Genomic DNA, 288,358 nt, shown 5'->3' with positions numbered 1-288,358 from the left:
TGATTTTTTGCCGTCGGATTCCGTTCCCCCTGTTTTTCTCAAACAAAGAGGATCTTCTAATATCTATCTCAATGGCTTTGGTTTGTTGACCCCTATAGTCTAGTGGTCAGTGCAATGACTTTTAAGAGTTGATGATTCTTAGGAGACACAAGTTCAAGTCCCGGCTAGGGCTCTTTTTTTGTTTTTTTTGATCCCATATTTTCCTATCATAATAAAAGGCAACAACTCCAAAATATATTTCTTTGAACTGGTGCCAGGTAACTACATCCAAACACAAAATAGAATCAGCATTTTTTAAGCCACTACATCAATATCTCCCATAATGGGAGAGGGGGAACGGATTCCGACAGCTGATTTTTTGCCGTCGGATTCCGTTCCCCCTGTTTTTCTCAAACAAAGAGGATCTTCTAATATCTATCTCAATGGCTTTTTGTTTGTTGACCCCTATATCCTAGTGGTCAGTGCAATGACTTTTAAGAGCTGATGATTTTTAGGAGACACAAGTTCAAGTCCCGGCTAGGGCTCTTTTTTTGTTTTTTGATCCCATATTTTCCTATCATAATAAAAGGCAACAACTCCAAAATATGTTTCTTTGAACTGGTGCCAGGTAACTACATCCAAACACAAAATAGAATCAGCATTTTTTAAGCCACTACATCAATATCTCTCATAATGGGAGAGGGGGAACGGATTCCGACAGCTGATTTTTTGCCGTCGGATTCCGTTCCCCCTGTTTTTCTCAAACAAAGAGGATCTTCTAATATCTATCTCAATGGCTTTGGTCTGTTGACCCCTATAGCCTAGTGGTCAATGCAATGACTTTTAAGAGCTGATGATTTTTAGGAGACACAAGTTCAAGTCCCAGCTAGGGCTCATTTTTTGTTTTTTGATCCCATATTATCCTATCATAATAAAAGGCAACAACTCCAAAATATATTTCTTTGAACTGGTGCCAGGTAACTACATCCAAACACAAAATAGAATCAGCATTTTTTAAGCCACTACATCAATATCTCCCATAATGGGAGAGGGGGAACGGATTCCGACAGCTGATTTTTTGCCGTCGGATTCCGTTCCCCCTGTTTTTCTCAAACAAAGAGGATCTTCTAATATCTATCTCAATAGTTTTGGTTTGTTGACCCCTATAGCCTAGTGGTCAGTGCAATGACTTTTAAGAGCTGATGATTTTTAGGAGACACAAGTTCAAGTCCCGGCTAGGGCTCTTTTTTTGTTTTTTGATCCCATATTTTCCTATCATAATAAAAGGCAACAACTCCAAAATATATTTCTTTGAACTGGTGCCAGGTAACTACATCCAAACACAAAATAGAATCAGCATTTTTTTAAGCCACTACATCAATATCTCTCATAATGGGAGAGGGGGAACGGATTCCGACAGCTGATTTTTTGCCGTCGGATTCCGTTCCCCCTGTTTTTCTCAAACAAAGAGGATCTTCTAATATCTATCTCAATGAATTTGGTTTGTTGACCCCTTTAGCCTAGTGGTCAGTGCAATGACTTTTAAGAGCTGATGATTTTTAGGAGACACAAGTTCAAGTCCCGGCTAGGGCTCTTTTTTTGTTTTTTGATCCCATATTTTCCTATCATAATAAAAGGCAACAACTCCAAAATATGTTTCTTTGAACTGGTGCCAGGTAACTACATCCAAACACAAAATAGAATCAGCATTTTTTAAGCCACTACATCAATATCTCTCATAATGGGAGAGGGGGAACGGATTCCGACAGCTGATTTTTTGCCGTCGGATTCCGTTCCCCCTGTTTTTCTCAAACAAAGAGGATCTTCTAATATCTATCTCAATGGCTTTGGTTTGTTGACCCCTATAGCCTAGTGGTCAGTGCAATGACTTTTAAGAGCTGATGATTTTTAGGAGACACAAGTTCAAGTCCCGGCTAGGGCTCTTTTTTTGTTTTTTGATCCCATATTTTCCTATCATAATAAAAGGCAACAACTCCAAAATATATTTCTTTGAACTGGTGCCAGGTAACTACATCCAAACACAAAATAGAATCAGCATTTTTTAAGCCACTACATCAATATCTCTCATAATGGGAGAGGGGGAACGGATTCCGATAGCTGATTTTTTTGCCGTCAGATTCCGTTCCCCCTGTTTTTCTCAAACAAAGAGGATCTTCTAATATCTATCTCAATGGTTTTGGTTTGTTGACCCCTATAGCCTAGTGGTCAGTGCAATGACTTTTAAGAGCTGATGATTTTTAGGAGACACAAGTTCAAGTCCCGGCTCTTGGACTTTTTTTTTATACCAGATTTTCCTAATATAAAAAAGTCAAAAACCAGGAAATCACCATACATTTAATCTCAGTTTATCAAGCCTTCATGTAGCTCAAACAGTAGAGCATTGGCACTTGCAACGCCAAGGTCAATGGTTCGATTCCCAGAGAAAGCAAGAAGGTGTATTCAAACTAATTTCAAATGCAAACGTCAGCCAAATGGTTCAATGTAATATTTCTCAAATAAAAACTATCTTCTAATATCTAGCAAACATATGCCGATTTCTTGACACCTTATAGCCTAGTGGTCAGTGCAATGAGATTTAAGAGCTGATGATTTTTAGGAGAAACAAGTTCAAGTCCCGGCTAGGGCTCTTTTTTTGTTTTTTGATCCCATATTTTCCTTTCATAATAAAAGGCAACAACTCCAAAATATATTTCTTTGAACTGGTGCCAGGTAACTACATCCAAACACAAAATAGAATCAGCATTTTTTAAGCCACTACATCAATATCTCTCATAATGGGAGAGGGGGAACGGATTCCGACAGCTGATTTTTTGCCGTCGGATTCCGTTCCCCCTGTTTTTCTCAAACAAAGAGGATCTTCTAATATCTATCTCAATGGCTTTGATTTGTTGACCCCTATAGCCTAGTGGTCAGTGCAATGACTTTTAAGAGCTGATGATTTTTAGGAGACACAAGTTCAAGTCCCGGCTAGGGCTCTTTTTTTGTTTTTTGATCCCATATTTTCCTATCATAATAAAAGGCAACAACTCCAAAATATATTTCTTTGAACTGGTGCCAGGTAACTACATCCAAACACAAAATAGAATCAGCATTTTTTAAGCCACTACATCAATATCTCCCATAATGGGAGAGGGGGAACGGATTCCGACAGCTGATTTTTTGCCGTCGGATTCCGTTCCCCCTGTTTTTCTCAAACAACGAGGATCTTCTAATATCTATCTCAATAGTTTTGGTTTGTTGACCCCTATAGCCTAGTGGTCAGTGCAATGACTTTTAAGAGCTGATGATTTTTAGGAGACACAAGTTCAAGTCCCGGCTCGGGCTCTTTTTTTGTCTTTTGATCCCATATTTTCCTATCATAATAAAAGGCAACAACTCCAAAATATATTTCTTTGAACTGGTGCCAGGTAACTACATCCAAACACAAAATAGAATCAGCATTTTTTAAGCCACTACATCAATATCTCTCATAATGGGAGAGGGGGAACGGATTCCGACAGCTGATTTTTTGCCGTCGGATTCCATTCCCCCTGTTTTTCTCAAACAAAGTGGATCTTCTAATATCTATCTCAATGGTTTTGGTTTGTTGACCCCTATAGCCTAGTGGTCAGTGCAATGACTTTTAAGAGCTGATGATTTTTAGGAGACACAAGTTCAAGTCCCGGCTAGGGCTCTTTTTTTGTTTTTTGATCCCATATTTTCCTATCATAATAAAAGGCAACAACTCCAAAATATATTTCTTTGAACTGGTGCCAGGTAACTACATCCAAACACAAAATAGAATCAGCATTTTTTAAGCCACCACATCAATATCTCTCATAATGGGAGAGGGGGAACGGATTCCGACAGCTGATTTTTTGCCGTCGGATTCCGTTCCCCCTGTTTTTCTCAAACAAAGAGGATCTTCTAATATCTATCTCAATGGTTTTGCTTTGTTGACCCCTATAGCCTAGTGGTCAATGCAATGACTTTTAAGAGCTGATGATTTTTAGGAGACACAAGTTCAAGTCCCGGCTAGGGCTCTTTTTTTGTTTTTTGATCCCATATTTTCCTATCATAATAAAAGGCAACAACTCCAAAATATGTTTCTTTGAACTGGTGCCAGGTAACTACATCCAAACACAAAATAGAATCAGCATTTTTTAAGCCACTACATCAATATCTCTCATAATGGGAGAGGGGGAACGGATTCCGACAGCTGATTTTTTGCCGTCGGATTCCGTTCCCCCTGTTTTTCTCAAACAAAGAGGATCTTCTAATATCTATCTCAATGGCTTTGATTTGTTGACCCCTATAGCCTAGTGGTCAGTGCAATGACTTTTAAGAGCTGATGATTTTTAGGAGACACAAGTTCAAGTCCCGGCTAGGGCTCTTTTTTTGTTTTTTGATCCCATATTTTCCTATCATAATAAAAGGCAACAACTCCAAAATATATTTATTTGAACTGGTGCCAGGTAACTACATCCAAACACAAAATAGAATCAGCATTTTTTAAGCCACCACATCAATATCTCTCATAATGGGAGAGGGGGAACGGATTCCGACAGCTGATTTTTTGCCGTCGGATTCCGTTCCCCCTGTTTTTCTCAAACAAAGAGGATCTTCTAATATCTATCTCAATGGTTTTGCTTTGTTGACCCCTATAGCCTAGTGGTCAGTGCAATGACTTTTAAGAGCTGATGATTTTTAGGAGACACAAGTTCAAGTCCCGGCTAGGGCTCTTTTTTTGTTTTTTGATCCCATATTTTCCTATCATAATAAAAGGCAACAACTCCAAAATATATTTCTTTGAACTGGTGCCAGGTAACTACATCCAAACACAAAATAGAATCAGCATTTTTTAAGCCACTACATCAATATCTCTCATAATGGGAGAGGGGGAACGGATTCCGACAGCTGATTTTTTGCCGTCGGATTCCGTTCCCCCTGTTTTTCTCAAACAAAGAGGATCTTCTAATATCTATCTCAATGGCTTTGGTTTGTTGACCCCTATATCCTAGTGGTCAGTGCAATGACTTTTAAGAGCTGATGATTTTTAGGAGACACAAGTTCAAGTCCCGGCTAGGGCTCTTTTTTTGTTTTTTGATCCCATATTTTCCTATCATAATAAAAGGCAACAACTCCAAAATATGTTTCTTTGAACTGGTGCCAGGTAACTACATCCAAACACAAAATAGAATCAGCATTTTTTAAGCCACTACATCAATATCTCTCATAATGGGAGAGGGGGAACGGATTCCGACAGCTGATTTTTTGCCGTCGGATTCCGTTCCCCCTGTTTTTCTCAAACAAAGAGGATCTTCTAATATCTATCTCAATGGTTTTGGTTTGTTGACCCCTATAGCCTAGTGGTCAGTGCAATGACTTTTAAGAGCTGATGATTTTTAGGAGACACAAGTTCAAGTCCCAGCTAGGGCTCTTTTTTTGTTTTTTGATCCCATATTTTCCTATCATAATAAAAGGCAACAACTCCAAAATATATTTCTTTGAACTGGTGCCAGGTAACTACATCCAAACACAAAATAGAATCAGCATTTTTTAAGCCACTACATCAATATCTCTCATAATGGGAGAGGGGGAACAGATTCCGACAGCTGATTTTTTGCCGTCGGATTCCGTTCCCCCTGTTTTTCTCAAACAAAGTGGATCTTCTAATATCTATCTCAATGGTTTTGGTTTGTTGACCCCTATAGCCTAGTGGTCAGTGCAATGACTTTTAAGAGCTGATGATTTTTAGGAGACACAAGTTCAAGTCCCGGCTCTTGGACTTTTTTTTATACCAGATTTTCCTAATATAAAAAAGTCAAAAACCAGGAAATCACCATACATTTAATGTCGCTTTATCAGGCCTTCATGTAGCTCAAACAGTAGAGCATTGGCTCTTGCAACGCCAAGGTCAATGGTTCGATTCCCAGAGAAAGCAAGAAGGTGTATTCAAACTAATTTCAAATGCAAACGTCAGCCAAATGTTTCAATGTAATATTTCTTAAATAAAAACTATCTTCTAATATCTATCAAACTTATGCCGATTTCTTGCCCCCTTATAGCCTAGTTGTCAGTGCAATGAGATTTAAGAGCTGATGATTTTTAGGAGAAACAAGTTCAAGTCCCGGCTAGGGCTCTTTTTTTGTTTTTTGATCCCATATTTTCCTATCATAATAAAAAGCAACAACTCCAAAAATATATTTCTTTGAACTGCTGCCAGGTAACTACATCCAAACACAAAATAGAATCAGCATTTTTTAAGCCACTACATCAATATCTCTCATAATGGGAGAGGGGGAACGGATTCCGACAGCTGATTTTTTGCAGTGGGATTCCGTTCCCCCTGTTTTTCTCAAACAAAGAGGATCTTCTAATATCTATCTCAATGGTTTTGCTTTGTTGACCCCTATAGCCTAGTGGTCAGTGCAATGACTTTTAAGAGCTGATGATTTTTAGGAGACACAAGTTCAAGTCCCGGCTAGGGCTCTTTTTTTGTTTTTTGATCCCATATTTTCCTATCATAATAAGAGGCAACAACTCCAAAATATATTTCTTTGAACTGGTGCCAGGTAACTACATCCAAACACAAAATAGAATCAGCATTTTTTAAGCCACTACATCAATATCTCTCATAATGGGAGAGGGGGAACGGATTCCGACAGCTGATTTTTTGCCGTCGGATTCCGTTCCCCCTGTTTTTCTCAAACAAAGAGGATCTTCTAATATCTATCTCAATGGGTTTGGTTTGTTGACCCCTATAGCCTAGTGGTCAGTGCAATGACTTTTAAGAGCTGATGATTTTTAGGAGACACAAGTTCAAGTCCCGGCTAGGGCTCTTTTTTTGTTTTTTGATCCCATATTTTCCTATCATAATAAAAGGCAACAACTCCAAAATATATTTCTTTGAACTGGTGCCAGGTAACTACATCCAAACACAAAATAGAATCAGCATTTTTTAAGCCACCACATCAATATCTCTCATAATGGGAGAGGGGGAACGGATTCCGACAGCTGATTTTTTGCCGTCGGATTCCGTTCCCCCTGTTTTTCTCAAACAAAGAGGATCTTCTAATATCTATCTCAATGGTTTTGCTTTGTTGACCCCTATAGCCTAGTGGTCAGTGCAATGACTTTTAAGAGCTGATGATTTTTAGGAGACACAAGTTCAAGTCCCGGCTAGGGCTCTTTTTTTGTTTTTTGATCCCATATTTTCCTATCATAATAAAAGGCAACAACTCCAAAATATATTTCTTTGAACTGGTGCCAGGTAACTACATCCAAACACAAAATAGAATCAGCATTTTTTAAGCCACTACATCAATATCTCTCATAATGGGAGAGGGGGAACGGATTCCGACAGCTGATTTTTTGCCGTCGGATTCCGTTCCCCCTGTTTTTCTCAAACAAAGAGGATCTTCTAATATCTATCTCAATGGGTTTGGTTTGTTGACCCCTATAGCCTAGTGGTCAGTGCAATGACTTTTAAGAGCTGATGATTTTTAGGAGACACAAGTTCAAGTCCCGGCTAGGGCTCTTTTTTTGTTTTTTGATCCCATATTTTCCTATCATAATAAAAGGCAACAACTCCAAAATATATTTCTTTGAACTGGTGCCAGGTAACTACATCCAAACACAAAATAGAATCAGCATTTTTTAAGCCACTACATCAATATCTCTCATAATGGGAGAGGGGGAACGGATTCCGACAGCTGATTTTTTGCCGTCGGATTCCGTTCCCCCTGTTTTTCTCAAACAAAGAGGATCTTCTAATATCTATCTCAATGGTTTTGGTTTGTTGACCCCTATAGCCTAGTGGTCAGTGCAATGACTTTTAAGAGCTGATGATTTTTAGGAGACACAAGTTCAAGTCCCGGCTCTTGGACTTTTTTTTATACCAGATTTTCCTAATATAAAAAAGTCAAAAACCAGGAAATCACCATACATTTAATCTTACTTTATCAAGCCTTCATGTAGCTCAAACAGTAGAGCATTGGCACTTGCAACGCCAAGGTCAATGGTTCGATTCCCAGAGAAAGCAAGAAGGTGTATTCAAACTAATTTCAAATGCAAACGTCAGCCAAATGGTTCAATGTAATATTTCTCAAATAAAAACTATCTTCTAATATCTATCAAACTTATGCCGATTTCTTGACCCCTTATAGCCTAGTGGTCAGTGCAATGAGATTTAAGAGCTGATGATTTTTAGGAGAAACAAGTTCAAGTCCCGGCTAGGGCTCTTTTTTTGTTTTTTGATCCCATATTTTCCTATCATAATAAAAGGCAACAACTCCAAAATATATTTCTTTGAACTGGTGCCAGGTAACTACATCCAAACACAAAATAGAATCAGCATTTTTTAAGCCACTACATCAATATCTCCCATAATGGGAGAGGGGGAACGGATTCCGACAGCTGATTTTTTGCCGTCGGATTCCGTTCCCCCTGTTTTTCTCAAACAACGAGGATCTTCTAATATCTATCTCAATAGTTTTGGTTTGTTGACCCCTATAGCCTAGTGGTCAGTGCAATGACTTTTAAGAGCTGATGATTTTTAGGAGACACAAGTTCAAGTCCCGGCTCGGGCTCTTTTTTTGTCTTTTGATCCCATATTTTCCTATCATAATAAAAGGCAACAACTCCAAAATATATTTCTTTGAACTGGTGCCAGGTAACTACATCCAAACACAAAATAGAATCAGCATTTTTTAAGCCACTACATCAATATCTCTCATAATGGGAGAGGGGGAACGGATTCCGACAGCTGATTTTTTGCCGTCGGATTCCGTTCCCCCTGTTTTTCTCAAACAAAGTGGATCTTCTAATATCTATCTCAATGGTTTTGGTTTGTTGACCCCTATAGCCTAGTGGTCAGTGCAATGACTTTTAAGAGCTGATGATTTTTAGGAGACACAAGTTCAAGTCCCGGCTAGGGCTCTTTTTTTGTTTTTTGATCCCATATTTTCCTATCATAATAAAAGGCAACAACTCCAAAATATATTTCTTTGAACTGGTGCCAGGTAACTACATCCAAACACAAAATAGAATCAGCATTTTTTAAGCCACCACATCAGTATCTCTCATAATGGGAGAGGGGGAACGGATTCCGACAGCTGATTTTTTGCCGTCGGATTCCGTTCCCCCTGTTTTTCTCAAACAAAGAGGATCTTCTAATATCTATCTCAATGGTTTTGCTTTGTTGACCCCTATAGCCTAGTGGTCAATGCAATGACTTTTAAGAGCTGATGATTTTTAGGAGACACAAGTTCAAGTCCCGGCTAGGGCTCTTTTTTTGTTTTTTGATCCCATATTTTCCTATCATAATAAAAGGCAACAACTCCAAAATATGTTTCTTTGAACTGGTGCCAGGTAACTACATCCAAACACAAAATAGAATCAGCATTTTTTAAGCCACTACATCAATATCTCTCATAATGGGAGAGGGGGAACGGATTCCGACAGCTGATTTTTTGCCGTCGGATTCCGTTCCCCCTGTTTTTCTCAAACAAAGAGGATCTTCTAATATCTATCTCAATGGCTTTGGTTTGTTGACCCCTATATCCTAGTGGTCAGTGCAATGACTTTTAAGAGCTGATGATTTTTAGGAGACACAAGTTCAAGTCCCAGCTAGGGCTCTTTTTTTGTTTTTTGATCCCATATTTTCCTATCATAATAAAAGGCAACAACTCCAAAATATATTTCTTTGAACTGGTGCCAGGTAACTACATCCAAACACAAAATAGAATCAGCATTTTTTAAGCCACTACATCAATATCTCTCATAATGGGAGAGGGGGAACAGATTCCGACAGCTGATTTTTTGCCGTCGGATTCCGTTCCCCCTGTTTTTCTCAAACAAAGTGGATCTTCTAATATCTATCTCAATGGTTTTGGTTTGTTGACCCCTATAGCCTAGTGGTCAGTGCAATGACTTTTAAGAGCTGATGATTTTTAGGAGACACAAGTTCAAGTCCCGGCTCTTGGACTTTTTTTTATACCAGATTTTCCTAATATAAAAAAGTCAAAAACCAGGAAATCACCATACATTTAATGTCGCTTTATCAGGCCTTCATGTAGCTCAAACAGTAGAGCATTGGCTCTTGCAACGCCAAGGTCAATGGTTCGATTCCCAGAGAAAGCAAGAAGGTGTATTCAAACTAATTTCAAATGCAAACGTCAGCCAAATGTTTCAATGTAATATTTCTTAAATAAAAACTATCTTCTAATATCTATCAAACTTATGCCGATTTCTTGCCCCCTTATAGCCTAGTTGTCAGTGCAATGAGATTTAAGAGCTGATGATTTTTAGGAGAAACAAGTTCAAGTCCCGGCTAGGGCTCTTTTTTTGTTTTTTGATCCCATATTTTCCTATCATAATAAAAAGCAACAACTCCAAAAATATATTTCTTTGAACTGCTGCCAGGTAACTACATCCAAACACAAAATAGAATCAGCATTTTTTAAGCCACTACATCAATATCTCTCATAATGGGAGAGGGGGAACGGATTCCGACAGCTGATTTTTTGCCGTGGGATTCCGTTCCCCCTGTTTTTCTCAAACAAAGAGGATCTTCTAATATCTATCTCAATGGTTTTGCTTTGTTGACCCCTATAGCCTAGTGGTCAGTGCAATGACTTTTAAGAGCTGATGATTTTTAGGAGACACAAGTTCAAGTCCCGGCTAGGGCTCTTTTTTTGTTTTTTGATCCCATATTTTCCTATCATAATAAGAGGCAACAACTCCAAAATATATTTCTTTGAACTGGTGCCAGGTAACTACATCCAAACACAAAATAGAATCAGCATTTTTTAAGCCACTACATCAATATCTCTCATAATGGGAGAGGGGGAACGGATTCCGACAGCTGATTTTTTGCCGTCGGATTCCGTTCCCCCTGTTTTTCTCAAACAAAGAGGATCTTCTAATATCTATCTCAATGGGTTTGGTTTGTTGACCCCTATAGCCTAGTGGTCAGTGCAATGACTTTTAAGAGCTGATGATTTTTAGGAGACACAAGTTCAAGTCCCGGCTAGGGCTCTTTTTTTGTTTTTTGATCCCATATTTTCCTATCATAATAAAAGGCAACAACTCCAAAATATATTTTTTTGAACTGGTGCCAGGTAACTACATCCAAACACAAAATAGAATCAGCATTTTTTAAGCCACTACATCAATATCTCTCATAATGGGAGAGGGGGAACGGATTCCGACAGCTGATTTTTTGCCGTCGGATTCCGTTCCCCCTGTTTTTCTCAAACAAAGAGGATCTTCTAATATCTATCTCAATGGCTTTGGTTTGTTGACCCCTATAGCCTAGTGGTCAGTGCAATGACTTTTAAGAGCTGATGATTTTTAGGAGACACAAGTTCAAGTCCCGGCTAGGGCTCTTTTTTTGTTTTTTGATCCCATATTTTCCTATCATAATAAAAGGCAACAACTCCAAAATATATTTCTTTGAACTGGTGCCAGGTAACTACATCCAAACACAAAATAGAATCAGCATTTTTTAAGCCACCACATCAATATCTCTCATAATGGGAGAGGGGGAACGGATTCCGACAGCTGATTTTTTGCCGTCGGATTCCGTTCCCCCTGTTTTTCTCAAACAAAGAGGATCTTCTAATATCTATCTCAATGGTTTTGCTTTGTTGACCCCTATAGCCTAGTGGTCAGTGCAATGACTTTTAAGAGCTGATGATTTTTAGGAGACACAAGTTCAAGTCCCGGCTAGGGCTCTTTTTTTGTTTTTTGATCCCATATTTTCCTATCATAATAAAAGGCAACAACTCCAAAATATATTTCTTTGAACTGGTGCCAGGTAACTACATCCAAACACAAAATAGAATCAGCATTTTTTAAGCCACTACATCAATATCTCTCATAATGGGAGAGGGGGAACGGATTCCGACAGCTGATTTTTTGCCGTCGGATTCCGTTCCCCCTGTTTTTCTCAAACAAAGAGGATCTTCTAATATCTATCTCAATGGCTTTGGTTTGTTGACCCCTATAGCCTAGTGGTCAGTGCAATGACTTTTAAGAGCTGATGATTTTTAGGAGACACAAGTTCAAGTCCCGGCTAGGGCTCTTTTTTTGTTTTTTGATCCCATATTTTCCTATCATAATAAAAGGCAACAACTCCAAAATATATTTCTTTGAACTGGTGCCAGGTAACTACATCCAAACACAAAATAGAATCAGCATTTTTTAAGCCACTACATCAATATCTCTCGTAATGGGAGAGGGGGAACGGATTCCGACAGCTGATTTTTTGCCGTCGGATTCCGTTCCCCCTGTTTTTCTCAAACAAAGAGGATCTTCTAATATCTATCTCAATGGGTTTGGTTTGTTGACCCCTATAGCCTAGTGGTCAGTGCAATGACTTTTAAGAGCTGATAATTTTTAGGAGACACAAGTTCAAGTCCCGGCTAGGGCTCTTTTTTTGTTTTTTGATCCCATATTTTCCTATCATAATAAAAGGCAACAACTCCAAAATATATTTTTTTGAACTGGTGCCAGGTAACTACATCCAAACACAAAATAGAATCAGCATTTTTTAAGCCACTACATCAATATCTCTCATAATGGGAGAGGGGGAACGGATTCCGACAGCTGATTTTTTGCCGTCGGATTCCGTTCCCCCTGTTTTTCTCAAACAAAGAGGATCTTCTAATATCTATCTCAATGTCTTTGGTTTGTTGACCCCTATAGCCTAGTGGTCAGTGCAATGACTTTTAAGAGCTGATGATTTTTAGGAGACACAAGTTCAAGTCCCGGCTAGGGCTCTTTTTTTGTTTTTTGATCCCATATTTTCCTATCATAATAAAAGGCAACAACTCCAAAATATATTTCTTTGAACTGGTGCCAGGTAACTACATCCAAACACAAAATAGAATCAGCATTTTTTAAGCCACCACATCAATATCTCTCATAATGGGAGAGGGGGAACGGATTCCGACAGCTGATTTTTTGCCGTCGGATTCCGTTCCCCCTGTTTTTCTCAAACAAAGAGGATCTTCTAATATCTATCTCAATGGTTTTGCTTTGATGACCCCTATAGCCTAGTGGTCAGTGCAATGACTTTTAAGAGCTGATGATTTTTAGGAGACACAAGTTCAAGTCCCGGCTAGGGCTCTTTTTTTGTTTTTTTGATCCCATATTTTCCTATCATAATAAAAGGCAACAACTCCAAAATATATTTCTTTGAACTGGTGCCAGGTAACTACATCCAAACACAAAATAGAATCAGCATTTTTTTAAGCCACTACATCAATATCTCTCATAATGGGAGAGGGGGAACGGATTCCGAAAAGCTAATTTTTTGCCGTCGGATTCCGTTCCCCCTGTTTTTCTCAAACAAAGAGGATCTTCTAATATCTATCTCAATGAATTTGGTTTGTTGACCCCTATAGCCTAGTGGTCAGTGCAATGACTTTTAAGAGCTGATGATTTTTAGGAGACACAAGTTCAAGTCCCGGCTAGGGCTCTTTTTTTGTTTTTTGATCCCATATTTTCCTATCATAATAAAAGGCAACAACTCCAAAATATATTTCTTTGAACTGGTGCCAGGTAACTACATCCAAACACAAAATAGAATCAGCATTTTTTAAGCCACTACATCAATATCTCTCATAATGGGAGAGGGGGAACGGATTCCGACAGCTGATTTTTTTGCCGTCGGATTCCGTTCCCCCTGTTTTTCTCAAACAAAGAGGATCTTCTAATATCTATCTCAATGGTTTTGGTTTGTTGACCCCTATAGCCTAGTGGTCAGTGCAATGACTTTTAAGAGCTGATGATTTTTAGGAGACACAAGTTCAAGTCCCGGCTCTTGGACTTTTTTTTTATACCAGATTTTCCTAATATAAAAAAGTCAAAAACCAGGAAATCACCATACATTTAATCTCAGTTTATCAAGCCTTCATGTAGCTCAAACAGTAGAGCATTGGCACTTGCAACGCCAAGGTCAATGGTTTGATTCCCAGAGAAAGCAAGAAGGTGTATTCAAACTAATTTCAAATGCAAACGTCAGCCAAATGGTTCAATGTAATATTTCTCAAATAAAAACTATCTTCTAATATCTAGCAAACTTATGCCGATTTCTTGACCCCTTATAGCCTAGTGGTCAGTGCAATGAGATTTAAGAGCTGATGATTTTTAGGAGACACAAGTTCAAGTCCCGGCTAGGGCTCTTTTTTTGTTTTTTGATCCCATATTTTCCTTTCATAATAAAAGGCAACAACTCCAAAATATATTTCTTTGAACTGGTGCCAGGTAACTACATCCAAACACAAAATAGAATCAGCATTTTTTAAGCCACTACATCAATATCTCTCATAATGGGAGAGGGGGAACGGATTCCGACAGCTGATTTTTTGCCGTCGGATTCCGTTCCCCCTGTTTTTCTCAAACAAAGAGGATCTTCTAATATCTATCTCAATGGTTTTGGTTTGTTGACCCCTATAGCCTAGTGGTCAGTGCAATGACTTTTAAGAGCTGATGATTTTTAGGAGACACAAGTTCAAGTCCCGGCTCTTGGACTTTTTTTTATACCAGATTTTCCTAATATAAAAAAGTCAAAAACCAGGAAATCACCATACATTTAATCTCACTTTATCAAGCCTTCATGTAGCTCAAACAGTAGAGCATTGGCATTTGCAACGCCAAGGTCAATGGTTCGATTCCCAGAGAAAGCAAGAAGGTGTATTCAAACTAATTTCAAATGCAAACGTCAGCCAAATGGTTCAATGTAATATTTCTCAAATAAAAACTATCTTCTAATATCTATCAAACTTATGCCGATTTCTTGACCCCTTATAGCCTAGTGGTCAGTGCAATGAGATTTAAGAGCTGATGATTTTTAGGAGAAACAAGTTCAAGTCCCGGCTAGGGCTCTTTTTTTGTTTTTTGATCCCATATTTTCCTATCATAATAAAAGGCAACAACTCCAAAATATATTTCTTTGAACTGGTGCCAGGTAACTACATCCAAACACAAAATAGAATCAGCATTTTTTAAGCCACCACATCAATATCTCTCATAATGGGAGAGGGGGAACGGATTCCGACAGCTGATTTTTTGCCGTCGGATTCCGTTCCCCCTGTTTTTCTCAAACAAAGAGGATCTTCTAATATCTATCTCAATGGCTTTGGTTTGTTGACCCCTATAGCCTAGTGGTCAGTGCAATGACTTTTAAGAGCTGATGATTTTTAGGAGACACAAGTTCAAGTCCCGGCTAGGGCTCTTTTTTTGTTTTTTGATCCCATATTTTCCTATCATAATAAAAGGCAACAACTCCAAAATATGTTTCTTTGAACTGGTGCCAGGTAACTACATCCAAACACAAAATAGAATCAGCATTTTTTAAGCCACTACATCAATATCTCTCATAATGGGAGAGGGGGAACGGATTCCGACAGCTGATTTTTTTGCCGTCGGATTCCGTTCCCCCTGTTTTTCTCAAACAAAGAGGATCTTCTAATATCTATCTCAATGGTTTTGGTTTGTTGACCCCTATAGCCTAGTGGTCAGTGCAATGACTTTTAAGAGCTGATGATTTTTAGGAGACACAAGTTCAAGTCCCAGCTAGGGCTCTTTTTTTGTTTTTTGATCCCATATTTTCCTATCATAATAAAAGGCAACAACTCCAAAATATATTTCTTTGAACTGGTGCCAGGTAACTACATCCAAACACAAAATAGAATCAGCATTTTTTAAGCCACTACATCAATATCTCTCATAATGGGAGAGGGGGAACGGATTCCGACAGCTGATTTTTTGCCGTCGGATTCCGTTCCCCCTGTTTTTCTCAAACAAAGAGGATCTTCTAATATCTATCTCAATGGTTTTGGTTTGTTGACCCCTATAGCCTAGTGGTCAGTGCAATGACTTTTAAGAGCTGATGATTTTTAGGAGACACAAGTTCAAGTCCCGGCTCTTGGACTTTTTTTTTATACCAGATTTTCCTAATATAAAAAAGTCAAAAACCAGGAAATCACCATACATTTAATCTCAGTTTATTAAGTCTTCATGTAGCTCAAACAGTAGAGCATTGGCACTTGCAACGCCAAGGTCAATGGGTCGATTCCCAGAGAAAGCAAGAAGGTGTATTCAAACTAATTTCAAATGCAAACGTCAGCCAAATGGTTCAATGTAATATTTCTCAAATAAAAACTATCTTCTAATATCTATCAAACTTATGCCGATTTCTTGACCCATTATAGCCTAGTGGTCAGTGCAATGACTTTTAAGACCTGATGATTTTTAGGAGACACAAGTTCAAGTCCCGGCTAGGGCTCTTTTTTTGTTTTTTGATCCCATATTTTCCTATCATAATAAAAGGCAACAACTCCAAAATATATTTCTTTGAACTGGTGCCAGGTAACTACATCCAAACACAAAATAGAATCAGCATTTTTTAAGCCACCACATCAATATCTCTCATAATGGGAGAGGGGGAACGGATTCCGACAGCTGATTTTTTGCCGTCGGATTCCGTTCCCCCTGTTTTTCTCAAACAAAGAGGATCTTCTAATATCTATCTCAATGGTTTTGCTTTGATGACCCCTATAGCCTAGTGGTCAGTGCAATGACTTTTAAGAGCTGATGATTTTTAGGAGACACAAGTTCAAGTCCCGGCTAGGGCTCTTTTTTTGTTTTTTTGATCCCATATTTTCCTATCATAATAAAAGGCAACAACTCCAAAATATATTTCTTTGAACTGGTGCCAGGTAACTACATCCAAACACAAAATAGAATCAGCATTTTTTTAAGCCACTACATCAATATCTCTCATAATGGGAGAGGGGGAACGGATTCCGAAAAGCTAATTTTTTGCCGTCGGATTCCGTTCCCCCTGTTTTTCTCAAACAAAGAGGATCTTCTAATATCTATCTCAATGAATTTGGTTTGTTGACCCCTATAGCCTAGTGGTCAGTGCAATGACTTTTAAGAGCTGATGATTTTTAGGAGACACAAGTTCAAGTCCCGGCTAGGGCTCTTTTTTTGTTTTTTGATCCCATATTTTCCTATCATAATAAAAGGCAACAACTCCAAAATATATTTCTTTGAACTGGTGCCAGGTAACTACATCCAAACACAAAATAGAATCAGCATTTTTTAAGCCACTACATCAATATCTCTCATAATGGGAGAGGGGGAACGGATTCCGACAGCTGATTTTTTTGCCGTCGGATTCCGTTCCCCCTGTTTTTCTCAAACAAAGAGGATCTTCTAATATCTATCTCAATGGTTTTGGTTTGTTGACCCCTATAGCCTAGTGGTCAGTGCAATGACTTTTAAGAGCTGATGATTTTTAGGAGACACAAGTTCAAGTCCCGGCTCTTGGACTTTTTTTTTATACCAGATTTTCCTAATATAAAAAAGTCAAAAACCAGGAAATCACCATACATTTAATCTCAGTTTATCAAGCCTTCATGTAGCTCAAACAGTAGAGCATTGGCACTTGCAACGCCAAGGTCAATGGTTTGATTCCCAGAGAAAGCAAGAAGGTGTATTCAAACTAATTTCAAATGCAAACGTCAGCCAAATGGTTCAATGTAATATTTCTCAAATAAAAACTATCTTCTAATATCTAGCAAACTTATGCCGATTTCTTGACCCCTTATAGCCTAGTGGTCAGTGCAATGAGATTTAAGAGCTGATGATTTTTAGGAGACACAAGTTCAAGTCCCGGCTAGGGCTCTTTTTTTGTTTTTTGATCCCATATTTTCCTTTCATAATAAAAGGCAACAACTCCAAAATATATTTCTTTGAACTGGTGCCAGGTAACTACATCCAAACACAAAATAGAATCAGCATTTTTTAAGCCACTACATCAATATCTCTCATAATGGGAGAGGGGGAACGGATTCCGACAGCTGATTTTTTGCCGTCGGATTCCGTTCCCCCTGTTTTTCTCAAACAAAGAGGATCTTCTAATATCTATCTCAATGGTTTTGGTTTGTTGACCCCTATAGCCTAGTGGTCAGTGCAATGACTTTTAAGAGCTGATGATTTTTAGGAGACACAAGTTCAAGTCCCGGCTCTTGGACTTTTTTTTATACCAGATTTTCCTAATATAAAAAAGTCAAAAACCAGGAAATCACCATACATTTAATCTCACTTTATCAAGCCTTCATGTAGCTCAAACAGTAGAGCATTGGCATTTGCAACGCCAAGGTCAATGGTTCGATTCCCAGAGAAAGCAAGAAGGTGTATTCAAACTAATTTCAAATGCAAACGTCAGCCAAATGGTTCAATGTAATATTTCTCAAATAAAAACTATCTTCTAATATCTATCAAACTTATGCCGATTTCTTGACCCCTTATAGCCTAGTGGTCAGTGCAATGAGATTTAAGAGCTGATGATTTTTAGGAGAAACAAGTTCAAGTCCCGGCTAGGGCTCTTTTTTTGTTTTTTGATCCCATATTTTCCTATCATAATAAAAGGCAACAACTCCAAAATATATTTCTTTGAACTGGTGCCAGGTAACTACATCCAAACACAAAATAGAATCAGCATTTTTTAAGCCACCACATCAATATCTCTCATAATGGGAGAGGGGGAACGGATTCCGACAGCTGATTTTTTGCCGTCGGATTCCGTTCCCCCTGTTTTTCTCAAACAAAGAGGATCTTCTAATATCTATCTCAATGGCTTTGGTTTGTTGACCCCTATAGCCTAGTGGTCAGTGCAATGACTTTTAAGAGCTGATGATTTTTAGGAGACACAAGTTCAAGTCCCGGCTAGGGCTCTTTTTTTGTTTTTTGATCCCATATTTTCCTATCATAATAAAAGGCAACAACTCCAAAATATGTTTCTTTGAACTGGTGCCAGGTAACTACATCCAAACACAAAATAGAATCAGCATTTTTTAAGCCACTACATCAATATCTCTCATAATGGGAGAGGGGGAACGGATTCCGACAGCTGATTTTTTTGCCGTCGGATTCCGTTCCCCCTGTTTTTCTCAAACAAAGAGGATCTTCTAATATCTATCTCAATGGTTTTGGTTTGTTGACCCCTATAGCCTAGTGGTCAGTGCAATGACTTTTAAGAGCTGATGATTTTTAGGAGACACAAGTTCAAGTCCCAGCTAGGGCTCTTTTTTTGTTTTTTGATCCCATATTTTCCTATCATAATAAAAGGCAACAACTCCAAAATATATTTCTTTGAACTGGTGCCAGGTAACTACATCCAAACACAAAATAGAATCAGCATTTTTTAAGCCACTACATCAATATCTCTCATAATGGGAGAGGGGGAACGGATTCCGACAGCTGATTTTTTGCCGTCGGATTCCGTTCCCCCTGTTTTTCTCAAACAAAGAGGATCTTCTAATATCTATCTCAATGGTTTTGGTTTGTTGACCCCTATAGCCTAGTGGTCAGTGCAATGACTTTTAAGAGCTGATGATTTTTAGGAGACACAAGTTCAAGTCCCGGCTCTTGGACTTTTTTTTTATACCAGATTTTCCTAATATAAAAAAGTCAAAAACCAGGAAATCACCATACATTTAATCTCAGTTTATTAAGTCTTCATGTAGCTCAAACAGTAGAGCATTGGCACTTGCAACGCCAAGGTCAATGGGTCGATTCCCAGAGAAAGCAAGAAGGTGTATTAAACCAATTTCAAATGCAAACGTCAGCCAAATGGTTCAATGTAATATTTCTCAAATAAAAACTATCTTCTAATATCTATCAAACTTATGCCGATTTCTTGACCCATTATAGCCTAGTGGTCAGTGCAATGACTTTTAAGACCTGATGATTTTTAGGAGACACAAGTTCAAGTCCCGGCTAGGGCTCTTTTTTTGTTTTTTGATCCCATATTTTCCTATCATAATAAAAGGCAACAACTCCAAAATATATTTCTTTGAACTGGTGCCAGGTAACTACATCCAAACACAAAATAGAATCAGCATTTTTTAAGTCACTACATCAATATCTCTCATAATGGGAGAGGGGGAACGGATTCCGACAGCTGATTTTTTGCCGTCGGATTCCGTTCCCCCTGTTTTTCTCAAACAAAGAGGATCTTCTAATATCTATCTCAATGGCTTTGATTTGTTGACCCCTATAGCCTAGTGGTCATTGCAATGTCTTTTAAGAGCTGATGATTTTTAGGAGACACAAGTTCAAGTCCCGGCTAGGGCTCTTTTTTTGTTTTTTGATCCCATATTTTCCTATCATAATAAAAGGCAACAACTCCAAAATATATTTCTTTGAACTGGTGCCAGGTAACTACATCCAAACACAAAATAGAATCAGCATTTTTTTAAGCCACTACATCAATATCTCTCATAATGGGAGAGGGGGAACGGATTCCGACAGCTGATTTTTTGCCGTCGGATTCCGTTCCCCCTGTTTTTCTCAAACAAAGAGGATCTTCTAATATCTATCTCAATGGTTTTGGTTTGTTGACCCCTATAGCCTAGTGGTCAGTGCAATGACTTTTAAGAGCTGATGATTTTTAGGAGACACAAGTTCAAGTCCCGGCTCTTGGACTTTTTTTTATACCAGATTTTCCTAATATAAAAAAGTCAAAAACCAGGAAATCACCATACATTTAATCTCACTTTATCAAGCCTTCATGTAGCTCAAACAGTAGAGCATTGGCACTTGCAACGCCAAGGTCAATAGTTCGATTCCCAGAGAAAGCAAGAAGGTGTATTCAAACTAATTTCAAATGCAAACGTCAGCCAAATGGTTCAATGTAATATTTCTCAAATAAAAACTATCTTCTAATATCTATCAAACTTATGCCGATTTCTTGACCCCTTATAGCCTAGTGGTCAGTGCAATGAGATTTAAGAGCTGATGATTTTTAGGAGACACAAGTTCAAGTCCCGGCTAGGGCTCTTTTTTTGTTTTTTGATCCCATATTTTCCTATCATAATAAAAGGCAACAACTCCAAAATATATTTCTTTGAACTGGTGCCAGGTAACTACATCCAAACACAAAATAGAATCAGCATTTTTTAAGCCACTACATCAATATCTCTCATAATGGGAGAGGGGGAACGGATTCCGACAGCTGATTTTTTGCCGTCGGATTCCGTTCCCCCTGTTTTTCTCAAACAAAGAGGATCTTCTAATATCTATCTCAATGGTTTTGCTTTGTTGACCCCTATAGCCTAGTGGTCAGTGCAATGACTTTTAAGAGCTGATGATTTTTAGGAGACACAAGTTCAAGTCCCGGCTAGGGCTCTTTTTTTGTTTTTTGATCCCATATTTTCCTATCATAATAAAAGGCAACAACTCCAAAATATGTTTCTTTGAACTGGTGCCAGGTAACTACATCCAAACACAAAATAGAATCAGCATTTTTTAAGCCACTACATCAATATCTCTCATAATGGGAGAGGGGGAACGGATTCCGACAGCTGATTTTTTGCCGTCGGATTCCGTTCCCCCTGTTTTTCTCAAACAAAGAGGATCTTCTAATATCTATCTCAATGGTTTTGGTTTGTTGACCCCTATAGCCTAGTGGTCAGTGCAATGACTTTTAAGAGCTGATGATTTTTAGGAGACACAAGTTCAAGTCCCAGCTAGGGCTCTTTTTTTGTTTTTTGATCCCATATTTTCCTATCATAATAAAAGGCAACAACTCCAAAATATATTTCTTTGAACTGGTGCCAGGTAACTACATCCAAACACAAAATAGAATCAGCATTTTTTAAGCCACTACATCAATATCTCTCATAATGGGAGAGGGGGAACGGATTCCGACAGCTGATTTTTTGCCGTCGGATTCCGTTCCCCCTGTTTTTCTCAAACAAAGAGGATCTTCTAATATCTATCTCAATGGTTTTGGTTTGTTGACCCCTATAGCCTAGTGGTCAGTGCAATGACTTTTAAGAGCTGATGATTTTTAGGAGACACAAGTTCAAGTCCCGGCTCTTGGACTTTTTTTTTATACCAGATTTTCCTAATATAAAAAAGTCAAAAACCAGGAAATCACCATACATTTAATCTCAGTTTATTAAGTCTTCATGTAGCTCAAACAGTAGAGCATTGGCACTTGCAACGCCAAGGTCAATGGGTCGATTCCCAGAGAAAGCAAGAAGGTGTATTCAAACTAATTTCAAATGCAAACGTCAGCCAAATGGTTCAATGTACTATTTCTCAAATAAAAACTATCTTCTAATATCTATCAAACTTATGCCGATTTCTTGACCCATTATAGCCTAGTGGTCAGTGCAATGACTTTTAAGACCTGATGATTTTTAGGAGACACAAGTTCAAGTCCCGGCTAGGGCTCTTTTTTTGTTTTTTGATCCCATATTTTCCTATCATAATAAAAGGCAACAACTCCAAAATATATTTCTTTGAACTGGTGCCAGGTAACTACATCCAAACACAAAATAGAATCAGCATTTTTTAAGTCACTACATCAATATCTCTCATAATGGGAGAGGGGGAACGGATTCCGACAGCTGATTTTTTGCCGTCGGATTCCGTTCCCCCTGTTTTTCTCAAACAAAGAGGATCTTCTAATATCTATCTCAATGGCTTTGATTTGTTGACCCCTATAGCCTAGTGGTCATTGCAATGTCTTTTAAGAGCTGATGATTTTTAGGAGACACAAGTTCAAGTCCCGGCTAGGGCTCTTTTTTTGTTTTTTGATCCCATATTTTCCTATCATAATAAAAAGCAACAACTCCAAAAATATATTTCTTTGAACTGGTGCCAGGTTACTACATCCAAACACAAAATAGAATCAGCATTTTTTAAGCCACTACATCAATATCTCTCATAATGGGAGAGGGGGAACGGATTCCGACAGCTGATTTTTTGCCGTCGGATTCCGTTCCCCCTGTTTTTCTCAAACAAAGAGGATCTTCTAATATCTATCTCAATGGTTTTGCTTTGTTGACCCCTATAGCCTAGTGGTCAGTGCAATGACTTTTAAGAGCTGATGATTTTTAGGAGACACAAGTTCAAGTCCCGGCTAGGGCTCTTTTTTTGTTTTTTGATCCCATATTTTCCTATCATAATAAAAGGCAACAACTCCAAAATATATTTCTTTGAACTGGTGCCAGGTAACTACATCCAAACACAAAATAGAATCAGCATTTTTTTAAGCCACTACATCAATATCTCTCATAATGGGAGAGGGGGAACGGATTCCGACAGCTGATTTTTTGCCGTCGGATTCCGTTCCCCCTGTTTTTCTCAAACAAAGAGGATCTTCTAATATCTATCTCAATGACTTTAGTTTGTTGACACCTATAGCCTAGTGGTCAGTGCAATGACTTTTAAGAGCTGATGATTTTTAGGAGACACAAGTTCAAGTCCCAGCTAGGGCTCTTTTTTTGTTTTTTGATCCCATATTTTCCTATCATAATAAAAGGCAACAACTCCAAAATATATTTCTTTGAACTGGTGCCAGGTAACTACATCCAAACACAAAATAGAATCAGCATTTTTTAAGCCACTACATCAATATCTCTCATAATGGGAGAGGGGGAACGGATTCCGACAGCTGATTTTTTGCCGTCAGATTCCGTTCCCCCTGTTTTTCTCAAACAAAGAGGATCTTCTAATATCTATCTCAATGGTTTTGGTTTGTTGACCCCTATAGCCTAGTGGTCAGTGCAATGACTTTTAAGAGCTGATGATTTTTAGGAGACACAAGTTCAAGTCCCGGCTCTTGGACTTTTTTTTATACCAGATTTTCCTAATATAAAAAAGTCAAAAACCAGGAAATCACCATACATTTAATCTCACTTTATCAAGCCTTCATGTAGCTCAAACAGTAGAGCATTGGCACTTGCAACGCCAAGGTCAATAGTTCGATTCCCAGAGAAAGCAAGAAGGTGTATTCAAACTAATTTCAAATGCAAACGTCAGCCAAATGGTTCAATGTAATATTTCTCAAATAAAAACTATCTTCTAATATCTATCAAACTTATGCCGATTTCTTGACCCCTTATAGCCTAGTGGTCAGTGCAATGAGATTTAAGAGCTGATGATTTTTAGGAGAAACAAGTTCAAGTCCCGGCTAGGGCTCTTTTTTTGTTTTTTGATCCCATATTTTCCTATCATAATAAAAGGCAACAACTCCAAAATATATTTCTTTGAACTGGTGCCAGGTAACTACATCCAAACACAAAATAGAATCAGCATTTTTTAAGCCACTACATCAATATCTCTCATAATGGGAGAGGGGGAACGGATTCCGACAGCTGATTTTTTGCCATCGGATTCCGTTCCCCCTGTTTTTCTCAAACAAAGAGGATCTTCTAATATCTATCTCAATGGCTTTGGTTTGTTGACCCCTATATCCTAGTGGTCAGTGCAATGACTTTTAAGAGCTGATGATTTTTAGGAGACACAAGTTCAAGTCCCGGCTAGGGCTCTTTTTTTGTTTTTTGATCCCATATTTTCCTATCATAATAAAAGGCAACAACTCCAAAATATGTTTCTTTGAACTGGTGCCAGGTAACTACATCCAAACACAAAATAGAATCAGCATTTTTTAAGCCACTACATCAATATCTCTCATAATGGGAGAGGGGGAACGGATTCCGACAGCTGATTTTTTGCCGTCGGATTCCGTTCCCCCTGTTTTTCTCAAACAAAGAGGATCTTCTAATATCTATCTCAATGGTTTTGGTTTGTTGACCCCTATAGCCTAGTGGTCAGTGCAATGACTTTTAAGAGCTGATGATTTTTAGGAGACACAAGTTCAAGTCCCAGCTAGGGCTCTTTTTTTGTTTTTTGATCCCATATTTTCCTATCATAATAAAAGGCAACAACTCCAAAATATATTTCTTTGAACTGGTGCCAGGTAACTACATCCAACCACAAAATAGAATCAGCATTTTTTAAGCCACTACATCAATATCTCTCATAATGGGAGAGGGGGAACGGATTCCGACAGCTGATTTTTTGCCGTCGGATTCCGTTCCCCCTGTTTTTCTCAAACAAAGAGGATCTTCTAATATCTATCTCAATGGTTTTGGTTTGTTGACCCCTATAGCCTAGTGGTCAGTGCAATGACTTTTAAGAGCTGATGATTTTTAGGAGACACAAGTTCAAGTCCCGGCTCTTGGACTTTTTTTTTATACCAGATTGTCCTAATATAAAAAAGTCAAAAACCAGGAAATCACCATACATTTAATCTCAGTTTATTAAGTCTTCATGTAGCTCAAACAGTAGAGCATTGGCACTTGCAACGCCAAGGTCAATGGGTCGATTCCCAGAGAAAGCAAGAAGGTGTATTCAAACTAATTTCAAATGCAAACGTCAGCCAAATGGTTCAATGTAATATTTCTCAAATAAAAACTATCTTCTAATATCTATCAAACTTATGCCGATTTCTTGACCCATTATAGCCTAGTGGTCAGTGCAATGACTTTTAAGAGCTGATGATTTTTAGGAGACACAAGTTCAAGTCCCGGCTAGGGCTCTTTTTTTGTTTTTTGATCCCATATTTTCCTATCATAATAAAAGGCAACAACTCCAAAATATATTTCTTTGAACTGGTGCCAGGTAACTACATCCAAACACAAAATAGAATCAGCATTTTTTAAGCCACCACATCAATATCTCTCATAATGGGAGAGGGGGAACGGATTCCGACAGCTGATTTTTTGCCGTCGGATATCGTTCCCCCTGTTTTTCTCAAACAAAGTGGATCTTCTAATATCTATCTCAATGGTTTTGGTTTGTTGACCCCTATAGCCTAGTGGTCAGTGCAATGACTTTTAAGAGCTGATGATTTTTAGGAGACACAAGTTCAAGTCCCGGCTAGGGCTCTTTTTTTGTTTTTTGATCCCATATTTTCCTATCATAATAAAAGGCAACAACTCCAAAATATATTTCTTTGAACTGGTGCCAGGTAACTACGTCCAAACACAAAATAGAATCAGCATTTTTTTAAAGCCGCTACATCAATATCTCTCATAATGGGAGAGGGGGAACGGATTCCGACAGCTGATTTTTTGCCGTCGGATTCCGTTCCCCCTGTTTTTCTCAAACAAAGAGGATCTTCTAATATCTATCTCAATGACTTTGGTTTGTTGACCACTATAGCCTAGTGGTCAGTGCAATGACTTTTAAGAGCTGATGATTTTTAGGAGACACAAGTACAAGTCCCGGCTAGGGCTCTTTTTTTGTTTTTTGATCCCATATTTTCCTATCATAATAAAAGGCAACAACTCCAAAATATATTTCTTTGAACTGGTGCCAGGTAACTACATCCAAACACAAAATAGAATCAGCATTTTTTAAGCCACTACATCAATATCTCTCATAATGGGAGAGGGGGAACGGATTCCGACAGCTGATTTTTTGCCGTCGGATATCGTTCCCCCTGTTTTTCTCAAACAAAGTGGATCTTCTAATATCTATCTCAATGGTTTTAGTTTGTTGACCACTATAGCCTAGTGGTCAGTGCAATGACTTTTAAGAGCTGATGATTTTTAGGAGACACAAGTTCAAGTCCCGGCTAGGGCTCTCTTTTTGTTTTTTGATCCCATAATTTCCTATCATAATAAAAGGCAACAACTCCAAAATATATTTTTTTGAACTGGTGCCAGGTAACTACATCCAAACACAAAATAGAATCAGCATTTTTTAAGCCACTACATCAATATCTCTCATAATGGGAGAGGGGGAACGGATTCCGACAGCTGATTTTTTGCCGTCGGATTCCGTTCCCCCTGTTTTTCTCAAACAAAGAGGATCTTCTAATATCTATCTCAATGGGTTTGGTTTATTGACCCCTATAGCCTAGTGGTCAGTGCAATGACTTTTAAGAGCTGATGATTTTTAGGAGACACAAGTTCAAGTCCCGGCTAGGGCTCTCTTTTTGTTTTTTGATCCTATATTTTCCTATCATAATAAAAGGCAACAACTCCAAAATATATTTTTTTGAACTGGTGCCAGGTAACTACATCCAAACACAAAATAGAATCAGCATTTTTTAAGCCACTATATCAATATCTCTCATAATGGGAGAGGGGGAACGGATTCCGACAGCTGATTTTTTGCCGACGGATTCCGTTCCCCCTGTTTTTCTCAAACAAAGAGGATCTTCTAATATCTATCTCAATGGCTTTGGTTTGTTGATCCCTATAGCCTAGTGGTCAGTGCAATGACTTTTAAGAGCTGATGATTTTTAGGAGACACAAGTTCAATTCCCGGCTAGGGCTCTTTTTTTGTTTTTTGATCCCATATTTTCCTATCATAATAAAAGGCAACAACTCCAAAATATATTTCTTTGAACTGGTGCCAGGTAACTACATCCAAACACAAAATAGAATCAGCATTTTTTTAAGCCACTACATCAATATCTCTCATAATCCGAGAGGGGGAACGGATTCCGACAGCTGATTTTTTGCCGTCGGATTCCGTTCCCCCTGTTTTTCTCAAACAAAGAGGATCTTCTAATATCTATCTCAATGGCTTTGGTTTCTTGACCTCTATAGCCTAGTGGTCAGTGCAATGACTTTTAAGAGCTGATGATTTTTAGGAGACACAAGTTCAAGTCCCGTCTAGGGCTCTTTTTTTGTTTTTTGATCCCATATTTTCCAATCATAATAAGAGGCAACAACTCCAAAATATATTTCTTTGAACTGGTGCCAGGTAACTACATCCAAACACAAAATAGAATCAGCATTTTTTAAGCCACTACATCAATATCTCTCACAATGGGAGAGGGGGAACGGATTCCGACAGCTGATTTTTTTGCCGTCGGATTCCGTTCCCCCTGTTTTTCTCAAACAAAGAGGATCTTCTAATATCTATCTCAATGGTTTTGGTTTGTTGACCCTATAGCCTAGTGGTCCGTGCAATGACTTTTAAGAGCTGATAATTTTTAGGAGACACAAGTTCAAGTCCCGGCTCTTGGACTTTTTTTTATACCAGATTTTCCTAATATAAAAAAGTCAAAAACCAGGAAATCACCATACATTTAATCTCAATTTATCAAGCCTTCATGTAGCTCAAACAGTAGAGCATTGGCACTTGCAACACCAAGGTCAATGGTTCGATTCCCAGGGAAAGCAAGAAGGTGTATTCAAACTAATTTCAAATGCAAACTTCAGCCAAATGGTTCAATGTAATATTTCTCAAATAAAAACTATCTTCTAATATCTATCAAACTTATGCCGATTTCTTGACCCCTTATAGCCTAGTGGTCAGTGCAATGACTTTTAAGAGCTGATGATTTTTAGGAGACACAAGTTCAAGTCCCGGCTAGGGCTCTTTTTTTGTTTTTTGATCCCATATTTTCCTATCATAATTAAAGGCAACAACTCCAAAATATATTTCTTTGAACTGGTGCCAGGTAACTACATCCAAACACAAAATAGAATCAGCATTTTTTAAGCCACTACATCAATATCTCTCATAATGGGAGAGGGGGAACGGATTCCGACAGCTGATTTTTTGCCGTCGGATTCCGTTCCCCCTGTTTTTCTCAAACAAAGAGGATCTTCTAATATCTATCTCAATGGTTTTGGTTTGTTGACCCCTGCAGCCTAGTGGTCCGTGCAATGACTTTTAAGAGCTGATGATTTTTAGGAGACACAAGTTCAAGTCCCGGCTCTTGGACTTTTTTTATACCAGATTTTCCTAATATAAAAAAGTCAAAAACCAGGAAATCACCATACATTTAATCTCACTTTATCAAGCCTTCATGTAGCTTAAACAGTAGAGCATTGGCACTTGCAACGCAAAGGTCAATGGTTCGATTCCCAGGGAAAGCAAGAAGGTGTATTCAAACTAATTTCAAATGCAAACGTCAGCCAAATGGTTTAATGTAATATTTCTCAAATAAAAACTATCTTCTAATATCTATCAAACTTATGCCGATTTCTTGACCCCTTATAGCCTAGTGGTCAGTGCAATGACTTTTTAAGAGCTGATGATTTTTAGGAGACACAAGTTCAAGTCCCGGCTAGGGCTCTTTTTTTGTTTTTTGATCCCATATTTTCCTATCATAATAAAAGGCAACAACTCCAAAATATATTTATTTGAACTGGTGCCAGGTAACTACATCCAAACACAAAATAGAATCACCATTTTTTAAGCCACTACATCAATATCTCTCATAATGGGAGAAGATGAACGGATTCCGACAGCTGTTTTTTTGCCGTCGGATTCTGTTCCCCCCTTCTCATTTTTCTTAGAAGTGAGGTTCAAATACTCAACAAACTTTTGTTTTGCACTTGTACCCTATAGCCTAGTGGTCTAAGCACTGACATTTAACACTTTTGGGATTTTGACGATCAGAGTTCAAGTCCCGGGTCATCGTTTTTTTTATTATTTTTTTTATATACTTTTGGGATTTTGACGACAGGTCCCGGGTCATCGTTCTTTTTTTTTTTTTCTTTTTTTTTTCATACTTTCCTATCATGGTTAAAAGGCAAAATATATTCTTTAAACTGATGGCAGTTAAGCTCCATCCACAAAAAAATTTAATCAGCCTTTTTTTAAGCCACTTCATCAAAACCTCTCAAAATGAGGGTGGGGGAACGGATTCCGACAGCTGTTTTTTTTTGCCGTCGGATTCTGTTCCCCCACTCTCTCATTTTTTTTAGCAGTGAGGTTCGAATACTCAACAAACTTTTATTTTCCAGTTGTCCCCTATAGCCTAGTGGTCTAAGCACTGACATTTAACACTTTTAGGATTTTGACGACCAGAGTTCAAGTCCCGGGTCATCGTTTTTTTTTTTTTTTTTCATACTTTTGGGATTTTGACGACAGGTCCCGGGTCATGTTTTTTTTTTTTTTTTTTTTTTTTTTCATACTTTCCTATCATGGTTAAAAGGCAAAATATATTCTTTAAACTGATGGCAGTTAAGCTCCATCCACAAAAAAATTGAATCAGCCTTTTTTTAAGCCACTTCATCAAAACCTCTCAAAATGAGGGTGGGGGAACGGATTCCGACAGCAGTTTTTTTGCCGTCGGATTCTGTTCCCCCCCTCTCATTTTTCTTAGAAGTGAGGTTCAAATACTCAACAAACTTTTGTTTTCCAGTTGTCCCCTATAGCCTAGTGGTCTAAGCACTGACATTTAACACTTTTGGGATTTTGACGACCAGAGTTCAAGTCCCGGGTCATCGTTTTTTATTTATTTATTTTTTTATACTTTTGGGATTTTGACGACAGGTCCCGGGTCATCGTTTTTTTTTTTTTTTTTTTTTTTTTTTTTCATACTTTCCTATCATGGTTAAAAGGCAAAATATATTCTTTAAACTGATGGCAGTTAAGCTCCATCCACAAAAAAATTAAATCAGCCTTTCTTTAAGCCACTTCATCAAAACCTCTCAAAATGACAGTGGGGGAACGGATTCCGACAGCTGTTTTTTTGCCGTCGGATTCTGTTCCCCCACCCTCTCATTTTTCTTAGCAGTGAGGTTCAAATACTCAACAAACTTTTGTTTTGCACTTGTCCCCTATAGCCTATTTGTCTAAGCAATGACATTTAACACTTTTGGGATTTTGACGACCAGAGTTCAAGTCCCGGGTCATCGTTTTTTTTTTTTTTTTTTTTTCATACTTTTGGGATTTTGACGACAGGTCCCGGGTCATCGTCTTTTTTTTTTTTTTTTTTTTTTTTTCATACTTTCCTATCATGGTTAAAAGGCAAAATATATTCTTTAAACTGATGGCAGTTAAGCTCCATCCACCAAAAAATTGAATCAGCCTTTTTTTAAGCCACTTCATCAAAATCTCTCAAAATGAGGGTGGGGGAACGGATTCCGACAGCTGTTTTTTTGCCGTCGGATTCTGTTCCCCCCCTCTCATTTTTCTTAGCAGTGAGGTTCAAATACTCAACAAACTTTTGCTGCACTTGTCTCCGATAGCTTAGTGGTCTAAGCACTGACATTTAACATTTTTGGGATTTTGACGACCAGAGTTCAAGTCTCGGGTCATCTTTTTTTTTTTTTTTTTTTTTTTTTCATACTTTTGGGATTTTGACGACCAGAGTTCAAGTCTCGGGTCATGTTTTTTTTTTTTTTTTTTTTTTTTTTTCATACTTTCCTATCATGGTTAAAAGGCAAAATATATTCTTTAAACTGATGGCAGTTAAGCTCCATCCACAAAAAAATTGAATAAGCCTTTTTTTAAGCCACTTCATCAAAACCTCTCAAAATGAGGGTGGGGGAAAGGATTCCGACAGCTGTTATTTTGCCGTCGGATTCTGTTCCCCCCCCCCCCCCCCCCCCCCCCCCCCCCCCCCCCCCCCCCCCCCCTCTCATTTTTCTTAGCAGTGAGGTTCAAATACTCAACAAACTTTTGTTTTGCACTTGTCTCCGATAGCTTAGTGGTCTAAGCACTGATATTTATCACTTTTGGGATTTTGACGACCAGAGTTCAAGTCCCGGGTCATCGTTTTTTTTTTGTTTTTGTTTTATATACTTTTGGGATTTTGACGACAGGTCCCGGGTCATCGTTTTTATTTAATTTTTTATTTTTTTCATACTTTCCTATCATGGATAAAAGGCAAAATATATTCTTTAAACTGATGGCAGTTAATCTCCATCCACAAAAAAATTGAATCAGCCTTTTTTTAAGCCACTTCATCAAAATCTCTCATAATGAGGGTGGGGGAACGGATTCTGACAGCTGTTATTTTGCCGTCGGATTCTGTTCCCCCCCCCCCCCCCTAACCCCCCCCCCCCCCCCCCCCCCTCTCATTTTTCTTAGCAGTGAGGTTCAAATACTCAACAAATTTTTGTTTTGCACTTGTACCCTAATAAAGTAAAAAACTCCTAAATATATTTCTTTAGACTGGTGCCAGGTAAGCTACATCCCCACACAAAATAAAATATGCCTTTTTTAAGCCACTACATAAACACCTCTCATAAATGGAGCGGGGGAATGGATTCTAACAGCTGTTTTTTTTTTTTTTTACAGGGGGAACAGAATCCGACGGCAAAAAGACAGCCGTCGGAATCCGTTCCCCCTGGATTTTTTACACAAGGAGGATCTTCTAATATCAATCAAAAAGCTGCTAATTCTTAGGCCCATAGCCTAGTGGTCAGTTAACTGACATATAGATCCGGTTATTTTTAGATGGCACAAATTCAAGCCCCGGCTCGTGGACTTTTTTTAATCCCATATTTTCCTATCATAATAAAAGGCAAAACCTCTTAAATATATTTCTAAATATATTAAACTGCTGCTGATATATTGACCCCTATAGCATAGTGGTCAGTGCACTGGTGTTAAGCACTCTAGGGATTTGGGTGACATGAGTTCAAGTCCCAGTTTGTGATTTTTCTTGATCCTGTACTCTGCTATCATAATAAACAGCAAAAACTCCATAAAATGATTCCCTAAACTGATGCACTTATTCAATGAGCTTTCCTGTAGCTCAAACAGTAGAGCATTGGTGCTTACAATGCCAAGGTCATAGGTTTGATTCCCAGGGAAAGCAAAATCTGACAAGAATACAAAATGTGTACCATGAAACTAAATCTACATTGCTCTGGATCAAAAATCTGCTAAATGTAAATGATGACAGTTAACCTCCATCCACACGCAATCAGCCTTTTTTTAAGCCACTACATCAACACCTCTCATAATACACAAGTAGGATCTTCTAATATGTATCAAAGTACTATTAAATCTTAGGCCCCCACAGCCTAGTGGTCAATTCGCTGACATTTAGAGCTGTTGATTTTTAGGTGAAACAAGTTCATGTCAGGGCTCGTGGACTTTTTTTAATCCCATATTTCCTATCATAATAAAAGTCAAAAACTCCTAAATATATTTCTATGGACTGGTGCAAGGTAATCTCCATCCCCACACAAAATAAAATAAGCATTTTTTAAGCCACTACATCAACACCTCTCATAATGGGAGTGGGGGAATGGATTCCGACAGCTGTTTTTTTTACAGGGGGAACAGAATCCGACGGCAAAAAAAAAACAGCCGTCGGAATCCGTTCCCCCTGTATTTTTTACACAAGGAGGATCTTCTAATATCTATCAAAATACTATTAAATCTTATGCCCCCATAGCCTAGTGGTCAATTCACTGGCATATAGAGCTGGTGATTTTTAGGTGAAACGAGTTCAAGTCCCGGCTCGTGGAGTTTTTTTAATCCCATATTTTCCTATCATAATAAAAGTAAAATACTCCTAAATATATTTCTATAGACTAGTGCCAGGTAAGCTCCATCCCCACACAAAATAAAATATGTATTTTTTAAGCCACTATTATACTACGAAATACTACGGATTCCGACAGCTGTTTTTTTTTACAAGGGGAACAGAATCCGACGGCAAAAAAACAGACGCCGGAATCCGTTCCCCCTGTATTTTTTACACAAGGATGATCTTCTAATATCTATCAAAAAGCTGGTAATTCTTAGGCCCCCATAGCCTAGAGGTCAATTCACTGATATATAGAGCTGATGATTTTTTGGTGTAACAAGTTCAAGTCCCGGCTCATGGGCTTTTTTTTATCCCATAATTTCCTATCATAATAAAAGTAAAAAACTCCTAAATATATTTCTTTAGACTGGTGCCAGGTAAGGTCCATCCCCTCACAAAATAAAATATGCATTTTTTTTAAGCCACTTCATCAACACCTCTCATAATGGGAGTGGGGGAATGGATTCCAACAGCTGTTGCTGTTTTTTACAGGGGGAACAGAATCCGACGGCAAAAAGAATGCCGTCAGAATCCGTTCCCCCTGGATTTTTTACACAAGGAGGATCTTCTAATATCTATCAAAAAGCTGCTAATTATTAGGCCCCCATAGCCTAGTGGTCAATTCACTGACATGCAGATCTGGTGATTTTTAGATGGCACAAGTTTAAGTCCCGGCTCGTGGTCTTTTTTGATCCCATATTTTCCTATCACAATAAAAGGCAAAAATTCGAAAAAATATTTATTTTACACTGGTGCCAGGTAAGCTCCATCCCCACACAAAATAAAATATGCATTTTTTAAACCACTACATCAACACCTCTCATAATGGGAGCTAGGAGATTAAACCCTCCCAGAACCCTCCCACTGAACCCTGTGTCGAAACAGAGCCTGTCCAAATGGGTAGTGGATGCCATAGCACTAGCCTACGCATCAAAAGGACTGCAATGCCCGTTGGGCATCAGAGCACATTCTACGAGGGGCATGGCCTCCTCGTGGGCTTGGTCTAGTGGAATCTCGTTCAAGATATCTGTATGGCGGCAGGCTGGGCCTCCCCGTCTACATTTATAAGGTTTTATAACCAGGCCAGACTGCTCTCGGTCTTAAAGACACAATATGGTGTTTCTGCCCCGTTCTATTACGGCCCAGATTGCCAAAATGTTTTAAGCATCACTCACTGACAGTTATGTCCTATGAGCTGTGTAATGACCCACCATATATATTTATATACATATATATGCTGTAAATGCCCTTCGGGGCACAAATTATAAAGGAATGATGCTAACCTCTCTTTCCTGAAACTCTGTGTGAGTTTTTCTGATGATTATGCACTTGTGTGCCCCGGGCGCGCGCGCCCTTGGATATCTAGTGTCGGATCTCAGCATGCACAGCGTTTTACACGGGGTTCCCGCAGCGTCTTCGACGCAGTACGAGAGACCTCTCGTAAAAGAACGTACTCGGTTACTAACATAACCTCGGTTCTCTCTAGAAGAGGAACGAGTACTGAGTCTCTGTGCCGTGCCTGCATCCAGCTCTGATTCGCTTCGGCTATGAAAATCGGAGTACGGCAGCTGTGCTCGGTTATTTATAAGCCTAGGCCACGCCCATTCTGGCGGGATGTGACGTAGAGGGCGCGTGAAGCGTCCTCATTGGGTCAAGCGTCATGGAGGCCTCGCATAGGCTGCTGCTTTTGCCGCAGAGCAGCCAATAGGCGCGCAAGCTGTTCCGCCTAAGGCTGTATGCTGCTGCAAAGCGTTTTACATTATTACAAAATTAAGGATTCATTTTTTTGCTTCAATATCTCGAGAAATAATCTTTCCCGCAGCGTCTTCGACGCAGTACTTGTTCCACTTCTAGAGAGAACCGAGGTTACGTTAGTAACCCAGTACGTTTTATCAGAAAACGAAAAATAAATAAATCACTGGAAACCAGCGAGATCCAAAAACGAACATGATAAAAGCGACCTTGCTGGCATTTTTGTTGTTTACTTAAAGATTTAAAACCCAAACATCTATGTTTTACCACAGGTTTAGGCTACAATAAAAACTGATACATTGATCATTAAGTTGTGTCAAGATTACACATTATTAGTCACATAAATAAATCGGTGGTTTACCGTTATTTCACAAAAGAAAGAGGGCACACACCCAGATAGCACCCACACGTCGAGCAGACATCTGTGTAACGTCGTCATTTTCATAAGTAGCGCTATGTCACAAAAAAAAAACTAAAAAAACAAGGGTCCTAACTGCGGTCCTGAAATTACGGTCTCCGGGATTGCAGACAGATAATATTAGCACCTTCAGACCTGAATTATGTTTAAAGTTTCTGAAAAATTACCTTTTAAAAATGAAAAGTACCTTTTCCCAGCTCATGGGGCTTCTATGAGACCAAATAAAAAAATGTTTGGCTTTAATTGTACATTTGTTTTGTCCATTTCAATGGACGTCAGGTCAAAACAGGTGTAGCCTACTTCACAAAAATTTACCAACATAAAATTAAATAATAAACATAAAAATTGTTGGTATATACTTAAAGCGTTTTCTCAAGGTCAAAAACTTTTCAACAGTATACCATTTCAACTTTAATTTTGAGTTTTTTGTTTTACAGATTGCACATTGTTTGTAACAAACTAAATATCTTAGAATCAATCAATAGGCTATGGTCATATTAGAGTCATTTTCTTTGTGTATTTTTTTTTTTTTTTTAGATCAAAAACTTGAACATTACAACATTTCTACTTTAATTGTAAGGTTTTTGCTTTATAGATCGCACATTTGTTTATTCATAACAAAATAAACCTAGGAATCAATCAATGCATTCACGTTAGAGTAATTTCCTGTGTGCATCTTTGAAACAATTTCTCTGTTAACGATTTTCTTGTATTTTACAGTACATTACTGGCAGCACGGTTGCTAGCAAGTTACTGTATTTCGATTTCCAGTAACTGTACTGTAATTCGCTTTACAGTACACAAGATCAGTAGCCTACTGTAAACTACCAAATAGTACTTTACTGTATTTTTACTGTATTACGTAATTTGGTCTGTTTCTGCTGTAATTAATTATACGGTATTGTACTGTAATATCTATATTGATACATTACTGCTAAATATTATTATAATTTTCTAATAATTACTAATAATGATAATATTATATTATAATAATATAATATGTAGTTATTAGGAAAATATAGGCTTTAGTAGGTAAAAATATTATGGAAGTCAATGGCTACTGTCAACTGTCTACTTATCGACATTCTTTAAAATATCTTATTTTGTGTTCAGCAGAATAAAGAAACTCATACAGGTTTGGAACAACAAGATGGTGAGTAAGTGATGACAACTATAATTTTTGGATGTACTATACCTATAAAGGGATAGTTCACCCAAAAATGAAAATTAGCCCATGAGTTACTCACCCTCAAGCCATATAGGTGTACATGACATTCTTTTTTCAGACGAATTCAATCGGAGTTATATAAACAAATGTCCTTCCAACCTTTATAATGGCAGTGAATGGTTGTTTCTGTTTTGAAAGTCCATAAAAGTGCATCCATCCATGATAAAAGTGCTCCGGCTCTGGGGGGTTAATAAAGGCGTTCTGAAGCGAAGTGATGCGTTTGTGAAAAATATTCATATTCAAGTTACGCTTTAGATTTAAGTCAAATCCGTATGTTCGTTTGGCCGGAAAATGTAAATAAAGTTTTAAATACGGATATTTTCTTACATCTCCATCTTCCTCATCACTCCACATAAAGTCAACATCTGACATATTTCCATCAGCTATATGTTCAAGCACTTCAAGAACTGTATATTCTGCCTATGAAAAAGTTTAAAAAATGTATAGGTAATGTGATATAGATTTTTTATATAAGAAATTTTAATCAGCATTACTGGACTTCACTTACTGGAATGTGATTTCAGTAACAGGCTTTTGAACCCACTGTACATTCTAATGGACAGACACATTTGAAAAAAAATCCTAATTTAAAACTTGCAATTCTACAATCGATTTTTAACTTGAATTAATCAGTTCAATCTTTCTATTTTACATACAAACTATGAAACACTGGCAAACATATAAACATTTCTTTAAATAAAAGCATAGACATTTTTTGCTTTCTTCTGTGTTTGGAGTGAAGTGCTGCCATGCTTCTCTTCATTTTATAATTACTACATGCAGAGCTTTACTGCCATTTGATTGGATGACAAACGTCCAATCTCGAAATGCTCCAGAAGTAAAAAAAAAAAAAAAAAAAAAAAAGGGGGTTGACATGTGATGTCCATTGTAATGGACGCAGGGTCCAAATGGGTTAGAATAAACTCCTGAATCCCAAAAAAGCATATGGAAAATATATTATTGTCTAAATGGTGAGTTAGACTCAGCCTGAAAGTGTCTTGTTTGGTCTCAAGCATCATCCATCCTAACCAGTTAAAAGACCACAAACTACACCAAAGTAAGTGTGATGTATCTATTCAAACGAATACGTGAGACAGAATGTCTGTCTTTGGACCACAACTTTACTCTGTGTTTTTAATCTACGCAACACGTGCACTGCGAACATTTCCCAACATCCCCAGCACTATTAGAATCTCTATTGTCTCAAATGCAAAACTTACAAGCATACAATACATCACAGTCAGTGAGACCAGAAAAGTTTTTTTTTCCTCAGCAGAAAATTGTAGTCAAAATTAGCCTATAACCTGGCTATATACAAAAATATCTAAGCAAAACAGCTCGTTATCTAAACCAAGTCACCAAATTTATAGGGCCTAGGCTTATAAAATATCTTTATATTTTATCTTTATCATATAGGTATTTTATTTTCATAGTAGACGTCTATAGCTCCAGTTGCAGGTGCATGTTGACATCTAGTGGTAAAAAGGTAAACTTAGCATAGCAGCCATAATGCGATTATAGTCTTTTTTCTTTTTTTTTACGATAGATGCCACTTTTAAGAAGAAATACATCCAGTTAACAATCACTTTTGTGCTGTAGATTTTGTGCTGTAGATTTTGTTTTTGCCGGCCTCTAGCCTGCAACACTAATTGATTAGTTAATTACTTTCAGCTGTGCTCAGGTGATTGTGGTTTTAAAAGAAACTCACGAAGCTGTTGTTTTAGTAGATGCTCTAGTAGAGACCTCTGAGTGAGAAACATGGGTATGGTCTTTTGTTGCTGCAGTTTATTTATCAATTAATTTGTTTAATTATTTTGTTTTTATTTTTTCAGCTGCAAAGACTGTGTTGATCGTGTACGCGCACCAGAGTGCTGGATCTTTCAATGCAGCTGTTAAAGATGCTGCTGTAGATGTGCTGACGAAACAGGGCTGCAATGTTCTTGTGTCTGACCTGTATGAAATAAAATTCAAGGCCACAGCAACTGAGGAGGATATTACTGGTAATATCATAGGCGTTATGTTAGACTAGAACATATTGAACTTAAAAACATTTGCCCTTATTGGGGCAATGGCACAATTTTCTGTTTCAGGAGCAGTGAAGAACCCAGAACATTTCTGCTATGGAGAGGAGACCATGCTGGCCTGGCAGGAGGGACGACTAGCTTCTGATATTGTAGAGGAGCACAAGAAACTAAAAGAAGCAGATCTTGTTATTTTTCAGGTAATTATTTTATCTGAAATAAGATTTATTTTTTTGCTTTTGGGTACTTGTAGTTTTTCTGTCTTTTGTAGTTTCCCATGTACTGGTTCTCGGTTCCTGCCATCATGAAAGGTTGGATGGATCGGGTTCTTACCCTTGGTTTTGCATACACCTCGGAGAAGCGCTATAGTGCGGGCATCTTCAGGGTAAGACCTACAAATCATAAACTAATCTTTTGTTAATCAGAAAAAATTCAATGTTAAATATGGGTGGTTATTGGGTGAATGGGTTTTTAATTTCTGTCAGGAAAAGAAAGCCATGTTGTCATTCACCACTGGTTCCCATGAAACCATGTTCAGCTCCAATGGGATCAATGGAGATATGAATGTTACTCTGTGGCCAGTTCAGGTAAGAAGCTTCTTTTACTTACACCAGAATTAACTTTGACAATCTGATTTTGCATGTCATACTAACCTGGGACTGCTGTGCTAATGTTTTCTCTTTTGTAGAATGGTGTCCTCAATTACTGTGGCTTCCAGGTCCTCGCACCACAGGTCTTCTGGGCACCCACACATCTCTCTGCTGAGGCTCGTGACAGCCTGTTGATAGACTGGCGTACTCGTCTTCAAGGTCTTTTAAGCGAAGCGCCTCTCTCCTTCCCACCTGTAGACAGTTTTGATAAGGTGAAAGGCTTTCAGCTGAAGCCTGAAGTTCATGAAAAGCAGGCTGATTCCCCCTTCGGTCTCACTGTGGGTCACCACCTGGAGAAACCTCTGCCACCACACAGTCAGATGAAAGCTGGAGTATGAGATATGAGCAACACTGTCCCCATGTGGCCATGTTCCTGTTTAACTGTCATGAAGCCTAATTTTTCAATATGAATAAATTGTTTCATGTTTTGGATTTTGAGTATTGTAATTCATTGTTAGCCATGTAAAAACCCACAACTGCTTACCTGTTTTTTTTTTTTAAGTTAATGTCGGATTGGGACATTTAGAAACCAAAAAGTAGAGGTTTGTGCTCCCTAGTCAAGTGTTTTTCTGACTTTCTCTATTTTGTTGCTGATTTAGTGGTCTTGTAACGGTTTACCCAAATAACATGGAGTCGGAGAGTTTGATAGTGAAAGTCTGCGTTTATTGGCAGGTACACTGGCAGCTCAATCATCTCATACATGGAGTGGCTCTTATGAGTTACAAATAAAAGGGCAAATGTTTAACAAGGTAGAGCAGACATGACCACTTTTCCCTGCAGTCATGCGGTCTCAAGTGTATTGCATACAAATGTGATGCATGTAATATCTCGTTTTTGCCATTAGTCACCCTTAGCAGGTGCTATCCAAATAATTATATGGTCCAAACCAAAGGTGTTTGATTCAGAACAAGCAACATTGTAATATGGCACTTATTTGGTGCACATAAATTGGATTCATACTCTGAAAGATATCTATCCTATGTGCACAACTTAACCATTTCCTATGGAAATTTATTGGAGGCATGTCCTTTTCTGCATCAAAGTGCTTTGCAGATGTCTGCAGAAAAAGCTTTGAAATGCATTTGGATTCTCATGTAATCTAAAACAGATCCTAAATGGTAATCTAGAAACTGGTACAGTCTCTGAAACTTGGAATATATTAGGCTACTCTTTAAGGGTGTGAGCCTCTCTTCTACTTTCTGTGTAAATGAACAGATAAGTGAAAATTTTCATCTCATTTAAAGTTGGATGTGAAATAGGTAATCAGATAGTGTGACAATGTAGCATTTTGCCATTTTAATTCATTACATTGTGTTCTGTTTCACGTATTATTGATGTATACCATTTCCAAAAGTTGAACCACTCAGACCTGCATAGTGATTGGAGTATACTCAAATATCCAAGGGTGCCAGGTTTAACATGATATGAGCCTAGTTTCCACTGGCGAGGCAGGCTTTAAACGGGCTGTGCTTGGCTAATAGCCCAAAACCATGCTTGTTGCATGTAGCCTACGTTTGCGTGTCTAAATTAGTTGCTTATTGGTACAAAATGAGTCTTAAAGCATAATAATCGGTAACGCTTTAGATTACAGCCCGGAAAGTACTGCGTAATTACAATGAAATTACAGTGTACCTATAAAGTACTTATGTGTAAGTATAGGGGAACAATATGTAAAGTCTTGGGAATAAAGGGGTAACAACCAGGAAAATACTGCGTAATTAAAACTAAATTACAGTGTAACTTTCGGTAATTACAGTGTACCTATAAAGTACGTACGTGTAATTATATAGGGGAACAATGTAAAGTTTTGGAATAAAGGGGTAACAACCAGGAAAAAACATTTTTATTTAGGCAAATTATTTATACTGTAAGTATTTTAGAACTACGGGGTACTTATACTATAATACAATCTTACTTTTGGGAGCAATTTAGCGAGTAGGCTACATACACCTTTTTGTAATAATAGTGTATACAAATACATAAAGGCTTTTTTCAAATTACGGGGTAGCCTATATATCAGTGCATTTACAAAGTAGGCTAATTTGTTTTTATTGCAAAGGTGCACTGATTAAGTTGTTTCAAGGCAAGTAAAACTACAACTTTTTTTTTTTTTTAAATGCTGGGGAAATATACTCTTGTTTCTTGTAGTTACAGGGTAAGTATGACATTGCGGGCCGTAAATTAAAGTGGTGCTTCTTACCCTCTTGTTTCTTGTAGTTACAGGGTAAGTATGACATTGCGGGCCGTAAATTAAAGTGGTGCTTCTTACCCTCTTGTTTCATGTAGTTACAGGGTAAGTACAATAAAAACACATGTAAACACACAATCTGATATCACTTGGAAAACTTTATTTGAAAAACAACTTATTTCAAAAAAGATTTGCAACATATTACACTTATTATTCTTTATTCCTTTTTTAAAATCAACTTTTCATTTCAAATACTAAAGTCCTGACAGAAAGTATACATTTTTGCATGGCTTCCTACTTCCTCCTCCTCCTCTTGTTCCTCTTCTTCTTTTTCTATCATTCCACTGATTAGCCTAATCTTAAGAATGAGTCTTTTGCTATTCTGTATTATGTATTAAAAGAAAATACAGTACACCCAGAAATGTTCTCGTAATTTACTCATCTTTTCGCTACCGACCAACTGTCACCAGCGTCCAAGCGAGTGCATGAGAGTCGGCTTGGCTTCGTGTTTGGTGAAGCTTCACGCGTTCATTACGTTCTCGCGGGAGTTAGATGTGAAACTCGCTCGAGAACTGCCATCTCTGTTCTTCTGTATTGTTTGTTTTTCATTATTATTATGTGTTATTGTTTGTATTTTGTTATGAGCATTAATAAAAAATAAAAAAATCGACATTCGGTTTCTCGGCGCGCTTACGTCACGCGTGTCAAGCGTGAACTCAACCCTCTCATGCACGCGCAAGTGACAGTTGGTCGGAACGGAAGCGATAGTCTTTAAAATGTTTAAATATTTGGTATTTTTCTTACAAACACTTATCGTCTCACTTCAGAAGACATTGATTCATCCATTGGGGTCGTATGGATTACTTTAGTTATTGCTGTATGTGCTGTTTGATGTCAACTTTTAGGAACACATGGGCTTGCATTATGCATTCACAGAGATTATATATTTTTCTAAAAAAAAAATTGTGTTAATCTGAAGAAGGAAATTCATATACATCTCGGATGACATGAGGGTAAAAGATGAGTAAATGGTGAGGACATTTCTGTACTGTATTTTCTTTTAACACATAATACAGAATAGCAAGAGACATGGGATTCCTTCTTAAGATTTATCAGTGGAAAGAAAGAAGAAGAGGAACAAGAGGAGGAGGAAACCAAGCAAGAGAAAGTGTTGTAAATCCGTTTTCAAATAAGTTGTTTTTCAAATAAAGTTTTCCAAGTGATATCAGATTGTGTGTTTACATGTGTTTTTATTGTACTTACCCTGTAACTACATGAAACAAGAGGGTAAGAAGCACCACTTTAATTTACGGCCCGCAATGTCATACTTACCCTGCAACTACATGAAACAAGAGTATATTTCCCCAGCATTAAAAAAAAAAAAAGTTGCAAGTTTTACTTGCCTTGAAACAACTTAATCAGTGCACCTTTGCAATAAAAACAAATTAGCCTACTTTATAAATGCACTGATATATAGGCTACCCCGTAATTTGAAAAAAGCCTTGTATTTGTATACACTAGCCTATTATTACAAAAAGGTGCAGAGTATGTAGCCTACTCGCTAAATTGCTCCCAAAAGTAAGATTGTATTATAGTATAAGTACCCCGTAGTTCTAAAATACTTAATAATTTGCCTAAATATTTTTTTTTTTCCTGGTTGTTACCCCTTTATTCCAAAACTTTAAATTGTTTCCCTATATACTTACTTTATAGGTACACTGTAATTACCGAAAGTTACACTGTAATTTAGTTTTAATTACGCAGTATTTTCCTGGTTGTTACCCCTTTATTCCCAAGACTTTACATATTGTTCCCCTATACTTACACATAAGTACTTTATAGGTACACTGTAATTACCGAAAGTTACACTGTAATTTCATTGTAATTACGCAGTACTTTCCGGGCTGTAATCTAAAGCGTTACCTAATAATCATTTTAATGAGCATGGTCCATGTTTAATAGTTTTCACAAAACTAAATGAAAATGTTAGAGATCTTTAATTTAGTGGAAAACATGTTCTCATGTCCATTTTGTTGCGTCACACGTATCTCAAGGTTTCGGTTTTACACGATTCTGGTAGCGTATTGGTGGTGTACTAAAATAAACATTGTCACCGTGTCACGTGTGTATTACTTCTTCTCACCGCTGATTCCTGATAGTCCGAGTCGCCGCCCTGTCGTGTCAAAGAATAGTACAGCGGCGAGCGTGTCAAGTAGCTACAATGTCTCGTCCACTTGGGGAGGTGCGCGCGAAGGCAGCGGAGACTCGCGCAGCCAGGCGAAAGTATAAACGGCTTAACACGCCTTTCTGGAACAACGTCACACAAACCCATCATTTCACCATCAAATTTAAGTTTTATCATAAAACTATTCAGATAGAAATCACTGGAATAGCGAGATCGCCAAACGAACATGATAAGCGTCCTTGCTGGCATTTTTTTTGCTTACTTAAAGATTTAAAACCCAAGCATCGATGTTTTACCACAGGTTTACAATAAAAAGTGATACATTGATCATAATGACTTAACTTGTGTCAAGATTGCACATTAGTCACACAGAAATAAAGTGGTTTACCATTATCACAAAAGAAAGAGGACACATACCCAGATAGGACACGCACGTCGAGCAGATATCTGTATGACGTCGTCATTTTCATGAGTAGCGCTGTCTGTCACACACACAAAAAACTAGGGTCCTAGAACTTCGGTCCTGAAATCGCGGTCTCCGGGATTGCAGACAGATAATAGTGGAATGAACTGCTGGATCTCATTCTGAAGGGGAAAAAAACACTGCTGGGGAAAATATTGTAGCATCTTACAGGAGGCCAGAGTTCAGTTAACTGGTTTATTGAACAGAAGCACAACTTGCAGGCATTCAAACACAGGACTGTGTCTCGCCCAGAACAGCAAAGAGACAGAACTTTCTCAACTCAATCACTATATCCCCAGGGGGTCCGCCCCCCTTTCCCCAGACCACCAACCAACAGCGCGCCCGGGGTTACACATAGCTGATAACAGCCACACAGCCTTTGACAGTCGCTACAATATATTAAGATTGTCTAACTATGAGTTAAACTCAGCCTGAGCAATTTTCCAGTTTAGGTGGTCTCAAGCACATCCATCCTAACCAGTTAAAAGACCACAAACTAGTGTGGTGGCAATTGTATGATATGCATTGAACATTAGTAAAATATAGATGATTCAAAGAATGTCACATGTGTGTCTCTCACTTGTAGTGAGAGAAGATTCTGTTTATGTACCTGGGGAGGCAGAAGGGGAAGACACTCCAGAAAACAGACGAGCAAGGACCTCTGACCTAGATGTCAGAAGGCCATTTGGAGCAAGGGGGCTTAGTGGGCCAACTAGTGACGAATCTAAACTAGTGTTATGGCTTCTTTGTGTGGCAGTGAGCAGGTTTATTCTTTGAGAGAGATTTAAGGAAAAGAGTCGACTACGCCACCCTGGTCGCTAAGCCAGGGAAGTCTCCTAATGAGGACACAGGTTCGATTTTCCCTCTTTACACAGAGACAGAGACGTGGGTATACGAAAATACAAAAATATTCTTTATTGATCAAAGGTAAAATATTAAAAATGTACGGCCATTGGGATCAATCATCACTCCACACACACAAACAAACACAAACACACACACACTAACAATACGGGCTTATCAGGGCTTGTGATTCCCAGAAGCAGGATGAGCTAGTGCCAAACGTCGCCAGCAATGGTCGAGAAGCACCACCACACGTGCACTACACTGCACACTCACACTCACATCAACCAAGACCAAACGCGGTAGTTTGTAGATCACACACTGTGCATCAGGACCCACCACCCAATGGAGCAACTAGCTCTCCTGCTCCGGATTCACAATGCCTACAAGACAAGAAAAATAAACAAAAAAATGAAAATGGTTTACATGAATACTGGTTTACAAGACACCACATACAAAATACCCAATATCACAAAACAAAAATATGATCCACTCAACTCTGCAGTTATTGGTTTCAGTAGGGTTTTCAATAAATTTGGTTTAGTCACCAACCTGTCCCAACTTCACAGGCCGGTTAACACTCACAACCCCCTCTTTCCTCTGACAGGCTGAGGATCACTCACAAAAATAATTAAAAAGTAAATCTTATTCATAACACACAAAAAAGAATATAAGGGCAAACCCAAAAGAATAACAAAAGAAATTGAAACCAAACAAATTAAATAAATTTACATCACAATAATAAAGCAAACTCAATCGAAAATATATTGACAAAAGCTACATCAACAATGCTGGGCGTGCTCACATGAGTGCCACGGCCAGCAGAGCATTAAACCAAACCAATAAACAAAAAGTAAAGATATTAGGAACAAAACAGCAGCAATGGAAGTCCCAATCCGAGCAGCAGTCTTCACGTACTCTTATACCTGGCAGATTCATTCACCTGCAAAATCCCGAATGTAAACTAAAATATGCGCAGTACTGACTCATCTTTAAGCTATTATACAGTGACCACACATACCAACAGGCGGAGATCGCGTCATTCGTCCGGCAGCAACAGATTGAGAACACAATTATGACCAGGGCGAGCTGAAATACACAGATAACCCCATGATTATACATTACTTAAAATAAATACGGCCACAGGAGCCAGAAAGAGACCTACCAGAAAGCCAAACAGCAATACAGCAGGAACTATTATTGTAGTAGTATGACGTGCGTTTGTATCCGGCAAACGGCGCGCGTTCACCAATCAATACAAACGCTCGGCCCAACTTGCGCTTATCCACGAGCCGCACAGCACCTAAGAGTTACATCGTTAACCGCTTAAAGTCCGGTAGATTTGAACAATAATCCCAAACGGCCGTTACACTCACCTCCAGCCAGCGCACCAGACCAACAGCAGAAAATGACGCGCTAGACAACACGCAGCACCTTGACACCATGTGCGGTAACAAAAACAGCCATCTTAATATACCCAGGTGAAATGAGACGCTGATTACCCACGGGCCTCTAGGGCGGAGTCAACACCTGCAAACAGGATGCCACCCAACAGCAGCACTTCACTACAATCTACCCCTCCCCTTTGCATCGTCGCCCCGACGATGGACTAACAACCAGTAACCATAGTATTCAGGTCCAAGGTCTGAACACCACAGTTACAGAATGGGACACCGAAGGCACCCCATTCAACAGGGGCCTAGGAAGATGATGGAGATTGGAGTGTCGACCAGCAGTCGCTCTTCCAGTCCTTCGCAGACCAACCTCGCTCTCCCCAGGCCCGTCTTCCGACCCAGCGGATTCAGCCACCAAACTAATTTCGACCCCACTGTTCCCCTCTGGGGTAATCACTCGTCCTATGGGGACCGGGTCTGAAGACCCTGCTGCCATTGGGGGGGCAACGTGCTCGGATGAAACTGGACTTACACAACCGGGACCCCCCGAGAAACTCTCAGGACACACCCTCACCAAGTCCGCTTCCTCTTCCTCCTCTTCCTGCAATACCACAGGAACAAAGGGATCACTCGAGTCACTGGGGAGCACAGGGCCAGAGGGACCCCTCTGGATCAGGCTCTTCAGCTGCGAGCGGTGGACAGTTTTTACTGTATTCCGATTTCCCACTGGCGCTATGGTGTAAACGGCACCTCCCTCTCGAGGGGCTCTCACTACCTGGTAGACAACTGAACTCCATAAATCATGAATCTTATGACGACCCCTTACTCCGTAGTCACGGAGGTACACCAACTGGCCCTCAGCAAGAGGTGCATCCTTTACCTGCTGATCGTGCTTTTCCTTACGCTTTGCGGCTACCATATGTAAACGTTCCCGTGCTCCCTCGAACGCCACTCGCAGCCTGGTCTGGTGTTCAATGATCCATTCACACACCGTCCCTGCCACTGGTTCCTGCACCCTACCCAACAGGAAGTCAACGGGCAATCGGGGTTCTTGACCGAACATTAAAAAATGTGGAGATTCTCCCGTGGCTTGGTGAGGGGTGGTATTATAAGAAAAGAGGAGCTGAGGAAGACAAGACACCCAGTCCCTCTTTCTGGAAACAGGCAGTGTGCGCAACAGATTATGCAAAGTTCGATTAAAGCGCTCACACTGGCCGTTACCTGCTGGATGATAGGGTGTAGTGCGAGACTTATCTACTTCATACAGGCTGCAAAGCTGGCGGAGCAAGAGGGACTCAAAGTTTCGCCCCTGGTCGGAGTGGAGACGACTGGGAACCCCAAACTTATAGAACCACTCAGTTACTAAGGTCTGGGCTACCGTTTCTGCTCTCTGGTCCCTAGTCGGCACCGCAAGTGTGTATTTGCTAAACACATCGGTCATCACTAACACATTTTCCATTCCTGACCTAGAAGGTTCCAGCAACGTAAAATCTATGGCCAAGATTTCATTAGGCCTAGAGGCCAACAAATGACCCATGAAACTTTGGGCCAAAGGACGTGACTCTTTAGCTACCTGACATCGCTCACACTCCTGACACCACCGCTCTACATCTGACGACAAGCCAGGCCAGTAACATCGTTGTCTGACTAATTCAGTGGTGCGCTCGATGCCCTGATGCCCGTGTTGTTGATGTAACTGCATGAGGACATCAGACCGCAACACAGCAGGCAACAGTAACTGGCAGAGCTCCTCTCCACCGCTTGGAGTTCTAACCCTACGATAGAGTACCCCCTCCTTCTCTACCAGGCGATCCCACTGACGAAGTAATGCAGCAGCTAGAGTGGATATGCGTCGTCGTTCCTCAGGCCCCGGACGGGCTTTACGCCTCCAAAAAGTCAAAACCTCCGAAATCACAGAGTCTTCCTCCTGCAACTGACACAAATCCACCAATGAATAACCAGGCATTGTGGTAACCGCACACTGTACTGCCTCAACAACTGGCTCTACCTCCACAGCTTGCCGTAATGACACTGGGACTACAGTCCCCGGGAAGAATTCACCTACTAACCCCGGCTCTGGTGGATTCTGCCGGGAAAGAGCGTCAGCGTTTTTATTACTCCTTCCAGATCTATACCGAATCTCAAAGTCAAAAGCCCCCAACTGGGAAGCCCAGCGCTGCTCCGCCGCCCCAAGCTTCGCCGAGGTCAGATGACTGAGAGGGTTATTATCCGTAAAGACCACACACTTGTTACCTAATAGATATTCTCTGAATTTCTCAGTCATGGCCCACTTTAGTGCAAGAAACTCCAACTTCATGGAGCTATAGTTATCCATATTGCGCTCAGTGGGCCTAAGACTGCGACTCGCATACGCAATAGGACGTACTCTACCCTCATGCTCCTGTGAGAGGACTGCTCCCAACCCCCCATGACTAGCGTCCACCTCCAGGATGAATGGCAAGGAGAAATCTGCATAGGCGAGCACCGGGGCCGTGGTTAACTTTCCTTTTAATTTCTCAAAGCCTGACTGGCACTGTTCGTCCCAAGCACCCTCAAAACTTAACCCATTTCGTTTCTTAGCCTTCGGTGTCTCACGAGAAAACTCAGCCACCAGCCTATGCAGCGGGGCTGCCAATTTAGCAAACCCCTCCACAAAACGCCGGTAGTAACTGGCAAATCCGAGAAATGAGCGCAATTCTGTGACGTTAGCTGGACGACGCCACTGAGCCACAGCTTCAATTTTACCAGGGTCGGTTGAAACACCCTGGGCTGATATAATATGGCCCAAATACCTCACCTCTGTCTGAAAAAACGAACATTTCTCCATCTTAACCTTCAGGCTCTCGTGCTCCAATCGACTCAAAACCACCTCCAGCCTCTCCAAATGCTGCTCTACCGAGGAAGAGAACACGACAATGTCATCCAAATACAAAAGTAATGATTGACACTGCTGGTCGCCAAATAACCGCTGCATGAGTCGCTGGAACGTGCTGGGGGCATTGCAGAGCCCAAACGGCATCCGATTCCACTCGAATAACCCGAATGGGGTGCAAAAAGCGGTCTTTGGCTTATCCCCCTCTGACATGGGAACCTGATTATACCCGCTGGTTAAATCCAATGTGGAAAACCAGCGGGCTCCAGTCAGGGCGTCCAGCGACTCCTCAATTCGAGGCAAGGGAAATGCGTCCTTCCTCGTTTTAGCATTTAATTGACGGTAGTCCACACACATGCGTAGACTACCGTCCTTTTTTTTCACTAGCACAATTGGAGAGGCATAGGGGCTGCAGCTCTCTCGCACCACCTGAGCATCCAACAGCTGATTAATGTGTGCTCTCACTACTTCATACTCAGATGGAGGAATTCTACGATATCGCTGCCGAACCGGTGTGTCGTCTGTGAGTGGAATGTCATGTGCAATGATATTCGTGCACCCCAAATCCCCTTCAAAAGCAGAAAATACCGACTGGTACTTCAACAGGAGAGCCCTAACCTTACATTGCTCCTCTCCGGATAGGAGGGACAAGTCCAACCCATCAATCTGGCCTGGAACAGTTGGAATACTGGCAGGAGCAATAGACCACACACGACAGGAAGCAGACTTTACTTCAGTGATACCTGAGGGCAAACTGACCACATTCACATTGGTTAAAGTGCCTATTACTCGGCGAGGGAACAGCAAAACATCAGTGACCCCTACATTAACCACTGGAACATACACCGTACCCTTAACCACTCGAACCAAGGCAGGAGAAATCAATAGCCCCATAGGTAGTCCTAGTTTTGGAGGTTCAAGGAGCGCAGTTCCATTGGAGTACTGTTCCGAACAAGTTGCGGCTACCAATTTAATGGTACCACCGGGTATGCGGTGTGCCCGAGGACCGCGAGTCTTAACCTGACCTGTTTCCACAGCTAGAGGAAGAGTACTAGTTTGGTGACAATGTTGCAATGCCTGAACGACAGAGTCAGGAGCAGTTGCTACTGGTGGAAACTCAAAAAGAGAGGGGCCATGTTGTCCCAAAAGCCCCTGGTAACACCTACCCAGTACATTCATCCCCAAAACACCAGGGACCTTAGCGCACATGCCACCCGGGGGATCTTTAACTACTAGCACACCGCACTTTGGTACTAATTTCCCACAAAGTTCGACATCTAATTCCATATACCCTATATAAGGAATAGAAAGTCCGTTCGCCGCCTTAAGTTGCAACCATTGACAGGTTCTAAGGCGTTCCTGTCCCCATGGCTCAAAATGTTTTAAAAAACAACTCTCCGTAAGAGTGGATACCATAGACCCAGTATCTATCAAACACGGTACTGAAATGCCACCCAAAAAAACATTAATATGAGGGCATGGGGACATCAAATTCAATATGGGGTCAGGAATATGCAACACATCTGAGCCGATGTTCCCCCCAACCGAGCTGTGACTCTGCAACTCGGCGGGCGCTAGTTTCCCGATAACGGGCCCGAATGATGCAACTCACCCTCACTGACTCTAGTGTCTTCTCTACTAGGAGCGGGTACCCGAAGCGGAACACGTTCCCCATCACACTCCCGTGCAAAATGGCCCGGCCTTTGACACCTTCTACAAATAACCGGAGCATTGCGAAAAGGGCGAGGTTGACTACGAGAACGCTGAAACGGGTCCTGTAACTGAGCTACATTTTGTGCAAGTTGGGTTAACTGCTGTTGCTGCTGTTTTAACATCTCTCTCAACTCGCCCATCTCGGACCGTTGAGGAGAGTCACAAACGCCTGGACGAACACCCTGTACGCCGCATTGAAAACCATGTGCTGAGGGAAGAGAGTGACTGCGACCTCTTGCCCCACCCAGCATGCCCTCCTGCTCCCACCTAATGGCTTCCCTGCGAACATCCAATAAAGTAGTACTAGGTTGACGACGCACAAACTGTTTAAGCTCGCGGCGAAGAGCACTATCGACCACGTGCTCCACGAATTGATCACGAAGCAAGGTTTCGGCATTTGGCATAGCTGTAGGCGATTGCTGTTTGGCTTGCTCAAAAAGGCTCATTAAAGCGAGTGAAAACTCCAACAGGGTCTCCCCATCATGTTGCCTCCTGGAGAAAAAGGCCTCCTGCAAGGCAACATATGATTTAGAACATCCATATAATTCTTTTAATGCCGCAATAATCTTCTCGGGATCTTCACGCTCCCCAGCAGGCCTATACTTGATCTCATCACGTGCCTCTCCCTCTAAATGATCAAAAAGAAAGAAAGCCTTGTCTGCTACGGACAAATGACGGGACCGCATGCAGGCCTGTGCCTCCTCGACCCATTCGTTAATTCCTACGCCAGACCTACCATTAAATTTAGGGCACCTTCTGTCTCTCGGTATAAAAACATACCTTTCTGAAGAAATGGCACCTGCGTCAATAGCCGGAGGAGCGAGCGACGGACCAGATACAGTGGGAACACGGCCGAGATCAGAAGGCCCTGCCAGAGCTTGATCTTGACGCAACTTTATATTATCGGCTCGCAATTGGGCTACAAGCTCTTTCAGCTCCTGCAATTCCTCCTCCATTTCTATAAAACACAATGGAAGAACTACCCAAAAACCTCCAAATAGAGTTACCTGCAGTCACAGTCCACGCTGCTGTCCTGTTCCCAATACCTAATAAAACACAAAAACACAAAGAAAATGCATATATCCACGTCTCTCAATTTTAGTGCAAAAAAAGGAAACCCTGCCGACTATACGCCAAATGTGGCAGTGAGCAGGTTTATTCTTTGAGAGAGATTTAAGGAAAAGAGTCGACTACGCCACCCTGGTCGCTAAGCCAGGGAAGTCTCCTAATGAGGACACAGGTTCGATTTTCCCTCTTTACACAGAGACAGAGACGTGGGTATACGAAAATACAAAAATATTCTTTATTGATCAAAGGTAAAATATTAAAAATGTACGGCCATTGGGATCAATCATCACTCCACACACACAAACAAACACAAACACACACACACTAACAATACGGGCTTATCAGGGCTTGTGATTCCCAGAAGCAGGATGAGCTAGTGCCAAACGTCGCCAGCAATGGTCGAGAAGCACCACCACACGTGCACTACACTGCACACTCACACTCACATCAACCAAGACCAAACGCGGTAGTTTGTAGATCACACACTGTGCATCAGGACCCACCACCCAATGGAGCAACTAGCTCTCCTGCTCCGGATTCACAATGCCTACAAGACAAGAAAAATAAACAAAAAAATGAAAATGGTTTACATGAATACTGGTTTACAAGACACCACATACAAAATACCCAATATCACAAAACAAAAATATGATCCACTCAACTCTGCAGTTATTGGTTTCAGTAGGGTTTTCAATAAATTTGGTTTAGTCACCAACCTGTCCCAACTTCACAGGCCGGTTAACACTCACAACCCCCTCTTTCCTCTGACAGGCTGAGGATCACTCACAAAAATAATTAAAAAGTAAATCTTATTCATAACACACAAAAAAGAATATAAGGGCAAACCCAAAAGAATAACAAAAGAAATTGAAACCAAACAAATTAAATTTACATCACAATAATAAAGCAAACTCAATCGAAAATATATTGACAAAAGCTACATCAACAATGCTGGGCGTGCTCACATGAGTGCCACGGCCAGCAGAGCATTAAACCAAACCAATAAACAAAAAGTAAAGATATTAGGAACAAAACAGCAGCAATGGAAGTCCCAATCCGAGCAGCAGTCTTCACGTACTCTTATACCTGGCAGATTCATTCACCTGCAAAATCCCGAATGTAAACTAAAATATGCGCAGTACTGACTCATCTTTAAGCTATTATACAGTGACCACACATACCAACAGGCGGAGATCGCGTCATTCGTCCGGCAGCAACAGATTGAGAACACAATTATGACCAGGGCGAGCTGAAATACACAGATAACCCCATGATTATACATTACTTAAAATAAATACGGCCACAGGAGCCAGAAAGAGACCTACCAGAAAGCCAAACAGCAATACAGCAGGAACTATTATTGTAGTAGTATGACGTGCGTTTGTATCCGGCAAACGGCGCGCGTTCACCAATCAATACAAACGCTCGGCCCAACTTGCGCTTATCCACGAGCCGCACAGCACCTAAGAGTTACATCGTTAACCGCTTAAAGTCCGGTAGATTTGAACAATAATCCCAAACGGCCGTTACACTCACCTCCAGCCAGCGCACCAGACCAACAGCAGAAAATGACGCGCTAGACAACACGCAGCACCTTGACACCATGTGCGGTAACAAAAACAGCCATCTTAATATACCCAGGTGAAATGAGACGCTGATTACCCACGGGCCTCTAGGGCGGAGTCAACACCTGCAAACAGGATGCCACCCAACAGCAGCACTTCACTACATTTGTCTATGGAAAACTACTGGATGGAAAACTACTGGGAGGAAGGCTCTGGGGGGGGAAGATTTATAAAACCGTGCGCGCGCACGCACGTCCTACGCAGATTTCCCTTAATAAATCACAATCAATCCTAAATGTAGCGCAGCTTTTGCGGCTTCATGTCACGCCCATAGTTGCCCATAAATAGTTCGTGAAACGCCCACATGTTAATATTCATCGATTGCGAAATCATGGCAAACACAGAGAGGAAATAAAAAAAACGTAACTTCACTCAATGTGAAGTAGAAGTTATCGTTGCGAGGTGGAAAAGAGGAGAAAAATGTTGTTTGGAGGGCACAGTGTGGGCAATACTAATGCCAAAAAGGCAATTGAGTGGCAAAAGGTTGCAGACGCCGTAAATGCTGTAGCCTCACAACCTCGGACCGTGGCCGAAATAAAAAAGAAATGATCGGACAAGATCAGCCATTGTGCGTCATTACGCATTGCGATGGGGTATTTTATTTCCATCCATTTAATTACATCTGATCTGACAAGCTACAGATGTCGGTTATAATCTACGTGAAATTGGGAAATAGTTCAGTGCAAATGTAATTTCTTGCAGCTTTCTGAATGGTTGAGACATAGCATACGTCATACGTTATTTTATCAAAAAATAAAACAAACTAAAGGCATAATGCATGAATACCATGATTCCGTAGCTGATGAAGAAATTTTTACTATGAAAACAACTTGCAGTGGACAATACATCTATCTATCTATCTATCTATCTATCTATCTATCTATCTATCTATCTATCTATCTATCTATCTATCTATCTATCTATCTATCTATCTATCTAATTGCATCTATATCTGCTCCGCCAGACGGACACATTGACGAGAATATCAGTTTTGTACATTTCTTTTACACAACGGTCTACTGTTTCACACACTTTCACGTGTTTCTTCCATCTGCCGACGGTGTCGCCATTTCTCATCACACCCGTTTTTGTGCGTACGCCTGGGTCAGAGCTTGCGTGAAGGACCGCACATTTTCCCGTGAAGTTTGCTTTTTATAAATACCAATTATTGCGTAGAGAGCGGCGTACGCCTTCTTTTGTGCGTACGCAACGTTTATAAATGAGGCCCCAGAACATGTTTTTTTCCCCAGCAGAAAATTGTAATAATAATTATAACCTGGCCATGCAATTACAAATTATCTAAGCCAAACAGCTCGTTTTCTAAACTCAATTACCAAATTTATAGGGCCTATATATTTTTATCTTTATCATATTTTATTTGTATGGCTCTAATAGCAATATAGACGTCTATAGCTCCAGTTGCTTGTGCATGTTGACATCTAGTGGTAAAAAGGTAAACTAACCAGGCATAATGCGATTCTAGTTTATTGTGTGTGTGTGTGTGTGTGTGTGTGTGTGTGTGTGTGTGTGTGTGTGTGTGTGTGTGTGTGTGTGTGTGTGTGTGTGTGTGTGTGTGTGTGTGTGTGTGTTTACCATTCATAGAGACCGCTTTTAAGAAGAAATAGGCTACATCCAATTAAAAATCACTGTTGTTTACCTTTTTTTGCTGTAGATTTTTGTTTTTGCCTGCCTCTAGCCTGCCAACACTAATTGATTAGTTAATTACTTTCAGCTGTGCTCAGGTGATTGTGGTTTTAAAAGAACCTCACAAAGCTGTTGTTTTAGTAGATGCTCTAGAGACCTGTGAGAGAGAAACATGGGTATGGTCTTTTGTTGCTGCAGTCTATATGTTTGTTGCTGCAGTTTATTTATTTTTTATTTACTTTCAGCTGCGAAGACCGTGTTGATCGTGTTTGCGCACCAGAGTGCTGGATCTTTCAATGCAGCTGTTAAAGATGCTGCTGTAGATGTGCTGACGAAACAGGGCTGCAATGTTCTTGTGTCTGACCTGTATGAAATAAAATTCAAGGCCACAGCAACTGAGGAGGATATTACTGGTAATATCATAGGCGTTATGTTAGTCTAGAACATTGAACTTAAAAACATTAGCCCTAATTTGGGGCAATGGCACAATTTTCTGTTTCAGGAGCAGTGAAGAACCCAGAACATTTCTGTTATGGAGAGGAGACCATGCTGGCCTGGCAGGAGGGACGACTAGCTTCTGATATTGTAGAGGAGCACAAGAAACTAAAAGAAGCAGATCTTGTTATTTTTCAGGTATGGCTCTTACATATCAGAAGTCTGATTTAATTTTTTTGCTTTTGGGTGCTTGAATTTTTTTTTTTTTTACATTGTCTTTTTCAGTTTCCCATGTACTGGTTCTCGGTTCCTGCGATCATGAAAGGTTGGATGGATCGGGTTCTTACCCTTGGTTTTGCATACACCTCAGAGAAGCGCTACAGTGCGGGCATCTTCAGGGTATGGCCTATAAATCACAAACTAATCTTTAATTACATGTGTTAATCAGAAAAGGTTGTGTTGGTTATTTAATTAAATGTGAGTGGGTGGTTAATGGGTGAGTGGGGTTTTTATTTCTGTCAGGAAAAGAAAGCCATGTTGTCATTCACCACTGGTTCCCATGAAACCATGTTCAGCTCCAATGGGATCAATGGAGATATGAATGTTACTCTGTGGCCAGTTCAGGTAAGAAGCTTCTTTTACTTCAACCAGAATTAACTTTGACAATCTGATTTTGCATGTCATACTAACCTGGGACTGCTGTGCTAATGTTTTCTCTTTTGTAGAATGGTGTCCTCAATTACTGTGGCTTCCAGGTCCTCGCACCACAGGTCTTCTGGGCACCCACACATCTCTCTGCTGTGGCTCGTGACAGCCTGTTGAAAGGCTGGCATTATCGTCTTCAAGGTCTTTTAAGCGAAGCGCCTCTCTCCTTCCCACCTGTAGACAGTTTTGATAAGGTGAAAGGCTTTCAGCTGAAGCCTGAAGTTCATGAAAAGCAGGCTGATTCCCCCTTTGGTCTCACTGTGGGTCACCACCTGGAGAAACCTCTGCCACCACACAGTCAGATGAAAGCTGGAGTATGAGATATGAGCAACACTGTCCCCATGTGGCCATGTTCCTGTTTAACTGTCATGAAGCTTAATTTTTCAATGTGAATAAATTATTTCATGTTTTGGATTTGAGTATTGTAATTCATTGTTTGCCATTTGGAACCCACAACTGCTTACCTGTTTCTGCTTACCATAATCCAAAGAATTATGTTATAAACCAAGGGTGTTGATTCAGAACACGCAACATTGTAATATGGCACTTATTTGGTGCACATAAATTGGATTCATACTCTGAAAGATATCTGTCCTATGTGCACAACTTTTCCATTTCCTATGGAAATTTCTTGGAGGCATGTCCTTTTCTGCATCAAAGTGCTTTGCAGATGTCTGCTGAAAAAGCTTTGAAACGCATTTGGATTCTCATGTAATCTAAAAAAGATCCTAAATGGTAATCTAGAAACTGGTACAGACTCTGAAACTTGGAATATATTAGGCTACTCTTTAAGGGTGTGAGCCCATCTTCTACTTTCTGTGTGAATGAACCAATAAGTGAAAATTGTCATTTAAACCAAGTTGGATGTGAAATAGGTAATCCGATCATGTGACAATGTGCCATTTTAATTCATTACATCGTGTTCTGTTTCACATATTGATGTATACCATTTCCAAACGTTCTCTCTAGTACCCACTCAAACCTGCATAGTGATTTGAGTATACTCAAATATCCAAGGGTGCCAGGTTTGACTCGTTAACATGAGCCTTGTTTCCAGAGGCTGGGCGACGGTGTGTATTTTTTAACCTTTCCCAAGCCACATCTCAACCGAGATAAGTGTCTGCTCTGGATTAAGTTATGTGGTAGACCAAAACACCAACTAAACGTGGATAAATTAAACAAGGATGTCTACATCTGTTCTAAGGAAAGTCAACAACGTATTTGAACGTTATCTTTAACATCTCTAACGCTCTTTAGGCCACCACCTAAGGGAAGGGGTCCGCGGACTACCTGGCAGGTGCTCCGTGGTAGGAGGTTAGTGGACCGCTGCGCGACGCCCCCTAGACGATTTTTCGGGGCCCGGCCGACGACGCGGGGCCGGAGGGGGCCCCACAGGAGCTCGACGAAATTCGGCCCCCTCGCCCGCAATCTGGGCAGCGGCCACAAGGGGGCGACCATCGACCACCTGTAGTCGTTTCGACGCGCTCAGAACAGGCTGCAGGCGGGCGTCCACGGAGCGCACGTGCCTCCCCCTGACTGCACTTCGGCCAGATTCCCTGACCACACCCGCCGACCACGGAGCGCCCCTCCGTCCCACTGACCGCCCGTGACCGCCCCCTGGCCACGCCCACTGACACAAACGGCCTATTCGTCCCCCTAACCGCCGGTGTGACCGCGAACGGCCGGTCCGTCCCCCTGACCGCCCGGGACCACCCCCTGACCCCGCCCACTGACACGAACAGCCTATCCGTCCCCCTAACCACCTGTGTGACCACAAAGTGCCCGTTCGTCCCCCTGACCGCCCGCGTGACCACGAACGGCCTGTTCATCCACCACCAACCTAAGTGACGGCCCGTGGCCCCGCCCACTGACCACGAACAGCCTATTCGTCCCACTGACCGCCTATGTGACCATGAACAGCCTATTCGTCCCACTGACCGTCTATGTGACCACGAACAGCCTATTCGTCCCTCTGACCTCCTATGTGACCACGAACGGCCTGTTCATCCACGGCCAATCTAAGTGTTCATCCACAGCCTATTCGTCCCACTGACCGCCTATGTGACCACGAACAGCCTGTTCGTCCCACTGACTGCCTATGTGACCACGAACGGCCTGTTTGTCCACGGGCAATCTAAGTGACAGCCTGTGAACCCGCCCACTGACCACGAACAGCCTATTCATCCACGGCCAATCTAAGTGTTCATCCACAGCCTATTCGTCCCACTGACCGCCTATGTGACCACGAACAGCCTGTTCGTCCCACTGACTGCCTATGTGACCACGAACGGCCTGTTTGTCCACGGGCAATCTAAGTGACAGCCTGTGAACCCGCCCACTGACCACGAACAGCCTATTCGTCCCACTGACCGCCTATGTGACCACGAACAGCCTATTCGTCCCACTGACCGCCTATGTGACCACGAACAGCCTGTTCGTCCATGGCCAATCTAAGTGACAGCCCGTGGACCCGCCCACTAACCACGAACAGCTTATTCGTCCCACTGACCGCCTATGTGACCACGAACGGCCTGTTCGTCCACAGGCAATCTAAGTGCCAGCCTGTGGACCAGCCCACTGACCACGAACAGCCTATTCATCCCACTGACCGCCTATATGACCACGAACGGCCTATTCGTCCCACTGACCAACCTTGTGACCACGAATGGCCTGTTCGTCCACGGCCAATCTAAGTGACAGCCCGTGGACCCGCTCACTGACCACGAACAGCCTAATCATCCCCCTGACCTCCTGTGTGACCACGAATGGCCTATGTGTCCCATCAGCAGAACTATGGATCATTAGACTTAAAATGGCATGTCCATGAACATCCTACAGGGACCCTGTCAAATAAGTTACAGGTGGGCACAGGAATAATATTGAAAATACAATAACAAAAAAAAAAAAACAGTAGGCTTTTTGTAATTTAAAAACGTAAGCCTAGGAGTAGCCTATAAATTGGCCCTATTTGAAATGCAATAACAAAAATATTCACACTGGTGTATAGGTAAAAAAAAGAAAGAATATAGGCTATTACTAAATGATAATTACAAAATTATTTGTGAGGCTTTATCAATGTGAGGCTTTATTTTTGAGGCATTTGACGCTATAGTGAGCGATAATAAACTTGTGTTTATTTACAGAATAATGCGTCTTTCGGAAGAACATTGTAGCCGGAACTACTTCTCTCTGACGAGTCACGCAGGTCCTGGGTGAACCAGTGTAAAATAGTCCCAATGTAAACACTTATTATAGGAGTACCATAGCGGTTCAGGATAAGACAAAAACACGGATTGGAAAATGGATTCATGATGAACTCGCTCATTATATAAATTTTGTGAATTTTGAATAGAAAAAAGTTAAGGACTTTTATTTAATGCTCATTGCTCAAAACTTTTCAAAATATGCCGCGACCCCTGACAGAGCTCGCTGAGGCCCCCTTGTGGGCCGCGACCCCCCTGTTGGGAACCGATGTCATAGAGTACAGTGCATAGGGAAGACAATCCAACATGTTGGTATACTTTAGAGAAAAGGCCCACCTGTAACTTATTTGACGGGACCTCTTTAGGCTGTCGGTGGTCAATGCATTAATAGGTCATAATACATCATTATAAATGTAAATCATAGAGTACAGTGCACAGGGAAGACAATCCAACATGTTGGTACACTTTACAGTTCATAATTATGCATTATTAGCATTAAAATGGCATGACCACGGACAGCTTACAGCGACCCTGTCAAATAAGTTACAGGTGGGCACAGGAAGGGCCCACCTGTAACTTATTTGACGGGAACTCTTTAGGCTGTCCGTGGTCAATGCATTAACAGGTCACAATTCATGTTGTAATTGTTTTATTGCTTAAAACATGCATTACAGTGCACAGGAAAGACAATCAAACATGTTTGGGGTACTTTACAGTTCATAATTATGCATCATTAGCCTTAAATGGACACGTCCACAGACAGCTTACATGATCCCAGTCGAATAAGCTACAGGTGGGATCTTTTTTACATTTTGATGTCATGATTGATAAAAATGCATAAAAATTATTAAATATCAATTTTACGTTAATATTTGGGTCCCCCTGAGCGATTTGCAGCCTTCAGAACCTCCAAATTCCACTGTCCACGAACAGCCTACATTTTTGAATGGGATAGGTTGTAGGTGGGACGTCCAGATCTCGGCCTCTGGACAGAATTTGGAGATGAAACCTGCGCTCCTGTTCTCACCTGGACGTGCCCTGCCCATGGTGTGAATTTCAAAGAGATTGGAGAAACGTGAAAATTACGTACGTACCCCTTTGAGAATTTTTGGGTTAGATTTTCAAGTTTCTCCAAACTCCCTGAAATTCACAGCGCTGTCGAGGCACGTCCAGACGAGCACAGGAGCGCAGGTTTCACCTCCAAATTCTGTCCAGAGGCTGAGAACTGGATGTACCACGTACAATCTATCCAATGCAAAAAATGAGGCTGTTCGTGGACAGTGGAATTTCTGGGTTCTGAAGGGGCCAAAGATTAACGTAAAAGTGATATTTAATCAATTTTATTATTTTTTATCAATCATGACATCAAAATGTAAAACAGCATCCCACCTGTAACTTATTTGACAGGGCCTCTGTAAGTTGTGCGTGGTCAGTACATCAATAGGTCATATTTCATAATTACACATGATTTATTGCTTAAATCACAGAGTGCAATGCACAGGGAAGACAATCCAACATGTTGGTGTACTTTACAGTTCATAATTATGCATAGTTAGCCTTAAAGGAACACTCCGACTTTTTGGGACTTTAGCCTATTCACCGTATCCCCCAGAGTTAGATAAGTCCATACATACCTTTTTCATCTCTGTGCGTGCTATAAGTCTGTTTGACGCACCCACCGCTAGCCTAGCTTAGCACAAAGACTGGATGTAAATGGTTGCAGCTAGCATACTAATCCAAATAAGTGACAAAATAACGCAAACATTTTCCTATTTACATCTTGTGATTTGTATAGTCACAGAGTGTACAAAAAACAAAGTCACATGAGACACAGACATATTTTAACCATATAAATACTGGGAACTATATTCTCTGAAGGCGAAGCACTGCTACTTGGGCGGAGTGATAACCGCAGCACATGAGACGCCCCATGGTGAGGAGCAGAGAGTTCGTTCAGAGCGCGTCTCAGGTGCTGCGGTTATCGCAGTGTTACAGCAGACATATAGCAGTGCTTCGCTTCAGAGAATATAGTTCCCAGTATTTATACGGTTAAAATATGTCTGTCTCATGTGACTTTGTTTTTTGTACACTCTGTGACTATACAAATAACAACATGTAAATAGGAAAATGTTTGCGTTATTTTGTCACTTATTTGGATTAGTATGCTAGCTGCAACCATTTACATCCAGTCTTTGTGCTAAGCTAGGCTAGCGGTGGGTGCGTCAAACAGACGTATAGCACGCACGGAGATGAAAAAGGTATGTATGGACTTATCTAACTCTGGGGGATACGGTGAATAGGCTAAAGTCCCAATAAGTCGGAGTGTTCCTTTAAAATGACATGTCCACGGACAGCCTACAGGGACCCTGTCGAATAAGTTACAGGTGGGCACTTCCTGTTAAATCACTCAACTGCTGAAAATTTCCAAGTTGAAAACAGCATCCCACCTGTAACTTATTTGACAGGGTCTCTGTACGTTGTGCGTGGTCAGTGCATCAATAGGTCATATTTCATAATTACACATGATTTATTGCTTAAATCACAGAGTACAATGCACAGGGAAGACAATCCAACATGTTGGTGTACTTTACAGTTCATAATTATGCATAGTTAGCCTTAAAATGACATGTCCACGGAGAGCTTACAGGAACACTGTCAAATAAGTTACGGGTGGGCACTTCCTGTAGTGCCCACCTGTAACTTATTAGATGGGATCTCTGTAGGCTTTCTATGGTCAATGCTTTAATAGGTCATAATTCATAATTAAAGTGGTTTGATTAGGCAAAACCTACTGTAAACCACACAGGAAACACCACTTAACTGTTTCTTCTACATGTCAGCTCATAAAAATTATGAATATGCATAAAAATGCTTTGTCCACGGAAAGCCTATATGGGTCATGTCAAATAAGTTGCTCCTGGGCGCTTCCTGTTTGAGTTGGTCAAATCGCATCTAGAGCCACGAAACTCTGGGCCCGATCCGGGGGCCCGTGGCGGTCGTCCGTGACGAATATCGAGGTCCTGCGACCTTTCGACCCCTTTGGGCCCCTGTTTGTTTGACGTCCCACGTGCAACTTATTCAATGGGGCTGTTGGTGGCCAATTAGCACGAAAAAAAGGTCAGAGAGCCACGGAACTCTAGAACCCGTCCCAGGGGCCCGTGGCGGGACGCATACGTCAGTTTCGGCCCGATCGGACCTTTCTGTCACACGTCCACGAAACACCTATGAAAATGAATGGGATAAGTTGCATGTGTCAGTGGCTCCCGCGCGGCCCCCGGGGGTCCCACGGGCCCCAAACTCGACACAAAGTTGCGTCACGTGGCCCTCTGCGACATACCGAGAGAGCTAGGTCGAGACGTGCCGAGTTTATTTTTAGCCATTTTTTACGCACCTCTCTGCCTCACATCGATCCCTATGGGAGCATGTGTCTGCTAGGGTTAATTCAGCAGTTAGGATTAGAGGGCCTACTAGGCTCAGGAAGCATCTAGAGCCACGAAACTCTGGGGCCCGATTCGGGGGCCACGTGGCGGTCGTCCGTGACGAATCTCGAGGTCCTGTGCAACTTATTCCATGGGGCTGTTGGTGGCCAATTAGCACGAAAAAAGGTCAGAGGGACACGGAACTCTAGAACCCGTCCCCGGGGCCCGTGACGGGACGCGTGTGTCAGTTTCGGGCAGATCGGGCCTTTCCGTCAAGCGGTTTTACTGAAACACGTGCTTAGAACCGATCTAGAACCACGAAATCCAGGATCTAGAACCGGGGGCCCCTGGACTACCGCCGTGTCGAATTTAGGGTCGCTGCGACCTTTCGACCCCTCTTGGCCCCTGTTCATTTGACGTCCCACGTGCAACTTATTCCAAACACACACTTGGAACCAATCTAGAACCCTGCGATCCGGGATCTAGAACCGGGGGCCCCTCGACTACCAGGGTGGTGAATTTGGAAGCGCTGCGACCTTTCGACCCCCGTATGCTGAAACACACACTTGGGATCAAGAAACTAAGGATCCTGCCCTGGGGCCCACTGGGCTACCCTCGTACCGAATTTCGAGGCCCTGTGACTTTTCGGCACAGAGTTAGAGATACAGTGACTTGAGACAAAAAACAGGTGGTCAGGGGGCAGAAAGGGCACTCTGTGGTACAGATGAAGACTGTGGTGAAGTTTAGGCACATTGTGGCAATGAAGGAGAGGATAGGTGGTTAGGGGTCAAAACAGGCACTCCGTGGTACTGAGGAAGACTGTGGTGAAGTTTAGGCACTTTGTGGCAATGAAGAACATGATAGGTGGTTAGTGGTCAAAATAGGCACTTCGTGGTACTGAGGAAGACTATGGTGAAGTTTAGGTGATTAGGGGGCCCCATAGGCACTCCGTGGTAATGGAGAAGAGGATAGGTGGTTAGGGGTCAAAATAGGCACTTCGTGGTACTGAGGAAGACTATGGTGAAGTTTAGGTGGTTAGGGGACCCCATAGGCACTTCGTGGCAATGAAGAAGAGGATAGGTGGTTAGGGGTCAAAATAGGCACTTCGTGGACAATGAGGAAGACTATGGTGAAGTTTAGGTGGTCAGGGGACCCCATAGGCACTTTGTGGCAATGAAGAAGAGGATAGGTGGTTAGGGGTCAAAATAGGCACTTCGTGGACGATGAGGAAGACTATGGTGAAGTTTAGGTGGTCAGGGGACCCCATAGGCACTTTGTGGCGATGAAAGAGAAAATAGGTGGTTAGGGGTCATAATAGGCTCTTCCTGGTACTGAGGAGGACTATGGTGAAGAGTAGGTGGTTGGCGGACCCCAAAAGCACTTGGTGGACCTCCACGTAGTGCGCTGGTGCCCCCAGATGCGTCCACAGAGAGCCTATGTTAATATATGGTAATTCTGGCCACTTTATATGCGATTTTAGAAATCGTCCACGGCACCACTGAAATAGCAGCTCGTGTCGTCCATTTCGAGCACGCGGACCTCGGAGTGTCGGAGCTGACAATGGCAACTTAAATGAATGGGAAAATTCCCACGAACAGCCTAGGTTCCCTTACGTAATGTTAGGCTAATGTTAGCCTAACATTATAAAACTTTAACGTTAGCTTCTAGCTGTGTTGTAGATCATGTCACTTAGCTTGATTGATTGATTGATTTAAATCTTTATTTCGAACATGAGAGAAGAAAAAATATATAAAATAAGATACAATAATGTCCAAAATTAAGAAAAGAAAGAAAAGAAAAGCTTCATTAACGTATCTGTAAATAACCGAGATAACAAATGTTAGCAATGTTGTGCTGAATGATTCATGTAAATACAGTAGCACCAAACTAACGGAGAGGTAGGCTACTCTTGGTAAAGATGGCAAAAAGGCTTGTCCTGGAAACACATGCAACTTAGACCTGTACATATTTAATTTGATCATGAACCATTAAAGGAGAACTCCGGTCAATTTTAACATTGAGCTCAATTTTTAGTAAATTTGGAGTGCTGTCAATACAGAGAACAACAAAAATAGTTGTTGCCTACACCGTGTTATCCTCTTTGTAAAATTTGCACCCTATTGACTTGAATGGGGCAAGTGCCCAGCCATGTTGAGTGATTCCTTCAGAGTGAACACTGTGAATCTGACTGCATTAGATGTGAAAGATATTAATAAAAATGACGTTAATTCAACAAGCGCACATACCTGTATTTACTTCCGATTTTCGGTCGAAGTCCAGAGTAGTCGATTGTCAAGTTCACGCGCGTGATCATAGGTAACTAAGCAACAGTGGAGACTCAGACTGTCAGCTGTCAGCTGAAGACGGTGCTGTGTGGTGTTTTGAGAATATCAGCTCTGATGGATATTTGTAAAAAAAAATCATCTTAGTGTAACCCCTATTTCTTGATGCCGTATCTGCGTTTACTCCAGTCTCTTCATCGTGGGTAACATAAATAAAACACGGGTTACAATGGTGATAATTCACGTTTCTTCTTTAATCAGAAGCATCGGCATAACAGCATGAACAGCCGCCTAACTCGCATAACTCACTTCAGTTCTCTTCTCCCCCAAATTCCCTATGGAACCCCTGTAAGGCTTTAGGCGATTGTGATGTACCACCCTCCTTCTTGACTGGGAATTTCTTGGATCGCATAAGTTACACCAGGGCAATCATCCTTGTCCATTCTCCTCAGAATTTTATATGGCTTTCCATTTAGGAGCTAGCTTATTCTGCTTTTGAGCTGGGTCATCCAAAAACACTAAGTCACCTGGCTGATGTGGGTGGAAAAATGTCTTTTTGTCATACTGCTGTTTCTGATTAAGCTTAGCTGCAGTGGACTGCGCAGTAGCATCTCGGAAAGCATAAGACAAACGTGTGGTCACATCTCGGGCATAGTCCGCAGGGGTACCTGGTGTACAGGAAGTGACAGTCGGACTACAGTTCAAAAGGATATCGGCAGGTAGTCGTGGTTCTCTTCCATGTGCAAGAAAGAAAGGAGAGAACCCGGTGCTGGAATGAACACTGGAGTTATAAGCCAGTTCCACTTGTGGCAGATACCTATCCCACTCACCCCCACTTTCACAAATGTACTTTGCGAGTTGGTCTTTCAATGTTCGATTCAGTCTTTCGACAATGCCATCGCATTGGGCGTGGTAGGGAGAGGTACGGGTTTTCTCAATGCCAAGTTGACTGCACAAATGTGATGCGATCTGGGAAAACCCGTCGGTTGTCGCGCTGGCACGTTTTCAGTAAGGTCTAAAAATAGATCGAATGTCAGTTTTTTGTCAAAATTGGGTTTTCATTAAATTATTATTCTATAACATCTTGTCTATCATCTCTGAATATATCTTAGGAAAATTCGCTAGTTTAGTGCAGAAAAATGGCGATTTATAGTGGCAAGCTGAAAAGACTGTGTCTTTCTCTTTAAGAACTGCACGCACGGCGAAGCAGAGGTGCAAAAAAACTTAATCGCGCACAGCTCTCCTTCTCTTAACACTACAAAGACCGTTCAAAATAAACCTCATACCAGAAAGGTCCCGCCAGTCCTGTGTAAACTACAAGGGCACGCAAGTTTTTATTTATTTATTTTTATCCAACGTTATTGTGTGATGCGGAGCAGAGCACAAGAGAACAACGGAGTCTGAAGTAGCTGCTTGTTTAAAAGATCTTGCTCGCCTCTCAATCGTCCAATTTCAAAACGGTTTTCACAGGATGAATTTTGAGTTTATACGTTTTCGAATGATACCTAATCTATGTTCATTACTAAAATATGTAATATGAAAAAAGGCAATAAAAAAAAGAGCGCCAGTCGACCCGGTAGAAGGACGTGACCGTTAATTAAATCTGTTTTTCTCAAAATTCCGTTTCTGAAAATCATAGCGATCAGCCGATTTCAGATGACCATAACTTTTGTTACAGACAAACGATAAAAGAAATAAAAACAGATTTGGAAAGGGCTTGAAAACAGCTTTAATATGGGATCAAACCTGTAATATGTCAAAATTTACCATGTGGTGGGTTTTCCCAGATCGCATCACTAATGTTTAATCAAATCAGACTCAAACTGTCTACCTTGGTCTGTATGGAATATCTCAGGGACCCCGTGCTGTTTAATGTAATCCTCAAAGATGCACTATGCTACAGTTGTAGCACGCTGGTCTCTTAGGGGGTACAGATTGACAAAGCGGGTAAAATAGTCCATTACAACCAAAACATACCTATTCCCAAGCGAACAGGTAGCTCAGTGATGTCAGCAGCAATTCTTTGGAATGGTCTTTCCGCACTGTAACGGGGCCCTTTCATGAGGAGTGGTAGAACCACAGAACTGACAAGATAAACATTCAGCAGGGGAATGTTTGGGTCTGCCTAATGGGGGCCTTTGATTACCATTCTCTTTCCAGTCAATGACAGTACTAAGACAAATGTCAGCTTTTTGCTGAGCTTGTAATTCAGCCAAATCAACTGACAGTGTCGGACTCATGACAGGAAGAACTCCATAAACATTTGGCATTTCAGCAGAAGAGGAGACTCTTTCACCAGTGGTATGGCCGAGAATGACACACTGCACTGCTTTTGTTTCTGTCACAGGCGAGCTAGGACGTTGTGACAAGGAATCAGCATTACTATGCTGCTTTCCTTCTCTGTGAAGAATGGTAATACACGTCCATTTCAAGTATCCAACGTGCTCTTCTTCCTGTCGGATCATTATCAACTGCTGCCTTTTTCAGATACAACAAGGGTTTGTGGTCGGTAATAATTTTGAATGGGGGTCTCGACAAGAAATGTCTGAAATGTCGGACAGACCACACCACAGCCCAAAACTCACGGTCAGAGGTTGACCATTTATTTTCAGAAGGAGTCAGAGTGTGACTGGCATACGCAATTACTCGTTCCTTCCCATCCTGCATCTGAGCAAGCACTGAACCTACACAATCATGAGAAGCATCAGTGTATAGTAGAAAAGGCTGTGTAAATATAGGGTGAGCTACAATAGGAGGATTAGTGAGGGCATGTTTCAGTGATCTAAAAGCATCCTCACATTCACTCGACCACTGAAAGACAGCACCTTTTTGGGTTAGAGCATGAAGGGGTGTGGCTATGGCAAAATTCCTAACAAACCTCCTATAATAGGAGCACAAACCAACAAATACACATTGATACTATCATTAGGAAAGTATATGGATGTCTTAACACTCTGTATAGATCAATTAACTGTTTTTCATCTCCAGTCAGGAAAAAAAAAATTCTCAACTGGTAATACCAATTATTGATTATGCAGACATAGTCTACTCTAATACCTCTGAGTCCAATCTCAAACCCCTTAATGTTGTATTCAATTCTCTTTGCAGATTTATCTTGAACTGTCCATTTAAAACTCATCATTGCTTTATGTATAATTCACTACACTGGCTGCAACCTAAACCACGAAGAAATTACCACTGGATTTTGTTTATTTTTAAATGTGTTCATTACAATTGTCCTGCATACCTTAAACAGCACTTAATACCCTATTCCTCAACATACTCACTTAGACACCTCCAATATCCAACATTTTTTACGGTGCCAAGGTTATTTTCTGTAGCATTCCAATATAAAGCCCCTCATGATTGGAATAACCTTCCTCTTTTTTTGAGGTCTATTTCTACATTTGGTTTATTCAAATCGTCACTTTTTTCTTTTCTTACATGTTCTTGTAATTAGGGACACCAATGGTATTACATATAAATGGCTCATATAAAAAACATTTAGTAAAACTTTAATGTGTGCTATGTTAATTGTGGGTGCAGGGCAGGTGAGGTATTGTTTTGTATATGTTTGTATCTGTGTCTTTTTTTGTATACGGTGTGATTAACCTTTGTGTCTGTATATGTGCACAGGACCCCCTTGAAAATGAGATGATACATCTCAAGGGGCTATCCTGAAATAAATTCAATTCAATTCAATTAGTTAATTACTTTCAGCTGTGCTCAGGTGATTGTGGTTTTAAAAGAAGCTCACAAAGCTGTTGTTTTAGTAGATGCTCTAGTAGAGACCTGTGAGAGAGAAACATGGGTATGGTCTTTTGTTGCTGCAGTTTTGTATGTTTGTCGTTTCAATTTATATGTTTGTTTCTGCAGTTTATTAATATTATTATTTTTCAGCTGCAAAGACAGTGTTGATCGTGTACGCGCACCAGAGTGTCGCATCTTTCAATGCAGCTGTTAAAGATGCTGCTGTAGATGTGCTGAAGAAACAGGACTGCAATGTTCTTGTGTCTGACCTGTATGAAATAAAATTCAAGGCCACAGCAACTGAGGAAGATATTACTGGTAATATCATAGGCGTTCTGTTAGTCTAGAACATTGAACTTAAAAACATTTGCCCTTATTGGGGCAATGGCACAATTTCTGTTTCAGGAGCAGTGAAGAACCCAGAACATTTCTGCTATGGAGAGGAGACCATGCTGGCCTGGCAGGAGGGACGACTAGCTTCTGATATTGTAGAGGAGCACAAGAAACTAAAAGAAGCAGATCTTGTTATTTTTCAGGTAAGGCTTTTATATATCAGAAATCTGATTATTATTATTTTTTCCTTTTGTGTACTTGGAAGTTCATTACCTTTTTTTTCTTTTGGGCTACATCTACTTTTTTTGTCTTTTTCAGTTTCCCATGTACTGGTTCTCGGTTCCTGCGATCATGAAAGGTTGGATGGATCGGGTTCTTACCCTTGGTTTTGCATACACCTCGGAGAAGCGCTACAGTGCGGGCGTCTTCAGGGTAAGGCCTACAAATCATAAATCCAATCTTTCGTTAAGCAGAAAAGGTTCAATGTTGGTTATTTAATTAAATGTGAGTGGGTGGTTAATGGGTGAGTGGGGTTTTTAATTTGTGTCAGGAAAAGAAAGCCATGTTGTCGTTCACCACTGGTTCCCATGAGACCATGTTCAGCTCCAATGGGATCAATGGAGATATGAATGTTACTCTGTGGCCAGTTCAGGTAAGAAGCTTCATTTTCTATTCTTTTACTTCAACCAGGCTTAACTTTGACAATCTGATTTTGCATGTCATACTAACCTGGGACTGCTGTGCTAATGTTATCTCTTTTGTAGAATGGTGTCCTCAATTACTGTGGCTTCCAGGTCCTCGCACCACAGGTCTTCTGGGCACCCACACATCTCTCTGCTGAGGCTCGTGACAGCCTGTTGATAGACTGGCGTACTCGTCTTCAAGGTCTTTTAAGCGAAGCGCCTCTCTCCTTCCCACCTGTAGACAGTTTTGATAAGGTGAAAGGCTTTCAGCTGAAGCCTGAAGTTCATGAAAAGCAGGCTGATTCCCCCTTCGGTCTCACTGTGGGTCACCACCTGGAGAAACCTCTGCCACCACACAGTCAGATGAAAGCTGGAGTATGAGATATGAGCGACACTGTCCCCATGTGGCCATGTTCCTGTTTAACTGTCATGAAGCTTTTTCAATGTGAATAAATTATTTCATGTTTTGGATTTGAGTATTGTAATTCATTGTTGGCCATTTGGAACCCACAACTGCTTACCTGTTCTTAAAGTTAATGTCAGATTGGGACATTTAGAAAACCAAAACACAGTGGTTTATTTGTGCTCCCTATAGTCAAGTATTTCCTGACTTTCTCCACTTTGTTGCTGCTTTAGTGGTCTTGCAACCGGTTACCTAAATAGCATTGAATTGGAGAACTTGACCTCAAATACTGTTTTTATTGGCAGGTACACTGTTACCTCAATCCTCTCATATATGGAGTGACTATTATGAGCATGACAAATAAAATGGCAAATGTTTAACAAAAAGGTAGAGCAGACATTACCACATTTCTTTGCAGTGTCATGCAGTTCCTTATGTATCGCATACTAATGCAATGCATGTAAATACCTTGTTTTTGCCATTAGTCACTCTATAGCAGGAAGACTAGTGATATTCATGCTTATCAGATATTGGTTGTCTGAAATTGTCCCTATAACCTCATATCAGTGTCAAATTTATTTCTAGAATAGTTCCTGTAGTGGGATTGAATAAGTGCACTGCAGATTTGGAAATCATACTTGCCCCATTATTGTTGAATCATGGAAACTATATCAGATATTTTGCCAAGAGATTTATATTTATATTTATACGTTTCAGACAGAGAGAGAAACAGGCATTTAATAATAAAGCTATACTGTAGGTGAGGTCTTCATTCCAGATTTATTTATTCCCCATTTCTGCCAGCTGTAAATGGGTTCTCTGGGTTTCTCACTCACGCCTAAGTTTTCCTTCCTCTTACCCCGTCATCATGCATGCCTTTGTTTCTCTGAGGTGGTACAGTAAGGATTGAGCTTATATACATCACAGAGATACTTTCAACTTCCTTGTAAGGTAGCAAAAACATTGCTTATGTTTTAAAAAAAATGGAATGTATACCTCATGCTTACACATGCTACTTTCCACTTTTTCTCAGTGTATACATTAGTGGTATCAAAATGGTTCAGTTGAAACATTCTTTTTCTTGCAAAGAGCCTACTGTATGAATCTGAAGTACAGTATAATCATCATTGAAACATCTCTGCTCAGTGAAAGTGGCATTGCACATACCTCTAAGCAAAATATAACTCTACCAGCTCTCTGCTTAGCACACATGTACAAACATAGTCTGACTTCACAAAAATCATTATGAAATTATAAAGAAAATTAATAAAGAAAAAAAAACTTATTTTTTTTAGTCTTCAGCACTCAAAGTCCACAATGGTTTTCGTCACTCAAATTGTTGTTCCCTCAAATAGTGCCCTATTTAAGTCTATATGCAATGTTTTGGATTTTAGTATGAATATGTTAGCCTTTTATTTATAAGCTAGTGTGCTCCAAAACAATGACAAAATTCACATTTAGAAGACCAAACCCAACGTTGAAAATGAAAATCAGGTTGATGTCAGATTGTCATCAATCTCCAACGTTGGACATTGTATTGTAGTTGAAAAGGAAAATTGGGTTGACGTCAGAAACCAACATCAGTCGGGTTCTAACGTCAACCTGACTTTCTCTTCGAACCAAAATGCAACACCTGCAACCAAAATCATCCCCTGACATTACTACTTTCTACTCAAATTTTTCGAACAGATAAGTGAACTTAAAAATGCAATTTTCAGCTGAGTGTATTATCTTATCACCCAACCCCCCCCCCCTGAATGCAACTTTCGAATTACTTACAAAAAATTAGTAAGTAATTTTACTATTAGTAAGTAACCCCATAGACTCCTATTCATTCTGCACTCGAGCGCCCCCGCATTGACAGAGACGTGTTACTGCAGCCAGTCCAGAAACCGGAAGTAACCAGAGAGTATTCTCTTCCTATTATAGACATTCTCTGACATTAGTTTTGTTCATATGGTAATCTCAAGGGATTAATCCATCAGCCGGAAAACGAAGCTTCCCCGGGGGCCGCCATTGGCTAACAAGCCATCACCTGCTGTTCGCATTCCATTGACTCCCATTCATTTTGGCGTCACTTTGACAGCGAATAACTTTACATCGGAGGCGTTTAAAGACTCCATTTGTCTATGGCCCCGTAGAAGCAGTTTTTGTAAAAAATAGACTAACGATTGCGTCATAACCACTTGACTCTCTATCGCACAGTCGAGAAATTACTGTGTAGACATGCAGAGAAGCTCGCAGGCAATCGGGGGGGGCGTGGAGGCATAAGGTCCAATGTCAAGGGAGAAGCCCATAGAGAGTGATAAAGTTGATCCTGCTGCTAGCTCATGGACAGCTAATACTCACGCTCTCCATCTCTGCGAGATTCGGAAGGGAATGTTTCAGATTTCTCGGCCAGCTTTTTGACGCGCAGCATTTTTTCAAATGAAGCGCCGCCTTCCCGGAATGCTTTGCGGGTGCGTCAAAGTCGCTTGACGTCACCCATAGGAATATAGTGGAGTGCAGCGCGACAGAAGTGTCGCACGGACAAGTGGATCACCGCCGTCAGTGCGTGCACTTAATCGCTCTGGCGCGCCGCGACACTTGATAGCACTTAGCTTAGCCCAGTTCATTCATAGGGACCAAACAGAATTAGAAGCGACCAAACACCTCCACGTTTTCCCTATTTAAATACAGTTACACAAGTAGCTACACGACCAAGTATGGTAACACAAAATAAAACGTAGCGCTTTTCTAAGCAGGTTAAAAAGGATAACTATAATGTATGGCGGAATATAGCACTGAAGTGCTCCCAGTGCTATTCCGCCATACATTCTAGTCATTTTTACATTATAGTCAGAATTTTTTTTTTTTCAGCAGAAAATTTTAATAATAATTATAACCTTGCCATGCTACAAAAAAAATATCTAAGCAAAACAGCTCTAAACTGAATAACCAAATTTATAGGGCCTATATTTTTTTAGCGTTATCATATGTATTTTATTTGTATGGCTCTAATAGCAACATAGACGTCCAGTTGCTGGTGCATGTTGACACCTAGTGGAAAAAAGGTAAACTAACCAGGCATAATGCGATTCTAGTTTATTGTTTATGTGTGTGTGTGTGTGTTTTACCATTCATAGAGACCGCTTTTGAAGAAAAAGGCTACATCCAATTCAAAATCATTTTTGTTTAACCTGTTTTGCTGTAGATTTTAGTTTTTGCCTGCCTCTAGCCTGCCAACACTAATTAATTAGTTGGCACAAGGTTGTTCTCATTGTAAATTAGAGCTTTATGCTGATGACACTGTCATCTATACCTCTGATCGGGATTTGCTGCAAGTTCAAAGAACTCTTCAATCTGACTTTGATAAAGTGCAACAGTGGCTGTTCATTAATAAACTTCTGTTGAACATGAAGAAGTCCTGCTGCATGGTGTTCTCCACGATACAAAATTGCTGCTGTGCTTCCTGTTTTGAATTAAAGTTTTTAGATGGGTCCCTTATGCAGATTGTGGAGGAATTTAAATATTTGGGCCTCTGGCTCGATTCCAACCTTACCTTTAAGATACACATTGATACTATCATTAGGAAAGTATATGGATGTCTTAACACTCTGTATAGATCAATAAGCTGTTTTTCATCTCCAGTCAGGAAAAAAAATATTTCTCAACTGGTAATACCAATTATTGATTATGCAGACATAGTCTACTCTAATACCTCTGAGTCCAATCTCAAACCCCTTAATGTTGTATTCAATTCTCTTTGCAGATTTATCTTGAACTGTCCATTTAAAACTCATCATTGCTTTATGTAAGATTCATTACACTGGCTGCAACCTAAACAACGAAGGGATTACCACTGGATTTTGTTTATGTGTTCATTACAATTGTCCTGCATACCTTAAACAGCACTTAACACCCTATTCCTCAACATACTCACTTAGACACCTCTAATATCCAAAAAATTTTACGGTGCCAAGGTTATTTTCTGTAGCTGGCAGGAGAGCATTCCAATATAAAGCCCCTCATGATTGGAATAACCTTCCTCTTTTTTTGAGGTCTATTTCTACATTTGGTTTATTCAAATCGTCCCTTTTTTTTCTTTTCTTAAAACTACATGGTCTTGTAATTAGGGACACCAATGGTATTACATATAAATGGCTCATGTAAAAAACATTTAGTAATACTTTAATGTGTGCTATGTTAATTGTGGGTGCAGGGCAGGTGAGGTATTGTTTTGAATATATTTGTATCTGTGTCTTTTTAGTATACGGTGTGATTAACCTTTGTGTCTGTATATGTGCACAGGACCCCCTTGAAAATGAGATGATACATCTCAAGGGGCTATCCTGAAATAAATTCAATTCAATTCAATTAGTTAATTACTTTCAGCTGTGCTCAGGTGATTGTGGTTTTAAAAGAAGCTCACAAAGCTGTTGTTTTAGTAGATGCTCTAGTAGAGACCTGTGAGAGAGAAACATGGGTATGGTCTTTTGTTGCTGCAGTTTTGTTGTTTCAATTTATATGTTTGTTGCTGCAGTTAATTAATATTATTATTTTTCAGCTGCAAAGACTGTGTTGATCGTGTACGCGCACCAGAGTGCTGGATCTTTCAATGCAGCTGTTAAAGATGCTGCTGTAGATGTGCTGAAGAAACAGGACTGCAATGTTCTTGTGTCTGACCTGTATGAAATAAAATTCAAGGCCACAGCAACTGAGGAAGATATTACTGGTAATATCATAGGCGTTATGTTAGTCTAGAACATTGAACTTAAAAACATTTGCCCTTATTGGGGCAATGGCACAATTTCTGTTTCAGGAGCAGTGAAGAACCCAGAACATTTCTGCTATGGAGAGGAGACCATGCTGGCCTGGCAGGAGGGACGACTAGCTTCTGATATTGTAGAGGAGCACAAGAAACTAAAAGAAGCAGATCTTGTTATTTTTCAGGTAAGGGTTATATCAGAACTCTGATCATTATTTTTTGCTCTTGTGTACTTGGAAGTTCATTACTTTTTTTTTTCTTTTACATTTACTTTTTTGTCTTTTGCAGTTTCCCATGTATTGGTTCTCGGTTCCTGCGATCATGAAAGGTTGGATGGATCGGGTTCTTACCCTTGGTTTTGCATACACCTCGGAGAAGCGCTACAGTGCGGGCGTCTTCAGGGTAAGGCCTACAAATCATAAACCAATCTTTCGTTAAGCAGAAAAGGTTCAATGTTGGTTATTTAATTAAATGTGAGTGGGTGGTTAATGGGTGAGGTTTTTTTTTTTTTTCTTGTCAGGAAAAGAAAGCCATGTTGTCGTTCACCACTGGTTCCCATGAGACCATGTTCAGCTCCAATGGGATCAATGGAGATATGAATGTTACTCTGTGGCCAGTTCAGGTAAGAAGCTTCATTTTCTATTCTTTTACTTCAACCAGGCTTAACTTTGACAATCTGATTTTGCATGTCATACTAACCTGGGACTGCTGTGCTAATGTTTTCTCTTTTGTAGAATGGTGTCCTCAATTACTGTGGCTTCCAGGTCCTCGCACCACAGGTCTTCTGGGCACCCAAACATCTCTCTGCTGAGGCTCGTGACAGCCTGTTGATAGACTGGCGTACTCGTCTTCAAGGTCTTTTAAGCGAAGCGCCTCTCTCCTTCCCACCTGTAGACAGTTTTGATAAGGTGAAAGGCTTTCAGCTGAAGCCTGAAGTTCATGAAAAGCAGGCTGATTCCCCGTTCGGTCTCACTGTGGGTCACCACCTGGAGAAACCTCTGCCACCACACAGTCAGATGAAAGCTGGAGTATGAGATATGAGCGACACTGTCCCCATGTGGCCATGTTCCTGTTTAACTGTCATGAAGCTTTTTCAATGTGAATAAATTATTTCATGTTTTGGATTTGAGTATTGTAATTCATTGTTGGCCATTTGGAACCCACAACTGCTTACCTGTTCTTAAAGTTAATGTCAGATTAGGACATTTAGAAAACCAAAACACAGTGGTTGATTTGTGCTCCCTATAGTCAAGTATTTCCTGACTTTCTCCACTTTGTTGCTGCTTTAGTGGTCTTGCAATCGGTTGCCTAAATAGCATTGAATTGGAGAACTTGACCTCAAATACTGTTTTTATTGGCAGGTACACGGTTACCTCAATCCTCTCATATATGGAGTGACTCTTATGAGCATGACAAATAAAATGGCAAATGTTTAACAAAGGTAGAGCAGACATGACCACATTTCTTTGCAGTGTCATGCAATCCCTTATGTATCGCATACTAATGTAATGCATGTAAATACCTTGTTTTTGCCATTAGTCACTCTATAGCAGTAAGACTAGTGATATTCATGCTTCTCAGATATTGGTTGTCTGAATTTGTCCCTATAACCTCATATCAGTGTTCAAATGTATTTCTAGAATAGTTCTGTAGATGCACTGTAGATTTGAAAATAATACTTGCCCCATTATTGTTGAATCATGGAAACTATATCAGATATTTTGCCAAGAGATTTCTATTTATTATGTACGTGTCAGACAGAGAAAAAGGTATTTAATAATAAAGCTATACTGTAGGTGAGGTCTTCATTCCAGATTTATTTATTCCCCATTTCTGCCAGCTGTAAATGGGTTCTCTGGGTTTCTCCCTCACGCCTAAGTTTTCCTTCCTCTTACCCCGTCATCATGCATGCCTTTGTTTCTCTGAGGTGGTACAGTAAGGATTGAGCTTATATACATCACAGAGATACTTTCAACGTCCTTGTATAGCAAAAACATTGCTTATGTTTAAAAATGGAATGTATACCTCATGCTTACACATGGTACTTTCCACTTTTTCTCATTAGTGGTATACAAATGGTTCAGTTGAAACATTCTTTTTCTTGCAAAGAGCCTACTGTATGAATCTGAAGTACAGTATAATCATCATTGAAACATCTCTGCTCAGTGAAAGTGGCATTGCACACATACCTCTAAGCAAAATATAACTCTACCAGCTCTCTGCTCAGCACACATGTACAAACATAGTCTGACTTCACAAAAGTCATTATGAAATTATAAAGAAAATTAGTAAAGAAAAAAAAACTTATTTTTTTTTAGTCTTCAGCACTCAAAGTCCACAATGGTTTTGGTCACTCAAATTGCTGTTCCCTCAAATAGTGCCCTATTTAAAGTCTATATGAAATGTTTTGGATTTTAGTATGAATATGTTAGCCTTTTATTTATAAGCTAGTGTGCTCCAAAACAATGACAAAATTCACATTTAGAAGACCAAACCCAACGTTGAAAATGAAAATCAGGTTGATGTCAGATTGTCATCAATCTCCAACGTTGGACATTGTATTGTAGTTGAAAAGGAAAATTGGGTTGACGTCAGAAACCAACATCAGTCGCGTTCTAACGTCAACCTGACTTTCTCTTCGAACCAAAATGCAACACCTGCAACCAAAATCATCCCCTGACGTTACTACTTTCTACTCAAATTTTTCGAACAGATAAGTGAACTTAAAAATGCAATTTTCAGCTGAGTGTATTATCTTAGCACCCAACCCCCCCTTTTGAATGCAACTTTCGAATTACTTACAAAAAATTAGTAAGTAATTTTACTATTAGTAAGTAACCCCATAGACTCCCATTCATTCTGCACTCGAGCGCCCCCGCACTGACAGAGACGTGTTACTGCAGCCAGTCCAGAAACCGGAAGTAACCAGAGAGTATTCTCTTCCTATTATAGACATTCTCTGACATTAGTTTTGTTCATATGGTAATCTCAAGGGATTAATCCATCAGCCGGAAAACGAAGCTTCCCCGGGGGCCGCCATTGGCAAACAAGCCATCACCTGCTGTTCGCATTCCATTGACTCCCATTCATTTTGGCGTCACTTTGACAGCGAATAACTTTACATTGGAGGCGTTTAAAGACTCCATTTGTCTATGGCCCCGTAGATGCAGTTTTTGTAAAAAATAGACTAACGATTGCGTCATAACCACTTGACTCTCTATCGCACAGTCGAGAAATTACTGTGTAGACATGCAGAGAAGCTCGCAGGCAATCGGGGGGGCGTGGAGGCATAAGGTCCAATGTCAAGGGAGAAGCCCATAGAGAGTGATAAAGTTGATCCTGCTGCTAGCTCATGGACAGCTAATACTCACGCTCTCCATCTCTGCGAGATTCGGAAGGGAATGTTTCAGATTTCTTGGCCAGCTTTTTGACGCGCAGCCTTTTTTCAAATGAAGCGCTGCCTTCCCGGAATGCTTTGCGGGTGCGTCAAAGTCGCTTGACGTCACCCATAGGAATATAGTGGAGTGCAGTGCGACAGAAGTGTCGCACGGACAAGTGGATCACCGCCGTCAGTGCGTGCACTTAATCGCTCTGGCGCGCCGCGACACTTGATAGCACTTAGCTTAGCCCAGTTCATTCATAGGGACCAAACAGAATTAGAAGCGACCAAACACCTCCACGTTTTCCCTATTTAAATACAGTTACACAAGTAGCTACACGACCAAGTATGGTAACACAAAATAAAACGTAGCGCTTTTCTAAGCAGGTTAAAAAGGATAACTATAATGTATGGCGGAATATAGCACTGAAGTGCTCCCAGTGCTATTCCGCCATACATTATAGTCATTTTTACATTATAGTCAGAAATTATTTTTTTTCAGCAGAAAATTTTAATAATAATTATAACCTGGCCATGCTACAAAAAAAATATCTAATCAAAACAGCTCTAAACTGAATAACCAAATTTATAGGGCCTATATTTTTTTATCGTTATCATATGTATTTTATTTGTATGGCTCTAATAGCAACATAGACGTCCAGTTGCTGGTGCATGTTGACACCTAGTGGAAAAAAGGTAAACTAACTAGGCATAATGCGATTCTAGTTTATTGTTTTTGTGTGTGTGTGTGTGTGTGTGTGTGTGTGTTTTACCATTCATAAAGACCACTTTTGAAGAAAAAGGCTACATCCAATTCAAAATCATTTTTGTTTAACCTGTTTTGCTGTAGATTTTTGTTTTTGCCTGCCTCTAGCCTGCCAACACTAATTAATTAGGTGGCACAAGGTTGTTCTCATTGTAAATTAGAGCTTTATGCTGATGACACTGTCATCTATACCTCTGATCGGGATTTGCTGCAAGTTCAAAGAACTCTTCAATCTGACTTTGATAAAGTGCAACAGTGGCTGTTCATTAATAAACTTCTGTTGAACATGAAGAAGTCCTGCTGCATGGTGTTCTCCACGATACAAAATCGCTGCTGTGCTTCCTGTTTTGAATTAAAGTTTTTAGATGGGTCCCTTATGCAGATTGTGGAGGAATTTAAATATTTGGGCCTCTGGCTCGATTCCAACCTTACCTTTAAGATACACATTGATACTATCATTAGGAAAGTATATGGATGTCTTAACACTCTGTATAGATCAATAAGCTGTTTTTCATCTCCAGTCAGGAAAAAAATTATTTCTCAACTGGTAATACCAATTATTGATTATGCAGACATAGTCTACTCTAATACCTCTGAGTCCAATCTCAAACCCCTTAATGTTGTATTCAATTCTCTTTGCAGATTTATCTTGAACTGTCCATTTAAAACTCATCATTGCTTTATGTAAGATTCATTACACTGGCTGCAACCTAAACCACGAAGGGATTACCACTGGATTTTGTTTATTTTTAAATGTGTTCATTACAATTGTCCTGCATACCTTAAACAGCACTTAATACCCTATTCCTCAACATACTCACTTAGACACCTCTAATATCCAAAAAAAATTACGGTGCCAAGGTTATTTTCTGTAGCTGGCAGCAGAGCATTCCAATATAAAGCCCCTCATGATTGGAATAACCTTCCTCTTTTTTTGAGGTCTATTTCTACATTTGGTTTATTCAAATCGTCACTTTTTTTTCTTTTCTTGAAACTACATGGTCTTGTAATTAGGGACACCAATGGTATTACATATAAATGGCTCATGTAAAAAACATTTAGTAATACTTTAATGTGTGCTATGTTAATTGTGGGTGCAGGGCAGGTGAGGTATTGTTTTGAATATATTTGTATCTGTGTCTTTTTTGGATACGGTGTGATTAACCTTTGTGTCTGTATATGTGCACAGGACCCCCTTGAAAATGAGATGATACATCTCAAGGGGCTATCCTGAAATAAATTCAATTCAATTCAATTAGTTAATTACTTTCAGCTGTGCTCAGGTGATTGTGGTTTTAAAAGAAGCTCACAAAGCTGTTGTTTTAGTAGATGATCTAGTAGAGACCTGTGAGAGAGAAACATGGGTATGGTCTTTTGTTGCTGCAGTTTTGTTGTTTCAATTTATATGTTTGTTTCTGCAGTTTATTAATATTATTATTTTTCAGCTGCAAAGACAGTGTTGATCGTGTACGCGCACCAGAGTGTCGCATCTTTCAATGCAGCTGTTAAAGATGCTGCTGTAGATGTGCTGAAGAAACAGGACTGCAATGTTCTTGTGTCTGACCTGTATGAAATAAAATTCAAGGCCACAGCAACTGAGGAGGATATTACTGGTAATATCATAGGCGTTCTGTTAGTCTAGAACATTGAACTTAAAAACATTTGCCCTTATTGGGGCAATGGCACAATTTTCTGTTTCAGGAGCAGTGAAGAACCCAGAACATTTCTGCTATGGAGAGGAGACCATGCTGGCCTGGCAGGAGGGACGACTAGCTTCTGATATTGTAGAGGAGCACAAGAAACTAAAAGAAGCAGATCTTGTTATTTTTCAGGTAAGGGTTATATCAGAACTCTGATCATTATTTTTTGCTCTTGTGTACTTGGAAGTTCATTACTTTTTTTTCATTTACATTTACTTTTTTGTCTTTTGCAGTTTCCCATGTATTGGTTCTCGGTTCCTGCGATCATGAAAGGTTGGATGGATCGGGTTCTTACCCTTGGTTTTGCATACACCTCGGAGAAGCGCTACAGTGCGGGCGTCTTCAGGGTAAGGCCTACAAATCATAAACCAATCTTTCGTTAAGCAGAAAAGGTTCAATGTTGGTTATTTAATTAAATGTGAGTGGGTGGTTAATGGGTGAGTTTTTTTCTTTGTCAGGAAAAGAAAGCCATGTTGTCATTCACCACTGGTTCCCATGAGACCATGTTCAGCTCCAATGGGATCAATGGAGATATGAATGTTACTCTGTGGCCAGTTCAGGTAAGAAGCTTAATTTTCTATTCCTTTACTTCAACCAGGCTTAACTTTGACAATCTGATTTTGCATGTCATACTAACCTGGGACTGCTGTGCTAATGTTTTCTCTTTTGTAGAATGGTGTCCTCAATTACTGTGGCTTCCAGGTCCTCGCACCACAGGTCTTCTGGGCACCCACACATCTCTCTGCTGAGGCTCGTGACAGCCTGTTGATAGACTGGCGTACTCGTCTTCAAGGTCTTTTAAGCGAAGCGCCTCTCTCCTTCCCACCTGTAGACAGTTTTGATAAGGTGAAAGGCTTTCAGCTGAAGCCTGAAGTTCATGAAAAGCAGGCTGATTCCCCCTTCGGTCTCACTGTGGGTCACCACCTGGAGAAACCTCTGCCACCACACAGTCAGATGAAAGCTGGAGTATGAGATATGAGCAACACTGTCCCCATGTGGCCATGTTCCTGTTTAACTGTCATGAAGCTTAATTTTTCAATGTGAATAAATTATTTCATGTTTTGGATTTGAGTATTGTAATTCATTGTTGGCCATTTGGAACCCACAACTGCTTACCTGTTTCTTAAAGTTAGTTAATGTCAGTTTGGGACATTTAGAAAACCAAAATACAGTGGTTTATTTGTGCTCCCTATAGTCAAGTATTTCCTGACTTTCTCCACTTTGTTGCTGCTTTAGTGGTCTTGCAACCGGTTGCCTAAATAGCATTGAATTGGAGAACTTGACCTCAAATACTGTTTTTATTGGCAGGTACACGGTTACCTCAATCCTCTCATATATGGAGTGACTCTTATGAGCATGACAAATAAAATGGCAAATGTTTAACAAAGGTAGAGCAGACATGACCACATTTCTTTGCAGTGTCATGCAGTCCCTTATGTATCGCATACTAATGTAATGCATGTAAATACCTTGTTTTTGCCATTAGTCACTCTATAGCAGGAAGACTAGTGATATTCATGCTTCTCAGATATTGGTTGTCTGAATTTGTCCCTATAACCTCATATCAGTGTTCAAATGTATTTCTAGAATAGTTCTGTAGATGCACTGTAGATTTGAAAATAATACTTGCCCCATTATTGTTGAATCATGGAAGCCATATCAGATATTTTGCCAAGAGATTTCTATTTATTATGTACGTGTCAGACAGAGAAACAGGCATTTAATAATAAAGCTATACTGTAGGTGAGGTCTTCATTCCAGATTTATTTATTCCCCATTTCTGCCAGCTGTAAATGGGTTCTCTGGGTTTCTCCCTCACGCCTAAGTTTTCCTTCCTCTTACCCCGTCATCATGCATGCCTTTGTTTCTCTGAGGTGGTACAGTAAGGATTGAGCTTATATACATCACAGAGATACTTTCAACTTCCTTGTAAGGTAGCAAAAACATTGCTTATGTTTAAAAATGGAATGTATACCTCATGCTTACACATGGTACTTTCCACTTTTTCTCATTAGTGGTATACAAATGGTTCAGTTGAAACATTCTTTTTCTTGCAAAGAGCCTACTGTATGAATCTGAAGTACAGTATAATCATCATTGAAACATCTCTGCTCAGTGAAAGTGGCATTGCACACATACCTCTAAGCAAAATATAACTCTACCAGCTCTCTGCTCAGCACACATGTACAAACATAGTCTGACTTCACAAAAGTCATTATGAAATTATAAAGAAAATTAGTAAAGAAAAAAGAAGACCAAACCCAACGTTGAAAATGAAAATCAGGTTTATGTCAGATTGTCATCAATCTCCAACGTTGGACATTGTATTGTAGTTGAAAAGGAAAATTGGGTTGACGTCAGAAACCAACATCAGTCGGGTTCTAACGTCAACCTGACTTTCTCTTCGAACCAAAATGCCTGCAACCAAAATCATCCCCTGACGTTACTACTTTCTACTCACTGCAGCCAGTCCAGGAACCGGAAGTAACCAGAGAGTATTCTCTTCCTATTATAGACATTCTCTTACATTAGTTTTGTTTATATGGTAATGTCAAGGGATTAATCCATCAGCCGGAAAACGAAGCTTCCCCGGGGGCCGCCATTGGCTAACAAGCCATCACCTGCTGTTCACATTCCATTGACTCCCATTCATTTTGGCATCACTTTGACAGCGAATAACTTTACATCGGAGGCGTTTAAAGACTCCATTTGTCTATGGCCCCGTAGAAGCAGTTTTTGTAAAAAATAGACTAACGATTGCGTCATAACGACTTGACTCTCTATCGCACAGTCGAGAAATTACCGTGTAGACATGCAGAGAAGCTTGCAGGCAATCAGGGGGGGGGGGGGGGGTGATAAAGTTGATCCTGCTGCTAGCTCATGGACAGCTAATACTCACGCTCTCCGTCTCTGCGAGATTCGGAAGGGAATGTTTCAGATTTCTCTTGGCACAGCTACTAGAAGACTTACAACTGTCAGACAGGTTGCTCACGTCACATCCACGTCGTCAAGCTCAGTTTGAGCCTTCGTAGTACGCTCAGCCATCAGGAAGTGAGTGCTTCTAATTGACTTCACTTTTCTCCGTTGAAGTCTATGGGGTCGCTGTGTCCATTTTATATACTGTCTATGGGTAATGTTGGCATTTTAATCTCATACTGTTTATGTTGACTGCTTTGGTAAACAGAATTAATAATTAAAGACATGTTTGCATGTATGTTGTATTTGGGAGATTTCAGGAGGTTATGTACAGTAATTAACTATTTTTTGTTGTTTAAATGTATGCTTCAATTAGCATTAGCTTATAGCTTATTCCCTATTTTACATGTAAACGTGCCTTATGTGTGTCTTTACAGGTATGTTTGTGCTTTCTTTTAAGTCCATATATGTTTAATTGTATAAACAAAAATAAAAGAAAAAAAAAGTCTGGACCATGGGTGTAAAGGAATAAGGATTGCACTCTTATTTTATATATTTATTCATATTTTAGTTATGATTTGAAAGTGCAGCATTGTGTCATGACTTTACTTGAGGAGGCACATCATAATTAATTCATTATTAACTAACCATACACAAACATCAACTAATGGCTTGCTAATGCATCATTATTATTGACTTTAATTGAGGGGGCACATCATAATTAATTCACTGTTAACTACTTACCAATTTTAAGGCCCAAGGTCTGTGGTGAGTTTGGTGCTTTTAGCACTAAAGCTGTAGGAGGAGTAGCAGTCAGAAAATGTAGTTTTAGAAGAATAAGTTTAAATAACATTTAAATTACCTGTATGATGCTGTGTGTGAACCAAGATTCATGGCTGCATCCGGAAGCTTAAAAATTCTGCCTTCACGGACGCATTCCAAGGTAGAAAGGCATCAAGGCACGTATGAAATCCAACGTTAGTTTCTCTTCCTGTCTGCTGAGATACAGTACCTTCATCTGATCGATTTTTGTAGTCAGCATACTGTAGATGTAGCCAATCCTTCGCTGCCTTTGATATCCCACAATCTTGTGCTTTCCTTTCAGTGCCAGTAGAAAAGAATGAAAATAAAGTTGGCATCTGAAAGTAGCGGATGGTGGTCAGTTTGTGTAAATGTACATTTTCCACTTTTAATGTAATTTCTATTGTAGTCAGTGTTTCCCCTAGGATCCCCCCCCCCCCCCCCCCCCCCCCCCCCAATTACTAGTGTTGCGGAGCGGGCGTGTTACAGATACGTGATGTAAAAAAAAATGTAATCAAAAGGCATGTCTTAATTATTAATTGAAATCAGAAAACTTATACAATTAAAGAAAACTTTAATTCTATGAAATGTTTTTTTTAACACAAATTCGGTGTTGTATTTTTCTGGTTGTCAACTGAAGAAATAAAACATTAATTTAATTTCTTTTAATTCTATGAAATTAAACAAACTTTTTTGTCAAACAAACGTGCTGCACAATGAGCTTTACTGTTAAAATTAAAACACATTTCCGCTTATAACTTCATGAAGCATGCGCATATCGTACAACATGGCACAACATTATTTACAGCAGACTCTCACGATTACAAAGAGCCCAGAATCACCATAATCCATTCTCCCATTACAAAGAGCCCACACACAATGTAGCGTATGTCCTACAGTCTAAGCGTTTACTATTTTCTAATGTCTCGTATTTTCTAATGGCTATGTTCACTTTCTGATATGCCACCTCGTCTGATTGCTGCGCTCAAAATGACTTGTAGGCGGTGCGGGTAGCGGTGATGGTTTCTCACTCTGATTTTGTAGAGTGCTCATGAGTTTGGTCAAAAAATCATCTCCGTCCTCAACAGAACCATATACGGACTTTAACAGCTCAAGATACACAGCAGGTAGTGCTGGAGGGCGGACATGTTTTACAATATCAGCAGCTGAAGGTAAAAGACTGTCAAGGATTTTTCGCGTTCTGTGCAAGTCGGAGATGGAAGGGTCATTTAACAAGTCGTCGACACTTGCACGCCAGGTGTCAAAATCTGGTTCGTTGGGGGGACGAGGAGACCTACCTGAGAAAACCCTCAAATGGACTGAGGTTTGCTGTGACAGGGTAGCTTCACTTGTCTTAACTGTGTGTTCAACCACCATTCTCTGGACGCTGGATGGGTCCACAATATTTGTGAAAGCAAGGCAGGTTGTCACAGTAATGTCGTCAGTGGTAGTTTCTGGAGAAGGGGGAGACACAAATGTAGTTTTATTCTTGGTTGGGTTTTTAGGTTCTGAGCTTTGAGTTGGTGATACTTTTAAATTAGTCAGGGGGCTACTTATTGACAATGGGGCAGTGGCATCTGAACTCTGGGAGTCACTGCTAGCTTTTGCTGGAGCTTGATTTCTTAGAATGGGTTTCTCTGAGTTTATCCAATTCCTCTTGAAGCACACTTTGGAAAGACCTTCCACTTACTTTATCAATGGCCTTCAATTCCTCAAGATACCCTTCAGTGGCAGTGCAGATAGAAGGTTGAGTGTAGACAGTAGCAAAGGCCCTGTTTACAAGAGAACGCTCGCGGGTGAAAACGTAAAAATATTTTATCAGATGTGCCTTTCGTTTACACGGCGACGGCTTTTTTGGGGCTTAAAAACTCAAAAAAGTGAAACCACCCTCCAGAGTGGAAATCTTAAAAATGCTCCACCATCGCGTTCCCGTCTAAAGGGTAAAAACGCAAAAGTCTACTAGGGAGAGAAGTAGAAGGAAGGTTGTACGCAGGCGCACGATCTTGGTGTTCTTGTGTGGCAGTGCTTCACATTGCCACCTAGCAACCTGGAGTGCATACTACATCGAATTTCACACACTTTTGCGTCACCATATGCACGAAGATTTCCCCCCCATAATGCTCATCTAAACGCAGAATAAAAAGTGATAACCCAACACCACTTTTGCGTTTTCTCTTCAGATCGTTTCCATGTAAACATAGCCTAAGGCACGCACTCAGAAGGTAACACCTTTCCTGTAGCTCAGTGGTAAGAGCATTGTGTTAACAATGCAAGGTTGTGGGTTTGATCCCAGGGGATTGCACATACCTATGTATAAATTTATAGGATAATGCAATGTAAGTCGCCAAATGCATAAATGTAAATGTAACACCTGGGTCAGAGAGACTCCCCAAAGTTAAGGGTAAGAAGGGCCACACATTTTTAATTGCGGAGTTATGGTTATATTCTATGATGGCATTTCTGTGAAACTCTGAAGCTGGGTCGTCAATGATAATATTGCTGCTAATTGAACCATATCTCTCCAGGTACATTTACAGCTCATTATCTACTTCGGTTAATGTAAGGCCTTCGACTATGAGAGCATTTGCTACGTTAACGTTTTCCCGCTTCACGATATCCATCATAACGGTTGAAAATTTCAATAACTTGTTTCTCTTGTTTTACTAATTTCCCTTCTCTGTTTCTTTAACAGTTACCCTTGCTGCAAGAACTAACTCCTGACTGGCTCGCCAACTTTTATCTAGCGCGTATCCTACAGTCAAAGCGTTTACTATTTTCTAATGTCTCGGACCAGATCAGAAGGCTACATTCGCTTGAGTCAGCATTGAAACAAGACCAGGGACATAAATCACAGAAGACAGGTTTATAGTTGAAAAGGTAAGTATTTTTTTATTTTATACTTTGTATCAGTTTGTTTACGTTGGGGAAAAACAACAGACACAAAGAAAAAAAATTACAGCTTCAATAACCAATTCACAAAAGAAACTTTTATTAGAATGAAGCAGTTTTCACTGAAATAATGACTCCTTTGTGTGTTATTTATTTCTGTAATTAGTTATTTAGTTATTATGTTAATCCTGGTTTACTCAATTTAGCCACATTCATTTCTTAGCTTGGTTTGGTTTTGTAACTTTCACCAGTGAGAGTGCCCGGGATAACCCTCAGAGCGCACTCCAACCCAGACAATCACCCCACATCCACAAAAAACATTTCCCATAATCCTTTCCCCAGACTAATCAGCCATGATCACATTCATCTGTATGTCTTTACCTTGTTTAGCTCACTCCATATAAGCCTGGTTTTCACATTCATTCCTGTAAAGTCTTGTTTTGTCTCTACTTCAATTCCGAGCATTCTCTCTGTTCTTCCTGTGTTCTTGGTTTTTGATCTTTGCCCGTTTCCTTTGCTTGTGTTCCCTGCCGTTTTGTTTGTTTGTTTGTTTGGACTGCTTATTTTGTGTTTATGACCTCTTGCCTGTTATCTGGATTATGTCTTTGGATTACCCTTTCAAATAAATACTGCATTTGGATCCTCAACATTTGTGTCTCAGAGCAGTACGTGACAGAAGACTTTGCCATACATGGATCCATCAAGCAGAGGAAATTATTTTTTTACGTCAAGGTACATGTACTATAGAGGTCTACACTGAACAGTTCTGTGCTCTTGCCAACCGGCTAAACTGGAAAGAGACTGTTTTTAAGGACATGTATTTTCATGCCTTAGCTGAGCCCATAAGATCGCTTATGCCTAGAGGACAGAACAAACTTATTCTAGAACAATACATAGACTATGCCTTGCTGTTAAGTGGTTCCTCGTTCACTGTTGGGAAAGTTGAGGAGGACATGTCCCCTAAAAGTTTTTTGGGGAAGGGCACCACACACAAATATCTAGTGGTCACGGAGCTTGGCCCATCACAGTCACAAGCATTGCCAGGTCTGATGATTGATAGTCCTGTGTTGTATGTACCTCCCTGTCCTTTGGTTCCCACACCAGACCCTGAGCTTCTTCACTCCGACTTCAACCAACCGGAACTGGACAAATACTCTGATTCATTCTGACCTGTAATGCTCCTGAATCATAATCATCCACTGTTCGCTCTTTGGCCAGAGGAGAACTGGCCCCCGACTGAGCCTGGGTTCTCCCAAGGTTTTTTCTCCATTCTGTCACCTGATGGAGTTTTGGTTCCTTGCCGCTGTTGCCTTGCCTTCTGGCTTGCTTAGTTGGGGACATTTAATATTCAACAATATTATAGATCTGCCTTAAGGTGGACGATGATGAAATTGTTTTTTGTATTATTTTCATGTTATCACTGTGAAGCTGCTTTGATACAATCTGTATTGTAAAAAGCGCTATATAAATAAAGGTGACTTGACTTGACTTGACTTGACTTCACTTCATGCCTGCCGAGCCTGAGCTTCTTGACGTCATGCCAGCCGAGCATGAGCTTCTCCACGTCATGCCTGCCGAGCCTGAGCTTATTCACGTCATGCCTGCTGAGCCTGAGCTTCTTCACGTCATGCCTGCCGAGCCTGAGCTTCTTCATGTCATGCCTGCCGCGTCTGAGTCAGCTCCGGAAGACACAGCACACATCATAGTCGCCACGGTTATTTTGAGTGTGTGGGCAGCACACACATCGGCTCCAGCCTGTAAGCCCTCGGTCAAACTGGCCACTGCCACGCCAGAGTCTTGTCCCAAAATGGCCGCCGCCGTTCATGAGCCCTCTGCCAAGATGACCGCCGCCGTTTCAGGGTCTCGTCCCAGGATGGCCACCGCCGTTCCAGGGTCTCGTCCCAAGATGGCCACTGCCTTTCCTGAGTCTCGTCCCAAGGTGGTCGCCGCTGTTCCAGAGCCCTCGGAGAAGATGGCAGCCTCTATGCCTGCGTCTTTGGACAAGATGGCCGACTTTACGCCTGTGTCTTCGGACAAGATGACCGACTCTACGGCTGTGTCTTCAGACAAGATGGCCGACTCTATGCCTGTGTCTTCGGACAAGATGGCCGACTCTACGCCTGTGTCTTCGGACAAGATGGCCGACTCTGTGCCTGTGTCTACACCCGTGTCTTCGGACAAGATGTCCGCCTCTGCGCCTGACCAGGCGGCACCTCCCTGGACCCCTGAAGCTTCGCATCCGCCCTGGACCCCTGAAGCCTCGCATCCGCCCTGGACGCCAGTTCTGCCCCGGCTGCCTGTTCAGCCTGCTCCGCCTTAGTCTCCAGGCCCTCTTACGCTCCACGGGCCTGGCCCTCCATCCCGCCTCAGCTCCACCTCCCTCCTGGACAATTTTGAGAGGGGGCTATGTAACGATCACCAGTTAGAGTGCACGGGATAACCATCAGAGGGCACTCCAACCCGGACAATCACCACACATCCACAAACTTAATTTCCCATAATCCTTTGCCCAGATTAATCAGCCATTATCACATTCACCTGTATGTCTTTACCTTGTTTAGCTCACTCCATATAAGCCTGGTTTTCACAGTAATTTCCTGCAAAGTCTTGTTTTGTGTCTCTACAGCAATTCCGAGCATTCTCTCTGTTCTTCCCGTGTTCTTGGATTTTGATCTTTGCCTGTTTCTTGGATTCCCCTTTTTGCTTGTGTCCCCTTGCCTTTTTGTTTGTTTGTTTGTTTGGACTGCTTACTTTGTGTTTATGACCTCTTGCCTGTTATCTGGATTACGTCTTTAGTTAGTTAGTTAAGCTTTATTATCCCCCATGGGGCAATTTAGTTTACAGCCAACAGTCACATACAACATACCATCGACACAAAACAAAGAACACATTGTATAATAATACATTAAATATACTCATTCACTTAAAAGACTAATCGCTCTGGGGATCATGGACTTTTTTAACCTGTTGGTGTTACATTATAACGCCGCCCGGAAGGAAGCAGTAAAAACTCTTGGCACAACGGATGAGAAGGGTCAACAATAATAGCCTTAGCCTTCCTCACATATCTGACCCCGGATAACCCTTTCAAATAAATACTGCATTTGGATCCTCAACCTTTGTGTCTCAGAGCAGTACGTGACAGGTTTATAGCTATCTACTTTTTAAACAACCTTGCTTCTTATTTTCACATAAATACACCATACGCCATCGGTGTATGAATGTATGAGTGAATGGGTGAATGAGAGGCAAATTGTAAAGCGCTTTGGTGGCCATGGGTCTATGAAAGCGCTATATAAATGCAGTCCATTTACCATTTAAATGGTAAACAAAGTTTACATTCAATACCAAATTTTTTAATTATTTAACTCAATAACCTTTGTATTTACCCTTTTGAGTTTAGCCCAGTTCAGTGTCCTTTGCACTATTGCAGTAACACTTCAAATGATAGCCTATTTATCACAACAAATCCTTTAAAATAAATATATACACATTTACCAGTGCTTATTATCCTTTTTTAACTCTAATAGAAACATGGCTATGGGCTAAAAATTAAGAAAATTACGTCTTAAAAATGACATGCACTCAATTAGCTTATAGCTTGTTGCACGATCCCGCATGGTAAGCAAAAACTCCACGTGAGCTACGTTACACTCAAAATTAGCAACCATACATAAAGAAACTCTTTAAACTGAAAATCAACAGTTACTTTATCACTTCAGTCACATTTTCTAAATATATTTCTCAAGAATTATACAGCACAGTATCATTTAAGACCACAAAAGACTGAACAATATACACAAACTATAACTTTATGAACTCACTTACCAAGAATAAAGTGCTAATGATTAGAAATAATCTCAGATGAATCAAGAAAATCTGTTCGAATTAAGTAATAAAATATTTATGTATGCTACATCTGAATTTTCTTTTTAATCTTCTTCATAGGTTTGATATGAGATTGGTAAAACAACATAATCCATTGGGTTAATCACAATATATTCCTCACGAATACTTGGCTAAAAAACATGTCTCTCATCTTTCCGGGATGCAATGTGTTTTCCTATGTTCCCGGAACCGTCCGTGCTTGTTTTCAAATATGCACAAAAATATGTATAATTTTAAATCTTAGAATCTCAGATTTCTGGTTGAGTAAGGGGTGGTTGAGTATGATTTAACTTTTCTAACTATAGTTAGTGTGAAATGTTGCTGTTTGAGCATAAACAACATCTGCAAAGTTACATTGCTCAAAGTTCAAAGCAAAGGAAGATATTTGCTTTTAAAGAATAGGACTACAACAAACGGCTGGTAAGGACTACATGACATTCCTCCCGGGTTAGGACATCACCAACCTTAAAATGTACATAACCCCACCCCCGGGAACACGCAGTCCATGTTGAGAAGAGGAAAAGTTGTTGTATAAGATTACATTTGTGAGTCATCTTTTCACATGCAATAGAAAGCCACTCTGTGTGCATCTCACAACAGTTCCTATACAAGCGATTTATAGATTACCATGACAGAATATCCTAATTAAAGATTAACTCCACATCAGCAACATAAATCCATCAACTAACCATTCAGAGACGTCCTGTTGCATTCTACATGTTGTCACTTCTTCTTGAGTCTCTCCATCTGTGTCTGACTCCGTTTTAACATTAAAGGCAGAACAGTATCTGTCATTTGAGTGTGTCTGCGTGAGGTAATCACAGCTGCTAACACACACAAGCTCTTGAAACCCCGCCCTCTGCAGTACCTCATTTGCATTTAAAGGGCTAGAACAAAACGGTGCGGTTTTGCAAACCCTCAAAAAGTGACAACTGAAACATGCTAAATAAAAATATCTGTGGGGTATTTTGTGCTAAAACTTCACACACTCTGGGGACATCAGATTTATTTTACATCTTGTGAAAAGGGCATTTTACCACCCCTTTAATCCATACCACTTCAATCATCTCCAAAAAAAAATCCCTCTAAAACAGAGTGTAGACTGCACTGTAACGTGCGCACTGTTGACGTTGACAGCAGCGCGGATTGATAGAAATGGAAAGAAAATAGTGCCGATTAAAACTGAGGTATGAATTTTGTCTGGAGTGTTTTTTGTGATGTAAATTAATCAAGCTTTGAAACGCAAATAATTTTTTCACGTAAAAACGCACAGTTTTGAGGCCCCGGAAACTAACCAGGACTACTTTCTTGAAAAACTTCCAGCGGCCAGATCTCTGACCAGGGAGGTGACCACAGAGTGGGTCAGTGTGTATGCACTGCTGGTAAGGATTGCACACAACTTCATGTCTTAAATGGGCGAACTAACCCTTTAAGAGGTTTTCCTATGACCAGATTTAACTGGAAGGAGGCGCTGTTTCAACCGTCCCGACAGCGCCTCCCGCCAGTTAAACCTGTTTTTCCCTTAAACTAAAAATCTCTGATATTGCACACTTAAGGGTGTGTTGCAGTACTAATACACCTGCCGTATTATCATTACAATGGCACATGAAACAATAAATACAACTTGTTAGTCATAAAAAGCACCGCACAAAAGAATTAACTTACTGCACTCAAAAACAGTTTTCCGGCTTTAACTCCAGAACGGCATGATGTAAAGAATAAATGTTTTCGCGGGTCTGGTAGGCATTGCGTGTTGTACGTGCTGACGGAATTTGATGTACATGACGTGAGTGATTTTCAAGGAAATCTCAATGTTTCATCCGTCCCGCGTTTCAATCGTCCCGGCTCTCCCCTACCGCCCGCGGGCACCACCTAGCTGCGAACAAAATCATAATCATACATTGATCAAAACAAATAGTTTTCATTTGAAAGCTTAGTCTGAACTTTACAATGAATGCAATGAATGCCAATTTGATTAACTCCTTAATGAGCTGAATTATTTGCTGATAAATAGAATTTCTATTTTTCATAACTTATAAAATACTTTTTTGTACTATACTGCAATGTGTCAAAAACATCATACAGCTCATGAAACATTCACATATCGTTTAAAATGGCACATATTTTTTTATACAGCATATTACACCAAATCAAATGAGCCCAAAATTAACATAATCTATTGAGTTGATCACAAGATATTCCTCATGGATGAACAACTTAAAAATGCCCATTAGGGGGCGTCAAGGACTGAACAAAAATGCTATCTTGGTTCCAAATATTGTAACTTTCAAATACTTTATGCAATCCGCACAAAATTTGCTACAGCTGCAGCTCACCAACAAAATAAATTTCCTCTTAACGTATTTCCTTCCTGAGTTATTCCATGTCAAATAAGAAAGATATTCAAAATCAAACATATATGTTCATATATATTTTGTCTTTTTACCAGCAGTTTCTTGGCATGAGAATATCCAAATGTAATGTTTAATTTCTAAAAATATAAAAAGTGTTCTATCAAACAATACCTACCTTTTGACTCTCCTAGCTAGTTTTGGAGTTATGAGTCTTTAGTTTTGTGTGTGTCACTCAGAAAAATTCAAGTTAACCTCAGGTTAATAAACCTGGCATTGAATATTACAAATATTATTGGCTCTGTGACGAATTGCTTTGTTCCTCTATTGTAATTGCTTTGGGTAAAAGCATTTGCTAACACACTCTGACACACATGCTGGAATGCATAGCTAAACTTTGAAGGCTCTGTTGACATATGGATAAAACAAATCATCTTCTTATCCTGTCCACAAGTTGGTTTGTTTTAATATGTCAAATTATGTGGAAAACCACATCCACCAACAATGTTAACCAAGAAATGATGCAACTTATTCTGGAAGATATATTCCTCTAAACAATGGTCATATAGACTTAAAGATAAACGAACTTGGTGCACACTTCACAATCTTAATCTTCAGTGTTGTTTTATGGCAAACTGCAACACTTATATTGTCAAAGGACAGAGAAGCAGGTGACGGTCTTATTCCATCAGTCAAGACGGTTATGTGGCTCTGCAAGGGAAGCATTTGTGGTTTAGGTGGGGTTTTTGATGCGCAATTCTGGGCGTAGTGCAGTTTTTGCATTCACCACCTTTTCTGACGTGCCAGTCCATAACAGACACTCTCAGAACAAACCACAAGCAAGTCTAGCATTTAAATGCACAGTACGTTTTCAGAGACAAGTGTGTGTACTAATAATAAATACTGAAAGTGGCAGTTGAAGGCTTCTAGTTAACTATAATACTTATAGGACAGATAAGACAATTGTTAACCCTAAATTTTGCCTTCAATTTAAATTCTCAAGATGCACCTGAATGTGAAGCTTTTAGAGAGCTCTGCAATAACCAATCTTTTTTAAACCATGACAATCAATTTTTCATGAGACCACTAACTGAATTAAACTGATTGTCAAAATTGATCAATTATTTGGTGCTTGACAATGGATGAATTACATCTTGAATGTAGATGTAAAGCACATGATGGGATTGTTCTGTTTTGTTTTTTTAGTCCAACAACCCATAAGGAATCACTTATATCATGTTTCCTTTATTCAAAACAAGGAGCCAATTAGAGACTTCAAAACGCCACACAGTATTCCGCCATGTGCTTGTGGTAGGCTATATCAAAGGACCTTCCTCTGTAAAGAGACTGTCCTTCTGGGAAAAACGTGAAAGCTTGACGTGATTTTGGGTTCTGTCCTCGGAGTTATTAGATGAAGTCATTTAAACTCATGGCCTTTCATTAGATCCTGATACTGATTTTTGAAAATTGAGAAAGTCAAGTGACAACAGGCATACCCAAATTTGTAATTTGGATTATTCAAAGGACAAAAGATGAGAAAATTTTTGACAAATAATGGAAATATTCTCTGTAAATATTAACTTTGTTTCCACTTATTAGTTATTCATTATTTTCAGTGAAGGGATAATTCATCCAATAAAATTAATTCTATCTTCATTTACTCACCCTCATTTGGTTCTTTTTTCTTTTCTTTTTTTTTCTTTTTTTTTGTAGTACTATTTTGTTTTGTTTTTTCTACATACAATGAAAGTCAACAACATTAGGCCCGATTGACTTTCATTATATTGGCCAAAAGAGGGACCAACAGTTTTCAAAAGAAGAGGATGAGTGAATGATAAAAGAATTTTCATTTTTGTGTGAACTATTCTTTCAATATCTTGTATACAGTCTTAAAAAGGTTTCACCTTTATTACTCAAAGTTTCATTGCTCTGTGGTCACAGCTGTTTTGCTAACACAACGGGGGGAGCTTTCATCTTAAAATTTCAGAGTGCACAGAATATTTAATTACAGAGCAAGGCTTCTTGAGTCAGGACAGAACTAAATGAGCCAGTTTGATATTAACACCAATAAAGATGGAGTTTACCCATTAATAGAACAGACTGGGAGTCACATAGTGTAGATTCACATCTCCAATAAACTGTATCACTGAGTTAAATCAACTAACTCATGAGCTCCTGATGTCAGACGGAGTGCTGGTCCATCCCCCACACTGCTTTCAGCCCTGCATGGGCACTGAGAATGCACACTAGGGAGGCTTGAAACTAGAACCACCTGGAACACAATGGTGTGGCCTGGAGTCTTTTTTCCTCACACGATGGCACTCACCAGCACATGTGCATATTTCACAGCAGTGCTTCTTTCAGCAGGCTAAAGATGTTTTTTGATGCATGTCCCTTATGTGTGATGTTTGTTAAACAGCAACTCAGCTGCTGTAGTGTGCTGAAATACAGAATATTATTTATTTACTAAGAAACGATTGGTAACACTTTACAATAAGGGTGCACTAATAAGCATTAATTCATGCTTAACTAATGCACAGATAATACTGAATTATTGTATTACTAATGATTATCTAAGCTATTCATTAATGATTGCCTCCTTAGCAACTAATGAAGAGTCTGTCTGGTTAATATATTAGTTCATATATTAATTGTTATTAATTAAATGTGTAAGTGTGTATTAATTCCATAATACCTTATTTTATTAACTAATAGTGTTCATTAATTTGTTAATTACCACAATGAGCCAAAGCCTTATATTTCAACTTCCAGATAATACAGTTAAACTAATATGCATTAATACATTATTAATTACAGCATTAGTACTGTGTCAATTACTACAATGTTTTTGGAAACCAGTGTTTAATAAACAGCTTTTATAAACTCTAGTGATGGTAATTAATGATTAATTAATCATTAGCTAACAATCATTATGTTGTGACTTTACTTATTGAGGCACATCATTATTAACTCATCATCTAGTAATTGTAGTAATTGACACACTACTAATGCTGTAATTAATAATGTATTAATGCATATTAGGCTCATTGTGGTAATTAACAAATTAATGAACACTATTAGTTAATAAAATAAGTGATTATGGAATTAATCCACAATTACATATTTAATTAATAACAATTCATATATGAACTAATATATTAACCAGACAGACTCTTCATTGGTTGCTAATGAGGCAATCATTAATGAATAGCTTAGATAATCATTAGTAATACATTAATTCAGTATTATCTGTGCATTAGTTATTGTGCATTAGCATGAATTAATGCTTATTAGTGCACCCTTATTGTAAAGTGTTACCAAACGATTAAGCTAGCAAGACAAAATATTTAAATGTAGCTTGTACAATATTGTTCAAAAATACTGTAAAAACAGTAATATTGTGAAATATAATTTACTATTTAAAATAGCTGTTTTCTATTGTAATATATTTTAAAATGTAATTTATTCCTCTGATTGTAAAGCTGAATTTTCAGCAGCCATTACTTGATCCTTCAGAAATCATTTTAATATGCTGATTTGGGTTGAAGTCTTATGATCAATGTTTAAACTAGTTGTGTTGCTAAATATCTTTGTGGAAACTGTAACCACAGAATTCTTTAATGAATATAAAGAAATATAAATCTTTTGTAACATTATAAATGTCTTCACTGTACATTTTGATCAATTTAATGCATCCTTGTTGATACAATTTTTTTCAAAGAAAGAAAGAAAGAAAGAAAGAAAGAAAGAAAGAAAGAAAGAAAGAAAGAAAGAAAGAAAGAAAGAAAGAAAGAAAGAAAGAAAGAGAAAGAGAAAGAGAAAGAGAAAGAAAGAAAATAGAAATCAACTGAACCCAAATTTTGAATGGTAGTATGATAAAGTTATTTATTTATGCCACATGACCCCACATGGCATTGGTAACTCTATTTGTAGTTTTAGTTGATTATTTAGAAATTAAAGGGGACATATCTTTTTACATGTTTAATTGCTATAATCAGGTCCCCAGTGCATCTACCAACCTAGAAAACGTGAAAAGTGAGAACTCAATAACTTTGTTATGGCAAGCCTTTCGCTGCAAGCATGTCAAAAAATAAGTCTATCATTTGTCGCTCCCCTTCTGATGTAGGAAGGGGATCTTACAATATTACCGGCCCTTAGTCTGCATATGTTTTGTTATTGTGTATCCGAGTCTTCTGAACGGGGTGAGCAGCAGCAGCTTATTTGCATTTAAAGGGACACACACAAAACCTGGGTTTGCTCACACCCAAAAAGTGTCAAATTTGACAACCTATAATACATTATCTGAGGGGTAGGCCTATTTTAAGCTGAAATTTTACAGACACATTCTGGGGAAACCATATCCTACATCTTGTGAAAAGGGCATTATATGTCACCTTTATAGTTTGCGCCCCCCAATATTTTACATGAAACACAATGCAAGCCACCAGTATGTTTCCTCCTCTACCTAGTTGAGAGAATAGTTTTTTTCTGGTGCTGTTCATCACTATAATGAAGTGCGAGTTGTGTATTCTGTGCTTGTGAGAGAAGCAGTATGCCCGTATAAACAAATACCAAGACCTTGCTTAGCAAATTGCTGCCATGGGAGCTGCTGTTACACTATTTAACTGCCCAAATGTACCAGCTGAGCTGTTTTTCAACCAATTAGAGAGAGTGAACTGTTAAGGGTCTGGGAGCTGTAGAATAAATGGACTGAAATTGGCCAGACAGAAACTGATCAATCAAACCACATCTCCTGCTTTCCTAAAAGTATCAATACATAATGGAATGATGCAATTAATTTCTGGTTTAATGTATGACAACTGGAAAGGTCACTATAGTTCATGTAACTGTGACCAATAACCGTGGAATTTACATTTGGATTTTTCAAATATCCCTTAAAAGTTATAATTATTATTATCGAATTTGTTGTAGCAACGCTCATGTAAAATTATGTCTTTGTATAGAATATAAATTTATGTTTCATGTTGTCAGACGATGGATTCCATGCATTCTGTTTTTGATTATCCTCTTTTCGGTCTATAAAAAGTCTCAGACATGTTAAAGCCAAATTTATACCAAGACCACAATTCTGTTATGTACCAGAAAAATAATTTTAGACCTCGTAAAATCATAATCTACTTTACCACATTCCCTACCAGCTTACAGGACTAATTATTATGTAGGCCTACTTAAAAATATTAAATAGATTCTTTCTATGAAATACACAATAGATGTAAAATACAAAATACACATTTAGAGATTTTTTTAGGTGTCTAATTTTTGGGGAAAAAACAAATACAAAGACATAAACAAAGAAATAAGAGACAATTTCTGTTATGTTTTACTTACATATTTACTCAAAGTTTTGCAGCAGCGAGTTGTTCAGAGAGTCGATGTGATCTCCAGTTCCTGGCCTTGACCCTAGCAGAAGAAGCCATGACCCAAGTGACACCTTTGGACAAGTTTATCCAGAGCAGTTCAACCTTCAGCTGTCACCACCTGTCTTCCATGTTTATTGAGACATCTGTTGGATGCTTTAGTCAAGCTACAATGTTGCACCATACCAATTGACAAAATAATACAGTTTTCTTACATAAACAAATTAAGCCTCCACTGCAGGAAGTTATTTAAAGGTCCTTTGTTCTCAAGCACAGAGTCACTCATTTAACATTTTACAGTTGTTGCTTAGCAATGGAGGGAAAATGTGTGTTTGAAAAGTAGAGAGAGATTTTGTGCTCTGTTCCAGCAGCTTTGGACCCCTGCTCTCTTCCCTGCTTAATTCACATAATTCAATCTCTGTTTCAAAGCCTCCACCAAAAGGAGCCAAAAGGTCTCTCCCCTCCTCTGTATGTAGAAGAAACATCAGATAAAGAAGCTGGCACAAGTGTTAAGGAGAACCAAGATGCTTATCAGTGACTTTTTGAAATGTGCTCTGATACTTTTGATAGCTGGGAACAATGGATATCCGTGCATGCTGAGGCTGCCCTTTCATGAAAGTTATTATTATGATGGAAACAATCACACCCTCATCGATTCATGTCCTTTATGAGGTCAGACCCTTTCTCTGTCAGATGATGAAGAAAACCATTACATATCCATCCACATGTCCTTACCTTACAAATAACAATAGTAGACATATGATGTTTTATTTCATACATTTTTATATTTTCATTTTATTTACATGCATTGCATTTGTTAAAGGCACACGCCTTTGCTTTGAGGTTTTGCAGTGCAGACTCTTCCTGCTACTATAGTGGTTCTGATTGATTTTTTTTTTTTTTTGCAAGATCACAGATTGTCGTTTTGGGTGGTTATGTTTCATAATGTATAATCGGGCATGCATGAAATGAATGCTCTGTGGTGTCAGGCACTCAACACAGTTGAATTCGTGATTAACTGTCTTCATGTTACAAAAAAAGCATTATTTTTTTATTTATTGTGTTAGTTTTTTAGAATTTATTATTTTTATATTGAATATTTATATATAATTTTATATTAAATATAAAATGTATTTTTCACTTTTCCTGTAGCTCGAACTGTGCATGACCCTAGCAACGCCATCGATTCTCTGGGAAAGCAAGGACTGATAATGCGGTACAAAACCGTCCTTTGTAAAAGCGCCTAGCTGCCAAACGTGTAGGCTACATATTTATTTATTATGTATTATAAACAAAATATGGTTTCAATCATAAAAAAACGAACTATTTTTTAAAAATTATAAGTTTTTTTTTTTTTAAATGGGGCCACCACATTATGATTGGATTCGGGGCATTCATTGGCGAGCCGCGTTCCTGGTCACTCACCAGTGTAATCCATGAGCGTGTTCAGACTTCAGACTGAGGTAGGCTACATGAGCGCAGCTCTGCTATTGTCAGACGTAAATGGGCGTCACCACTTTCATTCACTCTATTTAAACAACCTGCAGCAGAAGCGACGACAGGATCGCTTCATCATCGGCTGACAAGAACGAATCCGTGGATTAATTTTGCGCACTGCCCAAGCACTAAAGGCAAAATGACAGAGGTGAGCAATATCGTTTGTCCTAAAGAACGAGCAAAAGACTTGAGACAAGAGTTTTACTATAGGCTATTAGTTTCACTATTGCCTGCTTTAGACACCTGCACTGCACAGACGATCGTTAAGGTTGGGGGTTTCGATCTTTCTGCTGGATGTCTCTTTTGTTAGTGTAATAGGGTTTCGTAATAAAATTGTAAGCAAATAATTAATGTTTCAGCTAAACTAAGTTGTGCTGAGTATAAGTTAGGCTACTTAGCCTACAGCGTGTATTTTTTTGTCCTGCAAAATAACGGCATCAGAAGTCGCGTAATTGAGGACGTATAGCCGGCTAATTACAACACTATGCTCGTTCTCTTCCCGTTTGGATAAATATTGATAACATACAAATGTTGAAAATGTTAAAAACTTTATGATAGATTTCTACAGTATATCTCAAAAACTGTTAGTATTGTTGACTAATTTTGTCTAACTGTGGTACATAGTGCACAGCCTATTTGGGTTTTACGCAAAAAAAAAATCAGACACGGTCACAATTCAATTATACAAAGCTCTACCGTAAGATTCCCACCCAATATTAAACTGTTAAGAATTTGGATCATATTTCATTATGTCCATGGTTTGGCTTTAAACATTATTCTGCTTTCTGCGTTTCAGTCTGACATCAGTTCACGCGTATAGCTTTAATCAATGTATCATTATTCATTACACTGCTTACATTTGTCGAAATCCATAACTTCAAAACTCATTCAAAATCCGCAAGATTAGCTTGGGAAGCAGGAACAGAAATGCACTTCATTTTAATTGAAAAGAAAGAAACATTGCTGTGTTCATGTAGAACTTGCACTGCATAGGTGCTCACTTATGAACAGAAATTAAAGAGGCACTACAGAGGTAATCATATATTGTATCTTTAGCATGTCATCATAGCCTATAGTCTTTCGAAGATAACTCATGGTTTTGCGCAAATCATTATTTATTCGACATATCCAACTTCCTGCCAGCAAGAGCATTGTTACAGGTTTAAGGCCCTTAAGGGGTTTGTTGTAATAAAGTATTTGACCTTTGACACTCCAGTGTCCTTGCTGCTCACCACTGTGTACTGCTGGGAGCCCAAGGAGATTCAGAGTTTACATGGTCAGCTGCAGAGCTGGAACAGTGGATAATCTATTATAGATGCTTGAATAGGCTATATTTATGCATTAAAAAAACTAAATTTTAAAGACTGAAAGAGAGACAATGAGACAACTGAAGGCAAATAGTGTTTGCATGTGTATCTCCACATGTTACAGTCCTTAAATGATTCATCAATTACATTTTGTGCTACAAGCTTCCTAAACTATTTCCTCTTAGGGCGAAAGCATAAACCATTTTTAAACAAACAAACAAACATAAAAGCTTTTATCAAACAGTTCTATTGTGTGCTTACTAAAGGGAAAACAATAAGATTTAACTTTGTAATGAACTTCAAACAGAGGTGGAGTAATTTCCTTTTGTAATGGAACGTTATGTGTTATTATAACATTTAAGCATAATCACACACTCTTTATGTTATGGTTAGTCTTGGAACACAACATGAGGCAGGCTTATTTAATATTTTTAGAGATTTACGCTAATTTAGAACAGCATTATACTAACATTCACATCCACTGTTGCAGCTCTGCTGATGGGAAGGTTCCACTAAAAAAAGGATTTAGTGACCTAGAGAAATCAAGGGTCAAGGGTCTGTGACCTCACCAACCACATAGCAACATGTCTTTTAGAAAGGACCACTTAGATGTTTAAGATGGCATGACAAAATCCCTAAACTGAAATTACTTTGCTCATAGAAATCACTGTGAAGTGTCTTTGATTTTTGAAAAGCAGAACCAGCTTAAAGGGTACTTCAGCATGACTGGCTTGAAGCCAAACAGCTTTGTGCTTTTGATGTAGTGTCAACTTTCGAACCGAACTGAACCATGAAATAATAATAGGATGCTTTGACAATTTCACAAATATGAAAGGCTCTAGTGCCATAGACAAGTTTTTCTTGCATGACTGGATGATCTTGTGTCAAATAAATAGTTTAATAAATAGTGTTAGTGTTTCTTTGAACATGACCTTTTGAGAAAAAAAGAGTATTTTTTAGTTCATATCAAAAATAAATATTATAAGTAATTATCTACTCAATCCCATTTTCTACCCACCAGTTCATCTTCATCAATTAATATTTGGTATTTCATTTTCATTTCATTTATTTGTTTATTTTACAGGGACAGTGCTCATTGATTAACAGTAAAATAACTGTAAATGAGCCAGAGTTAGCTCAACAGGCTAATTGTATTTATGATTGATATTTAATAATATAATTACGTAGATCTTTTGGTAATCTTAACAGAGAAAACTTTACTCCATCTTGATGGGTGTTTGCACTTCTTTTTCCTTCCCCTTCCACAGTTGCAGTCTTCACCACCAAATGAAAAGATCAGTCTAAGTGGCAGCGAGCTGACTGAATTCTTCGCCATGTGGGAAGAATTAAACTTCACAGACGCCAATGACAACAGCACACGGGTGGAAGCGCAAATGTGCCCCACCTCCTTCAACCGTTCTGCTCTCCTCAATGCTATGTGCACCCTCTATGCCTTCATTTTTGTTGTGGGCCTGGCCGCCAATGCGCTAGTAGTGTGGGTCAACTTGCGCTCGGACCGTCATTACCACGAGACACACTTGTATATATTAAACCTAGCGGTGGCTGACCTGTGTGTGGTTGCTACTCTCCCGGTGTGGGTGAGCTCGCTGGCACAGGGTGGACACTGGTCGTTTGGCCAGGCGGCTTGTAAGCTCACACATCTTCTCTTCAGCGTCAACCTTTTCGCCAGCATCTTCTTCCTGGCCTGCATGAGCGTGGACCGTTATCTTTCGGTGGTGCGCTCGGAGGAGATTTCACCCAGACGAGGACGACAAATACGCCGTTTAGTGTGTGCGGTAACATGGCTGCTTGCTTTATTCGCCTCAATACCTGACACATACTTCCTGCAGTCCGTAAAGTCACTACACAGTCATGTGACCTTGTGTCATCCTGTATATCCAGAGGACAACCCTTTGCAGTGGATGGTGGGCATTCAACTGAGTTTTGTGGTTCTTGGTTTTGTCATTCCCTTCCCCGTTATAGCAGTGTCCTATGCACTGTTGGCAAAAGCTCTGGCTTTCTCTTCCTCTCATTCCCCTTTACATGGTGACCAGGATCGCAGCGTGAGCAGGAAGGTCATCCTCACGTACATAGTGGTTTTTATAGCTTGCTGGGCACCATATCATGCTGTGCTGTTAGCCGACGCTCTAGCCATGCTAGGTGTGCTCCCATTGGGCTGCGGTTCAGAGAACGGCCTTTTTGTGGTGCTGCACCTCACGCAATGCTTGTCGCTGCTGCACTGCTGCGTGAACCCTGTTGTCTACAGCTTTGCTCACCGTCACTACCGCTATGACCTCATGAAAGCCTTCATCTTCAAATACTCCACCCGTACGGGGCTGGCGCGACTCATGGAGGGCTCTCAGGGCACCGAGACAGAATACGCAATGGTGGAGAACAACGCTATGGCTGTGAGTTAGGACCCTCGAGACGTCACCCTCAACCAAAGTTCTGCACTGCTTCAAAACAAGAACTCCTCTGACATGTTACCCTGAAATTTAGACTGATTCTATCCTGAAACAAAACTGAATTTGAACATGTTTTACGTCAAAATTGCAGCAAATGCTCAACAGTGACCCCAAATAGTGATTAATTCATTTGAAATGTGCCAAAGACTGGTGAGAACAGAAAAAACTCTGACATGTTTTCCTATATTCAGATAAACCAAACTGAATTTGAACATGTTTTACATCCAAATTGCAGCAAATGCTCAACAGCGACCCCAAAGATAGTGAATAATTCATTTGAAATGTGCCAAAAACGGATGGGATTTCATTGTAAAATCAGAACCATGGAATGTTCAGGCAATCAATTGGTTCCAATCTGACTAGCAGACAAAATTGTATAATTTTAAACCACTTTAGAGAAACCTGTATGCTACAGCTTGGTGCTGTATCACTCAAGAAACCAAATAATTGTGTCCAATAATCACTTCTCAGAAATGTGTGATGACTTTCAATCATCATAAGATGATTTATGATGCAATACATACAAATGTACCGTAAGTAACGTACTGTAACAGCAAATTGATGTAGTTCTAGTTCTCTTCTTAATTGTGTTAATATTTAGATGTGGCTCAATTGCTACTGACTGATTTTTTTAGAGCACTTTCTTTGACGAAAGTGGGGCTTTTGTATCTGTGGCAAGATAATTGGCATTACTTTTGTATTTTAAACAGTGTTCACATGTTGTCCACAACAGCACATTCCAAAATGTTTGAAGAATAGAACAAAAATTACTTATTTTCAACTGGATTTTAATGTGCAACTGTGTTTGTACTTCATAGGCTTTGTTTATGTGTGTAAATGATGTTTTATGACTGGCTGTCACCTTGTAACGTGTGTACATGGAAGGTCATTTACTTTATTTTGTTTTTGATATATGTGTATATTTACTTATCTAAAATGTAAGTTAAGTATGTTGTTATATTTATCTTTGGCATATATTTTTTGATAGTTTTGAGTGGAATGCTGAATACTTAAATGTGCTGGGAAATAACTAATTTCATTCACAGTGCCAACATTAACCTCATCTCAGTTTCATTTAAAAAATAATTAAACATCAGTGGTCCTTTTTGAAATATTTATAAGTATCTGATGGCTGATTAACCCATGCTTGAGCTGGACATAATATGGATTCATTCAATAGCATGACTTTTATGTTTGATTATTAAAATCAACACTGTAGTATTACTGGTTCACCATCTGTTCAACAATGGTAGTACTTTTGATTTTCACCATAAAGGCATCATAAAAACTTAAAGGTAATGACTACAATACAACAACGTAAGTTATCATGGTGAGGGAATTTTAAATACTGTCTCAAGATGGTCATAACTACAGGATATTAACACATTCAAGCAGATTTATCCACATTCTGCTTATTCAATTTAGTTAAAATGTTTAAAATGTTGAAACTTAAGGGGATGTTACTGGAAATACAAATGCCATCTCAAGTATCTCACGCTGACCTATAAACTTATATAATTTTCATTATGAAAACAGAAGTACAATTCTCAAGATGAACTAATAATAAAACATTTCTGACTGAGGCCTGTTTTGTCTTGATTCTTCAGGGTAATTGTCAAATAAATAATTAGCAAAGCAATCTCACAGAAGCATATCTTCACGATTGTAATTTATGCAGCAGTTCAATAAAAAATAATTAATATAACTTACAATCAGACCCAATCGACAGTCGTTTTGTTTATGACAGTTGAGTTAATGATTTAGTGACTCAATAAATATTGAGTTAGTTATAAAAGTATAATATAATAGTACAATATAATAGTTTGTGTCAGTATAATAAGACTATGATTCCTGTTTGTTTTTGCAGGTTTCCATGGAGTACATTTCATGTAATTCATTAGTTTAAACTCTTTAAATTTTTACCAGCTTTAAGAGGAGGCAAAACCAAGTTTTAACGGTACAGCATTACCGTATTCACTTCTTAGAACCCTTTTACCTTGATTTTTTTTCATCTCAGTCAGCTAATGCTGAGCAGCATTTCCACATCAAACAGATGCAGGGGCAGAACAAGGACACTTTAGAGTCTGATTCATGCTGATCTGAACTTCACGTGCAACCAATGTCAAGTCTCAAACACATTTTTCTGTATTTAGACACCTGCAAGGCCTGAGCAAAAGTGCTTAAGTTTGCATTAGCGGCTGGATCTAAATGACACAGTCTTCTGCAGCCACAGTCCACGGCTGTTCATAAACTGTTATTCAACATCTGACGGATTTTCCCCCCCAAAACGTGCTTTACAAACCCAAGGTCTCTTGTATATATATATTTTTTTATTTTTTTATTTTTTATTTTAAACCCCACTATAATATGAATAAATGTGACTGGTTGCAAAATAAAAATAAACAAAAATGAACTGGTGCAATATAATTGTCTCACAGTCAAGTTTGTAAACTTATGCATCAAACACAATGTCAAACTCATTCCGTATGTTCCACAATTTTGAATATCAAAGAAAACTATTGTTGTATAACTGAAGAGTTTTCCCATAATTAGCAGTTTGGTTGATTAACCCAGTTTGACCCCTCTTGAACTCATCTGGTTTCAGTTGGTCTTTAATCTGTTAATTCCTTTTCACACTAATCATGGTGTGACATACTTTCATCACTAAACATCCCCTGCGTCTTTCTCGGCAGCTATTCATTTATTTTGTCATGCTCAAAGTTTGCATGTCTGAAAAATAACACCACAACAAAACGGTAAGACACTTAGACAACACAGTCAAAACTTCAAAAACATTAAACAGCTTCATACAAATGTATTCTTTCAAACACAACATTGTCCTGCGTGTACTGTAGCCGTGTTAAACTCACACAGGGAAAGAAAAGAGACCACCGGATTGAAACAGGTCATGACTCACAGCCGTTTTGTTTCTGTTATACAGGGCCTCAATTTACAGGCTGCCCAACAGCAAAGACAGTGAACAGTCCAATATTAACAGTGCTGAGACTGAGAGTCTGAGGATAAAGGTTTAAATGCACCACAGCATGAAGTATCTTATATAGAATATTGAGAAACAACTTTTTCCAGAGACAGACGATAAAGACAAAATATTGCTGTATTTATGCTGTATTTAGACACTAGGGTTGTGTCAAATTACATATATAATATAATATAAGTATCATATCTAAAATGTCATTAACCTCTTGTTTATATAAATTAACTGTTGCATGACAACAATATTGTGACACTTGATTAGTTTATGATATATTTTTTTATGTAGGGCTCTGTTATTTCAATTTAGCTATTCATTGCATTTTTGCTTGTGCAGAATCAGTCTTCAGAAGACAAATGATGTCTTTAATTTTCCTCTTGTGGTTTGGCTGGTGCTCCAAAAGGGATCCGAGAACAAGGCATAGAACCACTGGTTCAGGAAAGGCTGAATGAACAACCCAGGATTGCGTGTAATGTGAACAGCTGGTATTCCTGTGTGTTAGTTTTACAGCAAAGCTATATGGATTTGTCTGTGATTCAGCTAATATACTGTTTGTGGAATTTGTGTCCATAATTACTGCAGTTGCTAAAGATCTGTAATGAGAGTGATCTGTAAAACATTAACATGCATGTGTCACAGGTCGAGGTGGGCCAAGCCAGACTGCACCCACCCCTAGACCAGGATCACCCTGAGGAGCGTGTCAAAGGAGGAGGCAGGAGACAGGAATAAAAAGAATGACAGGCTTTATTAAATATAAAAACAATTTGAAAATCCTAATCTAAAATTCCTCTTCCTTCCTCTTCCCAGGAATCCAAGGCAAGTGGGGGGTCAGGCTCACTTCCTTCTGGCGCTGGTGCCAACTCGCAGTGGTAGGTACTGAACAGGTGGGTATCGCAGGTGAGTAAATGAGTCAGGCTTACTTCCTTCTGGCGCTGGTGCCAACTCACAGTGGTAGGTACTGAACAGGTGGGTATCACAGGTGAGTGGGGGGGTCAGGCTTACTTCCTTCTGGCGCTGGTGCCAACTCACTGAACAGGTGAGTATCACAGGTGAGTATCGCAGGCGAGTAGGTGGATCAGGGCTCACAGGAGTTGTAAAGGGCGGGCACTTCGCACCATACAGGTGGGTTTCAGGGCTACGGCAGACTCAAGTCGCAAGCGGAGCGGGGCTTTGGCTGGCCCAGACAGAATCAACGCTTCAAATAGAGGTGAATAGCTCTCACATGGGTGGCAGGAGACAGAGTCAATAGCTGAACAGGGCTTTCACTGGGACAGACAGCATTCAAACTTCAAGCAGAGGTAAACAGTTCTCACGTGTGTTGCAGGGGACAAAGTCACAAGCTGAGCGGGCGTTCACTGGAACAGACGGAGTCAACACTTCAAATAGAGGTGAACAGCTCTCACGTTGGTGGCAGGAGACAGAGTCATAAGCTGAGCAGGGCTTCCACTGGGGCAGACAGCACACAGACTTCAAGCAGAGGTAAACAGTTCTCACGTGTGTTGCAGGGGACAAAGTCACAAGCTGAGCGGGCGTTCACTGGAACAGACGGAGTCAACACTTCAAATAGAGGTGAACAGCTCTCACGTTGGTGGCAGGAGACAGAGTCATAAGCTGAGCAGGGCTTTCACTGGGGCAGACAGCACACAGACTTCAAGCAGAGGTAAACAGTTCTCACGTGTGTTGCAGGGGACAAAGTCACAAGCTGAGCGGGCGTTCACTGGAACAGACGGAGTCAACACTTCAAATAGAGGTGAACAGCTCTCACGTTGGTGGCAGGAGACAGAGTCATAAGCTGAGCAGGGCTTTCACTGGGGCAGACAGCACACAGACTTCAAGCAGAGGTAAACAGTTCTCACGTGTGTTGCAGGGGACAAAGTCACAAGCTGAGCAGGGTTCTCACTGGGACAGACAGCATAAACTTCAAGCAGAGGAAAACAGTTCTCACGTGTAGTGTGCGCACGGGGGCTTTTCCTTCTGACATCCAACAGGTGACTGCAATCGATCTTGCTAGACTCTTATGATGGACGGTAGACCAGCATAACACATGGGGAGTGCACGGCGATAAAAGGTAAATCTTCCACACACACACGACAGTCCAATTCCAAACATGCAACGTGATGGGAAACGTCAATTTCAGCACTACAAATCCACTCTTCAAGTGCAAAGTAAGGCCAACACTCACCCAGAGGTCTCGATCTGAAGAGCCGATGATAGTCAGAGTTGGGACAGATGCGGTGAATAATTTCCTCACCACTACAAGCGGCTTCACTTCGCTGGTTTCAATGGCCGAGGGGGAGGCTAGAGATCGACAAGGAATCAGTATATTTCACTCAGTGCGATGTATACAACGTGATCCAAGCACTTCAAACCAGTATCCAATTTAGTGTAGAAAACATGCGTTTATGAGATTCAATTTGTCAATCACTCATCTCACTCTTTCCCAGTCCAGACGACGAATTCCACTCTTCACAACTGCCCTCGGATCCCACAAGCAACACTCCTCTTCTTTCACGATGGTCCTTCAGCTGCAACACTCCACAAACATTTCCCAACGGGAGAGAACCAAACCAGATCGCCGGGGGAAGACAAAGAAAACAACAAGCCCACACGGAGAGAGAACACTCCAGATCAACGGAGAAGAAACAACAACACCAACCTTCTCTTCCCCTTGTGTTTTATCCTCTCAAAATGCTGGCGTGGCCTCAATCAGACACTCAAAGTGAAGTCCCCACACCTGTTGCCAATCTGCCGTTTAGTTGTCATGACAACAGACACACACACCGGCCCGGGGACAGTGTTACACTGAAAGTGCCCCGGCGGGAACACTTCTCTGGTGGAATCAGTTCCGGGGATTATTTGTCACCCCGTGACATACCCCCCTGCCAAACCGTTCTAGTCCCGAGAACGGTCTCCAGACACCCAGTCTCCGTACCTGGCTGGAGGCTGACCCCGATTCTCTCGCTGAGAACGTCGTGGTGGGGAGATGGGTGCTTCAGGTCGTGGTGGGGAGATGGGTGCTTCAGGTCGTGGTCCTAGGCCTAGGCCCCTCGGGATCACTGCCCATCCTACCAGCGGGGGCGTCCAAGTCGTCTCGGCCGGTGGGTTCTCTACCACTGGCTTTGGGTAATTCGGGCAAGGGCGGATCAGGTTACGGTGTAACACCCGTTCGGGGCCCGTCTTCCCTTCGGGCCGTAGGGCATATACAGGTTGGTCCGGATGGGGTTGTCGCTGAACGACATATGGCTGGGCCTCCCATCGGTTGCTCAATTTTCCCTTCCCTTGTCGACGATTATCCCGTAGCAGCACCCTCTCCCCGGGCAGTAGCGGGGCTTCTCGGGCCGTCCTATCATACAATCTCTTGTTCTTTAACGCCGCCTGATTAATCCGGCCAGCGACCTGTTCGTATGCGGACTGGAGGCGTCGGTGATGGTTCGCTACCCAGTCGGACAGACTACTTCCCTCTTCTCCCCCAGTGGTTCCCATGAGCATATCCATTGGGAGCCTCACATGTCGGCCGAACATCAGGTAGGTAGGGGCATAACCGGTGGTACTATGTATGCTATTGTTGTACGCCTGCATCACGGCTGGGAGCCGATCAGCCCAGTGGCCCTGCTGCTCTTCCTCCAAGGTTCCCAACAAGCCCAGCAAGGTTTGATTGAATCGTTCACACCCCCCGTTCCCTTGAGGATGATAAGGGGTCGTATGGGTCTTCTTACATCCGTACAGTTGGCATAATTCATGAATCACCTTTGACTCGAAGTTGGCCCCTTGGTCCGAATGGAGGATTTCAGGGCATCCGAATGGCTGGATCACGTACTTCCAGAGGGCGTTAGCAGTGGTCAGGGCGGTTTGGTCCATAGTGGGGATGGCCCAAGCATGTTTGGTGAACAGATCGGTGACAACGAGAATATTCTGGATCTGGTCCACCGGCCGTCCCAGGGTGAGGAAGTCCATTGCCACCATATGCAGAGGTGCCCTGGCCTGAATCGGGACCAGCGGTGCCCGTTTCTCCCTCCTGGACTTGAACAAGGTGCAACGTGGGCATCTCTGAAGGTAAGTCCTGGTGGTACCCTCCATCCCAGGCCAGTAGAAATGTCGTCTCAACAACGCCAATGTCCTCTCCTGCCCTTGATGTCCCATCCTAGCATGGTACGCCTCCAGTAACGCCTGCCAACGACCTGCAGGGACCACGATCTGACAAACCTCCTCTCCTTGGCCGGGGTCCTGGAGCGTCCTACAGAGCACCCCATCCCTCAAGTAAAGCCTTTCCCTCTGTCCCAGCAGGCCTCGCACACTTCGGGTCTGAGTTCGACGTTCCGCCCCCTCGGGCCAGGTCTTCTGTTCCAACCATGTCCGTACCCGCAACACATCTCCATCTTCGCCCTGCCACAGTCTCCATCGTTGTGGGTCCCACCCCCAACACGGAGGGGGGTCCTCAGGCGTCTGCCCTGGGGCCTCTACAACTCCCACCATTAATCCCTCGTCGGACCCCAGTCCTGAGGCCGGTGTATGGCCTGCCGATCCTTCACCCGGTAACCTGGATAGCACGTCAGCGTTGGTGTGCTCTCTACCTGGCCGGTACTGGATCTGGTAATCGAAGTTGGCCAGTTGCGCCACCCAGCGTTGCTCCACTGCCCCTAGTTTGGCCGTTTGTAGATGCACCAGCGGGTTATTGTCCGTGACAACCCGTACCTTGGCTCCCCACAAGTAATCTTTACATTTTTCACCCAGCGCCCACTTCATGGCCAGTAGCTCGAGTTTAAAGGAGCTGTAGTTCGAGTCATTCTTCTCTGCGGGGTGTAAGCTTCGGCTTGCATAGGCGATGACTTTCTCCTCTCCTTGTTGTTTCTGCGCCAACACGGCTCCCAACCCCAGTTGACTAGCATCGGTGTACAGGATGAATGGTTGAGTAAAGTCGGCATAGGCCAGTATCGGGGCCTGCAAGAGTTCCTGCTTGAGCTGCTGGAAAGCGGCTTCGCAGGCGGGGTCCCATTGAATGGAAGGGGACCCTCGACCCCGTGCTCGACCCGTGCCTCCCAACAGCTGGTTAATGGGTTTGGCAATTTTGGAGAAGCCCTTAATGAATCGCCTATAGTAGCCCACGAAGCCCAGGAATGACCGAACTTGGCGCACTGTCTGGGGAGCTGTCCACTCTTGCACCGCCCTCACTTTTTCTGGGTCGACGGAGATCCCCGCCGCACTGACCACGTGCCCCAGAAACTTAACCTCCTTTCGAAAGAGCTGACACTTGTCCGGCTGTAACTTCAGCCCATAGCGCTCTAGGGAGCTGAAGACTTGCCCAAGATGTTCCAGATGGGACTTGAAATCGGGAGAGTAAGTGATGATGTCATCCAGATAGACGAGGGTGGTATCCATCACTTGGCTGCCCAAACAACGCTGCATCAGCCGCTGGAATGTGGCTGGAGCGTTGCAGAGGCCGAACGGCATACGGTCCCACTCATAGAGACCGAAAGGGGTGGTAAAGGCCGTCTTCTCCCGGTCACGCTCGTCCATTTGTACCTGCCAATAACCGCTGGCCAAATCGAGGGTGGAGTACCAGGCAGCTTGAGTGAGGCTCGTAAGCGAGTCTTCAACCCGCGGCAACGGGAAAGCATCCTTCTTGGTTACCTGGTTCAACCGGCGGTAATCTACACAAAACCTCCAGGAACCCGTCTTCTTACGGACCAACACTATTGGTGCGGCCCAAGGGCTGCTGCTCTCACGGATAATCCCTCTGTCAAGCATTCCTCGCAACAGGGTACGGACCTCCGTGTACAAGGTCGGGGGTACAGGTCGGTAGCGCTCTCGGCTCGGTGCAGCGTCCCCAGTGGGAATCTGGTGTTTTACCACATCCGTGCGGCCATAGTCCTCTTCGTGAGTGGAGAACAGGTGTTGCCATCCCCTCAAGAATTCTTGCAGTTGTCCCACTTGTTCTTCCTCCAGCCCGTCACCCCGTAAAGACTCTCCCTTCAAGTGAGCAGGCAATCCTCCTATCTCCTCCACTCCTGGACCGGCCCGCGCTAAAGCCACTTCGACCACTGTAGGACTCACCCGCTTAAAGTTGACTTCGCCCTGCTCACGAACCTGCTGCGGTCTTACTGAGGTCACCCGGGCCAAACATTGGTGATGATACAGGTGGACAAGGAAGGGGTTCGTGTTCCTCACCCTTACTGAGACTCGGCCTCCCTGAACAGTTGCCAGTCCTCGAGCTATCTCCACCTTGGGACCCTCTTCGTGGGGCTCCACCATCACCCACTCTTGCGGATGGTAACGTCGAGGGGGCAGCCTGGCCCAGACTACAGCCTCACTTCGAGCTGGGATAGACAGGGCGTAGCGGCAGGCCACTCTTCCCGTGCTCTCCCGGTCATGCTGTTTTTCAGCCAGACATATCCGGCGGCAATCGGCCCTGATACGGTCCCACTCCTGTCCGGCCGGGGTTACAGCTGTTCGCGCCGGTCTACCTCGGAATAGCTCCTCCCAGCAATCCGAGATGACATTCATCCCAATCAGGGCACGATGGGACCCTAGACACGGGTCTCGGACAACTACCACCCCCTTCTGAGGCACTACAACTCCATGGATCTCCAAATCGGTCACAAGGTATCCTACGTATGGTATGTCCAGTCCATTTGCCCCACGCAGCGTCAACCAGGGAGCATCCACAGGCGATCTACCGTTGGTGCCAAACAGCTCATGGGCCAAACTCTCAGAGAATAAGGTCACTTGGGAGCCTGTATCCAAGAGACAATGTATCTCCTGACCATTAACTTGGGCCACCACCACTGGGCAGCGGCCTATCAAGCGACCCTGAGGGGATGTGGAAGAAGAGGGGTCTAATACGGGGGTCCCGACCACTTGACCCACAGTGGCCGGAGACTCTAAAAACCCCCTTGTGATGCCCGTCGGGCAGAGCATTGGCGAAAGTAATGCCCCGACTCTCCACAGCCATTACAAATGGGCCGCCCATGTTCGTCCCACTGGAATCGGGAGCCCGCTGGCCGGGGAGGACGGCGTTCGGAAGGGCGATTCCCGTCGGAGTAAGCCCGTTCCCGAGAGTGAAAAGGTGGCTGCAGGCGCTCCCGACGAAGCTCTTCCATGACAGACTTGGACAACTCGGACATTTGTTCCTGAACATCTCGCCTCAGTTCTTCCCGGAGGGCCTGCTTCCAGTCGGGTGCCGCAATGGCCAAGGGGGATTCGACGATATTGGTAGCCAAACAGCTGGGGGTTTCCACATGCTCCGCCTGGTCGCGCTCAAGAGCCAGGGCTTCTTGCCTCAGCTCTTCGAAAGTCATGTCTGGCCCTCTCCGAAGCTGCACCCGCAGGCTCTGTCGTACGGGACCCTCTCGCAGCCCCAACAGGAATTGATCTCGCAACAACACCTCTCCTTCCCCCAAGCCATGGTCCGGCCTTCCCGTGAGCCTGGAAAACTGCTCCCGCAGTTGCAAGGCGAATGCCCGAACGGATTGTCGGGGACCCTGGCGAGAATTGAAAAACTTCGTCCTCAGAGCAGCTACCGGAGTGGTATCTCCATACTGCCCCGTAAGAAACTCAAAGATAGCCTGGACCGTCGCACGGTTGGCTTCTGGTGCTGCCTGAACTTCTCTTCTCGCCTCCCCCTCCAGAGAGTTCAAAACGAACTGGACCTTCTGCAGAGCACTCAGACCTTGAAGCCCCGCCAGGTATTCCACCTGGGTCTTCCACAGGGACAGACTTACTCCGGACCCCGGGCCTCCGTACCTCGAGGCCCATGGGGCACCCATGAAAATCGGCATGACAGGTTGCCGAGCTCCAGGCTCTTCCTCCTCCGCCATCTCAACCTCTGATCGCTCAACTCAAGGTGAACCCTGCCGACTACGCCAAAATATGTCACAGGTCGAGGTGGGCCAAGCCAGACTGCACCCACCCCTAGACCAGGATCACCCTGAGGAGCGTGTCAAAGGAGGAGGCAGGAGACAGGAATAAAAAGAATGACAGGCTTTATTAAATATAAAAACAATTTGAAAATCCTAATCTAAAATTCCTCTTCCTTCCTCTTCCCAGGAATCCAAGGCAAGTGGGGGGTCAGGCTCACTTCCTTCTGGCGCTGGTGCCAACTCGCAGTGGTAGGTACTGAACAGGTGGGTATCGCAGGTGAGTAAATGAGTCAGGCTTACTTCCTTCTGGCGCTGGTGCCAACTCACAGTGGTAGGTACTGAACAGGTGGGTATCACAGGTGAGTGGGGGGGTCAGGCTTACTTCCTTCTGGCGCTGGTGCCAACTCACTGAACAGGTGAGTATCACAGGTGAGTATCGCAGGTGAGTAGGTGGATCAGGGCTCACAGGAGTTGTAAAGGGCGGGCACTTCGCACCATACAGGTGGGTTTCAGGGCTACGGCAGACTCAAGTCGCAAGCGGAGCGGGGCTTTGGCTGGCCCAGACAGAATCAACGCTTCAAATAGAGGTGAATAGCTCTCACATGGGTGGCAGGAGACAGAGTCAATAGCTGAACAGGGCTTTCACTGGGACAGACAGCATTCAAACTTCAAGCAGAGGTAAACAGTTCTCACGTGTGTTGCAGGGGACAAAGTCACAAGCTGAGCGGGCGTTCACTGGAACAGACGGAGTCAACACTTCAAATAGAGGTGAACAGCTCTCACGTTGGTGGCAGGAGACAGAGTCATAAGCTGAGCAGGGCTTCCACTGGGGCAGACAGCACACAGACTTCAAGCAGAGGTAAACAGTTCTCACGTGTGTTGCAGGGGACAAAGTCACAAGCTGAGCGGGCGTTCACTGGAACAGACGGAGTCAACACTTCAAATAGAGGTGAACAGCTCTCACGTTGGTGGCAGGAGACAGAGTCATAAGCTGAGCAGGGCTTTCACTGGGGCAGACAGCACACAGACTTCAAGCAGAGGTAAACAGTTCTCACGTGTGTTGCAGGGGACAAAGTCACAAGCTGAGCGGGCGTTCACTGGAACAGACGGAGTCAACACTTCAAATAGAGGTGAACAGCTCTCACGTTGGTGGCAGGAGACAGAGTCATAAGCTGAGCAGGGCTTTCACTGGGGCAGACAGCACACAGACTTCAAGCAGAGGTAAACAGTTCTCACGTGTGTTGCAGGGGACAAAGTCACAAGCTGAGCAGGGTTCTCACTGGGACAGACAGCATAAACTTCAAGCAGAGGAAAACAGTTCTCACGTGTAGTGTGCGCACGGGGGCTTTTCCTTCTGACATCCAACAGGTGACTGCAATCGATCTTGCTAGACTCTTATGATGGACGGTAGACCAGCATAACACATGGGGAGTGCACGGCGATAAAAGGTAAATCTTCCACACACACACGACAGTCCAATTCCAAACATGCAACGTGATGGGAAACGTCAATTTCAGCACTACAAATCCACTCTTCAAGTGCAAAGTAAGGCCAACACTCACCCAGAGGTCTCGATCTGAAGAGCCGATGATAGTCAGAGTTGGGACAGATGCGGTGAATAATTTCCTCACCACTACAAGCGGCTTCACTTCGCTGGTTTCAATGGCCGAGGGGGAGGCTAGAGATCGACAAGGAATCAGTATATTTCACTCAGTGCGATGTATACAACGTGATCCAAGCACTTCAAACCAGTATCCAATTTAGTGTAGAAAACATGCGTTTATGAGATTCAATTTGTCAATCACTCATCTCACTCTTTCCCAGTCCAGACGACGAATTCCACTCTTCACAACTGCCCTCGGATCCCACAAGCAACACTCCTCTTCTTTCACGATGGTCCTTCAGCTGCAACACTCCACAAACATTTCCCAACGGGAGAGAACCAAACCAGATCGCCGGGGGAAGACAAAGAAAACAACAAGCCCACACGGAGAGAGAACACTCCAGATCAACGGAGAAGAAACAACAACACCAACCTTCTCTTCCCCTTGTGTTTTATCCTCTCAAAATGCTGGCGTGGCCTCAATCAGACACTCAAAGTGAAGTCCCCACACCTGTTGCCAATCTGCCGTTTAGTTGTCATGACAACAGACACACACACCGGCCCGGGGACAGTGTTACACTGAAAGTGCCCCGGCGGGAACACTTCTCTGGTGGAATCAGTTCCGGGGATTATTTGTCACCCCGTGACACATGATCAAGATAAATGTTTTTTTTTTCTGCAAACAAACTTTATCAAAACATCACAAAACTCTAGCATAGGGGTGACGTACACTCCCAAAATATCCAGCAAAACAGAATCAATCACTTTTTTTTAATCTCTGGTGTAAGTGTTTGTATTTCTCTGACAGGACCAGAAAGAGTTTATTTCTACTTATCTACATTTTGTGTAACAGCCCTGGAGGCCTCAGTTACAGTATCTCTTCATAAAAACATGGTATGACTTTAATATTATGATAAAGAGTCTTCAGCACGTTGTCTAATAATGAACTCTCAAATGTTGTGGGATTTCAGTTCTTATACTTTTTAGTGGTATAAAATAAATGTATTTTAATAAACTACTGATCACATGCACTCATAGTTTCTAAATTCAACCAACAAATGGCAATTGTTTTGAACACATTTTGTGTGTATGCTAGAATTAGGTGCGTTTTCATTTAAAGGTGAACTATGCAGGTTTTTTACCTTAACTGCACAGCTTTGGAGTCATTGGAATGCTTATATTACTTTTTTCGGGTTGAATGGTGGTCGACTATCGCCTGTGAGCGGAAAAAACACCCTTGCAACTTTGGACCGACGGGCCGCCTCTTCAGAAAGTATCGCGTGATATCGGGTTTGGCGATGTAACGAATTGCTTTACGGCAAAAAAAAATCTGCTAAAATGATGTAATTATTGCGCTCTCTCGCGCTATTTGAACCCGAATGAAGAAGACGTTTTAAAGAATGTCCGATCTGCTTTGATGTCGTTGATCTAGCCTCTGGTATCTGAGAGTCACCAACGAGTATTTCGACAGTGTTGTCAAATATCAATTCTGAAGCTGTAGGGCGAGCTCTATAGAGAAACCTGCGAGCAAAAAGCGAGAATACAGCGAAGAAATTCCCGAAACTGCATAGCCCTGCTTTAATTTAATATTGTTGATGACAACTTGTAAGCCAACAAGGCGTTGTCCCCTCAGGAACTTCGAATGAGTTTTTATTATGTTTGTCACGCATGCAAACTCACATTCTTGTGGTAGTTGTTGTTATGTATTGTTAGCAACTTGTTCGAAACCTACGTTTTAAAGCACACAATCGTATCAAAATTCACATTTGAGGGATGATTGTAACTTACTGTATGTTGTAATGCAATGTGAACAACAGTGCTTATTTTACTCTGAAATCAAAAAACGTTATTCTGAAAACCCATAGGAAATTCCTGAGGGAACCATGATTCATTCATAGATTCAAACTATGATATTGACAAAGATTTAATCAAAGATAAAGACTTTATTAATGAACATTATTAATGCTGATAGCTTAGATAGTTTTTGAGTAAAACTTTCTCACAGTAACTGCTAGTGTCAAAGTCAGAATCCTATTCTCTCTTTTTTTACTTTGCTTTACAAATATTGATGTCTCACATTACTGCCATGTCATGAGTGAGGTATTGTTGAAATTTACTCCCTGGATTCAGTCCCCCCAAGTCCCCCAACCCCAATTTCCAACCCTGGAAAAAAAGGTATGCATTTGACATAATGACTAAAATTATAATTACACAATGGCATATTGACTACATTTAGATTTTTTTTGTCTAAAAAACTGACAAAAGTTAACAAAGAAAAGGCAATTAAAAAAGTCACACAATCTATTCCACCTCCTCAAAAGTTTTCACAGTCTCAATGTTTTTGTAGGTACAGTACCTGAACAGATATTTGGTAAGGATGACTGGAAGGTCAAATAACATTTCATTATGTTCCAGGTCTTGCCTTGAGTCATTTGTTGAATCGTTTTCCACCATCACCATCTCTCCATCACCTTCACACTTACAGACATCATTTGTCGAGTCTACACATGTACAATTACATCATTCTTAATGTGGATGTGGCAGTGAACTACGGCTGAACTTAGTTCAGTCTATTTTCAGTAAATCTGACTGGCCAAGTTCACCGTGGTCCACTTGTGATCTCACTGTCCTGGAAATTTACAAAAGCTCCCGAGTTTATATAGGTGGTGATACTACAAGCATTACTCTCTTGACCTATTTTTTGCTCTGTAGTTAAGAGTTGGTCACTTACTATATTTTACAGAACAGATAATCTCTCGCTTTATTATCCTAAGAATTTAACACCATGTTATCATTTGGGTTCCAGTCAACTGTTGAATGTCTGGGCTGGTCCAAAGATTAAACCCTGGAAGGGGAGAGATGTATGAAATGGAGAGTTTTTAGTTCTTCCATTATTATTTTGACCTTGAGCAAGACACTTCTTTGGACAAAAAGCATTCATGTGATTTATAACCAAACCCACAGTCAATGAGAAGTCTGTGAGAGTCAGGTTTCTAGAGGTACATAAGTGTGTGTAGATGGGCAGAGTCTTGTTTTCACATCCCTTTAAAAAGTCAGTGTTTCTCCTAGACCCAGTATGAATTCCCACGGGAACCTCTGGTCTGCTTTGGTAAAGGGAGCAGAACAATCCTCTGCCCCTTTTCACATTCACCACAAACATCAGCTCATACAATATGCTGAATCAAATATGTATAGGATTGAGTTTCGCATGGAAACTGTAGCTTGATTAGTAAACCAGGGGAGCAGGGTTTCCCCACCCACTATTCTTTCTATTCATCCACATGTCCAAGTGTCCCAAACTGGATCCCTGAGTCAGACAAAGACTCCATTGCATTTCTGTGACTCAGCTAAATGAAAAGGAGATTCCACGATAGGAAACTACAGTATTTATCATTCTTCCTTTTATTTACATATTTTATATCACATAATTGTCACTTTACTTCCTCCAACAGACACTTTGGGCAAATTCCAATCGGAAGTGAGCATCCCTATCAGTCTGGATGCCTTAGCCCCGCCCACAAAATATTTAGGTCGGGAAGTTCGTTCTGGACTTGATCCGTTGAGGAGCTATTATGCCTGAACAAAAAATAGTAGTTCGGACCAATCAAATTGTCAGGGCGGGCTTTATACGATGATGGACAGATGGGCAACGGTAACGTAATCATTCACGTCATCAAAGGGATTGAATTCATGGCTGCCACTGGAGAATTGAGTTGTGTAGATTCCGCTATCGCATCTGTTATAGAAGATATAGACAGCGCAGCGCATTAATTTTAAAAGAGGAACAGAGAACCGCGATCAAGGCATTTGTCGATGGAAAAGATGTGTTTGCCGTCATTCCTACGGGATTCGGAATTTTTTTTTTGATTTCTCAGCTGGCCCCGATGGTCGCTAAGAAGATGCGCAATGAAAACCCTCCGTGTATTCTTAAATTCTTTTTACAACGCCGGCAAAGATCATTTAGACTCATCTTCTTCTACTTCTTCCAGCGTGTGTGCAGTTGAGTTCTTTTTTCTTTTTTTTTCATCAACATGTAATACAAAAATCGGAACAAACACCAGAGGAGACAGTTGAGTTCTGTTTATAAATATATACACTAGATCTCGCCTTGGGGTTCTAAGCATGCGTCAAAACCGTTCCGAATGAAGTGACCATTGCATGTTCCCTTCGCTAACGGATATGTGGAAGGGCCCTTTGTGAAGGGATTCAGTTGTTCACTTTCATTTAGAACGCTCCTATAAATGGCGTCTTTTTCCCAAAATGCCCTTCAATGGTGCAAAAAAACGGCAATTGGATTTCGCCATTTCTCTACCAAAAGGTGACTCATCATAGGCAAACATGTGAATAACTGTGACCCTGCAAACTCTCGTAGAACAATAATATACTCTATAATAACTATAATAGGAATGTCGTTGTATCCACATAATTTGGTTACATACTTGGTATATTTCACTATGAATATTTTTTCTTCATAAATAAATCAGTTTGTTGTTTGCTTACACATTTGTTCCAATGACTCCACATTTTTTAATGGCTTTTTCGCATTGGTTGGTCATTTCCTTTACCAAAACATTGACTGTTTCGTTTGGCCTGTTCTGTGCCCAGCTCCATTTACACTGATAAACAAACAGGTGACTACAGACTCCCTGAAGGCATCATTCATCACTGCGGCATAGCATGACAGGTAAACTCACCATGAGGAACATGATCCAAACCACAGCACCACAATACAAACCAAAGAGAAAGTCTGCCAGACTGATTTAACAACAAGAGAAGATTGTTCAGAATATCTTAAGAAGCTTTATCAGCTAATAAATAATTGTAAAAGTTATTTAAATACTGTGTATTAGTTCTCCAATGTCATTAACTATGATACAGATTATGATGATATTCATAGCATATAAATTTAATATTAATAATATTATAAATATCACTATTTACATCAGAAAATAAGCACAGCAACATGTTATGTTACACTGTATCTGCCAAGAAGCAAAAATATATGTGTGCTTGACCCCTGTTTCATCTAATAAAAGTTCTGGTTTGTTGTGTTAATACCACAGGGATGTGAGAAACTGAATTATTCTATACAGGCTTTAGCAGCAAAATTAACAAGATTTCTGTTATTAGGGAATGTTCTCCTTCTTTTTGTAAAGATAATGTTTGAAGCAAAAACTAGGAATAATGTAACTTTCTAAATCCATCCTCCATTCTCATTTTTACCATCTGTTTGTGCTGCTGGCTCAGAGATCGGATCCCTGCAGAACTAGTGTTGTCCTCTAATATGAGGAATCAGAGGAACGCAGCTGAGACACTGCTTCTCACGTCAGAACCATTAGGAATGAGGTAAGAGAGGCCAAGACTATTCCCAGAAGCAATACACCATCATTCCCATGCAGACACACAACGGAAATCCTTGTTAAAAGATTTCAGATGGCTCTCGCCAAAAAAATAACATTATGTGCTGCACAGTATTATTGTATTTCCATGTGAAGGAATACAATCTTCTTCTTCTTCTTCTTCTTTGGGGTTTTGCAGCCGGCATCCAATAAGTTGCATTGTTGCCATCTATGGAACTAGCACATTAGTGCACTATCCTGCTATACAGTCCAGTGTCTATTAGAAATTTGTACACCATTCTACTCCTCACAATGAGTTGCAGCTGGTTGTAATTAACCTGAGATAGAGTGAAGGAGAGAAACAGAGCACAACACAGAGCACACAAGCATTCTCACATATTAGAGCACCCTGGGACGTAACCCTACGAAAGGGCCAAAAATCGAACTTTATGAAGGGCCATGGGCTGAAAGTAAATGTTGCCTTGTATTCAACATTATTATTTTTAAATGTATTTTAAAAGAAAACAATAATATTCTCTACATTTAAATGCAAAAAAAAAAAAAAAAAAAAGATATGAATATACTTCAATGGAATGTGTTTCCCATTCTCCTATATTTGGCATGGCAGTGCAAATTAAATGGCATTACAGCTTTGATAAGGCAGATGCATATTCCTTTTATTGTCATATTTTCACACATTTACTGCATAGTCGGTTTTCCACCACATGGAACTTGTATATATAAAATTGTAGTTACATTAGTAGGGGACCTTAAACACATTTTTGCGCAAATTAATCTAAAAGCATCAAATTTGGCACAGATGTAGCTCAGGTCATACTGAAATTATTTAGCTAGGGCGCCGGAACCAGCGACCCTTGGGGCCAAGATGGCGCCCAAATCCAATATGGCCGCTGCCCGAAAAGGGTTCCGGCTTAACTTTTAATAATAATAATAATAATAATTAATTTCATTTATATAGCGCTTTTCTCGACACTCAAAGCGCTTTACAGAGAAGAATCTCCTCAACCACCACCAATGTGCAGCATCCACCTGGATGATGTGACGGCAGCCATATTGCGCCAGAACGCCTACCACACACCAGCTTACTGGTGGAGAGGAGACAGAGGGAAGAAGCTAATTAGTATATATAGGAGGATGATTAGGAGGCCATGATGGACAGAGGCCACTGGGCAAATTTGGCCAGGATGCCGGGGTTACACCCCTACTCTTTCGAAAGACCTGGGATTTTTAATGACCACAGAGAGTCAGGACCTCGGTTTAACATCTCATCCGAAGGTCGAAATACACTTTTGAACCACATGAGTTACAAATACAAACTTGATTTATTTTTCAGCTTAATTGATCATGGGAAACACATAGGAATGTTAATATTTATGACCCGGTGCATCTGGACCCCTTATTCCTCCAATTCCAATATGGCCACCGTCCAAAAAAGCAGTTTTGGCTGTAGTATGGGGCCTTACACCCCATTGTTCGCGCAAACTCATCTACAAGCACCACATTTGGCACAGAGCTGAGGGCATACTGAAATGATTTAGCCAGGGCGCCCGAGCCAATAATCCCTGAGACCAAGATGGCGGCAAAATCCAATATGGTCGCCGCCTGAAGGGGATTCGGCTATCTTTTGAGCCAGATGAGATACAAATACAAACTTGATGTCTATTTGGCCTTTTTTGACCATGGGAAACCAATAGTAATACTTACATTTATGATTGGGTATATCAGGACACCCCCCCTGCGTGGAAGAGTGGTAAGGCCAGTGACTTCTGGGGACCAAGATCCTTGCTGGTTTCATGAGCAGTAATTTCCAGTTTTGGTTGTGTATCTCTTAATATTTCCTGAAAGCCCACTTTTGTACTTTGTGGTCCTGATTATTTTGTACAGATGCTTTTGTGTCTCAAATGTAGATTAAAATGTTCTCATTTTATAAGAGCTTATTTATATTTTAAATATAGGCTATTGTCTGTTTCAGCTCATAAATTTAAAGGTGAAATGCTTTGCGAGCAACATTGCTTTAATTACCAATGTCATCATCTCTCTTTTAAACAGCATCCATGACCTAAGGACATACAACAGTTCAGGAAGACAAACAATTCTGTAGACAATTGTAGCGGTTTAGTCCTGTGGAGATGGAAAGACGGTGGAGGAGGAGATGGGAAAAGGACATATCCGTCACCGGTCGAGTTATCAGCCGGACTCAAAGGATCGGAAAGGAGAGGCTTTCAGGATGTTCTCTTGTAAACAATCAAGCTCATCAGAGCTACTGTACACTACATACACATCAGTGAAAGCTGTGATTAATATACATAAATCAGACCTTAAGATGAAAGGAGGAGCCTATACTGCATATGGTTCATCTTATGAGGTAAATATTTGTCTTATAGCTCAAAGGTGATACAAAAACATTAACATGAAAGCATCCTGCTTTGCAGATAGGAAAATGGTCCTGTAAAAAGCAGACCGGGAGTCATGCAGAAAATAATGTGAAACCTGTGTTTATGTTGACTACAGTTTTTATCAATCCATTTGACACATTTCTCCAAATGAATTGTTCTCAAAACAATTAGCACAGCAAAGTAAACCCACTCTTATGTTGGTGAACAGTTCAATATTCACTGCATAGTTTTTTTATCAAAAATAAATACTAACATCAAAACGACTTAGTGTTAAAATATTTCAAGGATTTGTTGAAATCTCAAGCTATAGGCTACTTGCAGAACATTTGAGGACAGCAGAAAATCTTTGTTTCACTTATAATGACCTAATATATGGTGTTATTATGCATATGTTTTGTGATGTTTTAACGAACTAACTTTAGGCTACGGGGCATGTGAATGTCCTTCGGCTATTTCCACAAGTTTTGACGCATAGGCTATTGGTCTTGTATTCACAACTCGAAGTCCTATAGTTCCTTTATCACTGTTTATTCTTCAAAGTCAATAAAGAATCACATTTCTTACAATTATCCTCTTGCACAGCGATGTCTTCTCAACAACTTATTTGTAGAGATACTAAACTTGTGAGCCAATTTACGCTATGATATTAAACAGTCAAGCTGTGTGTTCTCCCACTGTGCTTCTGCACTTATATTGCATGTGGGTCACACTTTTTTACATATATTTTTACACACACAAAAAAATATATATATATATATTTTTTTTATATATATACGTTTTTTGAAAATATACATTTTGAAATATGAAATATGGCTCTTACACAAACAAACTACTGACATTTTGTTTTTACATTATTAGAATTCTTTTCGAGAATACAGAAATAAAAACAGTTTAGAAAGAATTTAGAAAGACTTTTATTTTGGTGTGCTTCAACAGACGAAGTTGTGAATTCAGAAACAGCTTGCCTTCCAGCACAGAAAAGGTCAAAGCAACTGCACTTTAGACCACTAAATATACATTTTCAGGTATATTACAAGGAGTCCGAGAAGTGTAGCATATATTGCTATGTAGGTAGGCCTACTAGGGTATATTAAGAATGACAATCCTTACACAACCCATCAATTTTTCTATTATTTATTATTATTAATATTAATATTATTATTATTATTTAAATTCAAAATATAAAGCAATGGATTCCCACCACATTCGATCAATGTCAATGATTCTCTGGGCGTCGGTGGTTCTTTTTTTTAAATCGCGCCACCTCCTGGCAGTAATGGAATCACGCATGACTTTTGTTTTGAAATGCATCTGTGAATAGCGGAAGTGTGCAGCAGTGGCAGCAGAGCAGAAGCAGCATGGCGTACACGGCGAAAATCGGACCTTCTATTTTGAGCAGTGATCTGTCGCAGCTCGGGAGGGAATGTGAACGAATGATGGAGTGCGGTGCTGATTATCTGCACCTTGACGTTATGGATGGGTGAGGAGGAGTAAAGTTTGCAATTCTTTATGTAACTTTCTCATCTCACCTAATGTTGACATGCTGGCATTTACAGCGATCAAATGGCCCAGAGAACTAAGACCATAAAAAGTCATTTTAATTACCAAAAAAAAAAAAAAAAAATTGATAATATTTAGTTGTCCCACATTTTAGCTCAGGAGTGTATGAACTCATCCACATTACAAAAATGTAACATTCCTCAAAACTGACATACAAGTCTTGCACAGTTTGGTGAAGTACAGCATAGCATTGCAGAGTGACAAGTAAATTATCTTATTCCACTCCCTGAATTTTAACATAAGTGAAGTGTTGACTAGATCCGCCAAGATTAAAAATTCAAAGTTTCAAACATTATATTCATTCATTCATTTATTTGGTTCCAAATTAGTTTGTCCCCCCTAGTGTAATAGGTTTGGCTCTATTTGAAACTGTTATCCGCTCTGCCATGGTGTCCATTTATTTTGAGTTTCAGGCTCTATTTTGTACCCTATTCATGGAGAGTGCCACATATACATAGGAGGTTATAAAATTAAAAGTTGATGAATCATGTGTCAGAAGTTAAGAAGACATCTAATTCTGCCTCCCTGGACTCTTTCCTTCATCTTTGCATCTAAAGGCATTTTGTTCCAAACCTCACATTTGGGCATCCTATGGTGGAATGTTTACGACGCTGTATCGGACCTGATCCATTTTTTGGTGGGTTCCAGTCTTTGCAAAATTTTATCTACTTTTGTTTCTAATGCATTTGAGCTGCATACATTCTGGACCTCCTCTTTGGGACAGTTTTGTTAATAATCTGCTAAAGTGGGTTCTTTCACGTTTTCACTCTCTCTCTCTGAATTGCTAAATAAACATTGCTTGTAGGATAAACCTTTGCAGTGTTTGTAGGTTTTGCTTACTCTTTGCTTTATTACAGACATGCATATGATGGTGTCCAGGCCAGAGCAATGGGTGAAACCCATGGCAGCAGCTGGAGCCAATCAGTACACTTTCCATCTAGAAGCCACTGCCAATCCTGGTAACCTCATCAAGGAAATCAGAGAGAGTGGCATGAAGGTCTGTGCTAAACTATTGCAACACCAGTATTGTTTTATAGATGTATTAAATATGTCTTAAAAAGATCATGGCTGATGATTGACAACTCTCAAATGTTCTATTGTATTGAAAATGTAAAAGAAGCTAATTAAGTAAATTAATTAATTAATTAATACATTTATATTATAGGCAGTATGCTGCTTTGAATGCTATGGCCCTGATTATTTAGATTTTAGGCGCCCTCTTTTGACTAACAGAGGAATTTATTTTTATTTATTTAACCCCTTAAACCCAAGTGGTCCAAAAAATGCTCGAGGCATGAAAAAAGTGCATGTTTGGCTCGAGGTCATGGTGCAAAGGACCCTAGGTTGATTTTACTCCGGACCATCCCTTTAAGTTTGAACACAAGATTTAAACAATTTAATAAATGCCCATTAGGGGGGTGTCAGGGACTGAACAAAAAGGCTATCTTGGTTCCAAATGCTGTAACTTTTGATTACTTTATCACCACAACATTTGATCCAGATGCAGCTCACATTTAGGGGAACTTCATCAAAAAAAGAATTACCCCCCTACAGTAACAAAAAAAGATATGCAAAATCATAATAATGTTTTTATTTTATTTTTATCGAGAATGTCCAAATGTAATGTAACTATCCTTACTATAGTTTTGGTGTTATGAATCTTTAGTTTTGTGTGTTTCACTCAGAAAAACAACAACTCTAAAATGCCCTCAGGGCTTAAGGGGTTAAGGCATGTAGGGGTTAACAATGTAACTTGTTTGTGTTCAAAATTTACAATATGTTTATAATGAGCGAGTGTATCATGAAATCATTTTCCAAACCGTGTTTTTGTCTTATCCTGAATCACTACGGTACACCTATAATAAGTGTTTCTATTCTGACTATTAGACTAAGGGTCGTACCGCTGCGGAGTAGCCCAGTACCTCCGTGACTTGTCATAGACATAAAGGACATAAACAGAGAGAAGTAGCTCCGCCTACAATGTTCTTCCGCAAGACGCATGCAGTTTTGTTTATTAACCGCTTGAGCGCCTAAAGTTACATACCGGTACTGCAGCTTTAAGTTGCTCAAAAAACAAACAAAAAACAACAAACTTGAAGCTTGAATTAGACTTGTAAGATTTTGACTTGGACATGAAATTAGAGACTCTAGAAGTAGAGAAAACGTTTTTTTAGTTTTTTTTTTTAGTTTTTACTCATAGTAAAAGATGTAACAACCGTCTTATAATATTTTTAATTTTTTTTATGCAGGTTGGTCTTGCCATCAAACCGGGAACAACTGTTGAGGAATTGGCACCGTGGGCTAGACAGATCGATATGGCTCTTGTCATGACAGTAGAGCCTGGCTTTGGTGGTCAGAAGTTTATGGAAGATATGATGCCAAAGGTATGCAAATGTGTTTTTGCCTCTAGTATTCTCATTTCGATTCCTCAGACAACAATAGTAAACATTGAAGATGCTTGTGTATCTCTACAGGTGAGTTGGCTCAGGAGTCAGTTCCCTTCTCTGGACATTGAAGTGGATGGAGGAGTCGGCCCAGACAGCATCCACAGATGTGCAGAGGTACACAAGTCACTTAACTCTCACATATTTATTTGTATACAAAAGCAAGAAATGATAAGAAGCGTTTTACTCATCTTTACTTGTTACTTTAACAACCCTAGGCTGGAGCAAACATGATCGTGTCGGGCAGTGCCGTAGTGAGCAGTGATGACCCTCGTTCTGTAATCGCCCTCCTCAAAAATGTTGTTATTGAGGCGATCCAGAAACGTTCTTTGGACCGCTGAGCATCTTAACTTTTTACCTCAAGTCTGTTCTCATCCACCACTGACAGTCATTCCTGCAGATTCTGAGTCATTTTTAATGTATAAAATTTGTTATTGAATGCTCAATGGTGCTTTGTGAACAGACATGACCAAATGTTGGATGTGCCGAGGGTGCGTTTGCTTTGCACATCTACAGACCATGAGAACTGTCTTTGCAAAGACTCTTTTTTTGGATTCAGCCGGAGTTTTCAGATGCATATTGTCTTTAAGAACTGTGACCAGACAGAATCGATCTGTTCTCTCCCCTGTAACATCAGTTTATTCCCCTCATAATTAACCTCATTTGGTTTGATTTCTTTCTTTGTTGTCTCACCGTGCTTGAGAAAACAAACATTGATAAAGCTGCTCATAACTACGTCAGCAGTTAATTAAGGTTTGTTGGTCATCAAATAAAGAATGACATTGTAATGCAGCTGCATAAGCTTTACATACTGTTATTTTCTGCAGATGATGAGTTTAAATGGATTTTGAACATTCCATCAACCAATCTTTCTAATACCCTAATATGATAAAAGTGTAAATCAGAATACTTTAAATTGTTATTTGTCAGTCTGATTTGTCTATCGATGTCATATGAACATGCATTTATCTGTGCTGAGGGTAGCAGTAACACAGCAATGTTTCAACACACTGAAGTGACCAAGCAAAGCTATGTCTGTTAACAGTTTATCAAGTACAATGACACATTTTAACACATGTTAATATGTATAATATAGTTTTGAAATTAAATGCATTGAACAAATAAAAAAATAAGTACGTACATAAGCAGATGCTTTAATGTCATTTGTAATAATCTGTAAGTTTGAGTTGTCAGTCTACAGCCAGGACCTCAGGATAGCAAAACCTGTGCTTTCCAAAATATGATCCTTCGCCTCTTTGTGCCATCCTTCGACCAAATCTCCCAACAGGTCGTATTCCTCTGCCTTTATACCAAACGGCATCAATGTTCTGATCTACAGGGAATAATAGTATTAAGAATAGGAACATTTGATATTATATATTATTATAGGAAACATTTAAAATATTTGAATCAGTAAAATCATACCCCTCATCCCCATTGAGCGTAATGGAAGCTCATCATGAGGTTTTGGCTGGGTAAAACATGCTAACAGCATAAAGATACAGAGCAGAGCACACAGCTTTTCAAGCATGGCTTAGTGTCTGGCACCAGAACTGAGAGAAAAGTGTCACCTGCAAACAACCATCAGAAAAAACAGCGATCAAATGTGTATTGTGTAATCAGTGTTTTTTTTCCTTATTAAAACTCATTTTTTACAAAAATGCCTACCACTTTGGTTTCTATGTTTTGCAAATTACATATTTAAATCATGGCTATAAAAATGTCTTTGTGAGAAAATATATGACAAAATACAGCCTTTACTATCATAATGTTAGTAGAATAGCACCAAATAATAACAGAATTTAACAGTCATGTTTTCTATTTGAAGCTGCTACATGTCACAAAGATTCTTAATTGAGAAAAGTAATTTAAAATAAGTCTTCTACAACATCATATTTTGTCAATTACAATGCATTGACATTTACAGGATGTTGTAAGCTGTTCACCTCTCTTGGTATTCTGTGTTCCTCAACTGTCAGATGAAAAATCCTTTAATGCAGAAGCAGCATAAATGTGTATTGTCTTCAAGGTAGGAGTTGTTCGGAGGATTTGTGATCTTATAGTCTTGTCATAGCTGTGAGTATATATGAAAACTTCTAAAGCAGCATTCTCGAGTCGTTCTCAGAGGTTGAGGGAAATTTTCTCCCTGATCCACCAATTTATACCACCTCTGGGGGAGGGTGAAGACTACACAGCTTACATGTACACACAAATCATCCTTACCCTAAATGTGCAAAAGATAGTGGTAATGTGGATATGAAGACTGGGGATAACCCAGCATATGTTGGAATTGAACTTGGCAATGTTATTGATTCATTAATACATCGCTGATAGAGGACAAAGTGACAGAAAAGAAAATGGTTTTAGATATTTAATGAGCAGAAAAACATTTGTAATATTAATGTATCAAATACAATATTTCAAGAAATATACCAAAGGAAACTACGTACAAATCTGAATTAAGATATTAAATAATTACTATTTTATAAATACTGAGTTATCAATACGACAGCAGTTAAGTAAATACATTTTTTTTTTATGTGCATAATTTATATTTTCTTTTCTAAGAAACAGCAAATGCTACAAGGTGAGCCTCGTTTATCTAAATAATCTGACACTCATCTAATGAAAGATTGAAGCAGGTATTAATTATATATTATTTAGAGATCAGCACACAAGTCCTTGCAGCTGACTTTATTAACATATGTTAATGTGTGTTTATGTTCTGTGATTTTGTATTCTATCATGGCCCACTAAAAATATGTAGAGAACGCTAACTTGCTGAAGTTGCTTCACATAGTGAGCATCTTCCGTAAAGATCTTGCTCCATTGCTGCCTCCTTCAGAGAAACCAAAAAGAACATTATTAGTACACAAGACATGTTTCCTCATGATGTCTCTTACATGAATCCTGAGTGGATTTTGATTAAAAACTGACCAGTAGTAAAGAGATTTTGGTGACTTTCTAAAAAAGGAATTTAATGAATTTCATTACAGCTCCCATTATAACCAAACAGAAGATTTGTCATAGGTCCTTTCATGACCACAGGAGATGGGGTAGTCGATTTGTTCCAGAGACTGAGCAGCGGACCTGATTGCTATCAGTTTATGCGTTAAAATCACTGTGTGTGGTTCAGAATATATTATGAGGAATCAAGAAATAAAACTAATATTACAAATACTGGGATTTGTAAATGTGGTAACTGTTTTCATTTTAAACAATGTATATTGTTTTATAATCTAAAACTGGACAAAAAACAGTTTGTGAAATGTTTTGCTTAAAAAGCCTGTGCTATATTTAAAATAAATGCCATTTGGTTTGATATTTTGTTATGCAATTGCCAGTGTTGGGGGTAACGAGTTACAAAATAACAGATTACAGTAACGATATTACTTTTTTGGGTAACGAAGTAAAGTAACGCATTACACTAAAAATATCAGTAACTATACTACTTTACTAGACTATAGGAACGCGCTTTCCTGCGTTACCCAAGCCGTGTTTTCATGTGTGTAAAGCTCTGATCTGTCGAAGTGGTGCGTGCATGCCTGTGTGTGTGTGCTTGCCTGGGCACCGTTGCCATAGAGATCGATTTGAGTGACGTAGCTGCTGGTGCGAAGGACAGAGAGGAATGGAGATGGAGACGGAGACGCGAGTTTCGGCCAGTGGCGATATTCACATTACTTTCAGTTTGTTGCTCGAAAGGACAAAAATATTTGCCAGAAATTCACTCTATGCCCTGGCAGGCAAGTACTGGACATCGGGACTACCGGGAGATTCACGGCTTTTTGGGCCGATCCGATGCATCTAAAACTTTTTTGTTCGTTTGTCTTAACGGCTCATAAAACTCGTACATCGGCGGCCCATTCGTTTTGTTTTGCTTAATTGGCGGCGCTGGGTAAGTGCCGGTGTAATGCATTGGTTAAAAAAAGTCAGCATTAGTTTTTTTTCTGACAGACCGGCCCATGAAACACGTAGATTGGCCCATTGGTTATTTTCTTGATTGACACTGGACTGGCCCAATCACATCTTTAAACGCCTCCCCCTTTGGGCTTTGAGCGAGCGTGCAGTGTCAGTGTATCTGTCAAAATCTCTTATATACGGTCTATGGTCAAAATACAGATGGAGAAGAAAGTTTCAGTTTTGCAGTTTCCGTCAAAATAAAATACAATATTTATCTCTGTCCAGCCCTGATCATGTGTCTACCACCACGGACATAATCCTGTTGTTTGTAGATTTTACAGTGAGGCATATTTCTTTGTGCAGACAGGGATAGTTATTTTATATGGTTTTACATGCCATTTTTATCGGCTACATTTATAAACACTATGCGGACATGCAGGCTAAATGATGATAGGGCTATGATGTTTGTCCATGTATCTAAGAAACGGGAAAGTAAAGTAATAAGTAGTGAAGTTACTTTTCAAATGCAGTAACTAGTAAAGTAATCTCATTACAATTTACAGAAGTAACTAGTAACTAGTAACTAGTTACTTTTTTTGAGTAACTACCCCAACACTGGCAATTGCAACATATTTAAAGGGATAGTTCACTCAAAAACTGTCATCATTTACTCACCCTCAAGTTGTTCCAAAACTTTATGAATTTCTTTCTTCTGTTGAACACAAAACTATAGAAGTCAATGGGGTACATCAACTGTTTGGTTACCCATATTCTTCAAAATATCTTCTTTTGTGTTTAGCAGAAGAATGAAATTCATACACTTCTGGAACAACTTGAGGGTGAGTTGATGACAATTTTCATTTTTGGGTGAACTATCCCTTCAAGTGTAGCAAAAGCAGAGGACAATAAATCATAGCTCTTTGCATTTTATACAACACAAAGATGATAGAGTTGAATGCATGTAAATGACAGATTACATGTTATCGAAAATGCAGTATAAATCTGCTCTTACTAATTGGAAATTCATGCAACATCCTTGATGGCGGAGGAGCCTGAATTAAAAAGGGAAGAACAGAAAACTTTTTTTTTCTCCTGTGAGAGTTACATGCTTCTGTACTGCCAAGGTCATGCAAATCTATATAGCAATATGTGACTCTGTGAGCAGCTGGATCTCCACATACCCGTCTACGGGACGTCTCCACTGTCATCCCTGCAGCACTCAAAGCAGCGATTCTTTTCTGAATGTCTGTAACCTTTAAGTAAGAAATAAGCAACTTTAACAGACAACTGTGGCAAGATATGGGAAGTTTTTGAATTGGAGTGCATTTTGATGTTTAGACTGGATTGCGTACCCCACTTTGAGTGCTCTGGACACTGGCGGCTGCCATTGCAACTTTACCCTCCAGTTGCGACAGTTCACTGCTGGTCGTGTTACTAAACTCAAAGGAACTCACTCGCTTCTGCTTTTTAAAGGATTTATGTAAATTCGGCTTTGCTTTCTGGAGTATAGAATTAGAAACATATCAAAATTATTAAGAACAGCAGAGTGGGTTCAAGTCAAAGCACAGCGGAACTAAAATATTTGTAAGGAAATATAAATTCACACCATGTTTATCAGGCTATCAGTGCTGCTAGTTCTCATTCTCTTACCCACTCAAACTCAAGAGGCCACTCATGCCTGACATTTCTCATAGCTGAAGTATGGGAAAGGGCCCCTTTCTTTGGAGAGTCCTCTGAAAATTTCGTTGCATCCTCCTCATCAGATGATAGGCCTTTGTCACTTATATTTTCAGTAAGTTCATCAAGCTTTTTTCTGAGCTCAAGCTCCTCTAAGTCAGCTGGAGACAGATCCTCCTTTTTCTGCTCAACCTTAATGGAGACCAGAAGAACTACATGAGGATATAAAGTCAGGAGGTTCCTGTGAAGTGTTTCAGAGATGCTAACTTATATTTCACGGACTTATTCAGAAATGTTGATGACACGTTTATCCTTTTGTGGGTGAAACTAATAATAAAGGATGCTACTAATTTTTTTTTTTTTAAATAGCAATGTATAAATGCACACTACCATTCAAAAGTTTAGGGTAAATTTTTAAAGAAATTAATGCTTTTATTCATCAAGGATGGTAAAATGTGACAGTAAAGACTTTAATGTTCTTACAAATAAATTATTGAATGAATTGAAATTATTGAATTGAATGTTCTTTTTATCAAAGATCCTGAAAAAAATCTATCACGGTTTCTACAAAAATATTAAGATGATTTCAACATTGATCATAAGAAATGTTTATTGAGCATCAAAGCAGGATATTAAAATGATTTCTGAAGGATCATGCAACACTGAAGACTGGAGTATTGGATGCTGAAAATGTACCTTTACAATAAAATAAAAAACAGTTATTTGTAATATTACAATATTACTGTTTTCACTGTATTTTTGATCAAACAAATGCAAGCATAAGACACTTCATCAACCTAAAATAATAACCTGTTGGTTGCGCATATGTACTTTAAACTTACCAGCTCCACTGATCCCCCAATTACCGGTAAGGTCATTTTCTGCTCCAAACGGCTCAGAAGAGTCTCGATTGCTGACATACGCTCGTTGAGCTCAACAATCTAGTGTCATAGAGATACAAAATGTACTGTATGTGTTGCATTTAAAAGAAAGCTGTGAAGCCACATTAGGTTACAGTATAATGGATGTTAAGTCATAGCTTTGCATTTGAACAAAGATGTCAACAAATGTCACATCAGTTTGACAGGTGATCATTACCAAATTGTTTGACTACCTGTGGAGGAACTTCATCTGGTGAGGGCTCTCTAAGTAGGGCAGGACTGTATATGACATGCATCTCAGATTCATCATCATCCTCCGAGTCTTCCATGCTGTAAGAAAGCTCACGGTGGAGGTGATAGTTAGCGCTGCCAGCTGAAGAGAGGCTCATCTTGGAGAGGGATCGAGATTTTGTCATCCTCTGTTCTAGGTATGGTGTGCAGTCACCTACAGAGAGCAAACAAAACACTTCTCACGTTTTTTTTTGTCAATGTAAATACTGAAATTAAATAAAGAGGAATTTATGAGTCTATCCACCAGGCAAGACAAGAATTTTGTTCATGAAATTTTCTGTTTGTTTTTCTAATTTAGTATTGCGTTTATAGTGTCTTAGGTTTATATTCCCAGCACAAAGTAGCCTAAACCTCACTAACAGTAGGAAGAAAAAAAAACATTGGATGACCCGAAGGGGAAACCCATTCACCTCTACAGAGTCTTGGAAAAATGTAAATCCTCAGAAATCTGTAAGGGAAATTGAAACGGTCGGGCAGCACATCTTACCAAAATGAAAGGGTTTGTCCAGACTTCTCTGGCTGATTTGCATTATGTCCTTCATCTCATCACCTCTGCCATAAGATCCATTCTCCAGGATCTGCTTAAAGGATGTGGACCAGTTGTCTTCATTTCCGGAGTCCTTACTCTGGGTTACTTTATCTTGGCTACCTGAATACTTTAGAAACGAATTAAAAAATATATGATAATAAATGATTAAATAATAATAAAACATTATTTAATTAATTATTAAAAAGGATATGGTCACATATAGCACTGACCTGACATCATGTGCTTAAAAATTATAACATATTACCAAATTAAATAAAATGTACTATTTTAACTGAATACGGTCTAGTATACCAATTCAGTAAGAGTCTGTATTGAAATAAACAGGAACCAAACTGTGATGCTGTCATTTTAACCTTGGCTTGACTAATTTTGTGATGATTTGCTTCAGTGAGGAAACAATCAAGATTGAAACACACAGTCTTATCACTGTTAACAGTCAGAAAATGCTCAGCAGGTGCACTTTACTATTTTTTCACACCACTGCTAACCGTTTATTCTTTATTTGCCGATCTAATGTATTTTTCCAAACAAATTTAAAATTCAAAGCATTTAAGGTACTTTTTTTGGCAACAGAGTGTGGTAATGTTTCTTTGCACACTTCAGTATTTGCTCTATTATATGTTCACAATATTTGCTTATTTCTGACATCAGATCATGTGCAAGAACAGAACAGAACATACGAACCAGAAGTATGGGAGGCTGGGAATAAGTGGAGTTCTCAATGCCAATATTAAATTCAAGAGGATCAACAGGGAGCAGCCGTCTGCCTTTTCTCATCTTAAGGGAGAAAGAAAATGGTTACCGATAGTTTTTGATTTGAACCCAACCATAAAATCTATCGTTCGTTCGTAAACACAGGCATATCTACAGAATCTCTATAATCAATAGTACTAAGATTAATACAGAAGGGTTATACAAAAGATTTCACTGTCTGGCAGAGTGGGTAGTGAATGTGCTCATGCAGGTTCGGATCTGGCCTGCGTCATGCTCAAATTCTGATTTCTCTTTACTTTCCTGTCTACTCTCAAAGGCCCATAAAACTAAACAAAGAGATTAAGATAGACATATTTATTTAGACAAGGATTGAGCATGGCCTTCAAACTGGCTTTCTGTCTATAGAATTACAAAATCACCTCCAGGTGACAACGTGAGGAGTCAAAATCATATAGTGAGAACAAGGAAAAATTCAGGCCATATTCAAATTCTAACCTAAATTAACCTGTTAAAACTAAAATAAGATTTGAGCAGCAGAGGGCAATCTTGCACTACTGTTTAACTGACAGAACCTCTAACATGCTATAATGCGCACTGGTCCTGCCTCTAGTTTTCCCGGTGCTCTAATAACATCAGTTTCAGATGTTTAAGGGATGGTACAGTACCAGGCCGAAGTGGCGTCTGTCAGCCCTCTCAGATTGCTCATATTCCTGGTTAAACAGAGAGCCAGCTGTGTGGATGACAAGAGTAACAAATATGAATCATTTGATATCAGAAAAGAAACACTGTAGTGATTAACAAGTCTTAATGTTCAAACACAATTTAACTAATATATTCAAACTTGTGTTTTTCATTTTGTGTAGGTTTTAAACACTTTCTCTGTGATTTGTCATAAAAAAAAATGATGACAATTAATTTTCTTTCTTAAACGGTTTTCTCTTTTATAGCTCCAAATATATAAGTTGTGAGATAGAGAAGTACCCTCTAATAGAGAAGAATTAGGGAATTGTTTTATATGTTTTCAGGTACTGTTATATTGCTGGATAACACTGATGAGATTTACAGTACCTAGATGCATCATTTAGAATGGGTTATAAAATATATATTATTAAAAGTATATTCTTCTTTCTGTTAAAGGGATGGTTCGAACTCCGGAGTAATTTCAACCTAGGGTCCTTTGCACCATGACCTCGAGCCAAAATTATTAGTGGGGTAATTTACGAGATACAACCTTGCATCCAATAGCGCCGGCACTAAGCCATTTGGTTGATATCTCTAAATAAGCTCTAACTTTAATAAGTTTGGCTCGAGGTCATGGTGCAAAGGACCCTAGGTTGAAATTACTCCGAACCATCTGAAAAAAATAATTTCTTCCCAGAAAATATATGTATTGTTAACCCCTGTAAAAGAGCCAGTGCTTCTGTGTTCAGTTCTTTTCATGGCTAGGTGTTTTTCCTCCTAACTTTTTTTTCTCCATGTTCCCTGCCTTATTAAATCAAAGATAATGTGAGAGCAGATGGCTGCTGTTTTGTTTGGACAGATGAAAGACATTCACTGATTACTTTAGATTCTTGCATGACATCAGCGTTAAACTTTATAATGTTTATATCACAAAGAAAGAGGACTTTTTTTTAAACTCACTGTGAACTTCAGGCATGCTGTGCGTGTCATCGTCTCGAGGCTCTATGTGATGGAGCGGGGGGTTAGAGAAACAAGTGAAAGAAAATGAGCTGTGATTGGTTACAGAGAGCAAAACAGGAATCAAATAGTGGCTTCAACTTACGCTAGTTCACACTGCAACACTACACTAGTTACCAAACACCAAATATCAATGGCTGTTGGGATTTTGCGGGATCGGTGTGTTAACCACGTTGTTGTTTTTTGGGGTAGTGTGAACACAACATTTAGCCTACATTTCCCAAAATTTAAATTCAAACAGCAAGTATAGTTTTCGTGTTTGTTGGCATTTATTCACCAGTGTGACCCACCCTTAAATATTATGTACATTATGTAATTAGAACATCTTTTTGTAACATATTTGTATGGAACATTGTTAATCTCATTTCACCCAAACAGCAATGTTCTCTCGCTGACCTCTGTATTCAGGACAGATAGACCTTGAAAATTGGATAAAAGAGAGACACTCGAGTCCAGGCACCGAGAAAAAGAAGACATGTGACTGTGTAAAGTAAATCACATGGATGATTCGGCCTAGCCAATTCTCTCTTTCTCTCTCTCTCTCTCTCTCTCTCTCTCTCTCTCTCTCTCTCTCTCTCTCTCTCTCTCTAAATCCCTTAAAGTTATGAGGGCCTCTCTCTCCTCTAAGCTTTGCCTTCAGTGTTCCTGCTGTAAGTCATCTTGTTTTCCATTAACAGATGACAAAGTACGAATCAAATCTCATTTTGTAATAACTAATTGACTTTCTAAACTGATAGTTTTTCAATTAGAATTCAATAAATAGAAATAAATAGAATGCAGCATGCTAACCTGAGTGGTTGGAACAGGGTCCTACAAGATGCAATTTATAATGAGAGGATAAAGTTGCGGGTCAATCAATCTTAAGTGGTCTAATGGAGGTTGCTTGACCATTTAAAATAAAAAAAATTGGGGAGGAATTACCTCTACTATGTATTGGTATTGGAAAACCAGACTTTTTTCTTTTTACTTGGTTTAACCACATGGGGACCATCTTTGTGTCATGGACCACAACAAATTTGGGGTTTTACGGATGTTTATGGAAGCTCTATCCAAGCTCTGTGAAACAAAAATGGATCCCTAGCGTATACAAGTATATAAAAATTAGCAAATTCTTGTTCATTAAACTAAAGATTTAAGTCCATATGTGATGATCAATATTGCTTGCTCAGTATATAAAGGGAAGGTTTAGAGTCTGATGGAATGACCTTAAACAAGCTACCTCTGAGGTCAGTTTGAGAGCAGGCACGGTCACTGTTCAGCCTCTTGAAAAGTGAATTCATGACCTTTGCACTGCCAAAACGCTTGAAGCGAGAGCGTACATTCTCATGGAACCATTCCAGAGTTCCAATCTTAAGGATTCTGTAGGAACAAAGATGAAAAACAAGAAAAAACAAAATGTATTCTGTCAATCCAACCTGATCTCATGAGAAAACATAACTATTTTAAGAGGTGGTGATTTCATATGAATGTGAATGATGTCATTTGTAAGTACGATTTTTTAGAAAACAAACATAAGCATAAAGGTCAACCACTAAACCTAACCGTCGGTGGGGTAGGCTATAAGAGGATTGTACGAAAAAGAACAAATGAGATCATATTCACCAAAATTCGACCAATTCACCAAAATGTTAAATAGTTTCTGCCATGAGAGTGTGATGATTATTCGAAAATATTGTAATTTCATAGGCTGGATCTACCACCAGTATTGTGACGTAATTTCTTCTTGGTTCTTCTGTTTCTTCTCCATAGGCCAACAACATAATTTACTTAAGCAATAAGACATGAGGTCATGCTATATTGTGAATTGATGTTAATATAATGTAAGACTAAATGATGTTAACCCACCACTGGCCATCAATATTTACAACTCCACATTTGTTTCAATAGAGATCGCTAGAGTAGTAGGCCTACACAGCAGGCTATGTATAAGTGAAAATGCAGAAAAGTTTTTTTTTTTTTTTCATTTTTTTCTTCAATAAAGTTTATTTACAGGAAGTGAACTTTATGCTTGTGGTTTAGTTGAGTGCAAGCTGAACTGGTGAAGATGAGTCATCAATTAAAGCATTTAAAGCGAACAATATGTAAAACAGATTCATGTCCGGTGTGTTCCTTTGAAATCACAGGCATACAGTGTCTGTCATGTGCTTACCTGGACATATGGCATGGATCACACACCCAACCGCGGTCCTTCTTGTTAAAACGGCTGCAGGACTTGCAGACAAATAGTTTGCAGTCCAGACACTGGCGCTTGCTGTTGACAAGGAACTTGAAGGGCTGCAGACAGCGGATGCAGAGAGAATCGCTGAGTTTAGGCTGATATTCCAGCAGCTCTCTCTTTGTATCCTCTTTCAGTATTTTGGTCTTGAGTTCCCTGCATACAGAGAGATTCACTGGCTAACATGCTGATTCTTTTCATTGTGGTGTGTAAAACTGAGTTGTGGTCTCTTGCCCAAATCGTAACTGTAATTGACGAAGTAAAATCACGTAGGCCTATTTTAAATATGAAATATCATTTGACAAAACTGTCAGAATAGGCCTATCACTGGTAGCCTATTAAACAAATACTTCACCGCTGGAAAGACGAATGTGTATATAAATTGGGTAATGTATGTAGTAGAAATGTGAAATTATTTTAGAAGTTGGTGCCTTAGACTGAGGAAAGCCAGAAAATGTATTTTGGTTCATGTGGATGAAAGACAACAACTCCCAGAATGCACTTGCTTCGCTGCCCAACGAGGCCACGCCTACCGGCTACAGAGGCCAGTCCTCGAAAAGACCCGTTTTATTGTAATTCTCCGTCAGACCGTCACGACTCGAGTCTGCCCGGGCTCGAATTCCTCCTGACCGCCGGGCGGGTCTCGCGCCGGATTTCGGGATGTCCGGTGTCTGCGGTCGCCGATCATTATATTTACATGTACGCCTTTTTCAATCGGACTGAATTCATTCCGATTGGTGAATCTGAATGTAGTGTTTACATGAACGCTAAACAAGTGATCGGTTGATGTACGTTTTTTTGTCACTGTAGGCGTAGTGAATGGCGACTGTGGACATTTTGGGCGATCTCAAGGTCTGGTCTGGTGCGCGGGTCCGATGCTCGTGGGTGCCTGTGCTGGCCAGTGCAGCGGGGAGCAGTTGTGGATGGTGGGGAGGAAGAACCCGGGCAATCCCGGTCGGACTACTCCGCTTTCGCCACAGAGCAAGAGCCTGTTAGCTTAGCTTAAAAAAAGATGGCTGACACTGTTTGTACCATAGACAGTATATAAGATAGACACAGCGACCCCATAGATTTCAACGGAGAAAAGTGAAGCCCATTAGAAGCACTCACTTCCTGATGGCCAGGCGTACTGCGCAGGCTCAAACTGAGCTTGATGACGTAGATGTGCCGTGAGTCTCCTAGTAGCTGTGCCGAGAGAAATCTGAATCTATCCCTTTCGAATCTCGCAGAGACGGAGAGCGTGAGTATTAGCTGTCCATCCATGAGCTAGCAGCAGGATCAACTTTATGACTCTATGGGCTTCTCCCTGGACTTTATCGGACTTTATGCCTCCACGTCCCCCTGATTGCTTGCGAGCTTCTCCGCCTGTCTAACGTTATACGCTAATTTCTCGACTGTGCGACAGAAAGTCGAGTTGTTATGACGCAATCGTTAGCCTATTTTTACAAAAACGGCTTCTAGGGGGCCATAACGTAAGATACAAAGTAATGGAGCCTTTTATACATTGTCGTGTTTCTTTAGAAATAAATAATGGACAAATGGAGTCTTTGGACGCCTCAGATGTAAAGTTATTCGCTGTCAAAGTGACGCCAAAATGATTGGGAGTCAATGGAATGCTAACAGCAGGTGGGGGTCCGCTAGCCAACGGCGGCGCCCAGGGAGCTTCAGTTTCCGGCGGATGGATTACCTTTTGGTTTGTACATTTTGTGAGTGAGATCCCACCCACTATGGGCGGGTTGAAAACATGCGGAACTAGCTCCTTCTACTGGCTGTAGTTTTTAGCCTCTGGCCAGGAAATACTCCGATGAGGCAAAGTGATGATTTTTCATAGGAATAATCATAGGAAGATTTTTTTTCTAGACAAAAAAATGCATAAATCTCTCGTTTCAGGGGGACATGAGGGTGGGAAGCATGGTAATTCGAATATACTACAGGTTTTCTACTGATACAAAGCTTAATGCTAATCGGTGAAGTATCCCTTTAAGACACAGAATCGCAATCCGTAGCCTACGCATTCAGTCAGCGCTGGACAGCAGGCAGGGGCCTCATTTATAACCTTTGTGTACACACAAAACAGGCCCTGAAAGAGGCGTATGCCACTTCCGACACATAAGTTGTGATTTATAAAAACAATCTTGACGGGAAAATGTAGGCACCTGCACGTAAACTCTGACCCATGCGTACAAACGTTTTGGAGATGTAGCAGCTTGGCGACACTGATGGTGAGCTGGAGTTAAATCTCTTTTTGATCACATTTAGACAGAAAGTGTAAAGAAAATTATACACAGAAAGATAATACAAATATAATTTTGCTCACCAAGCCTATCACTTGAAGCAAATATCCATCCCTTCTTAAACGTAAATCTTCATTATGAGTCCTAATCGTAAATACATTGCATGTTCACAATAACAGTTTAAATAAATAAAATAATAATTTAAACTATGTTTTACTTCTGATATAAACATTTAGATTAAATATGACATTCTCATTAATGGAGTTAAACACTTAAACTACATGAAATCATTACTGAGAAGTTACAAAAAAAATTTATATTCAATAATATTTGTTGTGGATGCAATGCTTTTGAACACTTTTCCTCTGGCATGCTGTGTTTTAATAATGTTTTAACTACAGAGACATGATTGCTTATGATAATAGCAGATTGTCTGAGAAAATAGTTTCGTGCAAATAATGCATAGCTAGGTCTATCTGTTTTCTTTTAAAAATGTAAATCAATAGAGGGTTTTCACTACACGTCATCAATCCGGAAGTCGGCCATTTTGCAGGCACTGAACGTAAACAATACCACTGAACTGAACGGACTCGCAAATTTTGCTGATTATTGCTGCTGAAAAATGGTCGAGTTTTGGTCTGTACTAATCGGTCGCATTGGGAAAAAACATTTTGAGTTCTATAGACTGTCAAAAGTTAAAGAGAAGAGTGCAAAAAAACTGCCGAAAGAAGGTGTTTGTGGTTGAGAGAGGCAGCATCAGCTACATGTCTAAATAGCATTGACTATGGCAAAAATGTTGACGTAGTTAACTATGGCTACATTCACACTGTCAGTCCAAATCCGAGTATCTTTGTATCCGATTGGAATCTGATCTAAAATTATGTCCACACTGTGTATCGCAACTGTTCAGATCCGATGTGTGTGTTGTGTCCATGCAGCTCTTTGGCAATATGGCAATGACGTTGCGTTGATGGAGGGGTTTGCATTTGCAATAGAGATGTTGTCTTATTTAAATTTTACAACATGGAAATGTGTAGCCGCCTCGCTGGACTGCTGCGTCTTGAGCTGCAGAACTATAGGAGGCTGTTATGTACAGTGTTTTTCCGCGCTCTTGTCTGCGCCGGTTTCAAAAATAATATTTTCTGCTCGTCTGGCACTTTGCAACAACACAGCCTTGTTTCGGCAGTGACTTTCAGCATGTTTCCTATAACAACATCTGACATTTACATTTTACGTGGCGTGAAAAAGTCACATACCACGCAAAAAGACTATGTCAAGATAAGAAATAGAAGCAAGAATTGCAGTAAGGGCTAGAGAAGCTAACGTTAGCTCGTTTGGATCTTTACCACATATTAACTTTAGTTTGTCAAAATTTTGCGCTCTTTCCTGCTTACCAAGTCCTTCTCTATATGATTTCGTAGCTTCCAAGTGTTTTTTCTGTGGTTTATTAGTGTAACAATGTGTTCAGTAGTACATAACAGTGCAATCCATGCTGTTGTTTACATCCGAGTGCCTCCATAATGGCCGCGCATCCGGGTTACCGCCCACAATGTGACGTCGGTGAAAACCCTCTATTAAAAATACTATTTGCCCAGTGGAAAAGATTGAGAAAAACTTTCTCTGAAATGTATTTTACAGCATTTGAGTTATTTATTCAAAAACAAGGCAAGGATCGCCTACTAAATAATTTGTATTAATGTAGGCTAATGTGACGGCACATCTGCATTTTATATTAGGCTTGTTCGACGTTCGAACCGGCGCTGCACAGACCTATCGGTGAATTACATCAAAGTACCGCGAGAGTGAATAGAAAGTAGACGGCTCCTTATGCTTTTGAATTGCTCCCGCTGATGCCATTTTTGGCTTTCAGGCGCGCGTACACTTTTAGTAAGGATCCTACGCACAGATTTATAAATGAGGCCCCTGGGGTACGTGCCCCGAAAGCATAGGCAAATCAGTGCTCGTTCACGTGAGTGACAATCACATAGTGTGAATTATCAAAGACGCTGTCTGAGAGAAATCCCGCTGTGTTCTAAGCGGCACCGTTTGATGGCGTCACACCACACAGGTGCATGCTGGGCGGTTTAGGAGTTAGGAAACTTGTTAGGAATTTAACGGGATCAGACGATCGATCAATCAATCAGTCTCTGAATCAGTTCAGTTCAGAGGGGAAAAATGAAAACATCGTAAGTATCCAAAATCCTTGTTATAATAGTAATTGAACGTCATAACAGAACTATTTAGTTCAATATACATCACAGTTGTCTAAAAATATTCTATCAGTGCCATAAATAGCCTATTTAACAATGGCACTGTAAATTCAGCACCGCATGGAAAATTTAGCTTGGAATCAAATACAGATTTTTTGTTTGTAAATGGGCAAAGTGGGGTTTCAGCTGAAAGGTTAAAAAGTGTACATTTTAGAATAATACAGATCTGGAAATCAGTAGGCCTACAGACATTTTAGTTTAGGTAAACCATTTAACTTTTGAGCCGGTTTTTCAAAGCAACATGGGATGGCTCACCCAAATCCCCTTCCATTTACAATTTATTATTAGGCCTAACAGTCAGACCCTCATCTGAACCATAACAAGTAAATACATACAAATGTACATGCAATAATAAGGGATGCAGTTGTTAGAAACTACTTTACTGATTCATCTCTGATGATTGTCTTTGTAAACTAATAAATTACAGTTAAATAGTTATTTTTTGTTTGATACTTTACTCTGCACTGAAATAATAAAAGTTTACCTAATGTCTATTGACTTTATCACTTTATAACAAATGAAGTGCAAAATATAAACGTGTACAGACTACATGATACAAATGTTGTTATATTTGACCTATGCTTTATTACATTTTGTTCCTAAAATCCAGTCCTCAGGATAATCCTTTTTTTTTTTTTTTTTTTTTTTTTTTGTCAAAGGTATCCCAATCTTGCTAAAATGTTTAGAACAACACATATTGAAAGTTTTATTCAGAAACCAAGACTGGATTATTAATCAGATTTAAAAATCCTTTTTTTCCTTTTAAACAACCCATTTTCAAGATTTAAAATTAATCCGATAAATCAATTCGATCGAATTTATTTTGAACAACTAGGCCCAGATTGCTTTAGATTATCAGCTCAAGTCAGCGTAGAGAGAGAGAGAGAGGAAATGACTCCACATTCTATCCAATGGTCTCTAGTCTTCTTTTGAAAACCTCCATTCTTAATGTGCCAGTTTCTCAAGCTTTATGGCCAAAGTGATGGCCTTCTAGCACAATGACCTCTCTGTATCACAGCTGTATAGCATTACAAATTGGATATTTAAGTCATTTCTGCTAAAGCTGCTCTCCTTAAGAAGAAACCAGCTAAGAGCTTTCCTCCACATGTTCAATGGTTATGTGCCTGTGGCTCTTTCAACTTTTATTTGGCAAAAGTTAAAAGCACTTCAGCACAAGTCCACATGTAAGTCAAATATCTTACAGCACAGCATCATTAATTCATAAAAGACACATGAAACTAAAGAAGATTAGATAAGAACTATTTTTAAAAACTGTAAATACTTTTTTTTTACAATAATATTTTTCCCCATACATATTTCACCCCCTATTTCCCCTTATTTTATAATCGTGTTCTTGGTTTTGAATATGTGAATTAGATCTAATTAAGCCATAGTGCTTGAATATGAAACAGGAACATATAGTAGCAGACAAAATTATTATGAAGTTCTAATTGACTTAAACAATTCATCTGCTCAGATTAGCACTTTTTTTTCCATTTTTCTTAAACATTCAATGAAATTGAAGTTTGCAATGCATAAGTGAATGTAAGATTGCATTACCACATCCTATTTCCAAGGTTTTTATCATCACCACATTACAACAAAGTCTCCACGGGACTATTTTGAGCTAGCATTTGCCTTCCAACTGTTAGAGAATTGAGAGAAAAATGTCAGTCATGTGATGTTATTCAATATTCTGAGACAAATCCTATTACCTCTTTTAAAATGACTGGAATTTAGACACACATGGGCTCAGCCTGTTGATGAAGTGTCTGAGGAGTCTAAAGCTTAAAAATTCTGCTGTTTTTTTTTTTTTTTTAAACAACATAGTTAAATCGTCACAACAAATTAAAGACAGCATAGGGATGAATACTATGTCACAGGAATAGCTTTTTACATGCTTTTTTCTTCAACATTGCCTAAATGTAATACTTTACAGACATGCAGGTGGCGTGAACAAGTAGTACCACATGTCTGTAAGTGTGACTGTGGGTCACATCCGTGACCTTATTATAAAAGGATTAAAAAATTGGATGGTTATGGTCCAGACAGAAGGCTCACAAGATAGGATGTACGTTATATAACCACGACTTACTGCATTCACAAGACCTTTTCTTGGCTATAGCTTAGTCATTAAGCCACTCCTTAAAAGAGATTAAAAAAGGCCAATTAACTGAACTTTAGTGAATGTTTGACACTTTTCCCACTATAATATGAGAGGCTAATGACTAGTAGTTGATCTTCCAGAATAGATGAAGTGTACTCATATCCTTCTCTGTTATCGACATTACACAAACATAATCATACTTGAGCATCAATAGACAGGTTTTTTTGTGGTTTGAAGGTTCCTTCAAAAAGTATCAATGGTAAAGTAACATACAGTACTTAAAGATATTCTCTTCATAATAAGTTATCCACTGTAAATTATTTCAGATTTATTTTAAATGGGTTCACATAGGGCTAAGTCAGTGGCGATTTCTTTAAGACTGCAAGGGAATCTCGGCTTCCCATGTCAACAATTAATGGTCAAATATATGTACTATTTTGTTAACATTTTATTGACTAAAAATGCTTTAGAACACGTTCATCTCGAAGATGAGTTCGATCAGAATCAGCAGCTGGTCAGCTGACTCGATTTCCTTCTCATTCATTCCCGTAGCGTCACAGTGCATTTTTCTGTTGAAGCCGAGCGTCCATTGACTTCAATGGGGCTGCTTTGAACAGTTTTTTTCAGTGCTCAGTGCACAGACGGTCATTGGATAAATGCTGCGATTATGTCCCGCCCACGGACGCTCAGCGTCTCCTGGGGGGAATGGAGGAGTGGGCGGGCCCGGACTCCGGGCGTCTGCGTGGTGATTGGAGGGTCTGTCATCTCCTTTTGATTGACAGAATTTCTGCCAATAGCTGAAGCTATTCGAGCTCAGTGAAAAGTAAACTGAAAAACGCTTTTCTCACGCAGGGAAAAATCGCGAAGCAAAGAGGACACTGACACTGACAGACAACAAAGAGAAGGTTAATTTTTATAAGCAAATTCTCAGCTCTCCGATTCTGTAAATTGTATTACGAAATTCAAACGAATATCGCTTTAGCACTTGTAAATGTGACGTGACAGATCATCTCTCACTCTTTACAACTAGTAACGTAAATAATAAATAAACACGAATCAGCATGTTGAAAGATCCAGTACAACTTACCAAAATGTATATGCCTCATACTTAATATCGAGCAATCAGTGTTTTTCAACGCGGAAAGAGGTCAATAAAAACAGCTGGAGAAAAATGTCACAACGTTTAGGTTTAACGTTAACGTAAAGTTACGTTACCTCAGGATCAAGAAAGCCATTTAATAACCATTGCACGTTAATTGGCTAGAAAAATTAGCTACAGAGAGGAGTATTTTGCTAAATATGTGCACTGTATGACATATTTATATTATATTTGTATTATATTTAATTTGAGTTGTTATTTAACCTTTAATAATAATACCAGCTGACAGGGCTCTCTGTATGTTTACAGCATTAGATGAGTTTTTTTTCTTGAAAAAAAAAATGAATGTAAGTTAGGCTACCTAATATTTATCCAAATGAATCGATATTGAATCAAGATCCGAATCAAATCAAAAGAATAAAATTGAATTGAAATCGTGTGTCAAGCAATAATAAAATCAGTAGCCTACAGTCATTGTACCATCATGTAAACATTGTAACATGTTTTTACTAAACTTAATAAAATTCTGTTTAATTACCTAATGTTTTGAAAATCATGATACACATATTTTGATGGAAGTTTTGGACCATTTTTATGATGTAGGCTGAAAATTATCTTCCCCTCTTAGAAAGACCAGCAGTCGCCACTGGGCTAAGTGCTGTGTAACTGTTCCTGAGATAAATATTTTCAAGCATAAATAAATTAATGACAGACATTCCACAGATTCAGTTAAATTATAAATCCCAGATGAACAGACAGCAGAAGAGCTTTAGTAAGCAAAAACCAGCAAACCACTTAAGGTTTACCAGATCCTCAATATGAGTAAGCAGTCATTCAGATGGGTCCAGTGATGGGATAGTCAGGCAAAACCATCAATGAATATCTGAAGATAAGATCAATGATTCTGTTTCTTAATGTCCAAGATATAGTACAGCATGCATAGTAAAAAATGATTTACAGTTGGTTGTACTGGCTTTTAATGCTGTATAAATGTGATTATGGGTGTCTCACCCTAGTCTGTCCTCTTCTTTCTGTCGCAGGTGGAAGTCTCTCTGGATAACCTGCCAAACATGCTTGGCTTCGTCATCTGTCAGCCTGGAGAGATCCAAATTCTTCCCATTGCTGCTGCTGGGCATCATCTTGAATCTCATCTGGTAGAATGAGGAAGCCAGTGAACCAAACCACATGCCACTTTGTTACCAAACATGTAGAGTAGTTTTCAGACACAGAACAAATATTCGGCCTTATTAATTGCATGCTAGCACCCAGCTAGTTTAAACAAGTAATTTACTTCTCACAGGTTGAACAGTTTATTTAAGATAATTTGCTTAATAATGAATTGCCACTTCAAAGGTTTAATATACAACAATATTTGGGAGTGAGCTTATTTGTTAACGAAATGGTTGTTGAATTTTTCATTCTGTCATTAGACTGTCATCCATTCATACTTGGGCTGATACTGCCTAAAATAATTTCTACTTTAAAATTTAAAATGTAAAAATGTCTTAAAATGTTGAAAACTTAAAAAAATATATATATAGTTTTTAATATCGTTTTTTTTTTTTTTTTATCAGACAGTTTTTTTTTTTTTTATAAATATTTTACGCCCTATCTCTGAACCTTAAAATTATTATTATTATTTTTTGGCTGCTTAACCTTTAAGACTAATGTGCAGATTGTGGGTAAAAAAAGTGTCAGACATTGTCTATTTGCAGATAAATGGATGTTTTTAGTTCTCCTAAAAGAAAACAACATCAATTTGTTTAATGGTATAAACAAATCAGCCTATTAGAATCAATAATTTAATTTGTCCTTTCTAAACACTTGAATCACCATGTGACTAGCTGTTCACGAGTGGGTGAAAATGATTTTTAAATCCAATGACATCATTATCGGAAAGATGGTAACATCTTCCCTTTACAATGATGAGTTGAAAATATTCAGTTGAACAATGTTTATTCAAATGTTTATCCTTCTCAACTGAACGAATCATCAGTGCTCTATAAGTTATACTCTTTTCAAGTTCTCTGCCTTTCCTGAATAGTTCATGACATTAAAGCAACAAGGAATCTTTCCACCTGATTTGCCATTCTGCTAAAGGAAAGGGTTGGGGTTGTTGACATTTTGCATAAAAAGCCCAGTTTCGAACACACATATTGTGGAAAATATATTATTATCCACTCCATTGCATTACATAACTTTTAGGGAAATAACTAACATGATTTGTAACATTGTACAAACTAAAATGATAGTATTTTATTTATTGGAATGGGTCTGTATCTGCCATTCCACTGAACATCTGCGCGTAAGCTCTTATATCCTACCGCTGGCCCTTAAGGTCTTTATACAATGGAAAACTGATTTATTGTTAAGCAATAAGAAATAATGCTGCAGCCCTCTAGACATGGTATTTCCTTCATATATAACAGAAGAAGACTACCTGATACATATGGCAAGCTTTGCTTCAAGACACTTAGGGATTTAGAGGGATGTTGCAAAATCATCCAAACCATAAATGACAAAATAATTGTAATAATTTTACACTTATAAAGTGTACACAGGACCTTTATACAGCTTGTGTCTTTATATAGCCTGATAACAACTATACATATATAAAAATAAATTACCTGAACTTGATTCAGCAGCATGTAGTAGTCCAGTTGGAATGGAGCTGACCAGTTTCAGGCAGAAAATCAAACTGCAGTGTTTATCACATGTCCAATTAACTGTGGGGTTGGGAAGGGCCAGTGAAATATTTAAACCACCCCTCAGAGTTCTCTTTGAAACAGCATCTGATTTAATCTTTTAAATTAGCGGCAGCAAAGGCTGGACATTGTTAAAGCTTAAATCACAGGTTTCAAACTTGTGTTCCAAGCTTGTTTTCAGTAAGTATCCATGTTTGAATCACATAAGCTTTCTCCACCAAAAATTACATATAATCATTCATATAGACCCCTCAGTAGTGGTTAAAATTCGATGGTTCATCCATTTTGAATGGATTTTCTACAAAATAAGTGTTTACACTGTTTCCATTCAAAGCTAGTTTGAAAAGTTATTGCCTTTGCCTGACCATGGAAGGAAAAGTGCCTATCGCATGACGTCATTTCAACCGGAAAAAAAATGTCATTCTAGGCTGGTGACTCTGATTAAGTTTGTCCAAGTTAGATTCTTTTGCAATGCATGTAAAATGGTTCAACCATTTGCATTTTCTTTATACAGGGGCTTCTATTCATGACTGGGAAAATGACAAATCCCAAGCCACAACTACGTTTAGAAAGACCTACCTGCCGGTTTCTAAAATACTACACATCCTGAAGCTTAGTTTGTTCCCTGTTGTGAGAATAAATCTTGAATATAGTGAGTGATATAAAAGTGGAGACTGAATTGAGTTGAATTGATGATATATAAGAGTTATGCAATCTGTAGACTGAGATGGTAAATCATAGTAATTCTTTGTATCAGATAAATGCATATAAACACTTCGATATAGAAAAACCAAGGTACATGTTGTGCTGAGCTTAAGAATTTAAATAAAATAATAAACTGTCAGCCGAATGTGGCTCTGTAAGAGGTTGTTAGCAAGAACAGCCCCCTCTGCCGTAAAGAAAAGAAATGACATCTCTAACGGGTTCTGAAATCTGTTGCAGTGGCTCTTATTCAGGGTAGATGGCATTTTTCATTACATGAATGACAGTGATGCTTGGTGGGTTAGACATATAGTCTATTAAATGGGTTTTTATTGTTTTAAGGTTCCATCTAATTTTCACGACCCATAGTTTCCTCTGGAAAATGACTATGTATCCATCACATTTTTGGTAATATTTTAATAAACTATGACATTGAATATGGCTTGTAGCCTACTCTGGTTAAGTTACAATGCCTCTACCTTCATTTTTTGTATTTAATTATACATTACATTCCGTACTGTCTTAAAGACACAATCTTGCATCACATGAAAGGAATTCTGCGTTAGGATGTTAAAGCAGGAAATTGTATGTTTTTACTTGGCACAGGCAAGAAAGGGACGCCTATCAGTTTTAGACAAAACACGGGGAAGCAAAATTCCTTACTGAACCAAATGAGCTCATGTAACTTAATTTGAGAGCATATTTGTTGATGGTGTTTTCCGGATTAGGTTATGAAATGCAAGATAAACATACAGTAACATTTAACTTATAAACATCTTGTTCTCATTATGATGAACACAAAAATAATAATACCATGTAGCATGTAGCATTAAAATAAGTTATATGAATGGAGCTCTATCATGATGTCCCTTAGGCTGTAGAACTTTTGTGATTTGATTAAAAAAAAAAAATGTTTTTGAACCTTCAGTAGGCCTACATCAAGACAAACAGTCTTAATTTGTCAAACTTAGCTTGCTCAAACTCGTCTGCGTTTTCGCGGGTTTGCGTTTTTGAGGTTTGCGCAGAGAAAATGGATAACCGTTTGCACCTCCAAGCCTATTTCGGGGAGTGCGTTCTCGAGACACCAGGCACTTTTTGTGTGGATGGGCGCCCGGAGCGCTTTGGGGTTTTTCTGTTGGAACGGTGTCGTGTTGGCGGCCAACACAAGTTAATGTTAGAGTTAATCGAGTTAATGACTAATGATCTTCGCAACTTCACTGTTACGCTAATTTCTATTATCACTGTAAAGCTGCTTTGAAACAATCCATACTGTTAAAAGCGTTATATAAATAAAGGTGACTTGACTTGACTCATCTGGTTCAAGAGCATGGAGTAGAACAGAATTGTGATCTCTATTGCTCTCCATTTTCTAACATGCCTCAGTGTAGGACTGTGCCTGCAATGTATGTGTATTAAGAGTACACTACTCCTCCAATGTAGTTTCTTTCCTGTACTACACTCCTTCCTCATTACTCTCTCAGTTTACACAAAAACCTTTCCGTTTGAGCTGGACATGAGTTGAGGGAAATGTTATGCCTAACGATTGTGATGATTCCCAAACAAACATTAGGCATGATTATTTTAATGATGGAAATTCTAATTTCCAGTCTCAGTACATATACTTCATGGAAAAAATGAGTATGATTTTCAAGCACACTGTCTTTTTCAAAGGCACATTTTCAGGACTTATGTTCTGCAGTATATTCTAAAAGTTCCATCACACCCAGTTTCACTACATTTCCAGCTCTGAATACTGTATGCATTATGAGGCATTAGTCATTGTGGCATTGCAGTCATGGTTACTAAGTTCAGAATTTTAAAACAGCAGCTGTCTGTACAGGACACCCAGTGAGATTTCAATCGAGTTTATTGTTCAGATAGATTGGTGAGTCAATGAAGCAACAAGGGAGGGTTAAACTGTGGCTGCTGCTGGCAGCTGGAACGGGGGATTTGATACATATTAAGCACTTAGACCATTCTGAGGGCCAAGGACTTTAACACAGGGGGTTTTATTCCAGATTTTTAGTCTGTTAAATAGTGGGTATACAAGTGATTATTGTTCATGTAGCAAAAAGCTATTCTAAGATGTAAACAGCAAACAGGTAAACGAAGGCCTGGTTGTACGTTATCTTTGATGGAGAAAAAAAGGCAAGACCTTATTTATCATAACACCAGTTTTTATTTATATGGCATATGTGCTGTTATTGATTTTAATGCATTTATAACAGATTTGCTTAAATGGTCTCAACTTTAGCTATAGCCAGAGCAAATCTGGACACAGTATGCGACCACAGCTTTTGCTCTCATCATAACGTGTAATCCTGACTCGGAATATGCAAATGTTTTCCCCTAAAGGTTTGGATGTGCAGTTTTGTTTAGTGCCAGAGTTTTTGTCTTTAGGCTGCAACACCACAGGAAGAATCTTAAAATGCTGAAGTCAAATTCAAAACAGATTTACCCCTCGAACTGTCCAGATAGAGAAAAAGGAAAAGATTATGGTGAAAGGAGGATTTTAGAAATGTGTTTTGCACATGGTGTGTACAGCTGCCAGCCATCTCTGAAAATCCATTTCATCTGATTTAGTCTTCTTACAGAAATTAAGAGAGAGAGAGAGAGAGAGAGAGAGAGAGAGAGTTTGGAAACCAGACCAATCAGATGATCAGCTAAGATCTACATGAACATTCTGTCTTGTAGACCCTTTGCTTACAATAGGGTCTCCCTATGAGGACAGCTGGTGCCTTTTTGAACCTCAGTCTCAGTTACAAATTCATTTGGATGTCTTGGTTCAGCAAAAGTGCTGCTAAACATAATATAAAGGAATGGATGGATATATAATATCTGAAAGTCTATGTCCTTTATGATGATTTTGATTTCATTTGAGGTCCATCAGAGTCTTGCAGTTCCTTTTAGACAAAACTTCCTTACTCAGTTTAGTTTGTGTTGCTCAGTGCAGCCTGTGTCCAGCTGGAACTAATCTGCAGTCTGTACATCATCTTTATTGATGGTCTGTGCCCACCTGGCCTTGTGTAAAACTGTAGAAAACCGCAGCTCATGTTGAAGAGAAAAGGATTTAGACTCAAAGTCTTGTTAATGAAACTTGCTGAACTTGTAGCTTGATTTTTTTTTCCTTTGAAACAGATTTGCTGTTTTAACATTAGAATATTTGGCATTCAAAAGAGTTTGTTGATTTCAGAGTACACTGACACTTTTGTTTAATTTCTTTGCTAAAGTAGTTCTTATAGCTGGATGAACATTGGTGAATTTTAGTACGAGCCAACACTGCTTGGTAAACAAGCTATTTGCAAAATTGGCAATGATTGTACCTATTTGCTTTTTATCGTCACTGGATCTAGCAGGCTATAGTAATTTAGAACGAAAAACTGAATTCCGCCTGGTTTCTTGTCAGTGTACCAGCAGAACAGACATAAAACTGCGACAATTAATATTTTTAGTTTTTTAATAGAGCTATTTTGTAATCATATTATCATATGACATTTAACTTAATAATGAATGTAACATTGTCATTGCAATTGTGCATCTTTATTACTTTCTCAAAAACAGAATGCACATATCAAAGCATGCGTATTGCTGATTAAGGATTTAGCTCGAATGTATTTTTATGATTTAAAAAGAGCAGAGAAAAACTGACAGACCAGGAAGTAAAGGGAAATCATTTGACTCTTGCCATTTGATGTGGTATTGGCAAAAACTTTTCCAAAAGTATGTGCACACAAACATGCTGAATCTGACTCAAATAATGTCATGGCCTAGCGGTTAGAGCTCATGCACCTATATTGAGTCACTGTATCTTTTCATGCAAGATATGTGATTTTTGGGTTTGCCTATCATTTCCCATTCTCCAGTCTTTTCTCTGCTGTATTTTTTTGTTATTTTAATTACCGTGAAAAGGCCCCAAAAAGAAACACATACTGTAGTTTACTTCTTGCAGGTTGGTTTGCGGACATGTGATTCAGCATAGTCTATGACTAAGCAGAGGAAACTCTGATCAGGGAATTTCACAGAACTCCACAATATCCATCCAGTCTTGGACAACGCATCACTTTTCCATGAAAATTTAAATGGAGGTTTTAACCCACCATTAAAATTTTTTAACTATACAAGTATTTAAGGCAAGCAATACTTCAAACATTCAGATAGTCGTGTGTGCGTGCGTGGGTGTGTGGGTGCGTGTGTGTGTGCGTGTGCGTGCGTGTGTGTGCGTGCGTGTGTGTGTGTGTGTGTGTGTGTGTGTGTGTGTGTGTGTGTGTGTGTGTGTGTGTGTGTGTGTGTGTGTGTGTGTGTGTGTGTGTGTGTGTGTGTGTGTGTGTGTGTGTGTGTGTGTGTGTGTGTGTGTGTGTGTGTGTGTGTGTGTTTCTTCAAGCATTATTTTTTCAGTATACAGTTGACCCTGACATTAGGTGTACAGAGGTAAGGGGAAAGCAGTAAAAGGCCCCACATATGACAACAGAACTAGGCTGTATTTTTTTAATAAATAGACTGCTCTTTTAAATATAATGGGAACATGATCCTGTGAAGTGCTTTTCTCCATAATTTGCCTTTTAATTTCTTGATTTTGACATTGATCTGTTATAATTGCACACAGCTGAATTTGTCAACACATCTCTTATTGTGTTAGGTAATCGCTGCATTGAATCAAAGGCATCAGTTGGGCAAGTCTCTTTCATTCACTAGGATTCTGACATAATTCAAAACACAGTAAGGCTAACACTGATCTCAGATTACCAGCAACAGAAACAGGTGTTATCTGGGCTCAATTATATGTGTATTCTAATATTACTTTTTAGATTAAACAGTAAGTGTTTGATCTCTCAGGACTGACCCGTCACACTTTGATCCACCCATATTAGGTCAGCTCGTACTGACATCAACTAGTAAATTACTTAATTGTGTGGAATACGCTATTGTTATTGAACTTTTGTTACACCGTTTTGACACATCCCTTATATCACATAACATTTAAGCATGTTATTCATTATCTGGATGTGTTTTCTGATCATGTTACTATTGAAGCTGATGTGACTGTAACTGATTTACATGTCTTTGTGTGTTATTTGTCCATATAATAAGTGCAAAAATATTATCTTTTTATGCTGGGTTAATTTCTTCAGAATAAGAAATAAATGCTCCCACCCAGAGCTCTGTTTGTCACAGTTACCCAAACAAGTTCAATACAGAAAGTGATTTTTATTCTTCTTCTATATGCTCCACATCTTTTTTTATTTAGAGGCTTGCTAGAAAGTTCATATATTGTGTTTGTAATTAGCCAAGGATACAAGTCGAGATGGAGCAATGTAAGGAGAAAGGAAAAACTTGCTTTGGTTTGTTACATCACCTTCCCAATAAGGAACAGCCATGCCAAATACGGCCTTGCGTCTGTTTCTCATTTATGACTCTCTTTTTTCTCCTCTTTGTGCTTTTTCCTTCTTCTCTGCAGAGGAAAGTAGGAGGCGTGGAAACATTGTGTGGCTTTTCTCCAGGATTCTCTGAGTTGTGTGTTCTGTCCCACAGAGTCAGCTCAACGGACGAGAGTCTCACTGCAAAGCTCCAGCACACAAGCTGATCAGCATCATCTCTGTCTGACCCATCCAGAAAACTTCACAGAAGGAAGATACCAGATAGAAGATAATGACCTAAGAGTTGTCTTTTTGCAGATATTTGAAATTCCATAGAAAGACTGTGGAATACAGCGCTCTGAATTCTGTATTCCAGGGGTAAGTGGCTTAATTGTGCAAATACATTTTTGTAAAAGGAGCATTTAAGTGCATGAGCGAGACTGTGCATGATGGTGTGGTTTTCAGTGTGTTTTGAGGCATGCATTCTAAAAAATTTGCTAAAATCCATTTTACTAAAATATGCCGCTGCATACGCCCTTTTTACCCTATAAAGCTTGGTTTGTTTGTATGGCTATTCTAATGCACACAATGTGTAGGCAGTTTTACTTCTTAATTATAGTTTTAATGTTGTCATTACTGGGTACAGTGAATTCCAAAGCTTTGGGAGAACAGGGAATTTTTCTTGCACCACTGGAAGAGGCATTGCAGAAGAGGCAGAGCAAAGTGCTCAGATAATAGAATACAATAGGTTCTGTGCTAAGGGTGTGTTCTGAGTGAGAACTTCAACAGGAAAGTTTTTGAGACAACTGTTACAGTATGTAATCAAGTGTTTGTGATATGTTTGCACATAATCTAATTGATTCTGGTGTGTAAAATCCACATTTTACTAGAAGGATGTTTTGTAGAATTATCACCATAACAGTTTGGTTGAGTTGTTATGCTGCTTTCTGTTTATAAAGATGATATCTAACACACCGGATGAGGATCATACTGATTATGAGCTTGTTTGAACAGAAGCAAGAAGCAGAACAAGTTGCACTTTTCTGCCACTGTAGACAATATTCAGATTTTTTTCAGCACCTTCTGCCCAGCACTGTAAAGACAGGGTGATGTGAAACACTTTTTCCACTGTCCCTGCCAGATGGACAAAGAATGCTGGGAGAGTTAGAGCTCAGACATTCAACTTAAGTGAAGCAGAACCAGATGTAGACCTTAAAAACACCAGAAAAATTAGATTCATTACAGTTATTTCCCATTGACATACAGGAATACATACATACTTGTCACATATGCAACACTGTAGGGAACTAATAATCACTGTTTTAGGGGTAGAAAAGGTATAAAGATTTACTTCTTCCCAGTGACAAGGTAAAGGTAAACACAAATTCCCAGAAGTGTGGCCTTTCCAATGGTGGGCCAGCTTTAAGAAAGACTTGTAATGGAGAGGTTGTTATCCCCCCTTAAGCCACTAGAGGCCAATGTTGAGACACATTGCAGTACTCATTTGGTGCTTTGGTTTCCAGATTGAGTTTAAGGGGGCAGGCCAGGGATTGAATTTGGTTCAAACGTATGCTTTACTTCATTTAATTCATTATTTCATTTATTATTTATTACATTTATTATTCATTTATTACATTTATTTATTATACTTTAATTCATTTATTTCATCTCTTTACTGTTCCTTGGGCATTGAAACCTTTAATAACCTTTAATGAATGAGGCAGCAAAATCCTGCTGGAAAATCCTGTGTGAGATTTCCATGATTGTGCAGTTGCTTTTATTGTTGTTTTTGCCTCTGATTCATAGAGTTTGTAATTAATTAAATGTATTTGTTATTTCTTTCTTTGTACAGTGACAACAATTCACATGGAAATGGCAAATTTTTCATACGGCTGTAGGCTACTTGTAGTTCTCAGACACACCGCCATTTAGCACATGCAGTTCCAACCCGATCTCATGGCAATTCGTACGAATTTTATGAGGTGGCTAATTCGTATCAATTCACACAACCTCACTAAATCGTACATATTTTACGAGTTGCCAAATTCGTATGAATTCGAATGACCTAACCCTGACCCCGCCCCTAAACCGACCCATTACGTGGGTTTAGACAAATCGTACACATTCGTACGAGTGAGGTGATGCCAACCGAAAGAACTCACAAAGTAATCTTGTTTATGGACCTCTTATTTTAGGTTTTAGATGTGATAGATGTGATCAATAAGTTTTGTTAGCATTGATTTGATAGAAATGTATGTTGCAGTTTATGCTATTTATTTATTTTTCTGGGCTTTTGTGCACAAACACGTAATTCATTTATAAACTACATGGAGAGACCCTGATTGTAAATCGCTTTGGGTGTACAATAATAAAATGTGCTATATAAATGCTTCAATGCTTGGAAGTAAAAATGTTATTAACAATGCTTGTGTTGTTATTAACAATGATGTTTTTAAACAATTATGTTTTTAAAGTGTAGCCTATACAACATAATTAACATTATCGCAATTCATTCTTTGTGTTGTAAAATGACACGTGAATTTCAAATAAATAAATTAAAACTATGATTTAAAGGCATATTTCATTCGATGTTGAACTAAATAAAACGTAGATTTTTCAGAACAAATTAAACTGTCCCGTCCCAAATGGTACAGTAACTGTGAGACCCTCTTAACATGCACTATAAATTAATATGTAGGGCTGGGCAAAAAAATAGATTTTAAATAGATTTTCAAAGGCCACAAATAGATTTTTTTATCACCCAAAAGCCAGTATTAATTTTCCTACACTGTTTATAGCCTTGCAGCCTCCATGTTACAGATAATGCTGTGATATTTTATGTTAGTTTTATCTTAAACATAACATAACCTGATCCTGATTGATCAAGGTATGCGTCTGTTCTGACTTGTCAATTTTCAGCATCAATTTTTAATCTTGCATCAAAATCCTGTCTATTCATTGTATGCATTTGAAGTTGGGTTTTAATGTACCCAAGTGTACCTATAAAAAAAAGTTTAATATACAGGTTTGTGGCTCTTAATTTTCTTTGGTTACACTTTATTTTGATAATTTTTCCCTTTATCAGCCTAATTAATATGTATTCCTCAGGTTTTTTTATTTTATCATACATGTATAGTACATGGCAGCCAACCACCAAACAAATTAATTTTTACTGTGACTCAAGGATTCCAAGTTCAGCAACTCTGAGACTGATGTGATGGAAAGCATGTAATTTTCCTAGTCCAGTCTAAAATTTTGTAACAGTACTTTTCAGTGTGATTCTGAGCTCAACAAGGACGGGGACATTCTGTGTCCTGGCATCTGTCTGTCCACATGTTATTGCATTTTTGATTGTGTCCAGTACTCGGATGCTTTTTTTCCCCCCTCAATGTGTGGACCTCTTAGTGCTTTGTGGTTTTTACTGGCAAGTGAGGGCAGTTGATGTGGGAAGAAATCCTTTTCCTCCTGAAATCCGGAAATCTGTCAGCTGTGTGGATTTGGCTCATGGGGTGGAAACAGATCACATAAATCTCACTGTGCTGCCAAAACTTTTCCTCTCCTCCTAAAAATAAGCGTAAACAGTCCGGTATTTCAGAGAATGTTTATGTCATATTTTATGAGAAAAGATGAGCACACAAACAACCCAAAATTGACTATTTTTAGAATATTCATCTTTTGATATAATTTCATAGCAACACATTATTAAACTGTCCTAAGTTATGACAGAACTGTGGATGAACAACAGTCATATGTGTTTGTGCCATTGCAAGTAAGTACAAGTTCTGGCATACAGTGATGATGTGTGAGAGTAACAAAGCTTCAGAGGTGTATATATGTATGGTGTAAATTCTTCCCAAAACCTTAAAAGCAGTTTTGTTTTGTTTTTTTCAGCTTTCTATTCCGATGCTTTTGTGGACAATGGGGAAGAACCGGTTGTTACTGTATGCCCTTTTGGGAATAATGGCTTTTGGTCTATTCCCAAAACTTGAAGCTCAGGATGGTAAGTTAAGTCCAGCATTTTTTTTTTCTTTTTTCTTTTTTTCTTAATTTTTCTTCGAGATGTAAACTTCCAGTTATGGGTGAAGACATGCTAATTTTACTGTGCTGCAGACAATACACAAGTGAAAATCATAAATGTTTTCTTTTGTTTGGAAAGAGAGCTTAAAATGAGGTGTTTTTCTTTGCAAAGCTTTTGTTAAATATTCAGTTTTTATTAGACCCCCCATTAATGCTGGTCACTTGAGTTAAAACTTTGAATCTAATCTAAAGACAGTGAAGAGAAACGTCTACAGTTTCAGTAAAGTGAGTTGAGCACGTATTTAAATAATTGATTTAAATACTGTAAAGATGTTCAGAGTGGTGTGCTGTAGTTTGTTTAGAGCTCCCAATGATCAAGAAGAATTCAAAAGAACACTGAATTTCAAGTTTATACCACTAATCCTGAAGGGTCTCAAGAGCTACTGTCAGCATCGGGAATGGCCACAGCCAGTTAATATTGACAACGGGTAATTCATGCAAAATGTTCCCAGAAATAACCCAATTAACCATTCCCCCACACTGATAACATGACTAGTTTTGTCACAGTCACATTTTCTGCATGCTGTGACTCCTCTGTTTTGATTTGCCTTTGCGCAAAGAGGCGTGAGATAATGGATTTTAGGTGTTACAGATTTACAAAACCACCAACATCCATCCAACTGTCTTTATGTCGCTCATCATCTGTTCACTAATTTATCCATCATTTCTGTACTAAATTCTTTAAAAAAAAAAAAAGAAGTAGATTCACTTCAAATCTGATGCCTACATTCTTTAAAGTATTGCAATGTGTCACTGATTTATGTCTTTGAGACTTTAGAGATCATCAGCAGGTGATGATGGCTAACCACCCAGCACAGCTTATGTCTTGAGAGCTTAATGTCTGATACTTATGTGTGTGTTGACTGTCTTCACTGTGTAACCATATAAAAAAAATGTTTCTCCACAATTGATACAGTGATGAACCCATATGTTTTCATCTTTGAAATGTTTACTATGCATTTTTCACTTAATTCAAACATTAAGGACCCCATAAATCTAAATTTAGTCTTAGATGTAGTTAAATTAGTAATAGAAGGTTTGTCCCTTTCACTCAATATGCACTTTCCTTTTAACCATCAATTTGTTTCTTTAAAATCAGGCCTAATCTATTGATGACTTGTCTTACTGATGTCCCTCACCCTAAAATCTGCTGCAACCGATTATCAAGCAGTAGCCTAAATGATATGGCTTATGTCTGTGATATAACTAAAGATTATTGGCTATTTAAAAATGGCATAAGAGCTTCAATACAGTATATCCTGGAAAAACCTTTTGTTTCAACAGGAATTATGTTATCACAAGAATTAAAACTGTGCTCGTTGTGATTTTATTGAGTCTTTAATAATCAAATATGTGAAAAATGCCAGTACAGTTGAAATAAGTAACAGTAAAAGTGATTTTAAAGAAGTCCAAAGATGAGACAGAAGGGTCATGACTGGTGCCGTTATCACTGAAAACTGTAACATGAGTCTGCATGGTCTGACTGAACACAAGAAGTTGGAAAGATTAAATTGCCCAGGCAGCCATTAGACGTGCCCAAATACATATACAGAAACTTTGTAATGTACACTCAATTATTCTAAATACACTGTAAATTAAATCCCCACAACATAATTCTAAACTCTTTCAGAGTATGAAAGTTAGAAAGTTACAGAGCATCTTCCTTGGTTCAGCAGACATGCAGTATAATGTGTTTGTGTTGTGTTTTTATGATGGATTGTAATTATCCATGATTATGTTTTATGCTTGCACCCTTCCCCTGTCTCCCTCTTTCCGTTTTTTGTTTTAACCCACACATTTTGCATTATATTTTGTTTGTTTCTTTGTCCACTATCCACATCTCCTTCAAAGCCCCCGGGTCAGCCGACCTTATACTCTTAATTGACGGATCAGAGAGCGTTGGAGCTGCCAACTTCCCCCTCGTCAGTGAATTGGCTGTCCAAGTGATTGAGGGGCTTGCCGTGGGCAGGGACGCAATCCGTGTTGCCCTCGTGCTGTATGGTGCCGATCCCGAGATTCAATTCTTTCTCAATAGCTATGACAACAAACAGAGTGTCCTCAGTGCTATCCGGGGGCTTGAGTACCCTGGCGGGATTGAGTCAAATCTGGGGGCTGCCTTGGAGAAGGTGGTTGACAGTCTGTTTGGCCCAGATGCAGGAGGCAGGGCAGCGGAAGGGGTGCCCCAGGCACTGGTGGTAATCAGTGCTGGGGAGTCCACTGATGATGTCAGTCAGGGCGAGAGGGCCCTAAAGCAGGCCAGTGTGTACACCTTTGGTATTGCTGCGGGTGATTCTGCTACTGCCCAACTGGAAGCTATTGCTACAGACAAAAGCTTTGTTCTGTCCGCTCCTGATGTCAGAACAGTGGCAAGCATGGGTGACCAGATACTGCCATACATTAATGGGGTCGCCGAGCGCACCATTGTGATTCAAACAGATTTCACAGAAGGTATGTAATTACCGTATGAGAGGGATTCCATAGAGAAACTGAAGAAAAAGGAAATAATAACAGTACATTATCATGGACATCTAAACAAAACAAAAAAAGTAATATTTTTAGGTGAAAGTGTAAAGGTGTTAGTGTCCCAAAATTTCTTTCTTTCTTTCTTTCTTTTTTTTAAACAACATGCGCATGCTGTAAGCCATACAAACTAATTTTTTTGAGTTCAATGTTCAGAGTTTGTGTTTTCTGTAAGATACAATATTTAGACTAAACCAAGATTAGCACATCATGCAACCCATTAACACTCCTTGTATGTTTATATTCAGGATATTATAAAATGTAGGTCATAGCATTCGTATCTATTTCTATACTTTGAAATAAATGATCACTTTATGCTAATTGATTTCCATTATTTCTACTACTTATATGATTATATATGTTAGCTTTATGGCAAGTAAAAAAATGCTGATAGTTAATACATTGTATCTGTAAAACATCATACATTTTAAATACATGATGATAGCTAACCTCTTCATAGGTTACCTGATTTAGGTTCGAATTTGCAAAAGGACTAAGTAGAATTCTTTTTTCTTTTCTTCCTTTTAGCTTTTGCTGTTGGGAAAAGAGATATAATTTTCCTCATTGACAGTAGCATGGGTCCCACCATCATCAATGCAGTGCGAGAATTCATCAAAAGGTTTATTGACACCATGCCAATTGGACCTGATCAGGTGCAGGTCGGAGTGGCCATGTTTTCCACCACCCCAAAGTCGGAGATCAACCTCAACTCATATAGTTCAAAAGAATCCCTAAGCTCTGCTCTCGCAAGAATAAAACCCAAACCTTCGGCTGAAGTCAACATCGGGGCTGCCCTGGATTTCGTGAGAACCAGTATGCTCAGAGCTGAGAGTGGGAGCCGCATTGAAGATCAAGTGACACAACTTGTGTTGCTCCTGACCAGTAAAAAATCTAAAGACAGTGTCCAACAGCCAGCTGAAGCTCTTCGTCAAATGGGTGTTCTAACTTTGGCTGCAGGCTCCAAAGCTGCTGATGAGGCTGAGCTCAGGCAAATAGTTTTTGATGAAACTCTGTTTTTCCCCATGAAGGACTTCAGGATGTTGCTGCGCAACCCCACAAACACAAACATTATATCCCCTCTCTCTACATTGACTGGTGTTGTTGTGACAGAGGGTCCAACTGAAACGGGTAATATTCTACAAACATACTCCTTTTGTTTAAATAAAAAATGCAGATTCATTTGAATTAATAAGATAACATTTTCAATTCATTTAAATTAATAAGATAAATATAGATAAACGAAATAGCTGTACAAAACTGTATATATTTGTATGCACTTTTGCCCATTGATACTGTCTTGTACAAATTGAGATTCTTGAACTTCATTTTAAAGGTACTTATACATCTAAAATTGTGGTCATATAAAACCTTCTAGGCCCATTTGTGGATGTTACTACAGTCCACACACAAAAAGTTGTCAGAGACATTGTCTTCTTGGTGGATGGATCTACCTACGTTGGAAATAACTTGCAACGTGTGCGGGACTTCATCACTGGCGTGGTAAACAGACTAGATGTTCGACCTGAGCGAGTGCGCATTGGACTAATGCAGTTTGCTGAGGGGCAGAAAAATGAATTTTATCTGAACACTCACAACACCAAACAGGATGTTCTCTCTGCCATCGCTCAACTGAGTTTGATGGGAGGACGTGCATTAAACACTGGCGCAGCCCTACAGTATGCCCTAGCCAACCACTTCCAGCCCTCAGCTGGGTCTCGTAGGGAACAGGGGATCCAGCAGGTACTAGTGTTAATAACAGGAGGACCATCTCAAGATGAAGTCAAGAGGATTGCTGACAGTGTAGCTATACAGGGTGTTTTGACTTTTGCTGTTGGAGCTGGCCAAGTGAAAGAGAGTTTCCTTAAAACTGTTGCTTTTGTTGAAAATTTGGCATACTACAGAAGAAATTTTGCTGATTTGTCAAGTGTTGTTGACGAGATTATGACACCACTGATCACTGTTGTTGGGGAGACTGATCAAACAGTAAAAGGTAAGCTGACATGACTTTCAGTTTTGTTGAATAATGTTTTAGTTAAAAAATTAAGACTTATATAATGAATAATATAAAACTATTTAGGGCCCGAGCACCGATGGTGCGAGGACACTATTGGAATTGCTCTGTTTATTATTATTATTTATTATAATACAATATAAAGAACACTGTCAAATTGGTCAACATATACAAATGATTTTTTGCTCCTCTCTATTTTTTAACACTTACATTGTTTCACTTTTGTATTCAGAAAGGTACGATGTAACTTCTTAGATATTTAAGCATTTTATTGTATTTCATTAATATATATATATATATATTTAATCTTTCACAGAGATTGGACCACCAGGTCCCTCAGGTGGAGAAAGGGATGTTGCATTCTTGATCGATGGCTCTGATGATGTCCGAGGTGACTTTTCCTATATCCGTGACTTCATTTCCAAAGTAATTGAGCCTTTGGATATAGGCTTTAATAAAGTGCGAGTTTCTGTAGTCCAGCATAGCGAGAGACCAAGTCCTAGTTTCTACCTGAACACTTACCAAACCAAAGATGAGGTGCTGAGAGCTGTAAATGGGCTCACTCTGACAGGTGGCAGAAGTCTGAATACTGGTGCTGCCTTGACTTTCATGAAAAACACCATCTTGTCACCAGCATATGGTAGTCGATCTGGTGAAAATGTTCCCCAATTTTTGATCGTTTTGACGGGGGGAAGATCAAGAGATAGTGTCAGAGAACCTGCGGTAGCCCTAAAGACTGATGGAGTTGTACCTTTTGGTGTTGGAGTGAAAAATGCAGATCCTAAACAGATTGAGGCCATCTCTCACAATCCATCATTTGCTTTCAATGTGAAGGAATTCAGCCAGCTCAACAAAGTTCAGGAAAGGCTTAAGAACTATGTGAATCTTCCAGATCAAGAACTGAAGATCGTTCTAGAGAAAGGTAAGAACATTTTAGCTTTTTATTTTGCTGAGGCCTTCTATATGTTGGTGGTTATTTATTTTTTTTGGGTGCTGTGATATTCTTTGTTTCTAAATATTACTCATTGGTTTACTGTATCTTCGTTTATGCCAAAGATATTGCAAAAACATATTGTGTTCCTGTTGGATGGTTCTGATGGTACTAAACGTGGATTTGGTGCAGTGTGTGATTTTTTTCAAAGGGTTGTTGAGAAGCTTAATGTGGTGGAGAGAAATACAGAGTATCTAGTAATGAAAAATCTTGAAATAGGGATAGTAAGCATTGGTGTGAAAAATGCAGATCTAAATGAGCTGGAAACTGTATCAATCCAGTCTAAATTCACACATTATATTGATCGATTTGTTGATCTTCCTTTAGTAGAGCCACACATTGTTTCAACTCTTAAGAATATTCCAAAAGAATCTGGAGAAATTCCTAAAACAGAAGTTCTAGTCTCAGCTGATAAGAGCTTTCACTATAAGCAATAAACAATTATTTATGTTTAAGTTTAGGCATTGACTCTGCTACAAACATTAAATGTAAATGTCATATAAATTGCTATATATATATATATATATATATATATATATATATATATATATATATATATATATATATATATATATATATATATATATATATATATAGGATGCATGGAACTGAAAATTCTTTCTTACTTAAATCTTTCTTCTTAAGTATGTTCTCATGTCTTCCATGTCCTTAGTTGACATCTTTTGCACATAAAGATGTTCATTCAATGGAAGTTTTTTTAACTGTACTTGCCAGAGCTTTTTCTTATTCAACACTGTTCACATCCTGACCCACAAAATAATTTTTGAGGGGTAGATGTCACTGATATTCTTTTATTTACTTGCATATTTGTTGCTCTTGTACACTTTTAAAGCTTTTGATATTCAATTTAAACATTGAATGATTCAGATGTATTCCAATATCCTTTTCTTTTTCTTTTCTTGGTAACTTGCCTGATACAGGAATTAACAAACGGGATATAGTTTTTCTCCTTGATGGCTCGGATGACTCCAGAAATGGATTTCTTGCCATCCGTGAGTTTATTAGGAGAATGGTAGAGGATCTTGCCATTGACCAGGACATTGTTCGAGTTGCTGTAATACAGTACAGTGAAGATACTTCGACTCATTTTCTACTTAATACTTACAATAGTAAGAAAGCTGTAATTTATGCTATTAATGGCCTCACAGCAAAAGGTGGAAGAAACATAAATACTGGGGCAGCATTACAGTATGTCAGGGACCATGTTTTCATTACTGCTTCTGGAAGTAGACATCAGCTAGGAGTCCCTCAGCTGTTGATTTTTATGACTGGTGGAGGGTCCAGTGATGATGTGGCAGGTCCCGCTGAAGATCTCAAAAATTTTGGAGTTCTGTCCATTGCCATTGGAATAAAGAATGTTGTAGAGGCAGAGCTACAAAGCATAGCATTTTCACCTAGATTTCTTTTTAATCTTCCAGTTTTTGGTGAACTTTTACATATACAGCCTGATATCCTCTCCTTTATCAAATCCAAAATGGAAATAGAACCCCCTACTATCATTGGTAAGAATAACTACACTCGTGATTTTCTTTCAAGCTTTTTCTTATGACTTTAGACATTTGATAGTTTGGACATGAAAATCTACTTTCTTCACTAAACTACTCGCTTTAACCATGAGGCCATCTATTGATTGATTCAGCTTAACATATGTTAAAGACTGAAAATGAATGGCCTTTTCCTGTTCTGTTCATCTTTTGCTTTGTCCATCAGAGATATTTCATGATTTTCCACTGGTTCTCTCAACCATGGAAGAGTCTTACTTCTTGCGGAGATTCATCTTCAGTTTAAGCTCTTGTTAGAGCCAATGATTTCTTAATCATTGTTGGTATTTGATCAATAGCAACTCCTTGTTCTTCCCTTCTTCTGTTCTAGTTGCTTGATTGATCTTATTCATGTGAGTGTGAAAATACTCTAGTAATATTCTCTCATAGTGGATTTTTTTTGTTTCAGATATTGTCAGCATATTCTTAAAGACAGACCAGAAATATAGCAAAGTGTATTTAGAATTTAAATGTGATTAAAATCGCTGTTCAAGTTTGAATTTTATTGTTAATACCATGGGAAATATTACTGTGTGATGATGTTTTGTCATACACTTTTTTTTAAGAGTTAAGGCTATTTTACTAAAGCCATTTAATTTCATCCCAGTTGAATTGGATGCAGCTCAAAGAGACATTGTCTTTATCCTGGATGGTTCTGATGACACCAGGGATACGTTTAAACAGATGTGTCAGTTTGTTCAAAGAGTCGTGGGCAAACTCAATATCGGGCTCAGTGGAGACAGAGTGTCTTTAGTCCAATACAGCAGAGAGCCACGTGCCCATTTTTACCTGAACACACATGCCACAAAGCAAGAAGTTCTCAATTCAATTGAGACACTGCAACACCTGGGAGGAAATCCCCTCAACACAGGAAGAGCCCTTGATTATACAAAAAAGAACATGTTCATTGCCTCTTCTGGGAGCAGACTCCTGGATGGGGTTCCTCAGATTCTTGTGCTTGTGACTGGAGGAAGGTCTCAGGATGATGTTAGAGCTCCAGCTGCTGCTCTGAAACAGGACCAAATTGTGCCATTTAGTATTGGCAATCAAAATGCAGATGTTATTCAACTCCAGGCAATCTCATATACGCCTGGCCATACCCTTACTGTTCCTCAGTTTGATGACCTTCAAACCATTGAGCAGAAACTTTTATCATATGTAAAAATAGTTCCTCGTCAGCCCAGGAGGATTCCACCAACTGTAACAGGTAAGGATAAAATGTCTGTTTTTTTATGTGGTTGATTTAAAGGTGTTATGGACTAGTGACATAACTATGTGTATTTATGCTCCATTGCAACAGATGCTGTACAAAGAGATGTTGTTTTTTTAATCGATGCCTCTGATGGCACAAAGGAAAGTTTCTTAGGAATGCAAAACTTTGTTCAGACGCTGGTTCAGAAACTGAATGTGGCACCAAATAAAGATCGTGTTTCAGTGGTCCAGTACAGTGATGATGCAGCTTTTGATTTTCTTTTGAATACACATTCATCATCAGACGATGTTATAAATAATGTGAAACGTCTAATTCATAAAGGAGGAAGGCTGCGTCTCACTGGGGCAGCCTTACAGTATATAAAGGACAACTTGTTTACTGCTGCTGCAGGAAGTAGATATTTGGAGGGTGTGACACAGTTTCTAATTCTGCTGAGTTCTGGAAGGTCTGATGATGACATACGTGGTCCAGTCAAAGCTTTGAAAGATATCGGTGTTATTTCATTAAGTATTGGCACCACAAATGCTGATACACTTGAGTTACAAACAATATCCCATCAACCAAACTACTTTTTCATTTCTGAATTTGAGAACATTCTTGATGTTCAAGATAATATCTTCGCATTAATTGAAGGGGTATCTTACCAGCCGCTACCAACAATGACTTCTCGGGTCTCTGGTAAGAGATTTATTTAATTTCTTAATGTATGTGTATATGTGTGTACACCAGCCACTGACAGCAGTGTATGTATTATAGCACATGATAGCATAAAGAATGCCATCACACATTCTTACAAAATCTTTAGATCAGTGTTAACACATGAACTAGTGTTTTAGAATGTGCTATTAAAGTCCTCTATTATAGTACATCTTTTTGTCTCATTTCTTTATTACAGAATCTGCTAAAAGGGATGTTGCATTTCTTATTGATGGCTCTGATGATTCTAAAATTGGTTTTGAGGCAATTCGCAATTTTATCCAGAGGGTAGTTGAGAGTCTAAATGTGGAAGAAGATCTCGATAGGGTGGCTGTTGTTCAGTACAGTCGGGATCCCACAGCTAATTTTTATCTCAGCTCATACTCATCCAAAAAAGATGTACTAAATTCCATACTTTCTATGAGGCACAAAAGTGGAAGGCAACTGAACACTGGAGCTGCTCTACTGTTTATTAAAGAAAATATATTTACACAATCTTCTGGAAGCAGACGTCATGAGGGTGTACCTCAGATTCTGTACTTATTTAGCGGTGGTAGATCTGGTGATGATGTCAGAATCATTTCACAGAATTTAAGAGAAAACAACATAAAAGTATTTACAATTGGCACAAGAAATGCTGATACACTTGAGTTACAGACAATGTCTTCAACTCCAGCCTATGCTTTCTCTGTTCCTGACTTCACCTCCATCAACAGCATTGTCCAAAGAGTTGCCTCTGTTTTGACAAGTGGTGATGGAATTCCTGAGCAATTTCCAACTCCTGGGGGTAAGAATTATATTAACTGATATCTTTTCTTGAACATGCTGTTATGTTAAATGAAGAAGAGACTTACAGATGCAGACAGATGTACTGTATGTACTGTAATTCTGGCTTCTATAGAATTGTTGTTAAAATACTGTTGTCTTTCCCTCATGGAAATAATCTTCCCTTTATTTATTTTAGGCCAGGCTTTGGATGCAGGAAGAAATATTGTGTTTCTTATTGACGGATCTGATAATGCTAGTGATAGATTCACAACTATACGAGAATTTGTGGCCAGTTTGGCAGAAACATTTGATGTTGGTCAAGAAAAAGATAGAATTGCTGTTGTGCAGTTCAGTAATACTGCAGCAACAAGCTTTAATCTCAGTACATACTCATCCTCTTCTGAGGTGGCAGATGCTGTACGCAACCTCAAACCAATAGGGGGAAGGCCACAATATATTGGCCAGGCTCTACAATTTGTTAGAGAAAATATTTTCACCCCTAGAGTTGGAAGTCAGCAAATAGACAGTGTTAGCCAAAAGCTTGTGCTTGTGGCTGGTGGCAGATCAAGAGATTCTCCTCGTGGACCAGCTAATGCACTAAAGAGTATGGGAGTAGACATTTTTGCCATTGGGTCAAGGCTGACAGATCCCATTGAAATGGAAGCAATTTCTTCTCGGACAGATTATGCCATGGCTGTTTATGATTTTCATGAATTAAAAAATGTCCGTCAAAGCCTCCTGACAAAACTTATGGGTGTAAGACAAAAAGGAGACACTGAAGTTGATGGTAAGAATTTAAAAATAATACATGTTAAAACTTGAAAGATTTGAAGAAGCTTATTGAAGTTCTAAGAATGTTGAGGCTTATAGGCCTGTGGTTTTCAATCCTTGTCCTGGGGACCCACTGCTCTGCACATTTTGTATGTCTTCCTTATTTAGAGAGACAAAAGTGCAGAGCGATAGGTTCCCAGGACCAGGATTGAAAACCACTGTTATATACGCTAATCATTTAAAGTTTATGCTATTCTTTTTTCCTTTTTTTTGGGAATCTGAATTAGATAGAAAGCTACAGAATATTTTATTGAAAATTTTAACATTTTATTTATGCGTCTCCCTTGCCATTGTATATGATTATTAATTAAACTAAGCAATCAAATTCTAATAAGGTGAATACTTTAAAGCTGAATCATTTAAATCTTTCTAATCCTAATTATTGCAATTCTAGGCACAGGATTTAAAAGGGATATTGCTTTTCTTGTGGATGGTTCGGACAGTACAAGAAGAGGATTTCCAGAAATACGTGATTTTCTGTACAACATTATCACAAATGTTAATGTGGGAATTGATAACGACAGAATCTCAATAATTCAATACAGCAATGTGGCTGTGGCAAATTTTTATTTAAATTCATTCTTAAGAAAGGAAGATGTATTGAATGCCGTAAAAATGCTTAGCCATAAAGGTGGAAGGCCCTTAAACACAGGATTTGCCCTTCAATACGTAAAGGAAAATATCTTTATAAGCGCCTCAGGGAGCAGGCACAAAGAAGGTACCCCTCAAATATTAATTATTTTGACTAGTGGAAAGTCCAGGGATAGCATTTCTGAAGCAGCCTTTGCTCTTAAAAAAAATGGGGTAATAGTATATGGAATAGGAGGAAAGTACTCAGACTCTGATGAATTACAGACCATTTCTTCTGATAATAATGTGCTCTCATTGGCTGACTTCAGTGAATTACCAAAAATCCAAGTACAGCTACTGGAAGCAATGAAATCCAATCCAAGTTACAACAAAAAGGAATTGATAGGTAAGTGTAATACCGCTTCCTTAAAATAATGAGTTAAATTATTTTCTAACACTTTACAATACGGGTGCACTAACATGCTTACCGAATGCACAGATGATCCTGAGTAAATGTATGACTCATGAAGAAAAACACGCTTTTCTTCTTCATCATGAAAGTTATCTGCAAGCGTTTTAAAGCCATATCAGTCTAAACTTCTGATATATGGTTATATGAAAGCATTTAAAACACGATGATGAGGAATTAATCCATGATAACACATTTGATTAATAGCAGTTAATATATGACTTAATCTATTAATCAAATTCTTTATTAGTTGCGGATGCAGCAATCATTAGTAGGCTAAATAGCCTGGTTTGTCATGAGCCATACATTAACACAAGAATAACTGTGAATAAGTTAAGAATAAATTAAATGCATATTAGTGTACCTGTATTGTAAAGTGTTACCAATGCGTCTTTAATATACAGAAATGTATTATTATTATTATTAAGTCAAAAAATCTGGATATATTTCAATAATTGAAATTAAACATTTGTGATGCGATCTGGGAAAACATACTCGGTTACTAACGTAACCTCGGTTCTCTCTAGAAGAGGGAACGAGTACTGCGTAATATCTTACGCTAGGGGGCAAATCTCTTTTCCACGAGATATTGAAGCCAAAAATTATCCTTAATTTTGCAATAATGTAAAACGCATTGCGACAGCATGCAGACATAGGCAAGGCGGCTTGCGCGCCTAATGGCTGCCATGCGGCATCTGCAGCAGCCTATCGAGAGAGGCCCCTCGTGACGTCAGATCCAATGGGCGTCCGTAGACACCACCTTCACACTCGAGGAAGTCCCCAGGCTTACACCTGACCGGTACCAATCGGTCGCTCTCCAACATTTCAGAGCTGAGACGCATTTCTGATCGACCTTGAGGCGAAGGAGGTCCACGCTCGACGCGGTAATCACGCTTTTAGCCAGAACTGCAGTGGGCGCATGCGAAGCAGACCCAACTGAAGTACTGATGATGCTGAGGCCAAGAGACCCAGCATTTTCTGAAACTTTCTGAGTGGGACTATAGTGCCGCAGCGGAAGGTTTTCGTCATGCGCTGAATATTCAGTCTGCGCTGTGGCGATAGTTGTGCTGTCATAGACAGCGAGTCCAGTCCGTGGGGCTTGTCATGTCTGTGAGTGAATGTGGGCGCGGGACAGCGGGCACATTTACTACGGAAGTGTTTCATGGCCTGTTAGGTTTTCTGCGAATATATCCGCGAAATCTTTGACAGACGATCCAAAGAGGCCGGCAGAAGAGATGGGGGCGTCGAGGAACGACTTCTTCGTGAAGCTCAGGAAGAAAAGGTGCGGGTCTTGAAGACTGCGAAACGCGGTCCCCTTGCAGGAAACATCCATCCAGCCGGTTGTGTGCAGGCACCTCAGGCGTCGACCACTCAAGGCCGAGGCTCGCTACGGCCTGCGTGAGCAGACTCATCAGCTCTGCTTCAATGCTGGCCCTTTTCCCAGAAGGCTGGCGAGCAGAGGAGGCGAGATCCACAGAGCTCGACCAGTCCTCACTGCCCGACGCCAGGATAGAGCAGCTGTCATCCTCCACAGACATGGCTTCTTCATCGTCATCCATGACGGAAGTGGCGGCAGACGGCGGCCGCTGTCCGTCAGTGAGAGACTCGGGTGAAGCTGGCGGGCAAACCAGCGAGCTTTTACTGGTTGGAGGAGGTTCTGGGACCCGCTGAGCACAACGCTTTTTACGGCGCGGTCTCGGTGAAAGATGCCATGCGAGTCCTCAGAGTCACCATGGGCATCTGCTCGCAGTGAGGGCAGCCGCCGTCAGCGAGCACGAGAGCTGCGTGATCCTCACCCAGGCAGGAAACGCAGATGACATGGTGGTCCCCGTCGCTGAGTGGGGCTCGACACGAGCCACAGAAGATACGAGGCATCTTGAAAAAGACGCTCGGGTCTTTAAGGATGAGAGTGTGAGTCGCAGCGGCGAACACACACTAGCAGAGAAAAGGATATAATACGCCGGATAGCATAGCAGGAACGGCGACTGAAGGTGGCGAGTTGTCGACCAGCGGCTTCAGATGCAAAGGCTCGTCCCGCAGAAGTCTTTTTCTGACGGCGTGGCTTCTTCCTCTCAGGATCCAGCGATGCGAGAGCTTCGCTGAAGAGATGAAAAAATCAGAGTATATCAGCCTGTCGAGCTGTATTTATAGGCCCAAGCCACGCCTGTTTCGGTGGGACATGACGTAGTGGGCGCGAAGCGCACCCATTGGATATGACGTCACGAGGGGCCTCTCTCGATAGGCTGCTGCAGTTGCCGCAGGGCAGCCAATAGGCGCACGAGCCATCTTGCCTATGTCTGCATGCTGCCGCAATGCGTTTTACATTATTTCAAAATTTTTGGCTTCAATATCTCGTGGAAAAGAGATTTTCCCACTAGCGTAAGATATTACGCAGTATGAGAGACCTCTCGTAAGAGAACCGTCGCGCTGGTACATTTTCAGTAAGGTCTAAAAATAGATAGAATGTCAGTTATTTGTCAAAATTGGGTTTTCATTGACCTTGTTCTATAACATCTTGTCTATCATCTCTGAATATATCTTGGGACAATTCACTAGTTTAGTGCAGAAAAATAGCGATTTATAGTGGCAAGCTGAAAGGACTGTGTCTTTCTCTTTAAAACGCACGGCTGAGGCTCAAAATAAAATTTGCCCATAGCTCTCCTTATCTTAACACTACAAAGACAGTTCACCTATCAAAATAAACTACATAACAGAATAAAGGTCCCGCTAGTCCTGTGTAAACTACAACGGCTTGAATTGAAACAGTTTTAAAAATAAAAAAAATGTATCCAACGTTATCATGTGATGCGGAGCACAATAGAACAACGGAGTCTGAAAGGTGCTCTAAGCGATGTCACGCATTTTTTAGGCCAAACATTTTTTTGTCACATACAGCAAATATCTCCTCACTATCCGCTAGCTGTCTGTCTCCTGAACACACTCTAAAAAACGCGGCCTCTGTAGACATCCCCAGGCTCCACAAACAGCAACAAAAACAAACTGGGCTAACCCGCACCACGAAACATAACAAACAGTGTTCCAGCCAATAACCGACAAGAAGGATTTGGGGGTGGGGTTTGGGGGGTTAGTGCGCGGATGAGGAGGAGGGAGGGTCTAGCTAGCCTCCATTTTGTTTGACAATAGTTTGAACGTCAACAAGAAGTGACGTCACCCAGGATCGCTTAGAGAACCTTGAAGTAGCTGCTCGCTTAAAAGATCTTGCTCGCCTCTCAATCGTCAAATTTCAAAACGGGTTTCACATGATGAATTTTGAATTTGTAAGCTTTTGAATGATAGCCTACCTAATCTATGATGATTACTACAATATGTGATATGAAAAAAAGGCAATAAAAAAAGAGCGCCAGTTGTCCCGCTAGCAGGACGTGACAGTTAATTAAACCTGTTTTTCTTAAAATTCTGTTCCTGAAAATCATAGCAATCAGCCGACTTCAGATATCCATAACTTTTGTTACAGACAAACAGATTTGGAAAGGGCTTGAAATCAGCTTTAATATGGTATCAAACCCTGTAATATTCAATTCAATTCAAATAATATGTCAAATTTCACCACGTGGTGGGTTTTCCCAGATCACATCACATTTGTATTTCTACTCAGGAACAATAATTTTATTAAAACAATAATTTTCAACTACAACATTCTTATTAATAATGTGTATTGTAACATGCAATTAGAATAAAATCAAAGGTAATGTAATGTGCTCCCCTATTTCACTGTTTTGAATTTCATAGCTGAGGGTGATAGAAAGAGAAGAGATGTTGTCTTCCTGCTGGATGGATCAGATGGCACTAGGAATGGGTTCCCAGCTATGAAAGAATTTGTGCAAAGAATGGTGGAGAAATTGGAAGTAGCTGAGAACAGAGATCATGTTTCTGTGGTCCAGTACAGCAGAGACACAGAGGCCCATTTCTATCTAAACACGTACAAGACAAAGGAAGAAATTCTTGACAGTGTCAGAGGTCTGCGGCACAAAGGAGGCAGACCCCTCTACACGGGGGCAGCGCTCCAGTACGTCATAGAAAATGTCTTTACTGCCTCCTCCGGCAGCAGACGGTTGGAGGGTGTGCCGCAGATACTGGTTTTGCTTAGCGGGGGAAGGTCAATTGACAGTGTTGAGGCAGCAGCCTCCTCTCTGAAAGAGCTTGGCATCTTGACTTTTGGAATAGGATCGAGGGGCTCCGATAAAAGAGAACTGCAGAGAATCTCATACGACCCCAATTATGCTCTTTCCGTGTCCGACTTCAGTGAGCTTCCAAATGTCCAAGAGCAGCTGCTGGCCTCTGTCCAGGCTGTTGCAATGCCCATCACTCCAACTTCACCGACTTTCACTGGTATGTGCATGGCAGAACTTTATGACAGCTAGCTCACAGGCTGTGCTTTGTTGATCTCCCTAAGTAGTAATGAGCAGTGGGACCATTACCCACAGCTTAGGTAGTCGATGAGGTGGTTGAATTAATGTGACATTTCTAAGATGTTTTGAAATTACTCTGTGTTAATGATGCTGATTTCTTTTCCTAGCTGATGACACCATACCCAGAAAGGACGTAGTGTTTTTGCTGGACGGTTCAGATGGCACTAGAAATACATTCCCAGCAATGCGTGATTTTGTGCAAAGAGTAGTGGAGCAATTCAACATAGAGGCAAACAGAGACCGTGTTTCTGTGGTGCAGTACAGTAGAGACGCTGAGGTCAATTTCTATCTGAATACCTACGCAACAAAGGGGGAGATCCTGAACACTGTCAGAGGTCTGAGGCATAGAGGAGGGAGACCCCTCAACACGGGGGCAGCTCTCCAGTATGTGATGGACAGTGTCTTCACCGCCTCTTCGGGAAGTAGAAAGCAAGAGGGTGTCCCTCAGATTCTTATCCTCCTCAGTGGGGGACGGTCAAGCGATAACATCGATACACCTGCCTCCGCCCTAAAAGAGAGTGGGATCTTGATTTTTGGCATCGGCACCAGAAATTCGAGCAGAGAGGTGCAGAGAATTGCCAACGACCCTACCTATGCACAGCCCATCAATGATTTCTCTGACCTTCCCAGTGTCCAGCAGCAGTTTATCAGCTCCCTCAACAATGTGCTTGTACAAGTCAAGCCGATGACACCTACTGTGGCGGGTAAGACAGATTATCACACGTCTCTAGAAAACAGCACACTGAGCCCTCCTTACAAAGCGTGCCGTAGACACGAAGAGGTTTACGTTAGGTTAGCGATGCATGCTAGCAGAGGCGGGGGACATTAGCCTAACAAGCAATGGGTTTGAACTCTCTGGGGTGTTAAGCAGTGTTGAGTTTTAAAGTGTTTGTTGATTCGCTCGTTCATCAGTTTTAGGCACATTTTTTGTCTTTTGATGAAAATATCCTTTAAATTATAGACCTCATTTTGCCGTATTCAGTAAGTTTAGGCATTTTACTCTGACCAAAATAAGATTCTATTTCAGCAGACAGTATTAACATTTGACTGTTAGATGAGCTGGAAACTAGCTGAAAGGATAGGAGCATTTTTTCCCTTTTGTAGTTGCCGACTAGAGCACACACACGCCCACAGACAATATCAGATACCCAGGGCTCACGTGACTTTGTGTTTGTCCCATTCCATTACCCATAGCTGAGCGAAGGATGGCTAGGAGGGATGTAGTGTTCCTGCTGGATGGTTCAGATGGCACAAGGAGCTCTTTCCCTGCAATGCGTGACTTTGTTGAGAGGATGGTGGAGAGACTGAATGTGTCGGAGAAAAGAGACCATGTGTCTGTGGTCCAGTACAGCAGAGATCCAGAGGCCCATTTCTATCTTAACACATACTCAAGAAAGGAGGACGTGCTTGACACACTCAGGGGTCTGAGGCACAAAGGAGGGAGACCCCTCAACACAGGGGCAGCTCTGCAGTATGTGAGGGACAATGTCTTCACTGCCTCCTCTGGAAGCAGACTTGTAGAAGGTGTGCCTCAGTTACTGATTCTGCTGAGTGGTGGAAAGTCATTTGATAATGTTGACACACCAGCCTCATCCCTGAAAGAGCTGGGAGTACTTATCTTTGCGATAGGGTCGAGGAGCTCAGACAGCGGGGAACTCCAGAAGATCTCCAATGAGCCTAGTTATGCACTCTCGGTGAGTGACTTTGCTGACCTTCCCAGTGTCCAACAGCAGCTTTTCACCAACATTAACACAGTTTTTGTTGAGGGAACGTCTATCACCACCACGACAATAGGTAAGAAAAAAGCCAAAGTGGCTTCCTGTAATTCCTCTCCTTTTATTATGGTCGTAGAGAAATGTGCCATTTTGTTCCTCTAGTTCTAATGAGTTGCATAAGGAAATGTGTTTCCTCCTGAAGAGTAAAACTTTACGGGAGGTGACGCGATGTCGAAAACACAAAAAGCATGATCAAGCACCAAGTGTGTAATGCGTTGTGTATTTTTCCCCTATCCTTGCAATGTCCCCCACCTGACCCACCAATATGTCTGTTTTTAGCTGAGGGCCGTAGACAGGGGAGAGATGTTGTCTTCCTGCTGGATGGATCGGATGCCACTAGGAATGGGTTCCCAGCTATGAAAGAATTTGTGCAAAGAATGGTGGAGAAATTGGAAGTAGCTGAGAACAGAGATCACGTTTCTGTGGTCCAGTACAGCAGAGACACAGAGGCCCATTTCTATCTAAACACGTACAAGACAAAGGAAGAAATTCTTGACAGTGTCAGAGGTCTGCGGCACAAAGGAGGCAGACCCCTCTACACGGGGGCAGCGCTCCAGTACGTCATAGAAAATGTCTTTACTGCCTCCTCCGGCAGCAGACGGTTGGAGGGTGTGCCGCAGATACTGGTTTTGCTTAGCGGGGGAAGGTCAATTGACAGTGTTGAGGCAGCAGCCTCCTCTCTGAAAGAGCTTGGCATCTTGACTTTTGGAATAGGATCGAGGGGCTCTGATAGCAGAGAACTGCAGAGAATTTCATACGACCCCAATTATGCTCTTTCCTTGTCCGACTTCAGTGAGCTCCCAAATGTCCAAGAGCAGCTGCTGGCCTCTGTCCAGGCTGTTTCAATGCCCATCACTCCAACTTCACCGACTCTCACTGGTATGTGCATGGCAGAACTTTATGACAGCTAGCTCACAGGCTGTGCTGTGTTGATCTCCCTAAGTAGTAATGAGCAGTGGGACCATTACCCACAGCTTAGGTAGTCGATGAGGTGGTTGAATTAATGTGACATTTTTAAGATGTTTTGAAATTACTCTGTGTTAATGATGCTGATTTCTTTTCCTAGCTGATGACGACATACCCAGAAAGGACGTAGTGTTTTTGCTGGACGGTTCAGATGGCACTAGAAATACATTCCCAGCAATGCGTGATTTTGTGCAAAGAGTAGTGGAGCAATTCAACATAGAGGCAAACAGAGACCGTGTTTCTGTGGTGCAGTACAGTAGAGACGCTGAGGTCAATTTCTATCTGAATACCTACGCAACAAAGGGGGAGATCCTGAACACTGTCAGAGGTCTGAGGCATAGAGGAGGGAGACCCCTCAACACGGGGGCAGCTCTCCAGTATGTGATGGACAGTGTCTTCACCGCCTCTTCGGGAAGTAGAAAGCAAGAGGGTGTCCCTCAGATTCTTATCCTCCTCAGTGGGGGACGGTCAAGCGATAACATCGATACACCTGCCTCCGCCCTAAAAGAGAGTGGGATCTTGATTTTTGGCATCGGCACCAGAAATTCGAGCAGAGAGGTGCAGAGAATTGCCAACGACCCTACCTATGCACAGCCCATCAATGATTTCTCTGACCTTCCCAGTGTCCAGCAGCAGTTTATCAGCTCCCTCAACAATGTGCTTGTACAAGTCAAGCCGATGATACCTACTGTGGCGGGTAAGACAGATTATCACACGTCTCTAGAAAACAGCACACTGAGCCCTCCTTACAAAGCGTGCCGTAGACACGAAGAGGTTTACGTTAGGTTAGCGATGCATGCTAGCAGAGGCGGGGGACATTAGCCTAACAAGCAATGGGTTTGAACTCTCTGGGGTGTTAAGCAGTGTTGAGTTTTAAAGTGTTTGTTGATTCGCTCGTTCATCAGTTTTAGGCACATTTTTTGTCTTTTGATGAAAATATCCTTTAAATTATAGACCTCATTTTGCCGTATTCAGTAAGTTTAGGCATTTTACTCTGACCAAAATAAGATTCTATTTCAGCAGACAGTATTAACATTTGACTGTTAGATGAGCTGGAAACTAGCTGAAAGGATAGGAGCATTTTTTCCCTTTTGTAGTTGCCGACTAGAGCACACACACGCCCACAGACAATATCAGATACCCAGGGCTCACGTGACTTTGTGTTTGTCCCATTCCATTACCCATAGCTGAGCGAAGGATGGCTAGGAGGGATGTAGTGTTCCTGCTGGATGGTTCAGATGGCACAAGGAGCTCTTTCCCTGCAATGCGTGACTTTGTTGAGAGGATGGTGGAGAGACTGAATGTGTCGGAGAAAAGAGACCATGTGTCTGTGGTCCAGTACAGCAGAGATCCAGAGGCCCATTTCTATCTTAACACATACTCAAGAAAGGAGGACGTGCTTGACACACTCAGGGGTCTGAGGCACAAAGGAGGGAGACCCCTCAACACAGGGGCAGCTCTGCAGTATGTGAGGGACAATGTCTTCACTGCCTCCTCTGGAAGCAGACTTGTAGAAGGTGTGCCTCAGTTACTGATTCTGCTGAGTGGTGGAAAGTCATTTGATAATGTTGACACACCAGCCTCATCCCTGAAAGAGCTGGGAGTACTTATCTTTGCGATAGGGTCGAGGAGCTCAGACAGCGGGGAACTCCAGAAGATCTCCAATGAGCCTAGTTATGCACTCTCGGTGAGTGACTTTGCTGACCTTCCCAGTGTCCAACAGCAGCTTTTCACCAACATTAACACAGTTTTTGTTGAGGGAACGTCTATCACCACCACGACAATAGGTAAGAAAAAAGCCAAAGTGGCTTCCTGTAATTCCTCTCCTTTTATTATGGTCGTAGAGAAATGTGCCATTTTGTTCCTCTAGTTCTAATGAGTTGCATAAGGAAATGTGTTTCCTCCTGAAGAGTAAAACTTTACGGGAGGTGACGCGATGTCGAAAACACAAAAAGCATGATCAAGCACCAAGTGTGTAATGCGTTGTGTATTTTTCCCCTCTCCTTGCAATGTCCCCCACCTGACCCACCAATATGTCTGTTTTTAGCTGAGGGCCGTAGACAGGGGAGAGATGTTGTCTTCCTGCTGGATGGATCGGATGCCACTAGGAATGGGTTCCCAGCTATGAAAGAATTTGTGCAAAGAATGGTGGAGAAATTGGAAGTAGCTGAGAACAGAGATCACGTTTCTGTGGTCCAGTACAGCAGAGACACAGAGGCCCATTTCTATCTAAACACGTACAAGACAAAGGAAGAAATTCTTGACAGTGTCAGAGGTCTGCGGCACAAAGGAGGCAGACCCCTCTACACGGGGGCAGCGCTCCAGTACGTCATAGAAAATGTCTTTACTGCCTCCTCCGGCAGCAGACGGTTGGAGGGTGTGCCGCAGATACTGGTTTTGCTTAGCGGGGGAAGGTCAATTGACAGTGTTGAGGCAGCAGCCTCCTCTCTGAAAGAGCTTGGCATCTTGACTTTTGGAATAGGATCGAGGGGCTCCGATAAAAGAGAACTGCAGAGAATCTCATACGACCCCAATTATGCTCTTTCCGTGTCCGACTTCAGTGAGCTTCCAAATGTCCAAGAGCAGCTGCTGGCCTCTGTCCAGGCTGTTGCAATGCCCATCACTCCAACTTCACCGACTCTCACTGGTATGTGCATGGCAGAACTTTATGACAGCTAGCTCACAGGCTGTGCTTTGTTGATCTTCCTAAGTAGTAATGAGCAGTGGGACCATAACCCACAGCTTAGGTAGTCGATGAGGTGGTTGAATTAATGTGACATTTCTAAGATGTTTTGAAATTACTCTGTGTTAATGATGCTGATTTCTTTTCCTAGCTGATGACACCATACCCAGAAAGGACGTAGTGTTTTTGCTGGACGGTTCAGATGGCACTAGAAATACATTCCCAGCAATGCGTGATTTTGTGCAAAGAGTAGTGGAGCAATTCAACATAGAGGCAAACAGAGACCGTGTTTCTGTGGTGCAGTACAGTAGAGACGCTGAGGTCAATTTCTATCTGAATACCTACGCAACAAAGGGGGAGATCCTGAACACTGTCAGAGGTCTGAGGCATAGAGGAGGGAGACCCCTCAACACGGGGGCAGCTCTCCAGTATGTGATGGACAGTGTCTTCACCGCCTCTTCGGGGAGTAGAAAGCAAGAGGGTGTCCCTCAGATTCTTATCCTCCTCAGTGGGGGACGGTCAAGCGATAACATCGATACACCTGCCTCCGCCCTAAAAGAGAGTGGGATCTTGATTTTTGGCATCGGCACCAGAAATTCGAGCAGAGAGGTGCAGAGAATTGCCAACGACCCTAACTATGCACAGCCCATCAATGATTTCTCTGACCTTCCCAGTGTCCAGCAGCAGTTTATCAGCTCCCTCAACAATGTGCTTGTACAAGTCAAGCCGATGACACCTACTGTGGCGGGTAAGACAGATTATCACACGTCTCTAGAAAACAGCACACTGAGCCCTCCTTACAAAGCGTGCCGTAGACACGAAGAGGTTTATGTTAGGTTAGCGATGCATGCTAGCAGAGGCGGGGGACATTAGCCTAACAAGCAATGGGTTTGAACTCTCTGGGGTGTTAAGCAGTGTTGAGTTTTAAAGTGTTTGTTGATTCGCTCGTTCATCAGTTTTAGGCACATTTTTTGTCTTTTGATGAAAATATCCTTTAAATTATAGACCTCATTTTGCCGTATTCAGTAAGTTTAGGCATTTTACTCTGACCAAAATAAGATTCTATTTCAGCACACAGTAATAACATTTGACTGTTAGATGAGCTGGAAACTAGCTGAAAGGATAGGAGCATTTTTTCCCTTTTGTAGTTGCCGACTAGAGCACACACACGCCCACAGACAATATCAGATACCCAGGGCTCACGTGACTTTGTGTTTGTCCCATTCCATTACCCATAGCTGAGCGAAGGATGGCTAGGAGGGATGTAGTGTTCCTGCTGGATGGTTCAGATGGCACAAGGAGCTCTTTCCCTGCAATGCGTGACTTTGTTGAGAGGATGGTGGAGAGACTGAATGTGTCGGAGAAAAGAGACCATGTGTCAGTGGTCCAGTACAGCAGAGATCCAGAGGCCCATTTCTATCTTAACACATACTCAAGAAAGGAGGACGTGCTTGACACACTCAGGGGTCTGAGGCACAAAGGAGGGAGACCCCTCAACACAGGGGCAGCTCTGCAGTATGTGAGGGACAATGTCTTCACTGCCTCCTCTGGAAGCAGACTTGTAGAAGGTGTGCCTCAGTTACTGATTCTGCTGAGTGGTGGAAAGTCATTTGATAATGTTGACACACCAGCCTCATCCCTGAAAGAGCTGGGAGTACTTATCTTTGCGATAGGGTCGAGGAGCTCAGACAGCAGGGAACTCCAGAAGATCTCCAATGAGCCTAGTTATGCACTCTCGGTGAGTGACTTTGCTGACCTTCCCAGTGTCCAACAGCAGCTTTTCACCAACATTAACACAGTTTTTGTTGAGGGAACGTCTATCACCACCACGACGATAGGTAAGAAAAAAGCCAAAGTGGCTTCCTGTAATTCCTCTCCTTTTATTATGGTCGTAGAGAAATGTGCCATTTTGTTCCTCTAGTTCTAATGAGTTGCATAAGGAAATGTGTTTCCTCCTGAAGAGTAAAACTTTACGGGAGGTGACGCGATGTCGAAAACACAAAAAGCATGATCAAGCACCAAGTGTGTAATGCGTTGTGTATTTTTCCCCTCTCCTTGCAATGTCCCCCACCTGACCCACCAATATGTCTGTTTTTAGCTGAGGGCCGTAGACAGGGGAGAGATGTTGTCTTCCTGCTGGATGGATCGGATGCCACTAGGAATGGGTTCCCAGCTATGAAAGAATTTGTGCAAAGAATGGTGGAGAAATTGGAAGTAGCTGAGAACAGAGATCACGTTTCTGTGGTCCAGTACAGCAGAGACACAGAGGCCCATTTCTATCTAAACACGTACAAGACAAAGGAAGAAATTCTTGACAGTGTCAGAGGTCTGCGGCACAAAGGAGGCAGACCCCTCTACACGGGGGCAGCGCTCCAGTACGTCATAGAAAATGTCTTTACTGCCTCCTCCGGCAGCAGACGGTTGGAGGGTGTGCCGCAGATACTGGTTTTGCTTAGCGGGGGAAGGTCAATTGACAGTGTTGAGGCAGCAGCCTCCTCTCTGAAAGAGCTTGGCATCTTGACTTTTGGAATAGGATCGAGGGGCTCCGATAAAAGAGAACTGCAGAGAATCTCATACGACCCCAATTATGCTCTTTCCGTGTCCGACTTCAGTGAGCTTCCAAATGTCCAAGAGCAGCTGCTGGCCTCTGTCCAGGCTGTTGCAATGCCCATCACTCCAACTTCACCGACTCTCACTGGTATGTGCATGGCAGAACTTTATGACAGCTAGCTCACAGGCTGTGCTTTGTTGATCTTCCTAAGTAGTAATGAGCAGTGGGACCATAACCCACAGCTTAGGTAGTCGATGAGGTGGTTGAATTAATGTGACATTTCTAAGATGTTTTGAAATTACTCTGTGTTAATGATGCTGATTTCTTTTCCTAGCTGATGACACCATACCCAGAAAGGACGTAGTGTTTTTGCTGGACGGTTCAGATGGCACTAGAAATACATTCCCAGCAATGCGTGATTTTGTGCAAAGAGTAGTGGAGCAATTCAACATAGAGGCAAACAGAGACCGTGTTTCTGTGGTGCAGTACAGTAGAGACGCTGAGGTCAATTTCTATCTGAATACCTACGCAACAAAGGGGGAGATCCTGAACACTGTCAGAGGTCTGAGGCATAGAGGAGGGAGACCCCTCAACACGGGGGCAGCTCTCCAGTATGTGATGGACAGTGTCTTCACCGCCTCTTCGGGGAGTAGAAAGCAAGAGGGTGTCCCTCAGATTCTTATCCTCCTCAGTGGGGGACGGTCAAGCGATAACATCGATACACCTGCCTCCGCCCTAAAAGAGAGTGGGATCTTGATTTTTGGCATCGGCACCAGAAATTCGAGCAGAGAGGTGCAGAGAATTGCCAACGACCCTAACTATGCACAGCCCATCAATGATTTCTCTGACCTTCCCAGTGTCCAGCAGCAGTTTATCAGCTCCCTCAACAATGTGCTTGTACAAGTCAAGCCGATGACACCTACTGTGGCGGGTAAGACAGATTATCACACGTCTCTAGAAAACAGCACACTGAGCCCTCCTTACAAAGCGTGCCGTAGACACGAAGAGGTTTATGTTAGGTTAGCGATGCATGCTAGCAGAGGCGGGGGACATTAGCCTAACAAGCAATGGGTTTGAACTCTCTGGGGTGTTAAGCAGTGTTGAGTTTTAAAGTGTTTGTTGATTCGCTCGTTCATCAGTTTTAGGCACATTTTTTGTCTTTTGATGAAAATATCCTTTAAATTATAGACCTCATTTTGCCGTATTCAGTAAGTTTAGGCATTTTACTCTGACCAAAATAAGATTCTATTTCAGCACACAGTAATAACATTTGACTGTTAGATGAGCTGGAAACTAGCTGAAAGGATAGGAGCATTTTTTCCCTTTTGTAGTTGCCGACTAGAGCACACACACGCCCACAGACAATATCAGATACCCAGGGCTCACGTGACTTTGTGTTTGTCCCATTCCATTACCCATAGCTGAGCGAAGGATGGCTAGGAGGGATGTAGTGTTCCTGCTGGATGGTTCAGATGGCACAAGGAGCTCTTTCCCTGCAATGCGTGACTTTGTTGAGAGGATGGTGGAGAGACTGAATGTGTCGGAGAAAAGAGACCATGTGTCAGTGGTCCAGTACAGCAGAGATCCAGAGGCCCATTTCTATCTTAACACATACTCAAGAAAGGAGGACGTGCTTGACACACTCAGGGGTCTGAGGCACAAAGGAGGGAGACCCCTCAACACAGGGGCAGCTCTGCAGTATGTGAGGGACAATGTCTTCACTGCCTCCTCTGGAAGCAGACTTGTAGAAGGTGTGCCTCAGTTACTGATTCTGCTGAGTGGTGGAAAGTCATTTGATAATGTTGACACACCAGCCTCATCCCTGAAAGAGCTGGGAGTACTTATCTTTGCGATAGGGTCGAGGAGCTCAGACAGCAGGGAACTCCAGAAGATCTCCAATGAGCCTAGTTATGCACTCTCGGTGAGTGACTTTGCTGACCTTCCCAGTGTCCAACAGCAGCTTTTCACCAACATTAACACAGTTTTTGTTGAGGGAACGTCTATCACCACCACGACGATAGGTAAGAAAAAAGCCAAAGTGGCTTCCTGTAATTCCTCTCCTTTTATTATGGTCGTAGAGAAATGTGCCATTTTGTTCCTCTAGTTCTAATGAGTTGCATAAGGAAATGTGTTTCCTCCTGAAGAGTAAAACTTTACGGGAGGTGACGCGATGTCGAAAACACAAAAAGCATGATCAAGCACCAAGTGTGTAATGCGTTGTGTATTTTTCCCCTCTCCTTGCAATGTCCCCCACCTGACCCACCAATATGTCTGTTTTTAGCTGAGGGCCGTAGACAGGGGAGAGATGTTGTCTTCCTGCTGGATGGATCGGATGCCACTAGGAATGGGTTCCCAGCTATGAAAGAATTTGTGCAAAGAATGGTGGAGAAATTGGAAGTAGCTGAGAACAGAGATCACGTTTCTGTGGTCCAGTACAGCAGAGACACAGAGGCCCATTTCTATCTAAACACGTACAAGACAAAGGAAGAAATTCTTGACAGTGTCAGAGGTCTGCGGCACAAAGGAGGCAGACCCCTCTACACGGGGGCAGCGCTCCAGTACGTCATAGAAAATGTCTTTACTGCCTCCTCCGGCAGCAGACGGTTGGAGGGTGTGCCGCAGATACTGGTTTTGCTTAGCGGGGGAAGGTCAATTGACAGTGTTGAGGCAGCAGCCTCCTCTCTGAAAGAGCTTGGCATCTTGACTTTTGGAATAGGATCGAGGGGCTCTGATAGCAGAGAACTGCAGAGAATTTCATACGACCCCAATTATGCTCTTTCCTTGTCCGACTTCAGTGAGCTCCCAAATGTCCAAGAGCAGCTGCTGGCCTCTGTCCAGGCTGTTTCAATGCCCATCACTCCAACTTCACCGACTCTCACTGGTATGTGCATGGCAGAACTTTATGACAGCTAGCTCACAGGCTGTGCTGTGTTGATCTCCCTAAGTAGTAATGAGCAGTGGGACCATTACCCACAGCTTAGGTAGTCGATGAGGTGGTTGAATTAATGTGACATTTTTAAGATGTTTTGAAATTACTCTGTGTTAATGATGCTGATTTCTTTTCCTAGCTGATGACGACATACCCAGAAAGGACGTAGTGTTTTTGCTGGACGGTTCAGATGGCACTAGAAATACATTCCCAGCAATGCGTGATTTTGTGCAAAGAGTAGTGGAGCAATTCAACATAGAGGCAAACAGAGACCGTGTTTCTGTGGTGCAGTACAGTAGAGACGCTGAGGTCAATTTCTATCTGAATACCTACGCAACAAAGGGGGAGATCCTGAACACTGTCAGAGGTCTGAGGCATAGAGGAGGGAGACCCCTCAACACGGGGGCAGCTCTCCAGTATGTGATGGACAGTGTCTTCACCGCCTCTTCGGGAAGTAGAAAGCAAGAGGGTGTCCCTCAGATTCTTATCCTCCTCAGTGGGGGACGGTCAAGCGATAACATCGATACACCTGCCTCCGCCCTAAAAGAGAGTGGGATCTTGATTTTTGGCATCGGCACCAGAAATTCGAGCAGAGAGGTGCAGAGAATTGCCAACGACCCTAACTATGCACAGCCCATCAATGATTTCTCTGACCTTCCCAGTGTCCAGCAGCAGTTTATCAGCTCCCTCAACAATGTGCTTGTACAAGTCAAGCCGATGACACCTACTGTGGCGGGTAAGACAGATTATCACACGTCTCTAGAAAACAGCACACTGAGCCCTCCTTACAAAGCGTGCCGTAGACACGAAGAGGTTTATGTTAGGTTAGCGATGCATGCTAGCAGAGGCGGGGGACATTAGCCTAACAAGCAATGGGTTTGAACTCTCTGGGGTGTTAAGCAGTGTTGAGTTTTAAAGTGTTTGTTGATTCGCTCGTTCATCAGTTTTAGGCACATTTTTTGTCTTTTGATGAAAATATCCTTTAAATTATAGACCTCATTTTGCCGTATTCAGTAAGTTTAGGCATTTTACTCTGACCAAAATAAGATTCTATTTCAGCACACAGTAATAACATTTGACTGTTAGATGAGCTGGAAACTAGCTGAAAGGATAGGAGCATTTTTTCCCTTTTGTAGTTGCCGACTAGAGCACACACACGCCCACAGACAATATCAGATACCCAGGGCTCACGTGACTTTGTGTTTGTCCCATTCCATTACCCATAGCTGAGCGAAGGATGGCTAGGAGGGATGTAGTGTTCCTGCTGGATGGTTCAGATGGCACAAGGAGCTCTTTCCCTGCAATGCGTGACTTTGTTGAGAGGATGGTGGAGAGACTGAATGTGTCGGAGAAAAGAGACCATGTGTCAGTGGTCCAGTACAGCAGAGATCCAGAGGCCCATTTCTATCTTAACACATACTCAAGAAAGGAGGACGTGCTTGACACACTCAGGGGTCTGAGGCACAAAGGAGGGAGACCCCTCAACACAGGGGCAGCTCTGCAGTATGTGAGGGACAATGTCTTCACTGCCTCCTCTGGAAGCAGACTTGTAGAAGGTGTGCCTCAGTTACTGATTCTGCTGAGTGGTGGAAAGTCATTTGATAATGTTGACACACCAGCCTCATCCCTGAAAGAGCTGGGAGTACTTATCTTTGCGATAGGGTCGAGGAGCTCAGACAGCAGGGAACTCCAGAAGATCTCCAATGAGCCTAGTTATGCACTCTCGGTGAGTGACTTTGCTGACCTTCCCAGTGTCCAACAGCAGCTTTTCACCAACATTAACACAGTTTTTGTTGAGGGAACGTCTATCACCACCACGACGATAGGTAAGAAAAAAGCCAAAGTGGCTTCCTGTAATTCCTCTCCTTTTATTATGGTCGTAGAGAAATGTGCCATTTTGTTCCTCTAGTTCTAATGAGTTGCATAAGGAAATGTGTTTCCTCCTGAAGAGTAAAACTTTACGGGAGGTGACGCGATGTCGAAAACACAAAAAGCATGATCAAGCACCAAGTGTGTAATGCGTTGTGTATTTTTCCCCTCTCCTTGCAATGTCCCCCACCTGACCCACCAATATGTCTGTTTTTAGCTGAGGGCCGTAGACAGGGGAGAGATGTTGTCTTCCTGCTGGATGGATCGGATGCCACTAGGAATGGGTTCCCAGCTATGAAAGAATTTGTGCAAAGAATGGTGGAGAAATTGGAAGTAGCTGAGAACAGAGATCACGTTTCTGTGGTCCAGTACAGCAGAGACACAGAGGCCCATTTCTATCTAAACACGTACAAGACAAAGGAAGAAATTCTTGACAGTGTCAGAGGTCTGCGGCACAAAGGAGGCAGACCCCTCTACACGGGGGCAGCGCTCCAGTATGTCATAGAAAATGTCTTTACTGCCTCCTCCGGCAGCAGACGGTTGGAGGGTGTGCCGCAGATACTGGTTTTGCTTAGCGGGGGAAGGTCAATTGACAGTGTTGAGGCAGCAGCCTCCTCTCTGAAAGAGCTTGGCATCTTGACTTTTGGAATAGGATCGAGGGGCTCTGATAGCAGAGAACTGCAGAGAATTTCATACGACCCCAATTATGCTCTTTCCTTGTCCGACTTCAGTGAGCTCCCAAATGTCCAAGAGCAGCTGCTGGCCTCTGTCCAGGCTGTTTCAATGCCCATCACTCCAACTTCACTGACTCTCACTGGTATGTGCATGGCAGAACTTTATGACAGCTAGCTCACAGGCTGTGCTGTGTTGATCTCCCTAAGTAGTAATGAGCAGTGGGACCATTACCCACAGCTTAGGTAGTCGATGAGGTGGTTGAATTAATGTGACATTTTTAAGATGTTTTGAAATGACTCTGTGTTAATGATGCTGATTTCTTTTCCTAGCTGATGACGACATACCCAGAAAGGACGTAGTGTTTTTGCTGGACGGTTCAGATGGCACTAGAAATACATTCCCAGCAATACGTGATTTTGTGCAAAGAGTAGTGGAGCAATTCAACATAGAGGCAAACAGAGACCGTGTTTCTGTGGTGCAGTACAGTAGAGACGCTGAGGTCAATTTCTATCTGAATACCTACGCAACAAAGGGGGAGATCCTGAACACTGTCAGAGGTCTGAGGCATAGAGGAGGGAGACCCCTCAACACGGGGGCAGCTCTCCAGTATGTGATGGACAGTGTCTTCACCGCCTCTGCGGGGAGTAGAAAGCGAGAGGGTGTCCCTCAGATTCTTATCCTCCTCAGTGGAGGACGGTCAAGCGATAACATCGATACACCTGCCTCCGCCCTAAAAGAGAGTGGGATCTTGATTTTTGGCATCGGCACCAGAAATTCGAGCAGAGAGGTGCAGAGAATTGCCAACGACCCAACCTATGCACAGCCCATCAATGATTTCTCTGACCTTCCCAGTGTCCAGCAGCAGTTTATCAGCTCCCTCAACAATGTGCTTGTACAAGTCAAGCCGATGACACCTACTGTGGCGGGTAAGACAGATTATCACACGTCTCTAGAAAACAGCACACTGAGCCCTCCTTACAAAGCGTGCCGTAGACACGAAGAGGTTTATGTTAGGTTAGCGATGCATGCTAGCAGAGGCGGGGGACATTAGCCTAACAAGCAATGGGTTTGAACTCTCTGGGGTGTTAAGCAGTGTTGAGTTTTAAAGTGTTTGTTGATTCGCTCGTTCATCAGTTTTAGGCACATTTTTTGTCTTTTGATGAAAATATCCTTTAAATTATAGACCTCATTTTGCCGTATTCAGTAAGTTTAGGCATTTTACTCTGACCAAAATAAGATTCTATTTCAGCACACAGTAATAACATTTGACTGTTAGATGAGCTGGAAACTAGCTGAAAGGATAGGAGCATTTTTTCCCTTTTGTAGTTGCCGACTAGAGCACACACACGCCCACAGACAATATCAGATACCCAGGGCTCACGTGACTTTGTGTTTGTCCCATTCCATTACCCATAGCTGAGCGAAGGATGGCTAGGAGGGATGTAGTGTTCCTGCTGGATGGTTCAGATGGCACAAGGAGCTCTTTCCCTGCAATGCGTGACTTTGTTGAGAGGATGGTGGAGAGACTGAATGTGTCGGAGAAAAGAGACCATGTGTCAGTGGTCCAGTACAGCAGAGATCCAGAGGCCCATTTCTATCTTAACACATACTCAAGAAAGGAGGACGTGCTTGACACACTCAGGGGTCTGAGGCACAAAGGAGGGAGACCCCTCAACACAGGGGCAGCTCTGCAGTATGTGAGGGACAATGTCTTCACTGCCTCCTCTGGAAGCAGACTTGTAGAAGGTGTGCCTCAGTTACTGATTCTGCTGAGTGGTGGAAAGTCATTTGATAATGTTGACACACCAGCCTCATCCCTGAAAGAGCTGGGAGTACTTATCTTTGCGATAGGGTCGAGGAGCTCAGACAGCAGGGAACTCCAGAAGATCTCCAATGAGCCTAGTTATGCACTCTCGGTGAGTGACTTTGCTGACCTTCCCAGTGTCCAACAGCAGCTTTTCACCAACATTAACACAGTTTTTGTTGAGGGAACGTCTATCACCACCACGACGATAGGTAAGAAAAAAGCCAAAGTGGCTTCCTGTAATTCCTCTCCTTTTATTATGGTCGTAGAGAAATGTGCCATTTTGTTCCTCTAGTTCTAATGAGTTGCATAAGGAAATGTGTTTCCTCCTGAAGAGTAAAACTTTACGGGAGGTGACGCGATGTCGAAAACACAAAAAGCATGATCAAGCACCAAGTGTGTAATGCGTTGTGTATTTTTCCCCTCTCCTTGCAATGTCCCCCACCTGACCCACCAATATGTCTGTTTTTAGCTGAGGGCCGTAGACAGGGGAGAGATGTTGTCTTCCTGCTGGATGGATCGGATGCCACTAGGAATGGGTTCCCAGCTATGAAAGAATTTGTGCAAAGAATGGTGGAGAAATTGGAAGTAGCTGAGAACAGAGATCACGTTTCTGTGGTCCAGTACAGCAGAGACACAGAGGCCCATTTCTATCTAAACACGTACAAGACAAAGGAAGAAATTCTTGACAGTGTCAGAGGTCTGCGGCACAAAGGAGGCAGACCCCTCTACACGGGGGCAGCGCTCCAGTATGTCATAGAAAATGTCTTTACTGCCTCCTCCGGCAGCAGACGGTTGGAGGGTGTGCCGCAGATACTGGTTTTGCTTAGCGGGGGAAGGTCAATTGACAGTGTTGAGGCAGCAGCCTCCTCTCTGAAAGAGCTTGGCATCTTGACTTTTGGAATAGGATCGAGGGGCTCTGATAGCAGAGAACTGCAGAGAATTTCATACGACCCCAATTATGCTCTTTCCTTGTCCGACTTCAGTGAGCTCCCAAATGTCCAAGAGCAGCTGCTGGCCTCTGTCCAGGCTGTTTCAATGCCCATCACTCCAACTTCACCGACTCTCACTGGTATGTGCATGGCAGAACTTTATGACAGCTAGCTCACAGGCTGTGCTGTGTTGATCTCCCTAAGTAGTAATGAGCAGTGGGACCATTACCCACAGCTTAGGTAGTCGATGAGGTGGTTGAATTAATGTGACATTTTTAAGATGTTTTGAAATTACTCTGTGTTAATGATGCTGATTTCTTTTCCTAGCTGATGACGACATACCCAGAAAGGACGTAGTGTTTTTGCTGGACGGTTCAGATGGCACTAGAAATACATTCCCAGCAATACGTGATTTTGTGCAAAGAGTAGTGGAGCAATTCAACATAGAGGCAAACAGAGACCGTGTTTCTGTGGTGCAGTACAGTAGAGACGCTGAGGTCAATTTCTATCTGAATACCTACGCAACAAAGGGGGAGATCCTGAACACTGTCAGAGGTCTGAGGCATAGAGGAGGGAGACCCCTCAACACGGGGGCAGCTCTCCAGTATGTGATGGACAGTGTCTTCACCGCCTCTGCGGGGAGTAGAAAGCGAGAGGGTGTCCCTCAGATTCTTATCCTCCTCAGTGGAGGACGGTCAAGCGATAACATCGATACACCTGCCTCCGCCCTAAAAGAGAGTGGGATCTTGATTTTTGGCATCGGCACCAGAGATTCGAGCAGAGAGGTGCAGAGAATTGCCAACGACCCAACCTATGCACAGCCCATCAATGATTTCTCTGACCTTCCCAGTGTCCAGCAGCAGTTTATCAGCTCCCTCAACAATGTGCTTGTACAAGTCAAGCCGATGACACCTACTGTGGCGGGTAAGACAGATTATCACACGTCTCTAGAAAACAGCACACTGAGCCCTCCTTACAAAGCGTGCCGTAGACACGAAGAGGTTTATGTTAGGTTAGCGATGCATGCTAGCAGAGGCGGGGGACATTAGCCTAACAAGCAATGGGTTTGAACTCTCTGGGGTGTTAAGCAGTGTTGAGTTTTAAAGTGTTTGTTGATTCGCTCGTTCATCAGTTTTAGGCACATTTTTTGTCTTTTGATGAAAATATCCTTTAAATTATAGACCTCATTTTGCCGTATTCAGTAAGTTTAGGCAGTTTTACTCTGACCAAAAGGAGATTCTATTTCAGCAGACAGTAATAACATTTGACTGTTAGATTGGCTGGAAACTAGCTGAAAGGATAGGAGCATTTTTTCCCTTTTGTAGTTGCCGACTAGAGCACACACACGCCCACAGACAATATCAGATACCCAGAGCTCACGCGACTTTGTGTTTGTCCCATTCCATTACCCATAGCTGAGCGAAGGATGGCTAGGAGGGATGTAGTGTTCCTGCTGGATGGTTCAGATGTCACAAGGAGCTCTTTCCCTGCAATGCGTGACTTTGTTGAGAGGATGGTGGAGAGACTGAATGTGTCGGAGAAAAGAGACCATGTGTCTGTGGTCCAGTACAGCAGAGATCCAGAGGCCCATTTCTATCTTAACACATACTCAAGAAAGGAGGACGTGCTTGACACGCTCAGGGGTCTGAGGCACAAAGGAGGGAGACCCCTCAACACAGGGGCAGCTCTGCAGTATGTGAGGGACAATGTCTTCACTGCCTCCTCTGGAAGCAGACTTGTAGAAGGTGTGCCTCAGTTACTGATTCTGCTGAGTGGTGGAAAGTCATTTGATAATGTTGACACACCAGCCTCATCCCTGAAAGAGCTGGGAGTGCTTATCTTTGCGATAGGGTCGAGGAGCTCAGACAGCAGGGAACTCCAGAAGATCTCCAATGAGCCTAGTTATGCACTCTCGGTGAGTGACTTTGCTGACCTTCCCAGTGTCCAACAGCAGCTTTTCACCAACATTAACACAGTTTTTGTTGAGGGAACGTCTATCACCACCACAACGATAGGTAAGAAAAAAGCCAAAGTGGCTTCCTGTAATTCCTCTCCTTTTATTATGGTCGTAGAGAAATGTGCCATTTTGTTCCTCTAGTTCTAATGAGTTGCATAAGGAAATGTGTTTCCTCCTGAAGAGTAAAACTTTACGGGAGGTGACGCGATATCGAAAACACAAAAAGCATGATCAAGCACCAAGTGTGTAATGCGTTGTGTATTTTTCCCCTCTCCTTGCAATGTCCCCCACCTGACCCACCAATATGTCTGTTTTTAGCTGAGGGCCGTAGACAGGGGAGAGATGTTGTCTTCCTGCTGGATGGATCGGATGCCACTAGGAATGGGTTCCCAGCTATGAAAGAATTTGTGCAAAGAATGGTGGAGAAATTGGAAGTAGCTGAGAACAGAGATCAGGTTTCTGTGGTCCAGTACAGCAGAGACACAGAGGCCCATTTCTATCTGAACACGTACAAGACAAAGGAAGAAATTCTTGACAGTGTCAGAGGTCTGCGGCACAAAGGAGGCAGACCCCTCTACACGGGGGCAGCGCTCCAGTACGTCATAGAAAATGTCTTTACTGCCTCCTCCGGCAGCAGACGGTTGGAGGGTGTGCCGCAGATACTGGTTTTGCTTAGCGGGGGAAGGTCAATTGACAGTGTTGAGGCAGCAGCCTCCTCTCTGAAAGAGCTTGGCATCTTGACTTTTGGAATAGGATCGAGGGGCTCCGATAAAAGAGAACTGCAGAGAATCTCATACGACCCCAATTATGCTCTTTCCGTGTCCGACTTCAGTGAGCTTCCAAATGTCCAAGAGCAGCTGCTGGCCTCTGTCCAGGCTGTTGCAATGCCCATCACTCCAACTTCACCGACTCTCACTGGTATGTGCATGGCAGAACTTTATGACAGCTAGCTCACAGGCTGTGCTTTGTTGATCTCCCTAAGTAGTAATGAGCAGTGGGACCATTACCCACAGCTTAGGTAGTCGATGAGGTGGTTGAATTAATGTGACATTTCTAAGATGTTTTGAAATTACTCGGTGTTAATGATGCTGATTTCTTTTCCTAGCTGATGACGACATACCCAGAAAGGACGTAGTGTTTTTGCTGGACGGTTCAGATGGCACTAGAAATACATTCCCAGCAATACGTGATTTTGTGCAAAGAGTAGTGGAGCAATTCAACATAGAGGCAAACAGAGACCGTGTTTCTGTGGTGCAGTACAGTAGAGACGCTGAGGTCAATTTCTATCTGAATACCTACGCAACAAAGGGGGAGATCCTGAACACTGTCAGAGGTCTGAGGCATAGAGGAGGGAGACCCCTCAACACGGGGGCAGCTCTCCAGTATGTGATGGACAGTGTCTTCACCGCCTCTTCGGGGAGTAGAAAGCGAGAGGGTGTCCCTCAGATTCTTATCCTCCTCAGTGGGGGACGGTCAAGCGATAACATCGATACACCTGCCTCCGCCCTAAAAGAGAGTGGGATCTTGATTTTTGGCATCGGCACCAGAAATTCGAGCAGAGAGGTGCAGAGAATTGCCAACGACCCTAACTATGCACAGCCCATCAATGATTTCTCTGACCTTCCCAGTGTCCAGCAGCAGTTTATCAGCTCCCTCAACAATGTGCTTGTACAAGTCAAGCCGATGACACCTACTGTGGCGGGTAAGACAGATTATCACACGTCTCTAGAAAACAGCACACTGAGCCCTCCTTACAAAGCGTGCCGTAGACACGAAGAGGTTTATGTTAGGTTAGCGATGCATGCTAGCAGAGGCGGGGGACATTAGCCTAACAAGCAATGGGTTTGAACTCTCTGGGGTGTTAAGCAGTGTTGAGTTTTAAAGTGTTTGTTGATTCGCTCGTTCATCAGTTTTAGGCACATTTTTTGTCTTTTGATGAAAATATCCTTTAAATTATAGACCTCATTTTGCCGTATTCAGTAAGTTTAGGCATTTTACTCTGACCAAAATAAGATTCTATTTCAGCACACAGTAATAACATTTGACTGTTAGATGAGCTGGAAACTAGCTGAAAGGATAGGAGCATTTTTTCCCTTTTGTAGTTGCCGACTAGAGCACACACACGCCCACAGACAATATCAGATACCCAGGGCTCACGTGACTTTGTGTTTGTCCCATTCCATTACCCATAGCTGAGCGAAGGATGGCTAGGAGGGATGTAGTGTTCCTGCTGGATGGTTCAGATGGCACAAGGAGCTCTTTCCCTGCAATGCGTGACTTTGTTGAGAGGATGGTGGAGAGACTGAATGTGTCGGAGAAAAGAGACCATGTGTCAGTGGTCCAGTACAGCAGAGATCCAGAGGCCCATTTCTATCTTAACACATACTCAAGAAAGGAGGACGTGCTTGACACACTCAGGGGTCTGAGGCACAAAGGAGGGAGACCCCTCAACACAGGGGCAGCTCTGCAGTATGTGAGGGACAATGTCTTCACTGCCTCCTCTGGAAGCAGACTTGTAGAAGGTGTGCCTCAGTTACTGATTCTGCTGAGTGGTGGAAAGTCATTTGATAATGTTGACACACCAGCCTCATCCCTGAAAGAGCTGGGAGTACTTATCTTTGCGATAGGGTCGAGGAGCTCAGACAGCAGGGAACTCCAGAAGATCTCCAATGAGCCTAGTTATGCACTCTCGGTGAGTGACTTTGCTGACCTTCCCAGTGTCCAACAGCAGCTTTTCACCAACATTAACACAGTTTTTGTTGAGGGAACGTCTATCACCACCACGACGATAGGTAAGAAAAAAGCCAAAGTGGCTTCCTGTAATTCCTCTCCTTTTATTATGGTCGTAGAGAAATGTGCCATTTTGTTCCTCTAGTTCTAATGAGTTGCATAAGGAAATGTGTTTCCTCCTGAAGAGTAAAACTTTACGGGAGGTGACGCGATGTCGAAAACACAAAAAGCATGATCAAGCACCAAGTGTGTAATGCGTTGTGTATTTTTCCCCTCTCCTTGCAATGTCCCCCACCTGACCCACCAATATGTCTGTTTTTAGCTGAGGGCCGTAGACAGGGGAGAGATGTTGTCTTCCTGCTGGATGGATCGGATGCCACTAGGAATGGGTTCCCAGCTATGAAAGAATTTGTGCAAAGAATGGTGGAGAAATTGGAAGTAGCTGAGAACAGAGATCACGTTTCTGTGGTCCAGTACAGCAGAGACACAGAGGCCCATTTCTATCTAAACACGTACAAGACAAAGGAAGAAATTCTTGACAGTGTCAGAGGTCTGCGGCACAAAGGAGGCAGACCCCTCTACACGGGGGCAGCGCTCCAGTACGTCATAGAAAATGTCTTTACTGCCTCCTCCGGCAGCAGACGGTTGGAGGGTGTGCCGCAGATACTGGTTTTGCTTAGCGGGGGAAGGTCAATTGACAGTGTTGAGGCAGCAGCCTCCTCTCTGAAAGAGCTTGGCATCTTGACTTTTGGAATAGGATCGAGGGGCTCCGATAAAAGAGAACTGCAGAGAATCTCATACGACCCCAATTATGCTCTTTCCGTGTCCGACTTCAGTGAGCTTCCAAATGTCCAAGAGCAGCTGCTGGCCTCTGTCCAGGCTGTTGCAATGCCCATCACTCCAACTTCACCGACTCTCACTGGTATGTGCATGGCAGAACTTTATGACAGCTAGCTCACAGGCTGTGCTTTGTTGATCTCCCTAAGTAGTAATGAGCAGTGGGACCATTACCCACAGCTTAGGTAGTCTATGAGGTGGTTGAATTAATGTGACATTTCTAAGATGTTTTGAAATTACTCGGTGTTAATGATGCTGATTTCTTTTCCTAGCTGATGACGACATACCCAGAAAGGACGTAGTGTTTTTGCTGGACGGTTCAGATGGCACTAGAAATACATTCCCAGCAATACGTGATTTTGTGCAAAGAGTAGTGGAGCAATTCAACATAGAGGCAAACAGAGACCGTGTTTCTGTGGTGCAGTACAGTAGAGACGCTGAGGTCAATTTCTATCTGAATACCTACGCAACAAAGGGGGAGATCCTGAACACTGTCAGAGGTCTGAGGCATAGAGGAGGGAGACCCCTCAGCACGGGGGCAGCACTCCAGTATGTGATGGACAGTGTCTTCACCGCCTCTGCGGGGAGTAGAAAGCGAGAGGGTGTCCCTCAGATTCTTATCCTCCTCAGTGGAGGACGGTCAAGCGATAACATAGATACACCTGCCTCCGCCCTAAAAGAGAGTGGGATCTTGATTTTTGGCATCGGCACCAGAGATTCAAGCAGAGAGGTGCAGATAATTGCCAACGACCCTACCTATGCACAGCCCATCAATGAATTCTCTGACCTTCCCAGTGTCCAGCAGCAGTTTATCAGCTCCCTCAACAATGTACTTGTACAAGTCAAGCCGATGACACCTACTGTGGCGGGTAAGACAGATTATCACACGTCTCTAGAAAACAGCACACTGAGCCCTCCTTACAAAGCGTGCCGTAGACACGAAGAGGTTTATGTTAGGTTAGCGATGCATGCTAGCAGAGGCGGGGGACATTAGCCTAACAAGCAATGGTGTTTGAACTCTCTGGGGTGTTAAGCAGTGTTGAGTTTTAAAGTGTTTGTTGATTCGCTCGTTCATCAGTTTTAGGCACATTTTTTGTCTTTTGATGAAAATATCCTTTAAATTATAGACCTCATTTTGCCGTATTCAGTAAGTTTAGGCAGTTTTACTCTGACCAAAAGGAGATTCTATTTCAGCAGACAGTAATAACATTTGACTGTTAGATTGGCTGGAAACTAGCTGAAAGGATAGGAGCATTTTTTCCCTTTTGTAGTTGCCGACTAGAGCACACACACGCCCACAGACAATATCAGATACCCAGGGCTCACGTGACTTTGTGTTTGTCCCATTCCATTACCCATAGCTGAGCGAAGGATGGCTAGGAGGGATGTAGTGTTCCTGCTGGATGGTTCAGATGTCACAAGGAGCTCTTTCCCTGCAATGCGTGACTTTGTTGAGAGGATGGTGGAGAGACTGAATGTGTCGGAGAAAAGAGACCATGTGTCTGTGGTCCAGTACAGCAGAGATCCAGAGGCCCATTTCTATCTTAACACATACTCAAGAAAGGAGGACGTGCTTGACACGCTCAGGGGTCTGAGGCACAAAGGAGGGAGACCCCTCAACACAGGGGCAGCTCTGCAGTATGTGAGGGACAATGTCTTCACTGCCTCCTCTGGAAGCAGACTTGTAGAAGGTGTGCCTCAGTTACTGATTCTGCTGAGTGGTGGAAAGTCATTTGATAATGTTGACACACCAGCCTCATCCCTGAAAGAGCTGGGAGTGCTTATCTTTGCGATAGGGTCGAGGAGCTCAGACAGCAGGGAACTCCAGAAGATCTCCAATGAGCCTAGTTATGCACTCTCGGTGAGTGACTTTGCTGACCTTCCCAGTGTCCAACAGCAGCTTTTCACCAACATTAACACAGTTTTTGTTGAGGGAACGTCTATCACCACCACGACGATAGGTAAGAAAAAAGCCAAAGTGGCTTCCTGTAATTCCTCTCCTTTTATTATGGTCGTAGAGAAATGTGCCATTTTGTTCCTCTAGTTCTAATGAGTTGCATAAGGAAATGTGTTTCCTCCTGAAGAGTAAAACTTTACGGGAGGTGACGCGATATCGAAAACACAAAAAGCATGATCAAGCACCAAGTGTGTAATGCGTTGTGTATTTTTCCCCTCTCCTTGCAATGTCCCCCACCTGACCCACCAATATGTCTGTTTTTAGCTGAGGGCCGTAGACAGGGGAGAGATGTTGTCTTCCTGCTGGATGGATCGGATGCCACTAGGAATGGGTTCCCAGCTATGAAAGAATTTGTGCAAAGAATGGTGGAGAAATTGGAAGTAGCTGAGAACAGAGATCACGTTTCTGTGGTCCAGTACAGCAGAGACACAGAGGCCCATTTCTATCTGAACACGTACAAGACAAAGGAAGAAATTCTTGACAGTGTCAGAGGTCTGCGGCACAAAGGAGGCAGACCCCTCTACACGGGGGCAGCGCTCCAGTACGTCATAGAAAATGTCTTTACTGCCTCCTCCGGCAGCAGACGGTTGGAGGGTGTGCCGCAGATACTGGTTTTGCTTAGCGGGGGAAGGTCAATTGACAGTGTTGAGGCAGCAGCCTCCTCTCTGAAAGAGCTTGGCATCTTGACTTTTGGAATAGGATCGAGGGGCTCTGATAGCAGAGAACTGCAGAGAATTTCATACGACCCCAATTATGCTCTTTCCGTGTCCGACTTCAGTGAGCTCCCAAATGTCCAAGAGCAGCTGCTGGCCTCTGTCCAGGCTGTTTCAATGCCCATCACTCCAACTTCACTGACTCTCACTGGTATGTGCATGGCAGAACTTTATGACTGTTAGCTTACAGGCTGTGCTGTGTTGATCTCCATAAGTAGTAATGAGCAGTGGGACCATTACCCACAGCTTAGGTAGTCGATGAGGTGGTTGAATTAATGTGACATTTTTAAGATGTTTTAAAATTACTCGGTGTTAATGATGCTGATTTCTTTTCCTAGCTGATGACGACATACCCAGAAAGGACGTAGTGTTTTTGCTGGACGGTTCAGATGGCACTAGAAATACATTCCCAGCAATACGTGATTTTGTGCAAAGAGTAGTGGAGCAATTCAACATAGAGGCAAACAGAGACCGTGTTTCTGTGGTGCAGTACAGTAGAGACGCTGAGGTCAATTTCTATCTGAATACCTACGCAACAAAGGGGGAGATCCTGAACACTGTCAGAGGTCTGAGGCATAGAGGAGGGAGACCCCTCAGCACGGGGGCAGCTCTCCAGTATGTGATGGACAGTGTCTTCACCGCCTCTGCGGGGAGTAGAAAGCGAGAGGGTGTCCCTCAGATTCTTATCCTCCTCAGTGGAGGACGGTCAAGCGATAACATAGATACACCTGCCTCCGCCCTAAAAGAGAGTGGGATCTTGATTTTTGGCATCGGCACCAGAGATTCAAGCAGAGAGGTGCAGAGAATTTCCAACGACCCTACCTATGCACAGCCCATAAATGAATTCTCTGACCTTCCCAGTGTCCAGCAGCAGTTTATCAGCTCCCTCAACAATGTACTTGTACAAGTCAAGCCGATGACACCTACTGTGGCGGGTAAGACAGATTATCACACGTATCTAGAAAACAGCACACTGAGCCTTCCTTACAAAGCGTGCCGTAGACACAAAGAGGTTTATGTTAGGTTAGCGATGCATGCTAGCAGAGGTGGGGGATCTCTCTGTGGTGTTAAGCAGTGTTGAGTTTTAATAAACTCAATAATAACATTTGACTGTTAGATTGGCTGGAAAGTAGCTGAAAGGATAGGAGCGTTTTTTTTTTTTCCCCTTTTGTAGTTGCCGACTAGAGCACACACACGCCCATAGACAATATCAGATACCCAGGGCTCACGTGACACTGTGTTTTTTACATTCCATTACCCATAGCTGAGCGAAGGATGGCTAGGAGGGATGTAGTGTTCCTGCTGGATGGTTCAGATGGCACAAGGAGCTCTTTCCCTGCAATGCGTGACTTTGTTGAGAGGATGGTGGAGAGACTGAATGTGTCGGAGAAAAGAGACCATGTGTCTGTGGTCCAGTACAGCAGAGATCCAGAGGCCCATTTCTATCTTAACACATACTCAAGAAAGGAGGACGTGCTTGACACGCTCAGGGGTCTGAGGCACAAAGGAGGGAGACCCCTCAACACAGGGGCAGCTCTGCAGTATGTGAGGGACAATGTCTTCACTGCCTCCTCTGGAAGCAGACTTGTAGAAGGTGTGCCTCAGTTACTGATTCTGCTGAGTGGTGGAAAGTCATTTGATAATGTTGACACACCAGCCTCATCCCTGAAAGAGCTGGGAGTGCTTATCTTTGCGATAGGGTCGAGGAGCTCAGACAGCAGGGAACTCCAGAAGATCTCCAATGAGCCTAGTTATGCACTCTCGGTGAGTGACTTTGCTGACCTTCCCAGTGTCCAACAGCAGCTTTTCACCAACATTAACACAGTTTTTGTTGAGGGAACGTCTATCACCACCACGACGATAGGTAAGAAAAAAGCCAAAGTGACTTCCTGTAATTCCTCTCCTTTTATTATGGTCGTAGAGAAATGTGCCATTTTGTTCCTCTAGTTCTAATGAGTTGCATAAGGAAATGTGTTTCCTCCTGAAGAGTAAAACTTTACGGGAGGTGACGCGATATCGAAAACACAAAAAGCATGATCAAGCACCAAGTGTGTAATGCGTTGTGTATTTTTCCCCTCTCCTTGCAATGTCCCCCACCTGACCCACCAATATGTCTGTTTTTAGCTGAGGGCCGTAGACAGGGGAGAGATGTTGTCTTCCTGCTGGATGGATCGGATGCCACTAGGAATGGGTTCCCAGCTATGAAAGAATTTGTGCAAAGAATGGTGGAGAAATTGGAAGTAGCTGAGAACAGAGATCACGTTTCTGTGGTCCAGTACAGCAGAGACACAGAGGCCCATTTCTATCTGAACACGTACAAGACAAAGGAAGAAATTCTTGACAGTGTCAGAGGTCTGCGGCACAAAGGAGGCAGACCCCTCTACACGGGGGCAGCGCTCCAGTACGTCATAGAAAATGTCTTTACTGCCTCCTCCGGCAGCAGACGGTTGGAGGGTGTGCCGCAGATACTGGTTTTGCTTAGCGGGGGAAGGTCAATTGACAGTGTTGAGGCAGCAGCCTCCTCTCTGAAAGAGCTTGGCATCTTGACTTTTGGAATAGGATCGAGGGGCTCCGATAAAAGAGAACTGCAGAGAATCTCATACGACCCCAATTATGCTCTTTCCGTGTCCGACTTCAGTGAGCTTCCAAATGTCCAAGAGCAGCTGCTGGCCTCTGTCCAGGCTGTTGCAATGCCCATCACTCCAACTTCACCGACTCTCACTGGTATGTGCATGGCAGAACTTTATGACAGCTAGCTCACAGGCTGTGCTTTGTTGATCTCCCTAAGTAGTAATGAGCAGTGGGACCATTACCCACAGCTTAGGTAGTCTATGAGGTGGTTGAATTAATGTGACATTTCTAAGATGTTTTGAAATTACTCGGTGTTAATGATGCTGATTTCTTTTCCTAGCTGATGACGACATACCCAGAAAGGACGTAGTGTTTTTGCTGGACGGTTCAGATGGCACTAGAAATACATTCCCAGCAATACGTGATTTTGTGCAAAGAGTAGTGGAGCAATTCAACATAGAGGCAAACAGAGACCGTGTTTCTGTGGTGCAGTACAGTAGAGACGCTGAGGTCAATTTCTATCTGAATACCTACGCAACAAAGGGGGAGATCCTGAACACTGTCAGAGGTCTGAGGCATAGAGGAGGGAGACCCCTCAGCACGGGGGCAGCTCTCCAGTATGTGATGGACAGTGTCTTCACCGCCTCTGCGGGGAGTAGAAAGCGAGAGGGTGTCCCTCAGATTCTTATCCTCCTCAGTGGAGGACGGTCAAGCGATAACATAGATACACCTGCCTCCGCCCTAAAAGAGAGTGGGATCTTGATTTTTGGCATCGGCACCAGAGATTCAAGCAGAGAGGTGCAGATAATTGCCAACGACCCTACCTATGCACAGCCCATCAATGAATTCTCTGACCTTCCCAGTGTCCAGCAGCAGTTTATCAGCTCCCTCAACAATGTACTTGTACAAGTCAAGCCGATGACACCTACTGTGGCGGGTAAGACAGATTATCACACGTCTCTAGAAAACAGCACACTGAGCCCTCCTTACAAAGCGTGCCGTAGACACGAAGAGGTTTATGTTAGGTTAGCGATGCATGCTAGCAGAGGCGGGGGACATTAGCCTAACAAGCAATGGTGTTTGAACTCTCTGGGGTGTTAAGCAGTGTTGAGTTTTAAAGTGTTTGTTGATTCGCTCGTTCATCAGTTTTAGGCACATTTTTTGTCTTTTGATGAAAATATCCTTTAAATTATAGACCTCATTTTGCCGTATTCAGTAAGTTTAGGCAGTTTTACTCTGACCAAAAGGAGATTCTATTTCAGCAGACAGTAATAACATTTGACTGTTAGATTGGCTGGAAACTAGCTGAAAGGATAGGAGCATTTTTTCCCTTTTGTAGTTGCCGACTAGAGCACACACACGCCCACAGACAATATCAGATACCCAGGGCTCACGTGACTTTGTGTTTGTCCCATTCCATTACCCATAGCTGAGCGAAGGATGGCTAGGAGGGATGTAGTGTTCCTGCTGGATGGTTCAGATGTCACAAGGAGCTCTTTCCCTGCAATGCGTGACTTTGTTGAGAGGATGGTGGAGAGACTGAATGTGTCGGAGAAAAGAGACCATGTGTCTGTGGTCCAGTACAGCAGAGATCCAGAGGCCCATTTCTATCTTAACACATACTCAAGAAAGGAGGACGTGCTTGACACGCTCAGGGGTCTGAGGCACAAAGGAGGGAGACCCCTCAACACAGGGGCAGCTCTGCAGTATGTGAGGGACAATGTCTTCACTGCCTCCTCTGGAAGCAGACTTGTAGAAGGTGTGCCTCAGTTACTGATTCTGCTGAGTGGTGGAAAGTCATTTGATAATGTTGACACACCAGCCTCATCCCTGAAAGAGCTGGGAGTGCTTATCTTTGCGATAGGGTCGAGGAGCTCAGACAGCAGGGAACTCCAGAAGATCTCCAATGAGCCTAGTTATGCACTCTCGGTGAGTGACTTTGCTGACCTTCCCAGTGTCCAACAGCAGCTTTTCACCAACATTAACACAGTTTTTGTTGAGGGAACGTCTATCACCACCACGACGATAGGTAAGAAAAAAGCCAAAGTGGCTTCCTGTAATTCCTCTCCTTTTATTATGGTCGTAGAGAAATGTGCCATTTTGTTCCTCTAGTTCTAATGAGTTGCATAAGGAAATGTGTTTCCTCCTGAAGAGTAAAACTTTACGGGAGGTGACGCGATATCGAAAACACAAAAAGCATGATCAAGCACCAAGTGTGTAATGCGTTGTGTATTTTTCCCCTCTCCTTGCAATGTCCCCCACCTGACCCACCAATATGTCTGTTTTTAGCTGAGGGCCGTAGACAGGGGAGAGATGTTGTCTTCCTGCTGGATGGATCGGATGCCACTAGGAATGGGTTCCCAGCTATGAAAGAATTTGTGCAAAGAATGGTGGAGAAATTGGAAGTAGCTGAGAACAGAGATCACGTTTCTGTGGTCCAGTACAGCAGAGACACAGAGGCCCATTTCTATCTGAACACGTACAAGACAAAGGAAGAAATTCTTGACAGTGTCAGAGGTCTGCGGCACAAAGGAGGCAGACCCCTCTACACGGGGGCAGCGCTCCAGTACGTCATAGAAAATGTCTTTACTGCCTCCTCCGGCAGCAGACGGTTGGAGGGTGTGCCGCAGATACTGGTTTTGCTTAGCGGGGGAAGGTCAATTGACAGTGTTGAGGCAGCAGCCTCCTCTCTGAAAGAGCTTGGCATCTTGACTTTTGGAATAGGATCGAGGGGCTCTGATAGCAGAGAACTGCAGAGAATTTCATACGACCCCAATTATGCTCTTTCCGTGTCCGACTTCAGTGAGCTCCCAAATGTCCAAGAGCAGCTGCTGGCCTCTGTCCAGGCTGTTTCAATGCCCATCACTCCAACTTCACTGACTCTCACTGGTATGTGCATGGCAGAACTTTATGACTGTTAGCTTACAGGCTGTGCTGTGTTGATCTCCATAAGTAGTAATGAGCAGTGGGACCATTACCCACAGCTTAGGTAGTCGATGAGGTGGTTGAATTAATGTGACATTTTTAAGATGTTTTAAAATTACTCGGTGTTAATGATGCTGATTTCTTTTCCTAGCTGATGACGACATACCCAGAAAGGACGTAGTGTTTTTGCTGGACGGTTCAGATGGCACTAGAAATACATTCCCAGCAATACGTGATTTTGTGCAAAGAGTAGTGGAGCAATTCAACATAGAGGCAAACAGAGACCGTGTTTCTGTGGTGCAGTACAGTAGAGACGCTGAGGTCAATTTCTATCTGAATACCTACGCAACAAAGGGGGAGATCCTGAACACTGTCAGAGGTCTGAGGCATAGAGGAGGGAGATCCCTCAACACGGGGGCAGCTCTCCAGTATGTGATGGACAGTGTCTTCACCGCCTCTGCGGGGAGTAGAAAGCGAGAGGGTGTCCCTCAGATTCTTATCCTCCTCAGTGGAGGACGGTCAAGCGATAACATAGATACACCTGCCTCCGCCATAAAAGAGAGTGGGATCTTGATTTTTGGCATCGGCACCAGAGATTCAAGCAGAGAGGTGCAGAGAATTTCCAACGACCCTACCTATGCACAGCCCATAAATGAATTCTCTGACCTTCCCAGTGTCCAGCAGCAGTTTATCAGCTCCCTCAACAATGTACTTGTACAAGTCAAGCCGATGACACCTACTGTGGCGGGTAAGACAGATTATCACACGTATCTAGAAAACAGCACACTGAGCCTTCCTTACAAAGCGTGCCGTAGACACAAAGAGGTTTATGTTAGGTTAGCGATGCATGCTAGCAGAGGTGGGGGATCTCTCTGTGGTGTTAAGCAGTGTTGAGTTTTAATAAACTCAATAATAACATTTGACTGTTAGATTGGCTGGAAAGTAGCTGAAAGGATAGGAGCGTTTTTTTTTTTTCCCCTTTTGTAGTTGCCGACTAGAGCACACACACGCCCATAGACAATATCAGATACCCAGGGCTCACGTGACACTGTGTTTTTTACATTCCATTACCCATAGCTGAGCGAAGGATGGCTAGGAGGGATGTAGTGTTCCTGCTGGATGGTTCAGATGGCACAAGGAGCTCTTTCCCTGCAATGCGTGACTTTGTTGAGAGGATGGTGGAGAGACTGAATGTGTCGGAGAAAAGAGACCATGTGTCTGTGGTCCAGTACAGCAGAGATCCAGAGGCCCATTTCTATCTTAACACATACTCAAGAAAGGAGGACGTGCTTGAAACGCTCAGGGGTCTGAGGCACAAAGGAGGGAGACCCCTCAACACAGGGGCAGCTCTGCAGTACGTGAGGGACAATGTCTTCACTGCCTCCTCTGGAAGCAGACTTGTAGAAGGTGTGCCTCAGTTACTGATTCTGCTGAGTGGTGGAAAGTCATTTGATAATGTTGACACACCAGCCTCATCCCTGAAAGAGCTGGGAGTGCTTATCTTTGCGATAGGGTCGAGGAGCTCAGACAGCAGGGAACTCCAGAAGATCTCCCATGAGCCTAGTTATGCACTCTCAGTGAGTGACTTTGCTGATCTTTCCACTCTCCAGCAAAAGCTTTTCACCAACATTAACACAGTACTTTTAGAGGGCATTTCCATCACTACTACTGTAATAGGTAAGAAAAAGATAAAATATGCTTGCTTTATTTTGTTTCAATGTTCATGGTACTTGCTAAGGTAAGTATTACCAGCAGTATGTAAACTTCTTTGCTTGAATTATCCTTGACTATTTTGCTTAAAGAGATGTACTATTATTTTTATGGTTCAGCAAAATTTGAACATAATGTCAGAAAAACTTTGGTATGGGTCTTTTACTTTTTACTCAGTAAGAGGCATCAAACATCATCTTAACAGTTAGCTTAAGCATAGAGAGTTTTATGGTCAATTTTACATGTATTTCTTTATTCATATATTTTGTTTCTTTTGTGCACATTGTGTAATTTTCCCCAAAACATTACTGTTTTAAATTTAAACATCTTTATTTTTGTATTGCATTTTTAGAGATTAATTATATTCAAAATTGTATATTAAATGTGGTTTGCTAAATGGTATGCATGCATGTTTGCATGCCTCACTATCTCTGTGGTGGTGTCAGATTGTTTTATTGTTATCTTAACATTCACATCAGAAGTATGGCTTGTGAATAAGTAAGGTTTTATTTAATCTGTGTGTTTTTCCCATTAAAAACAAAGAGACCATTTTTATTAAAAAACTGCAAGCGTTTCTTTCCAAGACTACAATTTTATCATGGTTTCATATTTAATTAGTGAACATTTCATTTCCAAACCATTTAACACAGCACAGTAATACATATTCACCTTCTAAAGTTCCGTTCCAAAATATTATTTTTTGTTATTTTTTTTTTATTTTATTTTTATTTAGTTATTTTTGAAAATACTATCTTATTATCTTCACAAATTAATTTGAACAGTTTCAGTTATAGAAATTCAGTTGAAAATGTTCAGTATTTTCAGGTAAAGAAACTTCACTTGCTGACATGATGTCTTACCAATAGATGTTGGAATCAAGTGCAAATTAGTAATGTTCAATAATCGAATGCAAAGGGTGTCGAGTGTTGTAATTATATTCATATCTTTGTTTTTGTTAGGTGTTTGCAATTTTACGGACTGTCCTTCATCCAATCAGCATTATTTTATATTAAAAAATATATTTTTTCTTTTAATTTTAGTGAAGTCAGAAGGACCCAAAAAGGACATCGTCTTTGTGATTGATGGCTCTGAAGGTGTTGGCAGAGAGTTCCCAATTATCCAGGAGTTTGTGCGCAGAGTTGTGGAGAAACTCAATGTTGGTGAGAACAGGATCCGAGTTGGCGTGGTGCAGTATGGAGATTCTCCATATGCAGACATATACCTCAACAAACATAGGACCAAAGAAGGTGTCCTAAATGACATCAAGGAACTCCAACAACGTGGGGGGAGACAGCGCAACCTTGGTCGGGCCATTGATTTTGTTGGACAAGAAGTTCTGGTTTCTGGACGTGGTGGAAGGAAACAGGAGGGAGTTCCACAATTTGTTGTTGTGGTTTCAGGAGGAAAAGCAACAGACATTATAAGGCCATCTGCAACTGCACTGAAACAGTCAGGAACTTTCACCCTTAGCATAGGAACAAGAGACGTGAGCCCTCAGGAATTGCAAGTGACCTCCTATGTCCCCACATTTGCCTACACAGTTGATGACTTGCCTGGACTTTATACAATACAGGACAAACTCATCACCACCCTGACTGAGCTATCTAGTGAGGAGTTAGCCAATTTGCGCCCTGTATACCCTACAGGTAATTGCAATCATTTAATTGATGGTCATTCATAATTGGTTTTCTTAGTTGATGTGATAATACCTCTGACCAGCATGATTTTCCATGCCCCATCCTGGTTTTTGATAGTTAGTGATGGTCAGTATAGTGGATCAGTAAAACTTGTAAGCTCATGAAGCTGGTCATAAAGTATATTTTGTCACTTACTGCTGGTTGAACATAGAATTATTACTGGTTAACCAGTTAAGAAGATGGCTTACAACACCAGCCTTCTATGCTGGGATCAGCATCTAATATGCTAAATGAAGATCAGAAGTTGAAGTTAAATCAGTTGTCAGATAGTTTACTAAAGACAAAGTTCTCCTCACTTCCAAAGGCCTTAGAAAAGGAGTTAGAGCAGTGTTCAAAGTGGGCTGGTACGCACTGGTACCGTGGTACGCAGTATCAGCACTTCTATATTTTAAGCTGTAGCGTATCCTAACTTTTTCTTGCGTACCGGCACTTCTCACATGTTGCAGGTACTGGGGGCATCACTAGGTCTTTTTTCTACTCAGCCCCCCTAAAAAATTGTGATTAGCTCTGTAATCTGTACATTAATTTGTGATTGTGTCAGTATTCTTTAAACCTCATATGAAAATGGCATCACGCCGCGTCAGGCTTCAGCTCCTCCCCGTCTTTTAGTCAGCGTTATTCAGTGTGTTCTTCAGTCGGTAGTGGCGCATGGCTGCAGAGCCAGCGTCAGAAGCAGAGGACAAGGTGTGTGTTTATTGATAGCTTGTCATGATACTGTATCTGCATCTGCAGTTCTTTGTCACATAATGTGATGCCGGAGCGATACAAGACAAGTTACGAGATACAAGTTTCCCATCCACTGTAAAGTTTTCGCTGCATTCATACCTTTTCACCAGGGGCGTAGAATTTAGTAGGGACGCTAGGGACGTGTCCCTACCCCAATATCCAGTGACACTGATATATCCCTAGCAATAATTTCGATCAAACCTTAAAATATATGTCCCCGTCCCAACCAATTTCAAAATCAAACCTACGCCACTGCTTTTCACACATAGAAGACCAGTGATGGGAATAACGCCGTTATACATAACGCCGTTACTAACGGCATTACTTTTTCCAGTAACGAGTAATCTAATTGATTACTCTTCTCATCTTAATAACGCCGTTACCGTTACTGCCAAAAAATGTGGCGCGTTACTATAACTGATGAAGCTGGTTTTTTTTCATCAGACGAACTAGATCTCTGAGCGAGAGGCAAATACTTTTTTTTACTGTTCTTCCTTGGTTAGTGGGCAGAGCACGAGACACGCGCATAAATGCTGACGATTGGCTGAGGTAGAGTAAAATTTCATTGTAAGCCAATCAGAGGTAGAGTTGGGCGGGTGTTCGAAAGCACGCATAGTAGTGACCATAGATATATATAAACACTAGATCTCTTAAGGCGGAGTCACTTCCGGCATCATAGGGCGGCCATCTTGTCACAGGGAAGCTTTCTGTAAGGTGAATGATCTGCACGAACACAAATACTCTTATCTCGCTGAAATCTTGACAGATTTACAAATCATGTTTGGTTTCTTACAAACGTAACATGGCTATAATTCTGGATGCTTGAACATGTTGAAATATATAATATTATAATTATTCATAAGTACGCAGTGTCATAACTACATCTCTGACGTTTATAACAAACCAACCCGTTTGAAAATCGGTAGATAATTGAGCAAGTTATGGTTTTTTTAAAAGTACATGCATCATACAACACAATGTTACGAGTGAGCGAGCCCCCTGTGGCAAGATGGCCGTCGTGTGCGGCCATCGACCTCCATTGGCCAACAGCGCGTACGAGCCGAGGTATCTAGTGTTTATATATATATCTATGGTAGTGACGGGCATTCTAAACGAGATCACAGCTCACTGAAAAGAGTCGGCTCTTTTGGCTCACAAACGGCTCTTTAAATGACTTTGACTATAATATTTCAATTTTTATTACATAATTATTTAATTTTTATAGGCTAAATTTGTCAAAATAGAGTCGGCTCTTTAGATATGCGAGCCAGCTCCCGACGTTCACCTAAAAGAGCCGGCTCTTAGAGTCGGCTCATTCGCGAATCGCGAACGACCCATCAAAAGCTCATTCGCGAGTCGATCCATCATCACTGCTCATTCGCGAACGACCCATCATCACTAACGCTCATGAATTGCGAACGACCCATCCAGAGGTGGAAAGTCCAGGTTCAGAAAGTAAAAGTCCTCCTCAGTATTTTGTTCCAATCACCTGGATTTGCTAATTAGCACAGTTTTTCAGCCAGGAGATAGAACTAATTAGTGAAATCAGCTGACTGAGTTCATGGGTGGAATAAACATATGGCAGGACTTTTACTTTCTGACCCCTGGACTTTCCACCTCTCATAACGCATAGTCGGACAGGACAGGACACACAAGGAACAACACAAGCCAGTCAGTCAACGAGAGACCGGTATGGCGACGAGCCCAAATAATGAAGGCTAGTCTCACTTTGTCCCACAGCAAAAAAAAAAAAAAATTTTAGATGTGTGTACAATCTTTCATGTTTCTGTTAGTAATGTATTGTATTAAAGGTGCTCTAAGCGATCTCGCGCGTTTTTTAGGCCAAAAATACCGCAAACATCTCCTCACTATCCGCTAGCTGCCTGTCCCCTGAACACACTGTAAAAAAACGCGGTCTCTGCAGAGAGCCCAAGCTCCACAAACAGCAGCAAAAACAAACTGAGCAATAAACAGAGCGACCCGCACCACGAAACATAACAAACTGTTCCAGCCAATAACCGACAAGAATGATGTGGGGTGGGGTTTGGGGGGTTATTGCGTGTATGAGGAGGAGGGAGGGTCTAGCTAGCCTCCGTTTTGTTTGATAATAATTCAAACATCAACAAGAGGTTACGCCAACCGAGATCGCTTAGAGCACCTTTAAGTGTCCATTTCATTATAATATTCAGATGTGTCATAAATAATTGAACATGCACATGTATTTTAAGTTCCGTTAAAGAGGGACGAGGTGGGGTCTAAATTAAAATTAAAATTTACTTGAAAGTAACGCAATAGTTACTTTCTTAAGTAACTAGTTACTTTTAAAATTTGTAACTGAGTAACTAATTTAGTTACTTTTTGGAAGAAGTAACTAGTAACTGTAACTAATTACTTTTTAAAAGTAACTTGCCCAAAACTGTAGAATACGAAACGTGAAGAAACACTTTAGACATATTATTCTGGATGTGGTATTAACATCATGCACAGGAATTATTAAAGACACAATCACACTGTAAAAACTTCTTGGTTTAACTTAAATTAACCTAACCTGATTCATTCATACCTCATTTAAACTTAAAAAATGTAGTTGATAAAAAGAAAGAAACAAACTTAAAATATTGTTATCTGAACAACATTTGTGAACCTAAGCTAATTTGACAAATGATTTGTTAAAAGTTGTAATAACAAATCATGAAATAATCATTACTCAGTCAATGCACTGATTTAAACTATGAATGACAGGGACAGAGAAACATCATGTAGAGTTATTTTGTTCTACTATATATGACCTAGCAGCTGATTGTGACATGTATAGCCTCAGAGTAATATAGGGCAAATTAAACCAATTGCCAATGTAGACAATTACAGTGGTTTGTCTGTATTCTAAATTAATATTAAATTATATGATCTGGTTAGTTAAAATGATGATAATTATAATGAAATTAGATCAATATTCAGGGATTGACGTAGTGTAGAACCTATTGTATATATTGCTCCTTGCTTCCCTAGTATAATACAAACAATATATTAAATGACATACTACACATACTAAATATGCATTACTGGATATATTTAATGTGTTATTGACTTTCATGACTAAACTCAAAATACATCATTATTCTCTGGAAGCTGGATTAAATGAGTAAATACTGTTACTGTATTCCTAACATGGGTCAGACCCTCGGTCACCTCTCAGATAACAAATACAGACATTGCCCGCAACATAAATACTAGAATAGATACACTGGTTTCAAGAAAACTTTGATTTCCAATTCATTATATAATACAAGAAGAGGGAATGTAAATCCAACTCCTTCAGTATATATAGTCAGTAGTTTGTAGTTTTTGTGCACTACAAACAGTCATAATTTAGTAATACATGAACATGTTCCACCCACCATATTAATAAAGTTTTGGTGCTGCCTTTCATTTGAAATCTTAACCACTATTATGATTGACTAATATTTTGCATAGAAAAAAAACTGTGTGCTTTTATTACTGCCAGAAATGTATAAAGCCTGCCAATCAGATTAAAACTTACTACCAAGAAATTACTTTCCACTGTTATGTGCAGTATGCAGTGGAGTGAGGCTAAGACTACACTAATTGTAGTCAGCTTCTTCATCAACTTTTTTTTGCCTACCACAATAGTCAAAGACTTCTATTAAATAAAATGGAACAAATAGTTATAGTTACTTAGACAAACAGTGCACATGACAAGACACACAAAAAAAATGATACAGGTGTCAATCTAGAGCATTTTTTACCTTTAAATGTAAAAAATACACCAAGAATGGATATTTACATTATCCCATAAACTGTGAAGAGGGGAAGAACATCTTCAGAGTGGCAAAATCGATAAAGTCCAGAAGTCAAAATTTTAAACTAAACCTGACATTCTGTACAACTATGAGTTGAGTTCTACTCAATTTGGTATTAAATCTGTGCAACTGTGTGTGAATTCTATGGTCAGACTGTCAGTTTAATTTGTGTATTAATTGAGATCAATTTACTATTGTTATGTCTATGTCTATGTCTTTACTATTGTTATGTCTATGGTTATTGTCATATTTATTTTTATGTAAAAAACAAAAAAACATTTCTATTTATTTCAAAACATATAGAGGCAACCATTCCAGTACCTCCTGGAGATAAGAGGGATGTTGTTTTCCTTATTGATGGCACAACAACGATGAGTAGGCAGTTCCCTGCCATAAGAGACATGGTTCAGCGAGTGGTGGAGAAGTTGGATGTGGGTGTCGACAAAGTCAGGGTCTCAGTTGTGCAGTACAGTGATGATCCCAAAAGCGAATTTCGCCTCAATGATTACTCCACCAAGGATGAAGTTCGTCAAGCAATACGAAGAATGAGAAGCATAGGTGGCAATCAGCTTAACACTGGCCAAGCTCTGGAATTTGTATCAAAGAACATCTATACAAGTTCAGCCGGAAGCCGTGTAGAAGAGGGTGTGCCCCAGTTCCTCATCCTGGTAACCGGGGGAAAGTCAAATGATGACGTATCTGGTCCTGCTAACCAACTGAAGTCAAGCCATGTTGCTCCCTTTGCAGTTGGAGCTCATAATGCTGATGCAGAGGAGTTAAAATTAATTTCTTTTAGTCCGGAACTAACATACACCATTAGGGACTTCCAGCAACTTTCAGGAGTGGAGCAACAGCTTTTGACCAAAGTCAGTACCATGACCAGAGAGGAAATTGCAACCCCCCCCATTCCAAAAGGTATTCTATTTTTCTGGTTTTATTAAAAAGTTATTTCAGGTTAATCAACTATATCAGAACATTTGATGCCTAATTTCATGTCATTATGTATTTTTACAAAAGCACATCACTTTTTTAGAATATGCAGTGCATTTACTAGTTAATTTAATTTTTGTTTCTTATCAGTCATTCTTAATTTTGGAAGAAAGGACATCATCTTCCTCATTGATGGCACTGACAGTGTTGGACAAAGCGGTGTTGCTCACATTCGTGACTTTATCTTGAAAGTGGTTGATCAGCTTGATGTACAACCTGACAAAGTTCGCGTGGCTCTGGTACAGTATGGTGAAAGACCTAAAACTGAGTTCTCTTTGAACTCCCACGACAACAAGCAATCTGTCATCTCTGCAATCAAAAGACTGCGTCACATGGGTGGACGTAGTGCTGACCTAGCTGAGGCAATTAAGTATGTGATTCGTAATGAGCTCCAGACTTCTGCTGGGGTACGTCTAGCACAGGCTTCCCAGCACTTGGTTGTGCTCACTGGTGGAAGTTCAACATCCGATGTATCTACTTATGGCCCAATTCTCAAAGGCTCTCAGATCAATTGTATAGGAATTGGTGCAGAAAATGCAGACCCAAGACAGCTGGCACAGATTACTACCACTTCTGATGACATTCTGCAGGTTACTACTTTCCCAAATCTTCCAAACATACAGAGCAAGTTTATAGCCAGACTTAATGGAACGATTGCAGAACCTCCCACTGAGTTTGAAGAGCCAAGTAAGTGGAGCATTAATGTTATTGTTATTTTAGACATACTGTACATGGTGCATGTATAATAATAGGCTCTAAATGTTTTATTTCGTCTGGTTTCCCGTAGCTTCTGGACTCCCACAAGCCAAGGCTGCTGACATTGTCTTTTTGGTGGATGGTTCAATCAATCTTGGCAAGGAAAATTTCAAAGAGGTCATGGAATTTATTCTTAATTTAATTGACCTGTTCTTTACTGAGAGAGACAAAATTCAGATTGGTCTAGCACATTATGCTACTGATGTGACTGATGTATTCTACCTCAACACCTACAAAAATAAGGATGATATTATCAACGCTATAACTCGAGCAGAGTACAAGGGAGGCCGAGAAATTAAAACAGGCAATGCCATTCGCCATGTTCAGAACACACATTTTGTAAAAGAAAGAGGCAGTCGGAAGGATGAGGGAATTCCACAGATTCTAATGGTAGTCACTGGTGGACGATCAAGGGATGACAGCAAAACAGCGGCATTAGGTATCAAAGCCAATGGTGTACGCATCTATGCTGTTGGGGTGGGTGATATTGAGGACGAGCTCAATAATTTGGGCAGTGAAACTACTACGGTGGCCCGAGCCAGCACCTTCCAAGAGCTCTCTGAGCTGAATGAGCAGATTTTGGAAACACTCGATGATGAGGTGAAAGGAATACTGTGCACTGGAGAAAAGGATGCTACAAGAGGTTTGTTTGTTGTTGTTTTTATCAAATAAAAGTGTAAGTGTACAGTTTAAGGGCCAGATTTACTAAACAGGGCTAATTGGAGTGAGAGCACAATTCCAATAAGCACAGATGGGAGTGGAAAGTTCTGCGAGTGATCTACTGGTGACGTGCAAATTAAAGAACACAGAAGCATTCAGATCATTTCCATAATGACTGAGGCAATCTACCAAGAGCAGTGCAAATTAGCATCTGGGTTATGACATGCTTTTTTGGGTGGTTAATAATGGTGCAAATACCAGTAAATTGACTAACATTAGTAAATCACCTTGCATAATTCCTTTACATACTCTCCTCCCATAAATTTTGCGTCTGAAAAGGAAACTCTTACAAATGCATATGCAATAAGGTCAGCCGAAAAAATAACACTGTCCACACCTTTTCAGTGCTATTTTTTTAGTCTTTAGTAAATTCTGACAGTAGTTGTTTGTTTAACGGCAAAAGATGGTTTGCACTTGCGCAAGCTGTTAGTAAATCTGGCCCTAAGTGTTTTGAACAGCGGTTTACTCTTGATTGTCATTAATCACCATCTTTCTACTCCCTGGCAGCATGCAAGTTGGATGTTCTTGTGGGGTTTGATGTGGCTGCACAGAACATTTTTGCTGCTCAGAGATCATTAGATTTAAAGGTGTCTACTATTCTCCAACGTATTACCCAGATGCAGCCCATCAGCTGCACTTCTGGCCAGGTTCCCTCAATACAAGTGGGCATGTTAGCGATGGACTCTGCCTCAGAGCCTGTTCAGCTGGACTTCACCAACAGACACACAGAGCTTCTTGAGCCCTTCAGGGCCCTCCGAAATCGTGGACCTTTTGTTCTGAATGGTGCCACAATCAAGGCTTATGCTAAAAGATTGAAGAATCAGCCTTCAGACAGTATCAAGGTACATCATTTTCTTTCAGGGCAAAGCTTTAACCTCAAAATCTAACCATATTGTATGTATTATCTCTGTATATTTATAATCAAATATCTGTGGTATAAATTAAATGAATTGTGGTTTTACACTCATAAAGGTTGTGATCCACTTAACTGATGGATTAGATGTCCAGTACAACGTTCTGAAAGAGCAAGTTGAATTGATGCGTTCAGCTGGTAAGGGTAATCATGATTATAAAAATGTCTTATGAACTGCATTAATTCACAATCAAATATCAATTGGTTGTAACAATACAATCAGTTTCTTTATTAATTATTGTTGTAGTTTATTTACTTATTTATTCTCCAATACTTTTGTTGTTGATGATTTATACATCTCACAATATGTTACCACACATTTTAATTTTGCTTTTCTTTCTTTCTTTAAGGTGTTAGTAGTTTCATTCTTGTTGCACTGGAGAGAGTGCCACGATTTGAAGATGCAGTTCTCTTGGAATTTGGCCGTGGCTTCAGGTACACACGACCTCTGCGTGTCAACCTCATGGACTTGGATTATGAGCTTCTAGAAGAACTGGTAAGAACTGTCCTCATTGCTCAGTCAAATAAGCAAACTAAGGGATGACCTACCTCAATGACAAAAAGAGATAAATATGTTTGTCTAATATGATTATGTTTGAAAAAATAAATTCTATTTTTAAGGATAACATTGCTGAGCGGGAATGCTGTTCTGTTCCGTGCAAGTGTAATGGCCAGAGAGGGGACAGAGGAGCTGTTGGTGTTCCTGGACCAAAGGTCAAATACATTTTTTTTTTTTTTAAGAAACAACATATTTTAGGCTAGAAAATTTTCAAATGCTGAAATTTTCTCAGTGATGACTCATGTCCACGTTTCCATGTGTGATTGTCTATAGGGTCAATCTGGTGGTCCGGGCTTCAGTGGACATCCTGGTGATGAAGGTGGCCCGGTGAGCATGCATTCATTAATTACTATGAATTTCTAAAATGATTTCAAAGGCAGATTTTTTTACTCTCTTTTGTCTGTGATTCCTAGCTCTCGATCTAGCTTCTCACTTGATTATAAATGCCGAGTTTCTCACGACAGTTAAAAAAAAATCCAGCATGCACTAATAAATAGACAGATACATACCTTTTCACAGTGTTAGGGTAACATGTTATAAGTAATGCATGTTATGTAATCAGATTACAATCAGATTACAAATAATGTGATAATTTATTAATTTAAACCATAACACTGTTGTTACTTCTATTTATTTAATGTATTTGCTTGTAAATAAAATGAATCCTCTACCTACCCCATATCTATCAGCTACCTCAAACTTTGCCGTTGTCATTAAATCAATGTGCATCGGTTAATTAGATGGCAACATTTTGTTAAAAAAAATAATAATAATTAAAACATAAAACGTATGTTTTTTCCTCATGATTGTGATAATCCGTATTTTCACAGGGAGAGAGAGGTCCACCTGGTGTAAATGGAACTCAAGGATTCCAAGGATGTCCAGGTCAAAGAGGTGTTAAAGTAAGTGCATTTCAAGTAAATTTCACTTGTTAAGAAAGCAGATTATGGCTAAAACATATTGATTGACTAATCCAATGTTGTTGTTTTTAGGGATCGCGAGGATACAATGGTGAAAAGGTAAGAACTTATATATATATATATATATATATATATATATATATTACTTGTGTTAAATTTGAATATATATATATATATACTGTATATATATATTTATAACTATAGTGAATAATAATTATATAATTATATAATACTGTAATATAACATTTACATTTTATCATATTAAAAGAATGTTTAATTGATAACATTTGTTTTCTTTTAAGGGTGAAATTGGAGAGATTGGTTTAGATGGAATCAATGGAGAAGAGGTCAGCTGTTGTCTAGCAAACATGTTTAATGCTATTTTGTCCAGAAACATTTTATCAGTGATCTGTTGTACAATGGTTTGCAGTCAGTGTTCTCAGTGAATGCCAGTAAAAATGTGTTGTTGTCTTTCAGGGAACAAGTGGTGTTGTTGGGCCTCCAGGAGATAGAGGAAACCCTGGCCAAATGGTAAGTCGTGTAGAATATAGTCGTGGAGTCATATGGAACCAATTTAAAATAAATAAATAAAATAGAGTTTATCTGATCTTTTTGTGTGTTTCTAGGGGCCTAAAGGGGCCAAAGGCCAGGCAGGAGATGTTGGTCAGACTGGAATACGTGGTGATCCAGTATGTTATATAAATAGTCAGATATGTCCTCTGTCTTAATTACTCAAGAATTTGTCATGATTTAGAATGACTTAGTCTTCATTCAATAAGATAATTTGATGTTGCTTTTGTTGTTATAGGGCACCCCTGGAAGAGACAACAGCCAGAGGGGACCAAAAGGCGACCCAGGCGATGCAGGCCCAGCGGTATGGTCAATTTTTTGGAATTTCATTCCATTCTGGTGGATCTTTATACTGTATTTATTTGAATGTGCCTGGTCAGTGGCCAGGACCATAGAAAATGTTCATGCATGTATATTGTAAAGTAACAAGCTTCATCTCAGCTTAATTTATAGTTCTACCCTAATAATCTAATTTTAAAGTCATATAAGTTGTTTGATTAATTATTTCTCATTACATGTTATTTTAGTTGCTGGCTATGGCCAAGCTCTGTAAGACTTATTAGTTTCTGCATATTGTTTCAGTGTGGACTATAACATGTTTGTTTGTACTTTGTGAATAAAATGCACAACTGCAATGCAATCTTTGGAGTTCATTGGTGTGTTTTCCTTAGGGAGAGCCAGGGGTGGATGGAACTAAAGGAGGTCCTGGTGAACCAGGCAGACGGGTATGCTTTCTCGACCGAAGGGGATGTTTTTTCTAACTTAACCGGTTCATAAATCTTCTCATAAACCCCTTAGCTCAATCAAATGTTTAGAACCTAAACATTCTAAAGAAATGTGTACACTATTATGAGATAAACTAATTAAAATGTCTAATTAGGCTTTAATAACCACTCAAAATAGTACTTGTTACCTCAAGTTTAAGCCTGTTATCTATGGCAATACATGATTTGAAATGTTTTGTATCAGACCATGAAATGGTGAGTGACAGATGTTCTGTTCATAATATTATTCACCTTCTCTTTTGAAAAAAAAGGGCTCTGATGGTAGAAGGGGGCCTCCTGGTCAAGCTGTGAGTAGACATAAGCTATTCCGTGCCATTTATGGAAATAAACATTATTTTAACACTCCCATAGTAATCCAATTGTTGTTGTTTTTATTGAATTTATTTGTTTTGTTTTTTGATGGCCTTTTTGCATCTATAGGGTGCTGCTGGAAAGCCCGGAAGTGATGGTTTAGCAGGAGAGACAGGAATTGGAGGACCTCGGGTAAAAAGCAGTTGTGCAAAACAAAAGACCCATAACATGTTATACTTGCAAACATAATGGCTCCAATCTGGTTTACAATCTGGTTACATTTATTTTTAATGCAAATGTGCATGCATGTCCTGCAGTTTTATTATTAAATAGAAAATATATTATAGATAATATAAATATGATGTATCTGTACTTATTTTAGGGTCCCGCTGGACCAATTGGATCACCTGGTATTAGAGGAGAGGATGGAAACCCTGGTCCAAGGGTAAGAGAAGAAGTTTAAGCATGCTCTTTTCCTTGTTTTCTCTGCTATTAAAAAAAGTGATTCTAACAAGGATTATGAATTTGGGTGCAGACAAAAGGTTTAATAACTTTATATTTGCACTAAAAAAGAGTTTTGGTTTATTACTTAACGAATGAAAATAATAAATCTCCTGCTTTTTAAGAGGAAAGCATTCATCTTATTTTATATTTATTTTTAGGGGCCAGGAGGACTGCCAGGACCTGCTGGAGAAAAGGGTAGAAGAGGTGCGGTTGGCCGCAAGGTACTGGTCATCTTTAGCATTAGCAATTCCTTTGCCAGGCAGTTGCACTCTCTTACTTCAGTTACCATTGGCAAACTTAAGCAATTTATTAAAGAAAACATCTCACTGTCAACCTAAAGCAAAGTTCCTGGGGAGTTTGTGTTTGTACAATTTGGGCAGAGGAAATTAACTTTTTTTTACCCCACTGCATTAGTGTGAGAAGTAGGGTGCTCTTTCAGCTGATACATTTCATTCTATCTTAACTGCTTTGTGTGTCACCATTGCACCTTTTATACCTTATTATTTTAAATTATGATTCCCTTCTTCTTCTTTTTTTGCTTTCACTCTAAAGGGTGAACCAGGGGACCCAGGACCTAAAGGTGTTGTTGGACCCCTGGGATCCCGTGGGGAGCCTGTAAGTGAGAAGTCACAACCTGCACCAGTCATACCAAATACATGTTATACATTGTAGCAATAATAACAAATAATAATAACCATCAGAATTATTATGTGAGACATTGATGAATAGATAGAATAATTATAAACATTAAAACATACTGCACAATGTTCATTTATCAGCCCCATCTACTGTATATTAGCAAATTGGTCTAGATGGGTAGTTAAATTCAGAATACAAATGAGAGTAAAACTAAGGAGATTTCCTGTCTATACAGGGTGAGGATGGACGAGATGGTTTTGGTGTACCTGGTCCTAAAGGAAGAAAGGTGAGTGTGTGTTTCATTATAACAATTTATTTGTATATTTTTGTATAGTATATTTTACACTAAACACAATTTAATGTTGTTTTAGGGTGATGAAGGTTTCCCTGGTTTCTCTGGTCCAAAGGTGAGATTACTGGAGTTGTCTGCAGCCTTGAATGTTTTACAGCATATACTGTAGTTTTTATACTAATGCACTCTGTGCAAAACAATAGAAGTAACTAGATGTTTAATCTGAATCGATTGAAAGGGTGAGGCAGGTGACATTGGCTCAAAAGGAGGAACTGGACCTAGAGGAAACAATGGCCAGAGGGTGAGTAATCTTGATTGAACTGTTTTCAGGTCATTGCATCCATATTGCTGGTAATGACAGATAATATATTTTGTAGGGTACCTCAGGAGGACGTGGTGGTCCTGGTCAAAAGGGAGATAGTGGAGACCCAGGGCCCTATGTAAGCAAAATATTTTGATATTATACGGATTTCTTTGACGTTTTCAAAAGAATCCTGTTACAAATCTTTAAATACAGGAATGCTGATTTTGAATGAACAATGTGGCTCAGTTGAGGCATGAAACAAGGGCTGTTCTCTCTTACAAAGTGTGCAATTTTCTTTGCTTTGATTTACTCAAGCTGTTGATTATTTTTATTTTTACTGGTGACAGGCATTAGTTTGGCTCACAAAAATGCGCTGTGGATTAAATCCAGATCGCTCTACCCAGCTGTGTTCAGCTGTTGAGAAAGTCTTTCTCTCTTCTTCATTTTTTGCAACTGATTTTTTTCTGTTGTCAAAAACAGGGCCTTAAAGGACCCAGAGGAGTTGGTGCTGTGGTATGTACTTTATTTCACTTTATAAGTGTCTTTATTGTTTATTCCTACTTAAATGTTTGGAAAATTAATGTAAAAAATTTGTCTTTACAGCAATGTGATTTGGTCAAGAAAATTAGGGATAACTGTCGTAAGTATATTGACTCTCCAGTGTAGATCTAATTATGTTCCCTTTCTTATAGTTTACGTTATACTTTTATAGACTTTCTTATAGTTATACTTTAATGTTTTGAAATCTTTCTTTTTCTTTCGTTTTTTAGCTTGCTGCTATGGTAAGTGAAGAGTGAACAATCTCTTGTGCATTTCCACTGTGCTGTAAGAGTTTCAAACACTCATTATGTAATAATGTACTTCTAGTTCAGCTTTTGAATATTTAATTCCTCAGGTGCTCAGGAATGTCCCCTATACCCCACTGAGTTGGCCTTTGCCCTGGATTCATCAGATGGTGTATCACGCTCTGTTTTCAACAACATGCGGGACACTGTTCTCCGCTTGGTCAGTGACATCACTATTGCTGAGAGCAACTGTCCCAGAGGCGCCCGTGTTGCTCTAGCGCTCTACAACAATGAGGTGACTACCGAGATACGCTTTGGAGATAGCCAGAAGAAGCGAGCACTTGTTGAGCGAGTTCAAGGGCTCCAGGCTCAGCAGACCCGTAAGCCTCGCAGCTTGGAGACAGCCATGAACTTTATTGCACAGAACACATTCAAGAGAGTTCGCAGTGGCTTCCTTGTGCGTAAGGTTGCTGTTTTCTTTGTCAACGGCCCTGTTACAGTCACACAAGAATTCAGTGCCGCTGCTCTACGCCTCTACGATGCAGGAATCGCCTCTGTATTCCTTCTTAACCGTGAAGATCGTCAACTCACAAGAGCCTTGCAGGTAGGAGCAGCAGAAGGGCAAATATTGTAATTGGCGTCTTTAAGAATAAGAACTAGTTTCATTCCATTTCCATTAGTGTTGGTAAATGTTTTCACTCATCCCCCATATGTTTCATCACTCATCTAAGTGGCTTTGTCAGCTGTCCTTGTGTGAATGCACTTTCTCTTTACACATTAGAATACAGTTCAGAAAGTGTAGCAGTCATACAATGTTGGGCCATCGTGACAGTAGTTGTTTCAATGTCCCAGTATATAAGCTTGACCTCTTTGTACTGAAATGCATATATTGTGTAACTTTACTTTGGTGTTGGTCTCTGCCTTAATGCTTAAGCCTGTTTTATGCTTCTGCGTCGAATCGTCGGCGTACCCCCGCAGACCCCTCTGCGTCTCCGCAAACCCCTCTCCGACCGTAGCTCGACGTGCACCTCCAAAAAATTGTAACTACGTGGCGAGGCGACGCATCATTTACGGAGTGTAGCTTTTCCGGTTTCCCCCTCCCGCTATACCGCCATTTTTAAAGTGACCACTGCACTGTTTGATTCAACAACGTCTTCTTTTTCTTCTGCGATTAAACATTTGCAAAAAAATAATTTGTTGTTCAACGTCGCTTAGCTCCAGCTGCAACAACACTCTCTCTCTTTCGCTCACCATTGTCGGAAAATAAAAAGCGGAACCGGCGCACGGAACCAAAACAAACTAGCAAAGAGATTCGCGAACCACACACCCCCTAGCATTATGGCGGTGAAATGCACCGCGATGCAACGCAACCCGACGCAGAACCATAAAATGGCCACGACGTCGTATGAATGACAGCGTAGCTACTCCGTGGATTTGACGCAGAAGCATAATGAGGCCTTTAGTTAAGCTTAAAATGTTCAGGTCATAGGCACAACAACTGTGATTTAAAAAATTGCCAAGTTACTTCACACCTTCAGTGAGCTAATTTCCAAATCAGATTGCAGCTTACATAATTTTGTAGTGTTTGAAGTTGTGAAATGGGAAATGCTGGGAATTGTCAACCTCTTGGGTGAATTAAATGTAATTAACTCTACATAAACTTTACCTGAAAGGTTTAATAAGTGTTTTAGTGCAACAGTTGTAAATTATGTGAAAACTTGACATAACCGATGTTCCGATTAGATGTTTGGTGTAAATGAAAGCATATCATTGTGTTCAAATCTCTCTGTTTCAGCTTAACAACACTGCGTTAGCCCAGATTATTGTCCTACCCTCCCCTGGAAGTGCTGAATACAACAATGTAATCAAGAAGATCATGACGTGCCATATCTGCCTGGGTAAAACTGTGTTATCATGTGTACTACTGTTCAGCATTAAAAAAAAAACACCAAACTAATTTATTTTAAATAAAACCATAAATTTAAAATGGCAAAACAGTAGCTAAATAGAATGTTTGAATGGAGTATTTTATCTGTCACAATTCTTTTAGACTTCTGTGCCCCGGATCAGATCTGTGATTATATTCCTCCACGTGGAGTCCGAGACCGGAGGGATTCCACCACTGACTTGGACATCGACATGGCCTTCATTCTCGATAGCTCAGAGAGCACCTGGCCCTCCGTCTTCTTAGAGATAAAGCAATACGTGGCTCTAATGATAGAGCAGCTAGAGATGTCCCCTGAGCCAACCAGCACTACCCATCATGCTCGAGTGGCACTTGTCCAGCATGCACCTTATGAATACTTGCACAATGGCAGTGGCATTCCCATCAGGGTGGCATTCGGTTTGACAGATCACAACTCACCAAACAGTGTCCGAAGCTTCTTACAGGATAAGGTGCACCAGCTGGAGGGAGGACGTGCCCTTGCAGCTGCTCTTGAAGGCACCGTTGAGCATGTGTTTGAGAAGGCACCACATTCCCGCCACTTGAAGATATTAGTTCTGTTGGTGACTGGACCAGTTGAACTGCATGAGGAGAGGATAATAAAGGCCGCTACTGAAGTGAAATGTAAAGGGTATTTCATAGTGGTGATGGCAGTTGGAAAGCTGTTCAGTTCAGGTGATGTCCGTGTCCTGGCCCAAGTGGCAAGCGAGCCTTCAGATGTGTTCTTTAAGAGGGTGGATAGACCTTCAGGCTTCTATGATGACCATATTCAGACATTTGCCAGACTGTTGCCCAAGTACCTCGGACGTAAGTTATCATTTACCGTTCTCAAAATGTTAAGGAAAGTTGCCTATTATACCCAATTATGTATTAGCCTGTCATTTCGTACCAGGTTTTTCTTCAGGAACTGTCACTAACAGTTGCTTTATTCTTTATATATAGTTGAAAATGCTTTCTACCTGTCGCCTGAAGTCTCTAAGAAGTGCCAGTGGTATCAGAGTGACCAACCACACAAAGTCCCATTCACTTTACCACAAACAGAGGAGTGAGTATACTTATGAGCAAAGTTCCCTGTAAACCGCACATGTACGCATTTGATGTTGCTCCTGCATAGAGAAGACAGACAGACTGACTCAGAAGACAGACAGTACTCTATGAGTTGCTAATTAATTGAATTCATGTTAATACCGAGTTTGTCAATATATTGTGTGAATATCGCTATGATGTCCTTTTTCCAGGAAACACCAGAAGCATTATGGACAGCAGGAGGTTCATGATACAAAACATAAAGGTACTGACAGTATGCGCTGTAGGTTGTGTGTATTTGTTTCTAAAACAATGTTTAGGGTTTAAGTCATGTCACATTATGTGAATGTGTTTGTCCAGAAACAGGTATGGAGGAACTGCATCTGGTTAACGTCACCTCCAGCGGATTCTCCCTACAGTGGTTGAGTGGCGATTCAGAGGCAACTCATGAGGTTACTGTGACTCGTCTGAAGGATCATAGTCTGGTACTAAGGAAAAATGTGACCGGCAGCCATCTCTCCATTACTGAGCTGGAAGCAGCCCAAACCTATCATGTAGTGGTCAACACTCACAATGTCAATGGTCATGTTGCCAGCACCTACAAAGGCATTGTACCCACAAGTAAGCTCATCATGTTTTTCACATAAATTACTTTTTGTGTGATCATGAATTAAAGCAACATTCTGTCATTATAAGTAATGACATGAAAAGGTATGCTTTAAATGTCGTTAACAAAATTATTATCTACTCTACTATAAAGCAGTATGATTTAAAAAATATAGATATTTCAGTGGAACACAAAATAAGTTATTTAGCAGAATTTATTGATACTGTGTATAGAACAAGGAGACAATCATTTCAATCGTTATACAGAATTTCTGCTCCAGATTAATTGTGGTAGATTTATGATAGATGATATAGAGTTTCCAGTGTGCTTAACTCCACAAAAGGAGAAGAAACTGCACTAAAACCTTATTTGGTTAGTGAAGGAGATTTGCGACCTGTGCTGGAAGACAACATTTTCAGTGAATAGCAACTTATGGTCTGTTTCTCATAAACTTATTGGGTGGCTTTGACTTCTACTTTTTAGAGCTTTTTGGGGGGTATGTCAGCCCTAGTTCTTATTTGTTTCTATTTTTCTTATTCAAAAAAGCAGACTATATACATCTTGCTAAATAGTATATTTAAGGTTCCCTTATCATGAAAAATCATACAGGTTTCCAACGTCAGTAGAGTGAATCGTTGATGTAAATACATTTTTTGTGAACTGTCCTTTTAATGGACATTAACCTCATAATCATCTTTTTAAACAGAATCAGCACATCCGAAGGTCCTTACTGTAAGTGATGTGATGGGGATTGTGCCCACTGCACCCTTGAGTAAACCAGAAACAAGTGAGTGACGGAGAATTTGCTCAACAGATTGTATCAGTGGATTTTTGTGCATATTTTATTAGTATAACTTAAAGAGCAAATAGGTTGATGTGTGGTTTTTTATTCACCCTATGCTTGCCAGAAAACTGAGCGCTGAAATATCTAGTAAACCTCCAATTTGTCCTTTTTAACAGAATCAGCAGAACAGAAAATTGTTAATGCCAGTGAAATGATTGGGTTGATGTTCACTGCACCTTTGAGTAATCCAGAAATTAGTAAGTGACAGATTAAAAAAATAAAACATTTTTTTCTGAATATGATATAACATAAAAAGCGGTAAGGATACTGTATTTTCATAGACCTTGCCCTGTACATAGTTCAGAGTTTGATAAGCATGAAAGTATTTATGATTACTGTAAACTAAGATCCCTGCAGGAGTTAGTTAACTTCACATTTCTTTTGAACAGAATCAGCAGAACAGAAGGTTATTACTCCAAGTGAAGTGATGGAGATTGGGTCCTCTGCACCCTTAAGTAAACCAGAAATTAGTAAGCAGCATAAAGTATTTTCTCTATAAAATATAAGAAAAAGGCTTTTTCAGCCAATATAGTATAATGGGCACAGCTTTTGTTATCAGAATCAGTTAATATAAAACAAATACATTCTTAGTGTATTCCTCTTCATTTATTTTGATGGCCCTTGCTTTAGTACATTGAGTACTGTATATAGTTCAGAGTTGAAATGTGAATGCATTATTGTTGACTGAAAACAATGATCTCTGTGAGATCAAATTAATTTAATATTGGTCATTATGTACAGAAACGGCAGAACAGGTGGTTCTTGCTCCGAGTGAAGTAATGGGGATGGTGTCCTCTGCACCCTTAAGTAATCCAGAAATATGTAAGTGATGCAGACAATCAACCCCACTGTATATCAGAAAAAAGTATTTCATGTCCAATATAGCCTAATATGTAAAAAAAAAAAAAAAAGTGTGATTCCTATCCACAAACAAACAGCACATGCATCAGCACAAATGAATGAATGTTTTTCATTTACTTGTTTGTGAGATAGATTCTCAGACAAGTTTTCTATTTGAATTTTTGGAGAACATCTTGTTTAAATTATACATCAAAGCAGCATTGTGGGTGCTTTGGGATAAATAAATAAAAAATCATGGCATTAGAGGTTTCTTGTATGTCAGGCTTGTGCAAGATCCACAATCAAATGTCTGCAAATGCAATATTAGTTGTTGTACTGATTGTTTAAAAGATGAAAAAACAGTTAAACTTGTGAGTTTAAAAGTCAGAACAGCTTAGAAACCTGAATGTTAAACAGGGTTTTGTAGTGTTGGAGTATTGAATAATCTGTACTATAAATGCTTTCTTCATTCTGTTCTGTTATGATGGAGGTATTTGCCAAATACTATTTGGCATAGCAAAGCAAGAATATCATTGTCTTATAAGTTGGTAATAAGGAACCCCTTTTCATTCAGGACAGTTTGACTTTTAACATAAATACATCTAAAAAGATTATATTGAACTACACATCATTTGGCTTGATAACCCACTAACAAAGTTCAATACTTACTTTGAAGGAAAACAGTGATTGTTTCACATACAAGGCATGTTTACTTTATGGGGGTTATGAAGCAGACATTTGTGAGATGGCCCCAGCACAGACACAGTTAATGCGACTGACATCACACTAATTACCTGCAGATGGCCCTTGTACAGCATATAAATCAAATGAACTGGAAATGGCTGCATATGTGCTTTAAAGTGCTTTTGGATGAACAGTGCTGACAATACTAAAGTGAATGCACTAAACTTACTCCTATTTTGAGCCAAAGATGTCTAGTCTGTAAATAGAGCCTTTTGGTGGCCTTTCCCAGTGTAACACACAACAAAACTTAAACATTACAGGTTTAAATCATGCTTTGATTTGAAAATGACACATGGTTTGCATATTCCTGATTTTGCTAACCCTTTAAAATAATTATGAGCTATAACAATCACCTAATATTTACAGACTATATGTTCATTTTGCTGACAACACTAACTGTCTTTGTCTTTCCTCTTTCATGATAATCCCTCTTTGTTTGTCTCTGTGTTTGCATGTTTCAGTTAACAATTTTATGGACCCATGCTCACTTGACTTTGACACTGGACTGCCATGCAAAGATTACCAAGCTAAGTGGTACTTTGACAGAAAGAATGGATTCTGTACACAGTTCTGGTATGGAGGTTGTGGAGGAAATGACAATAGGTTTGAGACTGAGGCTGATTGCCTCAAACACTGCGTGAAGACAGGTATGTGCGCCCCTTGACCCCTTGAACCGAACTCTGCAGCAATCTATTTGCCCTGTTATCTCTATTTAGGAGACTTCATGATTGAACCAAAAAATTATGAATGAATAAAATCAGTCTATAAAAGCAGTTTACAGGTTGCAGTATGTCAAAGTCTTAAAACGCTTAAATCCTAAAATAGGATGAAATTAGTGCAAACTCTTGCTACAAAATTAGACTACTTGTAAATTAGATTATTTATTTAATCTGAATCATTTACAGCACCCTAAATGCGGTGCCTTACTCAGATATCATTGTATGATTCACCCAGTAACTCTCCAGCACTGACCAACAATAACCGTATTACTAGCCTAGAGACTTTCCCTCATGGCTACTAGCACTCTTAAAAGGAAGTAATAATGAAAGATAGGAAAATTATTGTTTAATTATGATTTTTTTTTTTCTTACTACCACAGTGGCTGAGTATAAAGCAAGTGACAAGCATGTCAAAGCTGTTCTCCCCCCAGCACCAGCTCCAGGTCAGTCCACCGGTTACAGTAACCTCTGAAAACCTCTTAAAACTTTTTCAAGAGTGATGAAGTGTTCCAAAATTATATTGTAGGACCACTTTATTAAAAATGTGCTGTACTGGGAGTAATAGATTTGCAATTCAGAGGAGATCAGATTATTTGTATTATTTACTGATGAATGTACATTGATTTACAAAAGAAACGGGGTTCATGGATAATAATGTGCAAAATATGGCCCATGTGAAGGTTAAGATCTGCCTTCTTGACAAATACCTTTGAAAATGTTCAGACAATACCTCCTTAGATGTTATGTAATGCACATTCCTTAGTGAACAATACTTTACCACTTTTGGATGACCTCTGGAAAGAATACGGTTAAATCATTGTGTAAATTGTGTATCAAGTGAACTGAAAGGTCTGTATAGAGCTGGTAAGTCCCGCCCCCTCCGTAAAACCCCACTGGACCTCAAAGTTGAAAAAGCGTCAATGCAAGTGAATGGGAGAAAATAATTATTTTCTGGTCCCGTTTGAATTGTGCCATGAATGTGAACATATGTTGTCTGTGAATTTTTTATATAATCTTTCATGTTACAAGTTTGACAGTATATGGTATGGATTCGTCGGCTAGCAGTTGTGGAAAAGACATAACGAGAAAGACTACATGTCGCCTATGTGACGTCACCCCATAAAGTTGACTTACCCGTGGTTTTCGCCAACCTCAACGATTTTGTCCTCTCCCTGAAAGAAGGCGGTGAAGTGCACCAAAGACACAGCCATGTCTAGCGGGATCCGTGAGCTAGAGCCGTGAGCTAGTGGTGTTGACGTTTCAAACGCGCCGAAAGCAGCGAAGAGTTGTAGTCCACAAAGTGCTCTCACACAAAGTCTACCCGTATCAAACTTCTACCCGCTAAATTGTAGCATTTTTCACACGAAAGATTATATAAAAAATTCACAGTCAACATATGTTCAAATTCATGGCACAATTCAAACGGGACCAGAAAATAATTATTTTCTCCCATTCACTTGCATTGACGCTTTTTCAACTTTGAGGTCCAGCGGGGTTTTACGGAGGGGCGGGACTTACCAGCTCTATAGCTATAGCTAAGCTAATTTTAGGGCAAAGTACAATGTTTCAAGAAATATGTTGCAGTCAGATGACATAACATGTAAAATGCCAGTATCCACAGAGGACAACCCTTAATGCCATAGGTAACTAAACAGACCTGCTAATTTTCCAAAACCTCACTAAGATCCAGTATATCTGAAAGGCTTTTGCAAATAATTATATTGTATAAAATTCTGTAATTTTTCTCATCCTCACTACACTCTCTAACAGCTGCCGTGCACTCCAGTGTGGATATCTGCAAGCTACCAAAAGAAGAAGGTTCCTGTGCTAAATTTGTGCTTAAATGGCATTATGACCCACTTAGTGGAAACTGTACACGCTTCTGGTACGGAGGTTGTGGAGGGAACCAGAATCGCTTTGATACACAAGACGAGTGTGAAAAGGCCTGTGGAAAAACGGGTGAGATTACTTCTAAAAATTGCATGTCAAAGTGGTATTAGTGTGAAGATTGATTAAGGCATTACTTTAATATTGTTTGTTTTTTAACAGCACCTGTTAAAGAAGGGATCATCGCTGCGGTTAAAACATAGAAACTAATGAAGACTGTTAGCTAACCACTGACGACATTTAGAGGAAATAGCACCTCAAACTAGAAGCTTCACCACAGCCAAGATGCCTGCACTGGAACCTGCCAGAAGATTTGATCCAAAGAAAACCTTGAAGTAATATTTTCCACATAAGAAAAAGCAGAACAAGTTTCTTTGTTTCGTGCTGGTGCTACACTCAGTTTCTTTAATATTTTTAAATTGTTTTATTTTTAATGTGTGTATGGGTTTGTATGAAACCCAGCGTAAATGTCCAGGGGAAAATAGCTTTTTTACATATTTTTTTTTTTTTAGAATGTTAAAATCACATGGTTTGTTTGTGGAAATATTTTTATCAAAACATCAATAAATCTTTGTAGTTATGTGACAGTTTAGCTCCATTTAGTAAAGTCTGCTCCTACTGCAGTACCCTTATTATGTTTTTTTTTACTGCTTGGAAGGAAGAATCTTAATTGCTCTTTTTGGTCACACCGCTGAAGATCTCCACTGAATCTCCAAGCAAATGCTATGTTGATGTTTGCAGATTAGGTAATTATAAAATGACCATCATCTGAAATCAACGTCATTTTTTAAATAACTATGCAATTTTTGAATCATTGCCTTACACACAAGTTTTGATTTCAAAAAGCAATTGGAATGTACTGTTCAAACTGTATTTTTGGGGGGTTGGTGTTTTTTTTTGTGTGTGTGTGTGTTTTACTATGTATTTGGAAATGGGAAGATATAAATAAATTAGTCTTTATATAAAACTTGTGACCTTACCTTTTTATAATTTTTGTAATGCATTAGAAGCTTAAAATCATTTTACTCCTACTAGGCTGCTGTGAGTCATGCTGAGTAAAATTAAATGAATCAGCTCATTCAAAGTGCAGGAACCCAGGTGAAAAAAAAGTGCACTGAAATACATTTTATTTAAGTGCACTTAGTACACTTCCATAATACACTTTCATAATGTACTTAAAGTGCTCTATTTTCGACCCACTTATTTTGCACTTAATATACTAAAAACTTTTTGGGACACATTGAAGTTGAACTAAAGTGTATTTTTAATATACTATTTCATATTTTTAAGCACTTTAAGTACAATTGAAACCATCTTTAAATACAATAATAAACTATTTAAATAATAATAATATATAATTATATAAAAATTATACTTAAAATGTATTTTAGTCCATTTTTTTAAAATGTAGGAATACATTATAAGTGCACTTAGTAAACTTCTATAATACACTTCCGTAATGTCCTTAAAGTGCTCTATTTTCGACCCACTTATTTTGCACTTAATATACTAAAAGCTTATCTTAAGTACTGCTTAATATAAACTTAAGATCATCTTAGTGTACTAAATTGTGCTTTTTTGGGACACATTGAAGATGACCTAAAGTGTATTTTTAATATACTATTTCATTTTTTTTTTTAATTATTTCATTACCACTTTAAGTATAATTGAAACCATCTTTAAATACAATAATAAACTATTTAAATAATAATAATAATAATATGTAATTATATAAAAATTATACTTATAATGTATTCCTAGATTTTAAAAAATGGACTAAAATACATTTTAAGTTCATAGTTAACTTCTATAATACACTTCCGTAATGTACTTAAAGTGCTCTATTTTCGACCCACTTATTTTGCACTTAATATACTAAAAGCTTATCTTAAGTACTGCTTAATATAAACTTAAGATCATCTTAGTGTACTAAATTGTGCTTTTTTGGGACACATTGAAGATGAACTTAAATATGCTTTTAACATACTATTTCAGCTTTAATTTTATTTTTAGATTAAATTTTTAATACATTTTTAAATACACTTATAAATTATTTAAAATATACGAATATATCAACTTTGCTATTTTTATACAGACTTAAGATGAACTTAAACATGATTTTAAAATATTATTCAGCTATAATCCCCCCCTACTTAGAGCAATATAACCCATCTTTAAAACATTTTTAAATACACCTTTAAACAATTTAAAATATCAATGGTTATTGGTAGGGACACGTCCCTAGCGTCCCTACTAAATTCTACGCCCCTGGTATTTAGTATACTTTCTTAATTACACTTAAGTACTAAAGTATTTTCACCAGGTGAAAATAAAGTGAACTTGAGTGCACTAAAAAAAACTCTCTCTCTCTCTCTCTCTCTCTCTCTCTCTCTCTCTCTCTCTCTCTCTCTCTCTCTCTCTCTCTCTCTCTCTCTCTCTCTCTCTCTCTCTCTCTCTCTCTCTCTCTCTTTTTTTTTCATGATGGAAATTACCCCAAATCAAGACTGTTTGGGGAGGACAGGCAGCTTAATCAGCAGACGTTTTATAAATCAAAGTTTGTTATCTTCAGTTGCCATAGAACTTGAGAAACATTTCACGGTGAACTCTATGTGACCCAATTTAGAAGTTCTGAATTAAAAAATACAGCATGTTTTCATAGGAGCACTTCGTTATTAAACACCTGAAACCGTGTGCATAACAAATCAGACTGTGGCGCTGTGTAAAGTGTTTATATGGTGATAAAAGACGTGCCGATTGAGGCATAATTTAAGAATGGAAAAACAGATAATAACTCATGCATTATCGCCTCAGCTGTTGATGGAGATTATACACTTTAATTTGCTAATAACCTTATTTTGAGCTGGAACTGTGTGTTGCATTTTTCTCTGCCAGTCTGTAAATCCATCACTGCAGCATATAGCCTACGAATTATGTTCAGTCCTGAACAATCTGCACGTGGCCTTATGGGTTTGCAGCAGTCCCTCTGGCCCCTTCCCATGAGGATGTTGTATTTTACCATTTTTATTTTGCACATTTTTATGTATTTATCCTGGTTTAATGCAATGATTCATTGTGATTGAAAGATGTCATTCTGCACTTCATCAATGTCTCATGTTTCAGCTGCTCTAGCTAATGTATGCTTTATAAAGGACTATGGTCCTGTTTAGTTCTTTTTCTTAGAAGTTATTCTTTATTGTGTACTACACAGAATTAAAGCACAATGCACTGATAGTGCTAAATCAACAGTGCATATGCGCATTGATATTTTCAGACGTTTTTTAGCCTTCTCATGCATCCCTGTAGCTCAAACAATAAAGCATATGCTGGGTTGTTTCAACCCAATTTTGGGTAAAATATTGACAAACCCAGTCGTTGGGTTAAATTTTTTACATTACATTTTTAACCCAACATTTGGGTTTGTCCATATTTTACCCAAAATTGGGTTGAAACAACCCAGCATTTTTTAGAGTGGGGTTCGATTCCCAAATAATTCAAGAACTGCAACATTATTATGAGATAATATGTGAATAAAATGTGTGCCTTGAATGCAATGTCACTTTGGATACAAGTGTCTGCCACATGCATTACATTTTTTTAAACAAATCCTTTTACCAGGTTACATTTTAAAGAAAAGCAAGAGGACTTTACTATAGGGCTGAAATAACTGTCACAGCCATAGCAAACAGAATTCACAATACTCAGAAGTTTTAGGTATATACTAAATCCAAAATATATTTATACAGTGGTTCTGAATCTGAGACCATTCAAATAATTTTTTTTAAAAATAAATTCACACATATATTCTTCTAATACTTATCTTTAAAAATTTCATTTCTGATACTGTTTTTTTTTTTTTTTTTTTTCATGCGGAGATTAAAATTCATCACTGACCCACTACTTTTAAGTATAGAAAAATGGTTCTAAACAGTACCAGATTAGGGGTTTTTGGCTTGTAACAATATCAGAACCCTTTTTGGTGCTAAACAGAACCATTTTGGTTCCATAAAGAACCATACTTTGAAAGTGCTATAGAACCTTAATGGTGTTATAAATATCCTTTTTAACAATATTTATTTGTATTAATATTAGTAGCTTCATATTATCAATATAACTATTTTTTTTACATTATTTATTAATATTGGGTTTTTTCTAAATACATAAAAAAAACAGCATGTTGTGTCAATTATACTTTTATTTTTTATTGACATGGCTGATTGTAGAAAAATTACAGCTCTACAACAGTTGTTAACTGAATACATTAATAAATAACAATTGACATTGAACACAATAAATGTAATGAAGACCAAGTTCCAGTGAAATATCTTCACAATCCTCTATGGTGTCTTTACGTCCTTGTATTCTGAGCAGTTTCTCTCTGCAGATGATGATGTTATGATACGTGACAGTATCTGAAATAAACAATTGATTTAGTACATTATGTCTCTTCCATTTGATTATGTAAAAACAATTATGTTCATGAAGGCCAAAATTAGCAAAAAGTGGACAGTATGAGACCTTTACCATGTTAAAAGGATATAAAGTCATGGGATAGCTTTAATGTTTTTTTAATGTGACTGTATGTTTAGGCATGAAGTCATAATAAAAAAAAACTCAAACAATATGGATCATACATTCCATATCTCTTTTACTTTGTAGAGAAGAGGAGATGAGTATCATCAGAGCTTAACTGAACAGAGCTTGCATGTTCTGTTAAACTATAAAGAGCAAAAGACATGATTGTTAGAAAGCTATTGTTACAATTTATAGACATTTTAAGAAAGAAATCCTTTACCTGTTGTGAGTATGTTGACAGTCTGTGTAAACAGCATAAAAAGCGTTCTTCATGACATTAAAGGACAAGTTCGGTATTTTACACTTAAAGCCCTGTTTACAGATCGTATCTGATGAAATAGAACGGTTAAGATTAAACTTTGGACAGATGCTGCTGTCGCGAGAATTTTAGGTTTATATCGTTTTATCGCCCTCACCCCCACAATGGTTGTCTATGTGCACTGGAAGATTCCTTCCTAAAACACATTAAACTTTCGTTTACAAAGACGTGAAACTCACCGAGTGGTCAGGGTTGTTCACTGATACGGTTCCAAAAAAAATCGCTGAAAAAGATGCATTCCAACAGGTTTTATCGTAGTTTTTGTCCAACTCCATGACTTGTATTGAATGTGCTGTGTGAGGTGCGGTATTACTCCGCCGCTGGAGTGTCTATTATTCAAGCTCTCAACGGAAGAATCACGGGTGTGACACGTTTGGCAAAATAGGTCCACAAAAGCTAAACAAACCTAAAATTCTCGCGACAGCAGCATGTGTCCAAATTTTAATCTTAACCGTTCTATTTCATCAGATACGATCTGTAAACAGGGCTTTAAGTGTAAAATACCGAACTTGTCCTTTAAGGTTATAAATAGAACTGTTACTATATGTAAAGAACCTTAATTTTTTAGAGTGTATGAGGAAAGGAGTTTACAAAGGAGTGCAAAATGAAGGGAAGAATTCATGTGTACACAAAGGGGCTACAGCATGAGTACACTCTGAATGTCAACAAAACTGGGATTACAAAATGGCAGTGATGAGATGTCCATGTAAGTATATGCATTTTGTTCTCCTGATTCTTTTGAATTGAATTCAGATGAGAGTTCAAGCTCCTTTGCTCGGTGACTTTGTGCTTTGAGTTTATCCCAGGCTCACATATGACTCATTGTAGTGGCATTTTGGCTTTCCACGGGTGCAATAAATATAAAAATCCACTATATATTTCACATCATAAAAGGTTCACCATAAGTCCAATTAATCTGCAATCTGTGTCACACAGCAAACTGTCTCCATTTGTCTGATCACATGGGCCAAGCATTTCATGGCACTGACACCGTATCTGTCTCCAAGGTCATTGGCACTTTTATAGTGTAATTTGACTCATCTGCAATTTGTTACGCATTTTTGCTTTGCGTTTGGTGTAAAATAGCACTTAGTGAATTAATGACTAACTTAGTGACTAACAAATCAGACAGTCAGGAAAACAATCATCAAACAAAAAATTGAAGAATTTTGAAGGGAAAACAGTCTTTGATTTAATTAGCCTATGTCAAACAGATGTTCGGATGCAAAAATGGCAGCAGATTGCTTGTTTGCTTCTTTTCTGAAAGACAAAGTCCACTAATTAAACGGTACTAAACATTACTTCATGAGTGTACAAACATGATTACGTATATGAAGCCATAGATGTAAACAACACATTTTCACTGTTTTGAGGAGAATAGATTTAGCATTAAGCTCATAGCTGTACATCTTTCTGAGAAATCTGGCGTCAGAATAATGTGTACCAAAGTTTAATATTTACAGCTTGTTTTTAAAATAATTTAATAATATTTAAATAAGTAAATAAAAACAATAATGAGCCATAGCAACACATTATACCAATAATTATTTAGCTTCTGTACACAGCTGGGCATAATTTTTTATTTATTGAACAGCGCCGTAATGTCCACCTCAGTATAACCAAAATCACATCCCACTCTCCTCTGTGGACTTCTAAAGCCAGAACACTGATTAGCCCTCAACCCACAGACATCCCCCTTCTCCAGATGAAAGATGGGAAAAGGCTTTTTCCACTAACTAGTAACATCCCGATGTTTCTCATCTGCCTCCATTTTGGTTCTGGAAAAAAATGCAAGTCAGCCAGCAATGAGACACCATATGCTCACATTCTCTGGTTCAATATGGCCTGGGAAAAGGTGAAGCAGGCCAGACTGCTTTCTCCACAGATATCTGTATTTTTGACGTGCAAGTATGGACTATTCTGGTTAAATATTGTGAAATATCCACTTTCTAGTGCTACTGATTATTCTAATGACCCAGTGATTGCAATGGAAAAGTAGCAAGCAAATGATTGGAACTAATTGCAATGAGAATTTTGGCTGCTTGGTTAGTACATCTGCCTTTCCATGTCCTGACAGACTTCAGCTTCTAGGGAGCATTATGTCATTTTTTGGCCTGGATGTACGTGTTAAGGTCTGAATCCCATGGAAAATTACTCTAAACTGTGTGGAGTAGTGGCAGGTTGAAATAACAAGAACTTTCTCCGCAATGTTTAATGTGTTGAAAATGAGATGTCTCATTATTCTCATTAGTTTTTCTTCGCTATCAAAAATAGTCTCAGGGATAGTCCATGACTTTGTACACCTTTAATTTTTATCTTAAAAAAGGTGCATATTAGGATCTTAATGATGCACATAGTACTTTCAGGCAACATACAAGTACAATTTTATCTTCTTATTTTACTACAGTTTTCATGACCTCCATGATGAAAATATAAACTAATCAAACAGAATATACTATTTACAATGTGTTTTAGGCCTAATAAGAAAGTTGCAATGCTTAAACTCTGTCATACATTTGACAGGGTATAATAACTGCATGGGTGCATAATATTCATGGGTGAATATTTGGGTTTCCTGTTGGGTGGGCTTCAAGGTCAACTGCCCAACTGTAATGATAATTACACCACTGTGTCCATGCAACTCGCAATCACAAATGCAGGCCTTATGAATCATTGGGATCACCCAGACAGCTGAACAATTTCAACAACCATAGAACGTAGAAGACAGAAGACATTAAATTAGGAATGGGATACAATCTTGGATGTCAACTAAACCTCTGCACAAAGAAAAACAATGACAATAGACATTTGCAGAAAGAAGATAAATCTTCTTCTTTTCTTTTTTTTTTAAATGCTGGAACTAAATAAATGCACAATGACTTGGAGCCAAACAGAAAGCAGCTGCAGTTTGTTTGACTGTCTGAAACGGATTGTTTTTTAATCTGTGTGAGCTCAACTCACCACAGAGGAGAACCTGAAACGTTCGCAATGGGAGTGTGTTTTGTATTTGGATGCCACCTCCATGTCTGGTGCTCTGTTGTTCATGTTGGTCTGAGCGCTTCCGTAGTTTACATACAGAGACATAATGACAAAGCAATGTTATCCCCCTCGGACTTTTTCTGGACTAGCAAGGCATGTGAAATACACAAAGACCAGCTAAAATTAGGGAATTCCATATGGGGCAAATTAAATGAGTCACACTTTAAACTGTGTGAGGTTGTAAGCACTGCACATTCTTCAAATCACAAGCGTCTACCCCTCCCCCTTGGCAACAATTAACTAAAAACTTCAAGAGATTTTATAGTTTCACACCATAAATAAGTTAGAACAAGCAGCTTCTTCTGAATATTTAGCCATTTTTAAACACTATTTTTCTGTCTTGCACAAACACACGCTGTTTTAATACTTCATAGCTAGGGGGGAAAAAAAGCTCATGACTCATCCACCCACATGGAAACATTTTCCCTTCACATGTGGCAGGATTTTTGTTTATTTAATTTCAATAAATCTATTACTCAGTGTTTTGACAAATAACCCTTCTTCCTCATTGGTTCATAACACTCTCTGTGCATAAACAGAGCGACGGTATTGTTGATTTGTACGATGGTGTTCAGATTTGATGAATGGCAACACTTACAGAGTTGATTTGAAAATCTAAACAGACGCAGACAACGTGCAGTATTAGTGAGACAAAAAAAGTGCAGTGGGAGACAAAGAGATCATTTTAATGTAGGTGATTAAAAGTAATTTAGGTAATGTAGTTGCAGCAACAGCAGGTATATGCTTAAACATTGCCTACATTTCCAGACTTTCATTCTGATATCATGCGGTTGCAAAAAAAAAAGAACAAATCTATGATGACAAAAACTCTTCATAGAGGATTGCATAGGCTAGAGTGTTGGGTAGAAGAGAAGGAAATCTGCTCACCTTTACAGCACGTCACCTCTGTGGCATGTAGCATGATGGGACACAGACATAACCCTTAACCCTTGAAAAAGCGAACTCATTAGGAATGGCAAATAGCACTTTACGAACATCTGTCTAAGAGGTAAGATCTGGTTTTGTAAACCTCTCTCAGGGGTGCTCTTTTTATGAAGACACTAGGCCTAAGCAAAGAAAAACACCATCGTAATAATGTTGATTTATCATTTGTCAAATAAAAATAAAAAAATGAAGAAAAGCAAAAAAGCACCAACTTTCAAAGATTAGGAACGGATATCAGTTTCATTTGGCCTTACAAAACTTAACAAATGGCTGTGCCGTTTCACACACGCACCGCAGCTGCTCCAGTAAAGCCTGTCTGTGACCCCTGACCGCTCCTGGTGTCTAAGACTTCAGTTCAGCTGGCCTGCATTTATTACTGTTTGAAGTAGTGTAAGGTCAATGATGACCTCAGATCTGGAAATATGTTATTTGAAGATGTTTTGTCATTTGGATCGAACAAACCATGAAAAAAAAGAAAAAGAAAAAAAGAGAACATAAATGAAATATAAAATACAAGAAAAATAGGCTGGTTCAAATGATAATTAAAAAAACATCTATAGGTTTCACGGTTTTAGTTTAACACATTCAACTCTCAGGAGTGCCAGTCCTGGTCACAGGTCACAGAATAAAACACAAAGGAAATGCATGCTTACACAAATGAGGCATATGTCAATCTTTTTTATATTGTTTTGTGTTTATGATTAAATTAAAAGACAAAGTAAAATGGATGGGTTTAATATTCTCACAGTACCATATGTGTGCATTGTTTCAGCACATATGGAGTGCACTTTTATTCTCAAGCTGAAAGGATGTGACAGTGGCCAACAGCTGGTACGTTTCCTCTACTTTTTCAAAACCACTCTGCGTGAGAAACCAAGAAGGCAGTGCAAAACATCTGAATAGCAGACCGAGATGCACGGTCAACAAAACATTTGTCAGACAGTGGAAAACATCTTAAATACAACTGTGTGCCTCCCAAAATAAACTGATTTAAGCTGTCAGTTGTTGTATCTTTTTTTATACACTGAACTTTTCCTTCACTGCAAACTCTGCCTAATAATCAGATAAGCTGCTTTTTCTAACAACAAAATGCAAGTAAACTTTCAGTTATTTTTTCACTGCATCAACATAAGAGAATATAGTTTACATAGTTTATAATTGTATGCATGGCCTTAAAATGAGAGTGGTGTTAAATATTGCAAAAAGTCATTTTGATTACCTGATGTGCCAAAAATTGTAATATGATAAAATAGAGATTTACGCATATGAAAAATGTGGTGATTTATTCCGATGAGTCGTTTTGTGCAACAGATGGAAATGGAAGTCTTAAACATCACAAACCATCGTCTTCGTTGGACCGAAATTACACAAAGATCAAATTTTGAACTGTAACATCAAAACAGCACAAATGGCCTGAACAATATATTCATATAGTGAAGTATTTATGCTGAAAAATAATAATTTACAATATTGACAGCAGTGCAATATTTCAAAGCAGATGTGAAATTTGTACAAGTACAACCATTTGGAAATTGTCCTAAATCACTGTGGTTGATGAGTTCAAGAAGCAGAACAGAGAAGAGAAAGATGGCAGCTCCATCACTGAGCAGGACAGATGGATGTGTGTGTGTGTGTGTTTGTATGAAGGGTCCTGGACACCAGAGGGTTTCTTCCGTAAAACGGAGTATCTGCGAGGTGTTGAGGAAGAGGATGGGAGAGTGGAGTGCTTATCAGTTCTCAAGAAAAGCCACGTAGTCAGTGAGTCTGGCCAGCTGTTGTTCGTTTGGAACCAGAGAGACCGGGGGCGGATCTGGATAGAGGGGAAGGCAGAACAGAAACATGAGAGGAGCGGGGATTCCTTCAAGTCCTCTATGATCTGCTCTATAACACATAGACATACGAATGTAAACAAAGACGTGCCACAGAATAAACGCATGAATATGTGCGAGAGAGAGAGAGGCTGTTGCAGATGCAAAAGCACAAGAAAGAAAAATGTCATGGCAACTGTTGAATTAATAAACTTTAGCTGCTTTTGGTGAAAGCTGCAGGTCATCAGTACTGGGAATAATTTCTCAATCATCAGTTACTCAAATGCATTACAGACATCTGCGCTGTCTCACAAGGCCCATGCAGAAACCCAGATGCTGCTTGTTCCTGGTTTTTGGAATAAACGTGTCTCGTAAAAATGGTTCTCAACAGTTACAGGCAAACACATAAAAAGCTGTGTGCACTACAACACAAAATGCAAAGAGCAGCATGATTCAGAACTATGAACAGAAGGTGACCAAAAACGAATGAAATTCTTGCCATTTACAAAATTAAGGAATTTTCAAGAAACTGTGAGAGCCAATCAGAAACGAACATGAGAGCAGGATGAAAATGGAATTGGAGTGAAGTCACCCATTCACATGCTTGTTATCAAAATAACCATGCAGAACCATTAACTCAATGGAACAAGGGTTTTATACAGAGGAGGGGCCATGAGTAAAACCTTATGGAGGAATGAGTCATAGAGTGGACAAAAAACATCTGTTCTTGTTAGTTATAAGAAGTGAAACAGTGCCCCCACCTGGTTTCTGTGGCATGATCATCCTGGTGTTTGGATCTGCGTGCCACCCGTGGCTAACTACACCTTGAGTGAAAGAAAAACGGACATTTACATTACAAAGCGCTGCACAATAAAGGGTTTGCACATCTCTAAACCAATACAAGTTGCTTTTGCAGAAGACCAAGAAATAGCCTAGTCACAGCCAAAAGAAACTTCTTTTCTAATGATGACCTAACACGTGTGAAAGTACTCCAACAGAATTGCAGGCATGTTTAAATATATTTCTTCAAAATATTTTATTTACATAAAAATCCATCATATGCATACTCTATGTATGTTTGTGTGCGTGCGTGTTGTGGCACTCTGTCTAGGATTATATACCTTTAACCGCCTCTTCTACGGAGTATCCCACAAAGGCCGCAAAGTCGTCTGCACTGATAGAGGTGTAAGCTTGAGCTACAAGCCCATATGCCCTCCTACGGGTGGACTCTACAAGAAACAAAATGCAAGAAAAACAAATGAGAGGTTTTCCAGAGGTGGCAATCACCCAAATGTAATACTTTTATTCAGCAAGAATGCGTTCAAATGATCAAAATCGACAGTAAAGACAGGTTACAAAATATTTCTATTTCAAATAAATGCTGTTATATTGACCTTTTTTTTTTTTTTTTAGAATCCAAAGATAAGAGGGATCTGACAGATAAGAGGGAGTGAGTGAAGCCAGTTATAGTTTTAAAAATCACTTTCACATACTGGTCAATAGTCTAGCAGCGGCATTTTGAACCAGCTGCAATCAATTCAATTGCGTATGGGTGAACATTTCTAGTGAGGGGCCCTAAGTAGTTAGAGAAAAGGGGCGATGAGCTAAGAGGGACAAAAACAACATCCGTTTTGCTCTCATTTAAAGGTGCAGTAGGACATCTGGGAAAATGCTAACTTTAGCCTGATAGCACTAAAAGTGTACGTCCCACCCTCCCTGCAATTCGCCGTCCAAAGCCATGCCTCCTGAAAGAACACAGCCCAGAAGACAACGTTACTGCAATAAATAGTGTGTTATGTACCGGTGATGAGAAAACTAATATAGTACAGTTAGTAACAGTATAGAGAGCATAAGTCCCGCCCCTCCGCTTCCGGCTCATGGGACCTTATTTTGGAAAAAATATGTATGGTAGTCAAGTCAATGGCGAGACAACTTATCTTTTTTTTTGCTGTCTGAACTGTGCCCTGAATTACACATATGATGTTTGTCAATTTAAAAGTCAAGAATTTATTTATGAAAGTCAAGAAAGTCGCAGTTTGTCATAAAACAGAAGAGTAACATTTATTTTTATGTGAAAATCGCTCAATGAACTACATCTCTCACTATACGTCACCGTTGCTCGTATGTGTGCAGTCTGGTACAAAACACTCAGGCATGACGGCGTAACGTTACGATTATAACGTAAGACTATAGAAAAAATGACATACGTTAGCTTCAGTAAAGTTAGCTTAATTCATTGAGTGAAAAGGTATGACGTCAAATGTGCGCCTTTTGGGTTTGTAGTCTTTGTAATTACCTATTTTCACAGTCTTATACCTCAACAGTTTTACATCAAACTGCGACTTTTTTACTTTAAAATTATTTTAAATTGACAAACATCATGTGTAATTCAGGGCACAATTCAAACGAGATCAAAATATTTGTTGTCTCTCGCCATTGATTACCATACAATATTTTTCCGAAATAAGGTCCCATGGTGGTCCACCGGAAGGGGAAGGACTTAGGCTCTCTATTACAATACCAAACGTGAACAAATTCTTAAAAACGGAATTAGATGCAGCAAGTTTTCGGTTTGTTCAGCTAGCAAAACTTGTCTGTGTGTAATAATATTTATTGCATGCCAGGGGTTCCATGATAAGAGTATGGTTGTTGTTGCTTGCCATTCTCACTCTGTCTGCACAATGTATGTGAACATGCTGATGACTTGCGTATAGGCTGCGCAGAGGTATGCAAACACACATTGACCGACAGAGAACACATGCTATAGGACCGTTCGGACCGAATGCAACGAATGAACGAACATTCTTTGGTACTACGCCTTTTACAGACAACATATATTTATAAAAAATACATTTAGCCCGCTTAACAGAGTGATTGCCATCAAGATTCTGCAGAGAATCACCTACGCCACCTTTAAGTGGAGAAAATTCTTAGCCATCCAGCATTACATCCTCAAGACACTAAACAATACTGGGAAGAGGGGACTTATCAAATGGGTGTAATGGGACACACAGTTGAGTGTCGTCAGCATAACAGTGTATGAGATCTCATATTTCCTGAAAATAGGCCCCAAAGGTAACTGACAGGGAAAATAGAATTGGGCTCAATATTCAACTGAGAATAATAATAAATCATACTTGATAATTTTACAAATCAGCATATTAGAATGATTTGTAAAGGAAAATGTGACACTGAAGACTTGACCAATGGCTGTTGAAAATTCAGCTTTAACATCACAGGTATAAATAACATTTCCAAATATATGAAAGTATTTTTTATTTTTTTTACATTTTTATAATATTTCACTATGTTATTGGTTATTTTTTTTAAATAAATGCAGCCTTGGTGAGCATAATAGACTTCTTTGAAAAGCAGATTTTAACAACACCAAACTTTTAATGGTAGTATATGTTCTCGAAAATAAGTTGTTTATGCAAAATGTGCATTTATTGTTTTAAACCTTGCTTTACGTATAAATATTTTTCGGTGAAACAAACTGAAATCATGTTTGTTTAAACTTTCAAGTTGCATTATGCATTGAGAAATTTGATTATTGGTTATTAAACTAAAGTACAATCATTTTGCTAAAAAATTAAGCAAATTGAGAGGACAACCTTCGCTTTACATGTTATCAAGATTGAAAGGTGATGATGTCTGTAAATGTATTTGTTGTCACACCTTTAAGTAATGTTGTGAAGGCACTAAATGAATTGTGTGACATCATCTATCAACCCAAGGATAACCTAAAGAAGATACAAGAAAAACAGATAAATATTTGGTTTTATTAAATTATTTATTTTTCTTTGTTTGCTATAATGGAGAAAAGTACATTTCAAAGGCTTACAGACACTTCTAAACACTTCCAGCCCTTGAACTAAATATATAGCAACTCTCATAGCAACAGTGTTTACTAACAGCTACTGGTATGCAACACCATGGATGTCAGCATTGAATACAAGACTGTCGTTAGGAAATTACAGGCAGACAAGAACATGTTATACAAGAATGACCTCTACAGATAGAAAACCAGATACACCCAATGTGTGAAAACAAGTTGGTCTTAGCACCTCACAAGCAACAATAAAACTTGAACAGAGTTACATTCAGTAGATTTATTGTATGTTACTTGTTTATTTTTAACAACAGTCATTCCAAGTGCTTGTCAATCCATGATAGTCAACCTGATTCCTCACTTGCCTTGACCCTCTATCATGAATAGCAAGAGCTGCTGGGCAAGGCAGTGCTGGGGGGAGGTGGAGTGGTGTCCATTTGTCCTATTCTGGTATCCAACCCCAAGGTCCCCCCAGCGATATCTCATCCTCTTTCCCTTTTTAAAAATAGCATGTGCCTTTAACCAGAGAAGTTGAGAGTAAAGTGTACAGAGTTCACTTGTGAACAGTCCAAGATACTCTATTTAAACTGCATCCTTAAATATGTAACTTGGTTTATACATCTGAAAAAATTATAAAATTTATAAATCAATAAACTCAAAACTCAAATTTGACATTTTTATTTAATACCAAAGAATTAAGTCCACATTTGAGTAAACTCAACATACAGACCTACATAACCACATATCGTGAAATGACTGCAATTATACATTTTTGAGTGAAACAAATGTGAAAGTATGAAGATAACTTCTAAAGTGACAACAGCAGAATTTTAACTACATTATAAAAAGTATAAAAATGGCACCTAGTTAATCTGAAATATTCTTATGATGATACGAGTTGAAATGCTGACACTGCTTAGCAGTGATATACGAACATTTAAAACATCTTCTTTCTCATTGTCACCATCCTTGCATGATCTTGTCCTTCCTCAAATCATTTTTGACCTCCAAGACACTCTTCCTTCCCTGCAACCCATTTACTCCTCTTCCTGATCCTCAGCATCTTCAAATTCCTCCTCCTCATCTGCTCCAAAGTCCATCTTGGCCAACAAAGTCTCCACATGTTCTGTATCCAGGGTGAAATGGTCCATTCTTTCAAAGCCTGGCTCTGGCCTTTCTTCAGCAAGTGAGCTCTTCGCCGCATCCTTTGTCTGGACAATCAGGTTCTTGGAGGCCTGCAGGAACTCTGCGGCACTACTTTGCTCCAGCGCCAGCACTGCAGTGTCCGTTAACTCTGTGGCTGCCTGAAGACGATCCCCATAACGCCTAGCCAGACTTCTGAGGGCAGCTACCTTCTCATCCTGCTCGTTGCCAATACGTTCCAAGAGGGCATTCTTACGCTCCTCCAAGGCTGCGTACAGAGAATCGAAGCTTTCACCAAGCCTTTGCTTGGCAGATTGAGCATTGTCCTGAACGCCTGTGCAGGCCTCCTCCATCTGGTTGAGCAACGCCTGAAGGCGACCGTTCCCTGCCACAAGAGCATCAATGGCGTTACTCAGCTCTCCCTTTTGAGCCTGATAGACACTAGCAAGTGGTGACACCTCACAGTCTTTATGTTGGCCAAATACCTTACACATAGAGCAAGTGGGAGTTTGGTGAGTCACGCAGTAGATGTTGATCTTCTCGTCCTCATGCTCTTGGCACAATGGCTCCTTGGAGCTTTTGGGTTTTATCGAAGTTTCTGTGGTGGTGTTTCCACCACCTCCACCCTCCTGCTGCTGTTTGTATATGTCAATTATGTTCTCAACTAGAAGATTTCTCTGAAGTCCATGCACGCCATGACGATCGAGAACCACTTCAAATCGGCAAGTAGGGCACCGGAAAACACCACCGGAGAAACGGTAAGGGTTTCGAGAGTCATAAAGATCACTAGCACATCCTCGACACAGGTTATGTTGACAGGGCAGGATCACCACCGGTTTAGTGAACATGTCCAGACAGATCGGGCAGCTTAGCTGTTTCTCAAGGCTCTCCATGGAGTCAGGAGACCCCAACAAAGAGGCAGTTCGCTGAATTTCCATGTCAGTGGTCGACTTGTCTCCTTTTGCTTCACTTCAGCCACTCCACTGGCTGTCTTTTCAAAAAAATGTGTCAAAAATAAACTGTGGCACGGCAGCAAATGATCTCTTGCAGTTATCAGATCTGTTCTAAGGCACAGTGGCCCTGGTCTTTATACTACCCTCGGCCAGAGGGTGTCATGCCATTCCTCCAACCAATCAGAGCACACATTCCTATCCACTTGTTTTCAAGACTCTTTTTTGGAGAAGCAAAAGCCCCCACCCCTTTAATCCCATGTGTTGTGTCATGATGATACCATAACACCCCTACCCTTTCCTGTACAGTGAGATTTCAATGGTGAAATACTTTGAGTGGTGACAAACAAGTTTCATGTCAAGAAAACAAACCCTGTCTGTTACAAAAACCCTTTGAATTTCCGTGGCTAATTTCTTCAGAAAGAAAAAAAAAAAGCCAAATTGTACACTAACTCTATACAAGCTCCTCCATTCTTTTCCTTTTTTTTTTCTTAAAATTCTGAGTACCGCTAGTAGTATTTTTGAAAATATATTTTATTTTGAGGAACAACCCATAAATCATTCAAAACGCATTATTTTTCCAAATAATTTCTTGTTCAAATGTTCTTGAGTAATTTGTTTGTGAAAAGCAACTGTTGATGTCTTAAAACAGTACATAGGGAACCCATGAACACATGGAAAGGGTTATTTTTAACCTATCCTTGGCCTGGGTGGGTCAGGTGCTGACACATGGGGATCAAATGAAAGCTGCGTTTTAGCATGCACCCTGAAGATACAGAGAAGAGATTGCAAAAGAACTGTTGCTCCCTTAGAACAAGAAAAGGATACAACAATATGTAGCATTTTAATGATAAAGTAACTGCCACACTTAAATTGTCCCTACAAGCAGCCATCATTCGAAGGATTCACACTTGGCCTATGAATAGAGTTAAATGTCTGAGCTAAGTTTAGTCATGAACCACTTGAAATTAAATTTGAGAGCAAGATATGTGCCACTTCCTAGGGTAAATTCTAATTTCTTTTTGCATATCCATACATTTAAATTACTTCTTTTTTTTTTACACGCATATAATTTTAAAAAAAAATTGTGAAGCTAATCACACAGATAATCATATTCTATGACTTGATTGGTAAATTTGTGATCTCACGAACCGATTTTGACCTCACCGATTTTGACTACGATATTGAAAGTCATTCAAGTTTCTGCTTTGTACAGCTCTTTCCGTAGCCTCTATACATATGTGCAGTTCTTCAAAGTATCGACGCACAACACTACTCTTTACTAACAGCATTAAATATAATAAACATAAGAAATGTATGCATTTCATCTTGTCTTTCTTCTTCTGTAGGGAAAAACTCCTAAACTTCAGCAGAGAACCAATTTTTTTTAAGGAAGGAGGGGTTTCTTTATTGTACATTTATTTGCATGTATGGTTTGCGCCGCGCTGCCCATTGGGTGACGCTAGGAAGCACGTCCGCGCTGCGCTGACGAAACGGCCGCGCGGCTCCAGAGCCATATAGAGACATTCCACTCTGAAACGTCCAGTGAAATACGTGCTTGTAAAGTCTGTGCATTAAATCTGTTCTGCACAATCCTCTTGTTCATTAACATTGTCAGGGTCTGACTTGGGCTCGAATTGGTTTGAAATTGACGCCATCCGTAATATTTACACTAGAGAAGAACTCACAGTTATGGAGGGGCGACACATTTCCCGAACGCGCTAATGCCAATCACAACACACTGGGCCAGCTAATCAATCACAGCACTTTCCGTATTTCGGAAGGAGGGGGTTCATCAAAACAGGAACTATACGGCATGTTCGAGCCAGACTAAGAGAGGTGCTGTAATAATGTAAAATATATGAAATAATGCGTTTTTTGAACAATCAAGCATGAAAACTTATTCTAGTACACCCCAAAAACAAAATAATGACTTAAAGGGCATGTAAAAGGGCATAATATAACCACTTTACTAGTTGTATATGCTTTGTGATGTTTACACACGTAAGTAGTTCTCATGTCAGTAAAACTCTCACATGTTTGGAGAGGTTTTTGGACTTTTGATAAGGGTAGCATGGTTCCAAATGTCATAACTTTTGATTGCTTTAGATATCAACAGAACATTTGTAACATAATAACCCCCTTGTACTTGATACCTTTTTTTTTTTTTTTTGTTATAAACCATTACCGGTACTTTAAGTATGCCACTTGAAATCATGAGAAATCATTATGTATGCCACTTGAAATCATGAGAAATCATTATGTATGCCACTACTTGAAATCATGAGAAATCATTATGCCACTTGAAATCAGGGTGTAAGGTGATTAAAACCAAGAAGCATAGAAATCATGATTACAGCAGAAACACCAAAAATATCTAAGATGGAGGGGGCCTTTTTGTAAGACAACCGGGGGACCTTCATATCAGAAAAGTTGAGAACCACTGACCAACCAACATTACATTAGCTATAACATTATCAAAGCCAGTATATAGACAGCTAAAAAGGGTTGTGGGTCTAGATCTGGCCAAGCACAGAACCCTACAATTTCTTAAATGTCAAATCGTATTGAGGATTTGTTTAATTAAACAGACAAGAATAACCACAGAGCAAATGAAAAGTTCAAGGCCAAAATTACCCATCTTCATTATAGATTTCATTTTAGGAATACAGCATAAACCCTAAGTCACATGATCTCAGTACCTTGTAAAGCTTCCATCACAGGGAGAATGCTTTCAGACCACTGGTAAGCAGCAATAGCAGTGTAGATCCCTGGAAAGTCTCGCTGCCAGATACGCTGTCCTACCGCCCATATAGCCGCCAGCTCTGGGTTTGCCTGTAAATCAAATCTGTATCAGAGATCTCAAATCTATTGTGCTTTATGTTAGACTAATTGGAAGCAAACATAACACTCACTGTTTTGATTGCTTGGGGTATCCGTTTCCAAAGGTATCTAGCATTATTCCTGCATAAAACAAGTGACTATTATGAGTTATGACAATCTATTGATAATTTAAATGTATATTAACATCAAATATAATTTATGTAACATACTCACATGTCATTATGCAGGAGATACAGGACTAGTAGCTGAGAATACACCTGAGGTGTAGCAATGCCACCGGGAGCCTACGATACAAGGTAACATGCTTTAAAATGAATGACATTTAAGAGATTAATATGACCATTTGTATAAAAACACTCAAAAAGCCTGTACAATCAAACAATCAATATCCTGTAATAAAATAACAAATAAACACGATCACTAGGAAAATTATAACTACACACAACATTTCATAAACATTTACACACAAGTTCCATACCACACGAATGAGTTTAAAAGTCTCTATTTTATCTTACACTGATGCCTAGAGCTGGCTTCACAACACATGACTAATGTTGTTCAACTGACAGACACAGATACTGTAACTGTTAGCTGTTTAGCAGACAACAAATATCCGCAAAATAAACGCATTAATAAATCAATATCTCTGTCTGCTTTTACCTCCAGCTCTTGAGTTTCAAACTGCAACAGCAGCTTTTCATCAGGTTCAGCCATCATGACAGACACGGGCATCTTTTACAGGAGCTCAGCTTACTCATATGCTAACGGCTAAGGAAAACAAACCGCTGCTGCTCTGCTCTGGCTCTGCAACGCCACACTGACCCCTGCTGGACTGGAGAGCAAACGACGCCACCAGTCACCACGCCTCTTGCATTTTGTGTATAGCTGAAAAACAAAAATGTGAGGACTGGGGGTACTGGTGGCTAGTTTGACTCCTATTATCATGTATATTGATGCACGTTACAGAGTTGCTCTACTTCCTTCAGAGACCCATGTGTGCACAGATATGAGAAGGCTTAACAGCTCACTGAACTGCTCTTCTCAGAAAAGCGTAATTGTGAGGTCAAATTTGATTGACTGTCCTACTGCTAGGCCAGCTGCTCACCAGGTTGTCTAGAGAGAAGAGCGTGTATCAGTGTCTATAATCCACCTCTCTTAACACACTGTATTTAGAAGCGTCTCCTAAAGATTGTTACTGTGAATGCTTACACATGGAGAACTCTTGCGTTGTATGTTTAAAACTTTCTGAAGTTGCACCAAATACTCCGTTATATTGCGATTGTGATAATACACTTTATTAATCCATGTTTTTTTGCTTGCTCCACTCTTGTACGACTGACTGAGATTTCAAGTTGGTTTTGACAAGATAAATGCTAACGTCAGTCTTATAAACATTTAGTTCAACTTACAGTTGGACCTGTCTATATTTAGATGTAACCACCGAGAACAACAACAGATGTGCAGCATATGAAACTTATTACAGTCTTCTGCATTTTATGGAAGGGGAAAACCCTACTAACAGTGATGGTGTTGAGTGTTGTGAAACAATGTCAGACGACATTGTATTGGATTACCCTGTTGAATTAGAATTTGTCCAGGCTCAAGCACAAAGGAAGGACTCTACATGTGTGCAGACCATAGACTGTAAAAGGTGCAGCTGCAGACCCTTCTCACAGAGGCAAGCAAAGAAAACCCAAATATCATCATAGAGTTGTCAAATGATGATTGGATGAAAGACCCTGATGTCGAGCTCTCCCCAGTTGTGCTGTTGGGTAAGTACAACACAGCCGTGCTCTTAGTTGATCTTGAAAATGTATGATGGAAAGCACAATGTTGAAGCTTTTCTAGAGTTTGAATTTCAAATCTCCCATCAATCAATAATAGGGAGACCCGGGTATGGTTTTTACATGGGGAGGTTTTTACATCTCTCTCTTCTTCTTCTTCTTCTTTTCGATTAATGGCAGATTGCAACCATGACTATAAGGTGCATACCGCCACCTACTGTACAGGAGTATGTAACATGAGCTACATTGTAACTATATCATTAAAAAAAAAAAAAAAAAAAAAAAAAAAAAACTAAATCCTACTATATATCCTTATATTTTTAAGATATTGTACCACTGCTTCCTGAGTATCATTAACCCCATCTCCTACTGTTCCTATCAAACCTTCAAGATTCCATTCTCTTCCTGCCTGTCTTATTTTTAAATTTAGACTCATTCTCTCCTCCCTGTATTTCCTACAGCGTAGTAGTACATGTTCAACATCTTCTTTTGACCAACAATCATAACAGTCCTCTGTTTGACTTTTGCCTATTAAAAACATTGTTTTATTTAACCCTGTGTGATCAAACCTCAGTCTGGTTAAAACGCACTCTTCTCTTCTATTATTTCTAATTACACCCTGTGCATTAACAGATTTTTGCAATCTGTAATAATTCCTTCCACATTTATCCACATCCCACCTACCCTGCCATTTCTTCATCATTTCTTTTTTAATTATTGCCTTAACCTCACCTTTTCCAAGGGGTATACTTATGATATCGTTTATCCTTGTTGATCTTTTTGCAATTTTGTCTGCTCCCTCATTCCCTTTTATACCTATATGAGCAGGTACCCAGCAGAATCTCACATCTATTTGTAGTCTCCGTAATCTATATAAACTTTGTTGAATTTCTAGCATTAAATCTTCTCTATTAGATTTCATATTTTGAATACTATAAAGCACTGATATAGAATCTACACAACATATCACTCTATCTGGTTTAACTTCCTCAACCCACTGCAATCCTATAATAACTGCCATCATCTCTGCCGTATATACTGAAGACTGATCAGGTAATCTTTTCCCAATACTTAAGTGCATTGTTGGTATATACACTCCTATTCCTACCTTATCCTCTTCATCTTTAGATCCGTCTGTATACACATCTAAGTAGCTGTAATATTTGTTCCTAATATATTGACTTGCCAGGTACCCTTTCCGACTCTCTTCCCATTCATTTTTAAGTTCCAATATATTTAAATCTATCTCAGTTTTTGGAAACAACCATATAGGGATATTACTAATAGGTGTAGGTGAATTAATCCAAATATTATTTATTCCATATTCCTCCGATTTTGCTTTGGTTACCCATCCAAAGCCATTACCTTTAAAAGAACTATACTCCCAACATTCCTGAATAATACTCTTTGCATGGTTTCCATTCCCACATCCCTTTAAGCGACTCCAATATGTAAGCATGAGTTTCTCTCTTCTCAGATCTGATGGTACTTCTCCTAACTCTACCTGTATTGCTTTAATTGGTGTTGATCTTATTACACCCGCACAGATCCTCAATGCTTTATTACTAGCTCTATCTAACTTCTGTAAATGTGTCTTAGCTGCTGCTCCATATACATAACATCCATAATCTATTGTTGACCTCATTAACGCCCTATAAATAAACATTAAGGATTGTTTATTTGCTCCCCAGTCTTTCCCCACTACTGCTCTCATTAAATTAATAACTTTCTTGCATTTTGATTCCACTTTTTCAATGTGTATTTTCCATGTTCCCTTTTGGTCTAACCACATTCCGAGATATTTAAAATGATCTACTGTTTCTATATTGTGACCATATAACTGTAGTTTCTGTTTTTCTATTCCTTTCTTCCTGGTGAATATCATATGACAAGACTTACTTGGAGAAAGCTTAAAACCCCAATTATACGACCATTGTTCTACCTTTCCTATTGCTTCTTTTACTTTATTCCTCACCCTTATAGGGTCTCGTCCTCTTGCCCAGATGGCCCCGTCGTCTGCATACAAAGCTGTTCCAATCCTTCTGTCCAGATTCATAAAAATATCATTAATCATAACATTAAATAAAACTGGACTAATAACACTACCTTGTGGAATTCCATTAACAATTTCAAATTCCTCAGATATGTCTGATCCCACTCTAACTTTAAATCTTCTTTCTGACAGAAAGTCTAAAACCCAGTTATAAAACCTACCTCTTATTCCCATTTTGTTCATTTTAATTAACAACCCTTCCCTCCACATAGAATCATAAGCTTTTTCAATATCAAAGAACACAATACTCATAATTTCTTTCATTTTGAATGTTTTCTCTATCTCATTACTTACTTTTACAACAGCATCCATTGTGGAACGCCCTTTCCTGAACCCACTTTGATATGGTGCAAATAATCCTCTATGTTCTAAGGTGTAGTTAAGTCTTCTGACTAGTATCTTCTCCATCCACTTGCAAAGGTGTGACGTTAGAGCAATAGGTCTGTAATTACCAGCATTATTAGAATCTTTCCCTGGTTTATTAAATGGCAAAATTAATGCACTCTTCCAGTTTTTTGGCATTATACCTTCTTCCCATATCTTATTAAATAAATATAATATTAACTGTAAAACTTTTTCAGGTAGTTTCTGAAACATTACGTAACTCAATTGATCTTCTCCTGTAGCGGTATTACTAATATCATTTAACACTATAACTAGTTCATTCATGCTCATTTCTGTATCCAAAGTGCTTTCCTCTCTATCTTTTTTAATAAACACATCTCTATTTTCCTTAATAATCTTTTCTTTCTGTATTCTGTGAATGTCATCTAAATGATCACCACTATGTACACTGGCAAACTTCTGTCCCAATAAATTAGCCTTTTCTTTATCTGTTATTGCCAGTATTCCATCCCCCTCTAATACTGGTATTTTAGTATACACATTTTTCCCACTCATTTTTTTCAACATTGACCATACTTCTCCTATTTTAACTTCCCTCCCTATAGAAGAACAATAGTTCCTCCATGCATTCCGTTTACTATTCTTAATTACTCTTCGTGCTTGAGCCTTTTTCCTCTGGTAATTAATTAAGTTATCTTGATTCAAGTTATTTCTTAGCATTCTCATAGCTCTATTTCTTTCTTTAATAGCTTCTGTACATGAATCATTCCACCAAGGGACCATTTTCCTTTTCCCCCCAACTGACTTATATGGTATACTTTTTAAAGCTGCATTCAATATTAAATGTGTAACCTCATATGCACATTCCTCAATATCACCCTGCATTGTAATTGTCTCTGCTGAAATACAACATATTTCTTTAAATTTTTCCCAATCAGCTTTATCAAACTGCCACTTCTTATGATAAGGCCTTTCTTGAAGATCTATTTCAATATTTAAAGCGCAAAGAATTGGAAAATGATCACTTCCAATACTTGTACTTTCCTCAACCTTCCACTCACAGGAGTCTGCCAAATTGCTAGAAACCAAAGTAAGATCAATACAAGATAATTTATTGGAACGTATATCTATTCTTGTACCATTTCCATTATTTAAACAAACTAAATTCCTAACATCCATAATTTCTTCCACTACTTCTCCATTACTATCAGTATACTTACTTCCCCAAAGACTATTATGCGCATTGAAGTCTCCACACCAAATTTCTTTCCTATTTCCTTGTCTACTTATTATTTCCTCTAAGATTTCTAATTTTAATGATTTACAGGGGTTATACAAGTTAATTACAACTAAGTGCCCATCTGGTTTATAAATTTCAATAATTACACATTCTATTTCTGTTGTAGTTTCTATTCTTCTAAATGGTATTCCATCCCTTACAAATGTTGCACATCCTCCACCCTGACTTTCACCTCTGTCATACCTAACAGACTGATATCCAGGTATAATAAAATCAAGATGAGGCCGCAACCAGGTTTCTTGAATGCAAACAGTATCCGGTTCAACTTCAGATTCTAGTATAAACTTCTTAAGTTCTTGTCCATTTGCAATCAGACTCCTAGCATTCCATTGCAAAAGATGGAACACCATTATAATCTTAAGTAATCCTCTGAGAGCCTCCATCATTATTAGTACTGAGCATACCATGAATCTCTTCAGCTTTAAGATCTGTGATACCTAAGAACTCCTCTGCAGCTTCTACCACTGTCTTGATCCTATCACTTTTCCTTTCTTGTCGTGTAGCAATATTCACAACTTTACATATAAAAGCAACAAATCTCTTTTTTTCCACCATCAAGGTGTTCTCCTCCACTATACACTTATGCGTACATGGTTGCTGCATGACTACCGGCATTATGTCTTCTATTTCTGGTTGAAATCTCTTTATTCTCGTTCTCTGAGGTAGACCTGCTCCATTCATTATACTTTCATTTAGATTTCCATGATTCTCTTTTGTTTTATTTTCCTTGGTTTCATAACTACCCATTGTTTTTAATGCCTCTGCATAAGACACCTTATTCACAACCTTGTACCTCTGTACTTCTTTAGCTTGTTTCTGGACCACACAACCAGCATATGCAGCACTATGCTCACCTCCACAGTTGCAGCATTTTAGCTTTGAATCCTTATTACATTTTCCATATTCATGGTCTCCTCCACATTTTGCACATCTTTGTCTCCATTTACATTGTTGAACTGTATGTCCCATTCTCTGGCACTTATAACATCTTAACGGTTGTGGTACATACTCTCTAACTTTGTAATTGATCCATCCTATTTTAACTTCACAAGGCAGAGACTTTTCAAAAACAAGCAGAACAGACAGGCTGTCTGATTTAACACCATTTTTATTACTTTGTAGTCTTTTCACCTCTAGTATTTTCCCACCTTTAATCTCCTTCTTTACCTCCTCCACAGACATTTCCAGAGGAACATTTGAGATCACTCCTCTTATCTTTGCTGCCATTCCTGGTACATGCACTTTGATATTTCCACCTCCAAGGTTACTCATTTTCAAAATCATTTCCTGTTGCTTCTTATTTACTGCTGAAATTAGAATTCTTCTGTTACTCAGTAGCTTGGCATATTTGATTTTCCCCATATCTTTCTCAATTGCTTTTGTCACTTGTACTGGGTGAAAATGACCTTTATCATTACTGAGTGTAACTATAACTTTCCACTCTTCTCGCTTATCATCATCATCATCATCAGGTCTGCTATTCTCTTTAGATTTAGCTCTAATCTTTTTATTAACTTGTCTTAGAGTATTCTCTCCTCCACTACTCGCTTCAGACCAAGATTTTTTCCTTGCCATTTTAATTTGGCTAACCTCCATCTCTGACAATCTCCCATAATTATCGCTACCATCTGAGCTATCACCCATTGTTACACTCACGGTACAGTTTGTTTACAATCTGCCTTCGTTCGCTTGCCGCTCAACAAGCCTCCAAAGAATTCGCGTTCACCGTTTATCTACTTCTGTCTTTCTTCTTCCAAAGATCGACCACTCGCCGACTCGCGCTTGCTTAGACCAACCAGCAGCCTACATCTCTCTCTCTCTCTCTCTCTGATATTTATGGCAGATCGCAACCAGCTTATTTAGGTGCATACCGCCACCTACTGTACCGGAGTGTGTAATATCAAGGTTTTAGTATTTCAGGTTATAGATTCAGTGAAAAAAAAAAAAAAAAACTTTCTTTCTTTTAAACCCTATTATATATATATATATATATATATATATATATATATATATACACACATACACATATATATATATATATATATATATATATATATATATATACACACATACATACATGTACACTATACATACATACATAGCCTACACATACTATATACTGCGATCTAATCTTGTAGATTTAAGAAACTTAAAGAGAGCTTTACAGCACTCCCTTGTTACCTCACTTATTCCTAAAATAAAATCCCTTCTAAATTCCATTCCCGTCCTAATTCGCATATCTTGTCACGTAAAAATTTATCAGACACACATTTTGCCATTAAATATAACGTTGATTTTAACCCAGTAGCCTATGTCCAAACCTTAATCTTGAAAAAAACACTTCATCTCTTCTACATTTCCCTTTAAAACCCCTCATCTTAATTGATTTCTGTATGCTGTCATAGTGTCTTCCTTTAGTGTCTGTGTCCCACTTCTTCTGCCATACATCACTCACTACTTTTCTAATTAACGATTAGCCTCTCCTTTTCCAAAGGGAACTTTCATTATTTCATCATCTTTTAATTTCAACGCTGTCCTTGCAATCTTATCTGCTTTCTCATTCCCCTCAACACCAACATGAGCAGGGACCCAAACAAATTGCACATCACCTCCAGCTCTATGTATTCTCAGTATTATTGTGTATACAGTTTACTCGCTTTCTCCAGAGAATGTCTAATAAGGGGAGAAGTTTCACTCTCGCTACACTTCCGGCTTCTGACTGGTTGCAGTTCCACTCTGATTCCATATGAGGGCGCTCACAAGACGAGTGCAGAATGAATGGAGGTCTATGGAACCCCTCAAAATCCACTTTTCTTAGGATATAATTTTTTGTCTAGTAATTTAAATGTTGTATTCGAAAGGAGATACAAAAAATTGCACATTGCTGGCTGTTAGATTTTTTAGAGTCACTTATTTGCTTTAAAAAGTATTTTAAAATGTCAATGACGTCATACACAATCATTCAGTCACTTTGGTGCTTTCGCGCTCTGCAATTTCTTTTCTCTCGAGGCATCGACAACACAGCTGACACAGGTAAACACACGTGCTAGACGAGTTTTTGCTAGAAGACATTCGGGTCCCGCTTCGGATGCCATCAAGCGGTATTCTCTGGTCGTAATCAGTCCTTCACTGACCAATCAGCGTTCATTAGCAGAATGACCATGACCAGAATAACCATATTCTGCATATAATCATATAACCCATGTTGAACTTGCAAAACCTACAATCAAATCTGAGATTTCTCAACAGCAATCGGGTGAAAGAGACAAATTTAGCCGTCTACCTCCATAGACTCCCATTCATTTTGCACTCGGGCGATCGCCCCCAGTGGAACTCTGGTGGAACTACAACCAAAAATTCGGTACAATAGGACTTAAAGGAGAACTCCGGTCAATTTTAACATTGAGCTCATTTTTTTGTAAATTTGGAGTGGTCGAAGTCCAAAGTAGTCGATTGTCGAGTTCACGCGCGTGAAACCTATGCGCGTGAACTCGAAAATCGACTACTTTGGATTTCGACCGAAAACAGGATGTAAATACAGGTATGTGCGCTGGCTGAAATAACATAATTTGTATTCATATCTTTCACATCTACTGCAGTCAGATTCACTCGCGTTCACTCTGAAGTTATCATCTAACATGGCTGGGCACTTGTAATGAAACATTAAGGATGTTAAGAGGCTAAAAGCAGGTTTAAACAACTTGCCCTATTGAAGTCAACAGGGTGCAAATTTTAAAAAGAGGATAACATGGTGTAGGCAACACAGATTCTCCTTTAATAGGGAGTGGGCTGGCTCTGTCCCAGATCCTATAAATGGTTGTCAAGGCTGGAAGTAGGCACATGCATATTTTATATAGAGAAAAAATATATATTTTGTGGTAAGAATAAACTGTTTTTGGCCAAATTTGGTTTAGCATTTAAACTTTTGCAGATAAAATCATTTAACTTGTATTAGATAATTTTTCAGGCTAATTTCAAACCAGTACGCTACGGCTAGTTAAACACCCAACAAACACAGAACGTTTGTTTGTTTGTTTGTTTGTTTAGGACCAAATAATAACCCTCTAAGAATGTTTATCAACATGAAAATAACAAACCATTCATTTGAATTTGTCCTCATTGCCTTGCTCATTGTCCTCATCTACAGCCATAAAGTAGGCCTACCCAAGTATGTCATCAGCTGTAGGAGATGTTTTAAATTGTATATAGTTACAGTGAGCTAATGACTACTTTCACATGCACCTATACACAACTGCATAAGAACCTAAAAGCAATCAAAACCTTAAAACCATATGTTTAACAAATGTTTTGACTTAATTCAAGTAATCAGCACATAATGCTAAATAAACTAATGAATTTTCATCAAGGAGAAACTGATGCCCTTTCACTTATCACTGGAATTACAGTTGACAGCTCAGGGCACTTTTGGAATGGAGGTCACAAGGTAAAGCACCTGTGTGGATCAAATTCTGGGCAGCTGTGTGGCCAGTCTGATTGGAGGACAATGCTGTCACACCTCATGATTTGTTGAAACGGAGAGTTGGATTCTATTCCTGTCTTGTGTAGTGGTGATATCACCAGCAATGCTTTCCACTCAGCTGTGCATCTGGCATAGTTATCGAACTCAGCCTCTGTGTTGTTGGTGAAAACAATAATCAAGGCATCCTAGAAATGCAATTGCCCTGCACTGATCACATGTCATTTGTACTAAAAATACAGGATATAGAGCAACAGTGATAATATAAATAGACATAAAAACGGACAGGTAAGAAGTGGAAAGGGTTGTCAATATTAGCCATGCTCTCCCAAGGCGCTGTGAGTCGAAAGGCCACGTTCTTGACAGAGAGAAGGCGGTCGTCTTTAGGAAAGACCAAAGATCATAGACAACCAGGGTTGGACTTTCTTTGTCCCCCTGTCCTCGATGACCTGTTAACTCACCACTGGAGGGACATGCAGGATGGATTCTCTGATCCAGAGCAACTGAACAAAGTGTTAGAGTTTCAGAGTGATGAACTGCTCTGGACTGCTCAGAAACGGGGTGAGTCAGATTTGATGAATAGTACGGAGATATCAAATATTATTTTAGGGAAGACAATGAAGAATTGTTTAGATTCAGCATCATTACTTTGGTCTGAAGTGTGCAGAAATGTGTAAACTCAACCTTGTGCATTCATACTGTTTCAAAGAGGACTTTTGCTAATTAAAATAGAAAAATTAAATTATATTCATATCAATCATGTTCTTGAGTCTCAATATCCTGCTGAAAGGCAGCATATGTTGTGCATCTGTTGTGAATAACACCAACCAACATATGTTGAAGTTTAGATACTGGTTCCCAGAATTGGATTTAGGTATGCTGGGACAATTAACTGGCTTCTTAAATAGCTTAAATAGGTTTAGTGTTTGTTTTGTGCAGGAATAGTGGGCGCAGCAAATCAATGTTGTTCACCAGCAAAAAGTGCTAGCCAGTGATGGCATTTTTTTTTTTTTATTCTTCTAGTGAACAACATTGTTTTGCAGGTCAACCAGCTAGACCAGCAGAGAACCCGTTTGGACCAGCATGAAAGGCTGATCTTTTTAGCAGTCTAATTCTGACATCACATGTAGACATCATATTATAAATAAACTAATATAATGTATTAAAGGCATAGTTCACCCAAAAAGTAAAATGTGTCATCATTGTTCTTTTGTCATTCGAAACCGTAAGACTTTCTAATCTTTAAAACACACACTTGGTTTAACTTTGTTAAACTTGGTTAAATCCAAGTCTTCTAAAGAGACAAGATCGCTTTATATGATGAACAGATTTAATTTATGCCTTTATTTGCATATACACATTGTACAATGTTGATTTTTCATTAAAAATATCTTCATTTGTGTTTCAAAGATGAACTAAAGTCTTATGGCTTTGGAATGACATGAAGGTGAGTAAATAATGAATTTCCAATTGAATGTGACAGTCTAGTGACCAATAATCAGATTTAACAATTTTGGTAATGATCTGCTGTAAATTTGGACATCAACTGGCTATATATATGACATACACGAGTCATACTGTAATCCAGTATGGATTCGACTTCGGACAGCGCGTCTGCTAGTAAACTCCCTTCACATTCCCTACACTCACTCTTGATGAGACAGGCGTCTTACATGAGACACACTGACATATTGAAGCTTTTCATGCAAGGATAACATAGCTTGCGTCTTTTAAAATAGACTAAACTGGCCAAGTCTTTTATCACTAGAAAGCCCTTAACTCACGGCATTGTGCTTCACACTGTCTGTGGGCGGATGGCGCATTACTGAGGTGAGGAATCTGTGTGGAGTTGACACAGGATTTCTAAGGGATTGTGGTAATCTTCTGTGCATATGAATGTCATGCACAGATCAATACTCGACAGCCCTGATGTTTGGGTCGGTCTCCATGCAACACTCCTACTACTCATTCTGCAGATTCCACATTCCAGTAAATATTTTCCTGGTGTGCCCTCAAAATAAATTATCTCATTCAACCCACCGATTATGCCATTGCAATTAAACTTTCTGCTTCTACTATAAATATCTAACCTGTTACGCTATAGGCACTTTCTGGCATAGGCTACATGGAAGTAGCATATCAAATTTGAGCATGTCTTAAATGTCCCTGAAAGACAGGTCTATTCAAATAAAACAAATAAAGTCTACAAATGGACATAGATGTTTGCAGCTCAAAGGATTTAGCATTATTCTCATACATCACCAACTAAAAATGTCACCAGTAAGCTATGACCAACTGATGGAGAACAATGGCTTACTAAAAATAGAGGCAAAAAGTGCTTGAAGCCATAGGAAAACATGACTAGCACTATATAAACTCAAGTCCTTGAAAGCATAAGCCATTTGAAAAGTTAGGCGGAGATGCTTAGAACTATGTGCTTTGAGAACCTCTGTTCAACCGTGCAGCTGAATGGATGGCAGGCTCTGCTGGATGATAACTGTGAGTTAGGACAAGATCATGGGGAAAGAGCTCATTTACGCTCCTTGTGGCTCTATAGAGCTGTAGTGAAGGGAGACTCCAGAGGGCTCCGAACCCTTCTTAAAAGGAACTATATTGATGTTGATGTGTTTTACAATGTGAGCCGGGAGGAACTTGAGTGGAAATCTCACACAGAAACCACATTTGGACCCTCAGGTAAAAACAGTCATTTGTGGGATGGAAACTATGTATTTTTTAAATATTGTACTTTTTTTGTGTTGTGTTCTTGGATAAAACAAAGGTTGAGTTTACTCAGTGATAACAGAGAATAAACATTTTATTTTGCTATTGTGGAGCTTTTATAATTTCAGATTTGTTTTAGATGTATTATTTCTCTATTTTATATTTTGAGTATACTAAAATCTATTATTTTAAGACTTTATTGTAGTATTCCTACTCTTATTTCTTTATTTAATTAATTATATTTTATTATTCATTATTACTCTTAAGATAATTTTTTTTGGCAATTCAATGGAAGTAGCTATTTTTTTATTTACTTTTTTAATCTATTCTGAAATATATACTGTTCAAAAGTTTGGCGCCAGTAAAAAAAATATTTTATTTTTTTTAAGAATTCTCTATACTCACCAAGGCTGCATTTATTTGATTATTAGATTATTATAGATTTTAAAATGTAATATTCCTGTGATGACAAAGGTGAATTGTCAGCATCATTACTCCAGTCTTCAGTCAGTGTCACATGATATAAGTGACATTTAATAAGTCCTCATTTGAACATTTTGTCTTATATTCTGTAAGATTCAGCATTAGCGACCTGGATCTATATAACACAGATGGATCTCTACCTGTCACGATAATATAAAACTCTCCTGATATTAGAGTAACAATTACAGAAGAAGAAAATAAAGCAATCCTTTTGGAGCTTGCAAGGGTTCAGTTTGAGCAGATGTTTTATACCTTCTTCACTGTCCTCGTCAGAGCTCATTTCACATTCAGCATCTGGCTCAGATTCACGATCTTAAACTTAATAAAATATATATATATATATTTTGATAGCTGACAACTTCTTCACCAGATCCAATCAAGTGACAGTGACACTAATATTTGATTGCGTTCACTACTTGCTCTGCTGTAAATCGCTGAGCCATTCAGGTTTTGATGATATGTTTTTTAATTTTGTTTTTGCCTACGGTAACTCACTTCATCATTGTGTATCAGACATGGCTACCTTATGGAATAAAGTGAATAATTGCACTTAGGGTAGTGAATGACGTCCCGGGTCACGAAAGACCTGAGGCAGTATGCGTTTAAGGGTTTAAAAAAACATATCACAGTTGTGATTGTCTGGTAACACTTGCCATTTCAGGTCTTTGGTCTTTGGAGTACAAAAGAGAATTGACAAGCCCACTGTGTATTGCTGCTGCACAAGGTTTCCCTGAATGTCTACAGTATTTACTGGAGCATGGCGCACACCCCAACCTTCTCGCAGGAGGAAAAGCGGCACTTCACGAGGCCTGTGAAAACGCCAACACTGAATGTGTAGAGCTGCTGCTGGAACATGGAGCTAATCCTAACCAGATTACAGAGGAGGGACTGACTGCCTTACATCTCTGCAGAACACCACAATCACTACGGTATTATCATTTGAAAATTATACATACAGTATAGTATAGTATTAATACATCTTATTTTTTTCATTTATCATGATAATAATTCAAAGCAATAGTAAAATATACTAAATTTAAAAAGTATGAATATGTAGCCAAAGTAGGCTATGTGTTGTTTTACATTAATAACTATAAAAATAATATTTTATCTTTAGTGCAAAATGTGCAGCAAGTTCTTCCCCCCGAAAATAATTACACTTTTTGCAGTGCAAGCTGGATTATTCAAAAAGTATCTATAATAAATTTGAGGAAAAATCAGTTCAAGCTGCAGTGTTTGTATTCTCTCATACTGAGCATGTGCTGTACATTTTTATTGTAGTTGTGCAAAAGCCTTGGTGAGATATGGTGCCAAGGTGAACGTACCCAGTGAGGAAGAGGAAGAAACGCCATTGCATGTGGCAGCTAGACATGGTCTGCCCCACCATGCACAGCTGTACCTACGATTCGGAACCTGTGTAAACCATAGCAACTCTTCGGGTGAAACACCACTGGGGGTGGTTTGTGGAGTCGCACCAGAAACAACAGCCAACAGCGAAGATGAACGATACCTCGAGCTGTGTCATCTCCTCCTGGCCTATGGAGCAAACATTAATTTAGCTGATAAAGAACGCCGCAGTCCTCTACACAAGGCAGCCCGCAATGTTCAGCATAAGATGGTAGACCTTCTTTTGAATCATGGGGCTGATATCAATGCCATTGACTACAACGGATGTTCACCGCTATCTAGTGTTCTACAGAACTCTGTGGTTCGGCAAGAATTGGAACCTCACATGATTGTTCAGACCTTGTTAAATCGCGGCTCCATTAAAGTCTGGCCACAAGCACTGCTGAAGGTGATCACTAATAACATTAGATAATAGCATATTTAAAAAAGAAAAAAAAAACTATTATTTCATTGCATAACATTCTCTTACTACTAAAAAAAACGCTGATTTAAAGTATTTTAATTTGCTGATGTATCATGCATTTTCTATCTCTTTGATATGATCAGTTTTTAAAATTAATTAATGTAATGTTTTTGTTGTTGTTGTTGTTTGTTTTAAGGTATTGACAGCCTGTGCAATGGCACCTAAAACTGTGGAAATCCTGTTTAACTCATACACTCTTGTACCTGTAACCTACAAATGGGTTGAGGCCATACCTGAGGATACCTTTCATGTGAGTCTCTTATCATTTCACCAATCTTTGCATTCATACTATATAAAACCTGTGTAAACATGATTGCATAATTATTTCAAATGTGTAGCAAAACAAGGCTAAAGGCTTAAAGGAAAAACAAATCAGCTTTGGAATGAGTGGTTGCATTATTGTGCCATATGAAGCAAAATACAAATATTAATTCATTAATATTATTATTATTTATTTTTTTAGCTTCACCAACCCTTTTATGAGTCTCTTTTTGCACTGGAGTATAGACCACGTAGTTTACAGCATCTGTGTCGGTCTGCACTGAGGAAACAGTTTGGGGAAAACTGCTACTCACTCATTCCCAGTCTCCCTGTGCCAAAGCCACTACAGCAGTATCTTCTTCTGGAACCGGAAGGGTACATTGACTAGAACCAGACCTTTTGGCAAATAAAACTTTAGATAAATTCTGAAGGCTTTTTTAGCATTATAAATTATGTCTGATTATGTATTTTTTCATCTGTTTTTCACCTGTCATACAGTATATAGACTGATATATTAGTGTAAGATTGCCCTTAAGTGGGCAAATGTCCAGTCATATATGAGGGTAAAGTAATCATCAAACAAGAAACACCTTGTGTGAAGACCACCCAAAGGTCAGTGCTACTTTTTGGCCTAACGTGCTTACGAAATGTTTTTCCATAAAAAAATAGTATAACTTTGTATGTATAAACTATATTTTTTATTTTTTTACCAAATGTCCTAGTGTCCCGCTTTAAGAAACATGGTTTCGAAAAGTGTGACAGTATGATTAGCTATAATGTGGGACCGTACATCCGTCAGTCAAAAATGTGTGGTGGTGGGGCATGGTTTGTGGGACAAAAATGGGTATTTACAGGGTTTTAGTGTTGTTGTGCAATATTAGAATGAATTCTGACTCAAGGTTGAATCTAGCCTAAAGTTTGATCAATCTGTGGGTTGTGTTTTTTTGTAAGTTGCCAGATTTTATATTTTGCCTTCAAATAGGCCTAGGCTAGGCTATGCCTGTTGTGATTGTATGTGTTTGTTGCCTATGATAATAGTTGTCATTATAATAAATGCATCAAAACGATCATGTTGTATTATTTGTCTAATGATGTTCAATTGTCCATGTTTCATCCATCCATAACCAAGATAATTAACGTAATAATATTTGACTATTCTACATGAATCAAGTTGATTGTGGCCTTTTATCATAGACTTTTCAGTGTCCCACATTAGGGACACAACATTAATGCTCTCTTAGTGCAAGTCGGCCGAGACTATCGTTTCTTTTATGAATGTGTTATCTGCATTTTCTCTTTTGATTTGATAAGGACACATCCTGGGGATTTTAAAATGGTATTGGGTGTGTGTATTTAATGTTTTGGCTACACATTGCAGAAGTCTGAAATACAAAATAATTTCCCATATTAGGACAATTCACCCATAGCTTTACAATACATTTGATTGTTTGAATGGCAGTGTTATGTGTATGCTATGATTTCTTCTTTAGGCCTAATTTCTATAAATAGTTACAGTTCATTTGATGTTTTTGCATAATTATTTAATAAAGAAATATTTTTCTTGTTTGTCCTCCAATAAAATAATATATTTTGTCAAGTCTCCTAAATTTATCTTCTTTTATGTTTGTGCGTTGTAAGGTGAGCAGTAGCTAAATGCACGTTATCGTTGTTGTTGTTGTTGCACTGGGAATTACATATGTCATGTGATGTTAGTTTCGCAACCATGAGAGGGCGACCTGCTCCATGTAAAGCATTTTCTAAAGAATGTATCTTGTAGCCTAAGCTATTTAAGTTATATCTCAAGAGTATCCTAATTTACTTAATATGTAAAACATTTTGGCAAAGTAAACAAATGTGAGTGCGCCTGTAAAATTTCTGTCGGGGATTTGTCATTGTCGCAACGTATAGCCTAATCCTTAATGCATATGCAGCATCCATATCGATATGTTTTAAGATTATAATATATTCGTAATGCAATAGCTTTATAGATAGGCTACTTTAAGTGATACTTATTTATTTATCTTAATGTCCACATTCCACGCAGACTGAGTGCGCATTATTTTGTCTCATGGTTCAGTGAAATACTCGCTGTGCCACCTGGGAGCGGTAAACGCACCGCTATTGAACTAAATGAACGACGGTGACGCACAAGCTTCATGAACGAACCAGATCAGACAGACTCTGGCGTGTCACTGTTAGCTGTTCCTGTCACCCTTACCGGGGTCGTTTGTCCATCCCAGCTTTAAAAAGTTATTCGCAGTCATTGTGTGCCGTGTACGTGGGCGTTAAAGTGCAGAAGAGAAAACGGGAGGCATGTGAAGTTCATGTCTGACACTTTCGCCAGAGATGAAGAATTCAGTGGAAGATGAGTGTGCTGATTCAGGAGCGGAGACCGGAGGGTGAGCGATGATAAAGAACTTATTTTGCTAAGATAATGAAATAAAGTACTGAGAATATAGCCATAATGCACTAGCTTAGACGCCGATGTGATACAAACATCATCGCGGTTAGAAGAATCTGATTCATATAAAGTGAGTCATTTGACGAGGATTCTGAATCTGATTGATTCATTATCCGCGCAAGTCATTAATAATAATAAAAAATGGTCAGGGTGCTTAATTGAAGTTTTCTTGTTTCGTTTCTGTCTCTTTTGCCCCATTTCTTATTTAACCATCTGTTGTTTGGCATTAACACCCAAGACATCTGGCGCAGAGATTTACTGATGAAAAGTAGCTGGAATAAGCCAATGAGTTGAGCTGTTATTGAATGCTTCTAGGCTGATTAGCACAAGAGAGTGACAGAAGCCATACTAATAATCACATAGCTCTCACATCAGCTCTCTACCTGAGATTTAACTCTCTTATTATTTCAAAGTCATGTGTGATCTGTATCATTCTGTTCTTTCAGCTGTGAACGATGAAAAGATGCATCCTGGTTTGTTTATAGGTATGTCACATCATAATGGCTGTGTTGTAGGTGTAAGTAGCCTAGATACTGCTTTAGTAGGACTGTCATGGCACATTGCTTAAAATCCTACATTCTGGAGTAGCCTACACGTGACTGTGTCTGTTTTAGAATATTATTTCTTTAGATATAGCTAGAATCATTTGTTTAGAAGAAAATTGCCTCAGCACCTTTCTAATGACTTCAGTGACAGCCTTTCCAGTCTTCAATTAGCTGCATTTATCCAAAGCCACTTACAGTACACAAGAGAAACCTTTGGTTTAAGTTAAAATGTTGATAGCTTATCCATCATTGAGTTAGAACCACAACATTTCTGTTAAATGTTCTTTTTACCACTGAGATTGATCATCTAGATCTAGATCAAACTTATCCTTAAAATGGACAAAAATGTCTTGGAAATGTATCTGACCTAAAAATACGTAGTATCTGGATGATCCGGTAAAAAATAATATGAATAATACTCGTTACCATAATATAGCCTATTGAATATCTTCCACGTAGTGGTTTTCAGACTAGGTTTACGTGGGTGTCTTATTGCTATTGTTGTGTGCCTTATTTTCTCATTTAGTTTGTTTCCAAAACAGTAACTGGCTGTAAACTGCATGAATGGCAGTAAATCAGAGAATTAAAAAAAAAACGATGCTTTCTAATGATGCTCCAGTGTTCATTGTTGAAGTGTGAGACTAATAAAAATAAACAGACAATTCACCACTTCTATCACCTACATTAACATTTTTATTATATACATCACTCATTGATTCACACATTTGACACATTTGATTCACTGTAATGACAATATCGGCCACATTTAGAGGCTTTTATGATATGATACATTTCTTTGTATTAAATATGACATAGAAACACAAAAGTGATTTTGCTGTTGAATGCCAAGTATAGACCATGGTATGTGCAATACAGTTTAAAAGTTTTTGAAAGAAGTCTCGTATGCTATCATCATTCTATCATTCTAATCATTCTAATATGCTTATTTGATGCTCAAGAAACATTTCTTATTATTATCAATTTTGAAGTTGTGCATCTTTATATTTTTGTGGAAATAATTTTTTCAAGATTCTTTGATGAATATAAATGTCAAGAAAACAGCATTTATTTGAAATAGCAACCTTTTGTAACTTTATAAATATCTTACCATCACTTTTGATTAATTGAATGTGTCCTTGCAAAATAAAAGTATTAATTTCTTTAAAAATTCTTACTGACCTAAAACTTTTGAACAGTAGTGTACGTTGCACCATATTACCAGTAAAGACCATAACATTACAGCATTAAATGACAACATTCAAAATTCAAGTTTACTGTAACTAAACGGAATTTCCTTGTTCTTAAAAATAATGGGTATTACACTGTTCTCATTACCAGAGAAACAGGAAAGACAGCGAGAGAGAGAGATAGGAAAGGAAAAAGATTGACCAGAGAGCGATAAAAGAAAAAAAAGCATGTACAATGAAAAAAAAAAAGACACTAGGTCACTATGGCACGTGTACATAAGGTATGAAATATTTCAAACAGGTCTCATTCTTTGTTAGTTTTTAACCTTTTTCAGCAATCGTTGAGCTGGGAGCATAGAAGGTTTTTGACAAAGCTGCTAAAGACACAATCTTTGATCATAACTTTTACATATATGTGTGTGTGTACTGTATACACTAGAGGATCTACTACACACACTATATATACCATGACACCCAGGATTGTTTGTCCAGATGTAGGACCTTCCTTTGAAACCATGGGATCCTAAATCATTCTAACAGTCTCTAACAAAAGTCTCTCTCTGTTTCTCTCTCCTTTCTGTCATTCACTCTCTTCTCAGGTCTGACTACAGTCTTATGTCATCAGCAAGCAGTGAGTACATGTCATTTGTTGGTACATTCCCTTTGCAATTCAGATGAACTTTCTAATAAAACATATCTTAATGAAACACATACACACACATTTTCAACTCGTCATATCTGACTGATGCACTTCAAATACCGTCCTGTTGTCTTGTTCTCACTGGGGTGTTTTTAAGGGACTATTATTTGCAAAGCTAATTTTGGAACAATATATATTGCGAAAAGCACATTAGAAATTACAAGTGGAAGAATTCAGTTAGTTAAAACACTTGACAATTGTTGCCATGACAGTGAGATTAGTTTGTTCTCGAAATCACAGCTTGAAGTGCTTCGCGAGCTCTAACACCTCCGCTTGTTTGTGTGTGAGTGCCTGCTTTTTGTGTGTGTGTGTCTGTAGCTGACCTTTCCATGTGGCTGTGTTGGGCCCAGTCTGTTTCCCTATGGAGGGATTAATGTCCAATATTAGCCCATTAATCTGGGCAGCAGGAAACACTCCTCCCAGTGACAGCGCAGGAAGAACTCTTTCACTCACCCACTCACATATAGACACACTCACCTACTCACACACGCATACACACATACACACACTCTAAAACCTAGAGCCCATCAAGGACACCGCATAATAGACTGTGTATAATTTACTGAAGAATGAAGAAAAGTGGTTCAGTGGGGAATCAGGGACAGAAAATGTAGAAAACAGAATGAGACTGTTTGAGAAATAAGGAGAGAGGGGGAGAAAGAGAGGGGCTGCCTTCTCTCTCTCTCTCTCTCTCTCTCTCTCTCTCTCTCTCTCTCTCTCTCGCTCGCACACACATATGTACGTATATATATATATGACAGGCTGCAATTTATATATATATAGATGACAGGCTGCAATTTATAATGTTAATTTATAATGAGTCATTTTGAATTCATATTCCATTGTCTTTTTATCAAAACACCTCCACATGGAAGGGAAATGTTTTTCACTTTTCCACCACATTTCCCTTTATTGTTTCTGCATTCTCTCTCTGCTGCATCTTCAGTCATGTCAGCATTTCGTCGCTTCTGCAGCTCATCAGATTTTGTCTGTAACCATGTGCATAACACTTTCCTCTCTATATCTTTGTTTTGTCACATCACTAACAACTTCAATGCTCTGCATAAACAGAATCTGGAGTGGAATATATTCTCTGAAATCTGTGTTCCATCTTTATATCTCTGTACATTTACTTTTCTAGACTGAAGAAAAGAGAAATGCTTCATGTGGTTACATCTAAATTAATTGATTTGAATTAAAATCAAAAATATTATTTAACATCACTCCGTCAACCTAAATGCATTATGTTACACCAACAAGATTAAATATAAGGGGCAGATAAGAAATAAAGTCACAATTGCAGGTCACCACTTTTACAATGTAGGAACGGCACCAGATTGCGGTGTATATTAGGGATGGTTAAGCTGGTGCTAAACTTATTTAATGGTGTTGCTTAAGTCTCACACAGCCAAACAGATTACATTCCATTACAGACTCAACTGAGATTACAGATGGTTTAAAGTGATCAAGCTCAAGTTCTTGAATCTAGCTGAACGCAGAGCTGCGTCTCATTGTCAGGAAAGATACACGTACATACCAGATTTCCCTTATCAGAAATGTTTTACATATGCTAACATGAGAATATGCTGCTGTATTTCAACCCTTTTACAGTAAGTTTGACATTTATTAATAATATGAACTTAGTAAATGATGGTACTGTAGTATCACTGCCTTGTAATAATTCACAAATTATAACTGAAAAAAAATTAATAACTAGATTAATGTCACAATCCTCAGTCACCAGATCAGTCACCTTGCACTACATTTCCCATAATCCCTCCTGGCTCACACCTACACACACTTCACAATCATTCACACCTGCCATCAATCACCATCAGCTCCACTCTATTTAAGCCGGCTCCACACACTCATCAGAGTCTGGTCTCGTTGTTCAACACTGTCCATCGTACTGTGACTTATCACTCACATACCACCACCACCACCACCACCACCACCACCACCACCACCACCACCACCACCACAATATGCAATCCAGAGACTCACCTACTAACTTCCTGTGTGTTATTCAATAAACTCTATTCAGATTTTACCTGTCTGTATTCTTCTGTTCCGTGACAGAAGACCAGACCTTAAAATGGATTATGCAGCGCAATTTGCTGATATGGCTTGTGAGGTTTTTTTTTACTGAAAAATATTTGACGACAAGACCCTTACAGACACCTGAACTGGAGTGATGCTATCATCCGGTGTCTGGAGAGTGTTTACCCCTGGTCCAGAACACTGCTACCAGCCGCCGTTACACGTTAGCCAATGCCCGAAGATAAGAGGTCAGCGCCTTTAAGAATGTCTAGCCTTTATCTGCTTCCATCACCACCCTGCTCAGCCAGTCCTCCAGCCCCGCCTCTGCTGGAGGTTGTCAATCCTTTGCCATCTCCTGTAATGCCAAGCACTCACGTTGAGCTTCAGGTCCTACAATCACCATCAGTCCCTGAGCGGATAGATCCAGTGGCTCCGCCTCCAGCCTCAGGTCGTCTCGCTCCACCTTGGTCCATCAACCTGTGTCGGCTCCACCTTGGCTCCTCCCTAGAGCTTATATTCTCTGCCTGAGCCCGAACTGGCTGATATTTCCCGCCACTATCCTCAGGCTGGGCTGGGACCTTGATCATGCATTTTTTTTTTTTTTTATCATTAACAATGATAGATTCTTTTTGGGCCCGATCTAAGCTCTACTCCTCCCACCTTCGACTTTTGCCTCGTCCCACCGGCTCCCCCTTGATCAGTCGTCACACCACCTCCGCCAGGGACTTGTGGATCTTCCGGTACACTCCGTTCCTCTACCCCTATGGCTGCAGCAGGCTCCTCCTTCCCTTCGGGTACGCCTCGATCCTCCATCACACCGGCATCGCCTCAGTCCTCGGGCAGTCTGGCTCCTCCTCAGACAATTGTTGCCGCGGCATCGCCTAGGACTCCTGTGCCAGAGATGTCGCTCTTCTCCATTGGTTCTCCGTCTGCGCCCTGGGATCCATCGGCTCTGCCTCTGTCGGTCGGCCCCCAGTTGACGTCAGCCTCCACCTTGGCTCCTCCCTCCCTCGACTCCACCGTGGGGTGCCAGCTCTGGGTCTGTGCCTTCGGACGGATTCCATCATCGCCGCCGGTGTCTCGTCATCCGTCTGTCACCATTATTCTGCCGCCAGCTAACACCATCCCTTCGCCTACTGCTCTTACCATCTCCACGCCCCCCTCCTAAGCCTCCATCTTCACCTCTTCAAGCCGTGGTGTTACTCCTTCTGGAAAGGGGGAGTACTGTCACAATCCTCAGTCACCAGACCAGTCACCTTGCACTACATTTCCCATAATCCCATAAATAAATAAACACCTTTTATTTGAACATTTCCTTTGAGTTAAATCTATAAAAAATTGTGAAGTAGTTCAGTATCTGTGATTTCTTAATTGCATTGGTAATAAGTCAAAGGATACCGTTTCCTGAGAATCAACTGTGTGTCTGCGGGGCAAAGTGCCATATCATTCACATTTAATTTCTTCCAGCTGAAAGCTTTTGGCAATTTAAATTATTAACTGGATCACATATGTGTATTCAATCTAGAGGTCATAGAGTAGAAAAAAATATTGTATGGTTTTAAGTCTGAGCAACCTTTGCTTAGCGAATATATTGGCTACTGCTTAGTTTTTCTACACTGATCAATTAAAAGGATCCTTCATTGAATGATGTGTGTCAGTTACACCTGCAAGAGTGCAGTGCAACTAGAGAAGTGTGTTTACTTGCGTGAGTGTGTTTTTGTGTGTACGTGTGTAAGAGCATAGCGTTCCCTCGGCCTCTGGTGCCCCCAACCTTAAACAACAAACAAACTGGGACGAGTCCCATGAGTCAGGAGACAGAGTTTGGGGGGGTTAGTGGAGGAAAAGAAAGAGGCAGGTGTCCATGCCCTGCCATTTTCTGCTATATACTGAGAAAAATGTTTGATTCTGTGTTTGTTAGAGTAGCTTTAAACAATAAGTGTGTTCTCGTAACAACTGCTATAGATAATAGCGGCTAGACAGATGGATATATCAATACAAGGGTTTGCTACATTATGCAGCATTTCTTAGAATGTTGAGAGTTCATGTGTTTTTACATCACGTCATACAATTACAATTGTTTCCTGTGAGGTTTTCTCTATAATTCCTGCTCATGAATATTGAGGTTTGATTTCTACAATCATAAAGTGTCACATATGCCTTTATCACTTTGTTAACTGGATCTTTTATATACTTTTGTGCTCAAGTGTGTGTGTGTGTGTGTGTGTGTGTGTGTGTGCGCACTAAAGGCTCAGTATGGTCAAAGGTTCAGTGGAAGGGCAAACCTTATTCAGAAGTCCTACAGGGAGCCAAAGCATTTCTCCAGGGTTACTAACCATCCACTAATGCAACTAATGAGGCTGTACTGTTCACTATACAGCCTGATTACAGAACATGAGCACATGGATGAAAAGGTTTCATTCAGTCTTGAGAGCCCATCCATTTTTTTTTTCCGCAGTGCTTTCCTTTATAGAAGTCAAAGTTGAAGTAGGTTTGCCAGAACAAAGCAGAACATGTAACACACAAATACACCTCATATAAAAAAAGGCAGGAACTAGTGTGTGGTAGGCTTGGTAGCAGTGCACAAACTGAGGGAAGTCTAGGGATAAATGACATACAATATACTTATTTCCCTAAATATTTTAGTTGTAGGAAACATAATGACAACATAATTTTGCTTTAAACATTCAGCAAAAGGGTAAATGTAGTGAATTACACATTAATGTGATTTCAGACTGCATTTTCTGTCCCTTTTAAAACCATCTGACAAAAACTTTCCCTTATGTCTATTTAACCATATGATATTTTTATTATTAAAATATTATGAAAACAATATGAAAAACAATAATGGTTTGAGGCAGTTTTAAAGGATTGTGTTATAATTATTAATACATTTTTTTTATATATTAGCCTACTTTATAAAAAATAATTTAAAGTTGCATGAAATGACAATTCAATCTATTTTCTAAATGTACGTTAATGGTCTTTGTGAACAATTAATCCATGCATGTTTCATTTTTTCATTATTAATTTGACCTCGTAATGTATAATCAATATGTTTAATCCTAACTTTATCTTCCAATGAAACAACAGACTTATTTCTGCTGATGTTCTCCAATTTGTTAAACCCCACACCTTTTTTACAATTCACTGCAATCTCAAATTCAGATCTGCCTCCATCCAATTTAACAACCTAAGTCCCCAACCTACATTTTCTATAATCCGTTTCACACAGATGTTTGTCACAATACAGAAGAAAAGATCTGTTGCTACATTGTTTAATTGGAATTAATATATATTATATTGAATTAGTGCAGCAACATGTTGAAGGATAATTTTCTTCTTGTCTCTCTATCCACCCACCTCTTGTTATGTCTTTTTGTTAGGTGATTTGTCCATGGGGGACCTACAAGACCCTTTCCTAGTTTCTATCCACATCATCACTGACCCTGGTCAGGCCAAAACACTCCAGAAAGCTGCTGATCAGGTCCTCTCCTGGCTCCACCCGGAACTTACCCTCTTCAGGGTGTCAGAACGGGCAGATGGTCTCTCTCGAAAGCCCAAGGCCCACCTACAGCGCATCACTGAACCGCCATCACACCAGCCATCCTTGGCCGTCATCCTATTTCTACAGGATGAATATGGAGGTGAAGAGAGTCTTAAACGTCTCCACTGTCAGCTGAGATGCCCACCGTGGCAATACCACCACACAGAGCGTGTGAACGGACAAGGGCTGTTACCACTTTCACCAGCCAGCCAGGACTTTGTTACACTGGCACCAGGCACACCGCTATGGGCACTTCGCCAGGTGCACTATGGCAAAGAGATAGTGCGTTTTACCGTCTACTGTCGCTACGAGACCTACACCGAACAGGTGCGTCTGTACAGGCTGCTCCTGCGCCGAAGGCTTGCCCAGAAGAAGGAGGATTTCTGCTTCTGTGTGGTCTACTCCAACCCTGAAACAGAAATCCAGTTGTCATTCAAGCGGGTTCCCCGAGGCCAGAGCCCCGCCCCCACTGAAAATGCTGTGATGGAGATTCGAGTGAGGGATGTCGGTGAACTTGTGCCACTGCTGCCACGCCCCTGCACGCCCATCAGTGACGTCCGCTGGCAAACCAACGATTATGACGGGAACAAGATATTGCTACAGGTAAGACAGAGAGTATATTATTAGAAAATATAACTAAAAGTAGCTTTTTTTGAGGTCCTAAAAAATTGTACGGCATGTAAATGACATCTCAGATACCATACTGACTACTTTCCATTAACTGTGTAAACATTTAAATTACTAAACTATATGAGTAGAAGTTGGAAAATAAAGATTCCGAAATAAAGTTTATGAATCTGACAGTGACATACTAAACTCCATATATTTTACATAGCATTGTATAAACTCTTATTACTTACTTTACTTTACTTCATTGGTTTATAGTAATGTGGACAACCTCTTTTAATGAAAAGAGCAGCTTTAGCCTCTACGGCTAATTTCCAGCTGTAGTCCCCAGCCAGTTGTTAATTGGCATACATCAATAAATACATTACAATTAAAACAAGGCTTAAGCAAGAGCTTAGACAAACAGACAAGGTGGTACAAAATTGAGACAGACAAGCAAGCACAAATTACAGAGACATAAAAGCAGGTCAAGCAATAAAAGAGAAAATTGACACAAAAGATAATCATGCAAAGGCCTCATGAAACACATATAGGACATAGCATTGAAACAGTCAGCAGAGATCAAGTGGCAGAAGCATGATCATGTCACATCTAGTGCGCACATCACATCTAGCATATTAATGTGTGCAGGTGTAATTGTCGATTAGCCAATTTTTAAGGTGTACAGTAAAAGTCGAATACATATGTATGTTTTTAATTGTAATGGGCAATGAGTTCCAGTTATGTATTGCAGTAAATGAAAATGATAATTGACCAAATGTACTTTTTCTGAGTGGGATTACTAGATCGCCACGTGTGGTGCTTCTGGTATTATGAATGCTGTTATTGCGTTGGATTATAAATGAATTGAAAGGAGGCGGAGCGGTATTATGTAAAATTTTGTAAACCAGACAAATATTTTTGAATTTAATTACATTTTCCCAGCTCAGCAGTTTATATTTTTTTAAGATTATACAATGGTGTAAACTGTTGGGCTTCTGGTCCAAAATTTTAAGAGTTTTTTTATAAATAGTTGCTAGTGGCTTAAGTGCTGAACTGTTAGTTTGTCCCCAGCTTGTCAGACAATATGTTAGATGTGACATAATCATTGCATCCATAAATAATTTAGCAGCATTAAAAGTAAGGGCACTTCTAATATATCTAAAATTAGCTAAACTAAACTTGACTCTATTGCAGACTTTCTTAATATGTGTTTTAAAAGAGAGATTAGAATCAATAATAACGCCCAGATATTTAAATTGTGGCACAATAGTAATGTTTTGACCCGAAATTGATATGTTTGACACACTAATACATTGTCTTTTTGTAAAAAACATTCCCACAGTTTTATCTACGTTTAATTGAAGACATGAACGATTTAGCCAATTGGTGATCTGGTCCATGGCTTTAGTCAATTTTGTGGCAGCCAGATTTTTTGTCTTGGCATGCACATAAATTACAGTATCGTCCGCATACATTATTGTATTGGTGTCAGGGCAAACTGATGGCAGATCATTAAATCATTAGATGTTATTAATCAAGAGACTACATGAAATATTTGTTCTTTTATAAATTATTATAATTTTTTCACACCACAGTACTGTTGAAATGACCTAGTGAATGCAAAAAGATGAATAAAATAATAAAAAACACTTTCCTTCATACATTTGAAATATTATTCATAAATTGTAACCTAAAAATGTTGATTTAAAAAAGTTCATGACATGTTATGCATCAACTAACAGTATACAATTTGACACCTTTTATCATAAAAAAAAAAATTTAGTTGAGGAATTCCCGGTAGTATACTACATTACCCATAGTTACCCACAGTGTGTTCCCATAGTTACAGCAGTAAACAACTGCTACCAATACTTACATTGGTGAAAATAATACAATGTGAATGCCAACCAGAGGGGCTTGACATTGAAATCAACGAAGCAATCAAACTGAACATTAGTGTTTAAATAAGCACAGATGATAGTGTAATTTAGTATAGCATACAGCAAAAATGTGTATGCAAATGCTGATTTTTTCAATGTGTGTCCTAGTTGAGATCCAAACACCTCCAGCCTCGTGTGTGTGGACTAGATTCAATGTAAAAGTACGAAACAAACCTAAAGACAGCTAAATTAACTAACACACAAACAGATACAGGTCAATTCTGCCTGACCTGGATTAGCCGCGATCAAAGCAGGTTTGGCTCTCGGTCTACAGCCGTATTACTAATCAACCCCTGCTGGGGCCAAATGGCACAGGGAGGATTTCACACATAATACACATTATCGCTCAAATGAATATGCAAAAATTGAACTGAGTCTATATACAGACATATAGACCAACTCTCTCACTTAACTAAGTCTCCCACTTAACTAAGTCTCCTCTATATTTTATATAGACTAGTAGCAAATTCAGCTATGCCATCACAAGAATTAATAAATCAAAAATAGAAATGTTACTGTATTTTGAGCAAATAAATATTACAGAAGACTTTTTCAAAAACTATAAAAAAAATTTTTATTTTTTACACTTCAAAACACATGTATTTTGCTACATTACCTTGCCAGTGACCATTTTGTTTACTCACCAAAAACATTTGGAGCTCAGTGAGTGTTAATTTGACCCTGCAGGAACCCGTGAGGTATCCCCAGAGTGAAAAGGAACATAAACTATTCCAAGAGGAAGATATAGCACATGCAAATTGTAATGGAATAGAATGACAAAGAGAGAAAAGTATGAATGTTGAGAACGTGGGAAATGTCTGAGTGGAACAGTGAGAAAAGGGGCACAAAGAGGCTCAAAGATGGATGGAAAACCAAAAAACCTAGAGGAAAATAATAGAGGGAGAGGAAGAGGGATGGAGGGAATGTGCAGTGAGGTGTGAAGCAAAAAACAGTGGAACTTTGTTACTCTCGTGCGCACACACTCAAAAATGCTAAAAGAGAAATTTTCCTCTTTTCCTCTCTCACTCCACAGGTGTACAGTTACCTTATCGAAGCCACATTGTGTTTTGTTTGGCAGTTACAGGAACATGGCTCCTTTTCCCAAGCTATATTTATTTAATGTCAAACTATTATGACAGCTCACAATATGATCTGCAGTTTTAAAGATTTAAAGCAACTGATATTCAACTTGTTTTGCTTTAGGATCCAGATTTTATTTTTATATAGATGGCAACATTTTGTAACACAAAAGTAAAATAATATTGAGATTTATTATATTGCATGCACTTAATAGGCCCATCAACATTTAAAATTATTAACAGAACACAACACAAACCATATTTATCCTTTCAAACGATTTTTTATTTTAAAGTGTCTTTTGCTCACCAAAGCTGTATTTATTTGATCATAAATACAGTAAAACAGTACTATTGTGAAATATTATTACATTTTAAAATATATGATTTTTTATTTAGAAATATTTGAGTATATTTAGTGCCTACTAATTGCAAATAACACTCTCAATTTGACTTTGTCAGGTTCAAGGTTTACGGTATTACCGCAAACATACCATTGCAAAGTTTTATCACCTTCCTCCTGAAGACCCTCCGGTCACCTCCCTTCCTCCACCAGAGCCGCCCCCTCCTCCTCCTCCTCCTCCTCCTCCTCCACCATACGGTCGCGGGCCTGCCTCCTACCGAAATCGGCGCTACCACCGGAACTCCTCGCGTTTGCGGACCCAGACCCTTCCGTCTCCTGTCACACACGCCTCCAGGACGTCTCCACCTGCTCTGTGTGATCAGGAGGGCCACGTGGAGAAGCTCCAGAGGGATGTGGAACTCTTTCGGGCTGGATGGACAGGCCACCGCACACAGTCCCTCTTTTCTCTGCCTACAGATGAGTCCCGCTCCACGTGTGCCTCCCCGTCAAGCTTCCGTCCTCGCTGCTTCTCTTCCATGGCTGCTCCAATTTTCCGTGTCAATGTTGATACGCTAGTGGGAGCTGAAGAGACAGATGTGGACACAGGACAAACCATCAGCGCCAGCTCTGTGGACCTGTCGGTGGTCTCAGGTTATTCCCATCCACAGCTGAGGCCCCATCTAAAGTCCCCAGCACCACGGCCCAAGTCAGCTCCTCCAACAGATGGTCTTGACTTTTCTGAACTGACCTATAATAACACCTTCTCTATAAGACAGACTTCTGTGCCGTTTAGAACACAGAGTGTCTCTGCAAAATCCACACCTTGTGTAGTACACAAACCACAGCTGAAGAATGTGTGTGTCTCACAGCCAGATGCGCTGCAGGACAGAGGAAAGCAGAACGGCAACGGTATTGCAACAATAGATGACTGTAGTCAAGAAGGTACTGCGGAGGATGAGCAAGAATTTTACATCTGACACGTGCAGGACAGTCATCTCATTAACATGTATGCAGGCATTTGGGTAAAAAGAGGGAGATTTTGATGTCTTTTATAATTGTTAGCAGTTGAGTATTTAAATGTGGAAAACCCTTAAAGGGAAAGTTCAGCTAAAAAAAAGAAAATATCTGTCATCATTTACTCATCCTCACGTCGTTCCAAACCCATAATACTTTGGTCATCTTCGAAACACAAAGTAAGATATCTTTAATGAAAGTCCAGGAGACCAAAACTTAATTAAAAAGAGAATTGAGCAGTTTAATCCAAATCTTGTGAAAAGATACAATCACTTTATATGAACAGATTTTGTCCCAGTGGAGGGACATTTATGACATGGTGACGAATAAATTATGACAGAATTTTGGGGTGAACTATCCCTTTTAAAAGCTTTGATGTTGTTGTAGCAAATAGGTTTTTTTAGCAACATGCCATACTTAACAATGTGAATTCATTATGAATGACTTTACTTGTTGTATGCGGTGATATTCTGCAGTGTTTCATAGTTGTAAAAACAAAAGATCAATTGCTGATGTCAGAGAACTCAATGAAGAATAGAACTCTACCACCTAGTGGTTGAACATGGCAACTACACAGGTGCTAGACACTTGTATTATGCCACATCACAACTTTATTAGAGAAAAATATTTACTTCTCTACAATTTGTACAGTTTCACTATTTGTCCTGTATAAGAGTTTATGATTTTTTTTGTTTCTGGTCTTCTGGTTTCTGCTTTACATTATCACATATTTTAAATTATATGTACATACTTTGTTTTAAAAATCAGTGACCAAGATTTTATTAGAATTACTTCTGTGCAAAATATGAATGATTATGAGGATACTGGATAGACAAGAAAATAATCAATGAATTCATTAATGTTTGCGTTTACAAATATAATTATATTATTTTTCAGTTCATGGTGGTGTGAATTACTTGCTATTGATTTGATGTAATAAACCCAAATAATTATTATGTTTATGATAGGGCTTAGCAGCTGTTTCCAGGAGAGAAAAAATAATAAATAAATTGTGGGAAGTTCTTCTCATACTTCTACTATGATTGGTCACCGGGTCCTGTTATAAATTGTTTATAAAATATTTATCTAAATGTATTGCATGTTATGCATAATGTGGACAATATGTTCACCTGGTCAAACACAGGAAACAAGATTTATACTTCATGGAAATATGTATGCCTGTTAATCATTATAAGCTATTATGATCTGATTCAAACACTGGTCGCAAATGCGTTCTGCATTAGGTTATTGAGCCATGTAAAAAAGTTACTAATTTCTCACGTAGTTTCCCTTTTATTTCATCCACCCCCTGTACATTTCTTCTTTTTTTCCTAAAACAAAACATTAAGTACCAGTCACCTAACTGAATTTCCGTCTCAAAATTCTTTCAAAACAAGGTTCAATGTAGGGTCAGAGGTCAAAGATGTTTTCAACAGTCAACGCCTTCATGTTTCAGTACATTCATGTAACCTGTTGATGCTCATGCGCATATACACATAATATACACATACAGGACAGATATGCCTGGGTTCTGTCCTTGTGAGTTGCCCCTCTGTCAGTGCCAGAACACCCCCTCCCCCAACTAATTCCGTGAGCGTACCTGGCACATCGCTACGGCGATACAGGCTCTCAGTGCTACCGCGCTCCGGCACTGGACTGGGATTCTGTTAATCCGGTCCAGCAGCCACAGAGCTATGGAAATAGGGCAGGAGAGGTGAACGACAGAGAGCACTCACCAAATATCACAGAGCTTTAGTTCCAACACACAAATCTCAGACAGACCCTGCTAGAACATAAATCAGCTCTTATAAAGTCAGTTCCTGTGAAGCAGTTGTAGATTAAACATGCAGGGTTACAATGACAGAATAATCAGTCAAGAATAATTATAATCATCACCTTCCACACGAGCTACCTACCCAGGAATCATTGCGAAGTTGCGAACGCCCAATCAGATAATTAAGGGAAGTAGTTTCGTGGCTGTTTGACTTTCAGTGGCATGATGTCATCAAGCTTGTCCCAAAATACACTCTCGCGTGCCCTCGTGGACTCAAGGCCAGCGCCCCTTAGGTCTGCACTTCCTGACGTCACCAAGTGTGAACCCGAGGGGGGTCCACAAGGCCGGAGTGTGCAATTTGGAATCCAGCCTTTGACTGTCGGGAAGAAGTGTACTGCGGAGCTCGCTTCAGTGCGGGCTTGGCAGAAGTGCACATCGAAGTGCAGGGCGCATTTAATCTGCAAAGGGTGCATTTCTATCACCTAAAATGACAAATGGGACACCCCACGGCCTCATGGGCTTAACAGACATGGGCAGCCATTGTAAGTCCTTCACCGGCAGTCACTCGAGGCGAGTATGACTGTCCTCTCCATTGTGTACTTGTGGGTCTTTAGATGGTTGTAGAGGCCAAACCACAATTTGCTTACTTTGGTGCAGTGTGGGCAGAGGAGAGTGGTGATTGTTGGTGGTGATTGAGCCTTTTTGTCTTTCTACTGCATTATTGTAGTGGTGATGCTGGTCATGTTGGCTTCCTCCAAGACGCTGATGTTGGTGGCAGTGCGTTTGTCCTTCCAGCTGATCCTCAGAATCTTTTGTAAGGATCTTTGATGGTATTGTTTCATGGCTCTCAGGTGCCTGCTGTAGGTGGTCCATGACTCGGCTCCATACAGCAGGGTTGGGAGGACAGCGGCTCTGTTGACCAGAAGTTTTGTTTGGACTGTTCCTGAGTCTGGTTTAGGCTCCACTGACACAGCTCAGGTGATTGTTAACCTCAGAGTCTATGTCAGCTTTTGAGGAAAGAAGGCAGCCGAGGTAGGGGAAGTGGTCCATGTTTTCAAGAGTGGTGTTGTCCACTTTCATGGTGGGCTGGGTAGCTAGCTGGTTTGGTGGAGATTGACATAGGACCTGGGTCTTCTTGATGTTTAATTTTAGGCCCAGGGCTCTGTACACCTTGGCAAAGGCATGCAGGATGCTCTGGAGGTCTTCTGTGGAGTGTGCTGTGATGACGTTATCGTCTGCGTACTGAAGCTCTGTGACGGTGGTGTTGTTGACTTTGCTCTTGGCATTGAACTTGTTAAGGTTGACGAGTCTGCCATCAGTTCTGTACATGACTGGAATCCCCTCTTCGCCTATGAAGTGGAGTATGGCTGCAATGAAAATGGCAAATAGGGTGGGTGCAATGATGTTATCCCTGTTTGACCCCGTTTCCAATGTGAAAGGCTCGGATTTGGAGCTGCCGTTGCTGAGTACTGTAACTGACATGACGTCATGTGGAAGCTTCAGTATTCTGATATACTTGTCATGATAGCCGTACCTTGATAGTATACCTGTGAATATCATGTCTACTGTACTTCTGGATGGGGAGAAGCCACACTGTAATTCTGGGAGTAATCCCTCAGTTAGTGGTGGCAGTCAGTTTGCAAGGACTCGAGCAAGGACTTTGCATGTTCTTTGACAGGATTGAGATGCCCCTGTAATTTCCACATTCAGCCTTGTCCCCCTTCTTGAATATGGTCACCATGAGTATGATATTATTGTGATACAGGAGCTCTGATCCACCTTCATTTAATATCTAAGCTGGGATCGCATCTGAACTGGTTGCCTTGTTGTTCTTAAGACTACTGATGGTGTCTTGAACATCTGTTATAGTTGGAGGTTCCCCCATGTCATTTCTGATGGGACTTTGGGGGATGTGTTTTGTATTGTCTATTTCAGTTGTGCTGTCCCTGTTGAGGAGTTTTTGGAAGTGCTCATTCCATCGGGTGTTAATTAACTCATTGTCCTTCAGCAGCTACTGTCCGTCCTTTGTGTGCAAGAGATTTTAGCCATGGTAGCTTATAGACGACCTTGGTAGCAGTGAAAAAGCCTCTGGTGTTACCCTCTCTCCACCAAGAGTTATTTAACTCTCTCACCTGTCTCTGGACATCTGCTTTGGCTCTGGAGTGACCCACCCTTTTGGCCTTGCAGGTTACATAATTTTGCCAGGCATGAAATGCTTTCCTTTTCTTAGAGATGAGTTGTTCCATCTCTGTCATTCTCCTCAAACCAGTCTTGGTGTTTTCTGAACTTGTACCCAAAAATGGTTTTGCAGGTAGCAAGGATGGTAGACTAAACAGACTCCAGTGCCCTTCAATGTCATCAGGGTATTCTTGTTGAAGGCTTTCCCAAGAGAGGCCTGAAGTTGCTGTTGGATGACAGTTTCATCCAGGCTGTCAAGGTTCAGTCTTGGTCGGATCTGCTTATTTTGAGCTCTCCTCTTCCTCTTGAATTTGATTGACATTGTGGAGCGGATGAGGCGATGATGAATGAATGAATGAATGAGGCATTTATATAGCGCTTTCATATGTACTACTGTACACCCAAAGCGCTTTACAATGATGTCGGGGTCCCTCCTCAACCACCACCAGTGTGAAGCATCCACTTGGTTGATGCGACGGCGGCCACAGTACAACGGCGCCAGTGCGCTCACCACACACCAGATACAGGTGGAGAGAGGAGAGAGAGTGATAGAGCCAATTCAGTGGATGGGGATTATTAGGAGGCCAGGATTGGTAAGGGCCAATGGGTGGAATGTGGCCAGCACACCGGGGTTACACCCCTACTCTTTACGAGAAATGCCATGGGATTTCTAATGACCACAGAGAGTCAGGACCTCGGTTTTACGTCTCATCCAAAGGACGGTGCTCTTTGTCAGTATAGTGTCCCAATCACTACACTGGGGTGTTTAGGTCCCACACAGCACCCCCTGCTGGTCTCACTAACACCTCCTCCAGCAGAAACCTGTTTTTCTCAGGAGGTCTCCCATCCAGGTACTAACCAGGCTCAACCCTGCTTAGCTTCAGTGGGCAACCAGTCTTGGGCTACAGGGTGATATGGCTGCTGGCTGCTGATATGATCTGTCCAGCAGTCATCTGCATCGACCACAGCCCTTGTGATGTTCACCTCATGGCTGTCCCTGGCTCGTACAATGACACAGTCAATGAGATGCCACTGTTTGGAGGGGGGAGGGGGTGTGGTCTCCAAGATGCCTTAAATTAGTTTTTCTAGCGAAAGAGAGTGTTAGTGATGGTGAGGTTGTACTGAGCAGACTTGCTGAGAAGCATTACTCCATTAGAGTTGATGTTCCTGATGCCTTCCTTTCCTACAGTTCCTTTCCAGAGGTGTTGATCCCGGCCAACCCTGGCAGAATAAGTTTATCTTCCCTGGGGGTTCTTGTCAGTTTCTCTTCTAAGCAGGTGTAGAAGGTCTCTTTTACTTACTCTTCAGAGTCTGAAGTAGGGGCATAGGTGCTCACAACTGTTGCTATCTGATTGCTGGCAAGCACCAGACGGATGGCCATGAGACGCTCCCTAATCCCCACAGGAAGTTCATAGAGGTGGCTGATAAGCTGGTTCCTAATAGCAAATCCAACACCATTTGATCCTGGGCTCATCAGCAGCTTTTCCTTTCCAGAAGAAAGTGTAGCTACCATTCTCCACTTTTAG

The 288,358-nt window shown here is 40.2% G+C and overlaps 16 protein-coding genes across 24 annotated transcripts; 13 read left to right on the top strand and 3 right to left on the bottom strand.

Annotated features, from left to right (window-relative positions):
* Positions 1–38,178: 38,178 nt before the first annotated feature.
* Positions 38,179–40,526, top strand: LOC307001713 (ribosyldihydronicotinamide dehydrogenase [quinone]-like). The gene is made up of 6 exons (XM_079618533.1): positions 38,179–38,260; positions 38,331–38,498; positions 38,589–38,719; positions 38,791–38,904; positions 39,005–39,106; positions 39,208–40,526. The coding sequence occupies exons 1-6, from the start codon at positions 38,257–38,259 to the stop codon at positions 39,505–39,507; spliced, it is 819 nt and encodes a 272-aa protein (XP_079474659.1). The 5' UTR covers positions 38,179–38,256; the 3' UTR covers positions 39,508–40,526.
* A 14,458-nt stretch (positions 40,527–54,984) lies between these two features.
* LOC307002045 (ribosyldihydronicotinamide dehydrogenase [quinone]-like) lies at positions 54,985–56,718 on the top strand. Its single transcript, XM_079619257.1, has 6 exons — positions 54,985–55,340; positions 55,410–55,577; positions 55,667–55,797; positions 55,885–55,998; positions 56,122–56,223; positions 56,325–56,718. Exons 1-6 carry the CDS (start codon positions 55,337–55,339, stop codon positions 56,622–56,624), a joined length of 819 nt encoding a protein of 272 aa, XP_079475383.1. The 5' UTR covers positions 54,985–55,336; the 3' UTR covers positions 56,625–56,718.
* A 12,216-nt stretch (positions 56,719–68,934) lies between these two features.
* Positions 68,935–71,062, top strand: LOC307001933 (ribosyldihydronicotinamide dehydrogenase [quinone]-like). Its single transcript, XM_079619028.1, has 6 exons — positions 68,935–69,019; positions 69,109–69,276; positions 69,364–69,494; positions 69,610–69,723; positions 69,842–69,943; positions 70,056–71,062. The coding sequence occupies exons 1-6, from the start codon at positions 69,016–69,018 to the stop codon at positions 70,353–70,355; spliced, it is 819 nt and encodes a 272-aa protein (XP_079475154.1). The 5' UTR covers positions 68,935–69,015; the 3' UTR covers positions 70,356–71,062.
* A 3,681-nt stretch (positions 71,063–74,743) lies between these two features.
* Positions 74,744–76,922, top strand: LOC307001306 (ribosyldihydronicotinamide dehydrogenase [quinone]-like). Its single transcript, XM_079617622.1, has 6 exons — positions 74,744–74,842; positions 74,924–75,091; positions 75,179–75,309; positions 75,413–75,526; positions 75,645–75,746; positions 75,859–76,922. The coding sequence occupies exons 1-6, from the start codon at positions 74,839–74,841 to the stop codon at positions 76,156–76,158; spliced, it is 819 nt and encodes a 272-aa protein (XP_079473748.1). The 5' UTR covers positions 74,744–74,838; the 3' UTR covers positions 76,159–76,922.
* A 3,612-nt stretch (positions 76,923–80,534) lies between these two features.
* Positions 80,535–82,040, top strand: LOC307001303 (ribosyldihydronicotinamide dehydrogenase [quinone]-like). The gene is made up of 6 exons (XM_079617619.1): positions 80,535–80,633; positions 80,715–80,882; positions 80,971–81,101; positions 81,203–81,316; positions 81,428–81,529; positions 81,642–82,040. The coding sequence occupies exons 1-6, from the start codon at positions 80,630–80,632 to the stop codon at positions 81,939–81,941; spliced, it is 819 nt and encodes a 272-aa protein (XP_079473745.1). The 5' UTR covers positions 80,535–80,629; the 3' UTR covers positions 81,942–82,040.
* An 18,684-nt stretch (positions 82,041–100,724) lies between these two features.
* On the top strand, positions 100,725–106,044 carry ackr3a (atypical chemokine receptor 3a). The gene is made up of 2 exons (XM_079618868.1): positions 100,725–100,837; positions 103,265–106,044. Exons 1-2 carry the CDS (start codon positions 100,829–100,831, stop codon positions 104,411–104,413), a joined length of 1,158 nt encoding a protein of 385 aa, XP_079474994.1. The 5' UTR covers positions 100,725–100,828; the 3' UTR covers positions 104,414–106,044.
* A 19,832-nt stretch (positions 106,045–125,876) lies between these two features.
* rpe (ribulose-5-phosphate-3-epimerase) lies at positions 125,877–130,356 on the top strand. Of its 2 annotated transcripts, XM_079618202.1 has the most exons (6): positions 125,877–126,148; positions 126,786–126,865; positions 127,086–127,225; positions 128,478–128,612; positions 128,703–128,789; positions 128,891–130,328. In XM_079618202.1, the coding sequence occupies exons 1-6, from the start codon at positions 126,027–126,029 to the stop codon at positions 129,011–129,013; spliced, it is 687 nt and encodes a 228-aa protein (XP_079474328.1). In that variant the 5' UTR covers positions 125,877–126,026; the 3' UTR covers positions 129,014–130,328. The 2 variants fall into 2 exon arrangements, with proteins under 2 accessions (XP_079474328.1, XP_079474329.1); XM_079618203.1 differs by lacking the exon at positions 126,786–126,865 and having other exon boundaries at positions 125,999–126,148; positions 128,891–130,356.
* Positions 130,357–131,400: 1,044 nt separating this feature from the next.
* Positions 131,401–151,038, bottom strand: mlphb (melanophilin b). 4 transcript variants are annotated; one of them, XM_079618195.1, is made up of 15 exons: positions 150,936–151,038; positions 149,320–149,459; positions 140,533–140,754; positions 139,603–139,742; positions 138,327–138,368; positions 137,351–137,415; positions 136,656–136,748; positions 135,909–136,077; positions 135,364–135,575; positions 135,092–135,190; positions 134,223–134,441; positions 133,925–134,071; positions 133,754–133,825; positions 133,585–133,624; positions 131,401–131,511 (listed from the first exon to the last, which is right to left on the bottom strand). In XM_079618195.1, the coding sequence occupies exons 1-15, from the start codon at positions 150,954–150,956 to the stop codon at positions 131,465–131,467; spliced, it is 1,728 nt and encodes a 575-aa protein (XP_079474321.1). In that variant the 5' UTR covers positions 150,957–151,038; the 3' UTR covers positions 131,401–131,464. The 4 variants fall into 4 exon arrangements, with proteins under 4 accessions (XP_079474321.1, XP_079474319.1, XP_079474322.1 ...); XM_079618193.1 differs by having other exon boundaries at positions 133,585–133,825; XM_079618196.1 differs by lacking the exon at positions 133,585–133,624.
* LOC307001549 (collagen alpha-3(VI) chain-like) lies at positions 144,772–170,310 on the top strand. The gene is made up of 10 exons (XM_079618192.1): positions 144,772–145,018; positions 149,349–149,462; positions 157,171–157,447; positions 160,961–161,069; positions 162,998–163,594; positions 164,195–164,794; positions 165,042–165,656; positions 165,994–166,599; positions 168,838–169,437; positions 169,531–170,310. Exons 4-10 carry the CDS (start codon positions 160,973–160,975, stop codon positions 170,136–170,138), a joined length of 3,723 nt encoding a protein of 1,240 aa, XP_079474318.1. The 5' UTR covers positions 144,772–145,018; positions 149,349–149,462; positions 157,171–157,447; positions 160,961–160,972; the 3' UTR covers positions 170,139–170,310.
* Positions 170,311–174,334: 4,024 nt separating this feature from the next.
* On the top strand, positions 174,335–177,159 carry LOC307001222 (collagen alpha-3(VI) chain-like; the record flags this gene model as incomplete). Its single annotated transcript, XM_079617445.1, has 2 exons — positions 174,335–174,431; positions 176,528–177,159. 2 exons carry the CDS (start codon positions 174,335–174,337, stop codon positions 177,157–177,159), a joined length of 729 nt encoding a protein of 242 aa, XP_079473571.1.
* A 37-nt stretch (positions 177,160–177,196) lies between these two features.
* On the top strand, positions 177,197–181,139 carry LOC307001221 (collagen alpha-3(VI) chain-like; the record flags this gene model as incomplete). The annotated part of the gene is made up of 6 exons (XM_079617444.1): positions 177,197–177,227; positions 177,315–177,911; positions 178,402–179,001; positions 179,262–179,861; positions 180,049–180,733; positions 181,136–181,139. The coding sequence occupies 6 exons, from the start codon at positions 177,197–177,199 to the stop codon at positions 181,137–181,139; spliced, it is 2,517 nt and encodes an 838-aa protein (XP_079473570.1).
* Positions 181,101–233,339, top strand: col6a3 (collagen, type VI, alpha 3). Its single transcript, XM_079617443.1, has 73 exons — positions 181,101–181,735; positions 181,996–182,595; positions 182,783–183,379; positions 183,870–184,469; positions 184,730–185,329; positions 185,517–186,113; positions 186,604–187,203; positions 187,464–188,063; positions 188,251–188,847; positions 189,338–189,937; positions 190,198–190,797; positions 190,985–191,581; positions 192,072–192,671; positions 192,932–193,531; positions 193,719–194,315; positions 194,807–195,406; positions 195,667–196,266; positions 196,454–197,050; positions 197,541–198,140; positions 198,401–199,000; positions 199,188–199,784; positions 200,277–200,876; positions 201,137–201,736; positions 201,924–202,520; positions 202,850–203,449; positions 203,710–204,309; positions 204,497–205,093; positions 205,586–206,185; positions 206,446–207,045; positions 207,233–207,829; positions 208,159–208,758; positions 209,832–210,437; positions 215,339–215,950; positions 216,116–216,712; positions 216,813–217,424; positions 218,009–218,343; positions 218,474–218,552; positions 218,765–218,910; positions 219,036–219,128; positions 219,247–219,300; positions 219,804–219,875; positions 219,966–219,992; positions 220,196–220,240; positions 220,371–220,424; positions 220,520–220,582; positions 220,702–220,767; positions 221,135–221,188; positions 221,500–221,535; positions 221,669–221,731; positions 221,922–221,984; positions 222,202–222,264; positions 222,596–222,658; positions 222,918–222,968; positions 223,054–223,089; positions 223,213–223,275; positions 223,352–223,414; positions 223,759–223,791; positions 223,882–223,918; positions 224,049–224,060; positions 224,174–224,667; positions 225,859–225,961; positions 226,114–226,815; positions 226,951–227,053; positions 227,247–227,299; positions 227,395–227,655; positions 228,348–228,428; positions 228,602–228,682; positions 228,875–228,955; positions 229,227–229,307; positions 230,531–230,716; positions 231,169–231,231; positions 232,559–232,747; positions 232,838–233,339. The coding sequence occupies exons 1-73, from the start codon at positions 181,147–181,149 to the stop codon at positions 232,876–232,878; spliced, it is 25,176 nt and encodes an 8,391-aa protein (XP_079473569.1). The 5' UTR covers positions 181,101–181,146; the 3' UTR covers positions 232,879–233,339.
* Positions 233,340–242,269: 8,930 nt separating this feature from the next.
* On the bottom strand, positions 242,270–253,294 carry cops8 (COP9 signalosome subunit 8). The gene is made up of 7 exons (XM_079619571.1): positions 252,788–253,294; positions 252,341–252,411; positions 252,199–252,247; positions 251,986–252,118; positions 244,480–244,587; positions 244,120–244,182; positions 242,270–243,360 (listed from the first exon to the last, which is right to left on the bottom strand). The coding sequence occupies exons 1-7, from the start codon at positions 252,857–252,859 to the stop codon at positions 243,281–243,283; spliced, it is 576 nt and encodes a 191-aa protein (XP_079475697.1). The 5' UTR covers positions 252,860–253,294; the 3' UTR covers positions 242,270–243,280.
* Positions 247,853–249,462, bottom strand: trim63b (tripartite motif containing 63b). Its single transcript, XM_079619570.1, has one exon. The coding sequence runs from the start codon at positions 249,269–249,271 to the stop codon at positions 248,228–248,230; it is 1,044 nt and encodes a 347-aa protein (XP_079475696.1). The 5' UTR covers positions 249,272–249,462; the 3' UTR covers positions 247,853–248,227.
* Positions 253,295–253,608: 314 nt separating the features above from the next.
* asb18 (ankyrin repeat and SOCS box containing 18) lies at positions 253,609–269,020 on the top strand. 3 transcript variants are annotated; one of them, XM_079619569.1, is made up of 5 exons: positions 253,609–253,899; positions 265,952–266,219; positions 266,572–267,085; positions 267,297–267,410; positions 267,624–269,020. In XM_079619569.1, the coding sequence occupies exons 1-5, from the start codon at positions 253,857–253,859 to the stop codon at positions 267,807–267,809; spliced, it is 1,125 nt and encodes a 374-aa protein (XP_079475695.1). In that variant the 5' UTR covers positions 253,609–253,856; the 3' UTR covers positions 267,810–269,020. The 3 variants fall into 3 exon arrangements, with proteins under 3 accessions (XP_079475695.1, XP_079475694.1, XP_079475693.1); XM_079619568.1 differs by lacking the exon at positions 253,609–253,899 and adding an exon at positions 262,082–262,647 and having other exon boundaries at positions 267,624–268,481; XM_079619567.1 differs by lacking the exon at positions 253,609–253,899 and adding an exon at positions 264,364–264,780 and having other exon boundaries at positions 267,624–268,481.
* Positions 269,021–269,570: 550 nt separating this feature from the next.
* On the top strand, positions 269,571–283,647 carry fam124a (family with sequence similarity 124 member A). 3 transcript variants are annotated; one of them, XM_079619161.1, is made up of 5 exons: positions 269,681–269,820; positions 270,329–270,367; positions 272,214–272,245; positions 277,738–278,501; positions 281,986–283,647. In XM_079619161.1, the coding sequence occupies exons 3-5, from the start codon at positions 272,230–272,232 to the stop codon at positions 282,841–282,843; spliced, it is 1,638 nt and encodes a 545-aa protein (XP_079475287.1). In that variant the 5' UTR covers positions 269,681–269,820; positions 270,329–270,367; positions 272,214–272,229; the 3' UTR covers positions 282,844–283,647. The 3 variants fall into 3 exon arrangements, with proteins under 3 accessions (XP_079475286.1, XP_079475288.1, XP_079475287.1); XM_079619160.1 differs by lacking the exon at positions 270,329–270,367 and having other exon boundaries at positions 269,571–269,820; XM_079619162.1 differs by lacking the exon at positions 270,329–270,367 and having other exon boundaries at positions 269,618–269,820; positions 281,135–283,647.
* Positions 283,648–288,358: the final 4,711 nt, after the last annotated feature.

The sequence above is a fragment of the Phoxinus phoxinus genome, assembly GCF_949152265.1.
Source record: "Phoxinus phoxinus genome assembly, chromosome: 7".
Classification (NCBI taxonomy): Eukaryota; Metazoa; Chordata; class Actinopteri; order Cypriniformes; family Leuciscidae; genus Phoxinus; species Phoxinus phoxinus.
The sequence above is the reverse complement of the archived record's forward strand: the minus strand, read 5'-3'. Positions and strand labels throughout refer to the sequence as shown.

Excerpts from the sequence above, each read along its gene's own strand:
- cops8 (XM_079619571.1), bottom strand. The coding sequence starts at position 252,859 with ATGCCCGTGTCTGTCATGATGGCTGAACCTGATGAAAAGCTGCTGTTG. Across the intron at positions 252,248-252,340 it reads TATCTCCTGCATAATGACAT|GAATAATGCTAGATACCTTT; the intron begins GTGAGTATGTTA and ends TGTTTTATGCAG. Across the intron at positions 252,119-252,198 it reads TACCCCAAGCAATCAAAACA|GCAAACCCAGAGCTGGCGGC; the intron begins GTGAGTGTTATG and ends TTTGATTTACAG.
- LOC307001933 (XM_079619028.1), top strand. Across the intron at positions 69,495-69,609 it reads CAGATCTTGTTATTTTTCAG|TTTCCCATGTACTGGTTCTC; the intron begins GTAAGGCTTTTA and ends TGTCTTTTTCAG. Across the intron at positions 69,724-69,841 it reads ACAGTGCGGGCGTCTTCAGG|GAAAAGAAAGCCATGTTGTC; the intron begins GTAAGGCCTACA and ends AATTTGTGTCAG.
- rpe (XM_079618202.1), top strand. The coding sequence starts at position 126,027 with ATGGCGTACACGGCGAAAATCGGACCTTCTATTTTGAGCAGTGATCTG. Across the intron at positions 127,226-128,477 it reads TCAGAGAGAGTGGCATGAAG|GTTGGTCTTGCCATCAAACC; the intron begins GTCTGTGCTAAA and ends TTTTTTATGCAG. Across the intron at positions 128,613-128,702 it reads TGGAAGATATGATGCCAAAG|GTGAGTTGGCTCAGGAGTCA; the intron begins GTATGCAAATGT and ends GTATCTCTACAG.
- fam124a (XM_079619160.1), top strand. The coding sequence starts at position 269,768 with ATGAAGAATTCAGTGGAAGATGAGTGTGCTGATTCAGGAGCGGAGACC. Across the intron at positions 272,246-277,737 it reads TCTTATGTCATCAGCAAGCA|GTGATTTGTCCATGGGGGAC; the intron begins GTGAGTACATGT and ends TCTTTTTGTTAG. Across the intron at positions 278,502-281,985 it reads GGAACAAGATATTGCTACAG|GTTCAAGGTTTACGGTATTA; the intron begins GTAAGACAGAGA and ends TGACTTTGTCAG.
- LOC307001713 (XM_079618533.1), top strand. Across the intron at positions 38,720-38,790 it reads CAGATCTTGTTATTTTTCAG|TTTCCCATGTACTGGTTCTC; the intron begins GTAATTATTTTA and ends TGTCTTTTGTAG. Across the intron at positions 38,905-39,004 it reads ATAGTGCGGGCATCTTCAGG|GAAAAGAAAGCCATGTTGTC; the intron begins GTAAGACCTACA and ends AATTTCTGTCAG.
- LOC307002045 (XM_079619257.1), top strand. Across the intron at positions 55,578-55,666 it reads AACTGAGGAGGATATTACTG|GAGCAGTGAAGAACCCAGAA; the intron begins GTAATATCATAG and ends TTTCTGTTTCAG. Across the intron at positions 56,224-56,324 it reads TTACTCTGTGGCCAGTTCAG|AATGGTGTCCTCAATTACTG; the intron begins GTAAGAAGCTTC and ends TCTCTTTTGTAG.
- col6a3 (XM_079617443.1), top strand. The coding sequence starts at position 181,147 with ATGGCTAGGAGGGATGTAGTGTTCCTGCTGGATGGTTCAGATGGCACA. Across the intron at positions 195,407-195,666 it reads TATCACCACCACAACGATAG|CTGAGGGCCGTAGACAGGGG; the intron begins GTAAGAAAAAAG and ends GTCTGTTTTTAG. Across the intron at positions 202,521-202,849 it reads GATGACACCTACTGTGGCGG|CTGAGCGAAGGATGGCTAGG; the intron begins GTAAGACAGATT and ends CATTACCCATAG.
- trim63b (XM_079619570.1), bottom strand. The coding sequence starts at position 249,271 with ATGGAAATTCAGCGAACTGCCTCTTTGTTGGGGTCTCCTGACTCCATG.
- LOC307001303 (XM_079617619.1), top strand. Across the intron at positions 80,883-80,970 it reads AACTGAGGAGGATATTACTG|GAGCAGTGAAGAACCCAGAA; the intron begins GTAATATCATAG and ends TTTCTGTTTCAG. Across the intron at positions 81,530-81,641 it reads TTACTCTGTGGCCAGTTCAG|AATGGTGTCCTCAATTACTG; the intron begins GTAAGAAGCTTA and ends TCTCTTTTGTAG.
- LOC307001549 (XM_079618192.1), top strand. The coding sequence starts at position 160,973 with ATGCTTTTGTGGACAATGGGGAAGAACCGGTTGTTACTGTATGCCCTT. Across the intron at positions 164,795-165,041 it reads AGAGGGTCCAACTGAAACGG|GCCCATTTGTGGATGTTACT; the intron begins GTAATATTCTAC and ends AAAACCTTCTAG. Across the intron at positions 165,657-165,993 it reads GACTGATCAAACAGTAAAAG|AGATTGGACCACCAGGTCCC; the intron begins GTAAGCTGACAT and ends AATCTTTCACAG.
- mlphb (XM_079618193.1), bottom strand. The coding sequence starts at position 150,956 with ATGCTGCTGAATCAAGTTCAG. Across the intron at positions 139,743-140,532 it reads GATCCATGCCATATGTCCAG|AATCCTTAAGATTGGAACTC; the intron begins GTAAGCACATGA and ends TTGTTCCTACAG. Across the intron at positions 138,369-139,602 it reads CTCTCAAACTGACCTCAGAG|AGCCTCGAGACGATGACACG; the intron begins GTAGCTTGTTTA and ends TCCATCACATAG.
- LOC307001306 (XM_079617622.1), top strand. Across the intron at positions 75,092-75,178 it reads AACTGAGGAAGATATTACTG|GAGCAGTGAAGAACCCAGAA; the intron begins GTAATATCATAG and ends TTTCTGTTTCAG. Across the intron at positions 75,310-75,412 it reads CAGATCTTGTTATTTTTCAG|TTTCCCATGTATTGGTTCTC; the intron begins GTAAGGGTTATA and ends TGTCTTTTGCAG.
- asb18 (XM_079619567.1), top strand. The coding sequence starts at position 264,507 with ATGCTTAGAACTATGTGCTTTGAGAACCTCTGTTCAACCGTGCAGCTG. Across the intron at positions 266,220-266,571 it reads AGAACACCACAATCACTACG|TTGTGCAAAAGCCTTGGTGA; the intron begins GTATTATCATTT and ends TTTTTATTGTAG. Across the intron at positions 267,411-267,623 it reads TACCTGAGGATACCTTTCAT|CTTCACCAACCCTTTTATGA; the intron begins GTGAGTCTCTTA and ends TTATTTTTTTAG.